The sequence below is a fragment of the Musca autumnalis genome, unplaced genomic scaffold (assembly GCF_047663935.1).
Source record: "Musca autumnalis isolate F117 unplaced genomic scaffold, ASM4766393v1 scaffold_4, whole genome shotgun sequence".
Classification (NCBI taxonomy): domain Eukaryota; kingdom Metazoa; phylum Arthropoda; class Insecta; order Diptera; family Muscidae; genus Musca; species Musca autumnalis.
The window spans coordinates 190,329,735-190,618,092 of NW_027411977.1; the positions used below are offsets into that span (position 1 = coordinate 190,329,735).

General features: G+C 35.9%; 1 protein-coding gene and 1 long non-coding RNA gene across 2 annotated transcripts; one reads left to right on the forward strand and one right to left on the reverse strand.

The window, feature by feature from the left end:
* Window positions 1-20,077: 20,077 nt before the first annotated feature.
* LOC141402269 (uncharacterized) lies at window positions 20,078-187,481 on the forward strand. The gene is given in 4 exon segments (XM_073983174.1): window positions 20,078-20,115; window positions 55,810-55,850; window positions 87,467-87,930; window positions 184,073-187,481. A coding segment is annotated over 1 exon segment (2,862 nt). The 5' UTR covers window positions 20,078-20,115; window positions 55,810-55,850; window positions 87,467-87,930; window positions 184,073-184,379; the 3' UTR covers window positions 187,242-187,481.
* On the reverse strand, window positions 126,596-129,004 carry LOC141402270 (uncharacterized). Its single transcript, XR_012412578.1, has 2 exons — window positions 128,835-129,004; window positions 126,596-128,630 (listed from the first exon to the last, which is right to left on the reverse strand). It is a non-coding gene; the product is annotated as an uncharacterized lncRNA (long non-coding RNA).
* Window positions 187,482-288,358: the final 100,877 nt, after the last annotated feature.

The window sequence follows — 288,358 nt, forward strand, 5'->3', positions numbered from 1 at the left end:
GAAATAAACGAGTGTTGTGCATACACAGTGCACAAAGACACTTCCGACAAGTTGGAAAAGATTTTAAACAGAAGCACTTTTAGTTTCGGCTCAATAACATAGCAAAGCAGCTCATCAAAAGCATAACAAGTCGAGAGAGATATCGAACCAAAAGCTGACACTTTGGGTAAGATCTGTGCTTACTAAGTTTAGTTTAAGGGTGTATAATTTCCAATTTATACCTTAGTACCACATGGCCGTATGGACATACACCCAGCAAAAATGCCTCTTACAAAAGCCCTTACTAGCCCATTATTTTAGCCAATAAACGGACTCTAAAATAATTAGTTACCACTTTTGGCAACAACTTGATAGGTGACCAAAAAATAACATCTTATTTCGCGCGACATACCCTTGTTAAAATAATGGGTCAGTAAGGAGTATATTTGTTGGGTACTTTGCTGTGTTGTGTGCCTGCAGTTTGCTGTATGAAGTTAGATTTAATTTTTGTTTTTTATTAGTTTTTTTTTTAATTTTAGAAATGCAGTACCCGAATTTGATTTAGTTCCTGAATTATGTCGTTTTGTAGGAGCTGGGTTCTGAGGTTCGCGTTCCGTCTTCCTCTCCACATGTTTTGCACTCGCTCTTATCTACACAAACTATTTTGTCCATATGCGCTTATAGCCCAATGTCACCTGTAAGGATGCTCGCTATTATCTACACAAACTATTTTGTGCATATGCGCTTATAGCCCAAGTTCTCCTGTAAGAATTCCGATCAGCCCTCCAATGTCAATCTTACTCATTAATAATATGTTCTTTGTTTTTGTCCTCATCTAAGTTTCTCCATAAGATTTTTCCCTATCTCCATATTATTCAGGGGATATATGGCCATTCTTTGCCTATGCTTTAAACTCTAGACGCACCAGATCCTTTATTCTGACATATTTTGGAGTTTATGCAGTCAAATGTCGTTTTTTCTTGTCTCCTATAATTTTAGTCCCTGAGGGCGTTAATAGTGGCTGGCCTCGATTTAGTTCTAAGCCAATTCAGAAACTCTGTAATCTCTCGGACTGAAAGATCGTGTAACGATCCGAAAATCAGGGAGCGTGTTTTGTTTCGGGTTCTTCAATATAAAGAGGAAGACCCCTTCTATCCTTGGCATCGACCCATATGTGTAACCGCAGTTTCCAGCGGGCATTTATACTAGGGTTACATCGATTCACATGTCTTTGTCTGGTATTAGTGTGTCACGCAAGGTAACCTCACTTGTTTCAGGTATTTGGTCTGATTCCATATGGTCTTTTGAATCACCATTTTTTATCTTTAATAATATTTGGCGATATGTTCGTTTGTGTCTTTAGCTCCACTCACCTATATTTTTGAGCCTTATGGGAGTTATGTCCACTATCTGTTCGCGGAGATAACACCAAAAACATTTCGAATAGAATTTTGCACGCGTTGCCGGTGTTTGGCTCCGTCAAATGGTAGAAGTCTCAAATCGGCGAGTCACACCGCAGATATACCAACCCAAGTATATGTTTCAATTCCGTTGTTTCAGTACAGTGGCGTCCGGCGTGAGAACTCTGGAGAGAAAAGAAAACATAAGTTTTTGTGGCGTAGTATACCCGGTTCTCGGTCGTGTCTCTATACTAGCGTAGAGCAGTTCATAATTTATATGGTTTAGTCCAGAGATAATGTTCTTCACAGTCCAAGGTTTCTAGAATAACTTTATATATGTTTTAGCTTAATTAATTTTCTGCACCAGGACTTCAGTTGCCGTTTGACTTCGTTGGTGGTTTATCAGGATGACCTAAATCACGCCATTCTCTTAGCCTTTGTCAGACTTGTTAGTGATAGGAGAGTGCCACTGGCTGCCTTTTGTGTGTCGTTCAGTGTCGAAGGGTGAAATCTCCCACACTCTCTCGGGGCAAATCCATACTTCCTAAGAAATTGGTTCAAAATCTCAGAAAGCCCCTAGAAACGTCAGAAGTATTGTGTTCGCTTCTTGTCTTCAGGTCGGAGGCTGAGAATATAACACAGTCGGCACACTGATGATACTTTCTTACTTGTTTCAAGCAATCTTCCTGTTTGTTTTGGTTCGGATTTTTGTTTTTTATTAGTTTTTTTTTTAATTTTAGAAATGCAGTACCCGAATTTGATTTAGTTCCTGAATTATGTCGTTTTGTAGGAGCTGGGTTCTGAGGTTCGCGTTCCGTCTTCCTCTCCACATGTTTTGCACTCGCTCTTATCTACACAAACTATTTTGTCCATATGCGCTTATAGCCCAATGTCACCTGTAAGGATGCTCGCTATTATCTACACAAACTATTTTGTGCATATGCGCTTATAGCCCAAGTTCTCCTGTAAGAATTCCGATCAGCCCTCCAATGTCAATCTTACTCATTAATAATATGTTCTTTGTTTTTGTCCTCATCTAAGTTTCTCCATAAGATTTTTCCCTATCTCCATATTATTCAGGGGATATATGGCCATTCTTTGCCTATGCTTTAAACTCTAGACGCACCAGATCCTTTATTCTGACATATTTTGGAGTTTATGCAGTCAAATGTCGTTTTTTCTTGTCTCCTATAATTTTAGTCCCTGAGGGCGTTAATAGTGGCTGGCCTCGATTTAGTTCTAAGCCAATTCAGAAACTCTGTAATCTCTCGGACTGAAAGATCGTGTAACGATCCGAAAATCAGGGAGCGTGTTTTGTTTCGGGTTCTTCAATATAAAGAGGAAGACCCCTTCTATCCTTGGCATCGACCCATATGTGTAACCGCAGTTTCCAGCGGGCATTTATACTAGGGTTACATCGATTCACATGTCTTTGTCTGGTATTAGTGTGTCACGCAAGGTAACCTCACTTGTTTCAGGTATTTGGTCTGATTCCATATGGTCTTTTGAATCACCATTTTTTATCTTTAATAATATTTGGCGATATGTTCGTTTGTGTCTTTAGCTCCACTCACCTATATTTTTGAGCCTTATGGGAGTTATGTCCACTATCTGTTCGCGGAGATAACACCAAAAACATTTCGAATAGAATTTTGCACGCGTTGCCGGTGTTTGGCTCCGTCAAATGGTAGAAGTCTCAAATCGGCGAGTCACACCGCAGATATACCAACCCAAGTATATGTTTCAATTCCGTTGTTTCAGTACAGTGGCGTCCGGCGTGAGAACTCTGGAGAGAAAAGAAAACATAAGTTTTTGTGGCGTAGTATACCCGGTTCTCGGTCGTGTCTCTATACTAGCGTAGAGCAGTTCATAATTTATATGGTTTAGTCCAGAGATAATGTTCTTCACAGTCCAAGGTTTCTAGAATAACTTTATATATGTTTTAGCTTAATTAATTTTCTGCACCAGGACTTCAGTTGCCGTTTGACTTCGTTGGTGGTTTATCAGGATGACCTAAATCACGCCATTCTCTTAGCCTTTGTCAGACTTGTTAGTGATAGGAGAGTGCCACTGGCTGCCTTTTGTGTGTCGTTCAGTGTCGAAGGGTGAAATCTCCCACACTCTCTCGGGGCAAATCCATACTTCCTAAGAAATTGGTTCAAAATCTCAGAAAGCCCCTAGAAACGTCAGAAGTATTGTGTTCGCTTCTTGTCTTCAGGTCGGAGGCTGAGAATATAACACAGTCGGCACACTGATGATACTTTCTTACTTGTTTCAAGCAATCTTCCTGTTTGTTTTGGTTCGGAATTTTCATCCTCGCCAATTCTTGCCCTGCCAAGCTCTAAGTGAACAGAATACGAGACTTAGTAGGCCTTACTCATAGTCTTTGTCAGACTGACCATTGGAGGAGAGTTTCAAACTCCTTCTCTTAACATCCAAGGTCTGATTTGGTTGCCAAGACCTTTGTCTCGAGTTTGCAGCCTTATTCGTTGCCGTACACCCGCCGCTTTGATCAGTCGAGGGATCTCCCTTCACCATCAGCCTTTGTCATCTTCCTAAGGAGTTACAATGCTGCTAAAAATCTTCCAGTTAGTATGGCGGCTCAAGTGGAACATTAGTAGGTCCAGATTAAGCTCACTGACGATAATTGCAAACTGTCCCCTCCTTTGTAGGATGCGGTCAAAGAGTTTGTAGTTAACAATTTTCTCAATGGATACCTTTGGTCCTTATCTAGCCCGGCAGACCTTCTACTGTTGTCGACGTACAGCGCCGCTAAGTTATTGGCAGATCCTTTCCTTCCGCGGTCATCTTTTTCCTCTGAATGGTCCAAGATTTCCATTTAGAATCCTCAGTCTTTCCAAAAGATTCTATGGTCGGGCTCATCTTCTTCATATCCGAGTTCACTGTGAAGACATCTGCCACAGGATTCTCGGGACAATGCGTAGGTCTTGATGAGGTTTACTCGGGGCATTTAAAGGTGGAAATCTCTTATTCTGTTGTGAGCTTTGCGATGCTCTCGCCCACTTCGCATTTATAGTGAGGATTTCCATAACGAATGAGTTTATTTTTCTGATATTGTAAGATTTGGATTCGGAGTCGATCCCAGCCTTGATTGTTGGGTCTAGATTAAACGCCAATCTGTGCTTCTCTGTTTCTTCCTCCCTTTTTCCCGAGTGCTTGTAGCAGTACTTCCGATCAAAGCTTCCAAAGTACCACTTCAGTGGGAGTGAATTACTCACGATTGCAGGATGACAACTAGATGTGATTCGCGGGTAGATTTCTAATACCTGCCGGTACTGGTTATTATATTTGTCATAAAATTTGGCAATAACCATTTCCGTCTGTCTATCCATCCAGTTGTCTGTTGAAATAAAGAAACAGCTCGCAGTATTTAAGAGAGTGCTTTATAATTTGGTACACAAGTTTATATTTCTCCTGGGATGTTTGGTCTTGAAAATGAGCTATATCGGTCCATGTTTTATGTCTTTAATTTCGTTTTGGTCTTCGTTGGGATCATTAAACTTTCGCCCATAAATTTGTTGCTAGAAGTTTTCCTTTTTGTATAGCCCCCCATAGAACGGTTCCTCCCGATTTTCGATATTTTAAAGTTTCTGACCTCACTATCCCACCAAAATTACTGAAATTTGGTATTTAGTCTTTGCTGGGCGTACAAAATTTTCCCAGCAATTTTCATTAGAAATTTGTCAGTATAAGTCCTCGTCTTCATATAGCCCCCAAAGAGCCCTACCAATTTTCGTTATTTTGAAGGTTTCAACGGCATTTTTCAACCAACCGAACATTTTTTGTATATTTTACTTGCAAAATTTGTCCGTTGGTTGATTACCCTAGTTGGCAACCACCCTCGGGTACCTTAATAAACTTATTTTGGTCTATTGAGGCCTTGTGAAAATAAAAAAAAAAATATTTGAAATAAATTCACATTCCAGAATTCTTTAAATTTTCACAATCACACCCGATGTAGTAATAATGCATTTAACAAAAATATTACAACAAGGGGAAGGGAACCTGTGTTAATAAAATACTTACTAAATGCTCCACTAAATAATATTGCTTGCCATCCGTAGAAACAATATATATTTGTTGACAGAATGAAAACAGAAATCAATTTAATTCCCCTAAATCCAAAATCAACTCAATTCCCCAACTTAAAACAGAACACTTTTTTTTCGGGGAAATCTATGTTTACAAATCTTTTAACAAAAAAATCAATTTTCAACAACAAAGACACCTCTTCTCCCTTCCGCCTTTCCCATATTAATGACAAGCAGTGATGGAAAAACAAAACAAATGACACAGACACACACATCTCGTAGCTACAAATTGAGTGAATCGACGTAGTATGTCAGGTATCCAAAACATTTAGATATTCACTGTCTTTTTGTCTTTTAGCTTTTGATGAGTTTATTTCATTTTTGAGTTGGGGTGTCTTTGCCACGTCTGTGTTGTTGGACCGCCAACCATTTACCTCCAAAATATGACGTTATGTCTGTCTTATAGTCTCTGCGGCGATTTGTCTTGTCTGTCTAATCTTATACAATTTCAACAATGAAGAAAAAACAAGAAAAAAAAACAAAACTGAAATAAATGTGTCACAAACAATGTGCGCCGTCACCAACACCACCGTGAGTGGTACTAAACACCGGGAAATATTTAAGTGCTTTTAACAAAACAAAAAAGAAGAAGAAAACTGAAAGTGATATTTATTGTGTTACTACAGCATAGTGTTGGTGGGTGGGGATTCCCACCGACCACTTTTGTCACATTCATACGACACAGCATCATTGTCATCATCATCATCGTTGTGATGATACACTCACGTGAGTAAATTAAAACCATTCACATATTGTTTTTTTTGTCGTCCTTCTCCACTGTTAGATTTTCACAGAGTGTGCTTGGCGTTTTTCGGCAAAACGAAACGAAATATTTTAATTTCAAACATCTTGTGTATGAGGATGTAATGGAATGGGTCGAACTACTAACTTTACGTTCAATGTAGCCATAAGATATTCTAAATAGGTTCTATCCGATGGTATTTTCCCTTATAGAGGACCTTACTACACTTTTGAAACATATATTCTATTAGTTAGAAATATTATAAAGGTCTCTGATTTTAATGAACCCAAGAAGGCTCTTCTCTTCCAAACAACACCAGAAGCTGCTCGGTTTTATTCATATATGCAGCTCCATTGCTACCAAGAAGAGGTCAAAGTTCATATGTTTCATAGACATTTTTTTCCTAAAAGATTTCACTTCACTCTATTACATCCATCAAAAGTCTACTTGCATTACCCATTCAGTCTGTCCACTATTTGATATTCATAATTTATGGAAATGTAGATCAAACAAATACATCCGTATTATACATACGTTCATAGTCTAAATAAAACACACAAATAAATATCATCAGGCAAAACGCCACAGCCACGCCAAACATCATCATCATAATTTTCAGGGCCAAATGGAAAGACCAGCATATTTTTGTACACCATTCATGGCTTTGGTGGGTAGCTATACGAAAAAAAGAAAAGAAAAAATATATGATGATGTTTTCTTTGTGATCTCGGCAGAACTTTATTTTAGACCTCACTCCAAAATATATGGCCATTATTACAAAGTGCATAATGATCATATTATTGACGATAATGATCATGTCGATGGCTGTCAGAGACCTAAAACTTTCATTTTTTCTTCTTTTAAAATTTCCCTTTCATTTCTCCCCTACACCAATCAAACATCGTGAAAGATATCTATATAAGAATGACATTAATGTCATTCATCTAAAAAATGCCACAATTTATGACTTCATAATACCGTTGGGGATTACTGCTAAGTGCATTTTCTGAGGAGCAGATTAAATAACAAAATTAAAACACATGAAACATTTTCTTTAGGGCTTTTATACTTTAAGATTTTATAGTTCATTGTTTTAAAGGGGATCAATGTTTTTTTCAGTTTTTGTAATTGGATTGGACAGTTGTTTTCATTTTTGATTTTTTTTTAATTTAATAAAGCATTTAATTGTTCAATATTGGATTTTGAAAATAAAAGCAGATCAAATTTTTGTATTGTGAAAAAAACTTTTCAATATATTATCCACTTGCATTTGCATTTCTAATGAAAACCATAAAAAGCATTTTATTAAGTTAAAAAAATCAAATAAATTTTAAATTGTCGATAAAGTGATTATTTTTATTTGATTAAATTAAAATAATTAAAATTTATACAGACATTAGCTAATTCGACATGCATTCCCTTTTTGGTAATCAAATGATATTAAAGTATGAAAATCAATCAATTTCTATGTAAATTTTCATATGACAAAAGCATTAATCTAATCACATTTGAAATGGATTTTAGTTGGGCTGAGATTAAATTTGCGTTGGGCTACTGAATTTTTGATAAAATGAACTAAATAAAGCACACGGTTTTGGATTAGAAACTGCTCTTAATACAACAAAGCAAACAGAAGCACTGTATTGATACATTAAAGCTAAGCTGTAGCTATGATCAGTTGCGGGGAGAGGTTTGTCATCAGCCTACATATGTAGATATAAAAATATATAAAATTCCCACGAAGATCATACAATGTATACAGTCTTCAAACATCAAACCTCACAGTCCATTTGAATCAATTCGAACAGGGTGCCACGGTACTTTGGAATCAGTTTTAGTTGAAAGGGATACAAAGGGAATCCATTCTCATATCAGGAAATGCAATGCACGGCTGAGTTTTAAGATTAGATCTTCCCCAACCAACATGTGTATGTTTTTCTAGACGCATCTGCGTTCTATGCCACTACCAATCTTCCAAACTGAAAGACATAATAAAATTCCTGAATGAATTAAACCTTCCGTTGTATGCGAGGTCTGATCAAACAGTTTTAAAAATTATTTAATCAATAATACACTAATTGATGACAGGGTTTTTTGCAATCTTCGAAACATTTCGGAAACCCGCTTTTTTGTATAGCCTTAATCGTAGCAAAACGCTTTCCTTTCATCGGTGTCTTTAATTTTGGGAAGAGGAAAAAGTCAGCGGAAGCGAAGTCCGGTGAATATGGCGGTAGAGTCATCATAACGCTTATGTTTTGGCCAAAAACTGACGCACAAGCATCAATGTGCCAGCTGGTGCGTTATCATCGTGCAAAATCCACGATTGGGGTTTCCACAATTCCGTGCTTTTCTGACGAACTGCTTCGCGCATAAATTCAAGATTGTTGACTGTACGACCTTGTGGCAAAAATTCATGATGCACCACCCCATTCCAGTCGAAGAAAACAGTGAGTAAAACTGAACTTGACGCGCTTTTTTCGGTTTTGGCTCTTCCGGACCTTTCATTTCGGATGATTGCGTTTTGGTTTCAATGTCATAGCCATACATTCATGATTGATAACCAGTTATGATCTATTTGAGGTAATCTGTATGGTCGTTGCCGATGTTCAACAGCTCCTGAGCGACGTTGTTTTTGATCAAAACCTTTTTATCTGCATAAAACAAACTCTCAATCCAAAATGGCAGATATAAGCAACACACATAGATACTGAAAAAATGCGAAAATCGAACATACGTAACTCACGAAATTTGAAAATAATAGACCTCGTATGTAATTAATGGCCTGGTCTTGGATTGTTTTGGTTACCACCCGCATATGCATTTCTTGGGAATTTTTATTAATTTAAAATTTCACTACATACTCGATAATTGAAGTTTTATTTTTAGTTTTATTACCACTACGGCCAAAAGTGATTTTATTTTAAGTTTTGCTAATTTTGTGTTTCCCTAGGTCTAATAATAAATAAATGCAGTTTATGGCCAAGAATCTCTTTGGAATTTTAAGCAAATTTTTTTTGGTCAAGTCCACACTTCCTGAGACCACGCAAAGTGTGTCATTCGCAGATTTTGTAAACACTGTTTTATTTACATTTCCTGTGGTGTTTAAATTAAATAAAATAACTTTAATTTCTTCACAAATAAAAATCACTCAAACGGTGTAAAAAAGAAACACAACTTCACGAATATAAACAAAACTTACATTAGCTGACTCTCTCGAACCAATACTGGTACTAGTGATATACAAAATTTGAGTACCTGAGTAACCTACTTACAACTGAACTAATTTGTTGTGTGATTAGTCCTTACGTAACGCGGCACATAACATTTTTACGTTACGATTTAGTGGTGCGTGTAAATAACTTTAACAATGGCTAATGTTGAACATTTTGAAAATAATGTAAACGCAGATCTATCCTCATTGACAACCGAGGAATGTGGTTCATCAAAACGTTCTAGGGACTCATATTTAAATTCAACTAAGGATAGGAATACAAAAACCCCGCGGTTATCTTTCACTGACTCTCAATTTCGTACCCTTAATGTTATGGAGAAGAGGTTTGATGAACAATTTGAGAAGATTAAAGAGTTAATGAAAGAAACCGAAAGTAGAATTCTAGCGGTCTTAAACAAAAAATTTTCTTGTTGGAACTTCGAATCTCTGAAGTTGAAACTAAGCTCCATACCAATGTAGACCAACAATTCGTCGCAATAGAAAAAACTATAAGCGCCATTGAATCACGTCTAGTCAGCCTAGAATCAAAAGACGTTTCCGTTGCCAATAACGAAATCTTTCAATTAAAACAACTTCAACGCCAAGAAAACCTGGCCGTGTCGTGTGACCTGCGAATAACTGGTGTTCCATACATACAAAATGAAAATCTCCACGACTGCTTCCATGCAATTTGCAACGTTAGCGATATAAATACACCTTCATATACCTCTATCTTCCGCTGGCGTACTAACAACAAATCCGATCTAATTATTGCAAAATTAACATCAGCCTACGATAAGAACAACATCCTAAAATCCTATGCTCGGTTTAGAAAACGTAACAACAGCAGCCTGCTACTGTCACACTTAGGCTTCGAATCGAGCAAACCCATATTTATAAACGAAAATCTTACTGGTCATAACTACAAAATCATGCAAGCCGCTATCAAGCTTCGAAAATAAAATGCTATTTCTTCTGCTTTCTCATTGCGTGGTCTTGTTTATATCAAAGCCACTCAGACTGATGATCCCCTACATATTGATGTAAATTAAATCTGTTTTTTTTTTTTGGCCATGCGATAATAATAATACCACTGAGCAAAATTAATTTCGACTCAAAGTTAGCCGAGCCCTACTGTCGCACTGTCCTTGAGATCTACAATTTTTTTAATCGCCTTTACAAACCTACCCATTCATTCATCTACTTCCAAACTTCCACTTGTCTGTCAAACCATTGCCTTAATTTTATTCCACGATGTCTATATCAAATGAAATGTTCATCAACGGTTCCAAAGACTCCACAAAAAGCCTCATTCAAATACTAGGGAAACAAAAATCGGGTTTACGTATCTGCCACATTAATGCCCAAAGTCTGTCCAAAAAAATGGATGAATTTCGTTAGATATTCGAAAATTCTGCTGTGGATATTGTCTGCGTATCGGAAACCTGGTTCAACTCAATTACTCCTGACATATTGGTACGAGTTAATGGTTACAATGTGTTTCGAACTGATAGATCTACTCATGCTGGAGGTGTAGCAATTTATGCGAAAACACACATACAATGTAATGCTAAGTTTACATTTACGAAAACCACTCGATTTCAACTGTCGATTCCATAGCTCAAACGTCAAATGAAATCTCATCTGGATTTCATTTGACGTTTAATCTATGGATTTGACAGTTGAAATCGAGTGGATTTCGTAAATGTAAACCAAGCATAAGATATTAAGTCAGTCTACAAGTGAAGATCGTATTGAACATCTCTTTACCGAAATTACTATTAATGGCAATAAACTGTTCCTGGCTTGTATGTATCTATAGGCCCAAGCATAATATTAAGTATGACGATTTAATTGCTCAACTTGGGGATTTCACAGTACAATACTCAGATGTTGTAATCACAGGAGATCTCAACTGTAACCTACTGAACCCTAATAATTTCGTAACATCTTTGAATTCTATTGGCTTATTTGTGGTAAACTCAAATACACCTACGCACTTTTCTCAAACTTGCAATACACTGCTAGATCTCTTCATTGTCGAAAGAACAGACAAGGTTTTATTGTACGACCAGTTGTAAGACCAATGTTTCTCAAGACATGACCTCATCTTCATGACATACGAATTAAATATAGTTTTTGAAGAAGTTACCGAGAAATACTATGATTTTAAACGAATAAATATACCACAATTGGAAATTGTCGTTGCTTATACGGACTGGGATGAGATTTATTGTAAAAGATCTTGTGACGATCAACTCTCGTGCCTACAAAATAAAATATCCTTGCTTTTTGATAAACACGTAGAGCTACGAACTGTTAAAACCAAGCAGCGTGAATCATGGTTCAATGACAATATTAAAAAACTTATTGACACAAGAGATAAACTGTATATGCGTTGGAAGCGTTACAAGATATCCTCATTCCACGATGAGTATAAAGCTGCAAGGAAGCAAGCTACGAAACAAATTCAACGAGCAAAATCTATTTTTTATCATAAAAAATTTAACTCTGCTGTAGATTCCCAGCAGAAATGGAAAATCATCCGGGAAATCGGCATAGGCAAATCGAAAAACCAATCTATCGGATCGGAAATTGATGTTGAGACATTGAACCAGCAGTTTGTGGACCTCATTCCGACATCAGGTATATCGAGTCCCACTTTTTCTCAATCGGACGATGCGCAAACAATATCACAATCTAGCTGGAATGTGAACAGTGATGCCAAAGAATATAGGCCAATTGCGATTTTACCCTTTCTTTCAAAAGTGTTCGAGAAAATTATACACGAGCAAATTACACACCACATTCAAGTTCAAAACTTATTGTTTGAACGTCAATCTGGCTTCAGGCCCAACCACAGCTGCATAACATCACTAATGGATGTGTCTGAATGTATAAGGAATAAGATTGATTCTGGAAATATAACGTTCTTAGTTCTGTTGGATCACTCGAAGGCATTCGATTGTGTAAACCATAATATTCTTTGCTCAAAACTGAAAACACTGTTTCGTTTTTCTGATACCTCTGTTCGACTCATTAGTTCATACCTGCAATACAGAACCCAATCTGTCTACTGCAATCATAAAGTGTCAACTGCTTTGATAATTAAGAGAGGTGTTCTTCAAGGATCGATTCTGGGGCCCCTCTTTTTTTCAATGTATATACAAGATCTTCAAGCCCACATTTCACACTCTAAGTTCCATGTTTATGCTAATGACGTGCAGCTATACCTAAGTAGCCCCAAATCTGAAATTCAATCGCTAACAGCCATGTTGAACGAGGATTTACTTAATGTTTACGAGTGGGCCAGAAACAATGATTTATTCCTAAATCCTGCTAAGACTAAATGCCTAATACTAAGCAAATTTAAACTTGCACAGTCCCTTGTTTGTCAAGATATTATATTAAACAACCAATCAATTAGCATCGTAAATGAAAAACCTGGGAGTAATGTTTAACAATCGTCTTAATTGGCACAATCACATACAATTTACTACAGGGAAAGTATTTGGAATGCTAAGAACACTCTACGCCTGCCAACGTTTCACACCACTACACATCAGGACACTTCTTGCCAAAACATATCTTGTGCCACAACTACTGTATGGATGCGAATTATTTGCATCATGCGACAAAAAGAGCCACGACCGCCTTAACGTTGCATATAATGCTATACGTTTACTGCTTACGGTGGCGCGACAGTACCTCCTCAATCTCACATAAACTGTACGGAGTTACCTTCGACAATCTTCTCAAAATTAAAGTTCTAACATTACTTCACAAAATCATATATACAAAGGAACCAAGGTATCTCATCGACTACTTACAATTCGCTCAGTCAACCAGAGGGAAAAAACTGATTATACCACGACACCAATCCAATGTCTCTGACTGGCATTTCTTCATATACTCTGCTAAACTTTGGAACCAACTACCAGATAACATCCAACTCCAAGGCAATGCATCAATATTTAAATCAACACTTTACCGAATGTTTGGACCGACATAACTTCGTCGTTCACTGTTTTCATCTTCATTTCATTGTAATTATCGTACCCTAATCTATCTGAACGTTTTCTTTAATTATTCTTTAATTATTCATTGCAATATTTCCAAATATTTATTTCAGTTATCTCAACAATGTACTTTTGTTCCAATTATTATTACATTTACAGTTTATATTTTAGAGTATAATCTTAAGAAATAAATTTTCTGCTTGTAATACATTTATAAAAATACTAACCCACACTGTCAATTATAACACTTCGATGTTGTTGTGTGGGGTACTAATAAATAAATCAAATCATGACCTAAAAAGTTTAAACCCCCTTATCACCACCAACTAAAATTACTGTTGAGTATGATAACTTACGAGTTGAGTTGAAATTCCAATATTTCTTTTAAACCTACATTAAACAGGTCTATCGGTCGGACAACACCTACGGGCACTTCCTTTACCAGAGTTTCACGTTACTGCAGATTATAGGCTGTTCGGCCTTCCACCATACTATGGAAGGTATATTAAGTTGGTTCCTCCGTATGTGAAAAATTGCGTTCCTATTAAGTATACATATACATATATTCTTGATCAGGGTAAAATTCTGAGTCGACCTATGGCTTTCCGTCCGTCTGTGGTAATCACTTTAGCTTCCAGACAAATAGAATTATGAAGTTGTCATTTTGAAGAGATTCGCATTTAGTTTGCGGACAGTTCAAGTTCGAATATGGGCTATATCAGTCCACGTTTTGTATAGTCCCTATATAACAGTACCGCACGATTTCATTTGTTTTGACGGTTTTAGCTATAATTTCATACCGAATTGTCTATAATTTGGCATTTAGGGTTCCTAGTGATTAAAAAACTCATCTACCAAAACCTGTGGACATAGCCCATGTTTTGGAAAGCACCTATATAACAATGCCATCCGGTTTCAAATATTTTGACATTTTTTCGTCCCAAAAATTGTGGACATAGGTCCACGTTTTGGAATAGCCCTAATATATAACGGTGCCACCTGATCCAGGTATTTTGACGCCCCATATAACGGTACCGCCACATTTCTAATATTTTGAAGTTTTTATTGATGTTTTAGGCCTACATTGGATGGAATTTGGTATTTAGGTTTCGAAATTGTAAAAAAGATAATGTTTGGTAAATGTTCCTCATAACGGTACGATTTTTGGTACATTTTCTGTTTAAACTGCCTCTAACTTGGTATTTAGGATTCCCAATGGTCAAAAAAGACCAACTACATTGGTCATCTGACTCCAGAATCTCCTCCATGAAAATTCAACATTTTCGCTTCATTTTTTATCGAAAATTGTCTTAGTCGTCCCAACAATTCACTTGTCCAAAAAGTTCATAGTTCCTGACCTTATGGCCCGAATGCACTAAAAACGTAGACAAACTTCAATGACTGGTGGGCACTATATATATCGGAAGGAGTGACTAATAAACTCAGATCAAGTTTCAAGGTAGTCTACATCCCATGAAAAATTCGGATCCGTTAGTCATTATATAAGTAATGCAAACAAAAATAACTACTTACTCCCTACTATGTGATGAGTACGGTGGCACAGAGCAAGTGTGTCTGATTACAAATCCATGTGTTGTGTGTTCAACGCTCACCGTAAGCGAGGGCATTTTTTGTGAACAAAATAAAAAACAGTTAGTGTGGTGCACATGTAAGCGTTTCAACAATCCTTAATGTGCGTACAGTTTGTAGTGTTTTGGTTTGGATCAAATCCAGTAAGGAGAAAAATAAACAAAAAGGTTGAAAATATTAAATACTTTAAAACATAATGAAATAAAAAATATTAGAGTTGTGCCAAATGAACTACGAGTATATGGAACTATCTTGTTCACTTCGCAGTTCCAAAGGGCCACATAATTTGTATGACCAAATTGCGTATACGTTATATCACATGTCAGATTTTATGACGTTACTCATACGTTTTGGAACTAGTGCAATGAACTAGGAACTAGATTACCCAAATCTAAAAATATGAAGTGTGTTGAAATTGAAAAAAATCGCCACAACTTTTCTAAAAACATAATGTTTTTCTTAATTAATTGGATTAATCGAGCTAACATGACCTAATGAGTTTTGTATTGAAAAATGAATTCTAGCGAAATACCACACACTCAACCATTACGCTACGATCGTTTCGCCTGGTGGTTTAAGCCAGGCTCATCAGGCGTATTTGAATGCTAATGGCTAGAAGACAAAGGCTGATTTTGATAACTTCTATTTATACAAACATTTTTACAAATTTGTAATTATGAAGTATTTATTGACGTCTTTTCTTTATCAAGTCACCCTAGTGTCTTGTCTAGGAATCATTTTCTCAATACATACACATATACAATCGAAGGGGGGTTTCCTTCATGAATTGTAATGCTTTCAGTTTTTGAAATTTTGGATATCATGTCGACTAGTTTGTTGATATGATACATTGGCAGTGCAATAGAACGCTGAGATCTCGACAACATCGTCTGTTTGTTGGAGAGGACCCAGCTTCAAACCTCAGCCGGGGCAGCCGGGCTCTGCTGTGGGTTTTTTATTTTTATTATTGCCTTTTTAGGACGAAGGCCATTATTTATGAAAGTTTTTAATTAATTAATTGGATTAATCGTGCTAACATGGCCTAAGGAGTTTTGTATTGAAAAATGAATTCTAGCGAAATACCACACGCTGAACCATTACGCTACGATCGTTTCGCCTGGTGGTTTAAGCCAGGCTCATCAGGCGTATTTGAATGCAAATGGCTAGAAGACAAAAGCTGAATTTGATAACTTCTATTTTTCTATTTATGTTTTTATAATGTTTTTCTTAGTTAACTAGTTATTCTATTGCTTATGTTGAAATCAAGAACTGGCTGAAATTTGTTATTTAGTCTTCTTTGGGGCTAATTAATTATTTAAATAATTTATTTATTTATTAGAGTGCAATTAATATTAAATTGCAAATCGAACCACTCTATGACTTTTCCCTGGAAATTTGTTGGTGCAGGCCTACGATTTAATATGGCCCAAGTAGAACGGTTCTGCTGATTTTTAATTATATTTATGATTTTTGCCGCATTATACTACAGAAATGGGTAAAGTTCCGTATACAATCTGCATTGGAAATATTCAACATTTCTGCTGAGAATTGTGGATATAGGTATACGTTTTGATATAAACCCAAAGAACCTACATCTCGATTTTCGGTATTTACAAGGTACCGAAGCGACCGCCCGATGTGAAGTCTTTTACATGATTGTTCTACTGAAGTGGCGAAACGTGGTATTTTGCATTCTTAACATGTAGACAACATCGCTGTATCATTGGTATTAAACCTTGTACTGAAGAAATTGATATTCTTCAGATAGCATATTCCTCTACGAAAGAGCTTAGTACTTTCATTAACGATGGGTAAAATGCAGCTACGAAATACTGTTGCACAACAAGATAAAACATTCCAAATCTTAAATTTTTACTGCATTTCTTTATTTCTGTAGCATTATGGATAATCATCGTCAATCCACGCTTGTATCTAGAGTTCGTAAGCACGAAAATTTACAAACATTAGCAGATGTTCTTACTTTTGCTCTTCTAAAAAATTTAAAATTTTTGATGTATGTCCCGGTATCTGAGGGCTTTTATCGCAAGTTGGAATAAACGATCTACTTAAAAAAAACTGTGATTTAAGGAACTTACCACACAAGGATTCAAACTTAAATGACATGTAAAGGAAAGCAGTGAGAAAATTTAGGGCCTGTTTATGTATGTCGATAAGAAAACGAATGCGGAAGAAAAACTACCAAATTTAACCCCCAGTTTTTGTAACTTATTTTTGTTCGTTCGTATATATTCGTAATAATTTAGGCATTCATAGCTCAGCCCCCAGATGACATACACATATAATTTTTCGTATACCCGTTCCATATATCGTTAAGGATTCCTCATTTAAAAATCAGCGCTCTACATTTGCGCTAAAGCGAGTAAATCGATCTACAAAATTTGACAATTCGTGTGAGAAGAATAAAAATTTTTACAAAAACTGAAATTTGATTTTTGTTTTGAAGCAAAAGCAAATGAAATTATATTTCAAAAACTAAAGTTTGGGTGTCTTTCATGCGCACACATTTTCGTTTCGAAATACATAAACAGGGGGTTAAAATTTTATATGTAAAATGAGACTTTTTCTGGGACTGAGACTGCCTTTCGAAAGATAATATGTATAGGTGTATTCTTACATGCCAATCCCTTTGATTCAGAAAATACTCTTCCTACATTCATAACAAATCCCTATCTTTATATGATTTATGATTAAATTTATATGCATATTTAAATTTTTCATCAAAGTCGAAAATTACAAAAAGTCGATTTTTTGGAATTGCTTGCATTTTAGGCCAAATGCTTTGAAGTGCATAGGCCAAATGGAGCTGTATAAGCATCGAATGGCAGACAACAGACAATATTTTAACAAAATGCAAAAACTCCCCCAAAATTTGTGAAACTATCCGAGTTTTACGTCAATTTTTGCAACCATTTTGTGGCGTTTAAACGACCAGTGGTTTTATGTAGGCTGATTTGATTTCTACTACTAAACACTTGGGGAAACTTTATTCGTTATGGCGTTCTAAATTTGTATCGCTTTCCAAGTGATGAGATCACAAACGTATACATTTTTTTAAACTCACTTCACTTTGAAGTGGCATTCAAAATGGCCTAATTGTCTCATAAATTTCATTTAAATAGACAACATTAAGCCTACATATAGACCATTATAGGCGAAGACAGTTTCCATATGCAAATGATGTTCATACAAAGTCATCGAAATAAAAAATTGGAAAAAAGTAAGTGATTTCTGTGGACAGATAACATGTTAAATGATGTTCCAAATGGATTTTTACCTAAAAAGAAGTCCCGAGCATTTGGTATATAACAAACATGTGGAATTTAACACAGAATTACCGCCATAAAATAAATCACGAAATTTTATGTGAAAAAAAGAGTTTGTTGTACACTTTTTAGTAGACCATAAAATTTAAAACCTTATATAAAATTAATATACATTTTCTAATAAAAAAATTGTTATTTTATATTAATTGCTGGAAACTGCAACACAAAACTATACCCATGTAATTTTTAAGCTGTATAAGTTTATCACACCGAAGATGTTTCGGTTTTGTGGGAGCTGGAGCAAGGCAGTTTGATTTCATTTTATGGCTAATGCAGAAAAGAGTTTTGAAATATTATTTTAAAATGCCATAAAACATTTCCGAAGTATATTTTATTTTATTGCCCTCCTATAAAGCTAACTAATAGGCTCATTCGTTTTGCTTGTGATTTATTCACATACAAAATTTATATTGATTAACCAAGTTGATAAGAGTTCGAAGAAGAGACTGCATATGTTTATTTATAAAATTATGCCATCTTACCAATGAAAGGGTATTATAAAAATTAAATTCCCAATAAAGGTATATAACCTTTGATTAGCTTTTAATTGTCTGTAAGATGGCCATGATCACGAAAGAAGATAAATTCGACCTAGGGATATAACTTTACAACTGTCAACTTTAACAGGTAAAATGGACAGTTTAAAATGATATAAATATGATAATATCGCTTTAATTTTATGGATATCAGGTTGTATTATTTGAGGGAGGGCATTTAAATTTAAATATTTTGTTTCATTTTGAAACCTTAACACATGTGTCAATGTAGATAAATGAGATCTATGTAAATAATTTTTTTAATAATTCCCCAAGCTGTATCTGCACTTTTGTTCCCATTTTTAATATATTCAATAAAATAACTTCACATCAAAACTGACACACAATTTATAATAAACAACAACTAATTTCATGAATCAATTACACGATTAAATTATCTTAACATATGAGCGAATAAGTGGTGGGTGTATATAACCACAAAAAAAACCTTTAATCCCATTTAATATAATTCAGTCGTTTGACAGGTATAATCGATATTGTATGTGTATCCATTATACAATAATAATAATTCAAAATGAAATAATAATAATAGCGTACATAAACAAACAATAGAAAACTGTCTCTCCATCTCCATCTCCTTTCGAAGCAATTATACAAATTGGCATAGTTAGAAATTGTTTTTATATTTCTGCTACAAAAGCCAAAGATTTTGAGTCAACAAAAAAATTCAAGCACCGCCATCACATAAATGGGTGGAGTTGTTTTCTTTATTGCCAAAGGCTTAATTTCATTTTTTTGCCTTTCAACCACATCAATGGATGAATGGATGGATAAATAAATGCATGAATGAATACTTCTTTCTACAGCCAATATTTTGTTTAGAGGACAGAAAAAACAATGAAACAATAGCTAAGAGCATTATTATTTATTTTCTATGGATTAAATCAATGCTTAATTTGTTTAAGGAATTGTTTTTTGATGACAAAGCCATTTTTGGGGTTCTTGTAAACGATTTATTTTGACATAAATCCCACGCAAATGTCACATTGTGAGGAAAAAGGAAGTGTGTTGCCTATAACGCATGTGTAATTGTCGTAGAATTCTTAGCTAACCACATATTTCATGTATATTTGTTTTTGTATGTCAATAACTTCATAGTGAAAATAGAATACTAATAGATTTTATTTTTTAATTTCAGGTAATTTTAACCGTTGATTTAATGTAAGTAATGACACAGGCTACAAATTGGAAACAAACAAACAGCGTAAAGTATGACCGGATGGAAAACTTTTTACCCTAGGGATGACTTGTTAGAAATTATTATAGAGCCGTTGCGGCAGATATTTGCAACATTTATGTGAAACCATTTAAAACCCGCGTCAATGTCGGGCGGGCCAGAATTGTTATACCCTTCACCACGGATCGGATTGTAGAAAAATCGAATACCTAGTTTCCTTTCGTTTATGAAAGTACTAAGATCCACCGCCCTGTCGAGGCTAATTTGCATGTTTGAGATCAATGTTTAATATAAATCAGATCTCATCGTTTTCTACCCACTGATAACCTGAAACACCAAACCTTTAAAACACGTTAAATTGAGCGGTACCGACAGTGGTTGATTGGCTTTTGCGAAATACCAAATAACACGCACATAAAAAACTCCCATTAAAATAACTCACATCAGGCTAGATTATTATACGGTCACCCTACAAAACATAGCCTTATATTAGCATTTCTGAAATGAACTTTTGTACCCGCATTTCGATTAGAAAATGTGACAAAAAAACCCACAAAAATCTATAAAATCGATAGGTACCGCTCCATGGGGGAAATATCAAACAATGCACCTACGTGTATATCGGTAATGCTTTTTAAAAATGTTTTATACAACTAGCGAAGATAAAACAAGTGAGCCAAGGATATAGTCGGGTCGGTGCCGACTATGTGATACCCTACACCACATAAGCTTTTGACTGGTAAAATTCAAAGTATTAAATTTGGGATAGCTTCGCGTCCTTGCTCCGAATGTCTTCATTAATACAGGTAAATTTTGTTGGAACGCATTTAAGTGCATCGTCAGTACAACTAAAATAAAACAAGTAAAAAAGTGTCAGTCGGCTTTGCCGACAGAGATATACCCTCAACCAATATGAATTGAAACTTTCATCTACGGACAGATCGAATGTATTTAGGGTCTCTTTAGAATTTTGTGGCCCTTTTGCCGACAAAAATGTGGATTAGGAATTAACACAAATGTTGAACTTTTGTGGGGGAGGTACCCTTAGGAGGACCGATATGGGCCATTTTAGAAGTTAAACTAAATTTTGACAAAATATTAGGAGATCCAAAGTTTGGACCAAATTGGTTGCACCATTTAAGTGACATCGTCCTAACATTTTAGTGAAATTTTTTAAACATTGGGGAGAAGTACCGGCATTTTTGACCCGGTATTGCCCCATGAAACTAAGTTTGGATAAAATATGACGAAGACCAAATGTTGCACCAAATCGGTAGAACAGTTCGAGAGCCACATATGGCGACATAGGGTTTTTTACACCTTTCGGGATGTTTTCCCAAGGTATATGGACTTGCCCCTGAAAAACTTTTACCGTCGTAATGGAGGTAGCGAATGCAAATCGCTTCAACAAAAATCAAAGTGATTTTGTGTTGGAGGTACCAGGAGGATTAGACAAATATAGTCCATATTCGAACCTGATCTATATCTGGTAGATATATTTGGATGTGCAGAGTATGGATTACATCGGTCACTCCCTTCAAGAGTTATCGTACGCACAATTTTTCCGAACATTTTTGAACTGTTGTGAGGGGGGTACCTGAAAGAGTGGACCGATATGGTTTATCTTCGAACTTAAATTATGTTTGGACAAAATATTACGAAGGCTAAATTTTGGACCGAATTGGCAGATCTGTTCGAGATTTATTTATCACATCGTCGGTGTCATGCTTAAGTTTTCCATACACCATTTGCCCGTTTTGAGATAATCGCATTTTAATGTTTTGCGTCACAACTGCGTGGAGTTGACTAAAGAAAATATTTATATTTTTGACTTGAAATATTAGTAATAGTGTATAGAACATATTTGCAAAAATATAGAGGAATATGTATTGGAATATAAAAGTTATTGAAATTTTTAAGAAAATAATTTTTGTCGATTTGTTCCATATCCACACTTATGACACAAATGTGAAATATTGTAAATCACATGGAACAAAGTGACAAAAAATGTTTCCATCTTTGCCTTAATAAATTAAATACTTCTAAATCGAAAATTAAAGCTCTGATTTTTGAAATGTGTTTGTAAACTAGTAAGTTTTTAAAATATTAATTTCATAAATGAAAAAAGTTTAAGCTTTGGCGTCGATGGTTGGATATCTCGGAAACTAGAGCAGATAGGAGACCAGAAATTCAGAAAGAGCATACCGGAAAACCCTAGAAATCACCTGTATCTCAAAAAGTCCAAAGTGGCGTATGGAACACTTAAGCATGACACAGACGACATGGTGTCATAGGGGTTTTTTGCACCTTTCAGGCTATTTTCTCAGGAAGTATGGACTTGCCCCTTATGAAACTTGTACCGTCGTATGGGGGACATCGAATACAAGCTGTAACAACAAAAATCGAAGCGATTCGACAGCAGGTCCTAAACTGAACTTTTCCGAAATTTTGTGTGGGAGGTACCCGAAGGGGTGCACCGATTGAGTCCATATTGGAACTTCATCTAAGTCTGGTAGAACCTTCACGATGTACAAAGTGTGGGCCAAATCGGTTACTCCCTTAAAGAGTGCGCACAAATTTTCCGAACATTTTCGAACTTTTGTGGGGGAGGTACCGGAAGGAGTGGACCGCTATAACAAATCTTCGAACTTAAACTAAGTTTGGGCAAAATATTACGAAAGCCAAATTTTGGACCGAATCTCCGTTCGGGAGTTATCGTGCGCACCAGCCAGACAGACAGACAGACAGACGGACGGACATGGCTAAATCAACTCCAAATTGTCTAAAACACATTTCGTCCAAACATATTTGGGGTCTAAAACCATTATTTCGATGAGGCACATTTTGCCCGTATGAAAGTGTATATACCCTCGTTAGCATAAATGCTGAGGGTATAAAAATGGAAAATGGGATGTACGCCAACCATCAATAGGCTTCTTTCTCTGTGAGACCCCCATCAACCGCCAAAATTTCGTGAGGATCCGATCAAAATTCCGACTTGTAGTGTGATTGCACAAAAAATGGATGCATTACCGACTATTGCGATATCTCTGTTGTTTGACCACCTATGACAAACTATTTTACATCGCTGTAAAGGTGATATTTTCTACTTTCTTTGCCAGGTTTTGCTTTCGATATACATCTTACAGAAGAGAGGTATTCGCATTGAAATAAAACGTTGGCCTTTTCTCCAAATAAGTTTTTTTCACATTCCGACCCCTGAATAATATCCGACCATTACCAAAATCAATAGGTTTTTTCCTCTGTGAGACCCCTATTAACACCCAAAATTTCGTGACGATCCAATCAAAATTGCGGCGTGATTACAATAAAATTAAAAAAAAAAATAAAAATGGGATGTATTAACGACTGTTGCGATACCTCCGTTATTTGGCCACCTACGCCAACCTGCTTTACATCATTGTACAGGTGGAATTTTCTACTTTCATAGTCAGGCTTTGTTTTTGGAAGGTCCCCAACCAATGCTGTGATATTCGTCATTATTATTAAAATCGTTGTTTGACCACATACGACAACCTACGTTATATCGTTGCAAAGGTGATATTTTCTACTTTCATTTGATATACCCCATATACCCCCCATACCCCATATGCTTTTGGTATACCCCATATAGAAGCGGAAATATTCGCTTTAAAACAAAATGTTGACTTTTTCTCCAAATGAGTTTTTTGCCCATTCCGACCCCTGAATATTGTTCGACCATCGGCAAAATCAATAGGTTTCTTCCCCCAAAATTTCGTGACGAACCTCCACCAAAAGATGGGGGTATATTAAGTTCGTAATTCCGTTTGTAACTATTCGAAATAATCATTGTAGACCCCACAAACTATATATTCTTGATCAGGGTGCAATTCTACATCGATACGATGCAAACCTTTTTCCCAGAAATTTATCGGTATCGGTTCACGTTTTGATATACACCCCATGGAAAGATACTTCGAAATTTTCGGTATTTTGAAGGGTTTAGCCTCATTATAACACTGATATGGCTTCAATTTGGTACATAGTCTTCGTTGAGGGTGTGAAACGTTCCACCTGAAATTGGTCGGTATAAGTCAACGTCTTCATATAGCTCCCATAGAACGCTACCGCCCGATTTTTGGTATTTTTAAGGTTTTAGTCTCATTACTCGACCAAGTGGCTGAAATTTGTATTTGGTCTTTTTCTGGGCTACAAAAATTTCTCTCAGAAATTTGTCGGTATAACATTTTGATGTACCCCCCCATAGAACGGTATATCTCGATTTTCGCTATTTTGGTCGTGTCTTCAATATCCCACCGAAATTTGTGATATTTGGTATCCAATGTTAGCTGGGGGTGCGAAATTTTCCACCTGAAATTGTTGGTATAGGTCCATGTCTACATATAGCCCCCGTAGAACGGTACCTCCCGATTTTCGGTAAGTTGAAGGTTGCTGCTCAATATCCCATCGAAATGACTGACATTTGATAGTTAGTCTTCGTTCCCCATCGAAATAGCTGATATTTGGTATTAAGTTCTAGATAGGGTAAGTCGACGTCCGGTATAAGTCGACGTCCTTAAATAGCACCCATAGGACCGTACCTCAATATACGACCGATATGACTGAAATTTAGTATTTAAATTGACATGGGTGACATGGAAGAACTATACTAAATCAGCTATGTTTTACCTATCACACGTGTGATCCATGATAGGATTACACACAAAGATCGTATAGTCACCTGCAACCTCTATGCCATTTGGGCGTTGTGAAGTATTCCAAAGGTAGATGTTAAGCAGTTACGGAGATATTACCCCGCATTGGGGAACTCCTTACTTCACTCTACGGGTCTTAGACGTTTTATTTATGAATTCCTCAAGCGTCTGGCGTCCACACATATAGTTGATCATCCAACGTTTCACACACGTCTGAAGGGAAGTACTCTCTATGTCCTCGAACAGTTTAGCATGGTTGGCGGTAGCAAAGGCCTTAGATAGTTCAAGAGCTACCATAACTGTTCGGTGGCACTACCTGTTGTGCTGCAGATGTTGCGCAACGGGGAAACAGCTTTTCATTATGGAGAGGAGCAGTGCCTCTAGGATCTTCGCTACTGGCGAAAAGGTGGAAAGCTATTGGAGACAAACTATTTTGTCCTTCGGCTTACAGAATTCATGTCTAGTGCCATGACAGCCATAATAAAGTGTATCACCTTAAGATGTTGTTCTTACGTATTCATTATCTTATAGCACTTCCTGAGAGCTGCAATATTGGGTATAGGGAGGTATTCTGAAATTTATCTGAACACTATTTCGGGAGCTTTTGCAAAAGCCGCCCCTGGCTACGTCGGTAATAAGTGTCACACTTTGCGCGGACATACCCCTATGCGTTAATTGTACTTTCTTTATATATAGTCTGAACATTTCTTGGGCTGATTCGCATATAATGGTTCTTGAAACGTTTGCGGGGTTCGACAACATATGCCGGTTTATTCTTCTCTCTTTCGATTTTCATAGTAGAGTGTTTTTCCTAAGAGCGGGTTACTAACCCAGCATCTAATATCTTGACGTCGGACGTTTTCGTAGATGAAAGAGGTATAACATTTTTTAAGGCCGATAAAGACTTACTGCCTCGGTCCAGAGATCATAGGACTCGAACCACCCTGATCCGCTGAATTGTCTGCTGTTTCTTATTTAATTAGCAGTCATTAAATGTACTTACCAACGCGCTATTCGTAACCTGCGGCATTCCTCAGCTATGCTTCTGCAAAGTGTGACGTTTTTAATATCAACAAATATTCTGAAAATTTCAAAATTATAAGTTAAGCTGTTTTTTCGCCTTCTATTAAATAAATCTATTAAATTGTGGATCTCAGTTTCAATTTAATTTCATAAAAGTGTTAATAAATATTTGGTTAAAAATTCCCTCTTTTTTGTAATATGCCATACCAATGAAACCCACAAAAAAGGAAAAAAGGCTTAAACGTTTTCATCTTTGCAAAACTGTATTTAAACAACAAGAAAAAAAAAACGTATTAAGCAAAAATCTAGAACAGCAGTTCTGTTTAATAAATAAACAAAACGAAAAAGAACGTGTTAAAAAAACTCGTAAATTTTTAAACCCATTTGTGCAGTCTCCTGGTGTGTGTGTGTGAGTATTGTGAATTCTGAGTATGTGTGGGTAATACATGCATGCAAAGATGCATATAATACAGATCCCCATAGATACAAAACCAAATGTATTGAGTGCTGTATTCTCTGCTTGGCTGCTTGAATGTCGCCAAGCTTATTTGCATTTGCCGGTTGGAGAAACAACGAGAAAAAAAACTAGGTTTGTATTTCATGCTGCTAAAAAGGCTGCTGCTGTTGCTGGCTGGGTGGCTCTATGGGTTGTTTCATAGTATTTCATTCATTGGCACAACACAAAAGAATTAACCTATTTTAAAAATACTCAAAAAAAGTAAAAAGCATGTTTTTTCTGTTTTCGTTGTTACGTTTGCAACGCTGATTTAATTTATGGAATATACTACATTCTCTGTTCATGAATGCATGCAACAGCATCAACGATCTTTTAAATAAAATCAATAAACAAGATTTTCTTTTTTGCAGCTTTAAAGAAAATATTTCAATTTAAAGAAAATATTTCAATTTTCCCTAAAAATTGTGTGGTCAGGGAGTTTCAGAATTTCGTGGCCTTTTTTGACGTATAAACTTTCCGACAAAAATATTGAAGCATTTATCGTATATAACCACACGATTGTGGGCGTCGCACGGTGGTCGAAAGCACTGATCTAGCGGCGCGAAATTAATAACTTGCAAACGTATTGAGATACGTCACTGAAATTTGGCACAAACTCGGCTTGTACCTGTGGGTAATAATGGGCCAAATATGAACAATATCGGCTGATGTTTTGGTATAGCCCCCATATAACGGTACCTTAAGATTTTCGGTATTTTGAGGATTTAAGCCACAATTTCCTAGCAAATTACCTGTAATTTGGTACTTAGGGTTCCTAGTGGTCAAAAAATAATTTCACCAAAAATTATGGACATAGGTGCACGTTTTGATATAGCCCCATGTAACCGTACCTCCCAATTTAAGGTATTTTGAATATCATGACCACATTTTTAAACCAACTTGGCTGTAATTTTGCATTCCGTGTTCTCACTGCGTATAAAATCTTCTTACAAAACATTTTCAACACGGATTTATGTTTCGATGTAGCCCCTTTTATGGTACCCCCGATTCGTTGAATTTTTACTTGTTATCCCATATTTAATAACATATTTAGCTATAATATGGTATTATAGTGTCTCCGGTGGTAGAACTCCTCCTTGCAAACATTTCTCAAGATAGGTCAATATTTTGATTTAGCTCCCATACAAATGCACAGCTAAATTTGTATGAATTTCATGCAAAATCCCTTTTTTAAAAGTGCAGTTATCAAAAGATTTGCAAATATTTGCAGCCCAAATGTGGTTATTCCATATCCAGAAAGTCCACTTTCTTTCCCCAAAAAATAATCGAACTTAAGTTCGGCTAAGTTTACAAGATGCACTCTATGGAACAAGCGCGTACAACCCATAAAAACACAAAAAAATTGTATTTTTTGAAAATTTATTGCTATATAACTAAGTAGCTCCAGACCCCAAACTAATTTTTATAATTTAAATCTCGCCCTCTGCTATTAATTGAATATAAATCTTGTCCAGTTTCATTACGAATGCATTTAACATTTAAACAAATATGAATATAATTTTTTTGCAACAATTTTTTAAAATCTGATGCAACAAAAACTCTTGCATTTGATAGTGAATAACTGAGTGAATATTTACAACAACAAAAATTAAAAAACAAAATCTTTGTCTGCGAAGTGTCTGTAATCGATACAATGGAAAATATTTCGCAATTTTATAGTTCGATTTTTTGACTTTTGCGCCGCTAGATCAGTGTTTTGGACCAGTGTGCGTCGCAAACAAATGCTCACGTTGTGCTCATAAATTTGACATCGATAAAAGCGCAAAAGTGTTGTACTTTTGCGAAGAAGATACCTGAAAGACCTATTAGTCAATTTTGGAAGTGGACCTAATTTGGGAATTCATTACATTTGATAGTTATCGTTTCAAGATGACAATTTATTTGGTTACCGTAAGAGCTTTTGGACCATTTTGGGTAGACCGCAAGGTTTACCATTGATAAAAAGGTCCAATGGATCTTCGAACATCCCATAAACTGCAGTTAAGTTGAACTTTTGTGAGGGCGGTAACCGATGTCATTGCATGCTCTTCTAATCCGCAAAATACTGAACTCGTAATCGACTCAGAAAGTGATTATATGTATACGTCTAGAAGGAACTATGAATCTACCTTTTGTATGATGCATACACAAAGATAAATACCCCCTACCACAGTGTGGCGTAGGGTATAAAAATTCAAAAATTTAAAGTTTGTTCAAAAATTAAAAAATAAAAAATACTCCTTGGTAAAAGTTACGGAATTGGACTACTGGTACACAAAAGTTAGACTTTCTTTAAAATTTAGTACCTGAGGAAAAATAAAACAGCTCACTACGTATCTGGTATAATTGCCAAGAAACAACGATTTCTTTCTACAGAAATTTTCAAAAAATATTTATCGTATTTTCCAAAATGTGAAAATATTGTCGTTTTTAGGGGCACGCCCATTCCTTCCTATATTTTGATCTAATTTTTTGGTTTCCTTAGTTTCAATATGTTTACATCAATTCCCACATAGAAATTAAATATCAGTGACGACAAAATTTGAGGGTTTGACCAGGAAAATCGATTTCTGAACCACTGTACGTCGGTGCTAGTAGCCCCCCTTTGGCCAGATCCACCATTTCAATTATCGTTATTCCCTATTGAGGTTCCCATTTGCAAACTAAATATCAAATTTTAGACCAACCTCATCCTTTCTCAACCATACCTGTTAACAAAATCACCACACTCTTTCAACAGTTGTTGTAGGTTTTCCTCTTCAAAAACCAAATCGCATCCCTACCAACGCTCGCTGACAAACAAACCTAATTAATTACCTAACAAATAAAACTTTCAAATTAAAATTTAAAATTATGTTTATTACTACGTCATTGTGCTCTTCTGATAATCCTGCTACACTTAATCACCTATTATTGCAGGACTTCGCTATAGGGTGTAAATTTCTAAAACCATATTGTAAACTTTAACAACAATGAATAGAAACAATTTTGCAACAATATGCAATGCAAGCTGCACCATTAAAAATTTGTTGCATTTTCATGTAATTACTTAGGCTGATGCTGCTGAGCAGGAGGGTGGAGAACGAGTAGCTAACAATAATTTTCGGCAGCTGCAGATACAAAACTGCAGTTTTATTGTTATGCATTAATGGACGAAAAAAAATGTTAACACACTTATTGGCATACTCGTCAATTCGCATGGCACATTTTCACATGTCTGTATGTCGATATAAGTGTTGATGTGTCTGTGTGTGGTACACACATTAAGTGAACCATCATATCTTGTTGTATGAGGCTGCCACACCCTTGTCCAATATTGTTCTCTGTTGCTGTTAAATGCATTCCATGCCGCATTTATGGCCTCCCATAAATTTGCACAAGGCAAGCAAACCACACGTTCGCTCACTCGTCCATTCACTCACTTCACTTTTTTGGATTTCCTTTGCAAAGGGGTGTTTTTATTTGTATACGTGTTGGTTGGTCACTGAGGCAGCATAAATTATGCACAAGTATTGCCATGCGTCCATCTATCCATCCATCCGCCAGTTCGTCCGTCCATCCATTCATTCATCCATCCATTTGTTAGTTAGCCCATCTGACCTTTTTGTTTGTGCCACAAATTTATGCGTGCCTGTGTGTGTATGCATCATGACGCAAAATTTTCATTGACTTTGTTCAATTTATTCGTCATTCATGCAATAACAACAGCAACAACAGTAACAATCACATTCACCATAATTCACTGCATGATGATTTTTTGATCGGGGGGATCCAACCAACCCTCTACTCATGCTGCTGCTGCTTTCATCTCGCCAAACATTTGAATTGTTATTGTTACAATTTTTGATGTTGAATTGTTGTACAAATTTCATATGTATGTTATTGTATAATTAAAAAACAATAACAACAACAAAGGAGAGCAATTATAACAATAGAATAATGTTTTTTGTTACATTGCTTCAGTTGTTGTTGTTTTTATAAGTAAATTAAAGATGAGTATGAACAGTGGAATCTCTATAATGATAGTATGGCAAGCGGTTGGTTTCAGGCGACCTGACATTACGCCCAACGGAAATAAATCAAGGGCGTTATGAACTTCGAGACCGTGGTCATAAGGCCGAGTTTAGATTTGGGGGCCCAACCTGCGACAAAAATCGAAAAATCGGTATCAACAAAATTCAATGACAATTCAGCAAATTACCTCTAAACATATTATATTTTTATATTCCAAAATAACGGTACTTAAGAAAGCTAAACACAAGAAGTTGACATTTACGTATGATCTTTTTAAGACTTTAATAAAGTCAGTAAGGTTGTGACTTCTTATTTTCCTGTCAACAATATCATGCGGAGACGCTTTCTCATCACTGAGAACCCCGTAACCAAAGTACAGTCAATTTAGGCCGAAAATATAGATAAAAACTTCAAAGAATTATTATATTGGGGCTACACCAAAACTTGCACCTATGTCCACACTTTTTGTTGGGAAAGTTTCCCGATCAATGAGAACTCCAAATACCAAATTGCAGCCAATTCGAGCCGAAAATATAGATGGAAGCTTCAAAATACATGAAATCGCGAGGTACCGTTATATGGGCGCTATACCAAAACCTGGACTTATGTCCACAATTTTTGGTGCAGAAGGTTTCTGACTACTGGGAACCCTTAATATCAAATTACTGACAATTCGGGCCGAACATATAGATAAAAGCTTCCAAATACCTGATCTCGGGTGGTAATATTATATGGGAGCTATACCAAAACCTGGACATATGTCCAAAAATTTTGGTGAGGGTTTCTGACTATTGGAAACCCTAAATATCAAATTAATAAATCCACGTCCCAAATGGTGCCACCTCTGCAACACTTTTGAGTTTTAATTAAAACCCATAAATAATTTGTTGGGAAAAGAATCCTGGTTGTGTGACCGAGTTTCGATCTGTCCGTAAATGAAATTTTCAACTCACACAGGCTGAGTGTATTTATTGTTAATAAACACAATTAAAAACGGCATGAGGCTACAACCTTTAAAATACCGAAAATCGGGGGGTAACGTTCTATGGGGGCTATATGAAGACATGGACCTATACCGACAAATTTTTGGTGGAAAGCTGTATACTCCCAACGGAGACTAAATACAAAATTTCAGCAAATCCGGTGAGATATTGAGGCCACAACCTTCAAAATACCGAAAATCGGAAGGTACCGTTCAATGGGGGGCTATATAAGGACGTGAATTTCAGATGGAAAATTAAATACCCCAACAAAGATAAAATACGAAATTTCAGCCATTTCGGTGGGGTACCGTTCTGTGGGGCTAATGAAGTTTTATACTCTCATCGAAGAATAAATACCATTTCGGAGGGATATTGAGGTCACAACCTACAAATAACCGAAATCGGGAGGTACCGTTCCGACAAATTTCAGTGGGAAAATGTAACACCCCCAACGAAGATTAAATATAAAATTTCAGCCATTTCGGTGGGATATTAAGGTCACAGCCTCCATAGTACAGAAAATCGAGAGGTACCGTGAAATCGAGAGGGCGTGAATCAACAAATTTCAGGTGGACAGTTCTATACCTAAATAAGTCTAAATAAAATCAGTAATTTCGAAACCGTCGAAATTCCGAAAATCGAGAGGTACCCCATTTTCGATATCAAATATCCTAGAAGTAATAGAAACTTCTATACCAAATTAAAAAGCTCTCTATTGAACATTGCCACCTGTATCTTGATTTCAACACACACACACACAAATAGTTATACCTTCATATTATGGTGGAGGGTATAAAAAATTACTAAGGTAAGGAAATTTTTGTCTGTCTAAAGGTGTAAGTCTTAAATCCCTACAGAATGCCGGCTACTTACAGAAAATTGGAATTCAAAGTGGATTATAAGGTCAAAGAGAGTCCAACTTTGTAACTGTCTAAGGGTGCAAGTCTGAAATCCCGTCCCAATGCCGGCAACCTTAAGAAAACTTATTTTTTTCTAGAAAATGGGTCGTTGTGTTCCATTTCATTTTGGTTTTGTGGTCATCGATAGAGAGGCCAAAAGGCTTCAAAAGACCACAGGAAGCTTCCAAAACCATGCTTGCTAGAACTCTTCGGATTGAACTGTATACGCGTCTTCCATACATGCTATGTATTGGATGTGTTTTTTAATATCCCCATAGAATTACAGGACTTGTATCAGAAATTGATAAATAATATTGGGGAAAATTATCTGTTTGATGTCTGCCGGATTTTGTTTGATTTCAGTTGTCCGATACTCACATCATTTTTATAGCTAAAATCTTTTCATTTAAAGTAAATGATAAAATAAAAATGAAGATATGTAATAATTTTTTTTTTTTAATTTAATCTACAATTTCACAGCCTCAGGTTTGCCGAAAAAGCACACCTATTATCCACAAAACAATCCCTCTTAAAACACTAAACAATTCACAAAGATAAAAAAACTACCCTAGCGGCAAATGTCCGTGTCGGTTGACATGTGCCAAATACAACACTTAACCTCTCTTAGTCCTTTGTGATCCTCCTTAAATACAACAACAATAAAATATTACATTTTTATTCGCAATGCCCTATTATTTTTTGCCATCAAATTGAAATAATGAAATGAGACCCCTATTTAAAAACGTAATTGTAGCATCTAATTTAGAACAATTGTAGCCCTACTCATTGTCGGCGGCATTCAACATTATGATGATGAACAGCATCATGATGAATATCATCACAGTTGTTGTTGTTGCTGCCGCTGTTAATTGTTATATGTATGTATTTTATGTGAAATGTTTACAATATCTGTCTTATTTTTTCTCGTTTTGCTTTTGTTTATTTTGTTTTTTGGGGGTTTCGCCTTGTTGGAAGTTGGACAAAAAATAATTAGCAAATAAATAAAAGCAACAATTGAGGGGTGCAAAAAAGAGGGATGTTTTTTGTTTGCTAGAGAATTTAGATTAGTGCCTGTATGGCTCTGTCTTTCTTAAAGGTTTTGATATTTTTTCTTACTTACTTAAATTTTTGGCTGTACGCAAAATAATTATGATATGTCAAACAACAATTTAAATCAATTGTTTAAACTAATATTTTGTTTACAACGCACAGTGATTTTGAATACTATTTTACGTAAATTTTTTGTCATCTTAAAATTAACAACACAGCAAAAAACAGTTTTTCTACTTTCAACTTGGCCTCGGTCCACTCATTTTCGTACCGCTGTCTCCAAAGTTTAAAAAATTTCGTACGATACAAATGTGCCTCTTCGAAACAATCGTTTGGACTCCCTATATGTTTGGACGAGATCAGTTTTCCCCACAAAAGTTAAAAAAATGCACACAAAATGGTGCACAAGATAATACCCGAAGGGAGTAACCCATTTGATCCAAACTTTGCACACCGCAATATTTCTTAAAATAATAGATTATAATAGAATATGGACTATATCGGTCGACTCCTCCAGGTGCCTCCCACAAAGGTTTTTCGGGAACAAGTCCATACTTCTTGACGCTGCAAAATCGCGGTCAGCATCAATTAAAATGACTGATGAGCACGATAACATACGAAATCCGGTTTAACCGAAAGTTTAGACATCGTGATTTTTTCCAACCTCTCAGAGGGTCTATTTAGGACAACATTTTCAGAAACTTCCCTCACAAAAGTTCAACTTTTCGCTGAAATTCAGGTTAAGGGCAGTCTAAAGATAGTTTTGAAGTTTTTGCCGAATTTACACCTGGTAATCCTATTTTCAGCGATATTATGCTTTTCGTCGGCAACTCCATGCTTTCTGACATAATGATCCAATAGCTCTAAATCCTACGGTGACCATCAAAAATTCCTGGTGGGCTCGATAAATACGAAGGAAATGAATCACAAAATAAGATCCACTTTTCCTACGTTGACCCTATTTCGCAACTGTTCAACACTATTGCGCAGTAATCCAAATCAACTTTATTACCAAAATGTCCGCATTTTTTCTGGACGTCCACAATCGTTATGATAGATTCCCATAAGTTTCCATATTTTTGTCGACAAGTTTATACGTCCACAAAATGGATACAAAATTCAGTTCTAGATTCGAATGAAATTCTGAGTTGATCTAGCGATGTCCATATGTCGCAGTCACTCGAGCATCTCAATAAATTGAAATAGGATGATAAATTGAAATAGCCAAAACCAGCGGTTTTTAAGCTTCGGAGTTTTTGTAGCCGAAAATTTCCTTGCAAAAAAATTGTTGACGTAGGTCAACCTTATATATTAACCTCATATCCCAATTTCAAATATTTTAAAAATTTTAACTTCAATATCCGACCAAATCAGTCGTTGTCTGTAAAATTTGATTCAAGTTTTTTTGGAAGATTTAGCCAAATTTTCTTACCAACAAAGCTGTTGTTTGACATTTGGATGCTTAAGTGGCAAGAAACTTTGAGTGGTCATAAAACTCTACCTCCTGATGTCAGGTATTTTGAAGTTTTATATACCCAACACCACACTGTGGTAAGGTGTATTATGTCTTTCTGCATTTGTATGTAACATGGAAAAGGAAACGAGATAGACCCACAGTTCCTTTTAGGGATATACATAGAATCACTTTCTGAGCCGATTTATGCATGTCAGTCCGTCTCTCCGGCTGTCCACTAGGGTGGGGCGATTTGTGTGGAAGGAAAAAAACCTTAATGAGCCCTTCGCGTTTCTGATTCCTGGGATTGAACTGAGCAAAAAAGTCCACTGGACCATACATCTACCGTGAAAATCGAGCCTCCCGATTTTGACTTTAAGTTTTTTATTGACGTTTTTTAGATATTTTGGCATATAACAGCCAAACCATTGAGATTTTCAATCCAACACAAAGACAAAAATTGTAGCCAAAACAGTAATTGAAAACTCTCTAATACATCGCAAAAGCATTGGAACGCTCCTTCAGGCTGTTTTGGCCTTAAGAATGTGCAAACTTTTCGGAAAGTGTCGATAAATGACATTGTGCTACAAAATTTGACCAGAAAAATATTTAAGCGTTCGGATGCAAATTCTATCGTGTTGGGATCCATGGACAACGAAAATGCCTTTACTTCGATTGGGTAACTCCGTTTCATTTTTTATAACACTAAAAATAGTGAACATCTGGGTTTCTTACATTTTCAAATTTAAGCAGACATATCTTCTTTTTCTCACAACGGATTTCTAGTGATCGTTCTTTCTTTTAAAGGGGTGAATAATATCTTTCGAGCAAGTTATTATTTTTTAAATCGGTTAACAAATGGCTAAGTTATAGTGGTTTAAGTCTGAAAACCCCCACAAAAAAACTATAACTGAATTTCTCACAATTTTCAAAATAAATATCGAACAAAACAAAAAACATTGCATTTTTGAAAATTATGAGAAATTCAGTTATAGTTTTTTTGTGGGGGTTTTCAGACTTAAACCACTATAACTTAGCCATTTGTTAACCAATTTAAAAAATAATAACTTGTTCTAAAGATATTATTCACCCCTTTAAAAGAAAGAACGATCACTAGAAATCCGTTGTGAGAAAAAGAAGATATGTCTGCTTAAATTTAAAAATGTAAGAAACACAGATTTTCACTACTTTTACCGTTATAAAAAAGTAAAACGAAGTGATACAAACGAACTAAAGGCATTGTCGTTGTCCATGGATCCCAACACGATATAATTTTGCATCAGAACGCTTAAATATTTTTCTGGTCAACTTTTGTAGCACAGTGCCATTTATCCAAATTTTTCGAAAAGTTTGCACCTTCTCAAGGCCAAAACCGCCTGAAGGAGCGTTCCAATGCTTTTGCGATGTATTAGAGAGTTCTTAACTACGAAATATCAATGATTTGGCTGTTATATGCCAAAATGTCAAAAAAACGTGGATAAAAAACTTAAAGTCAAAATCGGGAGGCTCGATTTTCACGATAGACCTATGGTCTAGTAGACTTTTTTGCTCAGTTCAATCCCGGGAATAAGAAACGCGAAGGGCCCATTAAGGTTTTCAAATCGCCCCGGCCTACTGTCCACGTATTTTTGTTCGCAACGTACAGGTCGCATTTATAATCCGATTCAGCTAAAACTTGGGAAACAGAATTTTTTTAGTCATAGTAAGAACACTATTGCTTTTGGTGAAAATCGGTTCAGATTTAGATATACAGACCTCCCATATATATTTTCGGCCGATTTCACGTATTCGCTGCACCAAAAACGCTATATATGTCCGATTTCGATGAAATTTGGAATGTGTCACTAAAATTAGTCTAAAAAAAGATATGCCAAATTTAATCGAAATCGGTTCAGATTTGGATATATCTCCCATGTATATTTTCGGCTGATTTCAGGTATTTGCTATACCAAACACGCTATACATGTCCGATCTCAATGAAATTTGGAATGTGTGACTGAATTCTGTCTAAAAATAGATATGTCAAGTTATATCGAAATTAGTTCAGATTTGAATATAGCCCCCATATATATTTTCGGCCGATTTCACGTATTTGCTGCTCCAAACACGCTATATATGTCCGATTTCAATGAAATTTGGATTCAATTTGGTTCAGATTTGGATATTGCTCCCATATATATTCTCGGCCGATTTCACGTATTTGCTGCACCAAGCACGCAATATATGTCCGATTTCGAAGAAATTCGGTCTAGAAACAAATATGTCAAATTATATCGAAATCGGTTTAGAGTTGGATATTGTTCCCATATATCGACGCCTCCAAACAATAGTATGCTAAGTCGACTTAGCATGTTTTCAAGTTCTTTACATTTTTATATTTAACGTCCTTTAACTTAAATTCTGTCAAATTTTGGTAATGATCGGACAATCCGAACAGAAGTTATAAACAAATATTTACTTAGCATAGTACTGAAGGTCAAACAAATTTCCAAACTTTTAGAGCTTATCCTGCAAAACTCGCTTTTCAGAATTAGCAAATTATTATTTGGAGGTGTCGAACGTCCTTTAACTTCAATTCTGTCTAATTTTGGTAATGATCGGTCAATCCGAACAGAAGTTATAAACAAATATTGACTTAGCATAGTACTGAAGTACAAAAAAATTTCCAAACTTTGAGAGCTTCTCCTGCAAAATTCACTTTTTAGACTTAGCATACTATTATTTGGAGGTGTCGATATATTCTCGGCCGATTTCACGTATTTGCTGCACCAAACACGCAATATATGTCCGATTTCGAAGAAGTTTGGAACGTGTGACTGAATTCGGTCTAAAAATAGATGTGTCAAGGTATATCAAAATCGGTTCAGATTTGAATATAGCCCCCATATATATGTTCGGCCGATTTCACGTATTTGCTACACCAAACACGCTATATATGTCCGATTTCAATGAAATTTGGAATGTCTAACGGAATTTGGTCTAGAAATAAGTGTGACTAATTATATTGAAATCGATTCAGATTTGAATATGGCTCCCATATATATTTTCGGCCGATTTGAAATATTTGCGCACGAAACACGCTGCATATGTCCTACTTTAATAAAATTTGGAATGTGTGGCGGAATTTGGTCTAGAAATAAATGTGCCAAATTATATCGAATCGGTCAAAATTTGGATATAACTCCCAAATTTTTTTATATATTCACATTGGTGTGCCTTTCTTTACTGCTTTTTTAATTTCCTTAACAAATTAGCAGTACTTCGGTTTCTCAATGGGTATAAACCCTTCCTGTGTATAAACCCTTCCTGTAATTCAAAATAGGACAACGATTTGTGGTATCCGAAGACAATGGATCCATTTTGTATTTTAAACCTTCATGCGAATATAATTTTGTATAACTTTTCTGTTTTGACTATGGTTGGCGTTGTGGTATATCTATAGTTCGGCACGACGATGCGGTTTTAACATCTCCCGCCTGAGTTGCAAATAGGACCTCTGTTTTGTTATAAAATAGAATCAAAATGAGAACTATTTGAATCAGACGACCAAACTCAGCAAGTTCTCCTGATTTCAATGCAGTCTTATAGATATTGCTGTAAGCTTTACTGACGTGTTTGTTATATTTATTTCCTCCAAAAAGCCGCCTGCATCGATAGCACAACTTAATTTGGAGGCGTGCGTGTATCCCTGGTATTCCAACATCGAAATTCTATTCCCGCAATTTATTTCCGGTTGCAAATAAAGCTATACAAAAGCTACTCATTTATTAAAATATTATCATATTGCTTTTCAAACTGACTCATCCGTCTCATAATTGCTTATAGCCATAGAATAATGACCAACTTAACCACAACAAGGTCTCATCATTTTGGTTTAATCTTAAGATATTCTAACTCTCTTAACGTTAGAACTTTGCCTTAATTATACACCATTATAATTTTCTTACTTTTCCAACAACTGTTTCTTGTTGCGAACAAGTAACCACCACAAATACAAACATAAGTGTTTCTTAGAAAACAAAGATATTATCCAAGTTTATACTTAACTGCTTATTTTCACCTGATTAACTAAGCAATAATTATCCAATGCTTAGAGCCCTCATCTCAGTTGTGTGTACCTGTAAAGTCATGCCAATCATTTGCTTGGCTGGTGGATAATAATAATTGAAACTTGTAAAAGTGGGCCAGGGTGGGGACTGATGGCGCGAGAGAGAGAAAGCATATTTACTCTAATTTGCATTTGCTTGGAATTCTTGGCAAGTTTGAAGATGATGGCGGTGGTGGTGATGTGATGATTATGATGCTCTTGGCCTTTATAATTTTTGCGGTTTATAGTTTAATTTCACACACACACACCCAAAGATTGTTTTGTGCCTTTCCAACCACCAAAACCATTACTGTAACGACTTGAAAATAACAGTTTCTAGTCGAGAGCACTAAAATCTAAAGTATTAACCACAAAATCAAAGCAAACTTTACGATTGTTGGCTAGTTTGTGTAAAGAAGAAGAATTTGCCACAAAAACTGACAGCCATTCCATTGCTCTTTCTCCCAAAATTCTGAGTCACTCATTGAGGCGGACAATGATTCCTTTTGTTACCACTAACAAACATTTCACAAAATATAAAAAACAGCAACTAAGGCCAGTTTTAAAACAAAGGCCAAAATCGTAACAAATACCTGTTGGTTGGTTGCCTGTAAATTTTGGCCTCCCAGTAAATGGGTATGGCTGGTTGGCCATATTTTGCTGAAGTGAAAAGTATAGAGCTAACGCTTGTGTCTGTGTGTGTATGTTTGTGTGTTTTTTAAGTTAAGCGATTTAACGGGAAACTGTAAAAGAATCGTTAAAGATGAAAACTTGTTGAGTGCCTGAATTTCAATAGGCCTAACTTTTTCCCCCCAACATTGATATTGCGGTTGTTGAGATGGTTTGTTTGTTGGCGACTGCTGCCAGTTGTTTGCCTTAGCATTGCCTTAACTTTGGGATTTGTGGTTGTTGTTTTTTTTTTTCACGGGAGAGATGTGAGCCACTCGATTGTTGTGCTTTATGTTAAAGTAGTTCATGTTCGATTTTTATGCTATTGTTATTACAACTGTAGTTGTTGTTGTTGGTGTATGTTTGAAATTTTCGCCTTTACCTTTCGCTTATCGGCCATAGAAAATCAAATTATATACCACAACCAAATAAAAAAAGTTGAACAAAAAACAGAACATCAAAGTTAGATATACTAAAACATAAAAATGCTGCTGCTGTTGTTTTTTGCCAAAAGCTATGAAATCTAAAAAAACACATCATGGGAAGTGCTGTAAAATAACAACAAAAAGGTTGGAATTTTTTACATGGTCCATGGTTATTTTCATGTTTGGCTTTTGTGTTTTTTTTTTCGGGAGGTGTAGAATGTTTGTCGATTTTAGGCGAGGTTAACATGCCACAAAGAAAGTGTTTTCCATAACTATGCCAATGCAAAATTAAATTTGTTTTAGAGATACGCTGCTGGATCAATTAAAAGCCAGTGTTTATTTTGCTTTGTAACATGTTTGAAAAAGTTTGAATTGATTTGCAATTTATTTTTAGGGTAGAGTTTAGAGAAATCAGGATTAATATTTTTGTCATTTAAGCCAGGACACCTAAGTTAGGAACTTCTTCATTAAATTCATTTCATTTCATTTCATTTATTTCAAATAATATTACAAATTTTTGGATACAATTCATAAGGATTTAGAGTTCAAGAATACATCTTTTTCTTCTATGATATTAATAAAAAAATTAAAATATGTATACGTATTTAAGCATGACTTTTTGGAAGGAAAAAATTGGAAAAACCTATTTGAAGACTTAAAAATAATTGTAAAATTAACTTATTCTAAGGCTAGACTAATAACACAGGAACATTTAGTATGATATTATATCATTAATATGAGAAAAATCAGAATATACGCATCTGGTTTTAAAATTTTCTGTTAACCTTAATAATCTGGTATCTTCTGTCTCTATATTAGCTAGTTCATGTAATCTTGCGGTGGAGTAGTGCCAAGGTAAATTATACATAAGTTTTAGTAGCTTATTTTGAGCGACCTGTAACTTTTTAATATGTGTATTTGCGCAGCTGGACCAAACAGGTGCCGCATAGAACATAATCGCGTGAAAAATGCATTTAAAAATTATTTTTTTATTGGTAATAGATAGTAATGATTTCCTACATATCAGTGGGTACAGAATACGTATCGTATTATTAATTTTATCTATAATATAAGGGATATGATTTTTGAAAGTTAATTTGGGGTCTAGCATGACTCCCAAATATTTAACATTCTGCTCCCAGGGTATTGATGTGTTATTTATAATAATAGACGACTGAGGAAGAAAACAAGGCTTCCTTTTTCTTGAAAAATATATAGCCTGTATTTTATCGCAGTTTATCATAATTTTCCATTTTTTGAAATATGATATTATGTCTTTGGTGGTGGTTTGCAATTTTAATATAATATCGGATGCTAGCAAGTCCGAACATAAAATAGCTGTATCGTCAGCAAAGATTGACATTTGACAATTATTGAATTTAGGTACATCTGCAGTATACAAATTATATAAGACGGGAGACAAACAGGATCCCTGTGGACAACCAGCAGTCATAAACATTGAGTTAGAACAGTGTGAGCCTATATATACCTTAAATGTTCGACCAGTTAGGAAATTTTTAATTATTTTAATTAATGTTATTGGTATATTAAATTTTAACATTTTATGAATAAGACCATCATGCCACACGGTGTCAAAAGCGGCTTTGATGTCCAAGAGGACCATGCCTGTTGATTTATTTTGCTCAAAATTTGAGCGAACAATATTTTTTATTCTAACAAGAGGATGAACCGTATTGTGCTGTCTCCTAAACCCAAATTGTTGTGGGGGAAGGATATTATTTTCTTCTATGAAATCATTAAGTTTATTTTTTATGATTTTTTCTAACATTTTGCCTATCGACGAAAGTAGGCTAATTGGCCGATATGATAACGGCGAATCAGGAGGTTTATGGGGCTTCCTAATAGGAATTACTTTTGCCTCTTTGAATTCATTGGGAAAATAATTAAATTTTAAACAACCATTGATAATAGTGGTTAAGAAGTGTATACCGTTTCTTGGCAAGGCTGTAAGGCATCTGTTATTTATACCGTCACATCCAGGGGACTTTTTAGTTTTTAAATTTTTGATTATGAATGAGACTTGTGAAAAGTTTACAAATATATCGTTTCCAGGTATTGCATTGGATAAACAAAGGGATTCCAAACTGCTCTGGACTTCTAACACTGTTGATGGATCACTAGTGTATGATGTTAGAGAGTTATTAGCGAAAGTATTGGCAAGAATTTCACATTTTTCGGTGTTAGTATTATAAGAGCTGTTATTATATTTCAAAGTAGGTATATTGACAACTTTTTTCCTAAGAATTTTAGTAATATTCCAGAACGGTGGCGAACCTTTTTCCAACGTAGATAACAGGGTATTCCATGAATTATTTCTAAATTTTTGGATTTCAGCTTGAATTATTACATCCAGTGACTTCATATCATGAAAATCCTGGTACTGACGGTAACGTTGCCAGATACGTCTTGATCTGTTTCTAGATTTTATTAAATTTTTTATGTATAAAGGGAGTTGTTTTCCAGTGTGTTTAACTGGTATTTGAGGAACGCTAAAAGATATGGCTCTTTTAATGGAATCTTTAAACATAGATATTAATGAGTCCACTTGTTCGGTGTTTACTATTTCGTTAATGTTAGGAGTAACTAGGCTTGAATTAATACTTCTAGAATAAGCCCTCCAGTTGGCTTTATTAAAATCATACTTTAAGAATTGTTGACATATAACACTATGATCTACCGTTATCTTAACAGGTAAATGATCTGAATTTAGATTATTCAGCGAGGTTGCTTGAGATAAAAATTCTGGAATGTTGGATAGGAAGAAGTCAAGGGTTGATCCTTGCCTATTTCTATTAGATGGTATGTACGTGTGGTCACTTGGATAGATAATATTGGTATTGTATGTTGTTATTTTTTCACGAAGCACATTACCCCAAGCATTAGCTCTTAGGCATCCCCAATCTTGGTGGCGGCAATTGAAATCTCCACCTAAAATATATTTATCGCCTCTTGTTAGCTTAAAGAGGTCATTTGCAAAAAGAAATTTCCTGTTAGTATCAGATCTCACTGCTCCCCCCGGAAAATAACAGGCATAAATATCTATGGGTGTAGAACTGGTAATAATTTGGATACCCACATTTTCAATTATATGTGTGTTGACTATAGGTAGCAAACTATGTCTCACCGACTTTTTGACAATGACAGCTACTCCTCCGCCCCTAATAGTATCCCTATCATAGCGGTAAATACGAAATGCACTGTGCCTTATAGAAATGTTTGGTTTTAACCAGGTTTCAGACACTAAACATACATGAATGTCATTGCTTAAAAGAAAATTAAAAAGTTCGATATTTTTATTGCGAATGCCTCTAGCATTCCAAGTAATAATATTGATTTTATCCATTAAGAGAGAAATTTGCAAGCCAAATTGGTAATAACCACGAATTGGTCTGCCTTAGTTTTACAGTTTTTAAGATTAGTTATGAGATCTAGAGTTAGATTTCTAATTTCTTCCATTGAAAATAAATCATTGTTAGATACATTGTTGTTATCATATGAAGTGATGTTGATGTTGTTGACTCCAGTTTGCCAAGCGGGACCTGAAATAGGTTGCGGTTGTTGGAGTTTGTTTGGAAAATTACTATGGTTCATATTGAAATTGTTACTGGCAATAGGTTGTCTTCGAGAAGTACGTTGAATTCGTTGACGAATCTCTAGATATGACTGCCTATTTGGGCATTTGACTGAAACAGATTGGTGACCGCCACCGCAATTTGCACATTTTATTACATTGTCCTTGCAATCAGACGTTTTATGGGCACCTGCACAGTTTGCACAAAATGTTTTGACGTTGCATCGGCTAGCTCCATGGCCAAACATTTGGCAATTGTAACATTGCGTTATTTGAGTTTTGTTTGAACTCTGATAATCCCATGTGACTTTGTTACGTTCAATATCAGAGTAATACTGCCTTAGCTGCTTCATTGTTATGGTTTTGCGTTGAAAATATACAACAAATATAATAAATTCTGGCAAACGAACTGCTTTCTTTACCACCAATTTTACATCAAGGCACTTCAGACCCATATCTATCAATTTTTTCTTTACAATTTGAGGATCTTGTTTGTCGAGTCCAAAAAGCAGAGCTTTGTATGGTTTCTCATCCTTTGTAGCGTATGTAAAATACTCGTACTTGCTTTCCAAGCATTTACAAATCTTTTCAAAATCAGCCTTCAATTGACAGAATAACTTTACTCCGATAGAAATTTTTCGTACCGAATAATTTTCAACATTGACAGATTTACAAATCTCATGAACTTCCACAGTTGTAACCTTTAAGATAGTAATAGGAGAAACCTGGATTTTTGCAGGCTTTTTTTCAATGATAACTTCATCATCAACATCTTCGTTATCCACTGTTTGTAGTGGAGCATAATAATTATTTGATGTCATCATAAATGATGCTGAATAAGGCCTATTTTTCTTGTTCATATTTAAAACGCACTGTGCGTTTTGATCATCGTGGCCATGTGCACGTTTTATTTTGTTTGTTTTGATCACTTAATTCGTAGTATAATTGTTGTTGTAAGTAATAATTACACAAATCAACGTTATGCGTAGAAACACGTCTGTTACTGACGAGAGCAAGAGAGTGACTGACTTCATTAAATTCTGTCACAATTTTTGATGTGATAATGTTTTATCCCAATGTCCGTCCGTCCGCCCCACTTCTGTCTACTCATAATTTGTAATCACACTACAAATCGCAAATTTTATCGGATGTTGGAGATGGGGCTTCCAGAGAGGAAGAAGTCTATAAATTTTTGGGCATATAATAATCCTTCAATTAAAGTATAAAAATATCTCGTTAACAATTACGCAAAGAAGGTTGGCGAAGGTGGTCAGTCACAAATCCGAGATGTTGCAATTGTCGTTTAACCATCCCTATTTTTCAAATTTTTATAAACTCAGCATTTAGGCTAAAGATAATTATACACTTTCAAACGACCTACAGTATGTTTGGACGAAATCCGTTTCTGATAATTTGGAATTGATTTTGCTATGTACGTCCGTCTGTCTGGCTTGCTGGATGGAGCGCATAATAACTTCCGAACGGATCAACCAATTCAATCCAAAATTTGGTCATCGTAGTATTTTGTACAAACTTAGATAAGGTGTGAAGATAGGCTACATCGGTCCACTGCCTTGAATACATCGCCTACAAAAGTTCAAAATTGTTCACAAAAATGGTGCGCATGATAACTCTCGAAGGGAGTAACCGATTTGGTCCATACTTTGCACATCGTACCCGACATAGATCGCACGATAACTCCTGAACCGATCAACCGATTCGGTCCAACTATTTGGCCCTCGTAATATCTTGTCCAAACATAGATATGGTTCGAAGATGGGTCAGATCTAGACAGCGGAATTTTATGCAACCCCTATTTATGGTACGATTCATGTCAAATTTTGGGACTGGGCATATTTCTAGCTTCAGATTAAATTGCAATCGAAACATATGATATATGCAAAATTATGCAACAAATATTTCATTAAAAGGTACGAAACTGTTTATGTGTACAATTTTTCTGTTTAGAATTCTCTTCGGACAATTCAATAAAATAGAGAAATGTATAACCACAGCCATACCGGTAAATTTCAGGTCAAAAGTTTTATACCCCCACAGAAGACTAAATACAAAATTTCAGTCATTTCGGTGGAATATTGAGGCCACCACCTTAAAAATACCGAATATTGGGAGTTACCGTTCTATGGGGGCTTAATGAAGACGGGGACCTAACCGACAAGTTTCTGGTGGAAAGTTTTGTACCCCCAGCGAAGACTAAAAACCAAATTGCAATCATTTCGGCATATTGAGGCCACAACCTTCAAAATGCCGAATATTGGGAGGTACCGTTTTATGTGGGCTATCGGAAGACGTGGACCTATAACGACAAATTTCAGGTCGAAAGTTTCCCAACGAAGACTAAATACAAAATTTCAGTCATTTCGGTGAAATATTGAGGCCACAACCTTCAAAATACCGAATATTGGGAGGTACCGTTCTATGGGGCCTTTATGAAGACGTGGACCGATACCGACAAGTTTCTGGTGAAAGTTTTGCGAAGACATAATACAAAATTTCAGCTATTTTAGTATTAAATTGAGGCCACAAGACTTAACACCAAATTTCAGCCGTTTCGGTGGGATCTTCAGAAAACAAATCCTTGCATATGGTTTTGCATATGTTTATTTTATGCAAATATGTAAAAATATGTCAAAATATGCAAAAATTTCTGGGCCTAATTCGTTTTATTTTGTAATAAAACGAGTTTCTGTCTAATCAGTTTTTCTCTACGACCATCCTAACCATATATGAATTTGCATAGGATTCCGCTGTCTAGTCATATCGGTCTACTCTCATTGGTACCTCTCCCACAAAAGTACAAATTGTTCGCAGAATTAGTGCGGAGAGTTACGATGGTCCATACTTTGCATATTGTAACATTTGCACGATACATAGATTAGATTTGAATATAGACTACATCGGTTTTTTGATTTTTTTGCAACAACTTGTATTCGCTGTCCTTGGACGTATTCAAAGAGAAGAAACCCGTTAATAAAAGTAGACCGTCTGAGCTTTAGACCAAATTTTGGAACCAAAATGTTCAAAAATTGTATGAAAAAATTTAATTTCCTGTGTCCGTTCCTGTTAGGAACTCTCTCTTTCTCTCTCTCTCTCTCTCTCTCTCTCTCATGGAGATTTCTCCTAATGTGCCTGGGTGGTGATGAGTCGGTAAAATCTTTGCCTCCGCATGAGTATGGCCCAACGGTATCATGAGTTGGCACCCTGTTGCAGTCCTCAGGGCGGCATTCCGGCAGGTTTACATATTCTTTCACTGCGTAGCCCTAATTTGCTTATGGGCGCAGCTTAACTAACCACAGAAAACCTTTATAAAAGGTGAACAAGGTGTCTTTGTCAGTAACCCAAGTCCCGCCAGCCAGCAACTTGAGAACCTTGTTCCTACTTTTGATCTTGTTACAAATAGCTGTGGTCTGGGCGGATGTGTTATACTGCATGCTTGTTACACCCAAGAACTTGGTGTAGTTAGTTGTCTCAATCAGGACACCTTCGACCAATATTTTTAGGGGGAGCCTCATTTCAGCTACTCAGGTGGTGAAGAATGTAGCAGTGGATTTACCGACGGATATTTTCATATTCCCCCGATGGTAGTAGTCGGCTATGTAGACATTTAACCCATTATGTGGAATCATCCGCATGCAGTAAGATTTGTATGCCGTTTGGAGGGAGTGGGATTTTACAAAGCTAGATGTAGAATAGTTCCGGAGATAACACTCTCGCCATCGGAGACTGAATTCCACAAACGACTGGCAACCACAAATATAGTTGATCATCCAAGGTTTGAGTTCTGATCTGTTAGAAAGCACTGGAAAATATTTCGTATCTTTACAAATTAAATACTTACCAAAGAGCAACATCAACTCTAAACACAAGTGCTTCACAAGCTGTCAAAGAGCTCTGATTGAACTTCAACCCTCAACCTGGGACTTTCAAATCGAAAGGTCGCAGTCACTAGGATAAAGGCCTTCAATGGATCGATGATAACATACATTCGTAGCCAAACATTGTTTAAAGCATATAAGTCGTGGAGCTATATGTTCAGTAGTTTTGTACATGGAAATGCCTTGGGTGCCTAAAAACTACAATCTATGGACTCAGGGTCTTAGTCCTTGTTCACTGCAATATCACAGAAAATTAAGTCCCAAATGGCAAGCTTAAGTTTAAAGATGAGCACCTACTAGTATTGTGGCGACTTCACGCGAACACTGTTGGTCCATTGTGTTCATCCTGGATAGGATTAAAGTTCGTGATGAGAATATTCCATGGTTACTACTTGTTCAATTGAGGATGAAGATGAAGAGGTTGCAGCAATATCGCTGCGTTGTTGATCGATGGTTTGTACTGGAATATATCAAGACAGAAGAATTAAGTGGAGTAGTTAAATGTTTTGCCAACCCAAGAAGGCGAGATTGTCTCTCTCGATCTACCCAGTAGTCGATGTCTTCTTCAGCAAAGTAGATGTCTGACCATCTCTATCTATTCTGCATATTCACATAATCTACAGTAGTCGACGCCATTGGTATCGCTTCTTGACGTTAGAAATCTAAACCTTTAATCACCCGTGATAAATGTCACAGAGATTTTCCTCCCTAACTTATCGAGCGAGAGATGGGAAGTCGTTCTACGTTGAGAGATCACAGGCCCAATTATTTTGAATGTTATGTGTCCACTTGAGATGAGTAAAACAAATACAGATCCTATAAGTTGCCTAATTTAAGACTACTCATCGTTTCTAATCTCTCTTATTGTATCTAATCGTCGTCTAATCGTCACCCCCATACAGACTTACGATAAAAATTTTAATTTGAATTTGTGCTGCTCTGAAATTTAGCCGCGAATTGGTAAATATACCGGAACGCAGCCAACGCCAAGACACTCTTTCGGCTTCGGTGTCTGCCACCATAACCGGTGGATTCTGAAACATAGCTCTATGAGAACTTTCTAACTAATAATTACAGCATTTTTAAGACAATTTTGGAAATATATTTATACACTAAACTTCCCCACAGCCTATTCAAGGCTTTATTTAATATTCTCACAACAAACTTTGCCAACAATTTTTTATGGTATTCTGAATCTGTTTTGATTTCAGTTTCAATTCGTTTTTTTATCCTTGCCTTTGAATTTCATTTCACGACTTCTGTAATTATGGGGAGGCTTTGATTTAAGCTTAACAAAATGCAGTTCAACAACAACCACAGAAAAAAAGCAACTCCATAGTAGTTGTTATTGTTTGTTGGCGAAAAAAAAGTGGCCTGCAACATAATTGAAAGAGATCGGCTATATTTATAGGAAATAAAAATCTCCACATGAGTTGTTATTTGTTTGTTATTGTACATTCTTCTTTTTACGTTACCACAAGATGATGAAGATGATGATCACATATAAACCAGCAAGTAAAGCAAGTTTAAGAGCAGTTCCCCCTTTGCGATGATTTTAATTTTTGCGTTGTTCTCTGTGGCTGAAAGCATGAATCGTAACGTACGTATAAAAAATATGCTTGAACTTCAAAGTATAACACTGAAATTATGATATTTATTGACGATGGATGGTATGGTATAGATGGATGGATGGATGAATGGATGGGGTATGGTTCACAGAAGCATCTGTCTGGTTGCTGGCCATTCTTCGTTCATTGAACGTATGTTTGCGTATTGATGGTGAAGGTTGTGGTCTGTATTATATTGCCAGCCATGTGTTGAGAACAATGTACATTCAAAGGGGGTAAAGTTGCAACAAAGAGTATAAAGTTTTTTGCTTTCTTACAAGGACCCCATCATTAAATACGGATCATCATAATAACAAGATCATCATCATGATGATGATTATGGTTTCTCTTTTTACGATGGCCACTTGGCTGCCTTAAAGAAAATTGCCGATGTTAGTTAAAGTCATTATTATTGTTGTTTCTTTTTCTTGTTCTTTTTTATTTTGAAAGCATGTTGTTGTTATATTAAATTACAAGAGTACCGTACATACAAAATACTAGCTAACTCTTATTGTTGGCCATACCATATCATACAATCCGAATAACATATGGTTGCTGCAAGGATGGTCTTTATTCAGTTGTTGTTGTTTGGGAAGCCATTAAAACGTTACAACAATCCGAACATTAACCGTTTCAACTTTAAAATCTTCATGATCATCACCTCGAGACAGCAGCTGTTGGATTTGTTTGACTTTACACTCAACTTGTGAAAAGAGTACATTTAATTTGTAATACAAAATTTAACGCCGATTAACTTGTAGATAACTAAGTGGAGGATGGAAAGTAAAGATATAAATAAAAACCTGGGGCATAATTACAACATTCGATTCGATCGAGTATTTGCTCGTGAATGAAAAAATCGAACTATTTAAACCTATGTGTTCTTCAAAGAACATTAAGAAGGTAGATAGGGAAAACTGTGTTTATTTTAAAGCAAAAACTAAAAAAACGAAATTATTAATGAAAAAAATGTAAATATTTGTTTAATTCGTTGAACAATATGTTGGGTAATTATTTATGTAAAACTTTTTTTCCTCTTCCTCTATATTGCCAAAGGATGGACTTGGATTTTTAAAGAATATTTGTCCATTAAACGTGGATTTCTTAATAATATTGTTCAATCATCGTGGAAATTTTTAAATAATATTTTTGCAGTAAACGTGAATATTTAATAGTTTTCTAATAAACTTTGACATTTTAATAAACATTTTCCAATATAAGTGGATTTTTAAGGAATATTTAAATTACCGTGTGTTTCTTTTTAAATATCTTTCCAATAATCGTGGATTAAAAAAAACATTTTCCAATAATTTTAATTTTTTAAGAAATTTAATTTTTTATAAACATTTTTCCAATAAACGTGCATTTAAAAAAAATATTTTTTCCAATAAACGTGCTTTTAACAAAAATAATAAAAATATCCAATAACCGAGGGTTTAAAAAAAATATTTTAATAAACGTGGATCTTTTAAAAATATTTTTCCAATAATCGCGGATTTTTTTAAAAATATTTTTCCAATAAACATGGATTTTTTAAAAAATGCTTTTCCAATAACTTGGGTCTTTTAAAAATATAAAAAACGTGGATCTTTTAAAAATATTTTTCCAATAATCGTGGATTTTTTAAGATTCTTTTTCCAATAAATGTCGATTTTTTAAAAAATATTTTTCCTATAAACGTGGATTTTTTAAAAAATATTTTTCCAATAAACATTTTTTTTTTTAATATTTTTCCAAAAAAATTTGATTTTTAAAAGAATATTTTTTAATAAACGTTGATTTTTTAAAGAATATTTTTCGTATATACGTTAATTTTTTAAAAAATATTTGTTGATTTTTTTCATTAAACGTTGACTTTTTAAAGAATTTTCTTCCAATAAACAAGAATTTTTTAAAAAATATTTTTCCAATAATCGTGGATTTTTTAAAATTCTTTTTCCAATAAATGTCGATTTTTTAAAAAATATTTTTCCAATAAACGTGGATTTTTTAAAAAATATTTTTCCAATAAACATGGATTTTTTAAAAATATATTTCCAAAAAAATTTGATTTTTTAAAAAAATATTTTTTTAATAAACGTTGATTTTTTAAAGAATATTTTTCCTATATACGTTAATTTTTAAAAAATATTTGTTGATTTTTTTCATTAAACTTTTTAAAGCATTTTCTTCCAATAAGCAAAAATTTTTTAAAAAATATTTTTCCAAAAATCGTGAATTTTTTTAAAAATATTTGTCCAATACTCGTGGATATTTTAAAAAATATTTGTCCAATAATCGTGGATTTAGTAAAGAAGATTTTTCCAAAAATCGAGGATTTTTAAAGAACATTTTTACAATAATCGGGGATATAAAAAAATTCCAGTAATCGTGGATTTTTTAAAAAATGTTTTCCATAATCGTGGATTTAAAAAAAACATTTGTCCAATAATCGTGGATTTTTAAAAAAATATTTGTCCAATAATCGTGAATTTTTTTAAAGAATATTTGTCCTATAATTTTGGATTTTTTAAAAAATATTTACCCAATAACTGTGGATTTTTTTAAATATATTTGTACAATAATCGTGGATTTTTTAAAAAAATATTTGCCCAATAATCATGGATTTTTAAAAAAATACTTGTTCAATAATCGTGGCTTTTTTAAAAATATATTTGTCCAATACTCGTGGCTTTTTTAAAAAATATTTGTCCAATACTCGTGGATTATTTAAAAAATATTTGTCTAATAATCGTGTATTTTTTAAAAAATATTTGTCTAATAATCGTAAATTTTTTTAAAAAATATTTGTCTAGTAATCGTGGGTTTTTTAAAAAATATTTATCCAATAATCGTGAATTTTCTAAAAAAATTTTTGTCCAATAATCGTGGATTTTTTTAAAAAATATTTGTTCAATAATTGTGGATTTTTTAAAAAATAGGTTTGTCCAATAATCGTGGATTTTTTAAAAAAAATATTTGTCCAATAATCATGGATTTTTTTAAAAAATATTTGCCCAATAATTGTGGATTTTTTAAAAATAGGTTCGTCCAATAATCATGAATTTTTTAAAAAAATACTTGACCAATAATCGTGGATCTATAAAAAAATATTTATCCAATAATCTTGGATTTTTTAAAAACATTTTTTGTCCAATAATCAAGGATATTTTAAAAAACATTTGTCCAATAATCAAGTTTTTTTTTAAAAAAAATTTTTGTCCTATAATCAAGGATTTTTTAAAAAACATTTGTCCAATAATCAAGGATTTAAAAAAAAAAACATTTGTCCAATAAAAGTGGATTTTTTAAAAAATATTTTTCCAATAAACGTTGATTTAAAAAAATATTTTCCAATAAACGAGGATTCTTAAAAATATTTTTCCAATAAACGTGGAATTTAAAAAAAAAATTTTCCAATGAACGTGGATTTTTTGATAAATATTTATCCAATAAACGTGGATTTTAAAAAAAATGTTTTTCCAATAATCGCGGATTTTTAAAAAGTATTTTTTTCAATAATCGTTAATTTTTTTAAAATTTTTTTCTTTCCAATAATCGTTAATTTTTTTAAATTTTTTTTTCCAATATACTTTGAGTTTTTAAAAAATGTTTTCCAATAAACGTCAATTTTTAAAAAATATTTTTTCAATAAACGTGGGTTAAAAAAAAATGATTTTCCAATTAGCGTCGATTTTTTAAAAAATATTTTTCTAATAAATGTGGAGTTTTTAAAAAATGTTTTTTTAATAAAAGTGGATTTTTAAAAAAAGTCAATTTTATAAAAAATATTTTTCCAATAAACGTGGATTTTATAAAAAATATTTTTCCAATAATCGCGGATTTTTTAAAAAATATTTTTAAAATAATCGCGGATTTTTTTTAATGTGTTCCTAATAACCGCTTATTTTTTAAAAGATTTTTACAATAATCTTAGATTTTTTTAAAATAATTTTCTTACAACCGTTGATTTTTTAAAAGAATTTCCAATAATCGCGGATTTTTTTAAATTATCTTCTAATAACCGTTGATTGTTTTTAAATTTCTGTCCAATAATCGTGGATTTTTTTAAAAAAGATTTTTTCAATAAATATTTTTAAAATATTTTTCTGTTAATCGCTGATTTTTTGAAAGCTTTTTCCAATAATAGTGGATTTTGTTTAAATAATTTTCTAATAGCCGCTTATTTTTTTAAAAGGTTTTTGCAATAATCTTGGATTTTTTTAAATAACTTTCTTATAACCATTGATTTCTTAAAAGATTTTTCCAATAATCTCGGATTTTTTAAAATAATCTTCTAATAACCGTTGATTTTTTTTAATAATCCAATAATCGTGGATTAAGTCCAATAATCTTGGATTATAAAAAAAAACATTTGTCCAATCGCGGATTTTTTAAGTAATATTTTTCCAATAATCGCGGATTTTTAAAGATATTTTTCGGATTTTTTAAAAATCATTTGCCAATAATCGCAGATTTCTTAAAAAATATTTTTCCAATGATCGCGGACTTTTAAAAAATATTTTTTCAATCTTTGTGTTTATTTCAGCTCGAGTCCATATTTCGTTGTATTCAAAAATTTGAATAACAACAAAATGTTTTACAGTGGATATGAAATTGATTAGTTGCGGGCGGAGATAGGGAAGACTATAGTTTCAGTTGTCACCAAACAACTTCACCAGTTCCCTTTTTCGCCGTCGACTCTGCATCGATAATTTTTTCCAATATTTTTCCAAAATATGTCTCTAGTCCAGGGGTAGTACACGAACCGTCCCTTCGCATAATGCTACCAATGGAATTTTGATCTGTAGATAGTATTTTGCGGAGCTCAGTCGCTTCATTTACTCCCTCTAAAGACTCATTAAAACTGATACAATTCATCCGCTTAGCTTTCTTGATTCACTCTTAAACTGAAACTCTTGAAAATAACCTTTTAGGCACCCGAATTTGGTAAATTTCTAAAGATATCTTAAATTTAAAAATTTATCACGTCTTCAATTTAAATTATAAATTCCGCATTTCTTCTCACCTCCCAAGATTTTTACACCATTTTCTTCTCTCAAATGTCCCAACTTATTTTACAATTGAAAGAAAACATGAAACAGTTCATAAATGGCGTACGCGTACTTAATCATAATAAAAAATTCAACTGTTTTACATTAAATCAAGAAGAAAAAAGGTAACTCTGTACGCACATTACTTCGCAAACTGCCTGCTTGCCTGTGAGATTGGCGCAGCATCTTTTTCCTTTTGCCGTTGCAAAAATCACACGTGATGATGATGATAGATTGATTACAGACAATGCGTCACACACGATTAAACTCACTACTCACACGGGAGCATGATGGAAATACCAAAGCAGGCATTTCAAGTAAACGAACGAACATCCACTCTACTCTACAATCTGTCTGCCAGTCAAACCTCTTGGCACGCAGCAGACAGAAGAATGAACATTTGGGCCTACGTACATACATACATATGGATTCCCTGCACAATATCTTTAACGGCAAGTTGTGCGGCAAGGGATTTTTGTGTTATTCTCCTCGCCACATAGAGTTGAGAAGAAGAATAGTGTGAGTCTGATTGAGTTTTGAGACAGACGGTGGGGGTTTGAAATAAACTTGAGCTACTACTTGAGGTTTTACTTTAAGTGTCAATCTATCGAAAGCGATTGTTTGTTGTTTGTGGGTTGTCATTCTCCGGTAAACGAAGGAAACAGCTATGATTGGAGTTTAAAGTGGAAATTAATAGGTGCAGATGTATAAAGGTTTTACATTTGAAATTTGTAAAAAAAAAATATTGAATAAAATTCATATAGAGGTGTTAAAGTTGAATTTATGAGGTCTCTCCATGATAAGATTTGAATTTGTAAGTGTGATTGAACTCCTCAACGTAATTTGGACTTGCATATCCTGAATATTTGCATGCATTTTCTAAGAACATCCTCGAATGGACTAAAGATCTGGGTACATAACCTGATTCGCCTGCTTGTCTTGTTTGCTTCTGATAAAAGAATAAAGAAGGCCGAAGCAATTTCGAACTAAGTTGCCCTTTTATTCTTTATTTTTTTAATTTTATTATGTCAGGAACGAAGCAGGCAAGCAAGGTAAAGCAGGTGAGGCAGCTTATGTACCCGAGCCTTAAGAAAGTTTTTCTCTCCTGAATATTAGGCAATCGGTGTCGTATTATGTGTAGTGTTGTAAATTCTAGCTTATTTGAAAGATAGCTGAATGCAGTTCAACTCTTTTGACTGAACTAATTCATAGTTCAGTATCCAGTTCAATTATTGGGATCAGAAAAATTCCCCGACTCGTTCGAATAGGTAAAACACATGCAGGCGCACACCAAAAAGTAACAAACAGTTATTTGTTAAGCTACTCCAGAACAAACAAATATAACATATGGATATTATTGTTATTCAATTCGTTCGTTCTCTAATCGGATCTTCGGTTCGGTTCTTTCGGGAAATTAATTTAATTTATTTAAATATAGTGAACTATATCGACTTGTCTAATTCGTTCGCTCTTTTCAGTGAACCGATCGATTGAACTAGTTCGTTCGTAAAAAAAATTGAGAAATCGTTCTCCCACAGGTTTAGTTCACAACTCATCTATGTCATTTCCCTTTTTCAATGAATCGTTCAATTGTGCTAGTTTGTTCGCTAGTTTCTCCCTCTCTCTTCTTGAACTATGATAAGAAATAGGGAATTCCGTATATCTCTGCAATTTTTAAAAATTTTAATTCTACTCAATTTTTTATGTTATTTTCAATCCGTTTTATTAAATTGTTATTTCCCTTTATTTTACAGCTCCTTTACTGCCAAATTATAATTTCCACTGCTTCATAGAGGTAAGTCCACGTCGAAAAGTACATATTCCACATCCCTCTTAAAGAAATATTTTTTATTTCTTAAAAATATTTCAATAATTTCCGTTGCTAATTACATTGCTATGTGCTAAATTCTTTTGTTCTTCGGTTAATTTTTTTCATCACAAAAATATTCTAAAGGATTTCATTGCTCCTCTTTTTTGGGTTTGCAGATTATTGCTCATTGCAATGTTGAGAAAATTTCCAGCGGTCTTTTTTTGTTTCAAAGTAAAAAAAACTCAACTTCGAAGACCGAGACCAATTCAAAGTCATGATCACTTAAAACTGAAGAGTTGAATTGAAATAACTCATATTTTGTGTGCGCCACATGGAGCTGGCAATAAATTGTTTTTAGTTGATTTCGCTGACTATGGCCATTGTACCATTGCAAGTCTTCCTCTCAATGCCAAGACATCATCTTAAGTATAGTAAAGGCGGATGTTAGTTTTGTTTCTTGATTTGTGAAGTTGTGGCTTATTTCAAGTATTACTTGACTCGTACTGTTGCATTACTTGAGATTATTGGCGACGAGATTTGCTTTTTTTAAATTTTGACGGGATGATACTCTATATTATAAAGCAGATTTGCTAAGTCAATGGATGGAATGCACTGCAAAAAAAAATAATAATTCAAAATATTGTTACGGAATTAGGTTTAACTTAATCCCGTGTAGACTTTGTTTTATTCCCCGATACGATTTGTACCAAATAAAACAAGGGTTCGTTTAGATTACGATTCTATAATGCTTTATTGGCGTTATACACTTTTTCATGCAATATTTTACTTCGTTACTAAGCACACAGCTTAACTCTGCCTAGCACACAGCTTTATTCAGGTTACTTAGATTGTTCTGGCGGTTTTAATTCAATGAATGACAACATAAGTTACCCACCTGCAACTTTACCGTATTTGTACTCGCTTGTGATGCATAGACTAGCCTCCTCAATCTCGGAGGTTCTCCAATGTTCAGGCAAAATGTTATTCGATTCGCAAAGACACATATAAACGCACATACAAATGAATGTACATAAACAACAAATGAACCGACAGTAGAAGGTGTTATAATGAATGATGTCACAATATAGAGGCATAATTTAATAATTATAATAAATATGAGAGAGGGAGAGAGAGTACAACAGAAATAATAGTAAAATGAACATGGAAAATAGTGAATTGAATAGTAAATGAATAGTAAATTGTATATAGTAGTTGTTGTTGAAAATTTGGTGTTAATAAAGAAACTGTTTAATAAAAATTTACGCCACAATTTAAAATTTCCAAAGTAATGGAAATTCATGTAAAATAACTTAAATACATCAGTTACTTTCGTCACAATATGTTAGGTTAGGTTGCAGAATTCGCAATTGCCATTATTAAATAGAGAGAGAGAGAGAAAATAGAGGGCAAGGAAAACGGGAAAGGAGAACAAATTAATCGAACTACACTAGACCACAGAAGACTCGCCCACAGTCATGTAGTTCATAGAGAAAAAAATAAAGATGCTCAAGCAGAGGAGGGCTCGATCGTTTCAGTATCTGCCTTAATTCTCTCAATGTAGTTGTCTTCCCAGTTGCTTGTCATAGATTTTAGGGAGCAGTTATCAGAAATAAGCCTACAACACGATTTAAGAACAGATCTGAAATTTTCAACTATATATATATATGTGCTATATGTGCACTGATCGCTCTGTGATCACTCTACCTGAAAAATCTGTTATGTATGCCTGAATAACGTCATCGTCCCAATAGGAAAAAAGGCTGGGCTATCCGCGTTTGACCCATTTATCTCTACTACATGTGCACATAATCTACAGAGGTCGACGCAACTGTCATTACATCGTGAAGTTAGAAATCAAAACCTACAGTGATCAGTAATAAGTTCCGCAGCGAGAGAAAGGAAGTGGGAAATCGCGGTCCAGATTGTCTAGGATATAATACATCCTGGTTCCATAAGTTATGTGCGGTGCGCCTTCTCAAGGCAGATCTTACAAAGTTTGCCGATGTAGTGGAACATCGGTGACTTAATGATTCATTAATTGGTAAATCGAGTAAATCTTTTTCATTTGCTAATTCGTTTCCCATTATATTACATGTTCAGAAAAGTTTAACGATATTGGAGAAGTTTTTCTTTCAACTTTCTCAAGAATAGCTCGCAAGTTTATTATCTATGGTCAGGGTCGACCTCTGTCCACCACAAATTAATACAAACCACAAATAAAACTTCGACTGACGTAGGTGTGGATGCCTTGGCACCCCAATTCTTAAATCCTACAACTGCAACAACCTCACCCTCCATGACTATTAAAAATATATGGCAAATATAGCGATTACCTTTCCACTGTTCCAGCAACTCAAGCTCTTATGTGACCATAAAAACGGACTGAAGTTATGGACGGGACGCCATTCGTGAAGTGGACGACATAAATGGCAGTTTAAACAGACAGAGCGGTGCTACTTAATCTTATTGAGGAGAAAGTTCCCCAAAGTTTCAGGGAAGATAGTATTCCGGACGACTTTTGGGAGAACATTAGAGTTGGATAGTACCGGAACAAAATCAAAAAACCATATTTTTTATGTATCACCTCCGAGGATCAGACCTATGGGAACACGTGAAAACACAAAAAGGTGTAAATTAAAATATTCTATTAATTATATCAGTCTGAAAAGTATTTAGAAGGATAGAAAAACGAACATTATATCGGTACTAGATTTGCCCAACTCTAGATAATACATGATTGCTAGAAATGGATAAAACTATGGTCCCGGCAGTGATCCATGTCCCTACCTCCAGTTTTCATACTGCACTCCAATCCGTTGGAAAAGATTCTGGGCCGATCTATTTCAAATAGCCACTACTTCATAGGCAGGTAGCACTGGAGGGGGAAATGAGAAAGAGAGAATGATCAATCACGGACGGGTGATTTGCCGCTACTTCTGACCTCCAAAAATACCAAAGCTAGAGAAGCAATGGGCAAAAAATCTTACCGAAGTCGGTTCATTAAAAAGACTCCGAACACCATCAGTGAAAATAAATATCAGCTAATAGAAACTGACCTCGAGTTTGTGATGAAGTTCTAGAGGATAGGTTTAAGGATGCGCGACCATAATTCATCATAGCCGATTCACTCGGTGACCATATGTCCATTATGTTCATCCTGAAATTAGAAAGAAATAAAGGGATTAATACGAAGGGTTCGTAGTAGACGAAGAAGGAGATGATAGTGTGTGGTAGATAGTGTGAAAAATACAGATTGAAACAAAAGAAAATTTTTAAGTTTTTAAAAAACACCCAATAAAAACGATACTCTCAATTTTGTGTGGGTATAGCACTGTTTTCCCAAAGCCATTTGCACGACTTTGAGAAAAGTTCTAGAGGAACTATGTTCACCTAGCATAGTGAAATTCGCACTTCAAGAACAGGTGTGTTCGATTAGTGGATTTCCGCAGTAGGCACCAGCGCCAGTGCCTTGTATGTATATTGCCAGACCGTCCAGATTAGATTTATCTTCGGCCCAAATGCCTCTGCTTGGAATAATTACTGAGGGTTAATCAAACCTAATAGAGTTGGGCATATAATCGCTTGTGCGATTAGTATTATCAGATTCACGATTGCTGTCACGTAAGTTTAAGACCTTCGCAAACTGTGAAGCTCATCACTTTCCTCACACTTGGTTTCTAAAATCCGTCCTCACAATATTCAACTAGCCAGGATCACGTTCAAAGCAACCTGTGAGGTACTTTTAATTGCTCCGTAGGCCCTTATGCACACCTGATGGTATGTACAATTGTGCCTCATTCCCAAGTTCTTGCCACCAGACAAGTCTCGGTTACATACAACCAGCGTATGATTTGTAATCTGAGGCCCCAACATTTGCCAATGGAGTTCTTGAAAGAGTAGAATGACATTTTAAGACCTTTTTTAACGATCCTCGATATTCCTTTTCCATGTCATGTGATGGTCCAGAATTGTACAGATGTATGTAGTTTCAATAGAAAGTTCTAATACAAACTACATTCAAAACTGGTAGATACAAATCCGGATGTGTGTGCTTCCTTCTCAATAGTACGAGTTCTATCTTCTCCGTTTTCACTCCTAGACCATTATCGTGGGCCCAGCTTGACAGTTGTACTAGAGCACGTTGCATAAACTAAAAAATTATATAATGTGCGGGAGGTGTATGAAGAAGTTGTACTTAAATATTGGGACGTTTAAGGCCCTCGTCTCAGGAAATATTGGTTTCCTCTAGAAAAAGTAATTCTGTTTAACACACGGTCACATATGTAAGTGGCAGCTATTAAGATATCAACACGATTTGAGAAATGGCTTTAGCTTTTATGTTATGGAACTTTTGTGTTTGCGGTTAGAGTTTTCGAGCCCCTTTGTCAGGCAGCATTTACTTGCCCTCGAAAAGCATTATATTGTTGTAATAAGGGCCACAAAACTACCTTAGTTCCAATTTCAAAACGATGGCCGAAGACCTCTTCGAATTAACTTTTGCAAAAATGTTGATTTTTTTAAAGTTCTCCATAAATCTTCGATATCAATTTATGTTTGAGAAATATGTTACGATGTACAAAGGTAGGACCAATGTCAGTCACTTCTTCCGACAGCTATAGTGCCCACTATCCACTTGAGTTGGTCACCATAAGATTTTTTAGAAATTTTGGCTCATTATATTAGGAAACATGGACTTGTCCAAGAAAACAATATTTTATATTGGAATAATTTCGTTGAAAGCGATTGTCTCCACTAGATTTTTTTTTTTGTTCACGGTAGGGTTTTTAAAGTTTAATGGCAATTGTCAGGAACCATGGATTTATCCACCGAAATATTAATTCGAGACCACTACCTTCGTTCAAAATTTCAAATCTATCTTTAAAAGTCCTTAAACTCCATTTTGCGAAAATTTGGAAATTTTTTTGATGGAGTTACCCGAAGTTATTTTCCGGGTCTTCTTGCAACTTTATGTACCTTCGGGAGAAATATACCGACTTTATCTCAGGAAGTACATATGTACTGGCCCAAGGATTACCTTCGACAAAACTTCCAAAACGATTCTCGAACAGATTTTAAACTGCACTTACTTAAAATTTTTTTCAACTTTTGTTGGGAAGATACCCCAAAGTGTGGGAAGATAAATTCCCTCTTTGAAGTTGGAATAGGTTTAGAAGAAATATTATATATCAAGCAATCTAATTTCCGGAACCGATTGATCTTCCTAGTTCCTTTTCCCAAAATGAACTAGTTCCTTAATATAGTTTCATAGTTCATATCTACAAGGACTACCTTCGGCAAAACTTCCAAAACGATTCTCGAACAGATCTTAAACTGCATTTACTCAAAATGTTTTCAACTTTTGTTGGGAAGTTACCCCAAAGTGTGTGAAGATAAAGTCCGTTTTTGAAGTTGGAATAAGTTTAGAAGAGGTATTATTATCAGAGTTAAGCGATCTAGTTTCCGGAACCGATTGATTTTTCTAGTTCCTTTTCCCAAAATGAATTAGCTCCCTAATATACGTAGTTCCGTCACCTACATATATACTTCAATGACTTTGCCTACTTTATCGCTCTTTTTGTTTCCTTTGTTTCAAATGTTGCCGATACCTTTTTGTTTTCGTGAATGTGAATGCGATTTACATTTATTTAACAATGTGGTAGTATCTGAAAAATGAACGAAAAGAAAAGATAGAAGTGAGTGTGGAATTAAAGGTAGGAGATATAGTTCCAATAGTTCAAAAATAGTTCCTTGGAATTAGCTCGTTGCGGTACTACACAACTCTTAATTTGGATGTGCAACGTTTGAAACCAATCGGTAACTCCCTTCGAAAGTTTAATTGACCTGGTCGATATTAAGATATTTTTACCCAAACAGTTCATCACTCGATCGTGTTTTCTTTGATCGTTCAGTCGCTCACTGATTTAGTTCAGTGAACTGAAAAACTTTAGTGAACTATATCAACTGATCTAAATCATAGGCTCATTTCAGTGAATCGTTCAATTGAACTCGTTCCTTTGTCAACTAAACATCTCTAGTATTAAAAGTTCTGAGGGTGGCATTTAGAAATTTGTAGTATTAAACATCTAATTAAATTAAATAAATTTCCCAAGTTGTATTTTCTTTAAAGTGTATTTGCTGCCAGTATGTGGCTCATGGCCACAAAAATTAATCCACATTCAATATCTGACTATTGCAAGACACTTAAAAGCACACACTCACACACACTTATGAATAAACTATAAAGTAAAATGTGGATTATAAGGGGATTGTAACAGTTACACTACATTACACATCACTTCCACTTTTGCACTTTCCGACAGTTGCTTGTTTGTATGTCTGTCTGTCCATTCATTTGTTGAACTTAGTATAGATTTCCTCATCATGGCTTAACTAGCTGTAATAGGCAACCACACATGCATGGAGTCATATAAACATATAAAGTAAAAGTAAAGTGCGCCTGCTTTGATCCAGCCTGCTAGAGTGTCGTCATTATCGTCATCGTCATTGTCTGTCTAGATATTCTTTGACCCACCATCCATACTTCTCTTTCTGTCCGTCTGCCTATGTTTTGTGGGATTAAAAGTTCTTAAAGTCATTAATGGTATCCGTTTACAGTCATTTGGTCATTTTCTTGGTTTCTGTTTAAAAGTGCCAGCCATCACTGCCTGTTACAAAATATAAGAGTTTCATTATTGCAACACCATTGCTCACCACTTAAGTTAGTGTAGTTGTTGTAGTATTTCTGTTATTATTCTTGGTCTTATGTCAGTTTTAGTTTCATCTGTCCACTGTTGCTGTTTTATTTGCACTTTATATTCTTCTGCTTCTTCGTTGTCTCGCTCTAAACACTTTGGTAATTTGTTGATTTACCAGTTACGCTGGGTAGATAATAACTTTTAATAATCATCTTGAACTTTCCTCTTTTCAATGGGTTTTTTGTGTCTTCCCCTTTTTTCAGTTTTTTTTCGCTTGTTCAAAGAAGGTCATTGTTTTAATTTTTTTTTGTTCTGAGTCTGAGTTTCGAATGTTAGCAATCATGCAACCGACACTTAAGTGTTCGTTTTAATTATTTGTGAATTTTATGAGGAAGTCAAACTCATCATCAATGGGGTTTAGTTAAGATTCTTAGTAACAAATTAAAATTGCAATTTATATGTTGCTTTTGTCAAGAGATTTCAGCACTATGGGATGGAATGTATAAAAAATGGATGTATATAATAATGGTTTTCATATTATTATTGTGGTTCACGATAGGAGGAGTCACAGAGGTGTTATGGTAAATAAACATTGCCTAAAGCCCTGAAAATAATGCTACCCATATTTCAGTATGTGTCCACACTGCTTTTAGAATTGTACACTGAAAATTAGCCGGTATCATGGAGCAAGAAACGGAATGCACTCATTGGTGTGGGAGAAGAAAAAATGTGCAAATTAGTGAAAAAATGTTTTTGGTGTAGTTTTTTTTACCGAATAAAAGAATCGCTTCAGCAGAATCGAATCAGGATAAATCATCATACGATAACGATTACCACCAAATGAATATGCTTTACAAACTACTTATGTGTGAAGGTTGAATGTAAACAACCATCGAATGAATCACAATGTAATCATTCTACGAAGCTGAATCAGCAATGTTCGCGTTTGGCTACAAAGAGAGTAGGGTAACATGGGACAGCTTCGTAACTGGATCGCTTTTGCCAGTGTCGAATTCATTAATGCCGCAAGTTGTTAGTTACCGAAAATCTATAATTTCCCTTCGACGATTTTTATGTATTGGCACTGGCGAAGCTGCCCCATGTTACCCTACTGATTACACTCTATCGCAAAAAGTAATCCTTTTTGGAAAGTACGATACAAACGGGCAGACATGGCTAGAACAACCCAGAGATGGATATATATTTCCATTGTGCCGAGAACCGATGTAACCCGAATCAGTTGTTATTTTGAAAGAACATTTTTGACCTGCAGAATATGGATCAAACTGTATCGGCTTCCTCCTTCTATGAGAATGATATGACATGGCTGTGACATGACATGGCATGGATAACTTGATTTCAAATTCCCAGAAATGGATAAAATATGATAGTTGAAAAAAATATTCCAAAGTGCATAGTTGGGAATAAATCGGCTTCCTTCTTCAGGTGTCAACGTGAACACCTGACATTAGTCAGACATGGTATGACATGACATGGCATGGCATGAATAAATTGATTGATTGATTGATACAAATTTGCCTAAAAGATATTAAGTTGAAATCTTATTCCATTAGGCTCATATTATTTGCTAAGTGCTGAATTAGATTTAATTACGTGCGGAGACTAGAGCAGCAACAACTTCACTGAGAAGCCTGCCTGATAGGATTCATGTTCTAGAGCAGCATCCGGCAAAAAGGGGCACACGTGCCCTTGATGAGAATAGCAACAGAACAACCACCACTCAGTCTTCGTTCAGAAGTCAATGAAGAAGATTCTGCTGTCGCTTGTTTCAATGATTTTTAATTTTAGCAATGCATTAACGCACACGCTCTTTGTGAAGAGAGTGAGAGAGAGTCGCATGCGTGAGACCGCAAACAATGCTTTTGTGTTAGTGCCGATACCTGTTCTAGAGGTTCTCGCTTATACATTTGGACCTCTCTCTATCCAGATCATGAAAATCTCTCCTGGAGTGCCTGAGTGGCATCGTAAAAGGGATGCTGAGGGCGGTAAAATCCAAACATATTGTTGTGTTATATACCGCTCAAATCTTCGTCTCCTCATGAAGGTGGTCCACTGGTGTCATAAGGAGTCACCCTGTTTCAGTCTCAGGGCGGCATTCTTCCACATCCTAGCGTTTACATTTCCATACCACACTTTCGCAGCATAGCTGACCACAAACAGGCATATTGCTTTATAATAGGTCAACAAGATTTCATTGTCTGCGAGGACGAATTTAACATGGTGTCGACAGTTACAGCCAATATCTTACGGTAGCTAGTAGTCGGAATGAGGATACAATCGACTAATAAGTTCAGGGTAAGCCTCATTTCAGTCGGTCAGGTGGTGACAGTGGAAGAACTGCACTAAGTCAGCTATTAAATATGTGTATCATCGACAATATGACTCGACGTCAAGATCGTAAAATCATTCGCATACAATGCCGCCTAAGGAGAGTGGAATTTAAGAAAGGTTAAGCAGTTCCAATGATATCACCCTGCCTTGGGGAACTCCTTGTTTCACATTAAGGGTCTCGAACTGTTACAAACGACTGGCGCCCACACATATAGTTAAATATACCACGTTTCAGACACGGATGGAGGGAATTCTTCTCTTCTCCTCGATCTGCTTGGCGTGGTAGGACAGTATCAAAGGTCTTCGATATGTCAAAAGCCACGATAACTGATCGCACGCATGGCCTGTTCTGTTCATATTGCGGAATTCATGCTGATGTTGGACAAATGGGATACTTCTTCTAACCATGGAGAGGAGTAGTGACTCTGGAACCTTTGCTAAGCCGGAAAAGAGATAGATCGGCCTGTACTATTCACATCTGCTCGCATGCTTGCAAGGCTTCAGAAACGAAACCACCCCGCCAACTTTCCAGGCTTCTGGTACAATATGGGTAGGTAACGATGGATTAAGGACGCTTTTTAAATACTCAAAACTGAAACATTATCATTAAGATTCCATGTGGGCACAACGCTTCGGATGTTTCGTAAATTGTGGTGGTACCTCCTCGGCTCAGAGGCCTCTTCTTATATGGCGTAGGACACTCCTCCTTGCTTTATAGCTCTCAGGAGGGCTCTATAAACTTTAGGATAAAATTAATCGTGCACCTTTTCGGGTCGGTTACTTTTACGCAGTTAAAAATAACGTCAATTCTTTCAGCCTTTTTTCCCGATGCGATAGTGATTTAAACGTTGTTCAAAGTTTACTTAATCCTCTACCAATATTAATTGCTTCAAGTGGTCCGGGGCCATATTTTCCGCATATGTTCGCCTACTAACCTGTTGACTGCAAGAGTAAGTTCCCTAAATCTTGGGTCTTCAGAATTCCTATGACGAAGCTCATCACGCTCATTCTGAAGTCATGACGCCTCTGCTGGAAAATTTCGTCTGCTTTCGAGTATTCGACCAGCAGGTATGCCGGAGGATCTGAGGGAATGGGAATCTTTGGTCCGGTTATTGGTAAATTCTCTGAACCCTTTGTGGTCGTGCCAAAAAAAACATTAAAAATATTGTCTGGGCAAGGAATTGGACCGGGGTATTCAGAGTGCGATGTGGGTATGCAAAAAACTACACCACGGTCCGTCAGTACGTCTGTGGTAATCAATCTAGCATCCGCAAAAATTGAGGTAGGACGCTGAAATTTTGGAAAGATGTATATTTTGCCTGCAGGTAGGTAAAGTTCGACTATGGCCTATATCAGCCCAAGTTTTTGTATAGTCATATAACTGTACTGGCCGATTTCAAATTAAATATAATTTGACATTTAGGGTTACCAGTAGCCAAAAAATGTATCTGCCCTAATTTGTGAACATAGGTCCATGTTTTGAAATAGGGGCTATTGCGGTACCACACGATTTCAGGCATTTAGACGTTTGTACCAATGTTTTCAAACCAAATTAGCTATAATTTGGCATTTAGGGTTCGCAATGGTTAAAAAAATTTATCTACAAAAATTTGTGTAATAGGCTTATTCCGATACCGCCCGCGTATTCAGATATTTCGAAGTTTTTAGCAGTATTTTTTGATTGAATTTGATATTATTTGGCATTTAGGGTTCCTAGCGGTAAGACAACTTCTCCACTTAAATGGGAATAGACCTTATATAACGGCACTGCCCAACTTCAGATATTTTAAATATTTTTTTTTAACGAAATGTTATGTTATTCGGCATTAAGGTTTTAAATTGGTCAAAAAAAAAAAAAAAATGGCCCACCGAAAATTGTGGGCATAAGTCTACGTTTAGGAATAGCCCTCACATACGGCCCGAATTCAAGTATTACGAAGTTTTTATCAACATTTTCGACCCGAATTGGAAGTAAATCGACATAGTTTAAGGTGCTGGAAAAACTTCTCCACAAAAAATTTTTGAACTAGGCCCACGCTTTGGAATATCCCAAATAAAACAGTGCCGTGCAGTTTCGGCTATTCCGAAGTTTTGATCGATATTTTCGACACAAATTGATTGTAGATTCAAAGTGGTAAAAATTTATCCATAAAAATTGTGGGGGCTATTCCAAAACGCAGATCTATGTTTAGGAATATCCCCACATAACGGTACCGACGATTTCTTATATTTGGACGTTTACTAGATTTTCCTACCGAATTAAATTATGCCAAATTATAGTAGTAAGGGTCCCTAGGGGTCAGTCAACTTCTGCACCAACAAAATGTGGACATAGATCCATGCTTTCGAATAGCCCACATATACGGAACGGCCCGATTTCAAGTATTTGGAAGTTTTTATGGCCGTTTTCGACCCAAAATGGATGTAATTTGACATTTGGACTTCAAGGTGGTCTAAAAAATTCTCCACTAAAGATTGTAGTCACATGTAGGTCCTTGTTTTGGAATAGGAACCTAACATTTTTTTTACTTTTTATTCCTAGAATACAAATTATATAAATTTAATTTATTTTTTCAATCCAAAAATTCTTAAAAAAACATCGCTCTTCCTTTTTATGTATGTATTTTATATGACTTCCGCTCTGGCTTTATTGCGTATCATTTTATCGTCACCCCATCTGAATAAATAATTATCTCCTCTGTGTGGTTTTATCTTATCAGGGTAAAGACCTTCCGTACTGAATAAAAAAATCATGTTACGGAAAAAAGTTGAGCGGATCTTCTTCTTCTCACTCTTTCTTTATTATCTGTAGGAAAATATTAATCGTAATGTATAATTTTTTTGAAAAAAGAAGAAATAACCGAAAACATTTGAATGTGAACCTTTAAATGTGTGATAATAACCTTGGTGAAAATTTTATCACCAGAAAATATAATTTGTCATATGCAAACACATGTGTGTCAAACAGCCAGCCAGGCAACCTACCAACCACCCAGCTTTCTTCTTCTTAGTCATCCATCCAGCTGTTAGCTAGGGTATTTGGTTTACTTTCATGATCACATTATGGTCTGAGGTTAATGAGATTTGTTGGTTTTTTTTTTGTTTGGTTGGTATTGTTTGAAGGAGATAAGCAAAGACATTTCTGTGTGTTTTGACTAAGGTAATATTATGCCGGAGCAGGGCTGAAAATTGCAAAATTAAAATTTAATAAAGGAAATAATGTTAGGTGCTCTTAACGATTTTTCAATGGTATTAAATATTTATGGATTTTCATTCAAAGGAAAATATTAAAGATAAATTATGTGAAATGAAGAGTGTTGTTTTTAAATATCGATGCTAGCGATTTTTAGGAGAATTTTCAAATTTTGAAGTTATTATTTTTTCAAAGTCTCTCTGAAGAATTTTTTCCTTGTCTGATTCAAAATTGATTTGATATATTGATCCTAAATAGTACTTGAAGCTTCAATTTATATGTATATTGTTTCTCATTATTTCTGTACAAAATTTGCAACCAATTCAATTCAATCGATTGAGTACCAAATATTGCCTCATAAACAAAAACATGGTTAAAGTGAAACTTAAAGTTTATGCATTGAAACTTTGAAATCAGCAATTTTTATAAATAAATAAACTTCAATTTCAATTTTATTTCTTAGTAAACAAAACACTGGAGAAGTAACTTACTTCTCCTTTTATAAAAAAAATAAACTAAAGAAAACAAAAAAAAAAAAAAACAATTTCACAAAATAACACCAACAACAACTCACACAAATAAAGCTAAGAACAAAAAACCGCTTTTAGTTGTGCAGAGCAATTTTCTCTGTCACTTTGTTTTCGGTGTTGGTTGGTTGGTGGTGGTGTGCTTTCCTTTCATACTTTGCCATATCATATTTCATCACATAATTTGTTTATTGTCGAAATTGACAGAATATGAGACGACAGTTTTCAGATTTAATTTTGTATAACCAAATCAACTTGATTCCCATTAAGCAGTAATGTATTTTAAATGCTTGAACTTTTTGTTTTAGCTGTGTTGAGATTTTTTTGTTATGACAGGGTGGTTGCCTGCCTGGCTGAATGATGATGATGATGTTGTTATGTTTTCCATAGAAACTGAGTATTTAATTAAATCTTAACGGGGAGTTGAGTGGAAATAAACAAATGAAAACAAAGCAATTGCACTTTTTGAGGAATTAAGTTTCAAATTTGTTGTTTGTTTTAGAACTGGAGGTAATATAAATAAAATTGTTTAATGTTGAAATAAAGTTTTTTTTAATTTGTTTGAATTTAAAATTAAAATGAAAGCGACAATTTTGGTAATTTTGTGAAGCATAAAAATTAATAACACTGTGCAACAATTCTAGGACCATGGCCTGTGGTGTGGGAAAATCCAAGTGGAACTGGTGATATTTCGTTTTGGGTTCTCAGTCCAAATATTTTAGGGCTCTTTATGGATACCTTGGTTTAATTCTATAATTACATATGTATGTTCCCACAGATATCTCTGAAGGAACAAGGAAGACTTCTCCAATATTAATGAGTGCACTCCGATTCACATAAACTCAATGACATTTTTTGCCACCGTTGGCATTCAGCATACTTGCTTACTTACGGCTTACTTTAAGAAATATTGATATAAAAATGGCACCCATCGGTCAATGGGACTAGAGACCCATCCCTTAATAAAGGATCCATTGAAGCACCCATTCTCTCAGAAAGGATCTATTGAAGGACAATTTCTTCCAGAAAGATTCTATTGAAGCACCTTTTCTTTCAAAAAGGGTCTTTTGAAGCACCTTTTTTCAGAAAAGATCTATTCCACAATTTCTTCCAGAAAAAGTCTATGGAAGAACCCTTTCTTTCAGAAAGGATATATGGAAGCATCCTTTCTTTCAGAAAGGATATATGGAAGCATCCTTTCTTTCAGAAAGGATATATGGAAGCATCCTTTCCTTCCGAAAGGTTCTATAGCAGCACCCTTTCTTTTAGAAAGGGTCTATAGGAGCACACTTTCTTTTAGAAAGGGTCTATAGGAGCACACTTTCTTTTAGAAAGGGTCTATAGAAGCACCCTTTCTTTTAGAAAGGGTCTATAGGAGCACCCTTTCTTTTAAAAAGGGTCTATAGGAGCACCCTTTCTTTTAAAAAGGGTCTATAGGAGCACCCTTTCTTTTAGAAAGGGTCTATAGGAGCACCCTTTCTTTTAGAAAGGGTCTATAGGATCACCCATATTTTAGAAAAGGTCTACAGGAGCATCCTTTCTTCCAGAAACAGTCTATGGAAGCACCCTTTCTTTTAGCAGGGGTCTAAGAAAGCTGAAGGAAAGGGTCTTTTAAAGAATCCTTTCTATCAGAAAGGGTATATGGAAGCATCATTTCTTTCCGATAGGTTCTATACGACAAAGGGTCTATAGGAGCACCCTTTCTTTTAGAAAGGGTTTATAGGAGCACCCTTTCCTTTAGAAAGGGTCTATAAGAACATCCTTTCTTTTAGAAGGGGTCTATAGGAGCACCCTTTCTTTAAGAAAGGGTCTATAAGAGCACCCTTTCTTTTATAAACGGTCTATATGAGCAACCATTCTTTTAGAAAAGGTCTATAGGAGCACTCTTTCTTTGAGAAAGGGTCTATAGGAGCACCCTTTCTTTAAGTAAGGGTCTATAGGAGCACCCTTTCTTTAAGAAAGGGTCAATAGGAGCACCCTTTCTTTAAGAAAGGGTCTATAAGAGCACCCTTTCTTTTAGAAGGGTCTATGGGAGCACCCCATCCTTTAGTAAGGGTCTATGGGAGCACCCTTTCTTTTAAAAGGAGTTTATAGGAGCACCCTTTATTTTTGAAAGGGTCTATAGGAGCACACTTTCTTTAAGAAAGGATCTATGGAAGCACCCTTTCTTTCAGAAGGGGTCTATGGAAGCACCCTTTCTTTCTGAAAGGGTCTATGGAGGCATCCTTTCTATGGAAGCACGCTTTCTTTCAGAAAAGGTCTATAGAATCGCCATTTATTTCAAACAGGGTCCAAAGAGTAAGAGAACTTACTCTTGGAGTCAGGTAGGCGAACATATGCCGAAAAATGTGGTAAGACCACCTGAAACAATATAACGTTGGTATTATAAATACATTGCGGCTAACGGTTAAATCACTCTCGAATCCGGAACAGTAGGACTACTTTCTACATATCTGAGGAGGTGCACGTGTCATTTTAACCGACAGTTTATAGAGCACCCCAAGAGTGATAGGGCAAAGAGGAGTGTGCTGAGCCGTTTAAAATACCCCCCAGACGAGGATGTACCACTACAATTTACGACGACCGATGTTAAAGACTTCATTCGAAACCCGAAATTACCCAAAGCGTTGATCCCACACGAAATCTCAATGGTAATGTTTAAGCAACTGCACGACCCGGGCATGAGTATTTAACACGTGTCCTCAACCTATCCCACCCCTTTGGTACCAGAAGTCTGAAAATTGCACAGAAGCCAAGCAAGGGTGGCAACAGAGGTGAATCGTACAGATTGTCGACAGTAGCAAAAATTCTAGAGCTTCCCAACATCAGCATGGACTCCGAAAAATGCACAATATCACAACAATATTACACGCTATATCCACACATATCAGTCGATGGCTGAACTGGAATAAGTCGTGCGATTGAACAGTTTTCGTCGCTCTTGACCTCTCGAAACCCTTCGATACCATCAACCATGCACAACTGTGTCAGGATGTAGAGAATACTTCCCTTCAGTGTGTTTGAAACGTTGGGGGATGCTAAGGCGGGGTGATATTTCCGAAACTATTAACCCTCAACATTTCTGAAATTCCACAACCTCCAAACGGTATAGAGTACGTAATTTATGAATTAAATGTCTTCGCAGCTGATTTAGTGCAGCTCTTCCATCTGAAGAATATAAAAATATCTGCCACTAAATCCACTGCCAAACTATTCAACCCTCACCACCTGGCCAGCTAAAATGATGCTCCCTCTAAGCGCATAGGTCGATGGTGCCCTGACTCCGACTACTGACTATCCCAAGATATTACATTTAACGTTCGGCAGAATGCTTAAGTCGTCCGCAAAAGTCACAGCTATTGGCAACCAGATCAGAACAAGTTTCTCAAGACGCTGGCTGGCAGCACTTACGGTGCTGACAAAGAAACCTTGCTCACCTCTTACAAAGCAATAGGCCGGTCTGTGATAAGCTATGCAGCGTTAGCGTTATGCTTATGCTAATGTTAGTGTTACGCAGTTGAAGAATATTTAAATCTGCCAGAATGCCGTCCGGATAACTGCAAGAGGGTGCCTCTTCATGAAACCAGTGGAGTAGGTGAGTAGGTGAAGATTTTATCAGCACAATACAGAGGGATTATATCGGTATACTCCAGTACCTGCTTGAGTGTTATCGCCGTGAGCATCCCTGTCACAGTGGACAGATTTCCCCCAACCAGCCACGTCAATATACATGTATATGATCTAGAGCTATGGGGCTAAAGATACAATCGAAATCCTCTAGATCAACGAGCCTAACAGATAGGCCAAGATAACGTTCACACTGATGCAGGTGCACAGGCAGTACAAAGATACAGTGTGAACGCCGTACTCGGACACCACCTCATCCTTTGCAGCAGAATAAGTCCAGCTACCAAGGCAAATACGAGTGGTTTAAGTCCAATTAAGATCCGGACGATGCAGCCGCATCAATTCGTATCGGACCCGAATTGGTAGATATGCAGCATTTGTTTAACTGCCCAGCTAAACCAAATCACCGGTCTTCTGATGCATAATGAACGCATTCAGTCCAGGTTTAAAACTATTTGAATTTATACACAGAAGAAGCAGAAGGTGAAACTGAAAAGATATACGAGAGACCATATCTGAGTTACTTTAACAACAACAATGCGCACAGAAATTCTGTTTTTAATGCCTGGCCACAGTATCACATTTTCCACAAGTACTACCTACCACCGACATAGCCAGAGGCTGTAACCCCCGAAATGGTAATTTTTAGACATTTTACTTGCAAATGTTCAAATGTTGTTTCAAAGGAACAGCACGATGAGCGTGGAATACAAGTTGTCTGAAACAGATTTTGTCGAAATATGTACATATATGTGGGGTTCACATCAATTCAGAAGCATCAAACTCTATTTTATTGTATCAAAGTGTATATACCCTGTTAAGCCATAAAATGGGAGTTTTTGTGTTAAAATATTTAATCCATTTGAAACAAAACAAATCGGCTTATCAACGTCGGATTTTTCTTTGTGAGAAACTGTGACATTCCTCACCTTTAAACAATTTTTTACTTCTCCTCTTTTTTAAAACAATGAATTTCCTGCAGAGCAAGGACTTTTTTTTAGCTGTTATTACATCTGTAAGTGGTTTTGGTGTGAACAGGTATTTGTAAAAATTTTGTATGTGGCTCAAATGGCTCCCCATTGTTTTTTTTAGGGAAGGGAAGTAAAAAATAACAGGTTGGCTTTTGATAAAACACATCACAGATCCTCTTTATTTATTATCATACTCTTTCTTCTCTTGGAATACACTCACACCTTGCTGTCAATTTCCACAACGAAATATCCACAGATACATGGATTAATCAATTTTTTCTCAGAATTTTATATTGTACAACAAGATGCCCAAGATGTAAGGGGGGGGATGAAGTGCAACTCTTTACCTCATCTTTACCTCATTTATAATTCTTATGAATACCGAAATCAAAAGAAATTGTTCGGTAACTTAACAACCAAAATAAAGTTGTCGCTAATTCCTACCGACAGCAACAGTGTTGTAAACTTTTATTTATACTTTTCATTCATAATTTAGCTTTTTATACCCTGCACCACACTGTGATAAGGGATATTATGTCTTTGTGCATTTTTATGTAACATGCCTAAGGAGACGAGACGTGCCCATATCACCTTTTGGAATATACATACAATATGTTTATCGTCGAAACGATTTGGGCAAAATCCCAACAACAAAATAAAGCGGCAGCTGGGGAGCAAAACGGGAGCCAACAAAGGAGAGGAAAAAAGGCACAACACTTGCAAAAAAGTAAAAAGAAACAAAACAAATTTCGATTTACCGAACGATATCGGGTTTAAAAAGGAACAATTTTCTTTTATTATATGTAAAAATTTACAAAATATTCCGAAACAGTTTGTAGAAAATTCAAGATTATTTTAAATTATAATTTATAAATTTACAAAGAGCGATAGCGCCAAATATAAATACGCACTCGAAACAACGAAATTCAACTATAAAACTTTGTAACTTCAATTACAACCAAAAAAACAAACTAATCGCACCAAAAAGTACAGCGAGTGACAGCTCCCAACAGTGCTGCCATGTCAGAAAATATATCCTTTTCGATGGTTACCAGATCGGTCCCGCCGCCCGCTCCTCTGAAATTGACGGCGTTTCACGAACGTGAACATCCCGGCCTCCGTTCAGTCTTTTGGAATCTCAAGTTCTGAAAAGACTCGAACAAAACAAAAAACAAACAAAATTAAAATAAATGATGTGGCTCTTTGCCACGATTACCAATATACACCGAACGACCAAAAAATTAAAGGATTCCGTACTCGACTTTAGTGCAATCTTGGTCTGTCATCCACCAACTATCTTCTGACCTCGGGCCCATTTATTGACTTAAAACAAATCGTCTTGTCTTCATCCTTAAAATGCTTCCTTTTGTAAGTTGTAAGTCCCATCACGATGTCGACCTTCGGTAAACCTGGTTCCATGCTAAGACTTCGACTCAATATAGGTTTGGACGAACAAGGTCCACCTATAGCAGTATCATTGGACGAACTAGGTCCACTTTTGTGATTCCCATTGGACGAACTAGGTCCATTTTGAGAATCAACTTTCAAAAAATTATTCGATTTATGTTTGGACGAACGAGGTCCATTATTTACCAAGGCTTTGGACGAACGAGGTCCTTGCCTGGTACATGAGTAGGACAATTTTTGTCCTTTGAACCATAAGGGTACGGACGAACTAAGTCCCTTCCCCTCTAAAGGCAAATCAGCAACTGATCGTCTTTTATCACGTTTGATTTGTGGACTGTACTTAACGTTTTGAGACAATTCACTGTCTACTAAAGTGAAACATGAGACTAGAGAATTTGACTCAGACATTGGTCCCGTAAGAACCCAACCAAAAATAGTTTCTTGGGCCACTAGGGACCCCAACAAATTTCTTTTAACTCCATCCATTAATATTTGTGGATATATATCGCCTCCAATCAAGATGTCAACTTCGCTACTTGTCCCAAACATTGGGTCTGCCAACGGTAAATTACCCAGCGAAAATAAATTTGGTACGACAATGGAATAATTTGGCAGCTTATCCGTCAAATGTGGCAAAACTAACCCAGAAACTCGAATTGCAATGTTCTCAACATGGGGAGATTTCATAACAAATCTACATAGCTTCACCGATGCTCCTGTAGAGGCATTATTTAAGCCTGAAATCCTGGCATTGATATTTTCAACTGGCAAGTTCAGTTTTCGCTGCAACCTCTTCGAAATAAACGTTGCTTGGGAACCTGAGTCGACCAATGCTCTTACCGAAAATAGAACACCATTAATGTCAATGTTAACTATAGCTGTTCCTAATAAAACCTGGCTACGAGTATTGGCAAAACAATTCTGTACACTTGGCCTAACATCCACGACATCATTGGAATCCGAATTCGACTGCGATTCTCGATGTAACAGAGTGTGATGTTGTCCATGGCATTTGGAGCAGCTAGAACGACTCAGACAATCTTTCAATAAATGATTATTGCCGAAACATCTTATACACAAACTGTTCTTTTTAACAGCACTAAACTTCTCTTTCTGGTCCATTTTTAGAAAGGTTGGACAATATTTCAAAATATGATCTTCTGAGCAAACAAAGCAAGACTGTTTACTCGATTTTGTGCCAGAGTGCTTAAATTTCTTCCTTGGAGAAGCTACTTCTTCAAAACCATATACGTCTGAGTGCACTGTATTTGTCAAATCATAGACGGTTTCTAATGATTGAAACCTGGCGGTTAAAAAGCTATTAAGATCCGACCATTTAGAAACTGTTTGTTCCCACAACGACAAAGTATTAACTGGAAGTTTTGTGGAACATAAAAACACAAATATTGGGTCCCAACTATCAGTATCAATTTTTTGCAATTTAAGGGATGAAATACAATTATTGATATCCCTCTGGAGGCGTTTAATCTCACAAGCAGATTCGTTTCTAACAGCCACCAGATTAAACAGGATCTTCAACTGGCTATTCACCAAAATTCGCCTGTTCTCATATCTATCTTTAAGGTTCTCCCAAGCATTTTGAAAACCATTATTAGTGAGTGGAGATTTCTTTACTATTTCCAAGGCTTCACCCTGAGTACTTTGGCGCAAATAAAATAACTTTTCAACGGGGGTGATATATTTGCAGTCAATATACACCGCAGAGAACATATCCCTAAAGGACGGCCAAGAGAGATAGTCACCATAGAATATCTCCGTAGTACATGGCGGTAAGCGCAAATGATGATCGGAAGTTATATTTTTCAACGAGTCTGTTGCCTGGTTAGTTGTGAGCTGTGTGGACGTCAGAGCGGATTGGTTTGAAAATGTCTGCGATAACTCACCCATTTGGGCGGCGCATACGATGTAGGCTTCTCCACATTGCCTAAACAGTGCTGACGCTTCCGTTTCTTCCTCTGTTCCGTCACACTCAACACACAACTGTTCATACGCTGCCTTAACTTTCTGCCAAAGTCCCTTAAATTCTTCCTTTCGCAGTTCTATGGTGAACATCGTATGGTTACTAGGAAGAATGGCAGTATATTCCTGCTGAAAATCTAGGAATAGAGCGGCAAGCTTTTTAAATTTCAAGAAAATTTTTGGCTGTGACATTTTGCTTCAATGAAATTTCAAATCCCGACAGAATGACAAAAAACAAATTTAAAAGCAACTAAATGCAAATAAATAAATTCTATTTACCGTAAAATGTCTTTGCAAATCAATAGTTGCCTAAAACCAGAAAATCCAAAGGAACTTTGAATCTTCAACAACCAGAATAAGTTGCTATTAAGTAGAGGAGGAGTCGCCTTTTTACGACAAGTCTCCTTTTCACTTATATTGCACAACTTGGATCCAAAAAACACAAAAAAAAAACTGCTATTTGGATTAAATGAAAAATATGCACTGAATTGCTATATTTTTACTTAGGTAGCAGTCACACACTTTTTATAATTATGATGATCAAAATTTGGCACCAAAGAATAAAACGAATTATAACAGATGTAAAGAAATGTTCGTCCGTCTGTTTTCAATTCCAAATATTCGCTATTTACCAACAACACTAGCGATTACTGTCACAAATTGTTTTTATTTTGCGTTTTTCCTCAATTTTGCTTGTTCACTTTTAAAAATATTTTAATTTAATAAAATAATAAAAATGATTTGCAAAAATAATAGTAAGAAGGAAAAAAAGAACAAAACACACAACCAACTAACAAAAAGGAGACCAACGTTAGTTGTTAGTGTTTATCTGTTAACAGTAAAAAAGTAATTGGTAACAACAAAACGCGAAATTCACAAACCAAAGAAAACGCGAACGCAAAACTGCCAATCTACGCTTTAAACTAACATCTGCCACACGCTAATCAATAAAAAGAGAGAACTGCACTCCAAAAAGTTATAATCCGTGGAAGAAATATGACAAATCTTCTTATTATAAGTCTCCTTTTTAACTTGTCAAGGTAGGATGATCGAAAATATTGGCAATTAAAAATATTCAAAACACCTGTAGTTTTGATATTGCACGAAAACAATTTTATTTGCACTGAAGCAATTTAATTTTCCTTTAAAAAAAATGTGACTTGAACGCTCCACAAAAATACGAATTAGTCGCTGATCGTATTTATTAAAATTGTCTGTCTACTATAACAACAACTATGAGAAGCCAAAATCGCATAAACTTTCAACTAATTTATTTCCACTTTTTTTCACAACAGCGACCACCACAAATATTTATAAAATTTTCACAATATTTTTATAACAATTTTTCTTCAATCCACTTGTCCGATTGTTTTTATTATTAAATACAAATTATTATTTTTCCAATTAAATTCCCAATGGAATAAAAAAACCAAAACAAAACTAGAAAGAGCGAATAGGGAAGAAGAAGCACAACAGTGATAGTTGTTAGTGCTTTTCTCTCACAACGACGATCAGTTGAGCCGCGTTGCCAACCACGTATCGGAAGTATTAGGTGGTCGGCCAACAATACAATATTATTGCAAATGTATTAAATATTAATTTTAATAAAATTTCAATAAAACGAATGAAATTTGTATTAAAATTAATACAAATAAATACCTTTTTCCAATATAAGGCAAATTTACTCCTCTTGCTCCGGATCCGGCTCGAAGGACAATGTTTATCGTCGAAACGATTTGGGCAAAATCCCAACAACAAAATAAAGCGGCAGCTGGGGAGCAAAACGGGAGCCAACAAAGGAGAGGAATAAAGGCACAACACTTGCAAAAAAGTAAAAAGAAACAAAACAAATTTCGATTTACCGAACGATATCGGGTTTAAAAAGGAACAATTTTCTTTTATTATATGTAAAAATTTACAAAATATTCCGAAACAGTTTGTAGAAAATTCAAGATTATTTTAAATTATAATTTATAAATTTACAAAGAGCGATAGCGCCAAATATAAATACGCGCTCGAAACAACGAAATTCAACTATAAAACTTTGTAACTTCAATTACAACCAAAAAAACAAACTAATCGCACCAAAAAGTACAGCGAGTGACAGCTCCCAACAGTGCTGCCATGTCAGAAAATATATCCTTTTCGATGGTTACCAGATCGGTCCCGCCGCCCGCTCCTCTGAAATTGACGGCGTTTCACGAACGTGAACACAATAACTTTCTGAGTCGAGTTATGTACGCATTTATTATCCAATTCAGCTGAAAATTGGGGAATATTATTTTTTTGCCATAGGAAGAACGCTATTGCTTTTGGTGAAAATCGGTTCACATTTGGATATAGCTCCCATATATATTTTTCGCCCAGTTCACGTATTTGCTGCACCAAAAACGATATTTATGTCCAATTTATGAAATTTTTAATGTGTGACCGAATTCGGTCTAGAAATAAATGTGCCAAATTATATCGAAAGCGGTTAATATTTTGATATAGCTCCCATATATGTATGTATATTTTACATATTCACTGTGGTGTAGGGTATCATAAAGTAGACCCCTACCGACTATGATTCTCTCCTAATTTGTTTATTGTACCTATTTTTGTCCGTCTGCATGTTTGCTGAACACGATAACTCTCGAAAGAAAGGCCCAATTTATAACGGTACCTTGGGTACCGTTTCGGTATTTTGAGGATTTTTGGTAAAATTTTTAACCAAAATATTTGTAATTTGTCATTTGAGACTTCCAGTGGTCATAAAACTTATTTACTGAAAATGGTCAGCATAGGTCCATGTTTTGGTATAGGTTACATATAACGGTTACATAATGGGTGCCACCGTGGTGCAATGGTATGCACACCCGCCTTGCACGCTGAAGGTCGTGGGTTCGATTCCCCGGCCAGTCAACATCAAAATCAACGGTGGCAAAATACCCCTCAGTAATGTTGGCGACATTTCCTGAGTATTTCAGCCATGTAAAACTTCTCTACAAAGTGGTGTCTTAAGACACGCCGTTCGGACTCGGCGATAAACAGTAGGTCCCATATCATTGAGTTAATATGAATCGGGGTGCACTCATTGATATGGGAGAAGTCTCCCTTGTCCCGTATGGGATGTTTGTGGAACAATTATATATTATATACATATAACGGTACCTCCCGATTTTCGGTATTTTTAAAGTTTTAGCTACATTTTTTGACTGAACTACCAGTAATCTGACATTTGAGGTTCCCTAAAGTCACAAAACTTCTCCACCACAAATTGTTCACATGTTTTGATATAGCCCTCATATAACGCCATCTCCAGATTTTCGGTATTTACAGACTTTTAGCAACATTTTTTTATCTAACTGCCTTTGTTTATTGAGACTTCCGGTGATCACAAAACTTTTCCAGCTAAATTTTTCAACATACATAGGTCCATATTTTGGTATAGACCAATATAACGCTACCTCCTAATTTTCGGGATTTTGAAGGTTTTATCTGAATTTTTTTGACTGAACTACCCGTAATTTGACATTTGAGGTTTCCTGGAGTAACGAAACTTACAAACAATAAATTGTCAGCAAACTTCCATGTTTTAGTATAGCCCATATATTACGATATCCCTCGAGTTTAGGTGTTTTGAGGAATTTAGCAACATGTGTTGAGAAAACTATCTGTAATTTGACTCTTTAAAAAATAATAAATTTAGCAGAAAAATCTTGATCAGGATCAGGAGTAAAATATTTGGGTCTCATGGTGCTCTTGAACCAACTTTAAACGAAAGGATTACACCTGGAAAGTTTTGGGAATTCTGAAACTACAATGTTAATAAATGAGAAAAATCAAACAAAAAATCTCCGCTTTTTAAATAAATCACATTTTAAGGGGTTTTAAGTTTTCACGATTTAGCTTAGAAACCGCAAGTCCTATCAAAATTGAATTTAGAAAATATTATGGTTGTGAAACTTCCCAACAAGATTGACTTTTATGATATTTTCGTAGGTTTTACCATTTTTGAAGTACAGAAGTTCAAATTGGGACAATGCACTGACTGTATTGCCTCCTTATAAAACAATGTCATGTACTGCGCCCCTTAACTAACTTTAAATAAAAACCGCTTATTCCGCTTTGCGGATTCTAAAACAGCAATGTTCACAGATAAGAAAAATGCAAAGACAAAAAAATCGGTGGAGGGATTTTTTACAAAATCGCGGTCAAAGTTCAGATTTTTATGTTTATTTTAGGTTTTCGCGATTTTGCCATTTTGGAAACCGCAAGTCTTATCAAAATGGGTCTAAAGAAAATGTTGTAGCTGTGAAAATTCTCTAGAGGATTGGCTTTTATAATTTGTTTCTAGGTTTTACCATTTTTGAGATATAGAAGGCACAAATTAACCTACTGTTTCGGTGGGTGAAACTTCGAGATGGTTATCATCTGTTTGAAATAAAGTTAGAGTTAAATACTGGACTCTGTGCCATGTTTAAGACGATCCTTCTTTGTAGTTTACACATAGTCTCTCCCCTCATATTTTCTTATTATGTTATACCATTTTCCATATTTCAAAAGAGATGGCTTGTTTACAGCGCAATGGACTCTTTGGACACTGAAATCGGAAGATGTTCAAAAGCAACATCTTCTCAATGGCGGCCAACAATGTATCAAACTATATTAAGTGTTATTACATACTTTCATGTTGAAAACAAAAAGAAAAACAAAATTAAGTCATGACCAGCAAAGCAAAATAAGTTTGATGATAATGATACTGTTGAAGAAAATGATAAAAACTGAAAGAAAACGGAAATTGTTAATAATATGGTAGAGCATCCCTGTCTATAACAAGGAACCATTATTAAGATTGTCATCAACAACACTTTTAAATGATTTAAAATTATGCTCGTCAAAAGGAAGTAAAGAAGTGTGAATGGTTTGTTAACAAGGCTGTGAGTTATGTGGTGTTAAATGTATACATTTATTTTATGAGAACACATACAGAGAATTTATAATGTCAAGATCAGAGGGCTCAGAAGGATCGCTGCATTATATTAACTTTTGTATAATCTTACCTACAAATAGGAATAAGATTCAAGGATGCTTCTGCTTCTGATCTAAACAAAATCATGTGGCTTATATACATATTTAATTGTTGTTTATTTTTATTTTTTTTTTTTGAAAATTTTAGACTACATATTATATGTATCTAACTACATAATAAACATTTTCACGAGCATCCAAGGAGAAACAAATTATAAATAATCGTAAAAAAATCCCAGAACTTTATGGTTTTTATTTATGTTTTATTAATATTTTTTAAAAAGCTTCTTTATTTTAACTTTACGTTGGTTAAATTAAATTTTTTTATTTATTTTTTTTTTGTTTTTTACTTTCATTGAATTGCAATGATAAATTACTTTGTAATTGACAACTCAATAACCTCTTTTTAAACGTTATGTCAGTTACATATTTATTTTGACATATATTTTTCACATATAAATATAAATAATATAAATTTTATATACAATGTGTATTGCAATTATATTATTTACTTAGTAAAAGTTACATTTTAAAAGCATAAAATTAATTTATTCCAATTAATTTTAATTAAAATTTTATTTACAATGCAATTTACAGAATCCATTCCTCGCCTTTGTCATGACAGCAAAATGTAAATATAAACCACAAAAGAATGGATTATTTTCTGATGTTTCTCGATAGGTTAATAAAGAGCAATTAAATAGGGGTTTTAAATGAATGGTATGGGAGAGTATATGATTGATTTCCACATTTAAATTGCTTTCTGGGTCAAATGGGAGAAAAACAGCGACGGTGGAACAAGGTGGTTTAAAAAAAAAACTTCACAATAAAAAACACGTTAATATATGGGATGGTATATATTACTCTTAATATGTTCAGGGTTGCTTAATTTTAGTCGCCCTGTTTGTAAACAGTGTGGCATTGGAATTAGCAGCTGATATTTTCATATTCCTCAGATGATATTTACCCTTTCCTCATTAGGAGAAGTAGTACCTCTAGAATATTTGATTCTGGCGACGAGGGGGAGATCGACCTGTAAGATTCACCTTTGCTGGCATCGTAAATTGGAGTAACACCACCTCGGCTGGGAGGACTCTTACGCGGTGTAGCCGTATTAATCTCGGTGTGCCCTATAAACTGTCGGTTAAAATAACACACGTACCTTTCTGGATCTGTCACTATCACGCTGTTTAAAGTCGTTTTATCATAAGTCTGTTCCTGATTCGAGTGTGATTTAACCGTTGCCCACAATTGTCTTATTCGGGTATCAATGTTGCAATGTTGTCAGGTGGTCTATCCACTTCTTCCGCTTATGTTCGCTTACTGGCCTGTTAACTTCAAGAGTAACATGTGTTTTCAGGCTTAATACAACGAAATTTGTACGAAGTTTACCGATAGAAAGGGTACTTCTATAAATCCTTTTTAAAAGAAAGGCTGCTTCTTTATATCCTTTCCTAAAGAATGGGTGCTTTTATAAACAATTTCTGTAAGAAAGGGTACATCTATAATCCTTTCAGTAGGAAATGGTGCTTCTATGGACCCTTTCTATGGACCCTTTCTGTAAGAAAGGTTGCTTCTATAGACAATTTCAATAAGAAAGGTTACTTATATAGACAATTTCTGTAAGAAAGGGCACTTCCATAGCCCCTTTCCGAAAGGTGCTTCTATCTGGTTCTTTCTGAAAGAAAGTGTGCTTTTATCTGCTTCTTTCTGAAAGAAAATGTGCTTCTACCTGCTTCTTTCTGAAAGAAAGGGTGCCTCTATCAGCTTCTTTCTGAAAGAAAGGGTGCTTCTATCTGCTTTTTTCTGAAACAAAGGGTGCTTCTGTATACCCTTTCCGAAACAAAGGGTGCTTCCGTATACCCTTTCTGAAACAAAGGGTGCTTCTGTATACCCTTTCTGAAACAAAGGGTGCTTCTGTATACCCTTTCTGAAACAAAGGGTGTTTTCTAAAAGAAAGGTGCTTTTATAGACCCTTTCTGAAAGAAAGGTGCTTTTATAGACCCTTTCTAAAAGAAAGGTGCTTTTATAGACCCTTTCTAAAAGAAAGGTGCTTTTATAGACCCTTTCAAAAAGAAAGGTGCTTTTATAGACCCTTTCTAAAAGAAAGGTGCTTTTATAGATCCTTTCTAACAGAAAGTTTCTTTCGGAAAGGAAAGGGTGTGCTATGAGCTTTTTCTGAAAGAAAGGTTAATTCTATCTGCTTTTTTCTGAAATAAAGGTTGCTTCTGTCTGCATCCTTCATAAAAAAGGGTACTTCTATCTGCTTCTTTCTGAAAGAAAAGGTGCATCTATTTGATTCTTTCCGAAGGAAAGGGTGCTTCTATCTGCTTCCTTCTGGAAGAAAGGGTGCTTCTGTATACGCTTTCTAAAACAAAGTGTGCTTCTAAAGACCCTTCCTGAAACAAAGGGTGGTTCTAAAGACCCATCCTGAAATAATGGGTGTTTCTACAGACCCTTTCTGAAACAAAGGGTGCTTGTATATTCCTATCTGAAAGGGTGATTCTAAAGACCTTTTCTGAAACAAAAAGGTGGTTCTATAGACCCTTCCTGAAAGAAATGGTGCTTCTATGGACCCCTTCTGAAACAAAGAGTGCTTCTATAGATCCTTTCTGAAACAAAGGGTGCTTTATTGACCCTTTTTGAAAGAAAGGGTGCTTCTATAGACCCTTTTCTGAAACAAAGCGTGCTTCTATAGACCCTTTCTGAAACAAAGGGTGCTTCTGTAGACCCTTTCTGAAACAAATTGTGCTTCTGTAGACCCTTTCTGAAACAAAGAGTGCTCCTATAGACCCTTTTTAAAAGAAAGGGTGCTCCTATAGACCCTTTCTAAAAGAAAGGGTGCTCCTGTAGACCCTTTCTTCTAAAAGAAAGGGTGCTCCTATAAACCCTTTCTAAAAGAAAGGGTGCTCCTATAGACCCTTTCTAAAAGAAAGGGTGCTCCTATAGACCCTTTCTAAAAGAAAGGGTGCTCCTATAGACCCTTTCTAAAAGAAAGGGTGCTCCTATAGACCCTTTCTAAAAGAAAGGGTGCTCCTATAGATCCTTTCTAAAAGAAAGGTGCTCCTATAGACCCTTTCTAAAAGAAAGGGTGCTCCTGTAGACCCTTTCTAAAAGAAAGGGTGCTCCTATAGACCCTTTCTAAAAGAAAGGGTGCTCCTATAGACCCTTTCTAAAAGAAAGGGTGCTCCTATAGACCCTTTCTAAAAGAAAGGGTGCTCCTATAGACCCTTTCTAAAAGAAAGGGTGCTCCTATAGACCCTTTCTAAAAGAAAGGGTGCTCCTATAGACCCTTTCTAAAAGAAAGGGTGCTCCTATAGACCCTTTCTAAAAGAAAGGGTGCTCCTATAGACCCTTTCTAAAAGAAAAGGTGCTCCTATAGACCCTTTCTAAAAGAAAGGGTGCTCCTATAGACCCTTTCTAAAAGAAAGGGTGCTCCTATAGACCCTTTCTAAAAGAAAGGTTGCTCCTATAGACCCTTTCTAAAAGAAAGGGTGCTCCTATAGACCCTTTCTAAAAGAAAGGGTGCTCCTATAGACCCTTTCTAAAAGAAAGGGTGCTCCTATAGACCCTTTCTAAAAGAAAGGGTGCTCCTATAGACCCTTTCTAAAAGAAAGGGTGCTCCTATAGACCCTTTCTAAAAGAAAGGGTGCTCCTATAGACCCTTTCTAAAAGAAAGGGTGCTCCTATAGACCCTTTCTAAAAGAAAGGGTGCTCCTATAGACCCTTTCTAAAAGAAAGGGTGCTCCTATAGACCCTTTCTAAAAGAAAGGGTGCTCCTATAGACCCTTTCTAAAAGAAAGGGTGCTCCTATAGACCCTTTCTAAAAGAAAGGGTGCTCCTATAGACCCTTTCTAAAAGAAAGGGTGCTCCTATAGACCCTTTCTAAAAGAAAGGGTGCTCCTATAGACCCTTTCTAAAAGAAAGGGTGCTCCTATAGACCCTTTCTAAAAGAAAGCAAGGGTCTTTTGGAAAGGAAAGGTGGTGCTATGAGCTTTTTCTGAAAGAAAGGGTAATTCTATCTGCTCTTTTCTGAAAGAAAGGTTAATTCTATCTGCTCTTTTCTGAAAGAAAGGGCTCTTCTATCTGCTTCCTTCTGGAAAGGGTGCTTCTGTAGACGCTTTCTAAAACAAAGTGTGCTTCTATAGACCCTTTCTGAAACAAAGGGTGCTTCTAAAGACTCTTCCCGAAATAATGGGTGTTTCTATAGACCCTTTCTGAAACAAAAGCTGGTTCTATAGACCCTTTCTGAAACAAAAGGTGGTTCTATAGACCCTTCCTGAAACAAAGGCTGCTTCTATAGACCCTTTCTGAAACAGAGAGTGCTTCTATACATCCTTTCTGCAACAAAGGGTGCTTTATTGACCCTTTTTGAAAAAAGTTTGGTTCTATAGACCCTTTTCTACAACAAAGGGTGATTCTATAGACCCTTTCCGAAAATGGGTGCTTCTATAGACCCTTTCTGAAACAAAGAGTGCATCTAAAGACCCCTTCTGAAACAAAAGGTGGTTCTATAGACCCTTTTTGAAACAAAGGATGCTTCTATGGACCCTTTTCTGAAACAAAGGGTGTTTCTATAGACCCTTTCTGAAACAAAGTGTAATTCTAAAGACCGTTTCTGGAACAAAGAGTGCTTCTATAGACCCTTTCTGAAGCAAAGGGTGCTTCTGTAGGCCCTTTCTGAAACGAGTGCTTCTGTACAACCTTTCCCAAACAAAGGGTGCTTCTGTAGACTCTTTATGATACAAAGGGTGCTTCTGTAGACCCTTTCCGAAACAAAGGGTGCTTCTGTAAACCCTTTCTGAAACAAAAGGGTGCTTCTGTAAACCCTTTCTGAAACAAAAGGGTGCTTCTGTAGACCCTTTTTGAAACAAAGGGTTTTTCTGTAGACCCTTTTTGAAACAAAGGGTTTTTCTGTAGGCCCATTCTAAAAGAAAGGGTGCTTCTGTAGACCCTTTCTGAAAAGTCGTACGTTGTTTTTAACTGGCTTTTTCAGGTTTTTAATTTTTAAGACAATTCTAGTGGTTTTTTAGGATTTACCATCCACCGTTTGGCCATCATAACAGCATTTATTTATTTTTTTGGGTTATGAAGGGTCACATTGCCGTTGACCTTCGCCGTCACCATAATTCGCCATTAGCTCCAATTAAATTCAATTAATTACTTAAAAATACTATATTAAAATGCAATAAATTGTGTGCAATTTATAATGCCATAAACGGCATTTCCTGTAATTACAACAACAACGACGTATAATATTCATATAACAGCATTAACATTTCGCATTTACAAAAATTCAAGGAAATGTGAAATTATATTCGAGCTATGAAACAATAATATACAATTATGATTTAATGTGAAATCCTTGCTCCCAAAAGAGTAATACATATTTCACATTAATTTATGGACTGTTTATATGTGCATGCATACATATACATATGTTTTTATTTATGTATATGTATTATGGTATGTATATGTATGAATATATATATTTAAAATTTCTTAAATACAAGCGTTATTAACAAGAAATAACTTAATTTGCGTTGTATTTCCAAATTTTTTGAGTTGAAAAATGTGATATGTTTTCCTTCGTGGAAATATTTACATATGTACATACATACAAACATCTGTATATTTTGTATGTACATAAAATGAAAAGCTCTGCATTGTTAAATTCATTAATTTCTTCTTTAATTTCACATGTCTGTCTGGATGTTTTATGCCCATATGACTGCCATGATGGCTGGTTGGTTGGCATTTTGTTTCTATTTACCATTCTGGCTATGACTGAATCATCTTATGTTTTTTTTTCTCTTCCTCTTTGATTTCATTGTAGATAATTATTGCAATTTGCCACAAGCACAATCGAGCAGCAAACAATAACAACAACCACAGCAAGCAGAGAATTCTACAAAAGCAACTGTAACATTAACAACCAGATCAAGAGCATCAACATCATCGGCAGTTGGCATCAGAAACAGAATCGCTTTTTTTTGCTTTGTATGGCCATTGGCTAAATGGAAACAAGGGAAAAACAATTTTTAACCATTATTTAAATAAAATAGCAAATACCAACAACAACATCAAGCCATGACATACCATACCATGCAATAAAATTCTCTGTGTGTATTTTTAATTAAATAAATTTGTAAAGTTGATCAAACATAACATAAAAGTGCCAGCCCAAGAAGAACAGCAACCGCATCAACGCCATAACCTGCAATACAACTGACAGCAGCATCCATTTATTCACTGCGTCAACAATAGTGTTTGTTCATCATCAAAATAGCAGAAAATAAGGTAAATTTACATTACAATAATAACAACGAAAATACCTATTTAATTTTTACAATAATTTTAATTGGTTGTAAATGTAGGAGAAATAAAAAAAAAACGAACAAATTGCGAAAAATAAATAAAATGACCAGAAATCATTTAAAAATCAACTCCCACATAATATATTTTGTGTCCATGTGTGTGTGTGAGTATATGTGAGAGTGAATAAAATGTAATTAAAATTTAAAATCTCATTTCGTAAATGAGCTTCTGACACAGATTTCAAAGAAGATTTCTTTGAATAAAATTACACAGCCATACATTCATTCACGTATATGCAAATAAAAATGTTATATACATAGATATGTTCCCACAACATCCCCGAAGGGACAAGGATGACTTCACTCATATCAATGACGGCACCCTGATTTATATGAGCTCAAGGTATGGGAAGTAAAGAAGTTTTACACGGTTAAAATACAGTAAGTCCATGCTTGCTTACGTAGTGGTCCAAAAGCTCTCAATTAGAAGGTGATTATCTGAAATGACGGATGTGCGCAATATCTATCGAAAAGAAATTACTTCCAAAATAAGATCCATTTCCAAAATGGACATTTCTTCAGGTACCTCTTCCGCAAAACTTCACTAATACATAATTATTTTGGAACAGGATTTTGGTCTCGTATACGGTATTCAATTCGATATTGTCAATAGATGGAAGTTTCAATTCACAGAGGGTGAAGGTATATCTCTTTCGGCAAAGCCGACTGATACGTTTTTACTTGTTTCATAGTATGCTGCTTCTGGAGGGATGGGTTACCAACTAGCCTAAGGCCCAACCCAAGTTTTTATCGTTTTTACGAGCGAACGCGCGGCACAGGCTAGATCACTACCATTTACGTTAAAGACAACTCCACAGGTGACAAAACGGGTAGGTCTGTTGTCTGTCCACTTGACATGAAAGTGGTAGCAAGATAGGTCCTAAGCTTTTCCATGTTAAAGCCGGTCAGTGCCGTTGCTTGATATCTTTCAGCCCCTACGTCAACCTGCTCAAAAGCTTACTGAAGAAAAATACATATTATGTGATACGATAAGACAAGTAAGAACGGCGTTAAGTTCGGCCGAACTTGTTAACAAGTAGTGCTGAAGTAAAATGGAACAAAAAGTTTCCTTTCGTTTATGATGAAGACTAAATACCAAATGTCAGCAAGTTCGGTAAAACAATGTGGCTAAACTTCAAAATACCGAAATTCGGGAGATATAGTTTCATGGGGGCTGTTTAGGTGAGGGAGGGCAAATCCATAGGTATTTCTTCAACGATAGCTCAGGATATCGTTTGATGAGCAGTGGAGAGATAAAAGAACAAGAAAATAAAACACAGTATCAGTTTAAATATTAAATAATATGCTGGTTTATTGGTGATGTTTATTTCTTTCTTCTACAACAAAGATTACCTTGTAATCTGGGATGGCGATAGAGGCCTGTTAGTACAACAAAGGTTACCAATTGTAATCTGGGGTGGCGACAGAGGCCGGTTAGTAAACGCGAAGACGTTAGAGTTAATGCGCGACAAGTTGACTATTCAACGGTTGATCGACCAGCGCCCGCAGAGGTTCTTGCAATCGCAGAGGATTGCAGCGATCGCAGAGGATCTGAGTCGATTTATACTACTACATTTACATATTCCAATGAGAGAAAACTCAACAACCACCGCTCGTTAGCATCAACACTCTACGGTCTCCGCAGAGGGAACTTGCTGAGGTGATGCACGATGATGTCAATCAGCATCCGTGATCGACTTAGCTCGCGAAGTTGAGTTGGAATGTATCAAACCTAAACAGAGGCTATATCCAATCGTCGATCTTTACCTACAAATTTCGGGCGGAAAGTTTTTAGACTTAAAGAAGACTAAATACCAAATTTCCGATATTTCGGTAAAACCTTCAAAGAATCGAAAATCAAGCTTCTATGGGGGATATAGGAACCCGCGGATCTATACTGAAAATTATCTTCTGGAATATCTGATAACCCCATGGGAGGCTAATTAACAAAATTGACGTTACAACCTTCGGCAGGTACCGTTCTATGGGGCTACATCGAAAGGTGGAACTATACCGACGAATATCAATCAGAAAGGCTTTTACCTTCAACAAAGACTTAATACCGAATTTCAGCAATTTCGGTGGTTTACTGTGGCCACAAAGTTGAGCAATTTCGGTGTAATATTGAGGCCACAACCTTTTAAATACAAGAAATAGGGAGGTACGTTCTATGGGGGCTATATGTAGGCGAAAACCTATAACGACAAATCTCATATGGAACGTATGATACCCCAAATGTAGACCAAATACCAAATTTCAGCCATTTCGGTGGAATATTGAAGTCAGAACCTTCAAAATACCGGAAATAGGGAGGTACCGTTCTATGGGGGCTATACTAAGGCGTGAACCTATACCGACAACTTTTCATATAGAACATTTAATACCCCAAATGAAGACAAAATACCAAATTTCAGACATTTCGGTGGAATATTCACAACCACAACCTTCAAAATAATGGAAATCGGCGGTACCGTTCTATGGGGGCTATACTAAGGCATGGACCTCTACCGACAAATTTCATATAGAACGTTTAATACCCCAAATGAAGACAAAATACTAAATTGCAGCCATTTCGCTGGAATATTGAGGCCACAAACTTCAAAATACCGGAAATTGGGAGGTGCCGTTCAATGGGGCTATATAAAGGCGTGGACCTATACCAACAAATTTCGAGGGGAAGACTATGTACCAAATTTCAGCCATTTCGGTGGATTATTGTGGCTACAGCCGAAATTTGGGAGGAACTGTTCAATGGGGGCTATATGAAGGCATGGACCTATACCGGTGAGTTTCTGGGAGAAAGTTTTATACACCCAGCGAAGACTAAGTAGCAAATTTCAGTCATTTTGGTGCGATAATGAGGCTAAAACCTTCAAAATACCGAAAATCGGGTGGTACCGTTCTATGAGGGCTATTCAAAACGTGGACCGACATAGCCCAGGAGTAATAGAAACTTCTATACCAAATTTCAAAATTCTATCTTAAAAATTGCGAACTGTCTTGATTTCAACAGACTGACGGGCAGACTTATAGGGCAGGCTTATATCGACTTAGAATTTCACCCTGTAGTGCGATTCTCTAACACATTTTTGGAGTTACCGACAAAAATCGGTAACATTAAAACGCAAAATTATGAATGAAAAGTTCAAATAAAAGTTGATAACACTGTTACTATCGGTAGAACTTTACGACTACTTTTTATTTGTCGCTAACTTCCGAATAATATCGTTAATTACCGATAATTTTACCTACTTTTGTCGGTAACTCAAAAAATGAGTTAGAGAATCGCACTACTGATCAAGAATATATATACTTTATAGGGTCTCCGATGAATATTTCGATGTGTTACAAACGGAATGACAAATATAATTATATCCTCCATATTATGGTGGAGGATATAAGTACATACACTATCGAATGCCATACAATCGGTGACTACATTGGGGTTTTGACCTAAAAAATCAATTTCTTACCCATTGTGTGTTGGAACCTAGTCTTTGGGAAAAGACACCAATTCAGAGTAAACGAGTTTAAAAAGCTTAGAGAACATTTATAAATTCCTAATTTCCAGATTTCCTTCAACGGCACACTATTGAGTCTAAATTACATAATATTATATGCACCTATTGTGTATGAAAATTAGACTTAAGTTACTTTTCTTAATCATATGGCCAGAATGATTTATTTTATTAACGTGTGGTTTCATTCATATAAACGGGGAGAAGCAAATCACGCTTTGGCTTTGTTTGAAAGTGCTTACGGTGTGTTTTATTTACAAATTTTATTCCAAATAAATTCTCTAATATTTGGAACTTTTTAACAAGATGTTCTTAGTTATATTACAACCATCACTGTATGTGCATGATTATTCTACCTGTTCATTACTGAAAAATGTATGTATACCGTTGTAGATTACCCATTTACCTAAAAACCAATCATTCCTTTCGCTTAGAACTAAAATTTAAAATAATACCCTTGAAGTCAAAACTATTACTGATCTTCTGCTTTCCACTCTATTAACTTTATCTACTGATACCAATGTCTTTGGCATTAATTCTAGTTTTTTTTTTTTTAATTTTCATTTGAATGTGAAAATGTGGATTATTGTAGTTTTTTTTTTTTTTGGTTTCTTTCATTTCATACCCAGAATATGCTCATTCTTCCACATGTTACTTAAACACTAAAGAAAAAAAACAAGAAATAATGAAAATCGTAAATGAGGAGCAGCAGTAACCTTCTATTAGCTAATCTCTTTGATTTAACTTTGACAATAGAATTCAAGTGAAATCAGAGATGAGAAAAATGAGAAAATACAACAGCAGTCTTCAACATGGCAAAATTGTGACTAATTAGAATTTTTTCTCCAACCATCTAAACTACACATAAAAATCAACAAAGTTTGTGGGGGTGTGAGTTTCTTTTTATGCCACAACTACATACATAGATGAGAATGAGTTTGGGAAACCTTAACAATTCAGTCAGCCAACCAGCCAGTCAGGCATTCAGTCATCCAGTCATTGTACTAAATGAACATATCCATGTTGTCGTTTGTAGGAGTTGTGTGTGTGTGGATTGCAGATTGGTTTTAACAAAAAAAGAAGGAAGTCTCGTACAAAGGAACCGGAACATATACGCATACATACAAACTTGTATACGCGTACAGAGAGTTGTAGATGTATGCAATACTTGGAAATGTTGCTTTGTCTAGTTTTTAAAACGAACCCACACGTTTCATAGTAGAATGTCTTTGGCAATACGTGAGCTCAATGTTGCATGTCATTGCTTTGAATTAGTTCGTGGTAAAGATTTGTTCATTTGTTTTAGCTCTCCCAATCTCCCACTTGCACTCTCTTAAATTTTTCAAGGTTTAAGCATGAAATTGTTACTTTTTTGTGGATGTATGGTGAGGGTTATAAATAAATTTTAACACAAATTTTTATCAACATGAAGTAAATTATTTAAGAAAATTTCAGTGGTTCCTCTAGTTGCATCCAACGAAGAGTTGATACCAAATTTCAGTTATTTCGTTTGTGGCTAAAACCTTAAAATTAAAATTTCCAAAATTGAATGTTAACGTTGTATGTGGCAATATTGAAACATGTGCCCATGATGAAATTTTTTAGTGGAGAAGTTTTGTGATCATTTGGAACCTCAAATGTAATACTACCGCTGGTTTGGTTAAAAAATAGCAAAAATCCTGTTGGCTATACCCACCGACACACAGTGGTCGAATTCACTGATCTAGCGGCTCAATATTAATAACTTGCAAACGAATGAAGATATCTTTCTGAAGTTTTAGTCTGTGTCCGTCGGTAACAATAGACTAAATATGATTAACATTGGCTAATATTTTGGTATAGCCCCCTTCTGATATTCGGTATTTTGAGGATTTTAATTGTTCCACAAACATCCCATAAGGGACAAGGGAGACTTCTCTCATATCAATGAGTGCACCCCGATTCATATTAGCTAAATGATATGGGACCTACAGTTTATCGCCGAGTCCGAACGGCGTGTCTAAGACACCACTTTTGTAGAGAAGTTTTACATGGCTGATATACTCAGGAAATGTCGCCAACATTACTGAGGGGATTTTGCCACCGTTGAAAAGTGTTTTGATGTTGCTTGGCCGGGGAATTGAACGCACGCCCTTATGCGTGCAAGGCGGGTGTGCATACCATTGCACCACGGCGGTTTAAAGCTAAATTTTCCGACAAAATTAGGTGTAATTTGGTATTTGGGGTGCCAAGTGGACTCAAACATTCTCCAAAAAAAAAAAAAAAAAAAAAAAACAAAACAAAATTGAATTGTGGACATAGGTCGACGTTACGATATTGCCCAGTATAACGGTACCTTCCAATATTCTGTATTTGGAGGATTTTGTCCACATTTCAGACCAAATAAACTGAATTTTGGCATTGGAGGTTCTTGTTCGTTAACGTTCTCCCCATCGAAAATTCTGAACATAAGTCTACGTTTTGATGTACTAGGAGAAGCTTGCAATCTGAGATGGCGATCGGATAATATTTAGAGGGTTAAATGGACCAAAACTTTTGTATGAAAATTTTTAATATACAGCTTATATCTTAATTCCTGGAAGTGACATTCCGGACAAGTGAGATATACTTGAAAGTGGAACGCTTGACCTTTCAATTGATGCCAATTATGTTGGTGTGCATTATCAGATAACAGAGTTACAGCCTAATATATTCCGTTATTTGTTTGTAGTGTAATAATAAACTCGCTAGAAGTCGCAATTATACATCAATAGTCACGAAATTTTGAACCGGGTAAGAGTATAGGTCGAAAAAGATGCCTACAATTTTGAATGATGATCTGATATTCTTTAGCGGGTGAAATGGACCATTACTTTTGTATGTAAAATATAAAAATGTTATTTTTGGTCGATATTTTAACTCTTTGAGGAGATATATATTTCGCAAAGTATCCTACATATGGAAAAAACTACTGACCTTTCCTCAGATGTAAATTGCAATAAAGTGTTTGCTAGATAACGGGCCTACTGTCTAATATATAATAGGTTCTGTGTAGAGAACCACATTTTTATCCCATGGTACATATTGTCTCTCTAAAAGTTTATGTAACACCACGAAAAATTCGTCCTAGACCCCGCAATTATGGACCGATTGTAACGAATTTTTTAAGGAGGTTGGGTTCGGGCCAGAATAGAAATGATTAGTTTTTGCTCATGATCGTGAAATGTTCAGGGAATGAAATGGACGAAAAACAAAATTTTAACCAAGCGGCTCTGTAGGTCAAAATAATAACCCGCAAAATTTTAAACAAAGTTTGAATTTATGATGAAGAAGAAGCGTACAAACCAACATGAAGATCAGATAATACTTAGCGGGTTAAATGGACTGAATCTTTTGTGTGAAATTGGTAAAAATTTCAATAACGTAGCGGTTAAACAACGGAAGTAGTAGTACTACATAAGTGGGTTTTATTACATTTTAGTTTGTGTGAACTAAATTTTCCTTTCCTGCTACAAAAATGTCTTTGTCATGCTAGATAACTTTTTGGTTTTGGTCATAAGTATTATACATTACATCTCTAATATTTGATAATTAAATTTTCACAATCATTGAAAAGATGTTCCGTGGAGAGCGATTGTCCAGGGAGAATGGTATAGGGTACCCCATGGTCGTCTCCGTCCGACTATAGACTTTTCTTACTTGTTTAAATTTAACTTACACCCTCCCCTATCAATTAAAAATAAACTTTGTTTAGTTTTATTACGAATTTATTTAACAATTAAACAAGTATGAAGTTACACGGTGCTCTTGAAGCAACTTTAAATGGATCATGCTTACACCTGGGAAGTTTTTGCAGATTCTGAAACTACAATGTTCATAGATGAAAAAATCAAAAAAAAAAAAAAAAACAAGTAAGAAAAGCGTTAAGTTCGGTCGGGCCGAACTTTTTATACCCTCCACCACAAATTTCATCCATTTCGGTGGATTAATGTGGCCACAACCTTCAAAATACCGAAATTCGGAAGGTACCGTTCTATGGAGCTATATGATGGCGTGGACCTATACCTACAAATTTCTGGGGGAAAGTTTTATACGCCTAAAGAAGACTAAATACCAAATTTCAGCCATCTCGGTGTGATAATGAGGCTAAAACTTTCAAAATATCGAAAATCGGGAGATATTGTATTATGTGGGCTATATCAAAACGTGGACCTATATAAACATTTTATGGTAGAAATGTTTCTTAGCCTCTGGAAACACAAAATACAAAGTTACAACCGATTCTTTGGTCACATGGGTCTAATACATTCAAAATATATTAAAATGACGCGTACTTTATAAGGGGCCTTATGTGGGGGTTATACCAAAACGTGGACCTATATAACCCAACTTTGTTAGGAATGTTTTCTGGCCTCTGAAGACACAAAATACCAAATTACAACCAATTCTGTGGTAAAATGGGTCTAATATATTCAAAATATATTAAAATGACGCGTACTTTATATGGGGCCTTATATGGGGGCTATACCAAAACGTGGACCTATATAACCCAACTTTGGTAGGGATATTTTTTGGTCTCTGGAGACACAAAGTACCAAATTACAACCAATTCGGTGGTAAAATGGGCCAAATATCTTAAAAATTACTTAAAACGACGACGCGTCACGCGTCATTTTGTATGGGGGCTATACGAAAGCGTGGACCTACATAGCCCGCTTTCAATACCAAAAGTCCTACGTAAATATAACATATTTTCCCAAAATTTCATCAACCTACGTCAATCCGTTCGGACGCTAGAGTCATTTCCACAGACGGACAGACGGACAGACGGACGGACATGGCTATATCGATGTAGAATTGCACGCTGATCAAGAATATATATAGTTTGTGGGGTCTACGATGATTATTTCGAGTAGTTACAAACGTAGTGACAAACTTAATATACCCCCATCCTATGGTGGAGGGTATAAAAATTGGAGTGGACATTAGAGAACATTTGTAGTTACGCGCCATTCAACTAAAGTATATTACACAAAAACACAAGAAAAATAATATTTGTTTTTTTAATTAATTGCTATATAATTATGCACATCCAGGCCCCAAACAATTTGTTCTAATCTAACTTACACCCTCCCCTATTAATTAAAAAGTAAACTTTGTTTAGTTTTATTACGAATTTATTTAACAATTAAACAAATTTCAAACTTTCTTGCATTTGATAGCGAATAACTGAATTTATATTTACAACAACAAGAAACTAAAAGCAAAGTTTTAGTCAGCAGAGTGTCTGTAATCGATACGATGGAAACATTTTATAGTTTGATTTTTTGACTTTCGCGCCGATAGATCAATGGTTTCGACCAGTGTACAACGTGGGGAACTTTTGTGACCACTGGGAACTCAAAAAGTCAAAAACAGGTAGCTACTTCAGTCTAAAAACGTAGCTAAAATCCTCAAATGGGCCCATGTTGACAACTGTGTGGGGAAAAGCCACTAGGACTTCAAATGTGAAATTAAAGACAGTTCAGTAAAAAATGTATCAGAAATCATCAAACTACAAATAATCGGAAGGAACCAAAACATGTACCTATGTTGATAATTTTTGATGGAGCAGTTTTGTGACAGCTGGAAACCTTAAATGTCATATTACAGGTAGTTAGGTCAAAAAAAGTAGCTAAAATCCTCAAAGTAACTAGAATCGGGAGGAATAGTAATATGGGTGGTACTCCATTGTACTCCTACAAGGAGCTTTGGGTCACATAGGGCCAATTTATAATGCTCTTTCTTAAATATTGAGAGCAGCATTTTGATTGCAATAGGCAGACGGACTGACAATATTTGTAGGGGCCGCTCGGACTGACGCATGGACTTGTTCACGAAAATATAATAATACCGTTGAAAACAGGACCACAACGAACAGCATCGGTACACATTTAAAAAGGATCATCGAACAGACCCTAAACTGCACTTAGACACAAATGTTGAACTTTTGTGGGGGAGGTACCCTAAGGAGAGGACCGATAGGGGCCCAGATAAACTAAATTTAGACAAAATATTAGGAGAACCAAAGTTAGAACCAAATTGGTTGCCCCGTTCAAGTACCGAAATTTGTGGAATCAAATCGGTTGATCAGTTCGAGAGTTATCATGCTCTCCGGCTCCTACCTATGGTACTATAGGGGTTTTTACACGTTTCGGGGTGTTTTCTCAAGAAGTATGGACTTGCGCCTGAAAAAACTTTTACCGTCGTAAGTGAAATTTCTTCAAAAATGTCTTCAATCAAAATCAAAGAGGCCTTAAACACATGAAGGACTGGACAAATATAGACCGTATTTGAACCTGATCTATACCTGGTAGATATATTAGGATTTGTACAGTATGGACCAAATCGGTCATCCCCTTTAAGAATTATAGTGCGCACAATTTTTCCAAAAAATTTTGAATTTTGTGGCTGAGTTACCTGAAGGAATGGACAGATAGCGCTTGTCTTTGAACTAAAACTAAGTTTGAACAAAATATTACGAAGGCTAAATTTTGAACTGAATCGGCAGATCCGTTCGAGAGTTATCTTGCGCTCCAACCACTACACACGGTGTCATAGGGTTTTTTTTTACAACTTTTAGGCTATTTTCTCAGGAAGTATGGACTTGCCCCTGACGAAACTTGTACCATAGTATTGGGGGCAATGAATAAAAGTTGCTACAACAAAAATCAAAGCGATTCGGGAGCAGCTGCTAAGCTGAACTTTTCCGAAATTTTTTGTAGCAGGTACCCGAACGAGTGGACCTATTGAGTCCATATTAAAACCTCGTCTAAGTCTAGTAGAAATTTCACGATGTACAAAATATGGACCAAATCGGTTACCCTCTTCAAGAGTTATCGTGCGCACAAATTTTCCGAACATTTTTGTACTTTTGTAGGGGAGGTACCGGATGGAGTTGACCGATATAACACATCTTCGAACATAAACTAAGTTTGGACAAAATATTACGAAAGCAAAATTTTGAAGCGAATGGGTTGATCCGTTCAAGAGTTATCGTGCGCTCCAGCCAGCCAGCCAAGCAGACGGACGCACATGGCTAAATCAACTCCAAATTTTCTGAAACACATTTCGTCCAAACATAATTGGGGTCTAAAACCATTATTTCGATGAGGCACATTTTGCCCGTATGGAAGTGTATATAACCTCTTTAGCATAAATGCTGAGGGTATAAAAATTCGTAATTATACCCTTAGCCTTAAGGCTAAAGAGAGTATGGTATATACACTAGGGTTATGACTTTTCAAAATTTTTTTTCAAAAATGATTTCCTGTAGCACGGATGAATGAAATTTTACCTATTAACCCACTTAGCGCCGAGAATTTTTTTTTGCGAGAAAACTTAAAACTTTGTATGAAAATTATATTTTTTTATGAAAATTATATATTTTTTTAAAAGTGTAGAAAACTTTGAAGGGTAATATAGGTGTAGGTCTTACAGGATAATCCTTGGTTTTTGATTGAGAAAATACTCTTACTGCATTCCTAACAAATCCCTGAAGTTATATGAATGTAACATTTTTGGTTAAATGTTTATGGCATATTTAAATTTGTCATAAAAAGTCGAAAATTACAAAAAATTAGATTTTTTTGAATTGCTGGCGTTTTAGGCCGTCGAAATAATATATATAATTGTTCCACAAACATCCCATAAGGGACAAGGGAGACTTCTCTCATACCAATGAGTGCACCCCGATTCATATTAGCTCAATGTACGAACGGCGTGTCTAAGACACCACTTTTGTAGAGAAGTTTTACATGGCTGAAATACTCAGGAAATGTCGCCAACATTACTGAGGTGTATTTTGCCACCGTTGAAAAGAGTTTTGATGTTGCCTGACCGGGGAATCGAACCCACGACCTTATGTGTGCAAGGCTGATGTGCATACCATTGCACCACGGTGGCACCCCCAATCCGTCGAAATACGTAGGACAAATGAAACGAATGAATAAACTTAAGTCTATTAATAACTGAAATAACGTTTATTTCATTCAAATATTGAAAAAGGACATATAGAAACAAACCACTTTGAACAAATTTTGAAATTTTCTTTTTGTTAAAAAATTATGTCTTAGAAAAAAGCATTTGCGACATTTTAATGATTCTTAGAATTAAAGAAAATTAGTGAGACACAAATGTTATGTCGGTATGATTATCTCATGTGGCTCTAAAGTTAATTTTCAATTATATATATGCATACCGTGACTTCAAAAAATTGCCCTGATCTGGTATGATAAATTGAAATTTTATTATTAATATTAGACTCAGAAGTTTTAATTTATCCCACGATATTGAGTATTTTGACTAGTACATCATTTTAGCTTTTATTTATTATTATTTTTGAACTTTAAGTGCTGACAAACAAACACAAGTCAATGTCCGAAAAAATATTATAATAAACTGCCAATAAAATCTCCAGAGCATCGCTATAGAATTAAACGTTTCATCAACGCTTCTGTTGAAAATGAGCTTTCAACAGCAATAAATTTTCATTGTTTGATGCTGTGGACATGTTTTGTTACAGCGAACAAAAAAAAACATTACTTGTGTTGAGTGAAAAACTGTAGAATGAATTGAAAAAAAGTATTATGGTGAGACAACGAAGAGGACGTTGAAAATTAAAATAAATGTGCAAACAACTTTCAGCCAACCATACAAAAAAAACGCAATGACAACAACATTAAGAACAAAAACAAAACAACAAAAAAACCTTTCATTCGCATTCCAATGCAATTGCAATTATAATTGTCACGCAATTGTCAAATTGAAGTACATAGTCGCTATGTCGTTGTTGTCGTCGCCATTGCTGTTATGTTGTCATAGAATTCCCATCAAACAATGGCGACACACTTGCAACAATGTTATAAAAGACAGGATGTCGTCGCATCATACAATTGTTTATAGTAGGTAAATGTGTGTGTACGGGATAACTGGAAATGTAATAGAAATAAAACAAAACAAACAAAAAATAAACAATAGTAACAACAGCCGGTTTCCAAATGCCAACTATTACCCAGTAAAGAATTTAATTCGTGAATAGAAAGATCCATATCCCTTATATTTTTTCTGGGCTTAAAGTTGGATTGAATATCAGAAATCTTATAAAATAAAATCAAGCGAGGTCCAAGGAATACCACCATGGACAGTGTAAAGTTCTCTCATACTATAAATTGCTAGGAAATATTTCCCACAAGTGGGGAATTGTTTCATATGAAAGATGGGTGATCGACAACATTTAGGTTTGGTATGAGAACAAACGAGAGGAACGGATTCGATTTTTTCATTTCATTCACCAAAAGGAACCTGGGGCTGGATTCTTGTTCTACGGAAATTTGAAATGAAAAATATTTTCTTTATAATTTTTTCCATTTGGCATTCATTTCCTTTATAAAATTTTTCATTTCACATTTTCATAGAAACAGAATTGAGCACCAGTAGGCCTATTCTGTAACTTTTAACAACTATCGATATTGTTTAAATTTCTTTTGTTATTGTAACAAAAACAAAACAAACAAATGAAACTGTTGAAAAATAAACAATAAGTAAAGTTGTAAAAAATTTACACGTTCACCACGTTTGTTGGCTCATTTACTCTCATCCTAATAATAAACAAGAGCTACATGAACGATAGCAGCTAAAAGTACGAGTAGGTCTCAATGAATGATGTAGAGGAATGAACGAACGGAACCATTTCCATCTCATTCCTTTACATCATTCATTCAGACCTTCTCGTTCTTTTAGCTCCTCTCGTCCATATAGCTCTTCTATATTATTAGGTTGTACGAAAATGAGCTATAGCCCTTTCTCACCTTAATCAAGTGAAAGAAAATCAACTACGCTAATAAAACGCCTGTTCAAATAATTGCCCCTATCAATATCGTTCACTTGGCAACCAAAAGCTCTTGTCAACTTTCATGCAAACTATTTTAAAGAATTGTTGAAACATTCTGATTTAAACTTTAAATATAAATCAAAATAAAATTTTTCAAACTTCTTTAAAACGCCAGCACTTGCTCGCTGGTCATTATCAACAGTTCTACAATCCGCGGAGAAAGATTTGCCATGCTCGTGTAACCACCGACAATAGATAACTTGTTTGCAATATTACGGTCTGTGTACAGCAGTGACAATCAACAGATGTTTAGATGTGAACAACAACAAAAGACAACCAACTTCCAACAAAACAAAACAGCAAAAAAATATTTCTACTTTTGCGTGAATTTTATGTTGCCGCTTTTGCCACTCTTTTGGCTGGCTTTGTCATTGATAATGTTGCTACGGCTGATGCTGTCGTAACAACACCATTTGTTTGGCACTGCACTGAAGCATGCAACTCGACAACTTATAACTAACTTGTCATGCAATTAACTAGGAAACACACACACACAGTGATGCTCATTGAGACACACTTGCTTCGTTGTGCAGTGTTCCTCCTCTTTTTTGCAACAAGTTTTAATTTGATTGTAGTTCAGCGCTGGCTTTTTATTTCATAGCGTTTTCCATTCTGTACATCATCGTGTAATTCTTATTGTGTTAATTTATTTTTTGTAGAGTTTGTCTCTCATTTTGTTATTTTAGTTATGTAGTTGTATTGCGATCTGTTGCCATTTCGTCTTTAGTTTCCATTGAAGTAATGAATGAATGAAGAAAGTCAAGATGGAAATTAATCTCATAAAATAAAATAAAATTCTAAGAAAGCCAAATCAGAATAAATATTTTAACTACTCAGATCAGACTAAACCTCTGGTGTAGAATGTTTACTACCCAGCCAGAACGAAATAAACACACCCGTCTTACACACAACGGTGACGAAAATATACCTTAATCGAGAGTTTTGTAAATTCACATACAGGACGCGTTCCCACCGGTGGATAGGGGAAGGTGGATTGTCATACTAATCTGCTCTTAACGATGGGAAACCAGTTTCTGACATGACCAGTATGTAGAAGAATGGTGTGATCACCTACCCCTGGAAACCTTCCAGGTTTCCATGCACAAAAACTGACTACGGGGTGTTTCCATAAAACATAAAACTAAGATGGAAAAAATGGCACAAAAGTTATGGTGCCGGGCCGTCCCGCGATTCCTTGGCATCTGTGGTTGAAGGTATTACAAGCACGCAACCTAATACAAAGGGTAGAAATAGACAAGGAAGCTTAGAGAGAAGTGTTCTCGCAAAAAAATTCTCGGCGCTTAGTGGGTTAATCTTAACCCAACCATCAGAGGCTGGGTGCGACCTTGAGGATTCCCATAAGATGGTAGATGAAGTTAGCGACAATATCGCAAACCCACTAAGGGAAAGGGTATAGAGGTCAGGTGCTCAACGACGGAAGTTTAAGGAAAACCAGTGCGACCGTGGTGCAGTGGTATGCACGTCCGCCTTGCAATCAGAAAGTCTGTGGTTCGATCCCTGACCAGAACATCTACATTTTCGGCGGGGTCAAATACCCTCAGTGTAATGCTGGTTTCAATTTCTGAGTATTTCAGTCATGACAAACATCTATACACCTTTCGGACTCGGCGACAAAGAGTAGGTCCCATATCATTGGCCCAATTTGAATCGGTGTGCACTCCTTGATATGGGAAAAGTCTTCCTTGTCCTTTCGCAGATGTTGCGGGAACATATGTATGTACCCAGCGTGTCGGATGTCCGACACGTCGATTAATTTCGGAAGGAAAATCTTTCAGATTTCGTTCCGATTTCTAAACAATTTTTTGGAGGGGAAATTGTTCAGATTTTGTACAGATTTCGTTCCGATATCGAAGCGAATGTCGGAATTAAATTTCCCTTCCGAATTTTCCAAGGATTTTCTTCAGATTTCGTTAGGAAATCGGACGAAATCGATCCGATTTCGCTCCGACATTTCGTTCCGAAATTATGTCAACCACTTCATACAACTTTCGTTAAGATATAGTTGCGATTTCGGAGCCAACATCGTCCGAATTTTGTTCCGATTTCGTTACGATGTCGGTACAATTGGTTTCCTGGGATATGGTTTCCTGATGTACTACAGAACAGCTACAAATCTCTCAATAATACTTGATCCACTTCTTCGGAAGCGGCGAAGAGTATAAGATCTGCTGAGGAACAAAACACAGCTTAACAATTCACGAAGAAGAAGAGCTTACCATCTTCAAATGTTCCGAGTAAACCTCGTTCTTTGATAGATGGCAACAAAGAGAGCTTGGATATTAAGAGAGTGTGAGTCCGGCCATAGAATCTTCTGGAATTACTGGAGGCTTCGAGAGGAAACTCCTGACATTTCAGAAGAGAAAAATGGTATTGGAGATAAAAACGGAGTCACCATCTACATGCGCCAAGGTACCCAAAAAGTATTAGAGGGACGAGTTGTGTTATGCAGTAATCAGCACCAGTAGGGGTCTGCTTGGTACTCTTGTGCCAGACACTGAAAATAACACATGAAAATATTTTAGCTTTTAGGAGAGGGCGGAGGTGAAGGAACTCCCTTTCTCGCTTCTTACCAATAAGCTCAAAATATTTTCATGAAAATGTTCATAGTCTGGCACAAGACGTAGGCTACTCAAACATGCCATCGAGAAGTTGGTAAACCCCAAATTGGTCTAACAATCCTTCAAGGGATTATTACAATAAAAATAATCAGCAGTAAGCTCAAAGGGGACTGCCTAATGTACCAATCACACGCGAACTCTGCAGCTCTTAGCAAGGTAGTAAGCAGGATAGGAACTCCCTTGGAAGGTGAAAAATTTAAGTTGGTGAGGGAGGACGAAATACCTCACCTGACCAAATCAGCTTTATACGTCGAAACGGAAAGCATCGACAAAAAGACTGTGGAAGTGAAGAGAGCGAAATCGCTCATCTGAATAAAACAGCGGTATGCGCCAAGGGATACTTCTGCAAATTCGAGACAGAACGCATGCTCTGGGTCTTTGGAAAACAAATAGGAGACATTGGAAGTGAAGAGATGGGAAGTCTTTCACAGGGGGAAAATGAGGATGCGGTGGTGGACTTGACGATCTCTCGCTACTCTGATAAACCTACATTTCCCGATCAAATTAACTGTCAAAAATTAACAAATTAACTGTTCATTGACACATAGGGTCAACAAAAACTCTCGTAGCCGCATATGTAAACCAAATTAACTACTCCCACTGTCATGTGCCTCCACATTGCAGAGAATGCACATAACTATTTTGATAGTTGGCGGAAAATAACAACAACCAATCGTCCACGGCGCTTTGTGTCTATTTTAGAATCACTTTGGCAGTTTTGTTGAGATGTGTGTTTTACTTACTATTTGCATGTAAGTCAAGCTTACTCTCATATTTGTGTTTTCAAATTTAAAAACAACAAGTTTAAAGTGGGATGTAGTTTAAATTGATTACTTTAGGAGATGGCAGAGAAGACTAGTTTCGTCCAACTCCACTTGGACTCATCAGTTCTCTTAGTTCTTTGTATTGAAACAAAGAACCCTTCCCCAATTTTATGACGACTCGAGCTCAAGAATAAGTGTGACTGATGAATTCATCAGTCCCAAAGAACTAAGAGAACTGGTGAGTCCAAGTGGCGTTGGACGAAGCTAGTCTTCTCTGCCATCCCATAATGTAATCAATTTTAACTACATTCCACTTTAAACTTGTTGTTTTTAAATTCGAAAACAACAAATATGAGATTAAGCTTGACTTACATACAAATAGTAAGTATTTTGACGTTTTTAACCACATTTTCCAACGAATTGGCTATAATTTAGTATTAATAGTTACTAGTGGTCAAATTGTAGACATTTGTCCATGTTTTGGAATAGCCCCAGAATAACGATGCCGCTCGATTTGACATTAGGGTTCCAAAAACTCATCTAAGAAAATTTTTCGACATTGGTTTACGTTCTGGAATAGCCCCCATAGATCGCTACCGACCAATTTCAGTTATTTTGAAGCTTTTAGCTAAATTTTATGACCGAATTTGCTATAAATTGGCATTTAGTTTCCCTAGTGTTCCAACAACTTCTCCACATGATATTGTGGACATAGGTCCACATTGTAGCTTGTAATCTCAATGTAATCTCAATGTAACGATACCGCCTGGTTTTAGGAATTTTGAAGTTTTTGTCGGTATTTCTGCCCAAATAGGATGTAATTTGATATTTAGGGTTCGCGGTATTATTTAAAGTTGTTAGCTACATTTTCTAAATTTCGGGTTCCAAGTAGTCAAAAAACTTCTCCGCCATTTAGAACTTTACTGCACCAACACACCAACCCTACATACCAACAGTGACCCTACTAACAAATTTTAGAATTACAGCTCCATTCCTACAATCAAAACCTAATACAGTACCCTTTAGTTATTTTCGTTATCTTAAATTACGTATCTCCAAACCCTTCTCCTATACTATATACGCAGCAACGTTGCTCCTAATATCAAAAATCCTGGTTTCAAAAACCGCTTCTTTATCCAAAACCCTATCCTCCAACAGCTGTCTTAATACCAAATTTCAACATTCCATCTCTGATTTTCCACATTCTACCAAATTTTAACCAATACCAAATTTAGTACTAGTAGTTTTCGCACTCTTTTATTACGTTTTTCTACAACTTCTATATCTCAACAGTACAAAACAACAGTGCATCTCATATAAAAATTCGGTACAGTTCTATCAGTGTACATGATACCTAAACGTAAAAATTTCAGTACAATTTACCACTTCTTGTACACACAAGTACCAAGATCAGATCTTTATGTGTGTTCCCGTACTTTTTTTAATGGTAAAAGTAGTAAAAGAGCGAACTGTGAAAAATGAGATACACTACTTTATTAAAAATATACGGGAAAGTAAAAATGAACAAAACGCCAACAAAATGGAACAAATGTCAAAGTCGGCATACCAGCCAATTAGAAGCCGGGAAAGTAAAAATTAACAAAACGTCTACTAACTGAAACAAATGGCAAAGTCGGGATACCAGCCCATTAGAAGCCGGCAGCCACGTTACTATTTTTTACTCGCCCAAAGTTTCAAGATTCCAATTTTAGCCGTCTCATCTGGGCGTTTATGACTTACCTTTTTGTTCTGTAAAATTTATATATCTTCTTTGTATAATCCGCTTTCTTATATTGTTTATATGTATAAGTTTTTCCCAATAATATTTTCTTTAATTATAGTTTAAGGCTTGGCTCTCCTTCACTTTCCTCCAGAGTAAAGTGTCATATTCTCATCCCGAGAAAACTTTCATTTTTCTTTTTGGTGGTCATTGCTTTTGGTTTTATTGTGTATTCTTCTTTTGCCTGTTTCTTTCATTTATACTTTGGATTTTAATTGCCCTTTATTTATTTAAGAATTATTTTATTTACCATAGAGAATGTCATAATTTTGTTCTTCCTCCTTTCTCTCTTTACTATTTTCTCTATACTTTCGACAGTATAGTCTTGAGAATTGCTGCTGTAAAACAGAACAGTAGTAAATTTGCAAGGAGCAATTTGCAATAGCAATTTAACACCACAGATCCATCTCTGTGACACTACGGAATACATAGGAGCAGCAGCAGAAGCAGCACCAGAGCAGCATAGACATCCATACAAAACTAACTAAAGAACCAAAGTTTAAATATTTTCCTTGTGGCTTTGAAACTATAGTATGGACATAAACTAATTGACTGGGAACCTTTGTGTCATGACAATTGTTTTTGTTGTGTTTTTTGCTTCCTTTTTGTTTTATGTTGCGTTTACAAATAGAAAAAATGCCTTTAGAACAAAGAACCCAGCCTGTATGTGAATTGGACATATGGTCGGTCGTTCGAGCAGAAGCAGTAGTAATTAAACTAAGGCACAACTATAGGTCAAATATGAGTTTGTCGTACAAAGAACCAGGAAGAATAATTTATAAAATAATTATGAACATTCATAAAGTTTATGACATGTTTTGTTCTGTTATTTTGTTTTGAATAGTAAAAACAATTATTTTTTTATTTCTCTAAGGAGAGGGTATTATTTTTGGGTGGAGAAATATGCCAGTGATGGAGAATATCAAAGCCTTTTGGCTTTGCTGTTTGGTATGTAGGTCAGTTTTTATTGACATTTTTTTAATAAATAAAATATCATAGAGAGTAATTTTGTATGCTAAAAAATATTTTTAATTAGTTAGATTGCCATAGATGGGAGCGATTAAATAAGATATGTGGTCATTAGGGTTATGGCTTTTCGACATTTTTTCTCAAAAATGATTTCCTGTAGCACGGATGAATGAACTTTTGCCTATTAATCCCTAAAATAACTTTTATTCCATTGAAATACAAAAAAGTTCACGCACAAATTGATTTAAAAAAAAAATATTTTTTTGGAAAAATGTATGAAATGAAAATTTTGTTTTGATCAAAAATTATTTTCTGTTGCACAAATGAATAATCTTAAGCCTACTTATAAATAAAATAACGTTTATTTCATTCAAATATTGAAAAAGCTCATGCACAAAACACTTTAAACAATTTTTATACCCTCCACCATAGTATGGAGGGTATATTAAGTTTGTTTTTCCGTTTGTAACGCATTGAAATACTCATTTGCGACCCTATAAAGTATATATATTCTTGATCAGGGTAAAATTCTAAGTCGATCTGAGCACGTCCGTCCGTCCGTCTGTGGTAATCACTCTAGCATCCACAAAAATAGAGATAGGACGCTGAAATTTTGGGAAAATGCGTCTTTTGTTTGCAGGCAGGTCAAGTTCGATGATGGGCTATATCGGTCCACGTACCCCCCGATTTACGGTATTTTGACGTTTTTAGCTACATTTTCAAACCGATTTGGCTATAATTTGACATTTAGGGTTCTTAAGTGTCAACAAACATATATAACAAAACTTGTAGACATAGGTCCACGTTTTGGTATAGCCCCCATATAACGGTACCCCCCGATTTGCGGTATTTTGACGTTTTTAGCTACATTTTTAGACTGATTTAGCTATAATTTGAAATGTAGGGTTCTTAAGTATCAATAAACTTATATAACAAAAGTTGTGGACGTAGGTCCACGTTTTGGTATAGCCCCCATATAACGGTACCCCCCGATATACGGTATTTTGACGTTTTTAGCTACATTATCAGACCGATGTAGCTATAATATGACATTTAGGGTTCTTAAGTGTTAATAAACTTATAAATTAGAAGTTGTGGACATAGGTCCACGTTTTGGTATAGCCCCCATATAACGGTACCCCCCGATTTGCGGTATTTTGACGTTTTTAGCTACATTTTCAGACCGATGTAGCTATAATTTGACATTTGGGGTTCTTAAAAGTCAATAAACTTATATAACAAAAGTTGTGGACATAGGTCCACGTATTGGTATAGCCCCCATATAACGGTACCCCCCGATTTACGGTATTTTGACGGGTTTAGCTACATTTTCAGACCGATGAAGCTATAATTTGACATTTGAAGTTCTTAAATGTCAATAAACTACTGTGACAAAACTTGTGGACATAGGTCCACGTTTTGGTATAGCCCCCATATAACGGTACCCCCCGATTTACTGTATTTTGACGTTTTTAGCTACATTTTCAGACCGATATAGCTATAATTTGACATTTAGGGTTCTTAAGTGTAACTAAACCTATATAACAAAAGTTGTGGACCTAGGTCCAAGTTTTGGTATAGCCCCCATATAACGGTACCCCCGATTTACGGCATTTTGAAGTTTTTATCTACATTTTCAGACCGATTTAGCTATCAATTGACATTTAGGGTTCTTAAATGTCAATAAACTTATATAACTAGTGGACATAGGTCCATGTTTTGGAATAGCCCTCATATAAAGTTACCGCCCGATTTCAGGTATTTTGAGAATTTTACCAACAAGTTTTAACCGAATTATCTGTAATTTGAACATTTGACATTTGAAATTCTTAGTGGTCACCACACCTCTCCACCAAAAATTGTCAAGAAAGCCCCCATATAACGGTACCTCCCGATTTTCAGTAATTTGATGATTTTAGCTACAATATTAGACCGAACAAGCAGTAATTTGACATTTGAAGTTCTTAGTGGTCACAACACCTCTCCATCAAAAATTGTCAACATAGGTCCATGCTCGGATATAGCTCCCATGTAACGGTACCTCCCAATTTTCAGTAATTTGGCAATTTTAGCTACAATTTTTAACAGAACTAACTGTAATTTGACATTTGAAGGTTGTAGTGGTCACCACACATCTGCATCAACAATTTTCAACATAGCCCCAATATAACGATACTTCCCTATTTTCAGTACTTTGAGGATTTTACTTAAAATGTTTAACCGAACGTAGGTCCATGTTTTTGTATAGCCCCAAAACAAACCTCCCGATTTTCCGTACCTTAGCTTTATTTTTTGGACGAACTTTCTGTAATTTGAAATTTAAAAGTCAACAAAAATTCTGAAACAAAAATTGTTCATTTAAGTTCATATTTTCGTATAGCCCAGATACCTCCGAACTAGCTGTTAATGACATTTGAAGTTCCCACGTTATGTACCGATTTTCGATATTTTGAGGATTCTAGCTAAATTTTTTAACCGAATTAGGAGTTATTTGACATTAAAGGCTCCCATCAAAAACTGTCAACATAGGCCCATGTTTTATTATAACCCCTATATAACAGTACCTCCCAATTTCTAGCCCACCAAAAATTGTCAACAGTTAGATATAGGCACCATAAAAAAGGGCCTCCCGAATGAAGCATTTTATGTACATTATCTGACATTTTAACGTACTCACTTAAAGTTGGGGACAGGAATGAATATTTTATGGTGGAGGGTATGAAAAGTTCGGCCCGGCCGAACTTAATGCTTTTTTACTTGTTGAATTTTGTTTTGTTAAAAAATTATATCTTTGGAAAACAACGTTGACGACATTGTTGTGCTTCTCAGAATTAAAGAAAATTAGTGAGAAACAAATGTTATGCCATTTTGGTTATCCCATGTGGCTCTAAAGTTTATTTTCATTTATATCGTATATCTGCTTACAGTAACTTCAAATTTGTCCGCAATTCTAATAAATTCAAATTTTAAAATCATTTTGTGCGGGAGGGTTTTCACCGAATCACCTTATAATTAAGAGTTAATATAATCTTATATAGAAACTCATCACGCTATGATACAGGGATATGAGGTTGTAAAAAAGACATAACCCTAGTGGTTTTACTGCCCTATTACAAAGTTCATGAGATTAATAATAAATTAAATTAATAATAATTTCATAGGAATCTGAATTTAAAACCGTATTCAAATATCACCCGCTAACACCAAATATGTGTATTAATTATTAGTCACAAACATGTTCGCTTTATTAGTATGGAGATGATGTGACCATTGAATCATTTGGTGATTCATTTCTACCTGTTTATCATAATTTCCGCACATTTCAGTTTTTTTTTGCACTTATTTTTTTCGTAAAATATTGCTTAACATGCCTAAACAAATTCTTACGGTTCCAGTTACATCCATTATTAAATTTCCAGTGAGTAATTTTCTATAACGACAAACAAAATTTTTAAGAAATCAACTAGTCAGCACAGAACTTCAAAGGTGTCTGGTATATAAGTTTGTTGTTCTACAATAAATAAATAAAAAGTGAAATAAGAAATATAGAAAAAATAAATAAATAGTAGTAATTCAAATGTTTTGTGGTAAATATAATTTAAGGAGAGAAGTCTCCCTTGTCCCGTATGGGATGTTGTGGAACAATGTTTTTGTTGTTAATTTAAGCTGAATAGGCAGATTTTGCACAAATAAACTTAACACTAGGTATGTAAAGAACCTTTTGAGGACTACAAAATTTTACTTCGAATTGTCATCTTGTCTACAAATGTTTCCTTCTGCTGCTTTGTAGAAATTCCCATGTCGTCGTATTTATAGGCATTGACAATCATTATTGCTTAATTTAAAAAAAAAATGAAAAAATAAACAATTATGTCTTAAGTAAAAAGAGTTAATGGTGTAATAACAAAATCTTAATATACTTAAGATTTTTCCTCTGGTTGCTTGTAAACCTCCTTTATTTTGTTTTAAGTGTTCAGACCACTTTTTATTTATAATTTTTTCCACCACAGTATGGAGGGTAAATTATTTTTTTTTTTTGTAACTCATCAAAATAATCATTTAGCGACCCCATATATATAGTATATATATTCTCAATCGGGGAAAAATTATGGATCGATCACCCTAGCTTCCTAAATAATTGGGCCAGAGCGCTATATTTTCCCACCCGAGTGTTTTTTGCATAGGCAGGTCAGGTTCGTATGTGGGCTATAACTGTCCACGTTTTGGCATAGGCCCCGGTCCCTTGACATAACTTCCAACGGACACAATTCCCAAAACGTTTTTTGGGAGCTAAGTGATCACGGAGTGTTAGCGTTCAGAGCCAAAACTCATAACTTCAAAGTCTGCGCTAAGCGTTTTTCAGGGAAGCAATACGGATTGAGTAAACAAATATTCACCACTGTGAAAACAAATTGCATTTGGAAGAGAAAAAGTTTAAGGGGTTACCCCTAGTTGTGCAGGCCAAAAAACTCATTTTTATGCATTTTTTTTCCTACTAGAGTTGGGCAATCTAGTTCCCGGAGCGGATCGATCTTTCTAGTTCCTTTCCCCAAGAGGAACTAGTTCCTTAATATAGTTCCATATGTCCAAATAGTTCCGAGACCGAAATAGTTCAACGAATCTTTGTCTTTCATCGTTCTTTTCGTTCAAAATAGTTCCAAGACCGATATAGTTCACCAAATCTCTCTCCTTCATTGTTCTTTTTGTTTCCTTCGTTCCAAATATTCCCAAGACCGAAATGTATAATCGTTTTGTGGATGAATTGACATAAAAATAAATAAATTACAGCGAATAAACAGCAAAGAAGAAAGATGATCGAACTTTATGAACTAAAGGAACTATATAAATTCAAAAGCTGGATATAGTTCCAACAGTTCCTTGTCCGGAATAGTACCTTGGAACTAGTTCGTTCCGGAACAACACAACTCTAGTGCCAACTATAGCTCGAAAGCGATTGGGCCGATCTTCGTATATTTTTGTGGGCGTTTTAAGAACCTAATAATCTTGTCTTTAAGCGAAATAAAGTCAACATTTCGAATTTTAATGAACAAAAATGCAAGTCACATAGTGGTGATTGTGTGGGTTCGAATCTTCGGCTTTCCTTTTTCACTTGCTAAAAATCATCGGTCATTTAGCTCGAATTCAACGAGGAAGTAATTGGAAACAAATTTTCTTCGATAAAATTTGTTTCTTTTATGATATTGAAAAAGTAAATACGGAGTTAAGGTGGACCCGGCCGAATTAAACCGAATTAAAACTGAACAATTAATATCCTTTAGTTTATGAAGAAGACTATATACCCATAAATAGCATTAGATTTAGAGGGAAAAGATGAATACCCCCAATGAAGACTAAATACAAAATTTCAGCCATTTCGGTGGAATATTAAAGCCACAACCTTCAAAATACCGAAAATCGGATGGTACCGACCCATGGTGGCTATATGAAAGCGTGGACCTATACCGTCAAATTTCTGGGGTAAAGTTTTTAAACAATCAACGAAGACTAAGTACCAAATTTCAGCCATTCATGTGAGATAATGATGCCATAGCCTTCAAAATATCGAAGATCGTGTGGTTCCGTTCTATGGGGGCTATATAAGGACGTGGACCTGTACCGACAACTTTCTGGAAGAAAGTTTTATACCGCCAACGAAGCATAAATACCAAATTTCAGTCATTTTGGTGGAATATTGAGGCCACAACAAAATACCGAAAATTGGGAGGTACCGTTCTACGGCAGCTATATGAAGGCGTGGACCTGTACCGACAAATTTAGAGGGGAAGGTTGAATACTAGGTCGGGGCGATTTGTATGGAAGGAAAAAAAGTGATAGTGGGCGCCTGGAGTTTCTGATTCTTGGGATTGTACTGAGCAAAAAAGTCCACTAGACCATATGTCTACGGTGAAAATCGAGCCCCCGGATTTTGACTTGAAATTTTTTCAAGGATTTTTTGGCCAAACCATATCTCAGAAACTTGACCTAACCTGAAAATTTCCTTTTGCGTTCTTAGTACACTCACCAAGGGCTTTCATCTTCAAAAGGAAATTTCTACCCACTGACTTTGAGTCAAATGTTGTAGCACAGTGTAATTTATCAATATTTTCCGAAAAATGTGCACATTCTCGGGGCCATAACTGCCTGAAGGAGCGTTCCAATGCTTTTGCTGTGTACTTGAAAGTTCTTAATTGTTTTCTTGGCTACAATTTTTGTCTTTGTGTTGGATCGAAAATCTCAGTGGTTTGGCTGTTACATTTATGCCAAAATATCCAAAAAAAAATCTTAAAAAAAAACTTCAAGTCGAAAAGGAAATTGTAACTTTCAGCCATTTCGGTGGATTATTGTGGCCACAACCTTCAAAATGCCGAAAATCGGATGGTACCGCCCCATGGTGGCTATATGGTGGCTTCTAATTTGACCACTTTCTGGTTGTCTTAACAAGACCAGGGACCATCTTTGTAGGTAACTGCCGGTCTTTATTCATAAACCTTCTGATTGTCTTTCACCGCGTGCAATTACTCCTCAAGTGGTGTCGTTCGGAATTGGCGATAAAAAGGATGTCCCGTAACGTTGAACTAATTTGAATTGGGGTTTACTAATAACACTGTGAACACAAATTTTGGGGAAGAGATAAATCCTTCTGGAGATGAAAGCCCTGGGTGAGTATAATAAGAACACCGAAGGACAGATCCGCCGTGAGTCGAACTTCCGCGTTATGGTGTGATGAAGTTTTTGCTAGAGACCCTGTAAGCCATCAGGAAATAGCGTTATATCTTTGTCACTGTTGCTTTAGCTTATTTTTGAGATGACATGCCTTCAGTCAAATCCAATGAGGATTATTTTCGTAGAGCATTTCGACCTTCTAACTCGCTTTCTTCAATGTCCTTTTCGTCCTTTATTTTAAGAGCCGCTATAAAAGTACCACAAGATGACGTTGTTCAGCTTCGAAATGTTCTGCAAAAAATGTCGTTCAGAAAATTGTAGGTACGGCTCTCATTGACAACTAATTGATTTTGTGTCGGCGGATCTGTCCATCGGGATTCTTAATATACTCACCAAGGGCTTTTATCTCCAAAAGGAATTATCTCTTCCCCAGACTTTCACCTCCATTTTGTTGCACAGTGTAATATGAGAAAAGTCACACTGGTCCCCACGGGGATGTTAGTGAAAATATACACATATACATAGATGCTAAATTCAGTGCCTTCTGCTTTATAGGCCAGATCCGGTTGCTTGATTTAAAACGGATCAGATCGCATGGCAATTCTTCTTCGGTCATAAATATGGGAAATATTAGTTTACTATAGGAAATAAGTTAACTTATCAATTCCTGTTTTATACCTTCCACCATAGTATGGAGGATATATTAAGTTTGTTTTTCTGTTTATAACACATCGAACTAATCTTTTGCGACCATATAAGTATATATATATATATTCTTGATCAGGATAAAATTCTAAGACAATCTAGACATGTCCGTCTGTTGTGATCACTCTAGCGTTCGCAATAATTGAGCTAGAGCGCTATATTTTTGTACCCGAGTGTATTTTTTCCATAGGCAGGTCAAGTTCGAAGATGGGCTATATCGGACCATTTTTTGGTAAAGCCCACATATAACGGCACCTCCCGATTTTCGATATTTTTGGGATTTTAGCTACATAACGAACTACCTGTAATCTCACGTTTGGGGATCCCAGTGGCCGCAAAATATCTCCACTAAAAACCGTCAACATAGGTCCAAGTTTCGGTATCGCCCCCATATAACCGTACCTCCCTATTTGCGGTATTTTGAGGATTTTAGCTACATTTTTTGACCAAACTACTTGTAATTTAACAGTTGAGGTTTATAGTAATCACAAACCATCTCCACAAAAAACCGTCAACATAGGTTTAAGTTTTGGTATAGCCCCCATAAAACGGTAACTCCCGATTTTCAGTATTTTGAGAATTTTAGCTTTAATTTTTGACCGGACTACCTGTTATTAAACAGTTGAGGTTCCTAGTAATCAAAAAACATCTCCACCAAAAACTGTCAACATAGGTCGATGTATTGGTTTAGCCCTCATATAACTGTACCTCCCGATTTTTGGTATTTTAAGGATTTTAGCTAAAGTTTTTCAACAAACTACCCGTAATTAGGCAGTTGAGGTACCTAGTGATCACAAAACATCTCCACTAAAAACTGTCAACATAAGTCAATGTTTTGGTATAGCCCCATATAACGCTACCTTCCGATTTACGGTATTTTCTGGATTTTAAGTAAATTTTTTGATTTTTTGATTTTGCAATTGAACATTTGTGGTTCCTGACTTTCGGTTTTTTGCATTTTAGCTACAATTTTTGAAGCAAATATATGCAATTCGACAGTTGAGGTTCTCAGTGGTCACAAAACTTCTTCACAACAAACATAGGTCCACACTCTGATATAGCCTCATATAAGGTTCCCGACCGATTGAATACATTTTGTATACTTTTTTGCCTTATTAAGGTATCAGTGGTCACAAAATATCTTTCCGATAGGAAAGAAAATAATTAGTCCGGTTTAGCTCGGAATATTTTATGGTGGTGGGTATAAACAGTTCGGCCCGGCCAAACTTCACGATTTTTTATTTGTTTTTTTTTTTTTTTTGTTATATTGTTTTTTTTTTTTTTTTTGTTTTTATTTGTTTTATTTTTTTATAATAAATTCACTTTGAAACAAAAAAAAAACATGGTTTTAAGGTGTAGGACCAATATTCTCTATTGGCGCAAATATCCCTAATGATTCTAACCCTTTACAATTATATTAAGAATTTCTTTATATTTTTATTTGCAGGTACGGTTTTGCTCAATAAAACTAATAAATTGGTAAGCAAAATATATTAAAAAAAAATTATACATAACTTATTTATTTTCTTATTTTTTTGTATAAAATTTTATAAAAAATAATCAACCGGTTGTTCAGTCTGCAGATCATCAAAACCGCCAGACAGATCATCGTGTATAATATATAATATGCAGTCGATATCGATTAAAACTACGGTAAGGGACCAACGAAAAAAACGTCTTGTTATTATAAACCGTATTTGTTTTGTGTGGGCTATAAAGAGCTTCAGAAGTTTAGGAGTTTTGGATTTCTTAGTTATAAACGATATGTCGTTATTAACAACGACGTTCAAATTTGGACTGTATTTAGAAGCATTGGTGGAGTCATCTGTGTAACAACTGTTTCCAGTAGGCAATGTGTTATTAAAGGTTTCAATAGCTAGTGTGTTATCTTGGGACTAAAACTTCACTTTGTAATCCATTGTCCTTTTAAAGATCCATCCGTTTTTGTAATCCTTAAAATATCTCTATTGAGTGTGGTCTCTCCTTAATGATTTCTATATAGGATTAATTTGACATCTTTTTGATAGCGATTTGATCCTTCTATATGTTTGCAGTTTTTTTCAGATACGAAAAAATGTTTTTTTTTATTTTATTATTTTTCAAAAAATGTGTGCTATTTATTTATTATTTTTAAATGGTTTTCTTAAATGGTCTTATTTAGCTCACCCCGTTTGTTTTATTTATTCTTGGGTCGAATTTAGTAATTCAAATTTCACCCTCTTCCTGTCAACCGATTAATCTGAAATTTTGTATACACTTTGGATTTTGGTGACAATACAATTATGTTCATTCATTATCATTATAAATTCAAGATGGCCGCCGCTACAAAATGGCGGATAACGTAGGTTTTATCAATCCCATCAATATGGATATCAAATGAAAGGGCTCAACAAGCAGAATACAATATACTATAAAAAATTGAAATCCAAGATGGCGGCCGCTACAAAATGGCGGATAACGTAGGTTTTATCAATCCCATCAATATGGGTATCAAATGAAAGTGCTCAACCAGTAGAATACAATGTACTATATAAAATTAAAATCCAAGATGGAGGCCTCTACAAAATGGCGTATCAAATGAAAGGTCTCAACAAGTAGAATAAAATTTACTATGCAAAATTGATCTAAGATGGCCACCGCTACCAAATGGCTAATTACAATTTGTTATCAATCCCACCAATATGGGTATCAAATAAACGGGCTTGACAAGAATAATACAGTGCACTATACAACCTCAATATTTAAGATGGGCGCAGACACTAAATGGCGTATAATTAAGATTTAAATTTAGAAATTGAATCTGTAATTTAGGTATCTGATTAATCCAGCCTGAATCCACCACCCAAGTCAAGATTTTTTATCGTGTTGAGGACTGTGTGGCGTTGGGTGGCTAAAAATGATACGTCGTTAGCCGTACACCACCCAAGTTAAGGTGAAAGGTTAAAACGCGCCAAGAACTGTATGGCATTAGGGTGGATAAAAATGATATGTCGTTAGCTTTTTCCCCTCAAGACTCAGGCGCATCTTGTTGTACATAGCCTTGCCCCTTTATTGGACCTCTGGGGGGGGTTGACCGTTTAAATGTCCATTACTCGTGGGAACAAAATGGTAAAAAAATATAAAAAATACAAACACAAATAAAACAGAAACTGCAACACAACGTAAACGAAGGCTCCAAAAAGCGAAAGAAAAGTATAAAGCAAAACGAGCTAAAGAAAGTGAAGGTGATAGAAATGGTCGATTACAGAAACGACGGGAACAATTAGCGTCAAAAACACCTGTGCAATATCAGGCCAGGTTAAAAAAGCAACGTCAGCGATACACACAGATGATAGCGTCAGAAACGCCTGAAGAATATGAAGCCAGGTTAATAAAACAACGGGAGCGATACACACATGTGTGTTGCCTTTACTACTATCATGGGCTTCTACAATACATAAAATGCAGGGCAGCACTGTGGATCACGCAGTCGTATACTTAGGTGCGAAACTGTTTGAAGAAGGTCAAGCCTACGTGGCTCTTAGTAGAGTAAGATCTTTGCAGGGACTACGTATAGAGGAGATGAACTGCAATAAACTAACGGGCAAGAAACCTTGTAATAATGAAGCACTAAATGAATTAAATAGAATGCGAAATAAAATAAAAACTAGAAAATAAAAATAGGTAAAAAACTTTTTAAGTTAAACGGTTTTATGTTAAACATACATAGCAATGTTTAAGATAAATGTACTAAAAACCAAAAAATAATAAAATAGATACAGTCGTGGGAATTATAAACATATGCATAGACTAGACTAAAATAAAACCGTGGGGCACGTCAATTGTCTACAATCGTTGATTACAATGTTTGTTTTCTGATGTTACACTATAATGAGGTTTTTAGTACATTTATCTTAAACATTGCAATGTATGTTTAACATAAAACCGTTTAACTTAAAAAGTTTTTTACCTATTTTTATTCTAACTTATTTCAACACATGTTGTTTATTTTTATGTGTTTTATTAAGAGACTTTATGCTAAGTGCCTAGCTGTTTTGAGTTATCCTAATAGCTATTCAACAAACCATAGATATCCCCCAAATTTTACTTAAAGTCCCTAATCCTTTAAGCTTAACATCCTACATATGCTCATCTCCTTTTATTTGTATTTTAAGTTATATTTTGACTTGTCCTTCTGCTGCAACTTTTAGACAATTTCCTTTTGACAAAAAATTTAAAATTTTTCATTGCTTTTATCTTTGGCTATGTTCGAAACTCTTTAAAATTCTTCAGACATTTTTCATTTCCTGTTGCAGAGTCCTCTTTTTCCAATTCTTCTAAATTTTTTTCATTGCTGAGCAGCAGTAAGCAAAAAGAGGAGAAAACTACTTCTTTTATAGTCGTTAAAAGCAAACTCAATCATTCGCACACACACACACACACGTTGTCACCGAAAAGCGACAATTTGTTGGAAACTTCATCTTCTACAATGTTTTTTTGTGCATAGTTTTTGGATCAAAACCAACACTTTGTAGTGAAAAATGTCTGGATATCCGTAGCAACAAGGCAAAACCTCAATACAATGATGATACAGTAGATGTGTGAGTGTGTGTACGAGCATGGTTTGCAATTTTCTCTCATTATTTGTACCAAAAAGCCCCAAGAAAACTGTTGAAGAGGCCAGACTTAAAAGAAACACAAACAAGTAAATACAGTAGGGTTGAATGCAGTATCGGAAAGCAAACGAAGAAGAAGAAAAATACAAAACACTAAATAAGAGTCTGAACATTATTAACGAACTTTACCAACATTCTTTTATGGGTTTTTGCTTGGTTTTCTTTGGCTCAATAGACACATGTAAGTATGTGAACATATCTGTAAATGGCAACAAAGTTTTTGGTGAAAGGAAAAGCTGGAGAAGTAGATAAGAGTGATAAAGTTTTATAGCATTGTGGGGCTTTATTCAAATTTATGCCAAGCAGTCTTAAATAGTTAATCTCTTCTGCAGGTATTAATTCGAAACTGGAACAAACTGCATCAATAGTCAAGGCTAGACTTATGAAGATCATAACACCATCAGCTTAAATATTAATTTAGGAAATGTAAACTTACATTACGCTGAGGCGCTTAAGCACAGTTCAAGCTGAGATGTGCTAAACATTGGATCTTTTTTAAGGATCTAAATGGTCTCATCCACTTCCTCCACAACCATGGCCACCCTTTTTCGCCATTATTTTTGTTCCTTTTTGTCACCGTCTATGGTTTTTATTTCGTGTGTGCAGTTTGGCTACATCTCCTATTTTTCCCCCGTTAGTTTCTCTTAAAATACGACTATTACATGACTGTTGTGGTGATGACCTTACCTATGTGCCAACTGAAATAAATCTTGCGAATAACAGAAAGCATAGCGTCACCAAAATACCCAACAATAACAACAGTACAAACCATACAAGCGTGAAAAGTTTTTTCACATTACAACGTCCAGAAGAGAACACTGCACCAACAACAACAACAAAAGCAAAGCTAAAAACCTCAAGCAAGCGAAAAATAAACTGCACAAAATGGTGTACGGTGTCGCCGACGTCATATAGTGAGACATGACGGGCCATAAACTGAGGGAAATAAACCCGAGAAAAAACCCAGTACTCTGCACAAAACGCTTTATAGAGAAGTTAAAATTTAGTGAACTTTTAAACTTCGCTTTATAGTGAATGCTGTGCTGTGAACAAAGCAAACAAGAGGAAATAAAAACTGGAACACAATAGGTCAGCTGGAGCCAAGCGCAAGGTAGAAGTAGTTGAAAATTCTGACATTAAAACTATAAACAAAAGTTGGCGTCTCTATTAATGAATGGTCATGGAGAGGGTTTGTGTTGTTGTTGATATTGTATGTGAAGGGTTATACAAGGGGAATATAAATAAAATAATTAACAGTTGTCGTTATCATTTATCAACTCATTGCCTTGGTTTTAACGAATAGAAGAAGGGGCATTTAAAAGATGGTATCTTTGTTTAGAATGAATGAGCAAAAAAATATTGAAACATATTATACATATCCGATTCGGAAAAATGTTTCCTTGACTATATAGCTTTTGTCCTCTTGCTGCACAAAATACCTAAAATCCACATACCATATAAATAGGTGCTGCATGGAAATCTGGATCGATTTTTCTAAGTTTAATGGTGTTTTTCATGGGTCAATATCTGGTCGCATTTACTGACCATATTAATAACAATGTTAATAAACATTAGTGACACGTGCAATCGTTAATAACTTTTATTTAAAGTTTGCGTTTCAATAAAAACAAGTAAAAAATCATTCAGTTCGGCCGAGCCGAACTTTTTATACCCCCACCATAAAATATTCTTAACTAAATTGGAATAATTAGTTTTCTTTCCTGTCCACAATTATAGGTGCAAACATTTTTCGACCGCGGATATGAATGAAAAAATTATCTAATTTAATCTAAAAACTGTGTTCAGTGGTACCTTTATTTGGTGCTATATCTAATACGGGAAGTTCCGTCAAACATGTAGCTAAAAGCCATAAAATACCAAAAATCGGGAGGAACAGTTATACGCTGGCTATACGATTTTTGGTGGAGAAGTTTCCTGACCAATGATAACCTAAAATGTCAAAATACAGCTAGTTCGGTTAAAAATTTTAGCTAAAATCCTCAAAATTCCGAAAATCGGGAAGTGCCGTTGTAAGGGGCCAACGACAAAACATGAACTTATGTGAAAAGTTTTGTATGGAAACGTTTTTGTAACAAAACATGGACATATTTCCACATTATTTGGAAAATAAGTTTTTTTTTGATCACTAGGTACCGTAAATATCAAATAATTGCTAATTCGGTCTGAAAATGTGACTTGAAAAGTCAAAATACCTGAAATCGGGCGGTACCGTTACATAGGGGCTATGCGATAACCGATATAGCCCATCATCGAAACTGACCTGCGGATTCTGAAACTACAATGTTCATAGATGAGAAAAATCAAAAAAAAATCGCCATTCAAGGGGTTTTTACGTTTTCACGATTTTGTTTGGAAACCGCAAGTCCTATCAGAATGGGACTAAAGAAAATCTTGTAGCTATGGAAATTCTCTACTAGATTGGCCTTTATAATAATTTCGTAGTTTTTACCGTTATTGAGATAGAGAAGTTCAAATTGGAACAATGCATTGACTATACCGCTACCTTATAAAACAATGTCATACATGGTCCGCATTAACTAACTTTAAGTGAAAACCGCCTACACTTGGGTAGTTTTTGCGGATTTTGAAACAGCAATATTAAATAAATCGCGGTCAAAGTTCATATTTGTATGTTTTTTTTAGGTTTTCACGATTTTGCTTGGAAACCGCAAGTCCCAACGAAATGGGACTAAAGAAAATGTTGTAGCTGCGAAAATTCTCTACAAGATTGGTTTTCGTAGTTTGTACCATTTTTAAGATATATAAGTTTAAGTTGAGAAATTGTAGTCATGACACTGTTTTATAAGGAGACGATACAGTCAGTGCATTGTCCCAATTTGAGCTTCTACATCTCAAAAACGGTAAAACCTACGAAAATACCATACAGGTCAATCTTGTAGAGAATTTTCATAGCAACAACATTTTCTTTAGTCTTATGTCAACTTAAATCGCGATTTATTTAAAAAGCGCCCCGGCAACTTTTTTTGTTTTTTCTCATGTATGAACATTGTAGTTTCAGAATCCGCAAAACTTCCCAGGTGTAAGCACCTTCCATTTAAAGTTGCTTCAAGAGCGACGTGACATACATAGTTTTCGTTGCGAAGTACATACTTACCGAGATAATAAACGTATAACAATTGGTGAGCCCGGTTAATCAACAGGGGCATCCGTTTTGGCCCAGGCTTTGCGCATCGTAATATTTTTTTCCAATCTTAGGTTCGAAGTAGGAGTGGATCAGTTCTGGTAGTCGTTGCGATGCTGGCCACAACCATACATTTTTAGTGGCAAGGTCAATACTTCCAGCGATAATGGGAAAGCTTTTTACGTCGAAATCTTTAAAACCACTACATCACAACTTAAAGGGTTGGTGAGCATAATAAATCCAGATAGAAGTACCCGTTTTGGTATAAACTTTGCGAATTGTAATATTTGTTCCTGGTCAATCCCTGTCCTGCACAATACAATCCCTTTTGATATTATAATTTTGGCTATTTATGGAACGTTTTGAACAATTTTATTGTTCTTATTATTTGGGAAACCTGTTTGATTATACCGTACACCAAACTGCGGTAAGGGGTATTATGTCTCTGTGCATTTGTATATAACATATATAAGGAAACGAGATAGACCCATAGTATCACTTTCTGAGTCAATTTTTGCATGCATGTCCGTCCGACTGTCCGGCCGGCAACAACACCCCTTGTACAATTAACACTTTTGCACTTAGATCCAATTTAGGGCTAGTCCTCCTATGATTTTTAGTGTAAGTAGTCTGTTGTAATCACTCTAGCGTCCACAATAATTGAGACGAGATAGACCCATAGTATCACTTTCAGAGTCTATTTTTGCATACATGTGCGCCCGTCTGTCCGTCCGGCAACAACACCCCCTTCTACAATTAAAACTTTTGCGCTTAAATCCAATTTAGGGAATAGTCCTCCTATGATATTTAGTGTAAGTAGTCTGTTGTAATCACTCTAGCGTCCGCAATAATTGAGATAGAACGCTGAAATGCACTCAAGTGTATTTTTTCCACAGACAGGTCAAGCTCGAAGATGGGCTTTATGGGTCTACGTTTTGGTATAGCCCCCATATTACGGTACCACCCTATTTAAGGTATTTTATCTATATTGTTTTATCAAACTACCTGAAATTTTACATTTGAGGTTCATATTGGACATACAACTTCTCCACTAAAAATTGTGTTTATGGGGATGCCGAGGTAGACGAAGTCATTTACTACCTCCAAATTTTAGGTACCAACATTCTGTGGTTTTATCGCCGTTTACTGCCAGTCCAACTTTAGCAGATCTTCTTTCGACTTTTTCAAAGGTCTCAGTTACCCTTTACCGTTCGACCCATGATGTCAATATCGTCGGCATAAGCAAGTAACATATGGCTGTTTGTGTATATCGTACCACTTCTTTTGACCTTCGCATCTCGTATGACCTTTTCCAGCAGGATATTGAAGAGATCACACGACAGGCCGTCTCCTTGTTTTAAACCTCTTTGGTAATTAACTTTTCGGAGAGACTTTTCCCTGTTTTAACTGAGGACCGAGTATCAGTTAGTGTCATCTTACAAAGCGGAATGAGCTTTGCGGGAATACCAAATTAAGAAATGGTTTGGAACACCTTTGACCGTATATGACTGTCGAAAGCTGCTTTATAATCGACAAAAAGATGGAAGATGTCGATCTGCATTTCTTTGGGTCTTTTCCAGGATTTGTCTCAAGGTAAATATTTGGTCAATGGTGGTTTTGCCCGGTCTAAATCCGCACTTATAGGGTCCAATTATTTCATTGCCGGTAGGCTGTAGTCGCTCACATAATATGCCAGATATTATCATATATTCAATAGGGAGCAGACTTATGCCCCTGTAATTGGAGCACACAGTCTTATCTCCCTTCTTATGGACTGGACATAGGATGCTCACGTTCTAATCGTCTGGTACGTGTTCTTCCTGCCAGACGGTGCTATCTAGGTGATGCACACACCTTATTGGAGTGTCGCCTCCGGTTTTGAACACCTCGGCTAGTAGGTCATCGGCTCCTGCTGTCTTATTATTCTTCAGAAGGTGTATTGCTGCCGGGCGGTATACATTCAATACCATCTTCTGGGAATGGATCTGTGGTATCTTCGTTATCTTCGTTAGTATTGGATACCAGCATTTTGGAAAAATGTTCTTTCCATATCCCGAACACACTATCTGTATCAGTTAATAAATTACCTTGCTGGTCTCTACAGGAGGATGTGCCTATACCGAAGCCATCCCCAGCAAAAATCCTCATTACAACCTCCTTTCCCACCCATTATTTTAACAAGGGCATGTCGCGCGAAATATCTGGTTATTTTGTAACCACTGAAATAAGTCAGAATCTACTCAGTATCTACTTATTTCAGTGGTTACCATCTACCTATTTCAGTGGTTACAAAATAACATGCCCTTGTTAAAATAATGGGTGGGAAAGGAGGTTTGTAATGAGGATTTTTGCTGTGTCAGTTTGATGCTTCACTCTTTGGTAGAATTTTCGGACTTCATTCCGATTCCAGTACATTTCGATTTTTTCACCCTCCCGCTTTTCCATGTCACTATTTTTTTCTCCTTTTCTCCCTATACCTCTCTCGTGCGCTTCGTGTTGCTATTAAGAGAAAAATACTTCATATAGGGTAGAGTAGTCCTGGCAGCACGACACTCCTGGTCAAACCATGGGTTCCTTGGTGGAGGTCTCCGGTAACCAAGTATGGGTTTTCCAGCTGTTTGCATGGAGTGAGCAATATTTTGTCATTGCGCTGATATGTTATCGGGACGAGGAGTGCTTTCATTAAGCAATTGGGCCAGTTGAGTGGAGTTGACGGCGTCCACCCATAATGGACAATGGAGGCTTCTCTCATATCAATGACTTCTCTCATAATGGACAATGGAGACTTCTCTCATATCAATGAGTGCACCCCGATTCAAATTAGCTGAATGATATGGGACCTACAGTTTTTCGTTGAGTCCGAACGGCGTGTCCTAAGATACCACTTGCAGAAAAGTTTTACATGGCTGAAATACTCAGGAAATGTCGTCAACACTACTGAGGGGGACTTTTGCCACAGTCGGAAATTGTTGATGTTGCCTGGCCGGGGAATCGAACCCACTACCTTTAGCATGCACGGCGGGTGTGCCTACCATTGCACCACGGTGCGTTCACTCATAAGAACGTTAAAACTTGGGTTTGGGCGTCGGGTTAGAAAAAAACAGCCTACTATGAAAAAACGTAAGAAAAGAAAAACAAACCCCTCTAAATTTGACCAAAAAACTTATCTACTAAAAATTGCGAATATAGGTCCACGTTCTGCTTTAGCCCCCATATAACGGTACCGCCCGATTTCAAGTATTTTGACATTTTTGGCTACATTTGCCGACCGAATTAGCTATAATTTGCCATTTAGGGTTCCCAGTGATCAAGAAACTTTTCCAACAAAAACCGACCGGTCAGAGTATTTCATGGTGGAGGGTATAAAAAGTTCGGCCCGGCCGAACTTACCGCTTTTTTACTTCTTTCATTTAGCTATTACATTTTTTCGAAATAGTCTCTCTTAATCCCATTGATGTTTTAATTATTCATTAAAATCACTTATTTATTAGTGGAGCAAATTTAAGATTGTTCGCCAACGTATAGGACAGGAAAACCTATAGCTTCGGACTTCGACCCAGGTCGTCATCACTATGGAATTGATTTTTCAATAATCTCTTTAACAAAAAAACTTTTAATACCCAAAGATTTATCTTCCTCCCAAAGTAGAACCCATAAAAACATACCTAGATGTAAATAAATATATGTCGTGAGAATTAACCCATTAGAGGACAAAGTAAAACTCCTGACCAATAATATGTTTAACATACAACTCACAAGTCATGGTCACGATGGTTAATGTAAAGTCCCTCAATTTTTTTTGCTTTGAGTGCAATTTCCTGGTTTTGTATTATGACACATTTAGCTTTCAGTAATCTATTTCAAAACTATTTTTGCTCAAAAATCTATTTTCAATATTTAACTTTGATGCTCTAAAATTATTATTATTTATTTTTTCTATAGTTTCTAATAAAGAAACATTTATTACACACACGTACTTATGTACATAAATATTTATCGAAAAAATTGTTCAAATATTCAATTGATGTTCAATACATATTTAATATTGATAAGTGACACAAATAACGTGTACTGTTCTATTACACTGATAACATAACAAACATACATTTATACAAATAAATCGTTAAATGCACACACTCTACTCGAAGTGTTGCACGTACTTACGAGCTTGCATCATGCAAAGCTGGAATTTATTTTCATTGATTTGAGATTTTATGGAAATGTCCGTAAATATTAGAATGTAACGATAAAAGGTTTAAAATGGGCAATTTTGATGACCAGAAAAATGTGGTGGGAAGGATAGGATAGTAGGGCGGGACGTGAACTAAAAATTGCAATGAAGAAAAAAACTGAAAAAAAGAAAGTTCTCGGCTTGTTAATTTATTGACTCAGTGAACAATTTTATACTGTACGAGTACGTTATACATAAATAGGATTGAAATTGAGAACCGATAAACTCCTAAAATATGCCAACTCGTTTGCTACGTGTAAATTTCCCAATTTGTATAGAGAGTTAGATAATTTAAATATGTAACAATTACTAATTTTTGTCTACACAAAAATTTTAATATTTTAAATTTCGTCCACGAAAAGTATTTAAAGAACGTTGTTGCTTTATTTCCTGGAAATATTGGTTATTTAATAAATTTTGCTCTATTATTTTTTTTTTCGTGTAAACAATAGCCACGAAAAACAATAAGTGACGTTCTTTTGTAAATACATTCATATTTTGTGAATAGTAAAACAAAGCCCATTTTAACAATAAAATAACAACAATGGTATCAACAAAATAGTGAACAACATTTTAGAAATGCATTTTGTGAATTGTTATTAGCAATATGGCATAGAATTCTATTGCATAATTCTTCGTCTAGCTTTTATGGGCTAATAGATGACCATTAAATCTCATTGTTTGCTTGCCTACTTGCTTGGTTGTTGTTATTGTAATAATATTAAAAACACAAAATCATAGCAAAATGTTTAGAATATTTTGTGTGAATAAATTTAAGAGGATATCTATCTACTTAATATTCATTTAATATCTGGGTTTTAATACAGTTAATATTTGCAAAAGTGATGTGAAGTGAATGCAACGTAATCGGAAAATTGTTGGTTTCAGTGAAAAGTATAAATTAAAATTTGTTGAAATAAGGTCTTGAATAGGTAGGTGCCAAGCACCCGCTATACTTGGAAGCTATGTCAGAAAGCATGGACTTGCCCAAGGAAAACATTATATCGTTGTAAATTGGTAAAAATTCCAAACTGTTCTCGGACAGCCTTTAAACATTACTTTAGCGAAAATGTTTAACTTTGTGAGGGAGGTACGCGAAGGTTGGAAGTTTTGGCCAAATCAGGTAATCAATTCGGAAGTTTTCTTGCTCATCTCTTGTTGTAACATCATACGATGTCTGTATGTTCGCAGTTGTTGTGAAAGCATATGATATGTTTCTCCAGTTCTAGTAATGTGGATGCTTCGATAGGTTGTAACCACAAAGCTACAGGAGTTAGTTGAGTAGGTTTGGTAGGACAGTTGAAAAGGTGCACTGTGTCGTGCGGGGCTGTGCCGCATGCTAGGAAGATGTATTACACGGTGTTATCAATCCTTGCCCTATAGGAATTTAGACACCTGCACCATTTATAGTGACAGCTGACGCTCCCCTCTGCGATAGATGCGAGATTTTCTCCGAGGCCGCATTTATACGATTTTTGTTTATACCTGCTTGATAGGCTTGTTGATCTAGGAATTTTTTCTTGCAACGTTGGACTTCACTTTCTCTAGACTTTCTAGGTAATAAAGATCCCTCTTGGCATGGCTGGGCGGAAAGGCCCTATCTAGCATATAGTGGTTATGATAGATCTAACGGTAACACCCGAGCAGTACTGCAACGAGAACAAGCTACTTTGATGCTGTACTGGAAGAATCTTTTTCTTTTCATGTACATAGATAGTTAGTTTACCCAAGACATGAGGTTCCTTGTTGCAGTTCTCAGGGTGCCACTCTGACGGGTTTAAATATTTTTCCATCGCGTTGCAGTTATTTTCTCGGATCACGACATAGCACGTTATATGTGGTCAATACGGTTTCTTTATCTGTACCCAAGTGCTGCCTTGTACGGATTTGAGGACTCAGCTTGTCGCAGATAGCTGTGGCACTCGCGGACGACGTGAACATACTGCTGAATGTAACCTCTAGAATATTGGGATGGTTAGTGGTTGGAATTCTGCAACAATCTACCATGACATTCAACTCAAGCATCTCCTCTGCAGTATAGCAGGCAAACTATCGATAGTCGGACGCTGTCGTAAAGATTTGTTTATATCTGGTTCAACAAATAATTATTATTTAAAAAATTCGCGGCGAAGGACCCAAAAACATGTTTTGGTGGCCGATGGTAACGTTGTCTTTCGTCAGCAACTAAAACGATTGTTGTACTATCGATAGTTTTCCAGCTCTACTCTGCAGTCCATGTGGTGAACATAGTGGCCGACGAGTTTTTGGCGGATATTTGCATATTCCTCGCGTTAAAAAAGCTGATAAGATCAGTTTATCAAACGTTTCAAACTTGGCCGGAGGGATGTCATCTCAATATCCCATATAAAATGGAGATTTCATCAGGGACCAATGCTTTGGATGATTTTGAGTTCCTGATGATATTGGGAACATCATCTATAGTAAACTGTGATGGTTCCTCCTTGGCAGTAAGAGATCTAAAACAAAGTAGTACTCTTTCTTCGCCCTGTCACTCCTTGGTGCTTGACAAACTTTCGATTTAAATAATCTGCGCACATATTCGGATCAGTCAGCCTAAAGTGAGCAAACGTATCTGAAGTCCTATCTTCTTTCCAGGGTTCGAGAGTAATTAAGCCCTTGCGCACAATTCACTTATTCCGGCTCCAATGTTGCAATTCTTCAGATGAGTTATCTGAATGTTCAGTGGGAAATTTTGTCCCAGTAGGAATATGTCTAACGGCTGCAGCAGTGATGATATCTCGGAACGTCCTCTCTGCTATCCGCAGATCAGAAAGCTTGGGCTGTTCTATGAAGCGGTGATTGGTGAACTCTCCGAAATTAGGACAATAAGCTTTCGCATGATTTATGAAAGCGGGGCCTTCATAGGTGATGAACTCGGGAGGGAGGTCTGCAGATGGAGACAATTATGGGGAGATGGACTGACCCAAGAGAATCGACGGGATACCAGGTGACGTCATTTGTCAGTAACACGATGGTTACATCTGGCGAACTGTGACACTTTCCGTTATTTCCAGTAGGGGCGTGCTCATATACCGCACAAAACGTAGTTTTATCAATCAACTCGTCCAGCGCTATACCCCTCTGGTCATTTTCGAGGACCGAGTGCAACAACTCATGAAGGGCATTTAAGTCCCCAAAGTCCAGTTGGTTATGACCTTCCAAAAGCGGGATACTGTTGGGCCTATAATCTGGAGCATTGCTATTTATCGGCGAGAATGATAAATAGCAGTACTCCAGCTTATGGAAATACCTATCGTACAAGTGGTCATATTATGGGGTTATTGCAAGGTATTCAGGTGATATAGCCCCAAAAATTATTTTTGTACCCGGGTTTTTCCATAAAACCCTCACAAAGACAAAAATTGGCCTATTATGGGTGCCCCCGTATTGTATGCCAGGTTATAGCCCGCACTTTAACTATTCCAAAATGGTGCCATATGTTGTAATATTTTCTCTGGATCCATGGTTCTTAGAATCTAGAATATTAACTCGTAGATGTGTACGGAAAATTTTAAAGTTCTAAATTGAACAAAATTTTCTTTAAATTTAAGACTTTCTCCTATGAAAAGGTGCAAATATGGGGCACGGGAACAAAATTTTTTTACATTTTTTTTTAAAAAGCCACTTAGAAAAACCGGCTTGTCAAGATTCTAAGGGCAATATCTCTGGATCCAGAGAAGGTATTACAACATGTAGCACCAGTTTGGAAAGGTTAAAGTGCGAGCTGGCTTGAATTTATTGAGCCCCCATAATGGGCCCAGTTTCGACTTTTTTAAGGGTTTATGGAAAAATCCGGGTCCGAAAATCAGTTCTGTAGCAATCGGTTCGGTAGAGACGGGTCTAACCCGGGTTTTGTACCCGGACTTCGGGTCCAATAACCGGGCAACCGGGTCCGTTTACCAAGAAAATTATACGTTCCCGTAATAAGCGCATCAATATCTACCTCTGGAAAAAAATCGGAGAGTTTTTACTAAACTAGGGTTAATCCAAATCCTCTGCTCTCCAGTCATTTAAATTGGCTCTTAGGCAACTGGAAGTAAGGCATTACCCAAAAAAAAAAAAATTCTCCCGTAATAGGGACGATCTAAGCCATGTCATTAAACTGCACTTTTGCCTACAATTTTGAAATTTTGTGTAGGAGATACCCGACGGTGTGGATCGTTATGACTGAAAGAAAAACTGCGATGTTCAAAGTTTGGACCAAATCAGTGACTCGCTTGGGGAGTTATCGTGCTCAACATTTTAGCAAAAAAAAAAAAATAAACTTTTGTTAGGGAGGTACCCGAAAAAGTGGATAAATATGACCCATAATTCGGTTAATCTGTTCGAGAGATATTGTGGGCACCAGGCGAACTGACAGATTTTAATCGACTCCAATTTTTGTTAAACCTTTATTTCCGTAAGGTTCCTTGAGTCCTGTTTAGTTGCATATAAGGCAGAAAAGTAACGGGTCATACATGAAGCTTCCAGCAAATTCAACGTATCATGCTCTCCTATCAAAACAATAAAAAACCCGAGTTAAGGCGTCGGATAAATTCCCAGCCTTCTAAAAAAATATTTATTACCAACGGACAGGCCTTTACGGACTCCAAATTAGTTGAAAGAGATTTTGTCCACACATGCTTGTATTTTCGGACTTCTTCAAGAATATTTATAACATAGGTTGATGGTTACTGAAAATTTACCTTTACCGTAGCCAAGGTGAACGTAGAATTGTTTAACAACTTCGCTGATTTTGTCAATTATTTCTCCAATTTTAAACACTATGCTCTGATATGATATCATAATTCACTTAGTCCTTCAATCAGACATGTGATCTTAAAAATGTCTGTCATTTCGCACTCTGAAGGCGGTTTGGTCTTTTATGTTCGTGAGGAAAATATGTTGTCTAATGGACCTAATTTATAATTTGTTGTATAGCTTCGCATAACTTTATTATTTTTTATACACATATTTCTAATGAAACCATAAACTCAAGCCTCATTCCTCTCACAACTCCTCCACTAACTAATATTTTGAATTGTTGCAAATTGCATGATAAATGGCTGGCTGTACTAATTGACAGAAGATATTTAACGCCCACTACACCACTCCAAAACTGCACTTGCTAAGAAAAATTAAGTAATGCTCTCATATTACTAATTGTCCAATTGTCTTGAGAACAGAAACATTGATCGTTACAAAACAACTAAACGATAAATAGTGTTAAAAGTTAATTATGGAATTCAAGAGATAAATTGATAGTGTAAAGTGCATAAAATGCGTTAATAAATGAGTCCACAGAAATAATAATATATTTTTATACTATAGCACAAATTTTTTTCAATACTACAATTATTTGAAATTGAGAATTAGTTGACTGTTTGTTATTTGGTGGCGTATAACTGTTATTAATAAAGAAATTGGTGGCGTATACTTGCTTTTCGTTTGTGGCATTTCAATAAACAAAAAGTATACGCCGACAAAACGGAAATCTAAAGGCATCGGATTTTGCATATTTTTAAAAAAATCAAAGAGAAAAATTCTTATATTTTAGAACGATTTTAAATACTTTTTATCATATTTGTACATAATATAATGAAATATTTAAAAATATGGCAAAGTGTATTCAAAATCATATGAGAATATGATCATTTTTCCATTTGAATTTTTTGAAAAATCAATAAAATGCGTAAGAAACAAGCAATTCACTTTGGTGATGAATTATTAATAATTCTCTAAAACATTCCCATATCAAATGCAAGCATATTAAACTTTTTTATTATTAAACTCAAATACCTATATTTAATTCCATTTACAATATAAAAATTTAACAACTGATATTATTTGGAATTATTTTTCTTGAAATAATACTTTAAAAATTTAAATTAAAAACATCCAACTAATCATGAATCAAGATAAACATAAAGAAAGAATTTTAATTATTTGTTGAAATGTTTTTGAGACAAATGAAGTTAATCATAAACATTCCCTCCCACACATATTGAAAATGGAAAAACTGGAATTTCACATATTTAAATTAAAGGCTTGCGTATGATGCCGGCATGCAAAATTGAGTAAAGTAATGAAGCTTTCTCCAACCAGAAAAACAGCAAAACAAAAACACAATCATGGTCATAAAGTAAACCACAGCTTATGAGATTTAAAGCAACTGCAATTGTGTAATTTTCTGTACATATGTACGTATACACATACGTAGTAAGTAAACATTTACTCTTTTCACATTTCCTTTGGCCCTAATTGTTTTAATTAAATTCTTACACTCCAATTAAATTCGCGTGTTGTTAGTAGCATTTTATTGTCGCTCTGTTGTTGTTGTTTTTTTTTATTAAAATTCATTGCAAAAAACACGAAAAAATGAAAGAGGAGAAAAAAGCAAAAAAAAAAATACATTTGTAAATGAAAAAAAAAAATTAAAGAGGAATTTACCGCACATATTTTGTTCAACTTTGTAGGCAAAAACAAAGTTTATATGCTTACACACTCACCGAGGATGTGCAAAATTTTTGTAGCAAAAATCTGTATGTCTGTATGTATTTACGGATGAATATGTGAAGGGAAAATTTTAACAACCCTTGAGTTTTCATGCTGTAATCATGGAGAGTGATGGGCCGGTCGGTGGTACAGTGGTTTATGAGACACATTAACAAGTAAAACAAGTAAGAACGGCGTTAAGTCTGAGCGGGCCGAACTTTTTTTACCCTACACCACCACACTAAGCTCATTCTCTATCCTTTGAGGATAATTTTCTTAGATGATAATTTTCTGTGTGATTCCAAAATTCCAGTATACATCCATTTCAGAAGAAAAATGTTGCAACTCTCTTTAAAAATGTAGATGAAACGTTGAGGCCACAATCTTTAAAATACCGAAAATCGGAAGATAACGCTCTATGGGGACTATATGAAGACGTAGACCCATACCAAAAACATTTCGGATGGAAAGGTTTATACCTCCATCGAAGACTAAATACCAAATTTCAACCATGTCAATGGTATACTGAGGCCACGACCTTCAAAATACCGAAAATCGGGAGGTACAGTTCTATGGGGGCAATACGAAGACGTGGACCTATACCAAAAAAACTTTCGAATGGACATTTTTATATCTCCATCGAAGACTAAATACCAAATTTCAACCATTTCAGTGGTATATTGAGGCCACAGCCTTCAAAATACCGCAAATCGCGAGGAACTTTTCTATGAAGACGTGGATCTATACCGACAAATTTCAGGTGGAAAGTTTTATACCCCCAACGAAGACATAAAAACCAAATTTCAGCCATTTCGGGGGATATTGAGGCCACACCCTTCAGAATACCAAAAATCTGAAGGTACCCAGCAAAAATCCTCATTACAAACCTCCTTTCCCACCCATTATTTTAACAAGGACATGTCGCGCGAAATATCTGGTTAATTTGTAACCACTGAAATAAGTAGTCAGAATCTACTCAGTATCTACCACGGTGCTCTTAAATCACACTTAAATGGAAGGTGCTTACACCTGGGAAGTTTTTGCGGATTCTAAACTACAATGTTCATAGATGAGAAAAATCAAAAAACAAAAAAAAAATCGCCGGAGCGATAAATCGCGATTCAAGTTGACATTTTTAGGCGTTGTATAGGTTTTCACGATTTTGCTTAGAAACCGCAAGTCCTATTAAAATGAGACTGAAGAAAATATTGTAGCTATGAAAAGTTTCTACAAGATTGACCTTTACGCTATTTTCGTAGGTTTTACCATTTTTGAGATATTGAAGTTCAAATTGGGACAATGCACTGACTGTATCGCCCCCTTATAAAACAATGTTATGAAGGGTGCGCCTTAACTAACTTTTAATGAAAATCGCTTACACAGGGGAAGTTTTTTTGAATCCTGAAACAGAAATGTTCATAGATGAGAAAAATCTAAAAAAAGAAAAAATCGCTATAGGGATTTTTAAATAAATCGCGGTCAAAATTCACATTTTTGGGTGTTTTTTAGGTTTTCACGATTTTGCTTGGAAACCGCAAGTCCAATCGAAATGGAGCTTAAGAAAATGTTGTAGCTGTGAAAATTCTCTACAGGATTGATGTTTATGATTTGTTCTCAGGCTGTACCATTTTTGAGATAAAGAAGCTCAGTTTACATTTTTAGGTTTTTTTGTTAGGGTTTCGCGATTTTGCTTGAATACGGCAAGTCTTATCGGCATGGGGCCAGAGAAAATCTTACAGCTGTGAAAATTCTCAACAAGACTGGCTTATGTAATTTTTCCTAGTTTGTACCATTTTTTTAAATATATAAGTTTAAGTTGAGATATTGCAGTCATGACATTGTTTTATAAGGAGACGATACAGAATTGAATTTGAATTGTCCCAATTGCAGCTTCTATATCTCAAAAGTTGTAAAACCTACGAAAATATCATTAAGATCGCTCTTGTAGAAAATTTTCATAGCTACGAAATTTTCTTCAGTCTCATTTTGATAGGAGTTGCGGTTTCCAAGCAAAATCGCAAAAACCTAAACAACCCCTAAAAATGTCAACTTGAATCGCGATTTATTTAAAAAGCGATCCGGCGATTATTTTTGTTTTTTGATTTTTCTCATCTATGAACATTGTAGTTTGAGCATCCGCAAAAACTTCACAGGTGTAAGCACCTTCCATTTAAATTTGATTCAAGAGCACCGTGCTACTTATTTCAGTGGTTACCATCTACCTATTTCAGTGGTTACAAAATAACCAGATATTTCGCGCGACATGCCCTTGTTGAAATAATGGGTGGAAAGGAGGTTTGTAATGAGGATTTTTGCTGGGTACCGTTTACGGGGACTATACGAAGGCCTATACCGACAAATTTCAGTTAGAAAGTCTTATACCCCAAACGAAAATTAAATATCAAATTTCAGCAAGTTCGGTGGTATATTAAGGCTAAAACCTTTAAAACACCGAAAATCTGGTGGTACCGTTCCATGGGGGCTATATGAAGACGTGGACTTATACCGACAAAATTCAGCCATTTCAGCCAAATACTAAATTTCAGCCATTTCGGAGCGATTTTGAGATCACAACATTAAAAATGCCGAAAATCGGGAGGTACCGTTCTATTGGGGCCATATCAGAACGTGGACCGATATAGCCAATTTTCAATACCAATCATCCTAAGGAGTAATAAAAACATCTATACAAATTACAAAGTTCTATCTTAAAAATTGCGAGCAGAGGACGGACAAGGCTATTTCGACTTGGTATTTTATACTGATCAAGAATATATATACTTCTCCAACGAATATTTCCATGTGTTACAAACGGAATGACAAATTTAAGTATGCCCTCCATATTATGGTGGAGGGTTCGGCCGGGCCGAACTTATAATAAACGCCACCATGAAAAATTCTAAATCATAATGGAATATTCAGTATTTTTCCTGCCCACAATTTTAGGAGAAGTTTTTCTTCTACCAATGCCCAAAATTATTAAAATTTATCTAAAACTTCTTCAATCGGGCGGTACGTTTATATGGAAGCTATATCAACTTGTGGACCTATGTTGACAGTTTTGTTAACCTCAAATGTCAAGAAACAGGTACGTCGGTAAAAGAAAGCAGCTGAATTCCTTAAAATACTAAATATCGGGAAGTATCGCTATATGGATCTATACCAAAACATGGACCTATGTTGAACATTTTTCAAGAACAAGTTTTGTTACCGATTAGAGCTAAAAAGAGTCATATTACCGCTATTTCAGCAAAAAATTTAGCTAAAATTCTCGAAACATCTAACCGTTATATTGGTGCTATACCAAAACATGGATCTATGTTAACAATTTTTGATGGAAAGGCTTTGTGACCACTGTGTACCTCAAATGTCAAATTACAGATATTTCGGTCAAAAAATTTAGCCAAAATCATCCAAATACCAAAAATGCGTAGGTACAGTTTTATGGTGGCCATAACAAAATATTGACCTATGTTGACAATTTTTTTGCGGAGAAGTTGTTTGAGTACTGGAGACCACAAACGACAAATAATAAGTAGAAGTGGTCAGAAAATGTTTTTAAAATACTCAAAATATCGAAAATGCGGAGGTGCCGTTTTATGGTGGCTATACCAAACTATTGAACTATGTTGACAATTTTAGGTGGAAAAGTTTTGTGACCACTGGGAACATCAAATGTAAAATTGCAGATATTTCGGTCAAAAAATGTAGCCAAAATCATCAAAATGCGGGGTACCGTTATATGGTGGCTATAACAAAATATTGACCTACATATGTTGACCATTTTTTGCGGAAAAGATGTTTGAGCACTGGAAACCACAAACGACAAATAATAAGTAATAGTGGTCAAAAATTTAGCTAAAATCCTCAAAATATCTTAAATCGGGAAGTACCGTTATATGGGTCCTATACGAAAGCATGAACCTATGTTGAAAATGTTTAATGGGAACCTCAAAGTTCAAATAAAAGGTAGTTCCGATGCTCAAAATACCGAAAATTCTGAGGTACCGTTATATGGGGCCTATTTCAAAACATGGACCTATGTGAAAAATTTTAATGAGCACCCTTATGCGACATCTTAGTGCACCATTTTCGATAGATATGTTTTGTAAACACTAGGAACCTTAAGTGCCAAATTATAACTAGTTCGGTCTGAAAATGTAGCTAAAAATACCTGAAATCGGCGGTACCGTTATATGAGGGTATACCAAAACATTGTCTACAATTTTCCAGATAAGTTTTGAGACCACTGTTGGCCAAATTATAAATAATTCGATCTGAAAATGTAGCTAAAACATCAAAATACCTTAAATCTTACGGTACAGTTATATGGAGCCTACCGAACCTATGTTTATATTTTTTTTTTTTTGTATACAAGTTTCTAGATTTCTAGAAACCCTGAAATCCAAATTATTCCGTCTGAGAATATAGCTAAAAATGTCAAAATACCTGAAATCGGACGGTACAGTTATGTGGAGGCTACACGAAAATCCGCCCCTATGTCCATAATTTTTGGTAAATAAATTTCTAGACCTCTGGGAACCCTATGTGCCAAATTATAGTTAATTCGATCTGAAAATGTAGCTAAAAACGTCAAATACCTGAAATAGGATGGTGCCATTATATGGGGGATATACGAAAACCCGCAACACTGTCCATAGACCTCTGAGAAACTTAAATGGCAAATTATAGCTAATTCAGATTGAAAACGTGGCTAAAATACCTCAAATCGGGAGGTGGAGATATATGAGGGCTATACCAAAACCAGGACCTATGTCCATAATTTTGCAGATAAGTTTAGTGATTACTATGTTCCAAATTATAGGTAATTCGATCTTAAAATACAGTTAAAAACTTCAAAATGCCTGAAATCGGACCTACATATCGCTCATTTACTCACAGAGTGACACATCTCGAAAAATCCAATTCCGAGAAAAACCCGTTTAAGTTGCCGACTGAAATTTGACTTCCCAACTTAAAAAGATTATTATATTAAAACTAAAAAAACTACTTGGACCATCTTTTGTAAAGAGCTAGCCCGATATCAGTGCTAAATTTCTGTGTAAGTTCAAGCATTGTTTGAAGTGCTTTAGTGCTTCATAACCTAAAAACGTTTCAGATGATTTTTCGATTGTTTGAGTGGAGTATTCCCCCATTGGCTCAACTTCATTTATTACCCTCTATTACAGAGAGTAATGTTTTTCAAAACGAACTGACAGTGTTGCAAAATTTTACTGATCGCTACCAATATCATGATTTCATCCCGGCGAAGGGAATTATCAATTGGCTTCTCAGTTTTTGAAATGATGCCTTTTTTAGCGAAAAACCGAACTCTTTAAGTGTCTAGTATTCTCATATGAATGAGAATCACACTCACTTTTCGGCTTTTCCAAAGAAACACCAAAATCAAAATATTCTGCAACATGTCAGCACGTATCAACTAAGAATTCTTCGAATTCTGTGAGTTGAAAAGAACACCAACACAGTTGCCTGTGAGGTTGTTTATTGGAATTTTGTTTTTAACAAAGCTCCAATTCGCCCGTGCCTCGGCTGTTTTTTGTTTGTTTTGTTTATTGTTGAAGTTCAATCTCATTTTCGATTGTTTGAGTGGAGTATTCCCCCATTGGCTCAACTTCATTTATTACCCTCTATTACAGAGAGTAATGTTTTTCAAAACGAACTGACAGTGTTGCAAAATTTTACTGATCGCTACCAATATCATGATTTCATCCCGGCGAAGGGAATTATCAATTGGCTTCTCAGTTTTTGAAATGATGCCTTTTTTAGCGAAAAACCGAACTCTTTAAGTGTCTAGTATTCTCATATGAATGAGAATCACACTCACTTTTCGGCTTTTCCAAAGAAACACCAAAATCAAAATATTCTGCAACATGTCAGCACGATGATTTATGCCAAATTCCTAGAAAATAAGCTTTAACTCGTTGAGTTTTAGAGATATCAACTTGGCATTTTTTAAGTTATGCCACTCTTTGAGTAAATGAGCGATATGTCCATAATTATTTGAGATAAGTTTCTCTATCTCTGCCAAAGTATAGCTAATTCGGTTGGTACCGATATATAGGGGCTACACCACAACGTGGGCTATATCGGTCTTTGACCTGCCTGTAAAACAGAGACGCATCTTTCTAAAATTTCAGCATCCTATCTCTATTTTGATGAATGCTAGAGTGGTTACCACAGACGGACGGATGGATGACTCGGAATTTTACCCCGATCAAGAATATACACTTTTCGTAAATGATTATTTCAACTACCACCAGACTTTTAGTGAAAAGTTCATAACCTGCTTTAATCCCCAGTAGATGTATGTTTTAAGACTTACCATACACACAGAATAGCCTAGGCAAAGACTGTTAACAGTTTTATGTTTGCTGTCTTGTTTTCTTTGGCATAATTTCATATGCGTTAACACCCTAGAGGGTGCAAAAAAAGGATGTTCATAACCGAAAAAATACGAAACGAGGGTTCTCAACTCTTTAAGGGGACTTGTGCGAAAGTGTTGCGCCACAATGCTACAAATACATACTCGTTAAGAAACAAAAAAGCGTACCAACTCAAATATGCCTACACGCATTAATGTTGGCTCTGGAATATTTATAACTAGATGTGCGTTTGTCTGCCTTAAATTTTATGCACATACATTTGCACTTCTTTTTCTTCTCTCACTCGACTGGGTTTTTGGCTTGGGTTTTCCACACATATACATGTATGTACGCGGCCAAAGTCCTTTTGGCGCGCCATAAAACATACAAACAACAAATAGTATGGGAATTTTTATGCTTTTTCCACCGCCTTGTTATGGGATTCGTTTCTTTATTTCATTTTGTTCCTTTGCTAAGTGTAAACCAAAAGGATGGCTGTCGTTTTTAGTGAAACTCTAAAGACTTCAACATAAGATTCATCTTTAATTCATGACAGGCCTCTTTGGAGCAGGGATAATGGCTTGAGGTTACACGAAAAAAAAACGAAAGGGAAGAATATAAGAAAAAAGACAGACAAACGGAAGTATATTTTTTAGTTTGTGAAAGGTCGAAGTGAAACAATTTCTTTAAGATGAAATCGAAAGTGCTGCGGATGGGGGTAAAGAAACGGACTGCTTGCTGGTGATAGGTTATTAATGAAACTATTAATAGTACTGATGGGAAGGAGTATGAGAATTCCCATTTCTGTTGCATAAAATATCTATGAATATAAATAAGGAAACCCATTTCGTTAGAAGGATGATGTTGCTCATTTATTATAAATAATGGCTTTTAGGAATAGACGATAAAAAAGCGAAAACCCGAAAAAGGAAATTATATTTTTTTTGAAAAGTAATCCGCAAACTATTCGATTGTAGTAGGACACCTATTACAGGTATTCGATATAGTATTGTTTTGCAAAGTGTGTGCATTGTTCATATTCTTGACAAGTTCGAAGATGGACAATATGGGTCCACTCCGCTAAAATGTTGCGAACGGTAACCCTCGAAGGGTATAATATCTCCCACACAAATATTCAAAATTTTTGTCAAAAGTGCAGTTTAGGGATTTTAGGACAGGTTGTGCTATCGGTCCCTTCCACGACGGTTGTTTATGTGTAATTTGAGGAATTCTGCAGCTAATTTTTTGATTTACCGACAAAAATCGGTAATATTAAAACACAGTATTTTGAATGACAAGTTCAAATATATCTTGACAACACTGTTGCTATCTGTATTACTTAGCGAAAACATCAGAATCAGGCCACCATCGACCAATATGTTCAGGGGAACCCTCTTTTCAGTTTTCCAGGTGGTGAACAGTGTGGCATTGGATTTAGTGGCAGATAGTTTCATATTCCTCAGATGAAAAAACTGCATTAAGTCAGCTATGTAGACATTTAACCCAATCCCTGCGGAAGACTTTAGAAAAAATTAAATTTAAATGACCGAAATATAATAACAAATCGACAGCGGGAATCCTTTATAGTTAGAAAATACTAAATATAAATATTTTCTATTTGTGGATTTGTTATTATAGAGAGTAAACGACTACAAGCTTTACAAGTGGAACCATACCACATACGTTATCGACGATAGGACTCGATGCCAAGATAGGGACATCCGCATACATAACGATCTCTAAAAAAAAAAAAAAAAACAAGTAAGAACGGCGTTAAGTTCGGCCGACCTTGTTATACCCTCCACCATAAGTTGTATTGAAGTAAAATGGAATAATTAGTTTCATTTCATGTATGAAGCGGACTTAATACTAAATTTCTGCAATTTTGGTAACACAATGTGAGGCACCGTTCTGTGGGGGCTATTTCAAAACGTCGATCTATACCGACAATATTCTGACGGAAAATTTTTAGACTCATAGAAGACTAAATACCTAAATTCCTATATTTCGGTAAGAGAATATGGCTAAAACTTAAAAAATACCGAAAATCAAAAAGTACGCTTCTATGGGGATATAGGAAGACGTGGACCTATACTAATAATATTGACGTCACAATCTTCAGTATTACGAAAATCGGGAGGTACCGTTCTAAGGGGGCTATGTCGAAACGTGGACCTATACCGAGGAATTTTAGTCGGAAATGGGGCAATATGAAAGCGTGGACCTGTACAGGCAATATTCTGGCGAATAGTTTTATATCACATTGAAGACTAAATACCAAATTTCAGCCATTTTGGTGGAATGTTGAAGACACAACCTTCAAAATACGAAAAATCGGGAGGTACCTTTCCATGGGGGCTATATGAAGAAGTGTACCTATACCGACAATTTTAAAGAGGAAGTTTGAGTACCCCCAGCAGAGTCTAAATACCAAATTTCAGCCATTTCGGTGGAATATTGAGGCCACAACGTTCAATGTACCGAAAATCGGGAGGTACCGTTCTATGGGGTCTTTATGAAGGCATTGACCTATAACGTAGACTAGGTACCAAATTTCAGCCATTTCAGTGTGATAATGAAGCTAAAATCTTCAAAATACCGAAAATCGGGAGTTACCGTTCTATTGGGACTATATGAAGACGTGGACCGATACCGACAAAATTCTGGGGGAAAGTTTTATACCTCTAAAGAAGACTACGTACCAAATTTCAGCCATGTTGGTATGATAATGGAGCTAAAACCTTAAAAATACCGAAAATATGAATGAATATGAATATATGAAGGAGAGGACCTTTATCGACAATTTTACAGGGGAAGTTTGAGTACCACTAACGAAGTCTAAATACCAAATCTCAGCCATTATTGAGGCCACAACGTTCAAAGTACCGAAAATCGGGAGGTATCGTTCTATGGGGGCTATATGAAGGCATTGACCGATACCGACAAAGTTCTGGAATGTTTTATACCATCAGCGTAGACTAAGTACCAAATTTCAGCCATTTTGGTGTGATAATGAAGCTAAAATCTTCAAAATATTGAAAATCGGGAGGTACCGTTCTATGGACGTGGACCGATACCGACAAAATTCTGGGGGAAAGTTTTATAACTCTAGAGAAGACTACGCACCAAATGTCAGCCATTTGGGTAGGATAATGAAGCTAAAACCTTAAAAATACCGAAAATCGGGAGGTACCGTTCTATGGGGGCTATATCAAAACGTGGACCGATATATCCCATTTTCAATACCAACCATCCTGCAAGTAATAAAAACTTCTGTACCAAATATTGACTCTCTATCTTTAAAATTGCGAGCTGTATCTTGATTTCAACAGACAGACAGACAGACGGACGGACGGACATGGTCAAATCGACATAGAATTTTATGCTGATCAATAATATATTTACTTTATAGGGTCTCCGACGAATATTTCGATGTGTTACAAACGGAATGACAAATTTAATTATACCCTCCATATGGTGGAGGGTATAACAAAATCATAATTTTTTTTGAAAATTTAGCTTTAAAAGGTCAAATTTGGTCCCCTTACCTGGCTCTTGAGTCAGTTTATACGAAAAGGTGAAAGGGTGTCGCCAGGGAAATCTTATTCTTTTTCGTTGGCTTCGCAGTACAGATTTTACTGTTGAGGAGATCTGATCCAATTTTCCGCTTTCGAAAACGTGGAGGGAGTATTCATAGTTTTCTTGGGATATGATAAGTATGCTTTCATGGCATGGTCTCTCTTTTGCTTTTACCGGTGCACCGCCGCATACATCTGTTTATGGTGCTCTTTGTGATGCATTTTTGTGGGCCTCCTTCTTAGATTTTATTTCGACGTCGCACAATGGTTCAGGAATCAATTTTCCTGGCCAAAAATCAAAATTTTGTTTTGTCAAAGATATTTAATTTCTATAAAGTATTCGATAGTAAACATATTGAAACTAAGGAAACCAAAAAATTAGGCCCAAATATTGGAAGGTGTGGGCGTGGCGTGTCCCTAAAGACGAGCATTTTCCCCATTTTTGGGAAATACGTCATTTTTGCAAATTTCTGGAGAAAGACGAAGCTATTTCTCTGAAACTGTAAAAGTTTTTGTGTTCATTGTTTTTTTGTAAGGTAGGTAGGATTGTGGCCTTTAAAAATCGTTTTAGTAAATTACCGTAGCGTTTACACAACATGATCTATTTTATTTTTCCTCGGGTACTAAATTTTATGAAATTCTAAATTTAGTGGACTAGAACTTTTGTGGAACAACATGGAACAAAGTTCTGTTTTCACAGAAAGATGCCCGAAAGGCTCTTCTTCCAGCCCATATATACTTTGTACCCGTCCCGTTCCGTCCGTTTAACACTTTTTTCAATTTATTAAAATTACATGTGTAAAAATATGTGTTTTTCTATACTGTTTCCTTATGAATTACAGTTTTTTGACACAAATTACAACTTTTTTGAGTATATGAGTTTTTATACGAGTTATATAAGTTTTATTAAAACCCAAGGAGAATTTTTTTAATTTTTGAAAAAATTAAAATTTTTTTTTTTTTAATTTTTATTTGGTAATTATTTTGTTTATTTGTTGGTGTTTGACCATCTTTAATACATAGGAAGATATAAAAACCACAAAACACTCATATTTTGATACCAGACCGAACTTGGCCGCTTATAATTAGTCTGAAAGCCGATTGTGTTATCTGTCTAACAAAAAAAAATGAATTATGAATATATCTCTATCCGTTCAAAAGTTACAGAATTTTGACCAGGAAAAAACGATTCTGAACCACTGTGCGTCGGTTGGTATGTTTTGGCATTATTGACGATTCAGACTAGATACCTTTCTCTGAAGCCATACAATGCCAAGGCAACGAAATTTGAGATAGGGAGATCTTTCACGGGTATCCTTTCAATGGACTTCTACCTATTGAAGATCTTTCAAAATTTTCAAGGTCTTTTGTATATGGAAGACTTTTAAAAGTATTATTAACCTTAACTTACAAAGGTGTATTGGCTACAGAAGAAGAATTTCGAAAGGTTTTCTGTCCACAGAACCTCCTTACGAAGGTTTTCTGTCCATCAAAAAATTTTTGAAGGGATTATTTCTATGAAAGACCTCTAAAGTTCTTGTTTCCACAGAACGATATCTGACCATGCAAAACCCTTTTCTTGAGTAGTTTAGAATGTCCCTAGTTTAAAATAAATTTATAAATATAATTTATAATTTTTCTTCCTTATTCTTTTCAGGTTGGTATTTCAAAAATGTCAAATCCTGCTAAAATGTAAGCATTATTTAGTACAATTAATTTGTATAATTTAATTTATAAGATAAACAATATGAACCCCCCTCAGCTTAACATGCCCCTTAATTACGAAATTACAATAAAAGCAGACATAGAACACCCATACACAACGATGCCGTTTTAAATGTGCCTGCAGATGTCTGGATTTTATGTGTTCCTCTGTTCCAATGAAACTCATATAAAATTATGCCTAAGGCTTATTGTAAGGATAAATCCTTACAATGTTGAATTCAAGCGTCGTTTATATGAGTGTTTAAAAAAAAGCTTCAAGAAAAACTAAACACGAAAACTCCAATCGAACCAAGCAAGTTGCCAAAAATAACACGGAGGTAGTCTCAACAAAATAGCAATCATGTAACGGAAATTTACAAGAGCGTGTGTAAATGCAGTTCCTCTTGTTTTTTTCCATTGACTTGTTAAGCTTGTAAACTGGCACTTTGGCAAAATAATGAATGAAACACTTCCACATCTACCCGATAGATTGTCTTTTAAATGGAAAATAAAATCCAACAAGGGTCAAAGGCTAAAGATTTCTTGCTGTTGCTTTTGCAACATGAAGACCTGCTAAACCATTCTAAAAGATGAAGGTTATATGGCTAAAGATATCCCTCGCTTAAAAACGAAAAACAATATATCCCCAACAAGTGTTAGCTTAGTATGGCAATGAAAATCAAATTATTAGAAATTCTATATCCCCATTAAGAAAAGATTCTTATTTTGTATGGTAATTTCTCAAAAAAAGAAAGGAAAACTGAAAGAGAATCCAAAAAGGAACACTGGAATAAACGACAAGAAGCACACAACAAGTTGTTTATGACAAATTCATGATAATGATGACTTTTAAGTAGCAGAATTTTATCCATGCTTTTTTTATCCTTTATTTATTTTTTTGTTTTTGTGGAGGAAAGGACATCCATTTCTCTTTTTTCTTGTCTTGCTTGTAAACATAAATAAATGTCACACAAAATCATGTCAAAGGACAAACAATAAGGACATAAAAACCCCAAAAGCATTAATGGTAGACTTGGAGAGTAGGAAAAAAGAACAGTCAGAGGATTTCTTTTCATATTATAGAGGAGTTAAGACGATGTGTGCAATTTTTACCATTCCTATGCATCAGCTCATATATAACTTCAAATGCTTCCGGCTGTTTATATGATATTTACATAATAATAATGGATCTAACAAACAAAACAAAATAGTAAAGCAAAAGTAAACAGAAAAAAAGTAGTAGCGATGCTAGGGATGATAGGAAAATCACATTCACAAATATGCATATACTATGTACATTAACATCAAGGCGAGGAGGTGAAGAAGGCATTACAGTCTTCTTCTCTGAAAATCTTCTGGCAAATGAAAGTATATGAATAGGATTTGTAAAAATATAATGGTAGAAATCCATAGCTTTTATGAAACACACAAAAACACATGTAAATAAAACTAGGTAGCCAGCGAGGACTCTCAGCTAGCATTATAGGACTTTGGTGACCATTTGTAAATTAGAAAGAAATACTTTAATATTTGTTTTTTTCTTGTGGGCGCAATATCAATCATATTTGATTTTCTGTGACATAGTCGATTTTACATCTAAATCAGTTAATGCTGGAGCTCAGAAAAGACCTGTATATTTATACCCCACTCCACAATGTGGAAGGTCGGGTTCAGTCCAGAGCAGACCTCTATTGTTATTCGTAATGATCGACAAATATTTAGCGTTTGAAATTGACCAAATACAGAATTTTTATCCGATTTTGTAGGTGCTCTGTAGGGCGCAATAATGGTCCGATCGCCTCCAAATTCTAAATAAGGTACGACTATATAACGAAGAAAAAGCTTGCAATTTGAGATGGTGGTCAGATAATATTTAGCGGGTTGAATGAACCAAAAATTTTGTGCGAAAATTGCAAAAAAAAAAAATAATATTCAGCTTATATCTTTATTACTGGGAGACACATCCCGTGCAAGTAAGGATTTCTTGGCCTTTCAACTGATGCCAGTTACGTTGATCTACGTGATCAGATAACAGAGTTACAGCCTAATATATCCAGTTACTTGATTGTAGTGTAATCATAACCATGCTATATGTCGCAACAATAGTTCAATAGTCACGAAATTTTGCACGAGGTAAGAGTTTGGGTCGAGGAAGATGCATACAATTTCGGATGATGATCTGATGCCTTTGTATGAAAAATAGAAAAATTTAATTTCTGGTCAATGTTTTAATTCCAGAAGGGTAAATTAGCTTACGTGCGAAAAAATAACTCCTGAATTTCCCCTGATGCATATTACAATAATGTGTCGGTTAGATAACGAAATTACTGCCTAATATATATAATGAACTCATTATAGCCTACTCCACAACACGGTAAGGGTATTATAAGTTCGTTTTGCTAAACAAATCATGTAACACAGCGAAATATTCGTCGTATACCCCCAATGTGGTATAACATTTTTCATATCTCGAGGAGATAAAGCGATTTAGCGATGTGTGTCCGTCCGTCTGTCCATTATAAATTTTCATCAAACTCCATGCCGTAATTATGGAATTTGGTTTCCAGTTTCAGATCAGAATAGACACCTATTTTTATTGGTGATGTTTGTTAAATATTTATAGTGAAATGGACCAAAAGCAAATTTTTTATCCGATTTTGTGGTTGCTCTGTTTGTCGTAAAATGGTCCGATAGGCGAAATTTTAAATAAAGTTTTAGTTTATGACAGAGAAAAAGCTTGCAATTTAACATGATGATCAGATAGTATTTAGCAGGTAAAATGGATTGTAAATTTTATGTGAAATTAGAAACATTTTAATGTATATGTTATATATTTGTGGGAGACACATTCAGGCCCCGTGATTTATTTTTGGAAGGCACTCTCTCGACCTTTCCAAAGATAGCAATTGTGTCGCTGTACGTGGAGTTCGTACTACGCTAGATTTCGCAGTTACAGTTTAATACTGACAAATTTTTGCACGAGAAAGATGGCAAAAATTTTGGATAATGATCGGATTGTGTTTAGCGGCCCATATTTTAATGTGTAGGGGGCATATTCCGTCAAATTGCAAAAACGAAACTTGAAAACCAGTTCTTGGCCTCTCCCTTGATGAAAATTATATCAATGTAGCGGTGAGAAAACGGAACCCTGTGTAACGTATGCATAAGTCCTTTCTTATTTTGATTTGTTCTATACAAAACTACATTTACCTCCCTGCCACAAAATGTCGCAATCATTATAGAGAGTTTGTCAAATTGAGAAACTCCCAGTTTTTCAATTTATGTAAATTACAACGATGTACGGAGTCTTGGTAAAAATCAGCGAAAGTTATTTCTAAGAGTCTTTTAATATTGTTTGTTTATAATATGTTCAGATTGACCATTATAAAATAATGAAACCAATATGTCGAAATCATACCGAAGAAATTCCGTGGAAAACTAGTGCCCACAGGTAGTGGAGTAGGGTATCACATCGTCGGCCCTGTTCGACTATAACACTTTCTTACTTGTTTTCATGAATATCAGCCATGTAAAACTCCTTTGTTAGTGCTATAGCAGTAAGTTCGGTACGCTGTCCGAAGGAGGTCACATATCTTTATATTAAAAGTACTGGCAGTGACATCCGCCAAGGCACAATAGGAGATTTTTCTGATAACAATGTGTGTAGCCCGGTTCTATTTTAGCTGAAAGTTATTGGAGAAATAGTTATTGATGCAGACGTTTTCATAAGTCTTTTGGTTTAGTCTGGGTTATCGTCGATTTATCTGGTACATGACCCGATTTTGTACAAATTTTGTTGTTGTTCAGAATCGTCTTTTTCCTGGTCAAAACTCTGTATCTATTCAACGGATAAAGATATTTTCATAATTTTTTTTTGTTCGACAAATAAAACATTCAGCTGCTATCCTATACATCAAAATCGATCAAATTAGGTCTAGGAATTCAAGGTCAAAATTAAAATTTTTATTTTTTTCATATTTGCATCAAAATATGATTTTTTGAATTCATCATATATATTTAAAAAAAAAAGCTGAAGCACCAATAAATAAACCATAAAAATATAAAAAATCTTTTCTTAAAAAAATTGTTTTTTTTTTTAAATAAAAAATTTTTCAAAAAATACTCCTTGGGTTTTCATAAAATTCATATAAAGACTCATAAACTACAAAAATGTTCATTTGCGAAAATAACATTAATTAATATAGGAAACGGTATGGAAAAATCACACATACATATTTTTTGCCCATGTAATTTCAATAAATTTAAAAAATGTGTTAAACGGACGGATCGGGAACTGAACCACTGTGCGGCGTGTCTTACGACATCATTTGTAGAGAAAATTTTCACGCCTGAAATACTCAGGAAATTTAAGCCAGGATTACACTGAGGTGATTTGCCACCGCCGAAGATTTTGATATTCTGTCAGGGATTTGACCGCATAGCTTCTGATCGTGCCTACCACTGCACCACGGTGGCTCTCTAGTTTTTTATATTCACTCAAATTAATCTTAATATTTTTTGTCCGAGAATTAAAAAAGAAAAAAGGCGATATGTTCAGTTCGGCAGGGCTGACCTTTTTATACGAGATTTCACCATGAAATATTCTGAACTAAAATGAAATAATTAGTTAGTTTTCTTTCAACTACGATAGTACAAAAGTCTGACATTTGTAATTGGGAAGTTATTATATTATAGATAAAACCTTTAAGATACTTGAAATCTGGTCGTATTTTTATATGATGATATTCGAAACCTTGAAACTATTTCCATAATTTTTAGTAGAGACGTTTTCTGATCACTTCGAACCCTCAATTCCATAATATACCCAATTTGAGCTGAAACCGTCGATAAAACTTCAAAATACTTGGAAGCGTGTAGTGCAGTTAAATGGGAGCTCTTCAAAACTCCAAATTACATTTAAATTGGGTAGAAAAAGTTAAAATCTGGAGGTACAGTTATATTGGTCCCACCAAAAATTATGGACTTGGGTCCAGTCCATAATTTTTGGTGGAGAAAATTTCTGACCACTGCGAACCCTAATTGGCTTACATCCAAATTGACCCGAAAAAAACATCAAGTGCTTTAAATGGGGCGGTACAGAGGACTGATATCCTTAACTTCTTGGTGGAGAAGTTTTCTAAATTCTAAAATACGCCGATAAAAATTTTAAATATCAGAAATCATGTGTTATCGCTATTTCGAAACATGATTATACGTCCACATGTTTTTAGCGGAGTAATTTTTTGACAACGTGGAAACCCTTAGTGCCAAATTATACCTTATTCGTTCTGAAAATGTAGGCAAAAATTTGAAAATACATGAAATCGGGTGGTACTTTATACCGGAAGAAAATTTAGGATAAAACAAGTAAAAAAGCGTTAAGTTCGGCCGGGCCGAACTTTTCATACCCTCCACCATAAAATATTCTGAACTAAAAAGGAATAATTAGTTTTCATTCCTGTCCCCAACTTTAAAGTGGTACTTTAAAATGACAGATAATGTACATAAAATGCTTCATTCGGGAGGCCCTTTTTTATGTTGCCTTTATCTAACTATGGGCGCCACCGTGGTGCAATGGTATGCACGCCCGCCTTGCACGCAGAAGGTCGGGGGTTCGATTCCCCGGCCAAGCAACATCAAACATTTTTCAACGGTGGCAAAATACCCCTCAGTAATGTTGGCGACATTTCCTGAGTATTTCAGCCTTGAAAAACTTCTCCATAAGTGGTGTCTTAAGACACGCCGTTCGGACTCGGCGATAAACAGTAGGTCCCATATCATTGAGCTAAATATGAATCGGGGTGCACTCATTGATATGAGAGAAGTCTCCCTTGTCCCGTATGGGATGTTGTGGAACAATGTTATCTAACTATGTATATTGACAATTTTTGGTAGGCTAGAAATTGGGGCTTTGTTGAAAATTGTTGATGCAGATGTGTGTGACCACTACAACCTTCAAATGTCAAACTACAGTTAGTTCGGTTAAAAATTGTAGCTAAAATTGCCAAATTACTGAAAATTGGGAGGTACCGTTATATGGGAGCTATATCCGAACATGGACCTATGTTGACAATTTTGGTGGAGGGGTGTGGTGACCACTAAGAACTTCAAATGTCAAATGTTCAAATTACAGCTAATTCGGTTAAAACTTGTCGGTAAAAATTTAAAAATACCGAAAATCGGGAGGTACCGTTTTATGGGGATATACAAAAACATGTACCTATGTTCATAATTGTTTCGAATATAAGTTTTTTGATCACTAAGAACCCTAAATATCAAATTATAGCTAATTCGGTCTAGAAATGTGACTTAAAACGTCAAAATACCTGAAATTGGGCGGTAACGTTATATGGGGGCTATTATAAAACATGGACCTATGTCCACTAGTTTTGTTATATAAGTTTATTGACACTTAAGAACCCTAAATGTCAATTTATAGCTAAACCGGTCTGAAAATGTAGCTAAAAGCGTCAAAATACCGTAAATCGGGGGTACCGTTATATGGGGGCTATACCAAAACGTGGACCTATGTCCACAACTTTTGTTATATAAGTTTACTGACACTTAAGAATCCTAAATGTAAAATTATAGCTAAATTGGTCTGAAAATGTAGCTAAAAACGTCAAAATTCCGTAAATCGGGGGTACCGTTATATGGGGGCTATACCAAAACGTGGACCTATGAGCACAACTTTTGTTATATAAGTTTACTGACACTTAAGAACCCCAAATGTTAAATTATAGCTAAATCGGTCTGAAAATGTAGCTAAAAACGTCAAAATAAGGTAAATCTGGGGGTACCGTTATATGGGGGCTATACCAAAACGTGGACCTACATATGTGCACAACTTTTGTTATATAAGTTTATTGATACTTAAGAACCCTAAATGTCAAATTATAGATAAATCGGTCTGAAAATGTAGCTAAAAACGTCAAAATACCGTAAATCGGGGGGTGGGTGGACGTATGTGCACAACTTTTGTTATATAAGTTTATTGACGCTTAAGAACACTAAATGTCAAATTATAGCTACATCGGTCTGAAAATGTAGCTAAAAACGTCAAAATTCCGTAAATCGGGGGGTACCGTTATATGGGGGCTATACCAAAACGTGGACCTATCTCCACAACTTTTTTATATAAGTTTATTGACACTTAAGGACCCTAAATGTCAAATTTTAGCTAAATCGGTCTGAAAATGTAGCTAAAAACGTCAAAATACCGTAAATCGGGGGGTACCATTATATGGGGGCTATACCAAAACGTGGACCGATTTAGCCCATCATCGAACTTGACCTGCCTGCAAACAAAAGACGCATTTTTTTCAAAATTTAAGCGTCCTATCTCCATTTTTGTGGATGCTAGAGTGAATACCACAGACGGACGTGCAAAGATCGACTCAGAATTTTACCCTGATCAAGAATATATATACTTTATAGGGTCGCAAATGAGTATTTCAATGCGTTACAAACGGAAAAACAAACTTAATATACCCTCCATACTATGGTGGAGGGTATAAAAATATGTGGGCTATATTAAAACGTATACCGATCCATCTCATCGTCATAGGGTTAATTCAGTCAATTTTATGAGAGCAGGAGTAGCTGCCATCATTATAGTATTTAAGACCATCCCAAAATCATGTATGTTAAGACTCATATGTCAGATATATATTCACTGGGCAATAGCCGTAGACTATCTCCGCATTTTCACATACAATATCAGGAACCTATGAGTTATCCTGATGACGGCATTTTAGTTTATAGTGCTAAACTACGTAATTTTACAAAGTCCGACCTGGGTTATCAATATTTTCCCTATATTTATTTACCATAGATATTCCAAACACTGTTTGGATCGAGCACACATAATCTTCTAAAAGAATTTGTTATGAAAAACATCAATAAAATGTATTTTGTGACTGCAGATAACGAACATGTGAATAAAAACGGTAGAATATAGTCCTAAATCATATATAAAAAGCGAAAGCTTCTGGAGATGTTAAATATTATAGCTACAAATTTTTTTTGTTTAGAGACTCATAATGGAATTTGATTTGGAACATTTCTTCTTTTGACACAATCCCCAAAGAGCGAAGTATTTTAGGAGATTTTTGGCTCAGTATGGAATAAATATTAATTAAGAGTCTAAAAGTTTAACAAATAGTTTCTACCTATAATATCTAATTTTGTAACGTAATTTTCTTAACAAAGTATTTTAGTTAGATATCTAGTTTGTTTTAGGACTTGCAGTGAAATTTTGTATGGAATATTTCTTCTTTTAACACCTTTCGTCTAAAACTAAATTTCATGTTACTTTCATGCATTAGCTCGAAAAAATAACAAAAAAAAAACAAATTTATTCAAAGAATATTTGGGTGTTTTGTTGGCAAATTTGGTGTATATATTTTCTTGATATATATTGCAAATACATATTTCATTTATTCAGCGACTTATATTGAAATTTGATGGTTAATAATTTTGTCTTTGACGTGTTCTATCTAGAATGAAGTTTTGTGGGACAAAACTTAATAAACTCAGATAAAGTACAACATTAACCCTAAAACGTGATTTTAATTTTTTGCAGATTCCTGGCGTTTTTGTACGATTTAGGGTTTTGGTGTATTCGGGGACCTATAGTAAAATTTTATGGCAAATAATTTTGTAGAATATTTTGTTCTGATACGATCATATTTTTAAGAAGTTTTTAGACGTTTTTAAAAAAGGGACGAAAAATACCGCATGAGGGTTAATTTTTTCATAAGAAAATTCCCGGCATTGTTGTCAGTAATATTGCCAAAAACACTTTATACCTAAAATGCATGAATTCCAAGGAATCTGATGTGTAATATTTCAAAACCTGTAGAAATGGGCGGAACTTGCCACGCCTATTAAGGTTACTTCCCGACGTAAACTTTCAAAACGCCGATACATGTGTCTTCTTTTTTCGGCCCACTTTCCTAATCTGTGCGGAGTTTCTTGTAATTTTAAAAAAAGTTCAATTTTGTTGTAATAATAATAATAATTGTTCCACAAACATCCCATACGGGACAAGGGAGACTTCTATCATATCAATTGATTGCACCCCGGTCCATATTAGCTCAATGATATGGGACCTACAGTTTATCGCCGAGTCCGAACGGCGTGTCTTAAGACACCACTTTGTAGAGAAGTTTTACATGGCTGAAATACTCAGGAAAGGTCGCCAACATTACTGAGGAGTATTTTGCCACCGTTGAAAATTTTTGATGTTGACTGGCCGGGGAATCGATCCCACGACCTTAAGCGTGCAAGGCGGGTGTGCATACCATTACACCACGGTGTTGTACTGTGTAATTTTACACCTGCTTTCAAGGGCGCATTTTCGTTGCATAGCTGATGTTCACACAAATTTCGATTAAAAACATTTATTTCCTTTTTCTTTGTTACTTTTTTTTTCTATGTTGTGTATTTTCCTATTTCCAACGTTCAATGTTCTAAATCAGTTAATGTTACCATTTCAAAACTGTATTTAATTTGTGTAAATGACCCGATATTAAGCCTACAAATATGCATCGTTTTTCTTCATACACAAATCTAATCAAGTATACGCCGGAAGGGCTATTTGCAGATCATGATTTGTTTTGTTTAGCATAACAGAAAGAAAGCAATTTAGTGATGTTATTGACTAATTGACATAAAAATACAAAATACATACCAAAAATATATATATTTTTTAGAATTACCATTAAAATCGAAGTCTTAAGAAAGGAAGTTTTAATTTTTTTTTTAACATCTTTGCTGCAAGCAATAATTTTCTTCAGTATTTAAAATATATGTACATATGTGTGTTTTTATTGAACTTCCATTTAATCCTGCTGCTATTGTGAGATTTTCGTTTGTTTTCGTCTACACTTTTAGTCGGATATCAATAACTGAATCCCAAGAATACATTTATTTAACAATTTTCTTTTATATTTTATTTTTCTTTTTGTTGCGTACTTTGTTTCATTTTGTACAAACAAAAACAAATTTACATGTTGAATGAACAAACTTTTTGTGCATGCGAAACTTGTAGAATATATTCTGAGGTACTTACCAATGTTCGTAGATTTTTGTTTCCCTGTAAAAAAAAGCATAAACAGAATAAGGGAAACAAAATACATACACATATTAAGGCCATTTGATTTCAGTGAGAGTTAATGTATGCATATTAGTGTGGAGTGGAAATTTTTTGTGAGGACCAAGTTTGATGGTCTAGAGAAACGTAAAAATGCAATTTTACATTAACATCAACTCAAAGAGACGCCTTTTTTGAAGTTACACCCTGCCACAATATACATAAGCATTTTCCTCTACATTGATAGAATTCCATTAAGGAGCTGATTAAAATTACGATGAAAAATGGAATATAGGGTTGTTAAATGGAACCATTTGTTAATTAATACCACCTATTTTGATTCACATTCATTCAATATCAGACCTACTTCAGCTCGCTTTTTGTGTTTCTTTTTTTTAATTTTTCATGACATGAAAACAGTGGTGTGATTTGCTAAAAACTATTTAAACTAATTACAATAATTTTTTTATTGTTTATAAATTGCTAACAAAAGATAATTATTTACTCGGACTAATTACATTGAATATTAATTTGTATATTGGATTATAAATTACATTAATAGAAATGAATCTCAATTACAAATTAAGCTAATCAATTTTATAGGTTTCTATCATATAATCTCTAAATTTCCATATAAGTGCCATGAATATTTTATTAACATAATTTATTTGTTGTTTTGTGTGATTGGCAATATTAATTAGTTTTAAAATAATGCTATAAAAATGCCATGAATTTAAAAACGTTTTTTTTTTGTTTTTCAAAAGACATCAATAAAGCAAAGTAACTTTTAACTAAATTAGTTGTAATGAGTTAAAGCCTAATTGTATGCTGTGGTTTTTTATAAGGATTATTAATTTAAAATAATCATACGAACAAGCGTCCACTGAGGTTAATTTCTATAATATTCTTGAAATATTTCCTAAATTAGGCTAAACGTATACAAAATATATGTATTGTTATGTACAATTTTTAATCCTGCAACAACCACTTTGGCAGATCCTTTCTCATTTGTATTTTAAAATTGATTGTTAGGGCCAAAATATGTCAAAACCAAGTATGAACTTTGGGATAAAAATTTATTGATGGGAATTGATAGAAAAAACATTTCAATTTGGAGGAATTTGAATAATGGTATTGATAGGTTAGGTATTTTTTTTCCTATATGAGGCTTAAAATCCGATAATTAATTTTCGATAATTTAATTTTCTTCGTATTTTTGTAAAGTTAATAACTTCGTTATGCTCAAATATTTTAAGCAAGGATCATTACAAATGTTATTTGCTTTGGAATTAATGTGAAATAAATACTTTTTATGTAATAAATAAGCTCACCAAAACATATCCCAGCAAAATTTTCGAAGTCAAAGATGCCATTCAATCATTGGTGCAAGTAATCTGACATCTCATCTTTTTAGCATCTTCATGGATGAATTTTATATGAGCGTGGTCCCCAAAAGATGCTATTCATTTTTGGATCCAAAGAATGTCATTTACACCAATGCTTTGACATTTCATTTTCACCAACCCTTTGCAATGACATTATGATTACGGCGAGAGTTTTAACAACGTTGGTTGTGATTTCGAGTCTTCGACAATATCAAGCCTATTTTAAATAATTAATCTTATATATATAGAAAAATGTGTATAAATAAAAACACAAAATTCATCTCTTGTATCGATGGAATGGGTTCAAATACTAATGAAAAGAGCGGATCTTTCAGGACTTCCTTTGCATGGGTTCAAATGCTGATGAAAAGGTCGATTCTTTCACGACTTCCTTTAAATTGGTTCAAATGCTAATGAAAAGATCGGATCTTTCACGACTTCGTTTGAACCAATGCAAAAGATGCCATGAAATCATGACACCGCATGGAACGCCTTCCTTAAAATTTTGCTGGGATGTAGAACGCTTAATTCATTTTCGAGCTATTATTGGCACCGACTTCAAAAATACCTTTTCATGAAACACGCGTTTAAAGTTTTTATGCTACACACAAACCGCAATAATTTTTTTCTTCCAATGCTCATATATCTGCCATTTTTGCCGATTTGTAACCCTTCAAGGGGTTATTCCACTTTAAAGCGTTATGCGTTGTCCCCTGAAGCTCGTAAAAGAATAGAACGATCATCATATACATATACTTGAGGGCTTATTAAGTACCTAACAATATTGTCTTTATATGACGGAGTTTAAATATATGGTGAACTGACAAAGTCAAAATTTCGATTTTTAACAAAAACAAAGGCAGATAAATCGGTCAAAAAATGTTATTATTATTTATGATGTACACGATAAGCCCATCAAAATATATAAGGACTAAACACCAAATTTCAGTCATTTGGGTTGCATAATGTGGTTGCAACCTTCAAAATACCGAAAATCGTCTGGTGCCCCTACCGAAAACCAAACACCATATTTCAGTCATTTCGTTTGGATAATTTGGCGAAAGCTCTCCGGCGGTACCGTTCTATGGGGCCCTATATCAAAACGTGGATCTATGGATGAAGACTGAGTACCAAGTATCATCTACTTCGATTGGATAATGTGGCTAGATCCTTAAAAACCGAAAATCGAGAGGTACAGTTCTATGGGGCCATACGAAAACGTTGACAGACCATCCTAATTTTTTGCGCTCTTGATTGCAAGACAGCAATAAGTATCTTCAGCAGAATTCATCCACATACGACTACTCTTTCTAATATTTTTTTTTTGGCATCATTAATATGAACTCGTGACATAAATATGTCTACGTATAAATAACGACAACAGTCATACGCCCATCAGTGTACCATAACTTGTAGGGTGCAAGTAATACTACGCCTTATGGGCGTATGATTGTTATCGTTACTTATACTTGTAACTTAGTGATCGACAATGTTACTTGTAACCTAGCGATTGACAATATACTGTGAAATATTAAAGTTGTCAATTTATAAGGGGATGAATTGTCACGGTACTACGGAATAGTCTTGTATTGCGAACATTTTACTAAGCGTCCTAATTTGCGAAATACCTCTAAATTATAGTTTTCAATTTCCAAAATTCCTCCATATCTATTGGACGTCTTGCTTCTTGATACCCTTACCTCGTCCTTTATTGCTATAACAACACATTTTCGCATTTGATTTCGAAGTTAGGTGCTTTCTTTCATTGACTGCGTATTCGTATAAGTAACGACAGCAATCATACGCCCTTTAAGTCTAAAATCAGCCACATTCATTGTAAGCCAGGGACCGACCGTTTATTGTGAAGTATTGAGGTTCCATTAACAGAGATATAAATTAACAACAGTATCTGTCATAAATTAAATTTTTAGTGTAAATCCATGCCAAAATCGATTATAGTTTAAAACAAGTAAGAGCAGGCTATAGTCGGACAGGGCCGACCATGTGATACCCTATACCACTATACATTTGCAATATCTTTCCTCCATGGATAAAGATATAACCTGTACATTACAAATTTTACCAATTTTCACACAAAAGTTTTGGTCCTTTTAACCCGCTAAATATTATCTGATATTCATGTTGGTTTGCACACGCCTTCTCCATCATAAACTTAACCTTTGTTTAAAATTTCGCGCCGATCGAACTATTATTGCGACCTACAGAGCGGCTACAAAATCGACCAAAAATTTAGTTTTTGGTCCATTTCATCCCTTTAACATTTCACGATCATCGCCAAAAACTAATCAGTTCTATTCTGGTATAACCCCGACCTTCATACTAAATTTCGTGACAATCGGTCCATAATTGCGGCCTGTAGCTTGATTACAATTTTTAATGGACGGACAGACGGACGGACGGACGGACGGACACACATCGCTAAATCGCTTTATCTCGTCGAGATATGAAGTTTGGTATACCACATTAGGGGTCTACGACGAATATTTCGCGGCGTTACATGAATTTTTGGGAAAACAAACTTATTATACCCTTTTCCACATTGTGGTATAGGGTATAAAAAGAACTATATTTCTACATTATGAGTGTTACTACCATGGTGCAATAGGAAGCACGTCTGCCTTGAACACAGAAAGTCTTAGGTTGGATTCCCAGGCCGGATAATAACATCCACATTTTCTGAACATTTCAGCCGTGAAAAACTTCTCTAAAAGTAATGTCGTAAGACACGCCGTTCGACTCATTCAACTCGCTGTACACTCATATGATATAAAAAAGTACCCCGTACCCCTTCGGTTATGTGTATGGAAACATAAATATATTATGTTTGAGTGTTACTGTACTGAAGTTCTGTATTCTACTTACTTAACTTAACATATTGAGCTCAAACTTTGGAAATCTTAATTTTTAACAAAACTAAACAATTTAGGAGGATGCCGCATAAAAAAAAACCGACATCGACTTTTTCTCTTTGAGTTAAACCCAGTCTAGTAATTATACGTCCACCTTGACTGTATTGATGATGCATATACCAGTTGGGCGTATAATTACTGCCTTTACTTATACGTAAAAACCCTAACATAGGACTTCTAAGAGGAAATCGTCAACTGATTGCAATTTGTTTCAAACTTGAAGGCACTCAGATTATCTTTCCATCTAAGACTTACTGAGAAAATGACAATGACTGCTGGGCCCATGTTTTGATAGCTATGTGACAGACGAGATTTCATTATCCCCCAAAAGTTTGTATGTAGTGTTGTTTCACAATGGACACTGACTTAGTAGGTGCTCAATGTTCCGTCCCTGCCATCACGTAGCCTGCAGTAATCGGCTTTACTTTCATCCCATCAACCAGGATACCCTATATCAATTCTGATCTCAGGGCCTCCTCTAAACCGGGCTAAATCTACACTTTTTATCAGGCCTTTATCTCAGAAACAAATGGGAATTTGGCCTTGCTGTCATTAGCAATATTGTAGCACTAAACAAGTTGAACTTATCTTTTGAAAAAATCACATAAGGAAAACTCCATCTAGGGCATCAAAATCTATAAAATATAGAAAATTTTACACAATTACAGAAATTCTGGTCAGTATCGGGTAAACTATTGGGAATTGAACCAAGTAACCTTTTGCAAAAATCATCCAAATAAAAATTCCAAACAATTCTTTAGGACATTCTCAAACTCTAAAATGCTTACTTCATGTTGTTTCAGAGGTATTTTGCATCATGTCTTTTACAACACGTATTTCAAACACAGTTCACACCAACAGTTAATTCTCGCATTTCGGATTTCACTACATTATTGACATTTTTATTAAATCGTAGTTGAAAAATGTACTGAAAACAATGAGATAGAGGCATTTTACAACAATGTTCTGAAGCGTTGTGTATTGCATTCCAGGCAACAGTTTTTCAAAAGAAAATATTCAGAAAAAATTAACGGTTTTGGAGATACGGTGCGAAATTTACAAAAATTGTGGCATTTTTGCATATATTTTGAAATTTGAGGCAATAATTATAGTTTTTCGAGCTCATTATTTCTCCAGATATTTTATGCTTGCCATTACCTACAAATTTACTTCAGAGGCCAGAAGAACATTCGCATTGGTTTCAGAGATATAGCCACGAACTTCTTTAAAATCTCAATATTTAACCATGTTTAGATGGGGCCATAAAATCCGAGCTGGTTCTGACAAAACAAAACCCAACTAGGGTTTCTCTGCGTTTGGGTCTGTACTTTCAAAAAATCCTCAGTTCGAATTGTTTGCACAAGATAAGCTTAAAAATGTTGCACAGTGTAATTCAACAAAATTTATTGCATACTCCAAAATATTAATATCTGCATTAAAGAACTAATTAAAATTGTGTAAGTTTTTATGTTATTATTTTTTATTATTATATTTATTTATATTTTATGTAAATCTTGCAATTTGTTACCATTTTTTATTGTCAATTTTTAAGAAGTATTTTTGCGATTTGTCGCCACTTATGTATACGTATAAGTTACGACAATACATATACGCCCATTAGGTCTATTTTGATGATGAACAGTACGTATAATTATTGTTGTTACTTATACGTAGACACCCTAATATAAGCAATAATTTCACAATTCTCTGTAAGCTTTTTGTATTTATTTATATTTTATGTGAATCTTGAAATTTGTTACCACTTTCTTGATGGCAATTTTTATAAGAAGTTGTTTTCGTTTTTATTCATTTCCCTGACTTTTTCTTCGTTCCTTATTCTCTTTTGACCTACAGTTTCGATATTTTCTTGGATGTCACATGTATCGTTGAAAATGGAAAAAGAAAACTTTATAATACTTCTTTTATTTCTTTGTAAAATGTTAAAAAGATTTAAATTGTGTTTATGGAGAAAGACTGAAAAGTGGATACATGTGTAGGAAGAAAGGTTTAATGTAACAAAATAGGGTAGTAGGGAAAATGAAACGTATTTTTCTGGAGAGGTATGTATATGAAGTAATAGTAATTGGTTTATGTATGAGAATATATGTATGTCATTGGAATAGGAGTCTATTTATTTTGAGTGGTATTTAAATCGAATTTAAACATTTTGCAATAAATTTTACAAAGTATTGGATGCATAAAAATAACTAAAATTTAAAAAAACACTGATTTTAAATACCTTTAGACGAAACAATGAAATCTATATTCATTTCTTTATTGTTAACATGATTTTGTAATTTTTTACTATGAAGTATTTTGTCAGGTGTGTCGATTTATTTTTCTACAAATTAAATGAGTTAGATTTCAAATGAATTTGGCTTATAATGAAAATATTTCGTAAAATGTTTGTTTATTATGGTTCAGTGATACTCTGGCGTATGAGTTACGACAACAATTATACGCAGTGTGTTTCTTAATATTTGTTGTGGGTTTTTTTATCTACAATTCTTTGAAATTCTTTGTAAAATTCATTCCAATGACCCTTTTCACTGCTCAAAGGGACCTTATTGTGGTTGCTTATTTCTTGAGTTGTGTATGCATTCTTCTTCAATGCTCATGAACGCAACTGTGCCGGACACTGTCCTTGATTGATGAGCGTATATTATCTCAAATAAAGCTTTAGCAAATAAATAAATAAATTGGTTTGAACTGAAATTAAATAAAATTGACACCATAACTCACACACATAGATAACATGTATTAGAAAATAACACTGAGTCAGGTTGAAGTGAAGCAGAATAAAACAAAATTTGTTGTCAATAGCATCACTTCAATGCAATCAAATGCAAAATCTGAATATAAATAAAAAAGTATAGGGATGAAGACAACACCGTATCGCAAAAATTCAAATAACACCAAGTATATACTGTAGCCATTATGACATTCTTGCTTCCTTTTGAAGATAATACATTTTGAGGGAAAATGGAAGAAGTCACACAGAAAATTCACAATTTTCTTTAGTCTACCCCAATTCTAAGTATGACAAACACACAATATTGATACTTATGTGTAACTATGTATATAACAAACAACAAGGATATTAGAAAGTAAAATAAAAATTTACGTAAATTTGAACATTTGTACAATTTGTTTGAAATTCGGCACCAAAAGCCAAAAACCGCTTCTCAAAATTCTTCTGTCAGTGACTTCCCACTGAACTCTTTTCCGCCTTTCCGCTCACGCTCCTGCTAGTTCCATTCATGTAGACATAAGTCATCTGTTGTTTGCATTTGAATGACAAATGTTTAGTAGTCCTTGTTTGTGTATTTACAGGATTCCAAAGGAATCATACAACTCAACAACGACATCAACTAATGCTACTTTGCAAGTCATGCTTGGTACAACAAATAACGGCGAATGGATGTGTAATAAACTACAATTGCGAGAGTTTGAGTTGTAGATACATGTGTATGTATGTATAAATCCTTTTTTGTAACTAAAGTTTTTTTGGTGTGAAGGGAAAGAGAGGCATTTTTAAGGTTTTCTGCAAATTTCATGCTAAACAATAGGATATTTGTTCAACAAATTTTGTTGTGAGTTTTGTTGTTTTGTTATTGTTAACAATCTAAGCGGAAAATAGCTTAATGAGTTATAAAGTGTTTCGGAGAACGGGAACAGGGAAAATATTTTTGAACGTTGACATAAATAATAACGACAATATTTAAACGTAGGAAGTATTTTATTCTGGGAAACAACTGCTGTGATAAGCGGATTTTCGCTATACTTGTTGAAATAAAAACACAATTTATTTAAGGGAAAATATTTACGATAAACAATTGAAATATTACTTTCTACACTGTACAGCAGTGCGTATGATTGTTGTCAATACTTATACGATACAGATATGTGTGATATTTGTACTCTTCACAAATGTGATTTGTCCCAAATATTTATGACATCTTAAAATGGTTTTTACAGACGCCATGATTGGTTGGTTTACTTGATGGTGGGGAACGATTATAGACGCATGAAGTATGAAAATATTACTGCAGAAGCTAGTCATCTTTTTGGTCGCCTAATGTTGAACATATTGAACAACTTTTTTGAGCTCCTAACTCATATTTTCCATTTAATCAAAAAAAAAAAAAAAAAATATACATGCAATTTTATGGCGATCAGTTAACGTTAACCCATGCCATTCTAGCGATGTTTTTTCCATAGTAATTCGTATGGGGCCAAAGGTACATTTTCATAAAAATTATCTAAAGGCCAAAAATATGGTCCAATCGATAAAAAGAATTAATGTTCATTTTTGTGGCTACAAAATGAATCCTACTAAAATTTTGTGAAAATCGGATCGGATTTTGATATACCTCCAATATGCAACCTCGGCTAATTGTGGGTATTTTAGGTCCTATATAGCTACATCGCCGATCAGATTTTCACAAATTTTTGAAGGATTTTTTGGATCGCTCTAATGTACCTACATATGCGGATATTTGGTATATATCGTGGTTCATACGATCACTATATTCAACGGAGAATGGCCAAAAGTGCTGAGTTTTCTCTCAAACATAACAAATAAATCTTAGCGTATGACTAACGTCGTTACTCATACGCAGTACCTCCCGAAAATTAAATTTCAGTGATTATTTTGTAACTGAAACAAAAAATATATAATTATAAAAATCATGGAATATTGAAAATTGCAATGGTGTATATCACTGTAAAACATACATTTCATAATGTGTGTCCTGACAAATCTCTCTCCTCTGAATAGTAGCACTTGTTTCATTTTGCATTTCATTTCACACGATTCAACTGCCATCGAAATGTGTTCCTTTTTGTCATATTGGCCCACCCAAAACCCGTAGTAAGAAAAAAAATTTGATATAAAATGTTTTTTTTTCCTAGCATCTACAACATTGACAGATGATGTTGACTTTTTTGTTGCCATATGTAAAAAAACCAATATCGAAATGATGTTCGATGACAAATTGAGAACTACACAGTTACAAAAAAACAAAAAAGATACAACAGCATCAATATCAACAAACTGCCACATTTGTTGTCTAAATAAAAGATGTGACACATGTTGTTGGCAACGTTTTGAATTGTGGCATCGATATGAAAATTGGAAATTTTTTCTATTATTTTTTTTTTTGATACTTTAGTGAGTGTGAAATTGTATGCGTACTGTAAGATACCTACAAATGATGCTTTCTTTTAGTTACGAATTTTGAAGGTAATTTTTCGCATGAAATAGTAAAAAATATGTGTATATATTGTATGTATGCATGTATGTATGTATGTAAATGGTTTATTGCTTATATACTTTGCCAGCAACAACAAAATTTATGTTGTTATCCGAAAAAAATTAGCTGACTTTGTTTGTGAAATTAATAAGAAAAATTCACAAATAATTTAATACGTTTAATATATGTTTTAAAATTATAGTTTTTTCAATATAGTACGTTAACATTTTAATCAAAAAGTGTTTAGAATTATATTTTCTAGTAAGATACTCCAGGTCGTATGATTGCTGACGTTAGTCATACGCAATATAGCTAAAACCATATGGACAAATTACAAATGCTATACCAATATCAAAGTCAGCAAAATAAATGAAAGTTTGGATGCAACAAAATTTTTCGAAACGAGTCAAATTGTAATTTGTTCCCCGACACTTCTTCTCCCAAGCCATTTTTTTTTTGTTTAATTAATGTCGGAACTTAGAAATAATAATTTTAACAATAATTCGACCCGTGGATACAATCAGCTGTTGAAGATTTCATAAGGATTAAAAAAATGACAAACTATATGCTATAACCTTGCCTGAAACCTCGTCTGAGTTTAGTCTCCAAAAGATTTATTTTATATTCTTGCATCTAATATTTCAGCAGGTATGTCACATTCAGACATATCTTTGAGCAACTTAAATAGTATTAGGTCCTCGTAGGCGAGTCCCTTCCATTATCTGACAAAGAGATAAGAACACATTGACAGCTTTCTTCAGATGTTTTGCTATTTACAATTTTTAAAACAAGAAATTCTGTTAAGACTTTAGACTTTAATTTCGGATTTCGCTACAATCCTCATATTTTTATACTCTCAGCCTTTAGTAATTTGCCTCCTCGAAAGAATGGTTCAAGACCCCAAGTATGTTTGGATGAAAAAAAATTTCAGACTATTTGGCTGGAGGGCATGATAACTCTAGAACGTATCAACCGTTCTAGAGTAATATTTTGTCCAAACTTAGTTTGAGTTCGAAGATATGTCATATCCGTCCACTCCTTCCGGTACCTTCCCAACAAAAGTTCAACATTTTATGCTAAAATCGTGCGCAGGATAACTCTCGAAAAATTAACCGAATTGGTCATATTTTTGCATATGGTACTATAACTTCCAGGCACAGATCAGGTTTAAATATGGACTAAATCGGTATACTCTTTCGCGTGCATACCAGAACTTGGAAAAAGTACAGTTAAACAGCTTGTTTCGAAGCGTGTTGAAATGTTTTGCAACTAGTTCTTATTGCGGGCCTTATTACGACGGCGCAATTTATTCGGGACAATTCCTTACTTCTGAGATAATGACCCAAAAGCCCCATAACAGTCAACACCAACTAAACTGAATATTACAGAAGATAACGCTCGATTTCGTTCAAACATTGTACATCGTATTATTTTTTATATGTCAGGATAATGTCCGAATATTGACTACATCGGACCACTCTTTCGGGTACCTCCCACACAAAGTTTATGAAGAGTGCAGTTTAAGGTTTCATCATGTTTTGGAATAGTCTCCATAACACGGTACCGACCGATTTTAGGCTTTTCGACGTTTATAGTCATATTTTCAGACCGAATTAGCTCTTATTTGGCTTCTCCACTAAAAGTTGTGGACTTAGGTCTACGTTTTTGATTAGCCCCCACATAACGGTACCACCCGATTTTAGATACTTTGACGTTATTAGCTTCATTCTCAGAACAAATTAGGTACAATTTGATATTGACATTTTGGAACAGTCTCATATAGCGGTACCGCCTGATTTCAGGTATTATTGGGCCAAATTGGGTGTAATTTGTATTTTAGGGTTTGAAGTGGGTAAAACAATTCTTTCGGACCACGGATGTAATTTGGGTATTAGCATTTCCAGTGATCAGTGGTTGCCGTAAAACAATATTTTCGTTTCAGTGCCGTTAAAGGGCTGTGCGACGATCCTTTGAAACATTTTACAGAGGGTACTCCTTGTAGTTCTGTTTCCAACGATATTATATTTTTGGCCGGCAAGTCCATGCTTATTGCCACAAAAGATGTAAGAATAAATTTGGAACGTACATAATCGTCCAAAAAAGACCACAAAGTTTTGAAAACCCACTAAATACAAAATTTTAGACGGAAGGGATTTCGATTGTGTAGCTAATATTCGATTAAATGATGAAAGTTACAATAGGTGTAATTACGCTTTTAAAAGACAGTGTTTCATCTAAGAACTAAACCCCCATTTAGATCATGTAGCCCCTTTACAGCTTTACCAACTTATGTAAGCTTTGTGTACTCTTCACTCGATATACATATGTCTTTCTATTTAAGGTTCCTATCCTTACCCAAAGGTATTTAATTTTATTTCAAATACTCTCTCATTCATTCTCAATACCGATTTCTAATCCTAAGAAACCGCTTCATCGGTATGTTCCACATTTCCTCGACATACTACCATTTTCTCGTGGCTATCATAGAAACACTTGCATAGGCTCAGTTGTAGGCGTTTTTAGAGCAAAACAAAATTTGGTTTATTTCCCATCAGAACTATTAAAACGTCCTCTGCAAGTAGACTGATTCAAATCCCTAATTTATTAAGGTCCTATATATGATATTAACCCACAGGTGAGGTGACAAATCCTTCTGTGGCGTTCCTTGACAAAATGTGTCTCTTACATCATGTAGGCCACGGCGTATCTATATTTTCCATATCATATTGTTACGAATGTAACTGGTAGACTTAAGAAAATTTAGATGAATTTTTGTTAATTTAAGAATTTTAATTGTAACGTAAATTTGTGTTAAGCATTTAGTTTATTCGTATCAGATCTGCAACAACAACTATTACATGAAATTATCGCTTAGTCTTATTTTACACTCTTTACTATGCTAAATTGTTTCTGTACTCTCTCTTTCTCATTCATTCTCAATTATGCTTCTATATGGTGACGTCATTGTAACCCCTCGTACTCCCTCGTATTTTCTACCGCTGGCGCATTGATGCTTTGTTTACATTTATTCGCCTGTTTGTATGTGCGTACATGTTTGTATTTGGCAAGCTGTAGCATTTCGCCTGACCATTGTAGAATCTCCCAGATTAAGGGGACTGGAACAGTCTATGCATACGCAAGCGCTTAAAATTCGAGTAAGTCGCTGGTCGGAAGAGTATGTTTTGAATTATAACGCGATCTTAAACCGTAAGTGTAAGTAAGGATGTAAACTAACTGAACTGAAGTTTTGTGTGAATAACTGAAGTAAAGTCAATAAAGCATTCTAGAAGCGTAATCTAAAACGAAACCTCGTTTTATTTGGTACAAATCGTATCGGGAAATAAAATAACGTCTACACGGGATTAAGTTCAACCCTAATTCCTTAACAATATGGTTTATCCATTAGCGAGGCCCTGTTTATCTTGAAACTAGTTGCTGTTGCCGCTGATCTTCCTACAAAGTTTGAATAATTTTTACCACTTTTCAAAATTTTGAAAAGATGTATGACTTGTCGGACGAAAAGAACTTGGTAACGGATAAGTTGCCAGGTACGGGGGTGAAAACTACGCTATCCTCTAGTCAGACGTTAGGAATATAGCCGAAAGTGTAGCAAGCGTTCATTATGGAAGAAATTATGTCGAACTTATGGAGTAAGTCCAGAACGATTTTGTCTACTCTCGCTGCTTTGTTTGCTGTCAAATTCGTAATGACGTCTGCAACCATAAACCAAGTTAGGTGTTACTTCTGACGCATTTTCTACATCTGTCAATGTCACTGCGTGCGTCGCAGATCTCTGCAGGAATTGTGTTTTAGCTGGTTTTTTCATCTTCTAGCCCATGGATGGATTATTCCATCACTATTTCGGTGCTTTTGCTATTTCTCATACGCCTAATAAGGATGTCGTGATTAAACATGAAATATTATTTGGCATTTCTTGTAGATCATAAGATAATATGATATATGTGAGTTCTCCTTTTTTGTAAATGTCGACTCATTTTCGCTCTGTTCAAGAACCTACAAGAATTTACTATTTTTGATTTTTTTTACACATTTATAAAGGAAAAACTTGTCAATATTTCAAAAATAGTATAGTCTTGCAGTTTCTGGAATAGAGCATTATATTTAGGAAGGAGTTGACCTTCCTCTCATTGAAAATTTTTTTTAATTATTTCAACTCTTCCAAAAATCATTCATATTTAAAAAAATTGTTTGAGATTTAAAACACCCCCAAAATAATTCCTATGTGGTGCATTAAACAAAGATTCAAAACTTTAAATAGCTTTTTGCAGGCAACAGCAAAATATACCACAAAATAGCATCAGCAACACCAACATTCCCTTTAACCTCTCTGCTTTATGGAATTTTTGAAACAAAAAAATTTTTCAAACAAAAAATTGTTTCAAAACTAAAGAAAAGTTTATGAAAAAATATATTTTTACTAGTTTTAATGTGTTTTTGTAAAACCAGAGATCTCTGCTATGGAATTTGTCAGAATACATATTTCTAGAAAAAACATGTTGGACTATTTTAATATGTATTTGTTGCCTTTAAGGTAACAGCACGTCATAAAGCACAGCATTCGAATGCAGAAGCATATAAGCCTTGGCAAACATCATATACATAGTATATTCCGGTTTGGGTTTTTTGGAAATTGTTGCTGTAGCTTTTGGCCGTACAATTTTCTAATTTTCCCCTAAGCCATATTAGGATTTCTTTTTATGCCATTCGCATTACTATTAACCTACGGGGAGCTTTTAATAAACCACAAATTTAACATTTGTACCCTCAAAACAACAAGAGCAGCTACACACTAAAAAATCTAGACATTCACACATAACATGGTTTTGGTTTTGTGTTGGTACTGCTACCGTTATTTTCTGTTTCTGGCTAAAAGCTGAGAATTTTTTTGTTCTATACATTTGCCAGGGTAACTGTTGGGTCCATGTTGTTCATTTTTAGCCACAAAACATTATGTGCAGCATTGCTAACACCAATATCAGCAGTCACTTTTAGCCAACAACAAATTGCTCGGCTTGGCTTAGAAAAAGAAGAAAAAAATCACACGCAGCAAAATACCAATGCCAAAAAATATAATACACACCAATAGCAAAGTCCTTTTATTTTCTCCCCAAAAAATTTAATGAAAAACTTTTTGGCAAGCTACACATACTCCTGCAATGTACGTAGATAGGCTGGAAGAATATAAACAGGTCTAACGGTTCAAATATCAAGAAACAACACAAAAGGAAAAAAAAATTTCATATTTTGTTGTTTGATGTGTATAACTTATGTGCCATAAAACACCACAAAACATGTACAATTTTCAAGTTTGTGTTTTTGCAGACATTTTTTCTAGCCTTTGTATTTTTTCCAGAGGGTTTAGATGATTGTACTACAACTGTTAAATTTAAAGACATGTTGTAGATTTTGGTTTTTAGACATTTGTTAAAGCAATTTGTTAGCTGTGCCCCTAAGTCTCTCCCAAAAACCCATGTCACCACTCTGAAGCCACTTTATAATAAACAATGTCAGAATTTCTTTTTAAAACAAATGGAGCTGAAATCAAGGTCGTAAAACTTAATACTTATGTTTGTCGAAGGAATGGGATTAGGGAAGGAGGTGGAGCAGTAGCTGGTGACACAGTTAGCCAGGAAATAACTTTGAAACTTTACAAAGAAAATAATACTAGAAAACAACTAAGGGGAAAGTCAAACACAAAGTTTTGTTTCTTACTTTCCTTGTAATTTAGATGGAATATTTTTGTATGTAACTGAAACTGAGTAAATCTTGTTATATTTTTTGATCCTTGATAGCAAATTATAAAGTTCACACATCAATACACACACGCACATACATATATACACGTACAAATACATTAATAGGCGTTTGAACGTAACTGTATATTGCGTATACAATTTTGTTCACATATTTGAGGGGATTTTCTAAGGATGGCAAGTGGTATGAAAATTGTGGGAAATAAAAGCACCGACTAATTTTCGTTTTCGCGTAACATGGGAAATATTTGGGGGGTATTTTTTCAATAAAAAATTTTGCTTTTTGTGACGCATTAATGGACATCCTACGAACTACGGACTTCGCCATTTCATTAAAGACGACAAAGAGAAACACAAACAAGTTTATTCAGAACTAGAGTCTTGGGATGGAGGTATTTCCTATTAAAAATATATTTTTTTAATCGAAACAACTAGTGCTAAAAAATTTCAAACCTGTGCAATAATACATTAATCCGGATAAATTCCCAAAATTTGGAACTTTATTGGGGCGATACCAGAAGAACTGGACGTAAATATTTCACACACAGATCCAAATTGAAATGCAAAATATTTGAAATTAAAAATATTTTTTTTTTTTTTTTGACTATTTTGCCTTTTTAGGCGTAGATCATTTTTAGTATTAATTTTTAATTAATTTCTCGTTGGAAATCGAGCTTAATAATCAATAATGCATCTGAAAAAGGAAAGCCGACGACTCGAACCCACACAGCCACCACTATGTGACACGACATGTTTCGCCTTTTGCAAACACTTTCGTCGGGGTTGTGTGAGGTTGCAAAAGAAGAACTTCCCGTTAAAGTTTTTGCTGTGTCCACCTTTATACTTCGAGCTGACAATTGATGTTTGGATATAAAAAGTTTTTTGTTGAAGAAGTTTTGAAAAATAACTTCGGTGGATAATATTCATAAACAAGAAACAAGGGAACTGATGAGATCCTGTGGCGAGGATCGAAACTAATCTTTCCTGCCTTACCCCTTGGCGAACAATGCCAAAATTTCTCCACTAATAAATTAGTTGTTTTAAAATATTAACACAACAACAGTGGGATTCAGCCAGACTATTTTGTAAAACAAAATTCATTCATTTATTTATTTACTTACTTAGGTTAGGTTGAGAAGAGGGGTGATTCAAGATCACCACATGTCCTTAAAAAGAAAGGGCATACACTTAAGCCAGAAGAGGCCTGTTGTGCGCTCTAATTTTATGTGTCCTGAAAGTTGTTGTTGTTAGTTTAGGAGTTCCGTCCCATTGACGTAGTCCCTCAAGTTTTTGAACCCGATGTCCTTGATATGGTCGAGTCCTGTAATTATGTCGTTTCCCATTAGTTGAGTTCTCAAGTTTGTGAAAGCCTGGCAGTGGCAGAGATAGTGTTCCAACGTTTCGTTGTCCTCGCCACATGCCCTGCATTCACTATTCTCTGCACAGCCTATCCTGTGCAGATGCGCTTGTAGTCCTAGATGCCCTGTGAGGACACCGATCAGTCTACTGATATCCTTTTTACTCATCACTAGGAGGTCACTTCTTTTGTCCTGGTCTGGGTTTCCCCATAGGATTTTTGTAGTTTTTCCATTTCCTGGTTATTCCATAGGGATGCATGAGCATTCTTTGCCCAAGCTTTTAGTTCTATACGCGCCGCCTTTAAAGGTTTGGCATTGTCTAGACTTACTGCTACTTCGTTTCCCGTAATCCCTATGTGTCCTGATACCCATATAATGTTTACCGAGCCATAATGGGAATAGTCGTTAATTGAATTTTTACACTCTAAGACAGTTTTCGATATTGTTGCCTTACTTGTTATAGCTCCAATTGCTGCTTTACTATCCGCAAGGATGTTAACTGTGAGTGGTCTTGTATTTGTTTTAAACCAGTTCAGACATTCTGTGATCGCTCGGATTTCGGCCTGGAGGATCGTGTTATGATCCGGCAGACGAAGGGGGATCCTCGTTTCCGTGTCTACGATATAAAGATACAGTCCCGTTCTCCCCCCTAACACAGCCCCGTCCGTAAACCCGCAGCTTCCAGCGGGAATATGTGCAAAGGTTCCATCGATCCACATATCTCTGTCGGTATTAGAACTTCACACAGAGCTACTTCACTCGATTCTGGTATCCGGTTCGATACTATTTGATTTATAGATTCACCCGTTGTGAACCGTAATATGCATTGGTGGTCTCTTTCGATCCACTCGCTCATCGCTTTCAGTCTTATAGCCGCGATGGCTGCTTCATACCTTACCTGTATTTCTATCGGGTGGACAAATAGGATTGTCTCTAAAGCCCTAGTTGGTGTAGTCCTCTTCGCCCCGCTAATGCCTAGGCAACACATTCTTTGGACTTTTGCAATGATTCTACATTGTACTTTTTGTCCACCATACAACAGATGCGTAAGTAAGAATCGGTCTTAATACGCTTCTGTATAGCCAGTGTATCATTCTAGGATTAAAACCCCATTTTGAGCCTATAGCCCTTCTACAAGTTGATCAACATCTATGTGCTTTGGCAGCCCTTTCCTGAATATGGTCTTTCCATTTGAGTTTCCTATATAGGATTACCCCCAGATATTTAACTGTTGGAGATAAAGTTAATGTCTTATTCAGGAAAACTGGTTCCTCGACGGAGCCCAATTTCGTTTTCCTAGTAAAAAGACATAACTCTGTTTTTCCGGGTGAACATTAAGACCTCTTGGTCTAGCCCAGTTGTAAGCTATATTTAGAGCCTCTTCGGCTTTCTTGCAAAGTAGATTTGGATTCTTTCCCCTTAGAAGTATTATAACGTCGTCTGCATAACAGAATGGTTCAAATCCTTCCTTGGTTAAAGACCTTAGTAGACTATTTATGGTAGTGACCCACAGAAGCGGAGATAAAATCCCCCCTGTGGCATTCCCTGCTCTACTTTGTCTCTTCTTGTTACGTCATGTAGCGCGAGTGTGTACATCTTCATTTCGAAGGTCCTCTCTATGTGGTGTACTACCTCATGTAATGCGGTTTCCACTGATCTACCTTTCACGTATGCATGTTGTTCAACATGTCGTTGGGGATTTGGCTCTTGATCATAGTATCGACTGTCCGTTCCATTGTCTTGAGTAAAAAAGATGTTAAACTTATCGGGCGATAAGATTTTGGTACTGCGTAACTTGTCTTACCTGGTTTGGGTATAAAAACAACCCATGCCTATGCCAGGCTATGGGAGTATACGCAAATTTAAAGCACGCGTTGAAAATTTTGACCAGCTTGGACGAAATGTGGTCCACTTCCCTTTGAAGTAAGGCCGGGAAGATCTTGTCAGGTCCTGCTGCTTTGTTTGGTGAGAAGCTCATTATGGTTTGCTTAACTATAAAGCTGTCTATTTTTGGTACTGATGTGTGGACATTTTCCGTCAAAAGCACTGTTTGGGCCGCAGTGCTTGGAGGAAAGTGTGTTCTCATCAGATGGCCTAAGGTTTCCTCGCTTGTTTCCATCTTCCTTCCCATTTCATCAACCATTAGCTCGGCTTGTGTATGGGTTTTGGATAGAAACTTTTTAATTTTTGATACGTTGTTTACGCTATCTACCTGTTTTGATTTGTAGTTGTCCCGGAATACAGTTAATTTTTTTCGTTTTGCCCTATTGTAAAGTCTACGGACCTCTTTGCCTTTGTTACGAATTTCCCCTGTCATCCCCTCTAGGCAGACTTCCTTTCTCGTAGGGGACAACTATCCTCAAAAGACTTTACCAGGGCTTCGACTAATTTGTTGACTTTACTGTCAATATCCTCTTTACTTAGGCATTCCTCATCTTCTCCTTGCCCTAGTCTGTACCTTAATTTAATTCCGAACTTGGTCCTGTTTGTTTTGGATTTGTTATGGAATGTTATCGGGTTTGGCGGTGGCCATGATATTTTGAACCTAATATACCTGTGGTCAGAGAAGGAGTGGTCATCTGAGACCCTCCAGTCATGTACCTCGTTTATTAGGTTCATGACTGGAGGGTCTCAGGTGACCACTCCTTTTCTGACCACTTATGTTGACAAAATCTGGAGACTACAGTCACCGTTCTATAGATATTCGCATATAAAATTAACATTTTTGGAATTACCTTCAATTCTGATGCTATACCTCAAGATTCACGCGGAATTTCAAAATTTTATATAGCCTATGTTACTTTCAGGCGATACTAGAATATCGCCTCAAAATTTCAGGAAAAACTGTCCAGCGTTTTTGGAGTTATTAACGTACAAACATTTTTCGATTTTATATATAGAATATTCTGTAGGTAATCGGCCTTTGGACGGGACCAAAGAATTGAAAAAAAAACGTTGAAAATTCTCTTTACTTTAGTAACTTGTTTTTAACGGTCTCAACACATAATAAAGTTACGAACGCCACTGTGACGGTCATAAGACCCCAAATTGAATTGTGCCTTAATACCGAGGTCTGAACGGTCACAACGGCAAAGAATAATTTTGGGACTTATATTAGTTGGCCGTTATGCCAGGTCGCCAAAAATCCATATATTGTTTTTATACCCTTAGCCTTTAGGATTTCGAGGTATATAAACTTCGATACGATAAACACGTACTTCATTGATAATTTGAAGTCGATTTGTCTGTCCGTCCGTCCGTCTGACTGAAGCGTACGATAACTCCCGAGTGGCTCAGCCTGTTTGGGCTAAAATTTGATCCTCGTAATACTTTGTCCAAACATAGAACAAGTTCGAAGAGGCGCTATATCGGTACCTTTCCCCTCAGAATTTCAAAAAATAGTTCCCATATAACGGCACCTCCCAATTTTAGATATTTTGAAGATATTAGCTAATTTTTTGACCGAACTACATGTAATTTAAGATTTGAGGTTCCCAGTGGTCAAGGTTTTGGTATAGTCCCCATATAACGAGACCTCCCGATTATAGGTATTTGGAGGATTTTAGCTACATTTTTTACCCAAATAATGGTAATTTTACATTTGAGGTTCTCAGTGGTCACAAAACGAATTTCCCCCCATAATTGTGGACATAAGTCCTTGTTTTTGAATATTCCCCATATCAAGGTAGCTCCTGATTTGAGATATTTTGAAGTTTTATCAACATTTTCGACTGAAATCGAATGTAATTTTTATTTGAGGTTCCCGGTGGTCAAGAATTTTCTCCACTAGCGAAGCTCCCATATCACGGTACATTCAGATATTTTGATGTTTTTATCGACATTGTAATTTGGCATTTGGGCATCACAGCGGTCAAACAAATTATTCACTAAAAATTGCGGATATATGTCCATGTTTTGGTAGGGCCCCCATATACCGGTAACTAAATTTTTTTATAAATTGGCTGTAATTGAGCATAAGGGGAACCCAGTCGTCAAAAAATTCTCGAAATTTCTCCTTTTAATATTGCTTCCATATAAAGGAAACCCTCGTTTTCGGATATTTTGAAGTTTTTGGCTGTCATTTGGCATTTAGGTTTCCCAGTGTTCATTAAACGTCATCAGAAAGAAAACTAACTATCATATTTTAGTTCAGAATATTTCATGGTAAAAGGTATAGAAGTTCGGCCCGGCCGAACTTAAGGCTAAAATGATGCATTATTGTGCGCTCTTGAATGGAGTAACAAATTTGCTTCGATCTTGGCACATCATAATCGTTCATCAAGGCATATATTAGGTTCGATTGTGGACTATTATATCAGTCCACCCCTCGTGTACATTCCAGACCAAGTTTCATGTCTCGGATCGTTTTGATTTTATTTGATGGATCGCACAATTTTTCGAGGGCTAGTTAATTCCATTACCGTGAAATTGCACCAGCTTAAATGTCTGGCTTAAACAGTGATTAAGAGCTGTTCGGGTATAATTTAAAATTTTTACCGTAGGAACTTCTTGTGGTCCTCCTGACAGCGACAACTAAATGGTCCAACATCGTAATATTTCTTTCAAACTGAAATCAAGTCCGGAGATAACATGTTTGATTTTTTTTTACAGTAGGTACTGGTTGTGGTGCTGCCCACAACATGTCTTCCGACATAATTATCCAAAAGCTCTAAATTAAATCCAATGGGGACCAACTAAAATGCCTACTTGGCACCATAACTATCGAAGGGGATAACTCCCAAAATATGATTCAATTCGAAGTAATCTTTGTGTGTCCATTCCTTCAAGTACCTCCTCCGCAATAATTCAACACTTTTGAGCCTTCATTCAATTTAAAATTACTTCTCGGATCTCGGATACGATATTATATTTTTACTAGGGGAATCCAATACGACCTGAGATATGGACGTTTTTTTGCGTTGCCTTTGGAAGTTATGAGTTTGGCTTTGAATGCTAACACGTCGTGACAACACTTTCATATGTTTTCGAATACGTGAGTTCGAATTACATGTTTGTTACTGATCAAAACCATAGCCATTAAGGAGGCAAAAAAGCTCGTTGATATTCTCAAGAATTAGGTATCTTCGTCATCCAATGATTGTACACAATCTCCCCTAGATTCAGGTTCAAGTATTAAGGTAAACACAGGAATGTGGAAATAAAAAAACCTAACCGCCCAGAAACTGAACAGCTAAAGCAACAAAGTAGCCCCACTGAACCATAGAACGATGCGAAGTCATAGAAGACGTAATTTAATGTTTTCCGCTATGCCCTTTTTGAATATTTTGTCGTGTTTTCCCACGTAAGTGATGGCGTATGTCACTGAGCTAATAATAATACCGGGCAGCAGTCAGATATTAAAATAATTTCCGCAAGTTTCATTCGCGGGAAATAGTTTTTTTTTGGGACTAGAAATAAAGTATGCCTCAATATAGACAGAAAATTAGGGAATGCTTGAAGTTTACCACTAATACAATACTACCCTATATCCTCTACAACAAAACCAGCCCCTTATATTTTTTCTCAGAATAAAGAGGCAAAGAATTTTCCTGCTGCTACTTACCCAAAAGTATGCCTCAATATAGGCAGAAAATTAGGGAATGCTTGAAGTTTACCACTATTACAATACTACCCTATATCCTCTACAACAAAACCAGCTCCCTAATATTTTTTTCTCAGAATAAAGAGGCAAAGAATTTTCCTGCTGCTACTTACCCAAAACACCACAACATGGAAGAACAAAAAATGTAGGAATTCTTTCACTTTTCCTAAGCAAAATGCCATTGTCCTTTTTTTCACTGCGAGTGTTATGGCAAAGGAAATATTTCCACACTGTTAAAGACTAAAATTTATGTTTGATGGCGGATATATTTCTTTTCCATAACGCTTACTGGCTTAGTTTCTGTGACTTTTTTTCTTCGTTTTCTTCTTCTTGTTGTTCTGGCGTTTAATGTCAGTAAACGAAAATATATTATGGCAGTTGTTGGTAAAGCATTGTTTTTGTTTGGTCCATATATTAGTTTTCGCTGTTTTTTTTTTTGTCTCTTCTAACACGCTATGTTTTCTACTACAGTTATTTTGGGCTGTTTTTTTTCTCGAGTTCATCTTCTTATTGCTGTGGTTGTTATTGCTGTAAATGTCCTTGTTTTTCTGTTTGTAAAGGCTAACCCTTGGCGCCAAATTCCATATAACTTTTGCAAATAAACTATCTTTTGTGGCAGTTGGAGTTTTGAATGGGAGAAATGCTGCGAAATACGAAATGCTGTAATCGCAACAAACTAAAAACAAATACAACAAAAAAAAGACGAGAATAACATCCATAAAGACAATAGTAACATTAGCGTCAGTGGCAACAACAACAATAACAAGACAAGACAACGCCAAATGTTAGCGACACAAATGTGCAAATGTCAGACAATGTAAATATATGGCGATGATATGATGATGGCAGTGGTGGTGGCACTCTTAAGGAAAAATCCCTTGAGTGGAATTGTTTTTGTGGTGGGAGAGAGAGGGGCGATAGTAGTGTCCTAGTTGGGGGCACTTGCTGCATAAACCTTCACCCAAAATATTTGACAATAGAATTAGTAAACGGTGGTTTGTAAGACAATTGTGGCATTTTAAACAAGGAGGGAATATAAAAAATAAATTCTGCACAAGCACCGAAAATTTCAGGCTCTATAACCTAAGGAAGAGAAGTACATACAAGTGCAGATCACATGCATCATTTGAAAAAAAAAATTGAACGAAAAAATGGATTTAGGGTAAAATTCATAATGTTTGTTTATGCCGATGCACCGGCTGAATCTTCAACCCCTCATGAAGAGGGTTCACTGGTGTCATTAAGAGGCACCCTGTTACAGTCCTCAGTCACCCATTCCGACATGTTCAAAATTTCTTCCATTGCGTAGCACAAAATATTTCACTGGAGCCGCATATCTTACCACATATCGGTATATTAGGGGTCACCAAGATTCTTTGTCAGCATTCCAAGTGCTGTCGGCCAGCGTCTTGAGGGCCCTGTTCCTACTTCTGATTTTGTGCCAAACAACTGTGGCTTGCGCATACGTTACACTCAATACATATCTTGGTGTAGTTAGTGGTCAAGGATCAAGACACAATCGAACAATATGTTCAGCGGGAGCCTCATTTCAGTCGTCCACAAGGTGAACAGTGGTGCAGTAGATTTAGCGTCTGATATTTTCATATTCCTCAGATGGAAGACCTGCCCTAAGTCATCTAAGTAGATATTTAACTTATCACGTATGTCATCGACGATAGGACACTACGGTCCTGCAATCCTCCGCAAAAAATTAGGGTCTCCATGTCGTCTGCAGATTGTAAAATGTCTGAAAGATTCTGGATATACCGCCTTGGGGAACTCTTTGTTTCACTCAACGGGTCCTACACTTCTTATTGCTGAATTCCACAAACTACGTTTCAAACACGACGGGAGGGAAGCCTTTAATATGTCCTCGAACAGATTGGCATGGTAAAGGGTATGTGTTTGTGTATGCCCATCAGTCTTTTTAGTTGGTGCCGGAAGGGTTATTTTTCTGTATGGCCTCGAAAGGCTTGGTTTGTGTAGTTATGGCGATCTGTACTACTTTTTTTAAATAAAATTTACTCTCCTAATAGGGACCTCGAGGATAATTAAAATTCACTATTGCGATTTTTTTTAAATTTTGTTTAAGAGATGCTTATAGGAGTGGACTGATATAGTCCATATACGAACCTGTCTGGAAGTAATATTACGATTGTGCCTCATCGAAATAATGGGTTTAGACCCCAAGTATGTTTGGACAAAATGTGTTTCAGACAATTTGGAGTCGATTGAGCAATGTCCGTTCGTCTGTCTGTCTGGCTGGCTGGAGCGCAGGATAACTCTCGAACGGATGAACCGATTCGGTTCAAATTTTGGTTTTCGTAATAATTTGCCCAAACTTAGTTTAAGTTCGAAGATGGGCTATATCAGTCCACTTGTTCCGCCCCCACAAAAGTAAGAAAATGTTCGGAAAATTTGTGCGCACGATAACTCTTGAAGGCGGAAACCGATTTGGTTCATACTTTGCCCATCGTGAAATATGTGCCAGACTTAGATGAGGTTCCAATATGGACTCAATAGGTCTACTACTTCGGGTACCTCCCACACAAAATTTCGGTTAAGTTCAGTTAAGGACCTGCTCTCGAATCGCTTTGATTTTTGTTTTAGTAACCTGTATTCACTGCCCCCCATACGACGGTACAAGCTTTATCAGGGGCAAGTCCAAACTTCCTGAGAAAATAGCCTGAAAGTTGCACAAAACCCCTATGACACCGTGTGAGGTGGTTGGAGCGCAAGGTAACTCTCGAACGTATCTGCTGATTGGGTCCAAAATTTGGCTTTAGTAATATTTTGTCCAAACATAAGAAGATAAGCCATATCGGTCCACTACTTCAGGTACCTCCCACACAAAAGTTCAAAAACTAAGGACTAACCAATTTGGTCCATTCTTTACACTTACTAATATATCTACCAGATATAGATCATGTTCGAATATGGACTATATTTGTCTACTCCTTCTGGTACCTCTCACACAAAATTTCGGATAAGTTCACTTTAAGCCCTGCTCTCGAATCACTACCTCCATTACGACGTTAAACGTTTTTTCAGGGGCAAGTCCATATTTCTTAGGAAAACAGCCCGAAGGTTCTAAAAAATCCCTATGTCAACATATGTGTCTGTCGGAGAGCACGACATTTGGTCTTCATCATGTTATATCCAAACTTAGTTTCATGGGGCAATACCGGTCGACAACTTCCGAGTCTTTCCCCCAATATTAAAAAAATTTCACTAAAATGGTACGCACTATATCACTTGAATGGGGTCAACCAATTTGGCCCAAACTTTGGATCTCCTAATATTTTGTCAAAATTTAGTTTAACTTCTAAAATGGCCCAACTTCTAAAATGGCCCTAAGTGTACCTCCTCCACAAGGGATTTGTGTCTTAGTGCAGTTAATACCTAATCCACATTTGTGTCGGCAAGTTCAAATGTCCAAAAAGGGCCACGAAATTCTAAAGAGACCTTAAATACATTCGATCTGTCCGTAGGTGAAAGTTTCACTTCACATTGGCTGAGGGTATATATGTGTCGGCAAAGCCGACTGACACTTTTTTACTTGTCAAATTTGATTTCAGTTTGGAAAAAATATGACGATTGATGCGTTAAAGATTTATTGTGCGCACCAGGCAGTCAGAAAGGGACGGACTTATAGTAACTTTATCATTCCGTTTGTAATTCAACGAAATATTCCTTAAGTATAGTCTATATAACGATGTCCTTCTGGTCTCCGCCAGTCCGCTAAAAAGGGTACAAAACCTTCCCCCAAATAGTTTCGGTAAAGGTCCACGTTTTGTCATAGTTCCCTTAGAAGGCTAAAATGACGATTTTCCGCATTTTCAAGTTATAGCTGCATGGAAAACATTTGAACATTAGCGAGTAAAATATACAGAAAATGTCGAAAAAATAATCATATCGGTGGCCCGCCCTATGGCTACGTTGTTGGATGGATGGGAGGGTATAATTAAATTCGTCATTCCGTTTTTAACACATCGATATTCATCGGAGACCCTATAAAGTACATATTCTTGATCAGGGCAAAATTCTAAGTCGATATAACCATAACCGTCTTTCTGTCCGTCTGTTGAAATCAAGATAGAGCTCGAATTTTTACTACAGAGATTCGTAATTTGGTATAGAAGTTTCTATTTCTCCTAGGACTGAAATTCGTCGGTATAGTTCCACGCCTTCATATAGCCCCCATAGAACGGTACCTCCCGATTTTCGGTATTTTAAAGGTTGTGCCCACAGCAACCCACGGAAATGGCTGAAATTTGGTACCATCCGATTTTCGGTATTTGGAAGATTTTAGCCTCATTATCACACCGAAATAGCTTAAATTTGGTATTTAGTATTCGTTGGGGGTATAAAACTTTCTCCCAGAAATTTGTCGTTATAGGTCCATGCCTTCGTATAACCCCCATAAAACGGTACTTCACAATGTTCGGTATTTTGACGGTTGTGGCCACAGCAACCCACCGAAGTGGCTGAAGTTTGGTGTTTAATCTTTGTTGGAAGTAAAAGCCTATCTGAATGAAAGTTGTCGGTATAGTTCCATGTTTCGATATAGCTCCCATAGAACGATACCTCCGACTTTTCGTAATTATGAAGGTTGTGATGTCAACATCCCACCGAAAGACTGAAATTTGTTATTTAGTCTTCCATGGGGTTAAAAAATATTCGAGAAGAGAATTATCAGTATAGGTCCGCGTTTTTTGTTTTTCGGTATTTTCAAGTTTTTACCGAAACATCGGAAATTTGGTATTTAGTCTACTTTGTGTCTAATAACTTTCCGCCAGAAGTTTGTAGGTATAGATCGACGTTTCGATATAGGCCCCATGGAACTGTACCTCCCAATTTTCGGTATTTTGAAGGTTAGCCGCAGTTTGAAGTTATTGAACTTGCTGGAATTAGGTATTAAGTCTTCTTCATAAAAGGAAACTGTTAGTTTCATTCAAAACCTTATCATAACTTACCACTGTCTTAGAATATTTGCTATATATATTTATTTTTTCCCAATTGGTGTTGAGGTCTTTAAAAAGAGCTCTCTAAGCAACTTAAACTAAAATTGAAACAAAAGACAGCAACAAAACCTACAAACATCCTTACAAAGACCAAGTGTAAGAACCTATGAGAGAGAATGTGTAGCATATTGTGGATATAAAAACGAACGCACACAACAAAGCAAAGGAAACATGAAACTACAAAAGTCTTTGGAAAAAAAACTTTTCCATTTCTTTTCTAGGTTATCGTTGCTCTGCAACAATGAACATTGAGATCAATGATTTTCTTAAATGGTGTGGGTGGAATGTCAATGGTGTTTGGTTTTTTTTTTCTAAAAAAAAGTTTGTTTGAAATTAACTTTTTTCAATCAATAAAAATCGATATGTTTAAAGAGAGTTTACAAATACATTTATGAAGATAAAATTGTTATTAAATTTTAAACTTGTATTTTGTAATTTTTAATTTAAATTTATGAAGTAATAAAAGTCAAATCAATCAAATACAATCAAATTCCTGGGATTGTATTGTACTGAGCAAAAAAGTCCACTAGACCCTATGTCTACGGTGAAAATCGAGCCTACCGATTTCGACTTGAAGTTTTTCATCCTCGTTTTCATCCCATGTCAGCCATGTCAATAATTAAGAACTCTTTCGCACATAGCAAAAGCATTGGAACGCTCCTTCAGGCAGCTATGGCCTTGTGAATAAAAAACATCAAGCCAAAATCGGGAGGCTCGATTTTCACCGTAGACATTGTGTCTAGTGGACTTTTTTCCTTATTACAATCCCAGGAATCAGAAAAGCGAAGCGCCCCTTATGATTTTCAAATCTCCCCACCCTAATGAGCACACTTCAGTACATTTTTTGTCATCAAACTGAGACATCTTTGGTCTTGTGAATAAAAAACATCAAGCCAAAATCGGGAGGCTCGATTTTCACCGTAGACATTGGGTCTAGTGGACTTTTTTCCTTAGTACAATCCCAGGAATCAGAAAAGCGAAGCGCCCCTTATGATTTTCAAATCTCCCCACCCTAATGAGCACACTTCAGTATATTTTTTGTCATCAAACTGAGACAGCTTTGGCCTTATGGATAAAAAACTTCAAGTCAAAATGGGGAGGTTCGATTTTCACCGTAGACATAGGGTCTAGTGGACTTTCTTTCTCAGTACAGTCCCAGGAATCAAAAACGCAAAGCGCCCCTTATGCTGATCAAATCTTCCCACCCTAATGAGCTCACTTCAGCACCTTTTTTTGTCATTAAACTCATTTGCATACCACCTGGAAAATTGTTCCTCCATCTCCCCATATTTCCTTCACACCTCAAAAGTTAATTAAAACAAAACCAATTTCCAATAAATTTGACTATTAAATATTCATAAATCTAAAAGAAAATATATTTAAATTTATTTTCTGTTCAAACTCTCAATATATAGAAAAAAATTTAATTTTGATTTATGGCCTTTATTTTATTGTTGGTGTTTTCTTTTTTTATTTCTTTGCAGTTTATTAAAACAACAACAACAAAAACACGGATACTAATGACGTGTGGTGAATATACAATTTATTGGCAACAAATGGTTCAAATCAAGAACAAGAGCAGCAGTAGCAGCAGAAACAACAACAACGAGCGCAACAAACACGCCAAGAAATTGCAAAGAATTTATTAAAAAAAAGCTACTGCCACAGCAGAGAGAAGAAAACAACTTCTAAACAACAATAAAAATTCTTTTTTGGGAGGATAAACCACAAACACCTACCGAATAGAAGGAAAATAAAAAATAAATTGCTTTCCACGAGAAAGGAAAAAAGATGAGAAAAACAACGAAAAGAAAAACGGAAATACAAAAGGGTCTAGCTGAACAACAACAAGAACAACCAACCAACAACAGCAACAACAGTATAAACCAAATAGAAACAACCACAATGGGTGTAAATTTCGAATGTTATCAACGTTTGCAAGAAACCTATCCGCCTGATTTTGAAGAGGGCCAAAAAGAGGAGGATGCAACAACATGCCATGCCGCAGCTATCAACTCCTACACTCATCACAGACAAACAATAGAACACAAAGAAGAAGAATTGTGTCATAAGCAAATGACAGCAACAGCACTTGTGGGAGGTCTACTGTTGCCACCTAAATCCTGTAGCCTACAACATGGCCAATCCAGCAGCAGCAGCCCAAAAGAGTGCATCAGCCGGCCCACACTACTGCAGCATTGTTCTCGACAATGGCTAATATTTGCTTTAGTGGTATTGTCAGCATGTTTTGTTGCGGTTCCCGTTAATGGTTTGGCAAATTGTCCCAATGGCTGTCAATGTGATGATGATACCCTGGTGGTCAAATGCGGCGAAGGCACTTTGGATGTCCTGCCCATTGCCCTGAATCCGTCCATACAACGGCTTGTGATCAAAAACAATAAAATCAAAACCATCGACTCGAGCATACAATTCTATGCCGAGCTTACCTTCCTCGACTTATCCTACAACGATTTGGTAACCATACCGCAGAGGACATTTGCCTTTCAACGAAAATTGCAAGAATTGCATTTGAATCACAACAAGATTGGCCAAATCAACAACAAAACGTTGACGGGTTTGTCGGCAGTGACCATATTGAATATTCGAGGGAATCTCTTGGCCGAATTGGAGGATTATACCTTTGCACCACTGCTGAAGGTGGAGGAATTGAATTTGGGACAAAATCGCATTAGTCGCATTGCCCCACATGCCTTTGATGGTTTAAAAAATTTAAAGGTACTGTATTTGGATGACAACACATTGACATCAGTGCCAGCTCCAGAGAATTTCCAAGCCATGCCCTTGTTGGCAGAGCTGTATTTGGGTACCAACTCCTTTATGTCCATACCCAATAAGGCCTTTGAGGATTTAAAGGGTTTGACCCGTTTGGATCTAAAGGGTGCGGGGTTGCACAATTTGTCCCAGGAGGCCATGAAAGGTTTGGAGGCTGTACGTTTTTTGGATCTATCCGATAATCGTTTGGAGACCATACCCCAAAGCGCCTTGTCTCATTTGGAACGTTTGGAAGAATTGTCCTTGGGACAAAATGATTTTGAAGTAATCCACACAAATGCCTTGGCGGGTTTGAAAAATCTCAAACGTTTGCAAATTACCGGGGCCCAAAAGTTACATAAAGTTGAAAATGCTGCCTTCTCCAGCAACACCAATTTGGAGTATCTAAACTTGTCCGCCAATAAATTGCTGGCAGAGATTGAGGAAAATGCCTTTAGTGGTTTGCCCCATCTAAAACATATCATTTTGAAGGAGAATCAAATTACCACCTTGAGTGAGGGTTTGGTGCCATGGGCAGATTTGGTGACCCTGGATCTCTCGGACAATCCCTTGATATGTGATTGCCGTCTACTGTGGTTGAAAACCTTGATTATTAACAAAAACAACACCAATGAGCAAATCCAAGGAGTTGTGTGTGCCGCGCCACCCAATGTCAAGGGAGAACTTTTGAATACCCTCAGTGCTCCCATGTTGGGTTGTAATCTCAGCAGCCCCAATCAACAGGCCATGATAAGCATTCTTTTGGTTGTAACAGCAGCTGCCATTACCGCCTTGGCATTGATCATATATTCCTGTCGCCGCCGGATACGTGAGGTCCTGAAGGGAGGCTGGGGCAATTCAGCCTTGGGACGCAAAGAACGTGAATATCAGAAAACCTTTTCCGAAGAGGACTACATGAATCGTCATCCCCAAATACCCTGTGCCATGAGTAGTTCCGCCCCCTATGCCACCACCACAAGTGGTTATGGCGGTCAACATGCCTTGCAATACATGGGTTCCCGACCCATACCCGTCACTGAACTATAGCTAGAAGCACCACCCCCACCTCAACAAAGAGGTCGGGGATCGGCCACAAATGGTACTACCAACAACTGTAACAATGCCACCCTACAACAGTTAAAAGTACCCAACGGTACCTCCATGTACAATGGTTGTGGTCCTCTACCCGATAATCAAAACTCCTTTGTCACACAACTCCAACAAATACCCTTTATGACCAACAACACTCCAAGGCCATATAATTACCAATCACAACAGGATATGCGTAAACTGGCTAATACGAAAAATTCCACCATCACCTCCTTGCCAAGGCACAGTCAATCGAATTGGCAACAGGAAAGCTCGCTAACACAAAATCACATTTATTCTCAGCCCATAACTCCGAATGGTGTGGCCTATGTTACACCAAAATACAATACCACAGATCGCCACATCCGCTTGACCCAAGATCACTTTAATCACAACAACAGCTCTTTGAAGTATACCACCCAACAATATCCTGCCGTGGATGATGCTGAGGAGGGGTATTTGCACAACAATTCCCACTATTCCTTGCCAGTGGATCACAATAATGATGCTAGTCCTACATCAGAATCCCCAATACCGCCCACACCACCGCCGCCGGCCTTGCCACTGCGTAATGGTAGTTGCAACACTACCGGACGTAGATCAACATTTAGTTCGTTAAATGGGAATTCCAAACAACAACAGCAGCTACAGCCGCTACAACAACATAATCACATAAATAATAACAATAATAGTAGTGTGGCAACTCTGCACAAAATCACAACTTTGCATAATAATAACAACAACAACAACAGTAGTCTAAATACTGGCAGCTTGAGGCATCAATATCACTGATATTCATTGAAAAAATGCCGAGAACATGCCGCCACCGCGACAAGTTCAAGGTCAGAAAAATATAATTGGTTAAATTCCCTAAATGGTGGGGATGGTGGTAACACTGTTTATGGTGGTGGTTTTGAAACCATAGAAATGACAGCGTTTTTACACTAGAAAGAGAGTTTAGAAGGAAAGAGACTAGAGGGACAAAATGTTAATATTAAGAATTTCAGAATAAAAGAAAACAAACAAACAAAATAATTGAAATTTAGTTAGCAAAACGTATCTTCTGTTTTGAAATCAGTTTACTTTTCTTAAGCAAAAGCAAAACTTGCATTTTGAAGACACAGTCTCAACAGTTAGCCTTGGTTATAAGCAAAAAATGGAACGTTAATTTTTATTTATTAAGCGGAAAGAGAAAGTTCTACTCAGAATGCAGAAAACATAATTTTATTTAAACATTTGGCCACCCTGTGTAACAACGAAGTCAGCCCCTGAAACACTTCATGAGAAATTTCTATTATTGTGAGAGATCGGAGAGATGATCATTCCCTCTCGCTTACCATAAACGAGATATCGGGTGCATATTTTCTGTTGCCTACTTTAGGGAGCTGTTATTTGTGAATGTTAAATAAATAAATAAAATAAAATAAAATAAAATAAAATAAAATAAAGTAAAATAAAATAAAATAAAATAAAATAAAATAAAATAAAATAAAATAAAATTAAATAAAAATAAAATAAAATAAAATAAAATAAAATAAAATAAAATAAAATAAAGTAAAATAAAATAAAATAAAATAAAATAAAATAAAATAAAATAAAATAAAATAAAATAAAATAGCTCCCTAAAATATGCAGAAGATAATATTGTGCCCTTCGCTGGAAATCACCACATCAACACATTGAAAAACCACTTACTAAAACAATTAAAGCTCCTTACATTATGCAACAATAATAGAAATATGGGAAGTAAGAAAACGACGATGAGGGAGAGAGAGCGGACTCTCATTACTTCATACATTTGAACATTAAGTGTTTCAATTGCTGACTATGAAGTTGGGTTCGATTATTCATTAATTCATCAAACTTATTACCATAGAAATCAATAAAAATTAGAACTTAAATTTTGCCATCGTTGAAAACTATTTGCTTTATTGCCTAACCCGGGAATCAAGCCATGGCATTCAGAGTGCAAGGCAGCAGACCCAACACCATTATCCTCCCCCAACCCAATGAAAAAATTTTCCAATATATTTTGTAAAATTCAAAGCCAATAAACTTGTAGCGGAGTTGCATAATAACCATCTATTATTTTTATTATTTTTGTTTGATAATAATTTATTTCACAAAACGACAAAAAAATACTTTGTAAATTTTATTCAATTTTTTTCTTTGGTCACTAACAAAAACATAGAAAAACAAACCTGTCTCTATATTATAAATATAAAACATATTATAACACCCAAATACATACTATTTATATTACAAAACAACAACAAAAACAAAAAACGAAATAAAAATTTAATTTTTTTATTCTATATGTATATGTAATGAAAAATTTCAAAAATATTTAACATACAATTATAATTTTTTGTAAAAAAAACAACAAATCTAAAAACTATTTTACTGAAACAAATTGTGTATATACTCGTAAATCTTAAAATTAAATAACAAACAAAAAATCTAAATAAATAAACTCTTTAAATGGTATGGAAATAATATTTAATAGATATAAAAATTAAATTTATTGTATTTTGCAAAAAGACAAGTAAAAAAGTGGAAACAACAAACATATAAACATGTATACAACAAAAAGAAAAACATATAATAAAAACAACAACAAATTCCAAGTGATTTTAGTTTAAGTTAAATGTTTATGACACCTGTAAATAATATTAACGATTAAATTATATAAAAAATAATTATTATTATCGATAATAAAGGAAATGAAATAAATAAAAACACATTTGAAACAAATAAAAACTTATAACAACAAAAACAAACACAAGTGTATAAAATCCATTTTATCTAAAATGGAAATCCAATTACATAGACAAGGGGAATTATATTACAAAAAAAAAAAAAAAAAAACAACATCATAAAACATAAAAAACACGCCAACTCCTAATGGGTTACAAATGGTAGGTACTTCGTTTTAGATCGGTAATAAGGCGAGGGGGAAATCTCCGTCATATGGATAAGGTACAAAGTCAGGTTTAAAGCGAACAAAACTTATATACGTGCGTCAACCAATGAATTAGGGAAATAGTTATAATACCCATAGACCTGAGTTTTGGTATAGATTAATGACCTAAATGTTCGGGGATCGGGGTCGAAGACCACTTTTGGAGTTTTTTTAATATGCTTTTTTGTATTTTTCTTACAAGCGGCAAGTCTTATTAAAAATTCGTTCAGTATGTATTCGTCCTCAAGAAAAAACAAGTAAAAAAGCATTAAGTTCGGCCGCGCCGAACTTTTCATACCCTCCACCATAAAATATTCTGAACTAAAATGGAATAATTAGTTTTCATTCCTGTCCCCAACTTTAAGTGGGTACGTTAAAATGTAAGATAATGTTTATGTACATTTATGCTTCATTCGGGAGGTACTTTTTTATGGTGCCTATATCTAACTATGTATGTTGACAATTTTTGGTGGGCTAGAAATTGGGAGGTACTGTTATATAGGGGTTATAATAAAACATGGGCCTATGTTGACAGTTTTTGATGGGAGCCTTTAATGTCAAATAACTCCTAATTCGGTTAAAAAATTTAGCTAGAATCTTCAAAATATCGAAAATCGGTACATAACGTGGGAACTTCAAATGTCATTAACAGCTATTTCGGAGGTATCTGGCCTATACGAAAATATGAACTTAAATGAACCGTTATATGGGGGCTATACCAAAACTTGGACCTATGTCCACAAGTTTTGTCATATAAGTTTATTGACATTTAAGAACTTTAAATGTTAAATTATAGCTAAATCGCTCTGAAAATGTAGCTAAAACTGTCAAAATACCGTAAATCTGGGGGTACCGTTATATGGGGGCTATACCGAAACGTGGACCTATGTCCACAACTTTTGTTATATAAGTTTATTGACATTTAAGAATCCTAAATGTCAAACTATAACTACATCGGTCTGAAAATGTAGCTAAAAACGTCAAAATACCGCAAATCGGAGGATACCGTTATATGGGGGCTATACCAAAACGTGGACCTATGTCCACAACTTTTGTTATATAAGTTTACTGACACTTAAGAACCCTAAATGTCAAATTATAGCTATATCGGTCTGAAAATGTAGCTAAAAACATCAAAACACCGTAAATCGGGGGGCACCGTTATATGGGGGCTATACCAAAACGGGGACCTATGTCCACAACTTTTAGTATATAACTTTATTGACACTTAAGAACCCTAAATGTTAAATTATAGCTACATCGGTCTGAAAATGTAGCTAAAAACGTCAAAATACCGCAAATCGGAGGGTACCGTTATATGGGGGGTATACCAAAACGTGGACCTATGTCCACAACTTTTGTTATATAAGTTTATTGACACTTAAGAACCCTAAATGTCAAATTGTAGCTATATCGGTCTGAAAATGTAGCTAAAAACATCAAAACACCGTAAATCGGGGGGCACCGTTATATGGGGTCTATACCAAAACGGGGACCTATGTCCACAACTTTTGTTATATAAGTTTATTGATACATAAGAACACTAAATGTCAAGTTATAGCTAAATCGGTCTGAAAATGTAGCTAAAAACGTCAAAATACCGCAAATCGGGGGGTACCGTTATATGGGGGCTATACCAAAACGTGGACCTATGTCCACAAGTTTTGTTATATATGTTTATTGACACTTAAGAACCCTAAATGTTAACTTATAGCTACATCGGTCTGAAAATGTAGCTAAAAACGTCAAAATACCGTAAATTGGGGGGTACCGTTATATGGGGGCTATACCAAAACGTGGACCTATCTCCACAACTTTTGTTATATAAGTTTATTGATACATAAGAACCCTAAATGTCAAGTTATAGCTAAATCGGTCTGAAAATGTAGCTAAAAACGTCAAAATACCGCAAATCGGGGGGTACCGTTATATGGGGGCTATACCAAAACGTGGACCTATGTCCACAAGTTTTGTTAAATATGTTTATTGACACTTAAGAATCCTAAATGTCAACTTATAGCCAAATCGGTCTGAAAATGTAGCTGAAAACGTCAAAATACCGTAAATCGGGGGGTACCGTTATATGGGGGCTATACCAAAACGTGGACCGATATATCCCGACGGCTAAAAAAATGGTATTCCCCAATTTTCAGCGAAATCGGTCAACAAATGCGACCTGTATGTTGCGAACGGACGGACGGACGGACATGCATAAATCGACTCAGAAAGTGATTCTATGTATATCCCTAGAAGGAACTATGGGTCTATCTCGATTCCTTTTGTATGTTACATACAAATGCACTAACACATAATACCCCTTACCACATAGTGGTGTAGGGTATAATAATAAATCGCCGAAGGTATGACTTACACTTACAGAGAACAACATTTGATGTGTTCGAAAGGTTTTGAATAAATCGACTCCAAATTGAAACATTCTTGGGGTCTAAAATTAATTCGATGAGTCACAATTTCATTATATCAAAGTGTATGTGTCATCTTTTTCCTAGAGGCTGAAGGTATATATATAGGCTAGGTCTGCGGGTATAAATAGCCTAATTGTCCTTGTATAAAAAGTATCAGTCGGCTGGCTTTGCCGAAAGAAATATACTCTCAGCCTCTGTGAGCGAATTGAAATTTTTATCAATAGACAGATCGAATAAAGTCCACTTATCCAATATCCATTTCTCTAATTGAAACTTTTATCAATAGACAGATCGACCACACAACCAATATCCATTTCTTTAAAAATTATGTTTTTTGGGAACTTAAACTGCACTCAAACAAAAAAGTTTAACATATGTGAGGGAGGTACCCTAAAAAGTGGACCGATTTGATCCATTTTCGAACTTAAACTATGTTTCAACAAAATAGAGAGGAAGCAAAGCAAGCAAGTGTGGTAGGTACTAGATAGATACATATGGCTTGTCATAGCAACTTAAATTTATGTTTTAGTCACTGTCGATGTTTAGCAATAATATTAGACAACACAATTGAAACTAAAATGGTACCAAAATACTATACCACTGTATTTAGCGAATGGGTAAGACTACACGACTGAATTTTTAAATGGCCGTCACAGTTACGATCTTGATTTTCATACTCTACACACGGTGCGCCTGAACCAATTTTAAATGGAAGGTGCTTTCACCTGGGAAGTTTTTGCGGATTCTGATAAGAAAATTCAATAAGCAAAAAAAAAAAAAAATATCGCCGGTGGGCTTTCTGTGACATGGACCTTTTTAAATATATATTAGTTTTTGTTTCATTCGAACGCGATCTTCTTAAGAATATCTTCAAAAGTCGGAACATTTGTCTAATATTTTTTGTTGTGAGTACAAACTATTTTTTAAGTGCAAGTAAATATAATATCGCGAAAATAATACGTATAGCAAAATATTATAGTGGATTTTGAAGGAGAAGGTAATAGCTTAATTTGCATTACAAAATAGTGTTTTAGCGTGTTGTGGAATTCTAGTTAGCTGCATATTTTCTTAGTGTATTTTGTAATGCAAATTCGATCATATACTTAAATTTGACCTAAGGTTTTAGTCATGAAGCCCACCAGTGCCCATCTTGGGAATAATTTTCCAAAGTAGGTCATGGGCTTAAGATTTCTCAGTATTAAAATCAGCTGCCATCGAGTGCCAGACTATAAATGGTGGGTCGCTGACTAAAGCTTCCCTGGAATAGGGTTTCTATGGATATATTAGCCTATAACTCTGTTATCTGACTACGTGCATTAACATAATTGGCATCAATGGCAAGATGAAGAAATCTTCTTCCATATTTGTCTTACGTTGGCGGTACGTGCCTTCCAGGAAGAACGCTGTATGATCGATATTAAAAATTTTATCAATTTTCAGACAAAAATTTTGATTTTTTAATCCGCTAAATTGGTTGGATTTTATGTTGTTTTGGAGATTTGCATATTTTTGCATCATAAGATGATCGGGACCTTTGTTCATGTCATTTTGTATTAACAGCTTAAAACAATTCTTACCGTATACCCCCTCCAGAGGGGAAAGAGGGGAGAATGTTACGCTCGTGGTTTCTTAAAACACTCTTCGCAGCAGCTCAAAGCTGTAACCGGCGCATTAGCTTTATTTTTACACTCTAAATATTTTTGGCCACTTTCTCCATACAAGTGGATCCACTGTGGGACGGTATACATGCTTTCATACGGGCAAAAATGTTGAGGGGTATGAGGACATGTTGAGGAGTGGGGGCACGTTGAGGGGGCGTGGCAAGTCGTGGAGGGGAGCAAGTTGTAATCTATTTGGTACATACTTTGGGCATCGTCATATTTCTACGAGACATCGATCTGGTTAGACTATGGACTACATATGTCAACTCCGGCGGATACCTCCCACATCAAATTTCGGAAGAGCGCAGGTTAGGGCCTCCTCTCGAATCGTTTTGATTTTTCTTGCAACAGGTTGCACTCAAGACCCCTTTCACGATGGTACACGTTTTTCAGTGGAAAACCCATACTTCATGAGAAAATGACTTGAAAACTGTAAAAAAAACTTCTACGAACCGATTACTGCGTTGCACATTGGGCCCAATGACAGGTTTTTGAGGCAACAAGTCACTGGAAGCAGCTAGAGCTACCAAATTTCGTTCCAATGTTTATAATGGGCATAAAAGTACTTCTGCAAAATTTGGTAAGAATCGGTTCAGATATAGATATAGTTTTCATATATATGTTTCATCCGATTTTATATTTAAGCCCCACAAAGGCCACAATTTGCATCCGATAGCCTTAAAATTTGATATGGTAAATCCTGTTCAGTTTAGAATCATGTCCTGAAAATTTGGTTCTGATCGGTTCAGATATATATCTACATATATAGAAACTTTTTCAGGTATATCATGATGTTCGAAATCTAAATCTTCTGAAATGGCTGGACCGAATTTGATAAAATTTTGTTTGAAGATTCATAAGGTCTGAGAATAGATGGTAAGGTACTTTTTATACCGAAAAATGGAGGGGGTGGGGACCTCTCCCACAACGTGTTTTAGCCAAACGCGAAATATCAGAGATTATTAGACGCATTGGTATACAAAACAATAGTAATTGTGACCTCTATCATTAATTTATGTTTTGGAAGTAGAAAACCGCGATCGCGTCTGTTATTTAAAAACTTTATAATTACAGGTTAAGATCTTGAAATTTAGTAGGTGTTTGTAGTACCAGTTATTAATTAAGTTAAGTTAATTAAGGCTAAACCAAAACGTGGACCTATATAAACCAACTTTGGTAGGAATGTTTTTTGGTCTCTGGAGGCACAATATCTTAAAAATTCCTTTAAGCGACGACTCGTCACGCGTCATTTTGTAATAGATTTTCCCGAAATTTCATCCACCTGCGTCAATCCGTTCGGACGCTAGAGTGATTTCCACAGACGGACGGACATGGCTATATCGATGTAGAATTGCACGCTGATCAAGAATATATATAGTTCGTGGGGTCTACAATGATTATTTCGAGTAGTTACAAACGTAGTGACAAACTTAATATACCCCCATCCTATGGTGGAGGGTACAAAAATATCCACATTTTTAAGTGTCACGCTATCGAGTAAGTTTCCTGATCCATACGGACATGAAATTTTCTACACATATAGTACTCACTATTACCTTCTACCAAATATATATAGTTTCGACAATACGTCGCAATACCGAGAGTTCTATTCCAAAAACCATATAAACTACACTAAAAATACACCACAAGTCTACATCAAATATTCCTTACCAAATCTAACTTCTTTTAATTCTTAATCAGAATATTAATTTACATACATTTACACGTGTTATCCATAAAAAAATTGTTTATTAAGTTAGCGGTTTTTAATTGTCGAGTGAAACAAAATTGTTCTTCGTTTGATAAATTTTTATAAAATTTTTCAATGTAAGATGCAATATCTTTGCCTGCCCGGTATGTGGCCATGAAGCGTTGCCAGGTTGAAATGATTGTGTTTCTAAGTGACTCAAAGTGGTAAGAATCTAATCCCGTTATTATTTTATACAAATATATGACTTAAAAAATAGACTTTTTGCCTCAGAAACCTACCATTGGGCCCATTGTGCGTTGCTCCACACTTTGCAAGTCGTAATATTTCTTCAATTATTATATGTAATTCGAAGATGGTACTCCTTCCGGTACCTCCCCCACAAAAGTTCGAAAATATTCGCTAAAATGGTACGCGCGATAACTCTAAACGGAGTAACCGATTTGGTCCAAACTTTAGATCTCGAAATATTGGCCCAAACTTAGTTTTTGTTCAAAAGTGAACGCTATCGGTCCACAAGTTGCGCTTAAGGGTCTATACGAGGATATTTTGGAAATTTTTACCGAAGGTAGTGCCCTTGTTTACAGCGATAATATGTTTTTCGTCGGCAAGTCCATGTTTTCCTGATATATTGGCCCAAAGGTCAAAATTATATGGTGACCAACAGAAATGATTGGTGGACCCGGTATCTATAGAGAGGAATGAGGGGAGGTACTTAAAGGAATTTCGATCCATTCCCCTAAGGTACATCCCCTGCAAAACTTTGAGCTTTAATCCAAATCCATATTTTTTCGGCGAGTTCATACGCAATGTCTGAAAACCCCCAAAATACATACGATTTTTGCGAAAGAAATGTTTCAATTCACGCAGACTGATTGTATATATCTGATACTTTTTTACTTGTTTCAGATTTTTTAGCTAATGGTTGCGATGATATCGCACTTTAAAAAAGCCGAATTCTATAAAAGCTATATGCAAAGAAATACTTATAACTCCTTTTGGATTTTTTGTTTTTGTATCAGCTATCTAATAAAAAAGAGAAAGAAAATAGCACACACAGACAAAAAAATGTAGCCATTTGATAAAAAAATTCAAAGATTCAATCAAAAATGTATCGATTTTCCGGCGATAAAAAAATTGCCATATTGAGAAAATTCTATAAAATTATTTGATCACAAAGTAAAAATAAAACTGACAAAATATTTCACTTATTGACAAAAATATTTATCAAAATATTTCACATTGTGCTTGATAACCACTGAATGCTGTTAGAAAATTTGGAATATTTTGATACATATTTTTGGCAATATGTGAAATATTTTATCAGTTCAATATAAAAAATCGATAAATATTTTAGTCAATATGTGAAATATTTTATCAGTTGTATTTTAACTTTGTGATCAAATAATTTTGTAGATATCGATAATTGTTCTCTTCGATTTACATGATTTTTTTCTTATTTTTTTTTTTAATTTTTCAAGAAAATTTTTACTTTATATCATTGGGAAACATTTGTTATTTTACAAAAAAAAAATAAATAAATAACATTTATTAACATTTGACTTATTTTTTTTATTTAGCAATTTATCTTAAACATCTTAAAAACTTCTTAATTTCTAGGGAGTTTGAACAAATAAAACCTTAACTGGACACGATAGCGTTGTTGCCTTAATTCGTTTCACTTTTCAACTTCAATTTTTAATTTTCTTTTATAATAAAAAGGCCAGGCAGCGTCTTTCTTAGACCTATGCCACCAACGCTGGTGTTAGTTAATGGTCTGGTGCTCAATTGTGTTTTGTAGTCGTTGGCGTAGTCGTAGGGTTATTTTTTGGTACCACGAAAAATTTACGACAACGACAATATTTTTTCTTATACAAAATTAACAAAAAAAATATTTTTTAATTGTAAAACTATTCGTTTGTAATAATATTTTTTATAAGAACTGAGATATTTATACTGCATGCATTGTTATATGGGGACTCTAACAGATTTTCAATAGAAAGCTGGTAATCTGATAAAACACAAGTTAAATTTTATGAAAATAAATTTAGTAAAATTTTGTTTTTATTTTAGTAGTTTTACAATATATTTTAATCATTTTTGTTTAAAAATTATTTTAATCGTTCACGTCGTTTTTCTCGTATTTCAACGCCATACGCTACACCGATTTGTCGTATCACAAAAACAAATGTTATTTTTAAACCAAACAAGTAAAAAAGCATTAAGTTCGGCCGGGCCGAACTTTTCATACCCTCCACCATAAAATATTCATTCCTGTCCCCAACTTTAAGTGAGTACGTTAAAATGTCAGATAATGTACATAAAATGCTTCATTCGGGAGGTCCTTTTTTATGGTGCCTATATCTAACTGTTGACAATTTTTGGTGGGCTAGAAATTGGGAGGTACTGTTATATAGGGGTTATAATAAAACATGGGCCTATGTTGACAGTTTTTGATGGGAGCTTTTAATGTCAAATAGCTCCTAATTCGGTTAAAAAATTTAGCTAAAATCCTCAAAATATCGAAAATCGGTACATAACGTGGGAACTTCAAATGTCATTAACAGCTAGTTCGGAGGTATCTGGGCTATACGAAAATATGAACTTAAATTAACAAATTACAGAAAGTTCGTCCAAAAAATAAAGCTAAGGTACGGAAAATCGGGAGGTTTGTTTTGTGGCTATACAAAAACATGGACCTACGCTCGGTTAAACATTTTAAGTAAAATCCTCAAAGTACCGAAAATCGGGAAGTATCGTTATATTGGGGCTATGTTGAAAATTGTTGATGCAGATGTGTGGTGACCACTACAACCTTCAAATGTCAAATTACAGTTAGTTCTGTTAAAAATTGTAGCTAAAATTGCCACATTACTGAAAATTGGGAGGTACCGTTACATGGGAGCTATATCCGAACATAGACTTATGTTGACAATTTTTGATGGAGAGGTGTTGTTACCACTAAGAACTTCAAATGTCAAATTACTGCTAGTTCGGTTTTATATTGTAGGTAAAATCATCAAATTACTGAAAATCGGAAGGTACCGTTATATGGGGGCTTTCTTGACAATTTTTGGTGGAGAGGTGTGGTGACCACTAAGAATTTTAAATGTCAAATGTTCAAATTACAGATAATTCGGTTAAAACTTGTAGGTAAAATTCTCAAAATACCTGAAATCGGGCGGTAACGTTATATGGGGGCTATTCCAAAACATGGACCTATGTCCACTAGTTATAAAGGTTTATTGACATTTAAGAACCCTAAATGTCAATTGATAGCTAAATCGGTCTGGAACTGTAGATAAAAACGTCAAAATGCCGTAAATCGGGGGTACCGTTATATGGGGGCTATACCAAAACGTGGACCTAGGTCCACAACTTTTGTTATATAAGTTTAGTTACACTTAAGAACCCTAAATGTCAAATTATAGCTATATCGGTCTGAAAATGTAACTAAAAACGTCAAAATACCGTAAATCGGGGGGTACCGTTATATGGGGGCTATACCAAAACGTGGACCTATGTCCACAACTTCTAATATATAAGTTTATTAACACTTAAGAACCTAAATGTCAAATTATAGCTACATCGGTCTGATAATGTAGCTAAAAACGTCAAAATACCGTATATCGGGGGGTACCGTTATATGGGGGCTATACCAAAACGTGGATCTATGTCCACAACTTTTGTTATATAAGTTTATTGATACTTAAGAACCCTAAATGTCAAATTATAGCTAAATCGGTCTAAAAATGTATCTAAAAACGTCAAAATACCCCAAATCGGGGGGTACCGCTATAGGGTGGCCTATCTCCATTTTTGTGGATGCTAGAAAGATTACCACAGACGGACGGACGGACGGGCTCAGATCGACTTAGGATTTTACCCTGATCAAGAATATATATACTTTATAGGGTCGCAAATGAGTATTTCAATGCGTTACAAACGGAAAAACAAACTTAATATGGTGGAGGGTATAAAAAATCATGCTAAAAATTATGAATGTGTTTCTTTTCATATTTTGTGGATCTAACAAGCTGTAAAATTCAAACATTTTTTATCTATATAATTTTTATTATGTAGAAAATGTAAACTACGACTACGCCTACGACTACGATACTTTCATGCCTACGACAACGACACTTTCATGCCTACGACTACGCCAACCGTAATAACGCCGATTATAAGGAAAATATTTTTCATTTGAAATTTTCATAGGACAAGAATCCATCCAGCCCCTGGTCATGGCATTTTTAACTCTATTCTCCATATATTACAAACATGTACATGTACAGTCTCCCTTGTTCCGCCTGGGATGTTTGTGGAACAATTATTACCCAGCAAAATGTTTGTAGCCAAAAAAGTAGTTGGAAAGCTATTCAATCACTACTTTGGCCGGATTTAATAAACCAACTGGTAGTGATTGAACTGCTTTTAAAAAAGCTATTCAATCACTACTTCACAGAGAACACATGTACATATTTTTGTTGTGGCGAAAGACCAATACTTCTCATTTTCGAGTCTGTTTGTTTTGGACTACATCTAATGTTCCGATCATTATTTATAAGGGTTCTGAACAATGCATTTCAGTAACTACTTCCACATGCGTAAAGTTTCGATAACTAACCTCGGATGTTATCTTTTTAATTATATTGAGATTCGCTTGTTTTTGTTAACAATATAATATTAATAATAGAAAAGTCCAATATCTCAATTCATTTGAATTGCAATATATAAAATCGTCAAATCGGATTAACCAGTTGACTGAATAGGAATGTGTGTGTTTTAATATTTTATTAACTAGGTCCCCATTTAATTGTGTTATTATTATAAAAAAATTCAATGTCCAGTATTATTTTTCAAATGCGTTTTATCTATTAAATGCAATCCTATATTTTTTATTTAAATGCTCTGTCCTAGATATTCTAAGAGGATTTATATGCTCATATGCATTTGCAATATTCAATTCGATGGCGTTATTATCGAGTGTTTTTTTTTTGCTCATTTCTTGTTATAAAAAGTCATTAATATAGAACTTTATATTTTAAATATAAAACGAATGATCTGGTTTTGTGAACATTAATTATTTTCTTGTATTTTTTATATATGTATGTGGATTTTTATTTTTTTTTTATGACAAATAGAAACTGGAGTTGGCTAGTAGTGTGCAAAAACATAATGAAACAACAGTAAAAACTAATGGAAGTTTTCAAAACAAATTCAATGCTTAATTAGTAACAAAACCATTTGCTATTAAATTCCATACATGGATAAGCAATAACATATCGTCACCAAAATGCCCGAAATCGTATCTCCATAAAAGTAAAAATTAGGTTTTTGATTGGAATTAAAACCCAAGAATAAAACACATGCTCTTGCAAAATTTCAAGCTTCTACGTTAAAAAATAATGATCCTATTCAGTTAAAGGTATTTCGGAAAATGGGAAAACATTGCAGATTTTGTTGTAATGACGGATCCCAAAACCAAGCGTTTCCGCGGTTTTGGTTTCATTACTTACTCCCATTCGTAAATGATTTATATTAATATTCCATAAGACAGCATTTTATTTTATAACTTTTTTTGCTTTTTCCTGTAAAATTATTATTTTTTTGTTAGGACTTTTGGCATTAATGGTGACGGTATGTGGGCTGAGAAGTTTTAAGGTGCTTATAGAACAAAGATTTTCAAATTAAAAAATTAAATTATCAATTAATTTCATTAACAAGAAAACAGGTTTATGATGTCACTAAGTACCGGTCCAATAAGCAACGTACAGATTTGTGGGAGAAAAGTAAGCATACTTTTAGGAGCTCGAATTGTTGTTCATGTTTCAGGGCATTGTTTCCTAGTTATTAAAACGGTGCGTGTGGTGAGAGTAACGGGATTTTATTAAATGTTTCTACAAAACAGCACACTTACTCTCAAAGAACCTTATACCCTGTTTGCATTTAGCGGGATTTAATAAACCCACTGTATTTCAAATGTCAACTACATAGCGTAAACGTCAAATAAAGAAGGTTAACCCAGCAAAATAATCTAATGCAAACGCAGTTTTACTCTCTTTATGAAGACAATTCCACTAATTAAAAAAAGCAATAATTACATCCTGATTTTATAGTTTCTTATAGTACGTTTAGACTTATAAATCCACTCGATTTCAAATGTAAGTTCCATAGTATATACATACGTCAAATAAATCGTAGTTCTAAATCCACTGGATTTTATTTGGATTGTATGGGATTGACAATTTAAATCATAGTATAAGTTCATAGTCTAACAGGCGTTTTATATTAACAGATCCCCTTTCAATGGAAGCGTATGTAACCGCAATTTGTTAGTAAGGCTCACAACATTTCAGCCCATTTGTTACAAGGACAAAACAACATTCACACAAGTAAATAAATAATTACAAAAAATAATAACAACAACTATTACTGTAAGTAACAACAAATAAGTCAACAAAAAACCCCACAACAATAGTTAGTTTAAAAATCAGAAAATCGGAAAAAAGAACACACACAAACATTCTCAATAGAATTGAAATTTAAATGGAAATCATTTTTTATAAACAAAAAATAAAATAAATAATAAAAACAGATATAAAAAACAACATGTGGTGAAAAAAAAATCAACCATAAACCACATTAAAAACAGACAACATAAAAAATAGAAAAAAAACTACATAAAAATAACACATAAAATGCAATATAAAAATTATATTGAAATCAATATTAAATAAATGCAATATCCTGTAGAATAACAAAACATTACCATAACTACAGTATACAATAACTATATACATATATGGGATGTCCTACATACAAAAATGTATATATCATCGAAACCAAAACAATACACAATCAAATACATACACACAAAAACACTATGTCTATAGTTATAAACACATAAAAAATATACTATAGTTTATTAATTTATTATTTTGTCTACTTTTTATAAAATAAGTTAAAATAAACAATTCAACAAATTACATAAAACCGACCATTGTCATGTGTGTGGAATTTTATTAAAAGTTGAGCTTGTTTTTCAGCCAATTTGAAGGCTTTTGTGTTCAATTTACTTCAAAATAAACATTTAGACAATTTTGATATTTAAACGAGTTCGTCTCAAGAAAGTCTATGTTCAAATTCTAGCTAAACCTTGGTAAACAAAAGCTGTTTCATTATCAAAGGGTATCGCGGTTGTAAGACATGAGCTCTCGCAATGTAAACCAAAAGTCAGGTGGGAAACAATTTCGAAATAGCCATAAATGCAAAGAAAGAATAACTATACGTACAAAGAATATCGATGTGGCCTCGCTGGAAGAAAAGATTAAGAGGCAAATTGTTGCGTATTTGAACTCTTTGATCGAGAGCATCTTGGGGGGTTCTTCCAACTGATTTTGGTCGTCCTTTTCATGGTTCGGAGGTATCAGCACTTTCATCGTCCCGTTTGCCATGGGCTCTAATATGTATGTCTGTTTAGGTGATTATAACTGACGACCACGTATCAATTTATGTAATTTTGTAAAGCCGAATGCACTTGGCGGAGAAACCAAAATCAGACATGTCTTGGAACATTTTTAAGCGTACTGGGATATCACATTACCCCATTTTAATTTGCAAAAGTTGGAAAACCTATATTTGCAGAATTCTTCTGGTGAATTTATAAGGCATGTATCGGCACTAATACAAACGCATTGTTTGCGGTCTCACGCACACGACTCTCTCGCTCTCTCCACAAACAGCGTGTGCGTTAATGCATTGCTAAAATTAAAAATCATTGAAACAAGCGACAGCAGAACCTTCTTCATTGATTTCTGAACGAAGACTGAGTGGTAGTTGTTCTGTTGTTATTCTCATCAAGGGCACATGTGCCCCTTTTTGCCGGATGCTGTTATAAGGCAAAGGTGCATTATAATGAACCAATTGTTTCATTCGCTATAAGTGTTAACATACTGCAAGGGGGTACTGAATGCCCGAGTTACCAGGCCGTACAACATCACATTTTCAGGGTGACGAAAATACCCCTCAGCGTAAAGGTGCTGGCTTTTCTGAGTATTTCGGCAATGAAAATTTCTCTTCAAGTGATGTTCTTAGCCACGTCGTTCTGACTAGCCTGTAAAAAATATATCATTGAGCTAATACGAATCGGCTCGCACTCATTGATAAGGTAGAAGTTTCCCTTGTCCCTTCAGCGATGTTTGTGGGATTATCTGTATAATGTCATAATCGCGAATAAATTTTGCGGGGATACCAAATTCATATCATGAAACTTCATTGCGCTTATTAAATAAAACATATCGCTTATTTACTCAAGTGGTGACATAACTCAAATGTGTTTTCTGAATTAGCAATTTTTATTTTTTCTACAACTTGTACATTATCTTGCGTCAAATTTTCATGCTGAAATCTCGAAAACTCAAGGAGTTACAGTTCATTTACAAAGATTTTGGCATAATTCAATAAAAAAGTTTTTGTCGCAAGTTTTGATCTTGCACAGGAATTTAGCACTGATATCTGGCTAGCTGTTTGCAAAATATGGTCCAAGTAATTATTTCCAACACCCTCAGCATTTGTGCTAACGATAGTATATACACTTCCCTACGGGCAAAATATGCCTCATAGAAATAATGGTTTCTGACCCCAAGTATGTTTAGACGAAATCCGTTTCATCAGGGGCAAGTCCATAATTTCTCAGAAAATTTCCTGAAAGGTGCAAAAAAATCCCTATGACACCATGTGTAGAGGTTGGAGCGGAAGATAACTCTCGAACGGATCTGCCGATATTTAGTTTAAGTTGGAAGATAAACCATATCGGTTCACTCCTTCAGGTACATCGCCTACAAAAGTTCAAAAATGTTCGTAAAAATTGTTCGCACTATAACTCTTTAAGAGAGTGACCGATTTCTTCCATACTTTACACATCTCAATATACCTATCAGATATAGATCAGGTTCGTTAATGGACTATATTTGTCCACTCCTACGGGTACCTCAAACACAAAATTTCGGATAAGTTCAATTTAAGACCTGCTCTCGAATCACTTTGATTTACTTCCATTACGACGGTAAAGTCTTTTCCAGGGGAAAGTCCATACTTCTTGAGAAAACAGCCGGAAAAGTGTAAACACCCCTATGGCACCATATGTAGTGGCTGGAAAGAACGATAACACTCGAACTGATCAACCGATTTGGTCCAAAATTTGACCTTCGTCATATTTTGCCCAAAATTAGTTTCTGTTCGAAGATTGGCAATACCGGTCCATAACTTCCGGCACTTCCTCCCAATATATAAATATCAATTTATGTAATTCGTATCAATTTATGTAATTTTGTAAATCCGAATGCACTTGGCGGAGAAACCAAAATCAGACATGTCTTGGAACATTTTTAAGCGTACTGGGATATCACATTACCCCATTTTAACTTGCAAAAGTTGGAAAACCTATATATGCAGTATTCTTCTTTGCGGTCTCACGCACACGACTCTCTCGCTCTCTCCACAAACAGCGTGTGCGTTAATGCATTGCTAAAATTAAAAATCATTGAAACAAGCGACAGCAGAAGCTTCTTCATTGATTTCTGAACGAAGACTGAGTGGTGGTTGTTCTGTTGTTATTCTCATCAAGGGCACGTGTGGCCCTTTTTGCCGGATGTTGTTATAAGGCATAAGGTGCATTATAATGAACCAATTGTTTCATTCGCTATAAGTGTTACCATACTGCAAGGGGGTACTGAATGCCCGAGTTACCAGGCCGTACAACATCACATTTTCAGGGTGTCGAAAATACCCCTCAGCTAAAGGTGCTGGCTTTTTCTGAGTATTTCGGCAATGAAACTGTCTCTACAAGTGGTGTCCTTAGACACGTCGTTCTGACTAGGCTGTAAAAAATATATCATTGAGCTAATACGAATCGGCTCGCACTCATTGATAAGGTAGAAGTTTCCCTTGTCCCTTCAGCGATGTTTGTGGGATTATCTGTATAATGTCATAATCGCGAATAAATTTTGCGGGGATACCAAATTCATATCATGAAACTTCATTGCGCTTATTAAATAAAACATATCGCTCATTTACTCAAGTGGTGACAAAACTCAAATGTGTTTTCTGAATTAGCAATTTTTATTTTTTCTACAACTTGTACATTATCTTGCGTCAAATTTTCATGCTGAAATCTCGAAAACTCAAGGAGTTACAGTTCATTTACAAAGATTTTGGCATAATTCAATAAAAAAGTTTTTGTCGCAAGTTTTGATCTTGCACAGGAATTTAGCACTGATATCTGGCTAGCTGTTTGCAAAATATGGCCCAAGTAATTATTTCCAACACCCTCAGCATTTGTGCTAACGATAGTATATACACTTCCCTACGGGCAAAATATGCCTCACAGAAATAATGGTTTCTGACCCCAAGTATGTTTAGACGAAATCCGTTTCATCAGGGGCAAGTCCATAATTTCTCAGAAAATTTCCTGAAAGGTGCAAAAAAATCCCTATGACACCATGTGTAGAGGTTGGAGCGGAAGATAACTCTCGAACGGATCTGCCGATTCGATCCAAAATGTGGCCTGTGTAATATTTTGTCCATATTTAGTTTAAGTTGGAAGATAAACCATATCGGTTCACTCCTTCAGGTACATCCCCTACAAAAGTTCAAAAATGTTCGTAAAAATTGTTCGCACTATAACTCTTTAAGGGAGTGACCGATTTCTCCCATACTTTACACATCTCAATATACCTATCAGATATAGATCAGGTTCGTTAATGGACTATATTTGTCCACTCCTACGGGTACCTCTCACACAAAATTTCGGATAAATTCACTTTAAGACCTGCTCTCGAATCACTTTGATTTGCTTCCATTACGACGGTAAAGTCTTTTCCAAGGGAAAGTCCATACTTCTTGAGAAAACAGCCGGAAAAGTGTAAACACCCCTATGGCACCATATGTAGTGGCTGGAAAGAACGATAACTCTCGAACTGATCAAACGATTTGGTCCAAAATTTGGCCTTCGTCATATTTTGTCCAAACTTAGTTTCTGTTCGAAGATGGACAATACCTGTCCATAACTTCCGGCACTTCCTCCCAATATATAAATATTTCAAATTTTGATCTCCTACACAGAAAAAAATAGACAACGATTTGATAAACAAATTCCAATATTTAATTAAATTTTGATTGATTTTTTGCCGATAAACGAATTGTCATATTTACAAACGTGTTTATCAAACATTTCCCCAAACATTTTTACTTTTTGACGTGCTGGTTTTTCACGTAGTTACTTCTTGAAAACATAATAACTTTTATTTCATCGACTTTTAAAAAGTTAGTTTCATTTTAGTTAGTTACAAAATACATACAAACTTTGATAAAGCTGTTTATCGGAAAAGTTTTTTCTGTGTAATATTTTGTCCAAATTTAGTTTAGCTTCTAAAATGGTCCATATCGGTCCTCTCCTTAGGGTACCATCCTCACCAAAGTTCAACATTTGTGTCTAAGTGTAGTTAAGGGTCTGTTCAAAGATCCTTTGGAAATGTATACCGATGCTGTTCGTTGTGGTCCTGTTTACAGCGATAATATGTTTTCTGTGGACAAGTCCATGCTTCCTACGATATCTATCGAAAAGAGATGATTTCCAAAATAAAATCCACTTCCATAATGGACTATGTCGGTCCATTCTTTCAAGTACCTCGTCCGCAACACTTTCGAACTTTAATCCTAATCCACATTTTGGTCGGCAAGTTCAAATGTCCAAAAATGACCACATAGGCTGAGGGTATATCTCTGTCGGCAAAGCCGACATCCTCACCAAAGTTCAACATTTGTGTCTAAGTGTAGTTAAGGGTCTGTTCAAAGATCCTTTGGAAATGTATACCGATGCTGTTCGTTGTGGTCCTGTTTACAGCGATAATATGTTTTCTGTGGACAAGTCCATGCTTCCTACGATATCTATCGAAAAGAGATGATTTCCAAAATAAAATCCACTTCCATAATGGACTATGTCGGTCCATTCTTTCAAGTACCTCGTCCGCAACACTTTCGAACTTTAATCCTAATCCACATTTTGGTCGGCAAGTTCAAATGTCCAAAAATGACCACATAGGCTGAGGGTATATCTCGGTCGGCAAAGCCGATTCATTTTTACTTGTTTTTTATATTTATATCCTATACCACAATGTGGACGAGATAAAGCGATTTTGAGATGTGTGTCCGCCCGTTCATTAAAAATTTTAATCAAATTCGAGGCCGCAATTATGGACCTATCGTCACGAAATTTTGTATAGAGGTCGAGTTTTGTGAATGAATGAAAAACAAATTTTTTGACCGATTTTGTAACTGGTCTGTAGGTCGTAATAATAGTCCGATCAGCGCTACATTTTAAATAAGGTTCGAGTTTATGGCAGAGAAGAAGCTTGTATTTTAATATGATGAACAGATATTATTTAGTGGGTTAAAAGGACCAAAACTTTTGTTTGAAAATTGGTAAAAAAATTTAGTGTAGTGATATAGACATTTATACTATTTTTTTTATTATTATTTTTTATTATTTTTATTATTTATTCCTGGAAAATATGTTAAAACCACATACTTTTTATTTAGAGTAGGAACTCTTGACCTTTCCATTGATTCCTATTATTTTGATGTACGTAGCCAGATTACAATGCACGGTGCTCTTGAACCAACTTTAAATGAAAGGAGCTTACACCTGGGAAGTTTTTGCGAATTTTGAAACTACAACTTCATTGATGAGAAAAAACAAAAAAATCTCCGGAGAGCTTTTTTAATAAATTGCGATCAAGCTTCACATTTTTAGGGTTCTTTTAGGTGTTCACGATTTTGCTTGGAAACGTTGAACGGAGGCACACTAAAGAGTGGACCGATATTGCTCATTTTCGAACTTAAACTAAGTTTGGATAAAATATTACAAGATCCAAAGTTTGAACCAAAAGCGTGGCAACCGATTTATGAGATATCGCGCGTAGTAGGAGAGGTACCGGAAGGAGTGTACCGATAAGTACCATCGTTGAACTTTATGTAAGATTTGAACAATAAAAATTTGCAGTATCCATTTCGAAACTTGTCGTGCGCACCAGCCACCGCATATGGATGTAAGGGCTTGCTCTTTATATAACTTGTGTTTTCGTAATGGGAGCATCGAATAAAAGTTGCTGCAAAAATCAAAGCTATTCGAGAGCAGGCCTTAAACTGCACCTTTCCAAAATTTTGTGTGGAAGGTACCCGCAGAAGTGGACCGATGTGGTCCATATTCGAACATGATTTATGTCTGTTAGAAATATTAGGATATGCAAAGTATGGACTAAACCGGTCACTGCCTTCGAGAGTTATTGTGTGCACAATTTTACCCGAAGGAGTATATCGATATGGTTGGACAAAATATTACGAAGGCCAAATTTTGCACAGATTCGGTTGATCAGTTCTAGAGTTATCGTTCTCTCCATGCAGTCAGAAAGGCGAACGGGCTTGGCTAAATCAACTCCAAATTTCTGAAACGGATTTCGTCCAAAAAAACTTGGGGTCTTAAATTACCCAGCAAAAATATTGGAGCCACATGAGCCGAATAACCAATTACCAATGCAATGTAAACAATCTACTTTCTGCAATTTTACAAGGCAAAAACTATTTATTTTACTTATTCCTTAGTAATGAGTACGGTTGCAAAACCCGTGTGTGCCCGACTACAAATCCGACGATTATGTGTTCAACTCTCACCGTCAGTGAGGGAGTTTTTTGTAAACAAAATAGCGAACTGTTGGTGGTGCACATGAAAGCGTTTAAAAAAAACCATAATGCTCGTACGCGTAGCACAGTGTAGTGTGCTTTGCTACAAATCAAAAGTTAGCATTATCAAATCCAGTAGAAAGCAAAATAAAACAATATAAACATATGGAGTGTGTTCAAAGTGAAAACAAATTCACCTCAACTGTTCTAAAATTAGAACATATTGCTCATTTACTCAATGAGTGAATACAGTTTCGGGAAATTTGAAATTTACACATAAAGTAAAATAACTACTTCGATCATCCTTGCAAAGGTCTAGCCAGATATCAGAGCTAAATTTCTGTGCAAGATTAAGCAAGATATGAAATGTTTTAAAATAAAAAACATTTTTATTAATTTATGGAAATTGCTACCTCCGAAAAAGCTATTTTTAGTTATGCCACTCTTTGAGTAAATGAGCGACATGATTTTTAGCTTATTTTTAAACTTCTAGTGGTGACAGTATAACGAACTATTCAGTGCGACTGGCCTTGATAAAATAATGGGTTAGTATGATGTTTTGTCAGTAGTTACGACTATAAAAATGCCATTTTGGTCATATGAAAGTTTATACAACCTCGTTAGCCTAAAGGATGACCCATCTTTCTTTGAATTTATGACAACACAGCATTCCAACTCACCTGTGGTGATAAAGATGATTGATTGCAGGGATATTTAACTTCAACAGTCCCTCCGCCACCACTACACACCCTGTATTGAAATTGACATTTGAAGCCTACAAACTAAATCTGTTTGACGGCCGAAGCTTATGTTCAGCCATGAGATACGCGTCTAGTTGCCTTTCTTTTATGAATTTATTAAAACAATGTCTATTGGCTAAAAAGAGTTCACGTTTATAAATATAATAATGGACATTTCCAGTAATACAAATGAGCCGTGTGGACAATGTCGCATGAGGGAGATTATTCTTATTTGGCTATATACATATGAGCAATATTATTATTGACATAAGAATTAATGTATAAACAATTTAAGTTTTACAGCGTGATTAAATTGTTATCAAAAACTATAATATTTTGGTTCAAATCGCTTTAACTTTGGCTAGAATTTATTTATTATTTTTATTTATTTAATTACTATTTTATGTTTTCTTTTTGGTCATAATTTGTAAAAATTTATTATTTTTAAATTCCAAAATGTTACCCTTTAATTATGTATGTTTATCATAAAATATTGCCGAAGAACCGACCCAAGGGATATTTGTACAATTAAAGAAAAAAATCATAGAAAACAACAATTTACACAATCGTACACAACAAACACAAAAGTAAAAAAACAATACATAACTCATGAGGAGAATTTCTTTATAGAAAATTTTAAGGAACAAATTAATGAAAAACCAATACAAGGGATAAAATATACTAAAAAAAATTAAAAATAAATTATATATACATTCATACATATATATAAATACTTAAGTATAACTACATTAAAAGTAACAAATAACTAAATAGTTAAAAACAAATTAAAATGAAAAAAAGCAATTAAAAAATTAAAACCAAAATCTCAACAATAAATAAAGTAATTTAGGAGTAACAAAAAACAAAGACAACAACAAACTATACAAGGAAATAAAATAAATATTGGTTAAAATTCATATTGATTACATTTGTAATTTGATTGAATATAATTTGTTTTAATTCTATTTTTAAAAGAAGAAAAATAAAACAAAAAAAAATTGTGGGGATACAATCCCCATTGCCCAAACATGAAAAGACGAATAACAAATATCACAAAAAAAAAACAAGAAAAGAAAAACAAATTGCAATTAAAACAAGGATTATTATTACTATTTATTAAATAGATAAGTCAAATAAAATTAAATTACCCTAAGGACAGAATGCAGTAAACACAAAACAAACCAAACAACTTGAAACTATACATTTTCAAATAGAAAAACAGAAATAAAATAAATTTAAAGTTAACCATAAATTATAAGTACATAAATTAATAGATGAACCATGAAAACTAAACAAACAAAGCCATAAAATAATATTTAAATTGACTCTAAGGCATAATTTCTTAGTCCATAAGAAATCAGGCTAAACAAACACATCAATAGACAACAGAAACAACAACCATTTGGAAAACAAACAGAAAGTAAAATAAGCAGAAAAGTATTTAATAACAATTTAAGAATTAAATAAAAAATAATTCATTGACAAAAAATACCGAAAATATGTGTTTTTATTTTAATGTTTTAAAAGAAATTGTCGAGGTTTGGAGGCTCACGTCACTATCGATAACTGTCAACCTCGACAATTTGGATTTATCGGCGGCATAACAAACGTCAAAAGAAGAAAACTGTCATCATCTGTAAAGCTTTGAAAGCAGCATCTCTGCAGCGAAATCAATAAATTAGAAAATAAACCAAAGTTTCAGACCGCCTGCGTCTACAAATTTGAAATAAGTGTTTCATTTAACCTACACCACCAGTTTCGCAATAGCAACACGTAAGTATCGCCTGAATACTTGTTGTGTTGTCTATATTGATTGAAGTGCTGTTGTTGTTCGTCTTTGGACAACAAATAATTTCGGCTCTAAAACTACTCTGTAGATTTAGAACCCCTACAAGTCCATACGCCTGTATCGGAACTTGTACATGGTCCTTCGAAGCCTTTAAAAACGATCCGGCTGATTTGCCAAAAAAAGCATAAAATTTGTATTCGAATTGTTTGAGAAAAAATTGAAAATTTTCCGCCCATATTCAGTGTTGAATGTGGCGCCTTTGCATTTTTTGTTGTACACACTAACACAGTAGTCAACAAATAAACACAGCAAATTGAAATAAAAAGAAAGAATAACAGATTTGTTTGTATTTTATGAAGATCTAACACATACAATAACATCGTTTTAATAAAAAACAATAATTTTCACTCATCACTTTATTCTCATCATCATTTTCTTACATTTGTTTTTATTTTGTTTTCGTTTGTCATTTACAACATATAAACGAATATTGTCATATGTTTAATGTTGTGATTGATCTGTCAGTAGTCAATTGTTGCCATATCGACTATTGATCATTTAGTGTGGACACAAACCTTGGGGAGAGTTAGTGTAACGTAACGTAAGGTTGTAGACCGTAACGTATAAAACGTAGCATAAATTATTGAATTCGAAACAATAATTAATACGATAATAATTTCAATAAAAAATAAATAACAATTTAATAAAATATAATTAATAAATAAATAGATAACATAAAATTTACAAATAATTAAAAATATAATATAATTTTTTCATAAAAATTTATAATTTAAATTTTTATTGAGAATACGGAAATTATACTACAAACACAAACAATTTTCGAAATAATTACATTTTATTTATTAACAAGTAAATAAAGTGATAGTTATAGTTTAATAGTATAATATAAATAAAAAAAAAATATATAAAATATTAAGAAATAAATTTTAAAAAGATAAATAATAACGATAAATAATTTACATAAAAATAATAACATAAAAAACGCATAAATTTATAATATCAATATGGATTCAATAACTTGTGCTAAATTTGAATACGAAACCGACAGCCTTATGCAAACATGCAGAAAATTAGGAAATACTCCAGAGAAAGATCTTTCGGATTCTTTAATAGAAACTAAAATAGAATCAATTGATGAAGATTGGCACAATGTACGCAGTGCATTTGAATGTGTCTTTTTTACTGCAAATGAAGATGAGAATGAGAAAAAATATAAATTGAAAGCCAAACAAATGTTTGAATCCGTCAGAGACATTTATCAAACGACAAAGGCCAATTTATTAGAAATTTTAAAGAATAGAAAAGATAAAAATCAAAGTAATACCGCTAGAGGCGATGTTACAAATCCGTCACTATTTCACAGCTCAGCTGCTTTTGATATGTCGCAAATGTGTATAAAAGTGCCACCTTGTGACACTCAAGACTTCTACGGAAGTTATGAAGAATGGCCAACATTTAGAGATATGTTTACGGCCATATATGGTAATCATCCCAGACTCACTTCTGCCCAAAAACAATATTATTTGAAAAATAAAACCAAGGGCGAAGCTGGAAGAATTGTAGATCGTTACCCTTTATGTGATCAAAATTTTTCGTTAGCGTGGGAAGTATTATCATTGCGGTACGAAAATCTAAGAGTATTAGTGGATAATCAATTGAAAATTTTATTCAATCTTTCGCCAGCAAAGGTTGAATCCGGCGAAAATATCAAGAGAATACAATCAACAGTTAGCGACTGTCTAGCTATTTTGAAAGCACACAATGTAAAAGTGGATCAATGGGATCCGATATTAATATATTTGTGTTCAACCAAACTTCCAGTTGAAACATTGACCCTTTGGGAACTGTCTCTTGAATCACATTCAGAGCTACCCAAATGGTCTCAAATGGAAGAGTTTCTAAGAAACAGACATCGAGTTCTAGAGCGAATCGATAGTCTTAGAAGTGAAGAAGCATCAAGCAATTTTGAATTGGACTTTACAGCGCATCGAAATGCGCAATCGACACTATCTAATGGATGTGTCATGTGTGGTAAAAACCACATACTAAAGAACTGTGTGAGATTTAACAATATGTCAGTAAATCAAAGAATTGAATATTCGCAAGAGAATTGTTTGTGTAATAATTGTCTGAAAAGTGGACATGCAACTCAAGAATGTTTTAGTATGCACAGATGCTTATATTGCAAGAAGAAGCATCATACAAAGTAGCATATTGGGAATGTGCCGCAAATTCCAACGAGTACGAACTCACCAACGCGTGGTTCTCAAAGTCCTCGTTCGGAGGCAAGTAGGCAAATAGTATCACATGTCACGACAGATGACATGCCTTGTACTTCCAATAATGCCGCCCAAAGCTCTAATGTAGAAACGCATTTATCAATTAGTGATGATGATGTTTTGTTACCAACGGCGCTTGTAAAAATCAAACATGCCGGAAAAAGTTTTACTGTAAGAGCTTTAATTGATACAGGATCTAAACGATCTTTTATAACAGGCAAAATAGTGAAACGAATCCATATTAAAACAAAAGGAACCGAAGATGTTACTATAAGTGGACTTAGTGGGTCAGTGGTTGCACATAGTAATGAAATATGTAACATAACTTTGAGTGGAGACAATTCCGATATAAAAGCAAATGTCATGGTTATTCAAAATTTGACTAGTTCAATCCCAACTAAGTCGCATCATATTTCAGTTTTTAGAGAAATTAATGACTTGAATCTTGCCGATCCTGGTTTCTTACAGACGGACCAGATTGATATGTTAATCGGCAGTGACTTACTACCATCCATTATATTAAATGGTACTAGAAGAAATATACTTGGGAGCATGATAGCTCAAAATTCTATCTTCGGATGGTATATTTATGGTCCATTAAATAACAATAACAAAGTTGAAAACAATGTAAAAGTAAACAAGAAAAAATGTAACAGTATGTTATTAAGGAAAAGATAGACACTATGTGAAATTAAGATTAAATCATATTCAAAGTACAAGTCCTTTCGACAGTATTGGTACTTGTATTTGGAATGTCATAACAAGATGATAAAAGTGAAGTTGAAAATGATGTAGTGTATTGAAGACCAAATATTGTATGTTCATTAGCGATTGTATCAGTATGTGTACAAATGATGAAGAGTAAAGAAAGAGTTGTAGTTTGTATATGAAGAATATAAAATATATTTTATTGTCTCTTGTGGCAACAATGATTCAAAACGGATCTAGTGTCGTTGACATATTAACTGGTGGTTAGGTTTTGGCAAATCACCCGAGTAAGAAGAATATATGAAAGAAGTAAAAGTCACTTGAGGTGACATCTAAATAAAAAATAAGTTCAATTAAGTGAATTATGAAACCACTATAGGTGGATGCAAAAGAACAAGTAAAAAATAAATTATCCACTATGGTTGGCAGACAAAAGCCTTTTAAATGTAGATCCTCAACGGAAGAAAATGTCACTAGAGGTGGCTAATCAAAAGAAAAATGTAAAAAATGCATTGATCCTAAAAAAAAAAACATACTAAAACAAATTTATTTGTGAGTCACTAGAGGTGCCTCAAGAAACCTTTCACATAAAAAATATGATAGGTTGTTATTATTCTAATAATGATTTTAAGAATTGATTGTTTATTAACAGGAAATGGTTTCGCTTGAGCCAGAAAAGCACAACACAAACTTTGAGATGTCAATGTAGAGAACATAAAAAACAGACTTATTAAAATTTCCGTTGAAATATTGCTTTTACGAAGATATGTAACCACTAGAGGTGGTAACAAGAAAACAATCGAGCTGACTCTGGCTTTCACTTTAGACAAAAAAGTGTCATAAAATCTTCGCTTTTAACTTTAATTAATATACCATAAATAAACCAAAGTTTCAGACCGCCTGCGTCTACAAATTTGAAATAAGTGTTTCATTTAACCTACACCACCAGTTTCTCAATAGCAACACGTAAGTATCGCCTGAATACTTGTTGTGTTGTCTATATTGATTGAAGTGCTGTTGTTGTTCGTATTTGGACAACAAATAATTTCGGCTCTAAAACTACTCTGTAGATTTAGAACCCCTACAAGTCCATACGCCTGTATCGGAACTTGTACAGAAATCGAAGCATACTTTTAGGTAAGTACAAAATGTACGAACAGCATTGCCGTTCTCAACTCTTTTCGATAAACAAAAGTACTACCGTGAAATCTTGTTAATTTGTAATGGCATGGGACGGTCCGAACCGTCTAATTATCAATAAGGCTTACAATTTTTGGTTTAAAGCAAGGGTGCTATTGTTTGATACAGTAAATCGTATATTAAATTATTATGATTCCACATTTTTTTAACTAAATTTAACGATGTTTCGTTATTATACAGAGCTTTTCTGATATCAAGAATATCACGAGAATTTGTGATCCATGATTTGAGAGCCGTGGGCCGCCTAACTATCGACATATGTAATCACGGGTCCTGTGAGACTGTTTTAACCGTCTCTACCGCTTTCCTATTAGCAAGAATCTCTGCCGGAATAACGCTGCAACTATGGTTAAGCATAAATGTTTGATTAATGGATTTTCGCAAAAGACACCAGCGTCAGTCCCTTTTTCCATCCTGCATTCATCTGTGTATATTGCCAGACCGACCAGCCTAAATGTTCCTGCTTGGAATAGGTACTGAGTGTCGGTTAAACTTGTGATATTATTCTCGCCAGATTCAAGCTGACAATCAATATAATGCAAGATCTTCTCATCTCCAAACTGTGAAACTCGTCGCATGCTTGACTCCCGGAGTCCAAAACCGTTCTCGATACTGGACCAAGATATCCTGAGGTTGGATATCATGTTCAAAGCAGTCGTACCCGAGCACCATACACTAGGGTGGTTTTAACAAATAGATGTCAGATTTTTTTATGCGGCACCGCCATAAATTGTTTAGTTTTGTTAGATTTTAAGATTGCCAAAGTTTGAGTACAATAGGATATGTTAACACCTGCCACTGGGGCATGTGGAAATTTTGAGGACCCAGTGGCACGTGTTTACATATTCCGATTGCTCTCAAACTTTGGCAATCTTAAAATCGAACAAAACTAAACTCTTTAGGGGGTGCCGCATAAAAAAAATCCGACATTGATTTTTTCTAATTGAGTTAAAACCAGTCTAACCATACACACAAGAATTTCGTTTATTGCTAGAAACCGAAGTAGGAGTGAGAGCACTCCATTTTCTTCTAAACTTACACGACCACCTTATATAAGGCGGTCGCGTCGCTTATATTATTTACCTTATTTTAATACAAATAAGGTTCCTGGACAAGGGCCATGTCATTATCTGAGGACGATTAACAACCGATGAATATCACTGATGCACCTATTGGGTTCAGCCTTTTCAATGCTCCCAACTCTATTCTCGGATCATTCGGGACCAGCTGTTGTAAACGAATGTAACATGCTTCGGTGTTGACGAACACTACCCCTCATCATCACCGAAGCATATGAAACAGAAGAATGTTCCAGCTGTGACAGTGTCAACTTCCTCGCGGCAGCCTCTGAGTGATTTCGGTCTGGTCGAGTGCGGACTAGAGGCCTTGTTTGTCTCTGCCCATCAACTGCCTCAACTCTATAACCCAGGTTTGGAGTGTGGGAAGTTAGGCAGAACAGAGGTCCAGCGAAACCGTCTCGGAGAATTTAGTTTCAGTCTTCGCCTTCTTTGGATCCTCCCCAGTCTTCTTGGAAGACTGCGACTTATTTGCCTTGGTATATAGCTTACGTTTTGCAGAAAGTGGATCATCTAGAGGTCTCAAGACCTTCTCAAACTTCGTTCTCCATAGGGGTCTAAGCAAAGGTTACTTTTGCACTTGAAGGGGCACTAAAAAACCTTCTGGCCTAGGCAGCACGTATTGTCGCCGGGCGTCATTTGACATTTGGAAAGTTTGACAGTTTTTAGTTTTTAGCCTAAACGTACTCAGTACAGTTTGACATACGACCTTGCAAAAAAAATGGCATTTACTTGTGAACATTTTCGTCCTTTAAATTTTCAAGCCGTGCGTGAACGGATAATTTAAGATCATGTTATATACCGCAAGATAGAGGCATCCTTGGGCATTTCTTCCGGCAACTAAGATTTGATATTGCATGAACACCTGGCCATAAAAATGGATTTTTCTCGCCAAATCCAACAAAATTAGTCAATCGCTCAAAAAAGGCTCTTGTGGATTTGTGCAAAGAAATTGTGAACAAAAACAATCGCGATGCTTCAAACGACATTAATAAGATCGTCACAGAAGACGAATCTTGTATCTATGCTTAGGAGTCCGAAACAATATAGGAATCGTCCGTTAGGGCCTTCGAAAGCAAGCCTTGGAAAGGTGTTCGTGGAAGAAGACCTTCGAAGCAAGGCGACCGCCTGTTTCTTCTCGCTTGAGAAATGTAGAACGGTTAATTCTGAGCATTGCACTATAATTTGTTTACCTGAAGTCTCCTGAGGAATTCGAAAAACGAACAAAAGAAGACGAATCGTTCTGAATCATGACAATGCGAGCTCTCACATATCGATTAAAACCAGCGCCTGTTTGACCGGACAATACATGGAATTGATGGGCCATGCCCCGTACAGCCCTGACTGGGGATCAAATGACTTCATTTGATTGCAGCACTTCAAGGCAAAAAGGCGTGGTCAACGATTTCCGTTGCCAGAAGATGCTTTAAAAGCGTTCAAAAACCATGTTTTGGAAATGTCTCAATCAAGCCCCTGAAAACAAGCTTAGACTAAAAACTGTCAAACTTTCCAAAAAAATTTCATATGACGCCTGGCGAAACCGCGTGTTGCCTAGGCCAGAAGGTTTTATAGTGCCCCTCGTAGGAAGTTCCAACTTAGCTAGGCAAGGATAGTTCCTTTCGAACTTAATCAAAAACTTGAGGCTTGTTTTTATACCCTCAGCATTTATGCTAACGAGGGTATATATGTACCCTCGTTAGCATAAATGTTTGGACGAAATGTGTTTCAGACAATTTGGAGTCGATTTAGCAATGTCCGTCCGTCTGTCTGTCTGTCTAGCTGGTGCGCACGATAACTCTCGAACGGATGAACCGGTTTGGTCCAAAATTTGGCTTTCGCAATATTTTGTCCAAACTTAGTTTATGTTCGAAGATGGGTTATATTGGTCCACTCCTCCCGGTACCTCCCCCACAAAAGTTCGAAAATGTTCGGAAAGTTTGTGCGCACGATAACTCTTGAAGGCAGTAACCGATTTGGTCTATACTTTGCGCATGGTGAAATTTCTACCAAACCTAGACGAGGTTCCAATATGGACTCAATCGGTTCACGCCTTCGGGTACCTCCTACACAAAATTTCGGAAAAGTTTAGTTTAGGACCTGCTCTCGAATCGTTTTGATTTTTGTTGTAACAACTTGTATTCACGGCCCCCATACGGCGGTACAAGTTGCATCAGGGGCAAAACCATACTTCCTGAGAAAATAGGCTGAAAGGTTCACTAAACCCCTATGACATCGTGTGTAGTTGTTGGAGCGCAAGATAACTATCGAACGGTTCTGCCGATTCGCTCCAAAATTTGGCCTTCGTAATATTTTGTCCAAACTAAGTTTAAGTTCGAAGATGGACCATATCTGTTCACTCCTTCAGGTACCTCCCCCACAAAAGTTTAAAAATGTTCGGAAAAATTGTGCGCCCGACAACTCTTGAAGGGAAGGACCGATTTGGTCCATACTTTACGCATCCTAATATATCTACCAGATATAGATCACGTTTGAATATGGACTATATTTGTCCATACCTTCGGGTACCTCCCACACAAAATTTCGGATAAGTTCACTTTAAGACCTGCTCTTGACTAACTTTGATTTCTGTTGAAGCAACTTGCAATCGCTGTCTCAATTACGACGGTAAAAGTTTTTTCAGTGGCAAGTCTATACTTCTTGGGAAACAGCCCGAAAGTTGTAAAAAACCCCTATAGCACCATATGTAGTACCTGGAGAGCACAATAATACTCGAACTGATGAACCGATTTGGTCCAAAATTTGGCCTTCGTCATATTTTGTCCTAACTTAGTTTAACTTCTAAAATGGCCCAACAAAGGTTCAACATTTGTGTCCAGGTGTAGTTTAGGGTCTGTTCGGAGGTCCTTTCGAAATTTATACCGATGATGTTCTTTGTGGTCCTGTTTACCGCCATATTATATTTTCCGTTGGCATACTGGTCCAACAGGTATACGATAACACTTTGCAACACGAAAATTATTAACCATATTTTGACACCGCAGTGTGATAGGACACCAAAAATGAGAAGACACGTGTCTCGCCGTTTTTCCCTATCTCATCAAGTTTCGCGGTTATAGGCCTCCAAAGGTTTGAGGCTTTGATGTAGAAAGGGTCATTTTGTCAGGACTATATCTTGCAAACCGTTAGGAAATTTTAATTTATCTCGGAGGCAAAGTTGTACCTTTTGTCTTAAAGAACAAAAATTGTGAACACATATAATCCATCAAGCTTCATCTGCAAGGTCAAAATCGCCATGGTCAAATTTCTTTTAAACATTTTTCTCAAGTTTTGTTATACAGCTTTCAAACCAATCAAATTTTAAGCAACCAACCAACTACAAAAATGTACCTCAGATCTCAATAAACATCTTTCTAGAATATACGAACCCTGAAGGAACTGGTCTTAATGGTCAAAATAGCAAAACAATTGCGATTTTTATCCTCTTTTCTCGGCTTCTGCTCAGTAGATATTAAACCGTTCAAAATTCAAGAAAACAATCAACCACAATAGTGTAGCAAAGGCTTCAATAAACAACTGTCTGGAATATGCGGAATGTCTATGGACGGTTCTTAATGGTAAAAATAGCAAAACATTGTTCCACAACATCCCATACGGGACAAGGGAGACTTCTCTCATATCAATGAGTGCACCCCGATTCATATTTAGCTCAATGATATGGGACCTACTGTTTATCGCCGAGTCCGAACGGCGTGTCTTAAGACACCACTTGTGGAGAAGTTTTTCAAGGCTGAAATACTCAGGAAATGTCGCCAACATTACTGAGGGGTATTTTGCCACCGTTGAAAAATGTTTGATGTTGCCTGGCCGGGGAATCGAACCCCCGACCTTCTGCGTGCAAGGCGGGCGTGCAGACCATTGCACCACGGTGGCACCCGTGTTTTTATCTTGCAAACCGTTAGGAAATTTTAATTTATCTCGGAGGCAAAGTTGTACCTTTTGTCTTAAAGAACAAAAATTGTGAACACATATAATCCATCAAGCTTCATCTGCAAGGTCAAAATCGCCATGGTCAAATTTCTTTTAAACATTTTTCTCAAGTTTTGTTATACAGCTTTCAAACCAATCAAATTTTAAGCAACCAACCAACTACAAAAATGTACCTCAGATCTCAATAAACATCTTTCTAGAATATACGAACCCTGAAGGAACTGGTCTTAATGGTCAAAATAGCAAAACAATTGCGATTTTTATCCTCTTTTCTCGGCTTCTGCTCAGTAGATATTAAACCGTTCAAAATTCAAGAAAACAATCAACCACAATAGTGTAGCAAAGGCTTCAATAAACAACTGTCTGGAATATGCGGAATGTCTATGGACGGTTCTTAATGGTAAAAATAGCAAAAATCTTTTGAAAATATCAATTTTTTATACTTTTTTCTCCGACTCTGGTCCAAAGATACGCAACCGCCCAAAAATTAAGGATACAGTCAACTAAAAAATGTACCTTAGATTTCAACAAACAAGTTTCTAGAACAAATGAAGATTCTAGGAAGGATTCTTCAAGCTCAAAATTCGATTATTTTAGATCATTCTTTCCTGTTATTAACACAGTTTGCTATTTCCAAACCTGAGCAGGGGGATGTTAACAAAATTTAATTGTTCGTGAATTTCAGCCCTAAGAATCATTCCTAGAATCTCCATAAGTTCTATAAAGTTGTTTTTTGTGGTTGACGGTATCCCTAATTTTTGGGTAGTTGCGTATCTTTGGACCAGAGTCGAAGAATAAAGTATAAAAATTGGATATTTTCAAAAGATTTTTGCTATTTTTACCATTAAGAACCATTCATAGACATTTCGCATGTTCCAGAAAATTGTTTATTGATGCCTTTGCTATGCTATTCTGGTAGATTGTTATCTTGAATTTTGAACTTTTTAATATTTATGGAGCAGAATCCTAGAAAAGAGGATAAAAATCGCAATTGTTTTGCTATTTTGACCATTAAGATCCGTTTCTACAGAGCTCGTATATTCTAGAAAGATGTTTATTGAGATCTGAGGTAAATTTTTGTAGGTGGTTGTTTGCTTCAAATTTGATCCGTTTGAAAGCTGTATAACAAAACTTGAGAAAAATTTAAAAACAAATTTGACCATAACGATTTTGACCTTGCAGATGAAGCTTGATGGATTATATGTGTTCACAATTTTTGTTCTTTAAGACAAGAGCTACAACTTTGCCTCCGAGATAAATTAAAATTTCCTACCGATTTGGAAGATATAGTCCTGATTAAATGACCCTTTCTACATCAAAGCCTCAAACCTTTGGAGGCCTATAACCGCAAAAGTTGATGAGATAGGGAAAAACGGCGAGACACGTGTTTTCTCATTTTTGGTGTTCTATCACACTGTGGAGTCAGAATATGGTTAATAAAACATGACTCAAAAAATTACACACAGTGTAACCCACTGAAATTACTAGTGGGCGCAATATCTATCGAAAAGATATGACTCTCAAAATAATATCCACTTCCGTAATGCACTATGTCGGTCTATTCTCTCCTCCGCAAAACTTTTGAACTATTATCCTAATCCGCATTTTTATCGGCAAGTTCAAATGTCTAAAAAGTGCCACAAATTTCTGAAAAGATCTGTCCGTACCTGTGGGTAATAATGGACCAAATATGAACTATATCGGCTAATGTTTTGGTATAGCCCCATATAACGGTACCTTCCGATTTTCGGTATTTTGAGGATTTAAGCCACAATTTCGTAGCAAATTAGCTGTAATTTGGTACTTAGGGTTACTAGTCGTCACGTCATTTCCACCAAAAATTATGGACGTAGGTGCGCGTTTTGATATAGCCCCCATGTAACCGTATCTCCCAATTTAAGGTATTTTGAATATCATGACCACATTTTTAAACCAACTTGGCTGTAATTTTGCATTCCGTGTTCTCACTGCGTATAAAATCTTCTTGCAAACAGTGTCAATACGGATTTATGTTACGATGTAGCCCCTTTTATGGTACCCCCGATTCGTTAAATTTTTACCTGTTATTCCATATTTAATAACATATATAGCTATAATATGGTATTATAGTGTCTCCGGGGGTAGAACTCCACCTTGCAAACATTTCTCAAGATAGGTCCATATTTTGGTTTAGCTCCCATACAAATGCACAGCTAAATTTGTATGAATTTCCTGCAAAATCCCTTATTTTAAAAGTGCAGTCATCAAAAGATTTGCAAATATTTGCAGTCCTAATGTGGTTAATCAGTATCCAGAGAGTCCAATTTCATCCCCCAATAAAAATCGAACCCAAGTTCACTCTATGCAACAAGCGCGTACAACCCATAAAAACACTAAAAAATTAAGTTTTTGAAAATGTTGGCGTTTTTTATTGTTGGACTGCAGAATTTTACATCTTTGTGTTTATTTCAGCTTTAGTCCATATTTTGTTGTAATTCAATTGTATGAATAACAACAAAATATTTTAAAGTGGATATGAAATTGATTAGTTTCGGGCGAAGGGTAGGGAATACTATAGTTTCAGTTGTCACCAAACAACTTCATCAGTTCCCTTTTTCGCCGACTCTGTATCGCCCGCAACTAATCAATTTCATATCCACTTTAAAATATTTTGTTGTTATTCAAACAATTGAATTACAACAAAATATGGACTAAAGCTGAAATAAACACAAAGATGTTTTTGAAAATTTATTGCTATATAACTAAGTACCTCCAGACCCCAAACTAACTTTTATAATTTAAATAAAAATAAAAATAATTAAAAATAAATCTTGTCCAGTTACATTACGAATTTATTTAACATTTAAACAAATATTAAATTAATTTTTTGCAACAATTTTTTAAAATCTGATGCAACAAAAACTCTTGTATTTGATAGTGAATAACTGAGTGAATATTTACAACAACAAAAATGAAAAAACAAAATCTCTGCAAAGTGTTTGTAATCGATATAATGGAAAATATTTCGCAATTTTATAGTTCGATTTTTTGACTTTCGCGCCGCTAGATCAGTGGTTTCGACCAGTGTGCATCGTCCATATTTTTTATAGTCAGGGAGAGTGAAGTTCATGCATTGATGGAAGTGAAGTCTGAGAGTGCCAAGGCATCCACACCTACATCAGTCGAAGGTTTTCTTTTCATGTTTTTTTGTTTTTTATTTAGTAACAGTTCGTATATTCATGGAATATTCATTTTCTAGACGGACTGAGGTCAACCATAGGATAGCCTTCTTGCCACTTGGCAACCTAGTACTCGTTGAGTCTCTCAGGTATCAACATGGTTTCAAATACAGTTGTAACCCTATAGTAAACCTTGAAGAATATTGACAGGTTCATGGTCGCCTAACAACCCAGCGTTACCAGAATATCCTTGGTCCTTCATAATTTTCTTAATTTTAATACAATGCACGTGAAGCACACTGTTTTGAAGAAAATTGTGACCTATACCTGGCGCAGGGGTGCTCTACCCAAATTTTCCGATTTCATTCTGACTTCAGCGTACCGTTTGAGTTTTTCACACTCCTTTTCCGGCAGAAAAGTCGCGTTCCTTCTCTCCTCCCCCGAGATACTTATTGTGCGCTGCATGTTCCTACCTACTGCAATTTATCTTTATGCACTCTTCTGTTCGGTATCAGCGCGGAACTCTTGGTAGTACTGATTAGCTACCATGCAATTAATTGACATTTGGTAATTATATTGTCACTGGTAGCAAAGCTTAGTTTTTTGAGGTCATATTAACTTTAATCTCTACTTTGGCATCGGGCATTTCTTTTATTTTTGCGGACAACATTTTTTTTCACGACTTCCTAATCAACTTCAATAGGCAGAAAATTTCCATAAAATTGCCATTAATCTCCATTTGTTTATTTATTCTATTTCATTCAGTTCATTTGCGTTATCTAATGCTGTGACATTTCAAACATTTTCTATGTTAATATCTGATGTTGTTGTTTTACTTATATTGCATTAGTTGTTGTTGTTGTTGCCACATACGTATAATGGCTATGTTTGTTATGGTTTTTACCGCATTTCGCAAACCATGCCACGACATACCCTTTGCAGATTCTGGGTGTCTTTCGAACTCTCATTCTCAAACAATGAAGTCAGAATCAATTAATTAACAATAAATTACAGATCGGTTCACTGATTCTGTCAGTGAATAATTTATGAGCAGTCGGCTGTTTGTCTTTTTTGTCTTTTCTGCACTAGCGCACCATATTTTATCATTGTGTATTCGTAAATACATATGTATGTATGTGTATATATCCACATGTATATTCGCTATATATTCCAATTCTGTCATTGGCAATGGTAATGGTGCTGTGGGTGGAGAAGAAGATGATATGTAAAGTTAATATGTTGTAGGCATATGGACACGAAGTTGGATTGTCCAAAAATACATATGTATGTTTATTAAAGGAAGTGGAAAGTTTATATCTTACTGTTTGGGCGATTGGGAAAATTTAATATCTACATTTGGAGATAAATAGTGCATTAATTTATGACGGAAAACTAGCAATATGTTTTGTGGAAATGTTTTATTACAGCAATAAATTTGCATTTAAATTGGAATTTGTTAAAACTATTAAGATAGGACCTTGAGAGAAATATTAATAGGAAGAAATTAAAAAATAATAAGAAGAGGAAACACAAAATGTAGGTTAACAATAAGTCCATGCGATCACCACTAGTAGGAGTCACACAAATTTTAATTATAAATTTATGCAAACACAATTATATAATTAAGTATTAATACTATATTGGTCTTAGTAAGCAGTAAAAACAGCATCCCTCTACAGAAATCGCACAGTGTTGCCGCAGTGGACAACAATCGAAAAATGCGATGTTAACTTTTGTATATTGTAACTTGACCGCTACATTGCAAAACCGCCCCTCTGATATTACTTCCAGTTTCAATACAAAACTACCTTATCAGTGCATGCATAATCCCAACTTCATGCATAATTAAAACTCCATTCATACATTATTTAAAATTCAGTGTATTTCCTGGTTGTCTCGCCTTACAAATAATTCTCATTCACTCCTTAAACCCAGATGGATAAGATGTTTGATTTTCGTCGCTGAATTTGTCGAGTGCTGGAGTTAACCGACATAAAAGAGAAGACGTGTGGCATTGTCCGCAGTCCAATTCGATTCAACCGAGGATTACATTAGCCATCGACCTTGCGATACGTTCGCTCCTGCCGATTCATTCGCTCCTGTCGACTCGTTCGCTCCTGTCGATTCGTTCGCTCCTGTCGATTCGTTTGCTCCTGCCGATTCGTTCGCTCCTGACGATTCCTTCGCTCTTGTCGACTCGTTCGCTCCTGTCGATTCGTTCGCTCCTGTCGATTTGTTCGCTCCTACCGATACGTTTGACTACCAACGAGCCGACCATATCCGACGGCATCCGACTACCCAGAGCCGAGCAACACATCCGACGATTGCCGACGAGCAACCAACAACCGAATATCACCGAGCCGATCCACATAGAGCCGACAGCCACCCGGCTATCCCTAATCCCATCCCCACACCCGATCATCATCGGGCCGACAAGCATCCATCCGAGCCAATCAATATACACTACATCCCCGACTAATCTGAAAACCATTCAATATTCATATATACGTAATTGTATCAATAAAGCATTGAAGCACAATTAACTGTTGTTCTTAGTTAAGGTTCGTGGGTCCTTAAGTCGACCCTGGAAACTACTGAGCTAACCTCAGCCTTCGGTAAAACCACTCGTTATAATAGCTTCGTTCCTTTACTTTTTTAATGGTAAGAGTGGTAAAAGAGAAAAGTGTCAAAATTGTTCAAAATTGCTCTCTCATGAACATTTTTACCAGAAAAGTAAAGGAACGGAAAAATGGTAGATCCGACAGCAATGTCAGAAAAAAACATAAAAAATCAATTTTCGTCTTTTATTTCACAGTTTTTAATTTAGTGTTGTCAGTGTTCGACTTTTTCTTCGGTCAATCGTCAAACAAAAGTCGAAAAATCAGTTCTGCCAATTTCTACCTACAGAAATTTTGCTGGTAGCCTGTGGTAGAAGAGAAAGCAATTTTCGCCCTCTCACTCTCTTAAAATTTGCTTCCAGTTCTGCCACTTTTCGGGGTTAAGGAACGCTTTGCAGGTTAAAAATGGTAACAAATGATTAAAATGGTAACCTCAGGTAAGTAAAGGAACACAGCTAATATGTTTACCTTTTTTCTTACATTAACCACACCAGGTACCAATTTTTTCAATTCAATTTTTGCCAAAGGCCACATTTATTTGGAAGATTTTGTACATGCTTAACAGAAATGGCTATCTGTGACTATATAAAATTAACACATAGCTACTTCGCTATCTACTACTAGAGATCATATTTATGCTGTGGGTTTACCACTAGCCACTATTACCAAAAACAATTTAAAAATATATGCCCCAAAAAAATCCAATTTAAAAAATGGGCGAGTTATAACTTAAAACTACAAATTAATAACTATAACTTAACAACTAAAAACTTAACTACTACGAAACTAAAATTACTATTTACAATATTTACATTATGTGTTTATTGGGCATTGTTATACACAATATCATCAACATTAAGACTGTTGTACCGCCGATGGTAAAACCGAAGCTCTCCATCAACGAACAACAAGCCTTCATTACGCAGACAATTTAATGCACCAGGAGGAAGGTGCCTGCATGCATTTAGTTCATCTAAATTAAGGTTGCACCTTAAGGCGTTTTCAACAATCCCATTGTCCATACCATCCGAACGATTTAAGAATGCCAGGGCTCCATCTATCAGAACCCTGTCGATTCTTTCGCCATCAAAATTGTCATAGATGACTCTGTTAGACACTCGTCTTACAGATCCATCAGATCCAAAGACCAACCTCCTAATACCCAGACAGGAGGCCAGAACCTTGCGTTCCCATCTCCTAAGCCTCTCCATCTGATGTGACGAGATGTCAAACCAGACTGGAAAGGCATAGGAGATGATAGGTCTCATTATCTGCCGGTAGACAAGCAATTTCACCTCGGGTGAAAGACCACCCCGCATCTTCAGCAAATTGTTATAGCTGAAGAAGATCATTTTGGATCTGGACAGGATGAAGTCCACGTGCATTTTAAAGTCAAATTTTTGATTAAAAATTACACCTAGGTACTTCATACTGTCCTTTATTTCAACTATATTAAGACCAATCTGTATTATTGGCCTGTAGTACCAGAAATTTGGCAATATAAACTGATTTTTCCCCTTTATCAGAATTGCCGTACATTTCTCCCCGTTTAACCTTAGACACCATAAGGTAAAATACCTATCTAATAGGGCAAGATAGTCATTTATTTGTGCCTCTATTGCTCGGACCCTAGGGCCCGACATCGCCACAAGCACATCGTCAGCATATGACAATACCAACCCCTCCTGTGGAGGAGCTGGCATGTCGCTGACGAAGATGTTGTACAACATCGGACCCAATAGAGAACCCTGGGGCACACCTGACAAAATAGGCCTACGACTAGAGAGCCGTTCACCAATTTTCACCCTGAAGCTCCTGTCGGCCAGAAAACTGCCCACAAGTCTGCGAGTTTGGAAATCGAATCCAAACTGTTGCAGCTTGAAAAGCAGACCCCTGTGCCAGACCGAGTCAAAGGCTTTAGAAAAATCGAGTCCCACCACACCAGGTACCTACGACGAGTCTGAAAGAATTTTGTCGACATGTGCATCCATAACGAAGTTATAGCTCTTTAAATATGAAAAATATTTCACAGGTAATCCAAAGCCGTAATCATATGAAAATTAAACGACCTTTAAAATCACTATTTCCAAAAATTTTGTTGATAATATTAAAAGTTTTGGATGGGGATTTCATGGGTAGCCTATAATGATAACATTTTATTACAATAAGATGACATTAACTGCACATGGACAAAGTGCCATTATCAAGAATTAAAAAATAAATTTGATCAAATAAATATAAATTCATAATATTTCGTAGAGTAGATTTTTTGATTGTCAACTTGCCTCTTGATTTCCGTTAATTGGACATCCCTTCCGAAGCGAAATGTGTAAAAAATTTCTGCCCATCCCTGCAATCTTTTGAGATATATTAATATTTTAATGTCTGGTCAATTTGATATTAATGAAAAACTATGCCGTTTCTTTTATTTAATGACTGTGTTGCAGCTTCATTTTAAAATAGAAGGAGTTGACATAGGTTGATGAATTTTTGTACAAGTACTTTCGAGGGTATAGGACTGAAAAATTGAAATGTTGGTTCATATCGGTTCAGATTTGGATATAGCTCCCATATATATCTTTCCCCGATTTTGCTATAACTTGGTCAATTTTGATCGAATAGCCTTAAAATTGAATATGTGTCGTTTTTAGGCCTCTGAGTAGTTTTAACGATTTTCACAAAAATCGGTTCAGATTTGGATATAGTTCCCTTTACATACATATATCCTTCCCCGATTTTAATATAACTCGGTCAATTTTGATCCAATAGTCTTCAAATTTAACATGTGTTATTTTTCAGCCCCCTGATTAGCTTTACTGATTTTCGGTTCAGATTTGGATATAGTCCCCTTATATATATTTCACCGATTTTGCTATAAATCGGTCAATTTTTGAAGAATAGCCTTCAAATTTTTCTTATTCCCTTTATCAGTTTTACGGATTTTGATAAAAATCGGTCAATGTTTTGATATAGATCCTGTATATAATTTCGCCCGATGTCGCTCAATTACAAATAATTACATCACATTTTCCCAATTTCATCAATATTTCACATACCTTGCTTGTTTAGTGCATCAAGTACAACAAATCGGGCGAAATTATATATGAGGGCTATATCCAAATCCCGAATCGGTAAAACTGAAAAAGGGCCAAAGATATTATCCCATGTAAACTTTGAAGGATATTTATCAAAAATTGACCTATTTATAGTTAAACCAGTGAAAGATATACATATGTATATGGGGGCTATATCCAAATCTTAACCTTTTTTGTCAAAATCGGTAAAACTACTCAGAAGCCTAAGAAAATACCACACATTAAATTTGAAGGGTATTCGATTTAAATTGGACGCGGTATAGCAAACTAGAGGAAATATATATATGAGGATATATCCAAATCTGAATCGATGTAGGGAATGAGTGTATTTCCTAGCTGCTCTGGTCTTAGCTGATTGCTGCGTCGGAACTTCTCTCAGTGTGTTCCCAACTTCGTCGTCGTTAGAACATGAGACGCCTCCGACAAGCAGCACCCAGCAAAAATTCGGATCCGTTAGTCAATATGTAACCCATTACAAAGTAAGCAAAAATGACTACTTATATTACTCCTTACTAAATTATGAATACGGTGGTACAGAGCGTGTGTTTCCGACTACAAATTCTAGGGTTGTGTGTTTATACGGTTATAAGGTACAAAATTCTTCGTCTCTACTAAAAATATTAAGGTTATATGTTCGCTACGTTTACAGTTACATTGTGTTAAAGGTGAACTTTTATTCACATTTTCAAATGTAGCTACAAAAATAAAATTTGGTGTTTTTAAAGTGTAATATTTTTGGTTTTGTGAAGAAAAAGTGATAATTTTAGAATGGAAACGCAAAATGCAGGTGCTTATAAACATTTTAGAAAAAAGGGTTATAGAAAATGTGGTGAAAAAATATTATATTTACCATATTATAGAAAAGAATATAGAGTTATAAAAAAATGGGTTGCAAGGGGTCCGAAAATTTTAATTTTAGCCTAGAGAGTTATCTATTGAAATCAGCATATAACTCGTGCTGTTTTCTGCCGTTATTTTTTAAATGAAGAAATTGTAAAAATATTCATTCTTTAAAAAACTGGTAATTTTTAATATAATACATTTTGTCCTCATTATAGGACTTATGATTTTTATTTTATATTTTATTTGTTGTTCAGCGTTGAGTTCTTTTGTTTTTACTCTACGTACGACAAATTTTATGAATTGTTCTTTGAAAACTTTGGATAATTTATTTTTAGAAAGTAATCCAATTCATCTGTATAGGACCACGATATAGTTTTCACACACTCAGAAATATTTTTGGGTGTATAGTTATTGTGGCACTAATATAATAAAATGTTTAACCCTAATTTTTACGACATCTTAAGCAAATTTTTAAAAATTCTCCTAAATACTTGATAAGATCTTTCCAAAAACTAGAATATATGAGGACGATGTTTGATAAAAGTATTTTTAATCCCTTCAAAATGCACAATTTACAATTTGAGCAACTTTAGTAGCAATAAGAGCTTAAAATATTGGGAACAAAACAAATTGGATTGTACCTTAGACCGACCAAAAAAAAAACACATTTTTTGATTGGATTTCCTACCCACTAAAATGTTTCCACTGGACTCAAAAACTTTGTATATACATTTTTATGACGATCGGGTAACGTTAACCCGTGCCACCCGGGCGATCTGTATTTCCATAGTAATTTGTATGTGGCCAAAGGTGCATTTTCACGAAAATTTTCAAACAATGTTTCTAATGGTCCAATCGATGAAAAAACTTTACGAGTTCATTGCAAAAACTTCCCAGGGGTAAGCGGTTTTTAGTTAAAGTTAGTTAAGGTGCACCGTACTTGACACTGCATTATAAGGAGGCGATACAGTCAGAGTACATTGTCCCAATTTGAACTTCTATATCTCAAAAATAATAAAACCTACGAAAATGTCATGAAGATCCATCTTGTAGAGACTTTTCGCTGCTATAACATTTTCTTTAACCTCATTTTGATGGGACTTGCGATTTCCAAGCAAAATCGTGAAAAAAAACCTTAAAAATTTGAACTTTGACCGCGATTTATTTAAAAATCCCTCCGGAAATTTTTTTATTTTTCTTAGAATCCGCAAAAGCTTTCCAGGTGTAAGCACCTTTCATTTAAATTTAGTTAAGGCAAACCGTTAGTAGTTAATTGTGGGACTGTCGAGGTAGAGTTGATTAATGTGTACATACCGCCGATAAATAGTAGAGCCCTACGTTATATGCCTGATATTAATTCGTTTTTGTAGAGCAATAACCATCTGGTGCTAAGGCATTTTAATGCTCATTATGACCTTTGGCAATGACCATAGGGGGGTACAGTGTTGGTCGAGCAAATTAATACCTCCACACTTTGCACGGTGAACGAAGACGCTCATACGGGGATAAACGATATTGCCACAGTTCGCCAGATATCACCATTGTGGCACCATACTTTTTTGTACCATGGGGAACCTGATTGGCAAGGCTGACCCAGGTGCGCGTGTTATTTTAACGGGCAGTTTATGGAGCAACCCGAGTGTGATAGGGCGAAGAGTAGTGTGCTATGCCGTATAAGAAGAGCCTTCCTAGCCGAGGAGATATACCACAATGTCGCAGATGTCATCTCAAATGCGAAATTATCCAAAGAGTTGGGCTCCCACGGCATCTCAATGGTTATGTATAAGTAATTGGACTGGCGTATTTGACAAGTGTCCTCAATGTATTGTTGGCAAGAAGCTTGGAAAATGACAGGATGGTCCCGCTACTGAAACAAGGTTGTGGAATTGTACATGCCGATCGCCTTCTTGTCACCAGGAGCGAAGATTGTAAAGACACTAATTCTCCCCTTGATGAGAAACTGTTTCCTAGATGCCTTCAAGATAGAGGAATCAACCAGAACTGGCCGTACGACCGAACAGTCATAATAGCTCTTGACCTATCGAAGCCCTTGGATACCTCCAACCACGCCAGGCGGATGTATGTGTGGACAACAGTCGTTTGTGGAATTCGGAAATAAGATGTCGAAGACCCCTAGAGTAAAAGAGGGAGTTACCGAAGACAGGGAATCTCTATGGAACTGTTTAGGCTCCACTTTTCTGAAATTCCATACCCTCCAAACGGCATAGAAATGGTAAGGTATGGGGATGAATATGCTATTTTGGAGTCGGGTCCTATTGTCCGCCGTCCCTCATTGCCAAACTGTTCACCAAGTGGACGATTTATATGATGCTCCCTCAGAACATATTCGTCGATTATTCCGACCACTAACTACCCAAAGATATTGCGTGTAAAGTTCGACAGTATGTTTAAGCCGTTCGCCCAAACCGTAGCTATTTACGACAAGATATGAAGTAGGAATGAGGTCCCTAAGTCGCGGACCAGCTGCACTTGCGGAGCTGACAAAGAAACCTTGTTGACACTTACGAAGCCACAGACCGTTCTGTGGTAAGTTAAGCGGGGCCAGTGTTGTATGCAAATATTAGCGGAAAAATATTCAAACCAGCCAGAATGCTGTACTGGACCATCATAATGAGGGGACTAAGATTTTACCGATGCATCGGCACAAAAAAAAAGCAGTACCTGCTTGGATGTTATTGCCGTGAGCATCCCTGCCACAATCTAGTGGACAGGCTTTCCCCATTCAGGCACGTCAAGACATTTCTTCATATTCCAGAGAGGGAGTTGTCCAAAGATACAAGCTTTAACCTCTAGATAAACGAGCATATCAGGCAGGCAGGCTTGGATAGTATTTACGCTGTCGCAGTAAGAATGCAATACTCGGAGAACAGTACGTCGTCAGCTGCCAAGGGTTTATCCCAGTTAAGATACGGGCAATGCAACCTCAATTCGTATTGAACCCGAATTGATATCACGATAGCCAGCACATGAGCTGCATGTGGACTGGGACATCACGATTCGCTGTATATGTTTATTGTCCAGCTTAAAAACTCGATTGTTTAAGGACGAAGCCATATGAGAATAATTTAACCTGGACACTCAAAATACCTAAAATCGGGAGATACCGCTATATGGAAGCATACCAAAACAATGTTGACAATTTTTGGTGTAGAAATTTTGAGACCATTGGGATCTCAATTGTCAAGTTACCGTTATTAACGAATGGTAATAAATGTAGCTAAATTCCTCAACACAACTACAATGGGAAGGTCTCGTCATATACGGGATATACCAAAACTTGGACCTATGGTGATAATATATCGTGGGGAAATTATGTGACCACTTCCGTTTTATGGGGGTTTTACCAAGACATGGTCGTATGTTGGCAATATTTGGTGTAGAAGTTTTGCGACAACGGGTAGTTCAGTCAAAAATATTGAAAATCGGGAGGTATCGTTATATGAGGCCCATACCAAAACTTGGACCTATAGTAAAACATTTTGGTGGAGATGTGTTGTAACCACTTAGAACCTCAAATGTCAAATTACAGCTAGTTCCATGGGAGCTATATCAATATATGGACCTATGTTGACAATTTTTACCTTAATATGGAGGTTATAATTAAATGTGTCATTCCGTTTGCAACACATTGAAATATTCATCCGTCCGTCCGTCTGTTAAAAACAAGATACAGCTCGAAATTGTTAAGATAGAGCTTTATATTTTGGTATAGAAGTTTCTATTACTTCTAGGATGTTTGGTATTGCAAATGAGCTATATCGGACCACGTCCCCTCGCCCCCATAGAACGGCACCACCCGATTTTCGGTATTTTGAAGGTTTAAGCCTTATTATCATTCCAAAATGGTTGAAATTTGGTACTTAGTCTTTGTTGGGCGTATACAACTCTGCCCCTGAAATTTGTCGATATGGGTCAACGCCTTCATATAGCCCCCATAGAACGATACCTCCCGATTTTCGGTATTTTGAAGGTTGTGGCCACAATGATCCTCCTAAGTGTCTGAAATTTGGTAATAGGTCTTCATTTGGGATATAAAATGTACGATATGAAATTAGTCGGTATAGGTCCATGTCTTCATATAGCCTCCAAAGGACGGTACCTCCCGATTTTCGGTATTTTGAAAATTTTAGCATCATTATCACACCGAAGTGGATAAAATTTGGTAATTTATCTTCGCTTAGGGTAAAACATTCCCCCAGAAATTTGTCTGCACAGGTAATCTTCGTTGTGGGTATAAAACTTACCTCCAGAAATTTGTCGGTGCAGCACTATAGCCCCATAGAACGGTACCTCCCGATATTCGGTATTTTGAAATTTGCTGCTACCATAACCCACCGAAATGGCTTAAAATTGGTATTTAGTCTACATTTGATGTAAATACCTTTTCGACTGAAAATCGTCGGTATAGGTATAGGTCCATAGAGCCCCCCATAGAACGGTACCTCCCGATTTTCCGTATTTTGAAGGTTGTGGCCTCAATAATTCATCGAAATGACTGAAATTTGGTATTTAATCTTCGTTGGGGTATAAAACATTCCATATAAAATTTGTCGGTATAGGTCCACGCCTTCATTTAGCCCCCATAGAAAGAAACCTCACGATTTTCGGTATTTTGAAGGTTGTGGCCACAACAACCCACAGAAATGTTTAAAATTCGTCGGTATAGGTCCACGTTTCGATATAGCCCCTATAGAACAGTACCTCCCGATTTTCGTAATTCTGAAGGTTGTAACGTCAATATCCCACCGAAAGGTTGACATTTGTTATTTAGTCTTCCATGGGGTTATATAATATTCCAGAAGAGAATCAGTATAGTTCCACGTCTTCCTATATCCCCCATAGAAGCGTACGTCTTGAATTGCGGTATTTTTAAGGTTTTAGCTACATTATCTTACCGAAATATCGGAAATTTGGTATTTAGTATTTTTTATACCCTCCACCATAGTATGGAGGGTATATTAAGTTTGTCATTCTGTTTGTTACACATCGAACTAATCATTTGCGACCCTATAAAGTATATATATTCTTGATCAGAATAAAATTCTAAGACGATCTAGCCATGTCCGTCTGTCCGTCTGTCTGTCCGTCTGTCCGTCTGTTGTAATCACTCTAGAGTCCGCAATAATTGAGATAGAGTGCTGAAATTTTGCACCCGAGGGTCTTTTTTCCATAGGCAGGTCAAGTTCGAAGATGGGCTATTTCGGTCCACTTTTTGGTATAGCCCCCATATAACGGTACCTCCGGATTTGAGGTATTTTGACGTTCTTCGCCACATTTGCAGACCGAATTAGCTATAATTTGGGATTTAGGGTTCCTAGTGATCAACAAACTTATATCGCAAAGGATATGGGCATAGGTCCATGTTTTGGTATAGTCCCCATATAACAGTACCTCCCGATTGTCGGTATTTTGAGAATTTTGGCCACAATGTTTAACCGAACTATCTGCAAATTGACATTTGAGGTTCTCAGTGGTCATGAAATATCTTCACGAAACATCGTCAACATAGGTCCATGTTTTGGTATAGGCCCCATATAACGGTACCTCCCGATTTTCGGTATTTTGAGAATTTTAGCTACAATTTTTAACCGAACTAGCTGTAATTTGCCATTTGAGGTTGTCAGTGGTCATGAAACATCTCCACTAAGCATCGTCAACATAGGTCCATGTTTTGGTATAGCCCCCATATAACGGTACCTACCGATTTTCGGTATTTTGAGAATTTTAACCACAATTTGTAACCGAAATATCTGCAATTTGACATTTGAGGTTCTCAGTGGTCATGAAATATCTCCACCAAACATCGTCAACATAGGTTCATGTTTTGGTATAGCCCCCATATAACGGTACCTCCCGATTTTCTGTATTTTGAGATTTTTAGCCACAATTTCTAACCGAACTATCTGCAATTTGACGTTTGAGGTTCTCAGTGGTCATGAAATATCTCCACGAAACATCGTCAACATAGGTCCATGTTTTGGTATAGCCCCCACATATCGGTACCTCCCGATTTTCGGTATTTTGAGAATTTTAGCTACAATTTTTAACCGAACTAGCTCTAATTTGCCATTTAAGGTTCTCAGTGGTCATGAAACATCTCCACCAAGCATTGTCAACATAGGTCCATGTTTTGGTATAGCCCCCATATAACGGTACCTCCCGATTTTCGGTATTTTGAGAATTTTAACCACAATTTGTAACCGAAATATCTGCAATTTGACATTTGAGGTTCTCAGTGGTCATGAAATATCTCCACCAAACATCGTCAACTTAGGTTCATGTTTTAGTACAGCCCCCACATAACGGTACCTCCCGATTTTCGGTATTTTGGGAATTTTAACCACAATTTTTAATTGAACTATCTGCAATTTGACATTTGAGGTTCTCAGTGGTTATGAAATATCTCCACGAAACATCATCAACATAGGTCCATGTTTTGGTATAGCCCCCATATAACGGTACCTCCCGATTTTCGGTATTTTGAGAAGTTTAGCTACAATTTTTAACCGAACTAGCTGTAATTTACCATTTGAGGTTCTCAGTGGTCATGAAACATCTCCACCAAGCATCGTCAGCATAGGTCCATGTTTTGGTATAGCCCCCATATAACGGTACCTCCCGATTTTCGGTATTTTGAGAATTTTAACCACAATTTGTAACCGAAATATCTGCAATTTGACATTTGAGGTTCTCAGTGGTCATGAAATATCTCCACCAAACATCGTCAACATAGGTTCATGTTTTGGTATTGCCCCCATATAACGGTACTTCCCAATTTTCGGTATTTTGAGAATTTTAGCTACCGTTTTTAACCGAAATAGCTGTAATTTGACATTTGAAGTTCTCAGTGGTCATAAAACATCTCCAACGAAACATCGTCTACATAGGTCCATGTTTTGGTATAGCCCCCATATAACGGTATCTCCCCATTTACGGTATTTTGAGAATTTTAGCTGCAATTTTTAACCGAACTAGCTGTAATGATCGGTATTTTGAGAATTTTAGGTACAATTTTGTCTATTCAAAAATAATCGTCAATATAGGTCCATGTTTTGGTATATCCCCCCATATAACTGTACCTCCCGATTTTCGGGAATTTTCAGTGGTCACGAAATTTCTTCACTAAAATTCGTCAACATGGGTCCATTTTTGAGGGTCTACATTGTTTTGATGAAACTACCCTCAATTTGACTCTTGAAGTTCCCTGCAGCTATAAAACTTTTCCGCCAAAAAATTTAAAGATAGGTTGACTCTTTGATATAGCCCCGTAGGTGGTACCTTTCCCCTAGCTGAACACATTTTTTGAGATTAGATCAGATAACACTGTGCAACAAAATGGAGGTGAAAGTCTGGGGCACGGAAAATTCCTCTTGGGGAAGAAAGGTCTTGGTGAGTATATTATGAACCCCGAAGGACAGATCCGCCGTAAGTCGAACTTCCGCATTATGGCGTGATGAAATTTTTGTTAGAGACCCTGTGGGCCATCAGGAATTAGCGTTATATCTTTGTTCACTGTTGCTTAAGTGCTCTACAAAAACAACAAACAAAGATATAATGCTAATTCATGATGGCTTACAGGGTCTCTTGCAAAAACTTCATCACGCCATAACGCGGAAGTTCGAATCACGGCGCATCTGTCCTTCGGGGTTTTTAATATACACACACCAAGGGCTTTCATCTCCAAAAGGAATTATCTCTGTCCCAACATTTGTGTTCACAGTGTAATTTAAGCAATAGTGGGAGGCAGTAGGAGTCTATTCATTGTCGAAAAGTTGTTCCACCTAAAATTGTAAAAGGACCCTAATTATTCCATTTTAATTAAGACTATTTTATGGTGGAGGGTATAAAAAGTTCGGCCCGGCCGAACTTAACGACTTTTTACTTGTTTAGTCTAAACATTTTCCTTTAAAGAATTTGATATTTTCGACCTATTTGTTGTTATTGCAATGTTTGATTAATTCAAGCTCGAGGTCAATTTTCCGCCAGAAATTTGTTGGTATAGATCGATGTTCTGACATAGCTCTAATAGAACGGTACTTCCCGAATTTCTGCATTTTGAAGGTTAGCCCCACATTGCTTTACCGAAATTGCTGAAATTTGGTATTTAGTCTTCTTAATAAACGAAAAGAAACTAATTGTTCCATTTTACTTCCATACAACTCGTGCTTGATGGTATAACAAGTTCGGCCGGGCCGAACGCCGTTCTTACTTGTTGTGGAGAAGTTTTGTTACTGCATTGAACATCCAATGTAAAATTACGGGTAACTCAGTCGAACATTGTAGATGAAACCCTCGAAATACCGAAAATCGGAAGGTACCGTTATATGGGGCCTATATCGGACATAACAGGATCTAAGTATATTGAAACATTTTGGTGGAGATGTGTTGCGACCACTTAGAATATAAAATATAAAACTACAGCTACTTTTGTCAAAAATTTAAGTTAGATCCTCAAAACACCGCAAAAGTTATTACAACAGACGCACATCCAGACAGAGGGACGGACCGCTAAATTAACTCAGAATTTTATTCTGATCAAGAATATATACAACATATGGTCGCAAATGATTAATCTGATGCGTAACTTACGGAAACATAAAATCCATAATCCATTCTAAGGTATCTTAACGCGGATATTTCCTAAAAATAGACATGGGGGAACTTAACCACCCTATTTATTTAAACTTTCAAATGGCCGAAACATGGCCTTCGCCCTTCATTCTTATAATCATTAAGATTTAGTCAAATTTCCTATAAAGAGCAAGAAGAGTATTTTGAGTTGGAGCAATCACTTAAACAGACTGTCTTCAAACCGATACAAATAATTTTATTTATCCACAAAAAACAAACTTCATTCTGCTCTTAGAATGTTCAATACGAAATTTATTAAATCATAAATTATTTTATTTATTTATTAATTTATTTATTTATTTCTATACAACAAGGTAATATCTTATAATTACAGTGTAGAGTTATATTTATACATGGGATATCCGTCTTAAATAAAGCATGCTTATTTTAAGATGTACATACATACATATGTATTTGTATGTCTTTCGTTACATTTCAATTTTGTCTGAACAAAATTAATTTCTCTCAAAGAAAATCCTCTTAAATAGTCTTAGACGAGACAATAGATATTAAAGTAATTCACATATAATCCTTCATTTACAAAAGTGACTTATAGGACGAAACACTCCTTTTGGCAAAATTCAAATTATATTGTTTATTCTTTATGGGGCAATGAACTTTTTTGGATTCGACATAATTTAGTATCTTTTACTTAAGGCCTATTTGTTATATTTTCTATTTGTTTATGAGTCCGTGGCTATGTTTATGGGGGTTCCTTTCCCAAAAAGAAAAGAAAACAGAGAGCAAAAGGAACAGCAACAAACAAATGTCTAACTTTTGTTGCCTTCTTCTAATTAATATTTCTTTAGACAATTTTAAATTATAACAAAATGAGTTATAGAATTTCCATTTAGGTTATTTTTGCCTTTTTTCCTAGTTTTGCATGAAGATGGGCTTCTGTTTGTTGATAGGAAAAAAACGACAACAAATTGGGGAAAATGGTTAACCACAATTTTGTTTTGTTTTTTTTTTTCTTCTTCATTCAAATTTAACAAAGACCCTTTATTTAGGTTTTGTTTAATAAAGGCAAATCCAAAGAGAATTGAAAAATCAACATTTTACACTAAAATGTTTATTCAGAAGTTAAACAGAGACTTATTTTTGCCTTTAACTTTTAATTTAACAACAAAACCCAAACACTGGAAAACTCTTAATTAAAAGAATATAAGCATATCTTCTCACGGGGACATAAACAACCAGAGATTTTATGTTTTATCTAATTTTTGAATACTTTTTCTGTTATTTATTTTGTGTGTATACTAATTTAAATGTTAATTTTTCCATATTTTTCTAATTGCTCAAAATTGGAGGGAACAATTATTTGTTTAAAATTGTTGTAGGTAAACATTAAGGTGGTTTTAACTCAAAGGGAAAAAATCGAGATCGGATTTTTTAGGTGGCACCCCACTAAAGTGCTTACTTACTTACTTAGCTGGCTCTATTTGTTGTTTCGCATTTTGGAATTCCGCGCCTTGTCATCTCTTCTTCCACTTGTTTGCTCCATCGAAGCAAGGGAATGCCAGTTCTGCGTACACACCATGTGGGAAGTGATTATACGCCTTTATAGCGGGTTAATCATCGCTCATTCTTATGACATGGCCTAACTAACGCAATCGTTGCATCTCGATGATTGCGCAAGTACCCAGGCTTCGGAACCATACATCAGCACGGGTACTATCAGTGTTTTGTAAAGCGTTATTTTTGTTTGAACTTGATGTGGCTTTGTTTTTAAACTGCTTACTTAACCAAAAGAAGCATCTGTTGGCAAATACAACTCTTCTTTTTATTTCCCAACTGATGTTATTTGCTGTGTTTACGGCGGTTCCGGGGTATTTACTTACTTAGCTGGCCCATTACAGCCGAACTAAGAAAAGATCTCCATTTCTCTCTATTTGTTGCTTTGCACTCTGGAATACCACGCTTTTTCAACTCTTCACCAACTTGTTTGCGCCATTTATTACTTAACCTGCCAATTCTGCGTGCACCGCCAAGCGGTCCGTATTTATACGTCTTTTTAGCGGGTTCATCTTCGCTCATTCTTATGATATAGCCCAGCCAACGCAATCGCTGCATCTCGATACGTTTAACTATATTGATGTGGTTGTATAGCAGATACAGCACGTGGTTCATGCGACGTCGATATTCACCGTCAACGCAGATTGGTCCGTAGATATTTCGAAGAATTTTTCTCTCAAACACATCAAGCACTGCCTTGTCTGTTTGCCCAAGTACCCAGGCTTCGGAACCATACATCAGCACGGGTAGAATCAGTGCTTTTTAAAGTGTTATTTTTGTTTGACGAGATGTGGCTTTGTTTTTAAAGTGCTTACTTAAACCAAAGTAGCATCTGTTGGCCAATACAATTCTTCTTTTTATTTCACAACTGATGTCGTTTGTTGTGTTCACGGAGGTGCCGATTTAGACAAAGTTTTTTACTCCCTCGTCATTATAGGAACCAATTTCCACAGTTAGTCCGAGCTCACCACCGTCGACACCATCAACTTGGTCTTCTCGCCGTTTACCGCCAGACCCACTTTAGCAGATTCTCCTTCGACCTTCATAAAGGTATCGGTTACTTCTTTTACTGATCGACCCATGATGTCTATATCATTAGCACAACCAAGTAACATGCGGCTATTGGTGTAGATTGTGCCATTTCTTTTAACGTTTGCCTCTCGCATAACCGTTTCCAGCAGGATGATGAAGAGATCACACGAAAGACTTTCTCCTTGTCTGAAACCTTTTTTGGTACAAAACTCTTTCTTTCCTATTTTAACTGAGGACCTCGTATCAGTTAAAGTCATTTTACAAAACCGGATGAGCTTTGCGGGGATACCAAATTCAGACATGGCTTGGAATAATTTTGAACGCAGCGGGCTGTCGAAGGCTGCTTTATAATCGACAAAAAGGTGGTAGGTGTCGATTTGCATCGTTTGGGTCTTCTCCAGGATTTGCCTGGACTTGTCAGGTCTAAAGCCACATTGGTATGGTCCAATTATTTCGTTGACCATAGGCTTTAGTCGTTCGCATAATATCCCTGACACTATTTTGTAGGAAATAGGGAGAAGACTTATGCCCCTATAGTTGGAGCATATAGTCTTATCTTCTTTCTTGTGGACGGGACACAGGATGCTCAGGTTCCAATCGTCGGGTACGCGTTCTTTCTGCCAGATGGTGCTAACTAGCTGATGCATACACCTTATCAGCGTGTCGCCTCCGGTTTTGAACAACTTGGCTGGTAGGCCATCGGCTCCTGCTGCCTTATTATTCTTCAACCGGTTTATGGATCATCTTGACCGGGTGGTATACATTCAATACCATCTTCTGGGATTGGATCTGTGATATCTTCGTTGACTTCGCTACTATTGGATACCAACAGTTTGGAAAAATGTTCTTTCCATATCCTTAGCACACTGTCTGTATCAGTTACCAAATAACCTTGCTGGTCTCTACAGGTGGATGTGCTGTGCCTGTACCAAAGCCATCAGTTTAATGTTTCACTCTATGGTAGGATTTTCGGACTTCATTCTGGCTCCTGTACATCTTGATTTTTTCACACTCCCGCTTTTTCATCTCTCTCTTTTTCCTGAGCGGAGTGAGTTGGCCCATGCAGAAATGTTGTGTTAGGTTATGAGGATATGTTGCCTGTAAGTGATGTAGGTTTGGGTATCCGGTGGTGTGGATCGGTGGCTATATATATTATAAATTATTGTTGAAATTGTTTGGAACGTTGAAATGATAGGGGTTATTGCTTATAAATTTGGAAAAATGGATAATTATCGTCGTTGAACTGGTTCGGTGGATTTGTTAAAACAGCATTGGTGTTGTGTGCTTATGGTCGATGGGCTATCACGTGGCCGTAGACCGCGTGGTTGAACGCGACCACCAGTCGGTAAGAACACGTTGTCCAGCACGAGGGAGTACAGTTATTTCTCCCCTCGTGCGTAATGGCTGGAAGAAATAATTAATTTTTAATTTTTGCACCCTCTGGTTTATCATTTATTAATTATTTTTGCCGAAATTATTTAAAAGATATTTTCCAATTGGAAAATTTACTGATTTGCAAAATTTCAGAGATTTTGCAAACGCTGCTTTAAAACACAATTGACTTTGCTATTTTTTTTTCACTAATTCTTTTCGCTGCCACTCGTACTTGGACAATGAACGAAACGAAGATATGTCACTGTCTTCGTGGTCCATTTTTCGTTGAATATCAGTGTGACAACGTATAAATATCAAAATTCGACGAAGTTGGTAGCAGAAAACACAACTCTGCGTTAGGTGATACTAAAGTTAGGACGGATGCAGATAGGGTGACATAACACATCTCTTTCTTTTTCCTGCAGAAAACTCCTTTCTTCTCTCTTCTTTTCTCTCGATACCTCTCTCGTGCGCTACACGTGGCTACTGATTCTACTCTATATGCCGAATTTTTCTCTTCGGTAGCAGCACGATACTCCTTGTCATACCATTGGTTCCTTGGTGGAAGTCTCTGGCATCCAAGTATGGATTTTGTGGATGTTTGCATGGAGTGGGCAATACTTTGCCATTGTGCTGATATGTTATCGGGACGAGGAGTGCTTTCATTAAACATTTGGGCCAGTTGAGTGGAATATGCTGTGGCTATTTGTTGTGATTGCAGCTAACCGATGTCCAACTTCCGTATTGTGTCTGTTCGTACTTTATTTGCTACATTTAATCTGGTACGTACTTTTGCTGCAACAAGGTAATGATCCAAGACTATGTTTGCTCCTCGGAACGATCGTACATCCACCACGCTCGATGAGTGTCTTCCATCTAGCACAACGTGATCAATTTGATTTCTTGCTCTTTGATCTGGCGACAGCCAGGTGCCCTTATGAATATCGAGATGGTTAAATCTGGTACTGCAAACTACCATGTTTTTGCCGCTGCGAAATCTATCAGCCTCATTCCATTGTTATATGTTACACTATGGAGACAGAATTTCGCGACTGTTGGGCCAAAAATATTCTCCTTTCCAATTTTGGCATTAAAATCGACTAGAATAATTTTAACGTCATGGGCAGGACAACGGTCATATGTTTCTTCTAAGCGCTCGTAGAAAATATCTTTGGTCTATTCGTCCTTGTCTTCGGTTGGGGCACGAGCGCAGATAAGGGTAATGTTGAAGAATTTTGCCTTTATTCGTATTGTAGCAAGTCTTTCATTCACTAGTGTGAAGCTGGAGACCAGATGTTTTAACCTCCGACCAACTACAAATCCGCAACCAAACTCATGCTTTGTGTCATGGCAGCTATAATACAGTGCGTCACCTTTAGGTGTTGTTGTGACGATTTTCCCATTCCATCGTATTTCCTGTATGGCAGTAATGTCGGTTGTTGTTGTTTTAATATTTTAAAGCAACTAGTTTATTAGTGGAAAAGGTTTGGCATTGTTCGCAGACACTTTCGTCGGAGTTGTGTGAGGTTGCCAAGGAAAAACTTCTCATTGAACTTTTTTCGTTACTTACCTTTATACTCCGAGCTGACGATTGATGTTTGGGTATAACAAGTTTTTTGTTGAAGAAGTTATTGAAAAATAACTTCGGTGGAGAATATCCACAAACAAAAAACAAGGGAACTGATGAGATTCTGTGGCGAGAATCGAAACTATAGTATTCCCTGCCTTACCCCTTGGCGAACAATGCCAAATCTTTTCCACTAATAAACTAGTTGTTTTAAAATATTAAAACAACAACAATGGGATTAAGCCAGACTATTTTGAAAAAACAAAAAAGACCACATTTATTGTTTAACTAAAAAACAAATGCTACAAAAAATTGTGAAAATCGGCTCGGATTTTAATATTAACTATATGAAACCCAGTGGCACATGTTAACATATTCCGATTGTGCTCAAACTTTGGCAATCTTAAAATTTAACAAAACTAAACACGAAAAAAGAGAGAAGAAAAACAAATCCCTCTAAAGTTGACGGCCCGGCAAACAACAATTCGTATTTTTTCTACGATTTTTAATTTATCTTGTGCCAACTTTTCATATTTATATCTCTAAAACACAACGACTCATGCCAAACTCATAGTTAAGGAGCTTTAGCATAAATAAGCAAGGAAGTTTTTTTGAGTTTATGAAGCACTAAACTACATCAAATCATTGATGTTGCTCAGAAATTTAGCACTGACATCTGGCTAGTTTCCTGAAAAAGATGGTCCAAGTAGTTGTTTTATTTTTTTGTTTAATAATCTTTTTAAGTTGGGAAATCAATTTCAATCGGCAACACAAAACACGTTTTTCGGGAAACTGAATTTACCGTACCGTACGTTCCTGAAAAAGATGGTCCAAGTAGTTGTTTTATTTTTTTGTTTAATAATCTTTTTAAGTTGGGAAATCAATTTCAATCGGCAACACAAAACACGTTTTTCGGGAAACTGAATTTACCGTACCGTAATAGGGGGCCACTATGAAATTAACCTTTACAGACATTTGCAAATTATATTCCGACTTTTAACAAAATTTAGTCAATTTTTAGCTAAAATCCTAAATAAACCTTAATTTGGGTAGCATTTAAATTTTATTATATTTCTGTAGGACTTAGCTTGCCATCTGCTAGAATCTGCCGCAAAGTGAACAAGTTTTCTATGTAATTACCATCTAACTATAGATCTTCTTTATATGTTGTTTTACTTTACGTGTATTTTCTTTAGCTGAATTTCTATCCTGCACCGCAGACAAATATACTCTAGAAACCATTCCCCTTTTTAACAATATATTTTCAAAAGTTGCTGCTTGCTTATTGTTGTTATTATTTTGAAATTATCTACTCTTTTGTGTAATACATCTATTGCCAGGGTGTATCTGAGTAGTGTTGGAACAAAAGGACAATTTCTATAACGGTATTGTCTTATTTTTTCTACTCATGTATTCGTTTGATATAAGACAAGGTGTTGGATGATGACGATGTATAGTTGACGATAGTACCATAAACATAAAAAGGGGTTCGTGCGCGTTATGAAAAGAATTGCTAAGGTGTGTATTCTTGGTAAGCAAATTACCATACAATAACATCAAATAAGCAATCTAAATATGTAAACAAATAGTTGCAATTTTAAAGATTGTCATACATATCAGAGGAGTGATAGAATTTGGTAATGCATGGAAGTAATAAAATATTAACATAGTTGAAATAAAGACAAGTAAAAATTGAATAATTAAATTTCTTTATGTTTACAAGGTACCTACAATTTTAGTTGGTGAAGTTTTTTGGCAACTGAGAACCCCAAATATCCAATTTTAGCTATTTCGGTCAGTTAAAAATTTAAAGTACCAAAACGTGGGGCTATATCTACAACTTTTGGTGCTGTAGTTTTTTTAACCACTTCGAATCCTAAATGCCAAATTACATACAAATTACATACAAATGTAAATGCCAATTTACATAAGAACTTCAAAATACCTGAAATCAGGTGATCCTATTTGTTATATAAAGGCTATTCCAAAACGTGAGCCTATGTCCACTATTCTTATTTGAGAAGTTTCTTGATCGCTCGCAACCCTAAGTGACACGTTGCAACCAATTAATACCGAAAAAGACGTGTGATATATATACGGTCTATAGCAAAACGTGGACATTTGTCCACAATTTTCGCAGAACAAGTTTTTAGAACACTTTAAACCCCTTGACATAAGCAACTTAGACCGAATTCGGTGGTAACCTTATATACCAAAACATGGACCTATGTCTTCCATTTTTGGAAGTTTTCTGGTCACTTCGAATCTTAAATGCCAAATTATAGCTCCTTCGGTATAAAATATAGCTAAAAACGTCAAAATACCCGAATTAAGATAGTATCATTATATGGGTGCTATTCCTAAACGTGGACCTATGTCCACAATTTTTTGTGGAAAATTGTTTTGATCACTTCGAAACTGAAATGCCAAATTATAGTTAATCCGGTATGAAAATGTAGCTAAAAATTAAAAAAAAAAAAACGTGGACCTATACCCACAACTTTTGGCGCAGACGTTTTTTGACCACTTCGAACCTTAAATGCCACATTCGATCTGCAAATGTAGCTAAAACATCAGAATACCTGAAATGAATGTTCTTCATAAACGTGGACTTATTTCCACAATTTTATGAGTAGAAGTGCTTTGACCAATTCGAACCTTAAATGCCATATTACAACTAATTACCTTAACCTTAGTCTTCCTCGTCCCTTCAGAGATGTTTGTGGAACAATTATATATACCTTAACCTTATAACCTTAATAAGGTAAAAATAATATAATTAATTTGGTCTGAAAATTAAGCTAATAACGTCAAATCCTACTGGCTGAGGTAGTGGTTGAAAGATACCAAGCAACAGCCCTGGCCGGCTTTAACATGGCAAAGCCCGTTCACCCATAAGAAGCTTAAAAACTTGGGTTGGGTGATGAGCTTGTAACCTACCCTTCCAAAAGCAATATACTATGAAAAAACACAAACCCCTCTAATGTTGGCGACCCCCGCAAATATTTTAAGAACCATTCGAATTTGTATCTGGAATTTTCGCAGTATTTATAGAGAAGGAGTCAGAAACGTGAAGTGCCACTTAAGGTGTTCAAATCGCCCCATCCTAGTATTCCAGTAGTAAGTCACCCTTCCAAAAACAACATACTATAAAAAACACAAACCCCTCTAAAGTTGGCGACCCCCGCAGATGTTTTAAGGACCATGGGAATGGAGTCCGAAACGCGAAGTGTCACTTAGGGTGTTCAAATCGCCCCATCCTAGTATTCCAGTGATTTAGCCATGTCCGTCCGACTGTCTGCCTGTCTGGCTGGCTGGAGCGCACGATAACTCTCGAACGGATCAAACGATTCAAACCAAATTTTGGCCTTGGTAATATTTTGTCCAAACTTACTTTAAGTTCGAAGATGGGTTATAGCGGCCCACTCCTTCCTGGACCTCCCCCACAAAAGTTCGAAAATGTTCGGAAAATTGGTGCGCACGCAAACTCTTGAAGGGAGCAACCGATTTTGCCCATATTTTGCACATAGTAAAATTTGTACCACACTTAGATAAGGTTCCAATATGGACTCAATCGGTCCACTCTTTCGGGTACCTCCCACATAAAATTTGGGAAATTTTTAGTACCTGCTCTCGAATCTATTTGATTTTCGTTGTAACAACTTGTATTCACTGACCTCCATACGATGGTACAAGTTTCATTAGGGGCAAGTCCATACATCCTGAGAAAAAAGCCTAAAAGGTGCAAAAAAACCCTATGACACCGTGTGTAGAGGTTGAAACGCACGATAACTTTCGAACGGATCTGCCGATTAGCCCCAAAATTTGGCTTTCGTAATAGTTTGTCCAAACACAGTTTAAGTTTGAAGATAAGCCATATCGCTCCACTTACTTCTTCATGTACCTCCCCCACAAAAGTTCAAAAATGTTCTGAAAATTTGTGCGCACGATAACTCTTGAAGGGCGCAACCGATTTGGTCCATATTTGCACATCGTCAATTTTTTACCGGACATAGATTAGGATCTAATATGGACTCAATCGGCCCACTCCTCCCGGTACCTCCCAAACAAAATTTCGTATAAATTCACTTTAAGACCTGCTCTCGAATCACTTTGATTTTTGTTGAAGCAACTTTCATTTGCTGCCTCAATTACGACGGTAAAAATTTTCTCAGCAGCAAGTCCATACTTCTCGAGAAGTATGACATCGTGTGTAGAGGTTGGAGAGCACGATAACTCTCGAACTGGTCGACCGATTCGGTCCGAAATTTGGGCTTCCTCATATTTTGTCCTCACTTAGTTTTAGTTCGAAGATGGGCAATACCGATCCACAACTTCCGATACATCCCCCCAATATTTAAACTTTGGATCTTCTAATAATTTGTCAAAATTTAGTTTAACTTCAAAAATGGCCGCTGCAATGCAATGGCGTCGTGCATGAACTCTTGCCACAAGGTCGTCGTACGGTCAATAAACAACACTACCTTGGAAGTTATGCGCCGCCAAGCAATTCGTCACAAACGCACAGAATTGTAGAAAACCCAATCATGGATTTTTCACCATAATAACGTACCGATGCTTGTGCGTGATTTTTTTACCAAAAACAAAACCGTTATCATGCCTCAATAAATAGCACCATCTCAGTCTACCCTGGATTCACCCCCAGACCACTACTTGTGGCCCAAGTATCCTGCGATTTCAGGGCTCCGCTCATGATGTCACTCAGCACGGACAGAAATAAACCAGAGACAAGCATTACCACATCGTCCGCATAAGTAACCACCTTAATCCCCATATGGTCAAGTTTGCTTAGGATTTCATTAGTCACAAGGAGCCAAAGCAGTGGCGAGATCACCCCTCCCTGTGGAGTTCCCCGATTTACGTGCTTCGACAGCATGCTATTTCCCAGTGTGGCAATAATGACTCTATTCTGCAGCATGGTGGTAATCCAACCACTAATGAATGGTTCCACGCCGAAGTTATATAGAGCTTGTTCTATTGCTGAGGTGCTAACGTTGCTGAAAGCGCCTTCTATATCCAAGAAAGCGGCTAAGGTGTATTGTTTATGCTCCAAGGATATCTCAATAGTCCTAACGACTTCATGTAGGACTGTGTCTTAAGGTAAGCGTGTTGACTTGAAGATATGTTATTTGAGTTCTCCATCTTTTCTCGAATATACACGTCGATGAGCCTTTCGAGTGTTTTAAGCAGAAATGATGAGAGACTTATGGGTCTAAAGTCTTTAGCATTTTCGTGTCTACGTTTTCCAGCAACAACCTTTACCTGTCTCCAACTCGTAGCGACGGAGTTTACGGATAGACATCTACTGTAGATGTTTACTAACCAAGGGTTAATTATGTTCTCTGCGTTTTGAAGCATTTTTGGTATAATACCATCTGGCCCCGGAGATTTGTGGGGAGAGAAGCTGTTAATAGCCCATGTGACTTTACTCGGACTTATTATCTTTTCGGCTTCAATGTTGTCTTTATTAATAGCTGTATTGGTTTGCTCTTCGATGGTTCTCTCCGTGCAAACAGGGAAGTGCGTCGTAAGAAGGATTTCAAGAGATTCGGCCGAGTTTTCTGACCAGGTACCGTTATTTCTCTTTATGTAGGTGGAATTTAAGTGACCCTTTGCCATAACTTTGCTTAGTCTGGCTGTATCTATGGTGCTATCAAGAAATCCACAGAATTAAATCTAGGATTACTTTTTTGCCTTGGCTATTGCTTTTTTGTATTCCTTAAGCTTATCCTTATATGGCTGCCAGTATCCGCTTTGGTAGCTGACGTTGAATGCTTTTCGTGATTGTTTTCTTAACCTTGATAGCTCGGACGTCCACCGCGGTGGATAATGTTTCTTTGAGCGCGTCAATGGGCATGCGACTTTAAAACCTGTATCTAAGGATTTATCTAGAATGGATACAGCCTTTTCTATATCTGCTGTGGTTTCATCTGCATGTGGAATATTGGGAAGTTTGTCTTTCAGAACCCTTTTGAACTTTTCCCAGTTCGTTCTTTTAGGATTGCGAAAACATTTAGTGGGCGTTGCCTTTTCAGATATATTGAATAGTATCCAATTGTGATCTGAGAAGAACCTCTTATCGGATACTATCCAGTAATCTATTTCAATTTGTCGTCTGTCTGAGACTAGCGTGAGATCGATGACCTCCTGCCAACCCCCTAAAGTTGTCCGAGCTTGGAAATACAAAAGTTGGGTTAGTACCTCTGTTGCATATTGTGAGGTTGTTAGTATTTATGAAATCTAAAACTGACTCACCTCTGTCGTTTGTTTCAGTGCTGCCCCACAGGGTATGTCTTGCGTTAGCGTCGCAGCCAATGATTATAGTGTCGTGTGGTAGAATGGCCCCCATGAAGCTCGAGACCTCGCTTGGTGGAGCTTCCCTTGAGTGGGCCGTGTAGCAAGAGGCAATAAGGAACTGCTTACCGTTTTCCAGTTCCACTCTTGCAACGGTGAAGTCCGCTGTGCTAAACTGGGGACATAAGAAAGCGTTTATGGTGTTTTTAACAATTAAACATGACCTAGGCTTACCATTATCCTTCATGTATATGGTCTTGTAACCTCTGTTATCCAAGCCTTTTACTACGTTATCGTAAACGTGGGGCTCCTGTATGATGCCTATGTCTAGATCCTCCTCAACCAGAAGGATCCGCAGGTTATCTGAAGCGATTCTCGAGTGCTTCAGATTCATCTGCACGACCTTAAACATCATTTTTATTGGGTGAAGATGTGGATGGCCCCTCTAGCTGCATGTTGTCAAGCAGCTTACCGGCATCGTCGATGTCAACCTCATCGTCTTCTCCATTCGGGCCGTGTGGGCGTAGTATTTTGACTTTGGCTTCCCTTATGCCAAAGAACAGCTTGTTCCCCAATCTATCGAGAGCCTCTACTCCGGCCTCAGTAATTGAGAGAACTAAGCTCATGCTGTTATTGTTAGGTGGCTCAGTGGCGATTACGGACCACTCGTCCATCGGAACATCTTTGTTCATTTTCGCCAGACATTTCAGCAGCTTGGTTCCGTCGCACTCTATCTTGGGCAACCAAACTCTGGCACGAGGTCTCATCGGGATTTCTTGGGCCGGGATCAGCCTCAGGCCGATGTCGTCCCAAGCATCGCTAAGCTTAGCTATGTTTTTTTCTAGAAATTCCTTCGAGTACTCATCCATACATTTGATCACCCTGTAACCACGATGTACCTCGCTAGAGTCGAAATGGGGTACAGGAGAATCCTAGTTTGCTAGAACGTGTTCCATAACAAGTTCCGACAATTTGGTTTCTACAGTACCCCATTCCGCAGTGGTGATAGGGGACAGCTTACCCTCCTTTTCGTTAGCTACGGCAACCAACATGTTGTCCTTAACAACTTCATTGAAGGGTCGTTTTGTTGTAGATGAGGTTGTGGTGTTGTGTTTTAACTTCTTTCGCTTTTCGGGCTTTGTGTCCTCCGTCCGAGAACGCTCTCGCTTGGAAGAAGATGGGCGATCGTTGATTTGTGAGATTTTGGCTTTCTCATAATCCTCAAAAATTTTTGTGTATTTGAGTTTGTCCGCCTCATCCCGTTCATGCACTGTACCGTTAGCAGCATTCTTGGCTATCTTGCCGAGAATAAACTTTGCCTTTTGGTACAGGGCCTTCCGAACGTCGGACGGACTTTTCTTTCTTTGGTTGGAGTCAGTGGATTGTCCATCTTCCGTGACGGACAGAGGCGTTACTTTTTGTGTATTTTGTTGCTGAAGTGAGTCAGAGCTGTTTGCAGAGCTGACAACACTTAGTTGGCTGGCTACCAGCTCCTGGCTGGAGGCTAAGAGTTCATCATCGGAAGAGTTGCCAGACTGCAACCGAGGAGTTTTGTTTTCTGGTTTTGTGTGTTTTTATTGTATTTTTCTCCATGTATTGTTCCCACGAGTGTGCCGTAAGTTGATGGACCATCGTACGCAGTGACGGCGTGCGCAGACTAGGCTATTAATAAGTACAACTCGGCCCGTGCCCTGGCGTAAAGGGGGAATAATTGAGATAGAACGCTAACATTTTGCACCCGAGTGTCTTTTTTCCATACACGCAGAGAAAAAAATATGATTGATCCAACAATATTCGAAGAGCAAGTTATGTATTGTAAAGATATTACTAGATTCCGTATGTAGTCCCAGCAAAATTTGACGGAAGGGGTTCTTTGCGATGACGTGATTTCATGTCATCTTTTGCATTGGTTCAAAGGAAGTCGTGGAAGATCCGATCTTTTCATTAGGATTTGAACCAATGCAAAGGAAGTCGTGAAAGATCCGATCTTTTCATCAGCATTTTTTTTTCATCCATCCATCCATCGATCCAATAGAGATGATGTTTGTGTTTTTATTTACACACCTGTTTATTTTCATTTTGGTATGTTCGAGTACTGCAAAAATCTACTAATTTTTACTATTTTTTCCGATAACATAAAGGAAAGATTGTTATCGTAGTAAAAATAAGTAGATTCTTGCAGTTTCTGGAACAGACCAAAGTTGTTAGAACTGTCGTCGTGATGTTGTCTTACATTTCCTGCATATCAAACAACTAAAACTTCTAAACAATTGGTATTATATGAAGTCCCAACCATCGAGCTAAAAATAGAATCGGACTGCACACATTGCCATTTTAAAAGTTCCCTTGTCTGTTCCTAATCCTACATAGAATGAAATCAATCAAATCTCGCTTCTTGGAATTTGAAAAAAAGTCCGAAACGAAAAGGAACAAGAATCTGAAAATAAAGAAGAAACTACTTTTGGAAAGAAACAATTAAAAATAAATTAATTAAGCATAAATGGTATTTTCCATAAAAAGTCTCTCCTCCCCGTTCGTTACATTTTGTTCTTAGAGATCCCTAAAGCAAGCCGGGTTGTAGATCCCTACATATTTCCGTCACTAAACAAAAGAGTATAAATTACCAAAATGTTGTTATAAAATAACAAAATTATAAAATAAAAGTAATTTACGAAATAGAAATACTTAAAGGAGTGCATTTGGAGTCCATGTCGAAATCTGAACTGGTGATGGGAAGATAATTGAAAAAACCTGTTGTAAGATGAAAGAATATCAGTTGCGGAGAACGGAGGAAGTAATCTTTTGCGTTGCAGCGGTGGTGATTACATTGCAATTTTGGATTTAAACTTTTTGCTGATAAATTAATTGTAGTTACATATTTCATGAATTCGTTTGAATTAATAAAGAGTTTTGTTTTTCATGAAAACCATATTTCAATACAGCATTTCCATTTTCCAAACAAGACATGAAAATTTCATGCCAAGGGGTTGGTGAAAATGACATGCCAAAGCATTTGTTAAAATGACATGTCAAAGCATGGGTGAAAATGACGTGTCAAAGCATTGGTGAAAATGACATGTCAAATCATTGGTGGAAATGACATGCCAAAGCATTGGTGGAAATGACATGTCAACGCATTGGTTAAAATGACATGCTTAGGATCCAGAAAAGAACGTCATCTTTTGGGGTCCACGCTCATATAAAATTCATCGATGAAGATGCTAAAAAGATGACATGCCAGATCACTTGCACCCATGATTGAATGGCATCTTTGGCATCGAACATTTTGCTGGGGTATTGTGAGTCCAACAAACGTTTTTGTCAATTACAGCAATTGTTTTTGTCATATCCAACAATAGTTTTTGTCAATATAATTCTGTTTTCTTCGACAATTTTATTCTCCTCTCGGTATTCGATGCCATGGGTTGTTTTTTCTTTTCTTTTCATACTTGTTATGGTTTTATGGTATTCCTTATATTGGGGTAGGTGCTTGGAGGATTAGCGCAATGGAATAGTTTTATGTTTCTTCATTCAATTTGTTGTATTTTTAATTAAACCTGCCAAAACTTGGCCATGTGTTGTGTTTGTCATTGCTTACAACATTATACGTGAGATTTATACCAAAGTTAGGTGAAAGAGTATATGAGAATTATATACGATCAAACCAAAAATTTCAGTAAGAGGTTTTCTGGGCTGAAAATACTTTTTGTAAAAATTCTAGATTTTGATATTTCCTATCACCGGTATTGTTAATGATTTTTACAATATTGAGGAATTTCGCAACTTGTTTTTGTTTTGTCTGTTTGGAGCAAAAGATGGTATTTTTGAATTTGCAATTGCAATGCTTGAACAAAATAAATGAATTATTGGAACAAAAATATATATAGTTGTTCCAACAAAAGCGCATTTTTTTTCTCTGCGTGTAGGCAGGTCAAGTTTCCCATATAACGGTACCACCCAATTTAAGATGTTTTGAGGATTTTATCTACATTTTTTCCAAACTAGATGAAATTTAACATTTGATGTTCTTAATAGATTAGAAAATTCTACACTAAAATTGTCAAGATAGGTCCACGTTTTGGTATAGCCCCAATATAACGGTACATCCAGATTTAAGATATTTTGAGGATTTTAGCTCCATTTTTTACCGAATTAGCTGAAATTTGACATTTGAGGTTCCCACTGACCAAAAAGCTTTATACTAAAAATTGCCAAGATAGGTCCACGTTTTGGTATATCCCCCATATTACGGTACCTCCCGATTGAAAGTATTTAAAGGCTTTCAGCTATATTTTCTGACCGAATTAGCTGAAATTTGACATTTGAGGTTCCCAATGATCAAACAACTTCTCCACTAAAATGTGCCAATATAGGTCCACGTTTTGGTATAGACCCCATATAATGGTTCCGCCCGATTTCAAGTATTTTGACGTTTTTAGCTACATTTGTAGACCGAATTAACTATAATTTGTCATTCAGGGTTCCCAGTGATAAAGAAACCTTTCCAACAAAAATTTTGGTTGGTACCGACCGATCGATTAGAGTATTTCAGGGTGGAGGGTATAAACATTTCGGCCCGGCCCAACTTACCGCTTTTTTACTTGTTCCTCTTCCCAAAACGGAAAGCGTTTTTGCTACTATTGAGGAGATAAAAGAAAAATCGAAAGAGTAGTTGTTGCCTATACCAAAAAGCGCGTTTCAGAAGTATTTCGAGGATTGGGAAAAACGCTGGCATACTTTGAGGGGACAAGATAGTTATTGATGACTAAATAAATACCGATTCGATGTTATCCGTGAGTCACAATTTGATCGATTTGGTTTCTTGGAACTTAATGTAGTGACAGCCACGTGGTCTAATGTATATCTAGGCATTAAATTCAGGTGCTGCTAACTACCATATTTTTGCTGCCGTGAAAACAATCAGCGTTATGCCTATTCGGATGTTTAACCGTGAACGCCTAGTTTTATGATTGCACCACAAATATTCTCTTTCTAGGCACTGCGTCGACTTGTCAATCCTTGTCTTCGGCCCGATCATAACACATAATGTTGAGAAGTTTAGTTTTTATCCAAATTGTCATCAGTTTTCATCCACAGGGGTAAATTTTGGTTACGAATTGTTTCAGCCTCCTGCTAACAACAGACCAATAGCAAAATTCATACAGCTATAATACCTTGCGCCACTTCTAAGTCTTATTATACTTTGGGATATACTTCCAGTATGTAAACTGTACATTCTCCATAAGGAGTTGGAGAATAAAATGCGACTCAAGTGAAGGAGGTCACCCCAAGTAGTTTGGATTTATTTTCTAAGTTCGACATTATGTTATAGCAACCTTAGATGGTAATCCGATAACTTTTTAGATTAGTTCGGGTCATATACCACCAAAAAGCCATCAGTCTTTAAATGCATTCCCTTTTTCAGTCTCTGTCCCATTCATAATGAATAGCTTCGTTTTTTGTGTGCGCCACAACTCTTTCGAAACATAGAAAAATTATCTTTACATATCGCCAAAAGGAAAATGCACTTGTTAAACAGAAAACCGACAACATTTCTCCCCATCTTTGCGCCTGTGGTTGTTGCTGATGATGTTTTTTGTAGTCCTTTCTTTTTTTCTACAAAAAAGCGTCTTTTGTGTGAATAATTTTCAATAGAAGCCAAAGTAGCCGAGATAGGCAGAAAAAAAACATGAAATGAAACAAGTGTAAAAAACAACTTCACTTTATCACACAAACCACAGAGTCATCAACATCATTCACGAGCGTTGTGGCTGGGAGATATGAAGAAAATTATGAAGCTTTGCTTCGTTAAAGTGAGGAAAAAAGCAGAACCATAGCAAAGCATAGAATATCAACTAACAGACAAGCCCTTTCACTAAAGTAACTCTTGTGTGGAGGTACCAAGCAACCAACCAGCCAACAAAACATTAACTTGACTACCACGTTGTTGACCACCAAACAAGTCTTGCTTTAAATGCGTCAGCGAAAAAACGAATAGCTGCTCCATGGCCACAAAAAACTGAGTATATTTTTCAACAGCATATTCTTTCAATTTTAAGTCGCCAAAAGCAAAACTTTTCACTAATTAAAAATATTAAATGCACCACTCTAGGTTTTTGGCTAAGGAGCAAAAAATGAGACAAAATATGTAATAATGGAGGAGCCCTTAAGACCCTTTTTGCACCAAACCATGCTTCTGCATTTTTTGTTCAAGGATTTTTTTCGATGATAGTTTTAGGTGTCCTCTCTGGCTGGTTTTAATTTTCTGCTATTCTGGGTGAGAAATGAGTGAGAATAACTATTTCATTAGTAACTTTTATGCTGTCATAGCACAATAATAATAGAATATTTTTTTATCATCTTGTTGTTATACAGAGACTCATGTTAATAATTTGTGTATGCGAATGGTAAAACCATAAAGGAAAGTTGAAAATGTATATACACATTCATATATATGTAGTATGCATTTACCTTGATAGTTGTGATAGTGGCTGTTTAACAATTTTGGAATAAAACCTTGTGAGACATTTATTTCTGGCATCAAAATATTTTCAATTAATTTTTCTTTGGTAAAAAAAATATGTCAGGTTTTATTTGTTTACACCAAATACCGGGGCGGAGTTTTGAATAAATGTTGGCCCATGAGAAAAAATAATAGCCTTTTTGCGACTTTTAGTTGTTTTATCTTGACAATTGTGAATATGCAGAAGAAAAGTAGAATTCGAAATTCAAATTAAAAGTAATTCGTTTGGAAAATGTTCCCAAAATCATAAAACAACTAAAATCGCTGGATTGTTTTTTATACTTACCACCATAATATGGAGGGTATAATTAACTTTGTAATTCCGTTTGTAACACATTGAAGTGTTCGTCGAAGACCCTGTAAAGTGTATATACTCTTGATCAGCATAAAATTCTAAGTCAAATTAGCCATGTCCGTCTATCCGTCTGTTGAAATCAAAATTCATCTCTCAATTTTTAAGATAGAGCTTTGTAATTTGGTATAGAAGTTTTTATTACTCCTAGGATGTTTGGTGTTGAAAGTGAGCCATATCAGTTCACGTTTTGATATAGGCCCCATAGAACGGTACCTCCCGATTTTCGGTATTTTGAAGGGTTTAACCTCATTATAATACCGAAATTAGGAATGGAAATGGAAAAGATGATGCCCCATGTGAACTCTTTCGAAGGGCGTATTATCAGTTGAGATATACTACTCCTGCAATAAGAGGAAGTGCCCGTTCTTATTCAATTCAATAAAGTTCGTGGTGGAGGGTAAAAAAAGTTCGACCCGGCCGAACTTAACGCCGTTCTTACTTGTTTTGTTTTTTTATACCATACACTACTATGTGGAAAGGGTATTATAAGTTTGTTTTGGAAAAAATTCATGTAACACCGTGAAATATTCGTCGAAGTCCCCCAATGTGGTATACCAATCTTCTTATCTCGGCGAGATAAAGCGATTTTGAGATGTGTGTCCGTCCGTCCGGGGGCCACCGTGGTGCAATGGTTAGCATGTACGCCTTGCACTCAGAAGGTCTGCGGTTCGAATCCCAGGCCAAGCAACATCAAATTTTCAACGGTGGCAATATTCCCCCTCAGTAATGCTGGCGACATTTCCTGAGTATTTAAGCCATGAAAAACTTCTCTACAAGTGGTGTCGAAAGACACGCCGTTCGGACTCGGCAATAGAAAGTAGGTCCCATATCATTGAGCCAATATGAATCGGCGTGAACTCATTGATATGAGAGAAGTCTCCCTTGTCCCTTCAGGTATGTTGTGGGAACATATGATGTATGTGTATGTCCACCCGTCTGTCCATTATACATTGTAATCAAACTCCAGGCCGCAATTATGAACCGATCGTCATGAAATTTTGCATGGAGGTCGGGTTCAGACCAAAATAGACACCTATTCTTGTTGATGATGATCGTGAAATATATAGCGGGTGAAATGGACCAAAAATATAATTTTTATCAGATTTTGTAGCTGCTCTGCTGGTCGCAATAATGCCCGATCGCTTCGGAAAATCGAACTAGGTAACTGTATATGACAAAGAACATGCTTGCAATTTGAGATGGTGATCGGATGATGTACGAGTATAGAGGGTTAAATGGACCACAACTTTTGTGTGAAAATTGTGGAAATTTTTAATATACCGGTTATATCTGTATTCCTGGAAGACACATTCCGCCCACGTAATTAATATTTGGAAGGCCAACTCTTTCCCTTTCCATTGATGCCAATTACGTTGATTTACGCCGTCAGATAACAGAGTTACAGCCTAATATATCCAGTTTTTTGTCTGTAGTGTAATCATAAGCACACTGTTGGTCGCATTTACAGTTCAATAGTCACAAAATTTTGCATGATGTAAGGGTTTAGGTCGAAGAAGATGCCTAAAATTTTGGATGATGATCTGATATTATTTAGCGGGTAAAATGGACCATTACTTTTGTATGAAAAATAAAAACATTTTATTGTTAAATTTTCTTGATGGGCTTATTTGGTCAGATTGTTGTTATGACAATAAAACCAAGTTTTATTTCATTTTTCGCACAACGTTTCGTTGGCTTTTTTCCAACTTTTTCAAGAGCAGTTGGAAAAAAGCCAACGAAACGTTGAGCGAAAAACTTGGTTTTATTGTCATAACAATAATCTGACCAAATAAGCCCATCAAGAAAATTTAACAACAAAGAATCATTCTGTTGGTCAAAAATCAAAACAACATAAAAACATTTTATTTTTGGTCCATATTTGAATTCCTGGAGGGCATAAACCGGCAAATTCGCTTATATGTGGAAAAATAACTACTGACCTTCCTTCTGATGAAAATTGCAATAATATGCGTGCTTGATAACGGGCCTACTGCCCAATATATAACGAGTTTTGTGAAGAGAACCACATCTTCCTTGCATGCTACAAATTGTCTCTATCATGACAGAGAAATTCTCAGTTTTTGCAAATTGCGTGGAGACCTAGCGTATTACTTGTCCAATTGTCCAAAATTTAAATATGTAGCAGAAGGGGCTAGACAACGCCAATTTTCCAATTTAAGAATATTTATTAGAAATGTATAATATATAATTGTTCCACAAACATCCCAGTAGGGACAAGGGAGCCTTCTCTCATATCAATGAATTCACCCCGATTAATATTAGCTCAATGATATGTAGACACGGAATTTTATGCAACCCCTATTTTTGTCAAATTTTGGGACTAGGCATATTTTTGGCTTCGGATTAAATTCCAATCGAAATATATCACATATGGCAATATATGCAAAATGTATAAATTATGCATATGCAAAATGTATTTATTTTACATATTTTCGTATGCAATAAATATTTCAATAATATCTTCTAAAATGTTTATGCGTACATTTTTTTCTCTTCAGACAACCTTCAAAATGTCGAAAATGGGGAGCATCTAAAGGCCTAGACCTATACCGATAAATTTCAGGTGGAAAGTTTAGTACCACCAATGAATAAATACCAAATGTCAGCTATTTCGGAGTGATATTGAGACCATAACCTTCAAAATACAGAAAATCGGTAGATACCGTTATATGGGAGCTATATGAAGACGTGTCGAAAGTTTTATACCAACGAAGACTTAATACAACATTTCAGACATTTCATTGGGATATTGAGGCCACAAGCTTAAAAATATCGGATATCTGGAGGTACTGTTCTATGGGAGCAATATGAAGACGTCGACCTATACCGATAAATTTCAGGTCGAAATTGTATACCACCAACGAAGACTTAATACAACATTTCAGTCAATTCGGTTTGATATTTAGGCCACAAATCCGTGCATATGGTTTTGCATATGTTAATTTTATTCAAATATGTCTAAATATGCAAAAAATTAGGTCCAGACTAATACGTTATATCTTGTTATAAAACGAGTTTGTGTCTAATTACATTGCCTCTACGACATTGCTAACCATATATGCATTTACATAGAATTCCACTGTCTAATGATATGGGACCTACTGTTTATCGCCGAGTCCGAACGGCGTGTCCTAAGACACCACTTGTACAGAAGTTTTTCATGACTGAGATACTCAGGAAATGTCGCCAACATTACTGAAAGGTATTTTGCCACCGTTGAAAATTTGAAACCATTGCACCACGCTTGCACCCTATTAAAAATGTCATAACATGAAAATTTGAAAATTGGTATTTAGTCTTCGTTTGGGGTATTAACTTTCCCCCAGACATTTGTTCGTACAGGTCTACGCCTTAATATTACATTTTGTTATTTTGAAGGATAGCGACATTGTTTTACCGAAATTGCTGAAATTTGGCATAAAGTCTTCTTCATGAACGAAAGGAAACTAATTGTTTCAGTTTACTTCAATACCACTCGTGGTGGAGGGTATAACAAGTTCGGCCCGGCCGAAATTTAAGCCGTTCTTACTTTTTTTTGTTTTTTGATTTTTCTCATCTAAGAACATTGTAGTTTCAGAATCCGCAAAAAGTTCCAAGGAGTAAGCACCTTTCATTTAAAGTTGGTTCTACAGCAGCGTGTGCATCTATACCCACAATTCTCTATAGGCATGTTTTAAACCTCCAAAATACCGAAAATCGGAAGGTAACGTTCTATGGGGGCTATATCAGAACGTGGACTGATATAGCCAATTTTCAATACCAAACATCCTAGGAGTAAAATAAACTTCAATACATAATTATAAAGCTCTATCTTAAAAATTGCGATTTCAACAGACTGACTAATAGACGGACATGATTATGTCGACATAGAATATTATGCTGATCAAGAATATATGTATGTATATACTTTTGGGGTCTCCGAAGAACATTGCGTTGTATTACAAACGGAATGACATATTTAATTATACCCTTCATATTTTGGTGGAGTGTATAAAAATAAGACTTTACCAAACACTGATACTAACCTTGCTAACATAAGGAGGTGTTTGTTGTATTTGGGAGGAAAATTCTTCGAAAGACCTACGGATTAATATGCGTTGACAGTATATATCGAAGTCGTAAGAATCTGGAGCTTTATTGGCTATATGCCATCCTACATCAACATCCTACCGGATATGTCAACATCGTAACGGATTGAGCCAAAGCCATAGTGTTTCGGCCAGCGGCTGTCAATCCAGCATCAAATCTATGCTTCTCGGTACAACAACAACATCGGAAAGGCATAGGTAAATGGGACATTTCAGAGAGCGAAATTTTGGACTTTATAAGGCGGAAAAACATCATGGTCAGCGCGATTCAGGAACCAAAGCTCACTGTCACGTGTAGCTTACAACGTTGGTTACAACGTTCTACGGAAGGATCGTACAAGAAGCGGAGAAGGAAGACTTGCTTTAGGTTACATTAAGGGACGGGCAGCTGTCCAGCTACTTGGCTCGGAGACCTTTTGGTCCATTGCGTTCATCCTGAAAAGTTTTTCGTGGAAAGAAGGACAACGATGTATAACAGAAATTTGAGAGACGAGATGATTCAATATTTTGTTCTCGCTGAAGCCACTTCAGACTTTCGGCAAGAAGAAGCTCGATCGATATTATTCTGCAATCAATAAAGCAGCAGATTTGATAAGTAACATGAAACGGGGCATAGCTGGACCACCTAAGTGGATATTCAAGCAGCCCTTTAGTCACTTAGATCCACGCTATCAAGTCCGCAGCGATTTTGGATTGCAATTGTTACCTTATGTTGTGTTCTGGGTCATTGTAACATCGAAGGAAATGAAACAGCAGGTGAAAAGACGCGTTGCGGATCAGAGTCAACCGATATTATAGTCGACAACTCAATCAAGCCAAGACAATGCGAACCAGATTTGACACAATGAAACTAGCTGTAAGGTATCCAAGACTCTCGATTCCGAGGAAAATTAAGATAGAACGGCTGTTAGTTTCAATGTCGTGAAAGTGACAAAGGTGTGTGCGTGTTATTTTAGCTGTTAGTTTATAGAGTATCCCGAGAGTGGCAGAGCGAAGACGAGTGTGTTTCGCCGCATAAAAATCCTCTCAGCCGAGGAGCTACCAAAGAAATCGTTCAACACCAGAATTGGGACGAGTGCTGGAGTTACGCTGTGTACTAGCGAAGTTATCTTGTGGCCGTGTAGGTAATACGAAGCCAAGGCCTCGGCTCTGCGATTTGTTAGCTTCCTGCGATTCCTTCGCTTCACGCTTAATACGATCATCTATTCTCGTTCCAGGTAAAGTTAACCAAATGCCCTAATGAGATGACTGTTATCCCTGAGCGCATTTACCCGGCCACTATAGGCCGAGTATCCTAAATCCAGCCACACCAAGCCGAGTATCATTAACACTACCACTACAAGCCGAGTATCGTCAGATCGACTTCATCAATCCGACTACTTCAGACCGACTACATCAAGCTGAGAATCGTCAACCCCTACCTGCTGTTTTCGAGAATCATCAGCCCAAAACGGTTATCATCTACCCGAGACGAAATCTAATGCAAGAAGCCACCCAGTTGAGACGAATAACCAACCTTTACAAGAATAACACAGTATTGTGTAAATATACAAATGTTACTCATAATTGAGACACCAAGAGGTGATAATAAAGAATTTAATTGTTACGACTCGTGTTTTAACTTACGGTTTGTGGGTCCTTGATTCGACCCTAGCTACGACTTAGCTTACCTCAGCTCTAGATAGAACCACTCGTATTAACTCTTAAACATATTGCTGCTCTTCTAATATTTTAAACAACAAAATATGGACTTTAGCTAAAATAAATACTTACTTACTTAGCTGGCCCATTACAGAACATTTGTTCCATACACCGAACTAAGAAAAGATTTCCAATTCTCTCTGTTTAGTGCTTCGCTTACTGGAATACCGCGCCTTGTCGATTCTGCGTGCACCGCCATGCAGCCCGAATTTATACGGCTTTTTAAGCGGCTTCATCATCGCTCATTCTTATGATATGGCCTAGCCAACACAATCGCTGCATCTCGATACGTTTATCTATACTGATGTTGTTGTATAGCTGATACAGCTCGTGGTTCATGCGACGTCGATATTCACCGTTAACGCAGATTGGTCTGTAGATCTTTCGAAGAATTTTTCTCTCAAACACGCCAAGCTTTGCCTTATCTGGTTGCGCAAGTACCCAGGCTTCGGAACCATACATCAGCACGGGTAGTATCAGTGTTTTGTAAAGCGTTATTTTTGTTTGACGAGTTTTGGCTTTGTTTTTAAAGTGCTTACTTAAGCTAAAGTACCATCTGTTGGCCAATACAATTCTTCTTTTAATTTCACAACTGATGTCGTTTGTTGTGCTTACGGTGATGCCAAGGTATACGAAGTCTTTTACTACCTCAAAATTATAGGAACCTATTTCAACAGTTGGTTCGAGCTTAATGGACGCATTGAGCGTCGATACCATCAACTTGGCCTTCTTGACGTTTACCGCGAAACCCACCTTAGCAGATTCTCCTTCGACCTTCATAAATGTATCGGTTACTTCTTTTACTGATCGTCCCATGATGTCCAACCTAAATGTTGTGTCTGTTCGTACTTTATTTGATACGTTTATCTGGTACGTACCTTTGGTGCAACAAGATAGTGATCTGAGTCTATGTTTGCACATCGGAACGATCGTACACCCAATACGCTCGATGAATGTCTTTCATCAATGACAACGTGATCAATTTGATTTCTTGTTCTTTGATCTGGCGACAGCGAGGTGCCCTTATGAATATCGAGATGCTTAAATCTGGCACTGCTAACGACCAAGTTTTTTGCAGCTACAAAGTATATCAGCCTCATACCATTGTCAGATGTTTCGCTGTGGAGACTGAATTTCCCGACTGTTGGGCCAAAGATATTCTCCTTTTCAATTTTGTGCATTAAAATCGCCTAGTATAATTTTAATGTCATGGGCAGGGCAATGATCATAAGTTTCTTCTAAGCGCTCGTAAAATATATCTTTGGTCTGTTCGTCTTTGTCTTCAGTGGGAGCATGAGCGCAAATAAAGCTGATGTTGAAGAATTTTGCTATTAATCGAATTGCAGCGAGTCTTTCATTCACTGGGGTGAAGCAGGAGACCAGATATTTTAACCTCCGACCAACTACAAATCCGCAGCCAAACTCATGCTTTGTGTCATGGCAGCTATAATACAGTGCGTCACCTTTGGGTGTTGTTGTGACGCCTTTCCCAATCCATCGTATTTCCAGTATGGCAGTAATGTCGGCCTTGTACTTTTCAAGTATATCTTCCAATGCGTAAGCTGCACCTTCTCTATAAAGAGTGCGAACATTCCAGCTGCAGATTCGCAGATCATGGTCCTTAACATGTTTGCGGGGTTCGTCAACTTTAGAGGGGTTTGTTTGACTTTTCTTTCCTTTTTTCATAGTAGGCTGCTTTTTTCTAGGGGAGGGTTACTAACCCGGCGCCCAAACCCAAGTTTTTAACGTTCTTATGGGTAAACGCATGGACGGACATTCGAGATACTACAACCCTATTATCAAAGGCTAGAGATAGAAATGCGTTTGCAGACATACTAAGCAATCTTTAAACAAATATTGTATATATACGTATTTATAAAAACAAATCTATTTATAATTGTATTGGTCGCTAACATTCGGAAAACGAATTGGCAAATAAAGAAGAAGATGGGTAAACGCGCGGTAGATTTAAGCTCACTACCTTTAACGGGTGTTAAAAGCAGCTACCCCAGGTGACACTACGTGGAGTTTAGTGTCCATTTAAGATGAGATAGGGACCAAGATAAATCCTGGACTTTCCCAAGTTAAAGCCGGTCAGAACCGTTCCTTGGTAACTTTCAACCCCTACGTCACCCAAATAAAATAAATACATAACACAAAAATATTAAAAGCTTTTAGCAAATACTACAAACATGCTTTAATCGAACTATGTAATTTTCCTCAATATTCCTTTAAATCTTCCAAACAAAACATTACGTGTTTAATAGTAAAAACATTCCATTCAATGTCGATAACAATTAGAATGGCTTTACAAAAATCCTTCGAACAAGAAAACAATTGGAAGATCGCAAAACAACCAATAATCCCATGATATTTACAGCAGCCAACACCAATGCCCTAGTTTCTCTATTCTTTGTTCTGCGTATATCCGAAAAATGGCAAATAATCGTTTTGTCGCTGTGCTGAACTTCACTGACACCATGCTTCAAGGAACTACAATTGACTTACATTACCAGGACACGTGATCATATTGAGGGAGAATTTCTATTGCCACAGCAACTACTACTACTAACACCATAACGACAATATTAGCGGAAGCTGCAGCAGCGGCAACAGTCAACCTCATCTGTAATAGCAGATATCTTTCGTAACCATTTAAATGCTTTGGCGCGGCAATCATGCCCCATGGGGAGTTTAACATAAATATGATAATACAATTTTCATCTACTTTTATGGCTATGTGACTCTGGGTGTCTAACTGACTGAACGACTAGATAGCTGAGTGATGCAAACGTTGCTATGCCAGCTTTTCTTTAGAATTCCGCAATCATAATCATCAATAGCAAGTAAGCAGCAATGGTGCTAGTATTGCCATCGATGCCATTGCATTGCAAGGACATTTCCGTGGCATACAAATTGCGTAGCCAATGGCAACCTTCTGTAGTGAAATGAACCGAGTTTTGTGTGACCAAACTACAGAAGCGCACACAAAAATGTCAAAGTTTATGTGTTTCGCACAATACCCAGACGACGTGCACTATGCACTCTCTTCATACAAGAATAGACATTGCGTTTGGAAAATCCTTTGTAGTCACTAACGTTGCGGGATTCGATGCATTTTCCATTTGTGCTTTGGTATTTGAGAAGAACGGGCGCTTCCGTGTCTATGCGAGGATATTGTCGAACATCTGTAGTTTTCCATTGTGCGTGCAAACAGCCATTCAATAATCATAACGCGTTAAATTTCATACCATGATAATGGGCTAAGCACAGTAAGATGTGGAGCAAAGCAAGCCTGCCAATGTCAATAGAAGGCATTAAATTCATTTGAAGGCTTTATATTGGAATGCTGGAAATTATCAGTTTGAAGTTTTAAAGGAAATTTCGTTATGTTATGTTATGTTAGATCAAGGGATTCGGTAATTTTATAGGAATTTTTGATATGTGTATCTTAAATTTAAAATTTCAAAATTAATTTCAAATCATATACATGGACAGTTAAGGGAAGCGTTGATTGGTATTCAAATGATTGCTCGTTTTGAAAATTGTTTGGCCACACTTAATCGAGAATATGACGTCATAAACAAACTGAACTACGAAGTAACTGAAACACTAACACCAAAAGCCCTCTCACACGGATGACAAGTGTTGTCGAAAATTCGGACCGGCCAGGCCGAACTTAACACTTTTTACTTGTTTTTATTCCCTCCTCAATAGCGTTGAGGGTAACGCATTGCAATAAGTATATGGGAATTTTAAAGTTCGCAGATGTAACAACACAACTCCACCAAAAACTGTCAACATAGGTCCATGTTTGGGTAAAGCTCTCATACAACAGTACCTCCCGATTTTCGATATTTTGAGGGGTTTATCTACAAATTTAAACCGAACTAGCTGTAATTTGACATTTAAGGTTCTAAGCGCTCATGAAAGTTCTCCATAAAAAATCGTCAGCATAGATCCATGTTTTGGTATAGCCCCCATATAAAGGTACCTCCCGATTTTCGATATTTTGAGGGTTTTAGCTACAATTTTTAACCGAATCAGCTGTAGTTTCACTTTTAAGGTTCTTAGGGGTAACAACATAACTAAAAACTGTCAACATAGGTCAATGTTTAGGTATAGCCCCCATATAACGGTACCTCCCGATTTTCGTTATTTTGAGGGTTTAACCTACAATGTTTAACCGAACTAGCTGTAATTTGACATTTAAGGTTCTAAGGGGTCATAAAAGTTATCCATGAAAAATCGTCAACATAGGTCCATGTTTTGGTATACCCCCATATAAAAGTAAAGGATATTCGGTATTTTGAGACTTTAAGCTACCATTTTTAATCGAACTAGCTGTAATTTGGCATTTTAAGTTCCCAGTGGTCACGAATGTTGTCCATCAAAAATCGTCAACAAAGGTCCATGTTTTGGTATAGTCCACATATAACGGTACATCCCGATTTTCAGTATTTTCAGGGTTTTGGCAATATTTTTTGACGAATCTACTCGAAATTTGACATTTGAGGTTCTCTTCAGTCACGAAACGTCCCAACCAAAAATTTTAAACATAGGTCCATGGTTAGGTATAGCCCCCATATACATTGCTTTATTTTTGAAACCGGGTATCTTTTTCCCATAGTACTATGGTCTCAAATCCCATTTTCCTGGCCAAAACTATTTCTATGTAATTATTATTATTTTCAGCTAAAATTTCAAAAAACCGTCAAAATACATTGAACAGTGTGATCCCATTATATGTGGTCTAAACTGAAACTTCGAGCTATATTGATAATTTTTGGTATGGATGGTTTCTACTACCGAAGATGTCAAAATGTAAAATATTAGCGGATTAAAAATGTGGCAAAAAAACTTCAAAATACCTTTAATTTGGTGTACCCTTGTAGGGGGGCTATATCCAAACGTGGACCTATGTCGACTGTATTTGGTAGAGACGTTCTCTGGTCACTCAAAGTACAAATTGCAAATTATTAGGAAAATTGGTTGAAAATTGTGCCACCCAGATATCAAATACTTCTGAATTTTGTATACTTATGCACCTTGAGAAAAAATTATGCTTCATTTATCGCAACGAATAGTAACGAATAGTAGCTTTGGTAAAAATATGCAACACAATTGTTAAAATAGTAGCCTTTGCATACTTGCATACTAAGGAATTCTGTGTGAATCTATAATAAATTAGAGAGGAAAGGAAAATAATTGTGTAAATTGTCCTGGTAGAAAATTTTCTGTGTGAAAAAAAAGTAAATAATTTTGACAATGAATTAGCAAATCGAGAAATTGGACGACGGAAATTACGCCACATGGAGCGTTCAGATGAAAATCGTTCTAATTCATTCGGATTTATGGGCAATAACATGCGGCAGAGAAGTAAAGCCTGAAGGCAATGGAGCAGCAGTTTTTGAAACAAAGGATGAAAAGGCTCTGGCATTGATATTGCTCTACCTGAGGGCAAATCAGATTAATCATGTGAATGCGTGTACATCGACGGCTCAAGCATGGGTAAAACTAAAATAAATACATCAGCCGAGAGGCAAGTAAAATTGCGAGATGGAGGTAAGATAGTGGATCATCTTAATGAATTCAGCAATATTTTGGAAAGTCTGAATGAAGTCGACGTGCAATTGGGTGAAGAAATTTTGGTGGTAATTTTGTTATCAAGCTTGCCGAAGAGTTACGAAAACTTTGTGGTTGCGATAGAGACTCGCGATGACCTACCTTCTTTCAGCACATTGAAGGTGAAATTATTGGAAGAAGGAGCAAGACTAGATGAATCCGGGATTGAGGCAAATGGTAGCCAAGCTGGAGAAACGCTTATGCAAACAAAGGGAAAGCCGTATAAAAAACCAAAAGAACAACGTCCAGATAAAATAAGTGAAATGTTATAACTGTGGTCAACCAGGACATTTTGCAGCTAAATGCCCGCAACAAAAGAGAGTTGAGAGTAGTTCCAGCCTTATGACACAGTTACTGCGAGCTAATGAGACAGAAGATTCAAATTAATGGAATTGGTGCATTGATAGTGGAGCGACTAGTCATTTTTGCTGTGTGCGTGAATTGTTCAAAACTTATCGGGAATGTCAAGAGGTAGTGATATTGCCAAACAACATAAATGTTAAAGCTATCGGTCGCGGAGATGTTTATCTTGAAGAACTAAATTTGACTTTGAAAAATGTGTTACATGTAACGTCAATTCCGCATAATTTTATTTCGGTATCAAAAGCTACAGACAATGGCGGAAGAGTGATTTTTAAAAACAATACGGTAAAAATATGGGATGATCAAAATAAGTGTGTAATAACAGCTTATAAAAAGAACGGTTTGTACATATATGAAGGTGTTAAAAAATCCCAAAATAAGAGTTACAACGTGTCGGGATTAAATGAAGAGGCCTTAAAATGACACAATAGATTCGGACATGTGAATTTCAATTGCTTGAAAGAAATGATAAAGGAAAAGACAGTGCGCGGTATAAAAATCAAAGAAATGAATGACTCGATAGAGTGTGTTAGGTGCGCGAAGGGAAAAATCTGGAAATCGTGCTAAAGAACCGCTAGAAATAATTCACAGTGATCTTTGTGGTCCCATGAATGTATGCTCAAAAGTAGGTTCGCGATATTTTGCTGCATTCATAGACGATTATTCGAGGTATATTAGCATTTATTTCTTAAAATCAAAAGACGAAGTGTTCGGTGCATTCAAGAATTTCAAGGCGGAAATTGAAAAGCAAACTGGTAAACGTATTAATTGCTTGAGAACAGACAATGGCCGTGAGTACGTCAATAAAGTGTTTGATAAATTTTTACAAGAAAATGGTATTAGGAGGCAGTTGACGGTTCCTTATACGCCACAACAAAACGGTGTCGCCGAAAGAGATAATCGGACTTTGGTCGAAATGGCAAGGACAATGGTAACACATGCAGGTATGCCAGAATCGTTTTGGGCAGAAGCGGTTAGAACAGCTGCATATATAAGAAACCGGACAACAACTAACATTTTGAAAAATAAAACGCCATATGAGATGCTGAAAGGTTTTAAGCCAGCTGTAGGACATTTTAAAATTTTCGGATCAAAGGCGGTAGTACTCAACAAGAACAAATCACCAGGTAAATTTGCACCAAAAGGAATCGAATGTATAATGATTGGTTACAGCGAAGAAAGTAAGGCCTATAGATTATACAATCCAAAAAATAACAAGGTTATCGCCGGAAGAGACGTAGTATTTTTTGAGAATTCAATGGATGAGAGCAAAGACTGCAGTAATGAAACTTTTGGTTATGGAGGTGCAAATTTAGGGGAGCCAAGTGATTGTCAAGAAGGAGAAAATGAAGTTTCGTTTCAAAATTTTGATAGAATTCAAATTGAGCCAAGAAATATTTCTCAAGAAGAAGGTGAAAATGTGCTAAACGAAGAAATGCAATTAGGTGGTGCAGAAGTTCGTCAGCCGCAAAATGAACCTATGGAGAATAATCAAGCTGAGATTATAACAGAAGCTGAACCAATGAGGAGAGGTCCAGGAAGACCACGAATAGTGCGTGATGGTAGACCATGAAGGCCAAGAAAGGCATATAAGGAATTGAATGCAGTGGGTAAGTGTGATATTGAAACCCCAGGAAATGCGGAGCAGGCATTGAATGGTCCCTACGTGGATGAATGGATAGAATCCATGAAGGCCGAATATGATTCTTTGATTAAAAATAATACTTGGGACTTGGTGGATTTGCCCAAAGGTCAGAAGGCTATAGGTTGCAAGTGGGTCTATTCTGTCAAAAGGAACAAGGATGGTGATGTTGATAAATTGAAATCTAGATTGGTGGCAAAAGGCTGCAGCCAGAAATATGGAGTAAATTATTAGGAAACATTCTCACCAGTGGTTCGATATGCTAATATCAGATTGGTAGTTGGCTTAGCTGTTGAGCACGGAATGTATTTGCGCCAGTTAGATGTGAAGTCTGCATATCTCAATGGAGAATTACATGATGCAGTATTTATGAAACAACCACCCTATTTAGAGAATGAAAAGTACCCCAACAAAGTTCTAAAGCTAAGGAAGTCGTTATATGGGTTGAAGCAGAGTGGCCGTGAATGGAATGCCAAATTGGATAATGTTTTGAAAAAGTATGGATTTACACCCTGCGTAACTGAACCATGTATCTACACAAAGCAACAAAACGGTGTTTATAACATAATTGTCGTCTACGTTGATGACAAAGAAAATGCTAGCTAATGAATTCGAAATTGTTGATGGAGGTGAACTTTCATATTTCCTAGGCATGGAGTTTAACCGAGAAGGTGAACTTGGTCCAATAACAATATCCCAGAAACAGTATATATTGGATATACTTGAACAATACGGTTTGTTGGACTGCAAAAAGGCGTCAACACCATTGGATCCAGGCTTTAAGGTAAATTGCGAAAATGAATCATGTAAACGAGTTGAAAAAACAGATTATCAGTCAGCAATTGGAACTCTTATGTATTTGGCATTATCTACTCGTCCGGATATACTCCTGTCAGTTGTGAAGTTGTCTCAAATGAACTGCGACCCACATTCGGAGCATGAAGCTGCTTATAAACATATATTCAGGTATTTAAAAAAGACAATAAATTACAAGCTGTGTTACGAGAGAACAGGAAAGCCTATTGAATGTTACGTAGATGCTGATTGGGCAGGTGATGCGGTCGATCGAAAATCTTTTTCAGGCTATGTTTTTGTTATAGCAGGTTGTGTATTCGCTTGGAGCGCGAAAAAGCAAAACATGGTATCATTGAGCACAACAGAAGCCGAATATATTGCAATATCAGGAGCTGAAACCGAAGCTGTGTATATTCAGAAGATGTTATCTGAATTACAATTTTCAAAAGAAGGCCCTATAGTAATGTACAACGACAATCAAAGCGCAAAATGTCTTGTAAAAAATCCTACATATCATGCCAAGAGCAAGCACATTGCAATCAAATATCATCACGTCCGGGAAATGGTATCTAAAGGAGAAGTCGAAGTCAAGTATATGCCAACCAATGAAATGATGACAGATATTCTTACTAAAAATTTATGTAAAGTAAAACATTTTAAATTTTTAAATTCTATGGGATTGTTTAATGTTTTTGTTAATTTTTTGTGAAAGTAGAATTGTGTTGAGAAGGAGTGTTAAAAATATGCAACACAATTGTTAAAATAGTAGCCTTTGCATAAAAGAATGATGCAATAATATGTTTCTGTTGCATTATTGAATTGTACGAAGTAGGCCTTAGCTAATACATTTTTTGTTTTGGTTTCTGTTCGTCATGTAAACATTGTTTTGATTTTAGAGTCTTTAAAATTGTCTTGCTGTTAACATCTAATAAATTTTCAATCGGAAGTTTGTCTGTGTGTTTTATTCCTATCCGTCGTTCCTGGATTTCTAATAAACTTGAAACCAGTTTTTTATCAAAGTAACACTTAAAACTAATTTTAATTTTTTTAAACACCGCTCACTCTTTCGCACTCAAAATTATTTCGGTCCAAAACAATTTTTGAAATTAAAAAAAATATATATATATATTTAAGGGGTTTGCAGAAATGTGTTGATAACATCGTTTTTATATCGAATTTTTCCTCCGAACTTTTTGGAAAATGAAACTACTTACTTTTATCTATCTTTTCCATATTGTAGTTTTATTCTCTTTAATTTTCTTATTGTGATGATATTACCACAGAAATTATCACGAATTAATGTAGGTACATCTCTTTTAAAAACAGTGTAAATAAATCTCAATTTTGACAACTTCTCGATTAATGGGAAAAGCAAATTTAGTACAAACAAACTTTGTTTATTATGAAGAAAAACGCAAAAAGGATAATGTCAAAAAATTTACTTTTGGCCAAAGAATTCGCATTTCGCACCAAAGTGCATAAGCAAGTAATGTTCAAAGATGGGCTATATCGGCCCATATTTTGGTTTTATCCCCCATACATATAACGGTACTTTCCGATTTTCGGTATTTTGAGGATTTTAGATACAGTATTTAATTGAACTACCGGTAATTTGACATTTGAGGTTCTTAGGTCCATGTTTAGTTATAGCCCCCATATAACGGCACCTCCCGATTTTCCCTATTTTGATGGTTTCAGCTATAATTTTTGACTGTAGTACGCGTAAGTTGACATTTAGGTCCATGTTTTGGTATAGCCCGCATAAAGCAATACCTTCCGATCTTATGTTTTTTCAGGATTTTAGTTACATTTGTTGACCGAACTGTCTATAATGTGACATTTGAGGTTCCCAGTGGTCATAAAACTTCTCGACCAAAAATTGTGAACACAGGTCCACACTTTGATATAACCTCCATTTAAAGGTACCGCTCGATCGAAGACATTTTTATATAGATTTTCTGACCTAATTTAGGCACTATGTGTATGCGTGGTCGAACAACTTCTCCACCTAAAATCGTTGACAGGAAAGGAAATTATTCCAATTTAGTTCAGAAGATTTTACGGTTCGGCTCGGCTGAACTTAATGATATTTTACTTGTTATACCCTCAGTGTTTAAACTAACGAGGGTATATACTAAGATGGGGCAATTTGAAAACCTTAATGGGCGGGTCGCGTTTCGGATTCTCAGTATTGCACTGAGCAAAAAATCTACTAGAGCATATGTCTACCGTGAAAATCCAGCCCCCCATTTTAACTTCAAGTTTTTTATCCACGTTTTTGGATATTTTGGCATATTACAGCCAAACCATTGAGATTTTCGAACCAACACTAAGACGAAAATTGTAGCCAAGTCAATAATGGGGAACTCTACAGTACATCGCAAAAGCATTGGAAAGCCCCCAAAGAACAATACCTCCCGATTTTCGGTATTTTGAAGGTTGTGGCTTCAATATTCCTCCGAAATGGATAAAAGTTGGTATTTAGTCTTCGTTGGGGGTATAAAACTTTCCATATGAAATGTGTCGGTAAAGGTCGACGCCTTCATATTGCCCCCATAGAACGGTACCCCTGGATTTCCGGTATTTTGAAGTTTGTGACGTCAATATTCCACCGAACTTGTTGAAATTTGATATTAAGTCTTCATTTCCATATGAAATTTGTCGGTATATATCCATGACTTCATATAGCCCTCATAGAACAATACCTTAATATTCCTCCGAAATGACTAAAACTTTAGTCTTCCATTGGCTTATAAAATATTCCAGAAGTTAGGTCTACGCCTTCCTATATCCGCCATAGAAGTGTACCACTTGATTTTCGCCATTTTTAAAGGTTTTAGCTACATTATCTTACCGAAATACCAGAAATTTGGTATTTAGCCTTCTTTGAGTCTAAAAACTTTCCATCAGAAATTTGTCGGTATAGATCGACGTTTTGATATAGCTCCCATAGAACAGTACGTCCCAAATTTTAATATTTTGAAGGTGGCTGTTTTACCGAAATTATTGAAATTTGTTATTCAGTCTAGTTCAAAAACAAGTGAGCAAAGGCTATAGTCGGGACGGGGCCGACCATGTGATACCCTACACCACTACCCCTGTGCATAAGCTTTTCACTGGTAAACATTTATTTTAGGGAACACAATCCATCTTCCTCTGTGAGACCCGCATAAAATTCCAAAAACTTCGTGACGATCCGATCAAAATTGCGACCTGTAGTGTTGTTACAAAAAATCGGAAAATGGGATACATTAACGACTATTGCGATATCTCTGTTGTTTGAGCAGCTACGACAACATACTTTACATAATTGTAAAGGTGATATTTTCTACTTTCCTTGCCAGGTTTTGCTTTAGATACACCTCTTAAATAAACAGAGATATTGGCTTTGAAATAAAACGTTGACCATTCTCCAAATAAGTTTTTACCCATTCCGACCCCTGAATATTATTCGACCATCATCAAAATCAGTAGGCTTCTTCCTCTGTGCGACTCCCATTAACCCCCAAAAATTCGTGACGATCCGATCAAAATTGCGACCTGTAGCGTGATTACAAAAAAATCGGAAAATGGGATGCATTATCGACTATTGCCATATCTCTGCTATTTGACCACCTACGACAACCTACTTTACATCGTTGTAAAGGTGATATTTTCTACTTTCCTTGCTAGGTTTTGCTTTAGATATACCTCTAAAAGAAACAAAGATATTGGCTTTGAAATAAAACGTTGACCTTTCTCCAAATAAGTGTTTGCCCATTCCGACCCCTGAATATTAACCGACCATCACCAAAATCAATAGGCTTCTTTATCTGTGAGACTCCCATTAACCCTCAAATTTTCGTGACGATCCGATCAAAATTGCGACTTGTAGCGTGATTTCCAAAAAAATAGAAAAATGGGATGTATTACCGACTATTGCGATATCTCCGTCATTTGGTTACCTACGCCGACCTAGTTTGCATCATTGTAAAGACGGGATCATTGTAAAGACGGGATCTTCTACTTTCATAGTCAGGCTCTGATTTCGGAAATTTTACAAGTAAAGCTGTGATATTCGTCAATATAATTAAAATCGCAAAAATGAAAATTGGGGTTTTATTTGTTACTGTTGTGATATCTTCGTTGTTTGATCACCTACGAGCACCTACTTTACATCATTAGAAAGGTGATATTTTCTACTTTAATTGTCAGTTTTTTCTTTTGGTATACCCCATATAGAAGCTGAGATATTCGCTTTGGAAAAAAACTTTGTCTTTTTATCCACCTAAGTTTTTTGCCCTTTCCGACCCCTAAATATTATCCGACCATCACCAAAATCAATAGGCTTCTTCCCCTCCGGGACCCCCACCAACATGCAAAATTTCGTGACGATCTGATCAAAATTGCGACCTGTAGCGTGATTACAAGGTTTAGATGGACAGACGGACAGACGGACGGACGGACGGACACACATAGCCAGATCGACTCAGCTCGTCGAGACATTCATTTTGGTATATATAAGTATGGGTCTACGACCATTATTTCGATGCGTTACAAACATTTTGGCCAAAACCAACTTATAATACCCTCCCCACATAGTGGTGTAGGGTATAACAAACGGAAACTAATTGTTCCACTTTACTTCATTGCAATTCGTGTCCGGCCGAACTTAACGCTTACTTGTTTTAATGTTAACTTTAAGTAAATTCAGTACCTCGTTTTGTTTGACCACATGAATGAAATTGAAACTAAATTCAATAGCAGTGCTTGAACCGTAAATTCAATCAATATACACACTTAATAGGATGTCAGTTTATATACAAATTCAATGAAAATTGAAATGTGGAAATATGACATACATACCCCTCACATTGCTTATTCCCTTCATATTGCTTATGCATAATACCATGTTGTTTTCAATGTTCCATAAAGTAAGCTTTAGGTAAACAAAGTAATAAAGAAGTGCATACTTTTTTATAAACACACCAAATCAATTGCCATATAGTAATCGAAAATATTTATGAAGTAGGTCATATTTTTAATTAAATTAAAAACATACAAAATTTTAAACTCTATTGAATTGAAAATTTGATCCTCCTCAATTGTTCGGTTTAGGATTTACTGTAAAGCAACCACAAGGTGATGGACCATATCATAATATCAAAGAATCAAGTGATTTTTGTTATGTACGCATGGAGAATGGAAAATGAAATAGACAAAAAACTTTACACATGAAAAAAATCATTAGTAATAATTTCAGGAGTCTGTAAGCAATAAACCGCTGTTCGTTTTTTGACGTAAATATGATAATTACCTTGCAAAGGTTTTGTTTGTCTCTTATATGGCAAAGGTCAGGACATATTTTGCACGTACAGCAAAAAAAGTCTGCAAATTCGCCTCTTGTATAACCTTTCTAAATTCGCTTTGGTAGAGGGAGTCGACGTTATCCGTATACCGTTATACCGACGTATACCGTTATCTGTAGGCTATACCAAAACGTGGACCTGCGCCCACAATATTCGGTGGAGAAGTTTTTAACCACTTTAAACCATAAATTCCAATTTGGGCCAAACATTTGGACAAAAACCTCAAAATTCTTGAAATCGGCGGTGCCGTAGAGAAGTTTTGTGACCGCTAGACACCGTAAATTTTAAATTATAGTTAATTCCGTCTGAAAATGTAGCTAAAAACATCATAATACCTGGTGCCGTTGTATTGGTGGTGCGGTTATATTGGGGTTTCTCCAAAACTTAGACTTATGTCAAAAATTTTTGCGGATAAGTTTTTGGATCGGTCTGAAAATGTAGCTAGATTAGTAAAAATACGTGAAATCGTGTGGACTCTACGGGAGCTGTTCCAAAAGCTTCATCGGTATTCCTTTGTTTTTCAAAGCTTTCCATATAACGCCTCTTTTTATGGAATCAAAAGCTTTTATAAAGTCAATAAAGACGAGGTAAAGTGGTGATCGCCAGGCAATGGATTCTTGTAGTGATTGTTCAATACACTGCAACCTATTATTGATTATTATAGCCAGTATTTTTATACCCTCCACCATAGTATGGAGGGTATATTAAATATGTTTTTCCGTTTGTAACGCATTGAAATACTCATTTGCGACCCTATAAAGTATATATATTCTTGATCAGGGTAAAATTCTGAGTCGATCTGTGCATGTCCGTCCGTCCCTCTGTCGTAATCACTCTAGCATCCACAAAACTAGAGATAGGACGCTGCAATTTTGGGAAAGTGCGTCTTTTGTCCGCAGGCAGGTCAAGTTCGATGATGGGCTATATCGGTCCACGTTTTGGTATAGCCCCCATATAGCGGTACCCCCCGATTTACGGTATTTTTACGTTTTTAGCTACATTTTCAGACCGATGTAGCTATAATTTGACATTTAGGGTTCTTAAGTGCCAATAAACTTATATAACAAAAGTTGCGGACATAGGTCCACGTTTTGGTATAGCCCCTATATAACGAAATCCCCCGATTTACGGTATTTTGACGTTTTTAGCTACATTTTCAGACCGATGCACAGTGGTCCCACTTGTATGGAAAAGAGTGCCAAAAATAGTTCTAATCGAACTACCGCCTCCAAATTTTAAACGTAGGTTTATAACAAGCCAAAAAGATAGAAAACCATTTTTAGTGGATGTAGGTCCATATGTAGGTATAGCTCCTATAGAAAGGTACCGCCCAAATTGTGGTATTTTGACGATTTTGGCCAAATTAACCAACCGATTTGGATGTTATTTTGCAATTTGAGTTCTGAGTGAATAAACTACCTCCTTGCAAAAAATATTCAATATAGGTCCACGTTTAGGTATAGCCGCCATATAAATGTACCCTCAGATTTTCGGTATTTTGACAATTTTAGCGAAACTTTCCAACTGATTTGGCTGTAATTTGGCATTTTGAGTTCTGAGTGAACCAAATACCTCCATGCAAAAAATGGTCAATGTCGGTCTACGTTTAGGTATAGCCCCCATATAAACGTACCTCCCGATTTTCGAAATTTTGACGATTTTACCCGCATTTTCCAACCGATTTTGCTGTAATTTTGCATTTTAAGTTCTGAGTGAGCAAAATATCTCCTTGCCAAAAATGTTTAGTATAGGTCCAAGTTTAGGTATAGCTCCCATATAAACGTACCTCCCGATTTTCGGAATTTTTACTATTTTACGGGCGTGGTGTAAGAGGAATAACTTAGCGGGTGGCAGGTGGGGGCAGCTGGACTTTTTTTAATCGTAAACTAGAGACTTTTCCCTGCATTCTAAAAAAAATTTCGAGACTCACAAATGCTCACAACATTAGTAAAACTCAACATAAATTAATAGTAATTATATTAAAAATAGCAGAAAAAGTCATTTATTAAGAATTTATTTTTAATGAAGTTAGAAAACGAATTATGAATTTGTTTTTTCGTAAAAACATTGCCAATGCCATCACCTATAAGTTTAATTTTAAAAATTCCACATTTACCTCTCCAATTTTTTATAATTTTACTCATAACCTACGAATGCTTTGCGGATGTATTTTTCGTTTTTAAGGCCTCACATACAAATCACAACTTCTTCGACTTAACTTGGCATATAACCGCAGTAAATTTACAAAAATAAGGCTGAATGTTAACAATTTGATATGTTTAGAGTATATTTATTTCAATCGCAATAAAATTTGTCGCCATCAATTTTTCGATTTTTGTCCACGGGCGGAACCACTGTGCGATGTAGCTATAATTTGACATTTAGGGTTCTTAAGTGTCAATAAACTTATATAACAAAAGTTGTGGACATAGGTCCACGTTTTGGTATAGCCCCCATAGCCCCGATTTACGGCATACTGGCCTTTTTTAGCTACATTTTCAGACCTATAAATTAACATTTAGAGTTCTTAAATGTCAATAAACTTATATAACTAGTAGACATAGATCCATGTTTTGGAGTAGCCCCCATATAATGTTACCGCCCGATTTCAGGTATTTTGACGTTTTAAGTCACATTTCTAGACTGAATTAGCTATAATTTGATATTTAGGGTTCTTAGTGGCCAAAAAACTTATATTCGAAAAAATTATGAACATAGGTCCATGTTTTGGTGTAGCCCCATATAACGGTACCTCCCGATTTTCGGTATTTTGATTAATTTTGCGATTTTCAGTAATTTTGCAATTTTTAACCGAACTGTAATTTGACATTTGAAGGTTGTAGTGGTCACCACACATCTGCATCAACAATTTTCAACATAACCCCAAAATAACGATACTTCCCGATTTTCGGTACTTTGAGGATTTTACTTATTGGCACCATAAAAAGGCCTCCCGAATGAAGCAATTTAAGTACATTATCTGACATTTTAACGTACCCCCTTAAAGTTGGGGACAGGAATGAAAACTAATTATTCCATTTTAGTTCAGAATATTTTATGGTGGAGGGTATAAAAAGTTCGGCCCGTCCGAACTTAACGCTGTTTTACTTGTTTATATTGTGTTTAGAAGTGTTATACCTCTCCAGTTATTGCAGTCTTTGAGGTCGTTTTTCTTTGGGAGTTTTACTTTTGTCCACGCTTTTGGTAGTTGTTCTAATAACCATGTTTTTGTATTAGTGCCGCATATACAATTTCTGCCGATGCCTGATAGTTTGTTTGTAAGAGTTCGGGTGGAATGCCGTCTTCTCCAGGAGCTTTGTTTGCTTTTAATTTGTCGATTGCCCTTTTTATTTCAGTTATGCTGGCCTCTTCAACGTTTATGTTGTGGTTTATTGATTTATTTCCGTGGCTGTTCGTAGTTATGTTGTCGTCTTCCACATCGTTTACGTTGCTTATCGCTTCGAAGTGTTGTCTCCACCTGCGGGTTTGTTCTTCTGTTGTTGTTAATAGTCTCCCCTGTTCGTCTTTGATAATCTGGTTTTTCTATATATTTTGCTTTGCTATTTGACCGAGTATTTTGTGAAGCTCTCTCATATTATTCGTTCCTGCTGCAGTCTCCGCTTCGTTTGCCAAGTTACGTAGATACCTTCTTTTATCAGCTCTTACTGAGCTCTTTACAGCTTTCGCAGTCCTTTTGTATTGGGATCTGAAGTCCGAGTTGTTATTTTGCAAACTCTTTAAACGGTTCCTTTTTAATGTTAGGTCCCATGTTGTATCTGATATGATTGTGGTACATGCGACGTCGATATTGACCGTCAACGCATATTGACTCGTATATCTTTCGAAGAATTTTTCTCTCAAACACACGCCTTATGTGCTTGCGCAAATACCCAGGGTTCGGAACTATACTCTACAGGGTAGTATCAATGATTTGTAGAGTGGTATTTTTGTTTGTCGAGATGAGTCTTTGTTTTTAAATTATATGAACCAACTTCCACAGTTGGTTCGAGTTCTATGGATGCATTTCGCGTCGATACTATCAGTTTAGTTTTGTCAACCTTCAACCTTCTTAAATGTATCAGTTACTTATTGTACTGATAGACCCATTATCTCATTGTCGTAGCAGCATAAGCAAGTAACATGGGGCTATGTTTGAATATTGTGTCAGTTCTTTTCAGGGTTTTGGAGTCGAGCAATTTTGCTGGAGTCGAAGTCTGAGTCGAAAAAAATAACTCGACTCCGACTCCAGGCGAAATTTTTTCCACATTATAGAAATATAACATTAAATTAGGAACAAGAACTTTTTTAAATCATTATTTATTTTAAAAGAAAGCTATAAGAAAATATATATGTAAATTACATATTATACTAAGTTAAAGGACAATTAACAGGATATATACTATCCTATGTAGTGTAGTCTATTCATCCCTGTTTTGTTGATCCAATTGATTCTTAACATTTTTGCAAACAAAAGTAAAGTTCTATGACAATCGAATTAAGATTGGACCTTTAACCTCTGACGTCAGAAGTATTACTGGTCTTCTCACAGAGGTCTATTGGTATTCTCATCTTGTTTTTATGGGAGGTCATCCTTGTCTTCTATTATAGACATTGTGGTCTCCATGGGAAATCTTACTGAATAACCTGTGAAACAAAATGGAAGTTAAGATCTGGCGGAGGAAAAATTCTTTTTTGGAATGAAAGCCCCAATTGAGAACCCCAAAAGATTCCATAGTTGAAATTTCCGAGTCATGACATAATGAATTTTTTAATTGACCCCCTTCAATCATTATTTCATCATTTTTAGATGACACGTTAACTGAAACCATAGAATCAGAAACCTTTCGGTCCACTATGCTGTCCTTCTAGGTCAGTTCCTTCCACGTCCTTTTTGTTCTTAAACTCAAAAAGTAGAACAAAATTAAATTTTCTACAAAAATGTTCCACCGAAAATTATATGTAGGTCTCTCATATTCAAGAAATCGATATTGTCTCGTTTTCAATGACCTTTATCAGTTTTAACCGTTACTTTTTCAAAACAAAAATACGTATAGTTCAGTTTTAGGGCCATATAGCAAATTTCTCATTTTGTTTAATTTGCTGGATGGGCTTATTGACCTGTTTATCGATACAGAGTCGGCGGAAAAGGAAACTGATGAAGTTGTTTGGTGACAACTGAAACTATAGTATTCCCGACCCTCCGCCCGCAACTAATCAATTTCATATCCACTGTAAAACATTTTGTTGTTATTCAAATACTTGAATACAACAAAATATGGACTAAAGCTGAAATAAACACAAAGATGTAAAAATACGTATATTTATGTATTTCGGCAAATTTCGCATAATCTATTAACTACATATGAAATTCGGATTGTTACGCTTCTGAATTAGGGCAACATAAATTCGTTGCTGGTCAACGACAGATTCATCCTGCCATAACTCAGAAGTCTGACAAATGGCGAATCTTTCTTCTAGGATTCATTATATACTCAATGAGGTATTTAGATGTAGACATTAAAATAACCGGCCAAAATTTGGACCAAATCGGTTGATTAGTTCGAAAGTCATCGCGCTCTCCAGCCACTACATATGGTGCAATGGGGGTTTTTACATCTTTTGGGCTGTTTTCTCAAGAAGAATGGACTTGCCCCTGAAAAAACTTTTACCGCCGAAATGGAGGCAGCGAATGTAAGTTCCTTCAACATAAATCCAAGTGATTCGAGAGCAGGTGTTAAAGTGAACTTATCCGAAATTTTGTGTATGAGGTCCACGAAGGGGTGAACTAATGTAGTCCATATTGGAACCTGATCTATATCTGTAAGATTAGGATGTGTAAAGTATGGACCACTCTCTCCCTACAAGACTTATCGTGCGCACATTTTTTCCGAACATTTTGGAACTTTTGTGGAGGAGGTACCTGAAGGAATGGACCAATATGGTTTATCTTCGAACTTAAACTAAGTTTGCACAAAATATTACGAGGGCCATATTTTGGACCGAATCGACAGATCCGTTAGAGAGTTATCTTGCGCTCCAACCACTACACACGTTGTTATAGGAGTTTTTCCCACCTTTCAGGCTATTTTCTCAGGAGGTATGGACTTGTCCCCGATGAACCTTGTACCGGGTGTTGGGGCAGCAAAAACAAGTTTCTACAACAAAAATCGAAGCGATTCGAGAGCAGGTCCTAAACTGAACTTTTTCGAAATTTTGTGTGGGAGGTACCCGAGGGTGTGGACCGATAAAGTCCATAGTGGAACCTCATCTATATCTGGTAGAAATTTCACGATGTGTAAAATATGGACCAAATCGATTACTACCTTTAAGATTTATCGTTCGCACAATTTTTTCCGAACTTTTGTGGGGGAGGTACCTTAAACTAAGTTTGAACAAAATATTACGAAAGCCAACTTTTGGACCAAATCGGTTTATCCACTCGAGAGTTATCGTGCGCACCGGCCAGCCAGACAGACGGACGGACATTATTAAATCGACTCCAAATTGTCTGAAACGGATTCCGCCCAAACATACTTCGGGTCTAAAACCATTATTTCGATGAGGCACATTTTGCCTGTATGAAAGTGTATATACCCTCGTTAGCATAAATACTGAGGGTATAATCATAGAGTTTTCATGAGAAAGTATCGGGTAAAAGTGATAAAGGGCAATGAAAACATGACAATATCGATTTCTTGTCCTAGTGGACCGACCCGAAATAAAATTTTCCTACCAACATTTTTGTAGAATATTTTCATGCAAATCTAATTTTTCAGTTCCCGAAAACATCCATCTGCCTACGTGCTGAGTGGTGTACACAATATATCACAAATATTTCAATAAAATTATCCACTCCACACCAAAGTTCAAAATGTGAACGCTGAATTTTAGTTTAAGGGGTGATCCCTACTTATACGAAAGCCAAATTTTGGACCTAATCGGTTTATCCATTCGAGAGTTATCGTGCGCACCAGCCAGCCAGACAGACGGACGGACATTGTTAAATCGACTCCAAATTGTCTGAAACGGATTCCGCCCAAACATACTTCGGGTCTAAAACCATTATTTCGATGAGGCCCATTTTGCCTGTATGAAAGTGTATATACCCTCGTTAGCATAAATACTGAGGGTATAATCATTTCATAAAAGAAGTAGAAAGTATAACTAGCATAGAATATGTGGTCAATTTTTTAAGTCGATCGGAACAATATTGCCTTAGTGTGGGCGTTGGATGGGAAAAAATTATTTTATTTTGTATGCAGCATATAAACTGTATTTTTCTCATAATCGGCCACAAAAATATATGACAATTGGTTTATTATTTTTCGAGCTAGAGTTGGCACCGCAAAATGCTTTAATAAAAACAGGGTTTCGTAGACGGCCTCAAAACATCGTAATATTTTTCTCTTTCAGATGAAGAGAAAATCTGCAAAAAGTTACGTAGTTCTCTCGGAAAAAAATTATTAAAAATTGCGTTTATAGAGCTTTACAACTGGGGGCCTACTTTTAAGGCTATGTACACTAAAATGTTGGCTTACATCTAGTTTGAAACTTGGACATTCTATTGATTTTAGTATTATAGGATTTCACTCTCGGAGTCGACCCGGAGTCGGAGCCGGAGTCGTAAAAAAAAAAAACTCGTCTGGAGTCGGAGTCGAACCAAAAATACCTCGACTCCGAAACCCTGGTTCTTTTGACGTTTTCATCTCGTATAACCTTTTCCAACCGGATGTTGAAGAGTATCAGTCGGAGATTTGCGGGGGAACGTAAGGGGTTGTCGAAAACTGCTCTCCAATCGACAGAAATATGGTAAACGTCCTTTTCAGGAGTTGCCACAGGGTACACATCTGGTGAATTGTGGATTTGTCAGGTCAAAAGCCCATGGTCATCGAAATAACTGGATTAGTATGGCCCAATTATTTCGGTGACGATAGGCTTTATTTTTTCACAATATACCATATATACATATAATTAGAGCACGCAGTCTTATCCTTTATCTTGTGGACGGGACTTCAACAGGTAAGCCATCGGCTCCTGCTGCCCTATTATTCTTTTGCCGGTTTATTGCTGTATTGACCTCATCTTGGCCCGGCTTTATATATTCAATACCATCTTCTGTAATTGGATCTGTGATATCTTCGTTGTCTTCGTTAGTATTGGAAACCAGCAGTGTGCAAAATTGCGCTTTCCATATCCTGAGCAAAATATATGTATCTGTTACCAAATTACCGTGCTGGTCCCAACAGGAGGATGTGCCTGTTCCAAAGCCATCAGTTTCATGTTTTAACTTTTAGTGAAATTTTCGGACTTCATTCTGGCTCCTGTGTATCTCGATTTTTTCACACTCCTGATTTTCTTTACTCTTTTTATTACTGGAGGTCTATGGTATTCAAGTGTGGATTTTGCGGCTGATTGCATGGTGTTGGCAACACTCAGCCACTGTGCTGCTGACATGTCATAGGGACGTCAAATGTTTCACTGTGGAGACTGAATTTCCCGACTGTTGGGCAAAAGGAATTCTCGTTTCCAATTTTGTAGTCTAGAGCTGGTAAACTATTGACAGTTGGACTATCGTTTTGTTTATTGTGCTAATTCTAAGTCGGCCGCCCAAAAAGGTTTTGTAGGCTATGTGACTCCAATTATCAATTGAAGTCCCAGCTCTACAACATTCATATGTTTCTTCTAAGCGCTTGTACAATATATCTTTGATCTGTACGTCTTTGTCGTCAGTGGGATCATGAGCGCAAGTAAAGCTGATGTTGAAGAATTTTGCTTTTATTCGTATTGTAGCATGGCTTTCATTCACTGGGGTGAGGCTGGAGACCAGATATTTTAACCTCCGAACCAACTACAAATCCGCCATCAAACCCATTCTTTATGTTATGCCAGCTATAAAACAGTGCGTCACCTTTAGATGTTGTTTTGACGCTAATACCTTGAAAGTACCGAGAATAGATAGGTACCGTTCTACCGTTCCCAGTTTCAATAGAGTAATAGAAACTTTTGTCCAAAACTAAAGCTTTATCTAAAATATCGCGAGCTGATTGTTTATTTTAACGGACAAACAGACATCGTCCTGACAAAATATCTCCCAGAACGAATATTTTGACTTATTCACCATTTTATTGTCAAAATTCAGAGTTTCATCTAAAGACTGTTAAAATATTATATTCTCAACCAAAATCCTTTTTTCAGAATTTATGAGATTTTTTTTGTATATTTTTAGGAGGAATAAACTTGTAGAAAGTATACACGGCATTTTGAAACTGTTTGAGGTTTCTATCTTCTTTACAATTGGTGATGTTCAGAATAAATGTGTGCCTTTGTCAATAGATTTTATAGAGACATTTCCAAATAATAGGTTATTCGCCAAGGTGTTTAAGCTTTGTAGGGGAGGTACCGAAAGGACTGGACCCTTTTATTGAGCTCTACAACTAGGGGTAAACAACTTATGCCAAAATTATTAGGTTTTGTTGGGGAGGTACCGGAAGAAGTGTACTGATATAGTCCATTTGATTTTATTTAATTTGGAATTTGGTGTAAGTTTGGAATAACTATTACGATATGCAAAGTTTGGATCAAATCGGTTAGTCCTTTCGAGAGTTATCTTGCACACGACTTATTCTAGTTGGTGGTGAAGGTTTTTTTACAGCTTTAGGGAATGTATCTCAGAAGGAATGGACCCCAAAGCATACAACCCGAGAACTGGTCCTTAACTGCAATTTTGAAATTTATTATGGGAGGTATTTGAATGAGTGGACCGTTACAGTACATGTTCGGTTCCAATGTGCAAGGATTTGACCAAGACGGTTTCTCCCTTCGAGAGTTATCGTGCGCACATTTTCGCTAAGAAATGTTAAACTTTTGCTTGGGAATGGGACCGGAAGGCCCGGCCCCTTCATGGTTTGGCCCGATAAAATATGTCCAGAAAAGTCTTTTTTTATTTTCCCGCAGCTACCTACATAATACGTATGTGTTCTTTGAGCGTCACTTATAAAAAATCTAAGGATTGAATTTCCAGGAATTTGCATAGAAAATCAAATAACATTTTACTAAACAAAAATAAATAAATATAAATATATATTTTTCTAGTGTATTTCCTTTGGTATTATTTACACATAAAGTTTAATTTCTATGTAAACTCTGTCGATTTTGTAAACAAATATCTACATGTTGCAGATGTATTATCTAGATATGTAACATGATGATGATATTGATAGAAGATTCCATAAAATAGGTCTATTATTGATGGCTTTGAACCACACACAAACAAATACACTCATAACATCCTAATGATAATGTTACTCCAGCATAATATCCTCTACAACTGAAATAAGAAAAATAATCTCAAGCATGTAAAATATTTTATGGAAAAATTGTATGTTTTCATTTTCAGCTTCATCAATTTTCCAAACGAATCTACTAAGTCTAAATGAATGTGCATATCGATAAATGGAAGCATGTATGTATGTATTATGGGTGTGATGGGTGTTTTCAAGTTACATGTTTCTTAGCAATCGTTACAAATTGAAACATTGACATTGAAAAATGCTCCATGAGTGTTCGATGTTTTTGTAGCTGGTAATTGAAATAAAATCATTGCTGGTTGTTGGTACTTGTGTGCCGCCATGTCAATATGTGTGCTTGTTTCATCCGGCAAGTGTTCCATATAGGCAAATCAATAAACGAGTACATCAACATCATCATTTTCATCGTTAAACAAACTCCAGCAACGTTTGTAAAGATATTAGAAAACCCATTTCACGTCCCTCCCACACTTCCTTAAGCTTATCTACTTATAGACAAATTATATATTGCACCTCAATGGAATGTTTCTGATATAAAATAAAAATGTGTGTTATATTTTTATACCCTCCACCATAGTATGGAGGGTATATTAAGTTTGTTTTTTCTGTTTGTAACGAATTGAGATACACATTTCCGATCGTATAAAGTTCATATAGCCATGTCTGCCTCTCCGTCCGTCTGTAGTAATCACTCTAGCCCCCACAATATGAGCT